Below are 287,605 nucleotides of genomic sequence, written 5' to 3'. Positions count from 1 at the left end.
AAAAAAGCTGAGGGGAAAAATGTCACCAGCTGCTCATGCCCTCTGAGCTGTTTGACTGGGGCTCCTGGGCACAACCACAGAGTAGCCAATGCAAGGTCCCATGTTTCTTTTCCTGACTGGAGACACCATCAGGAGTTTCAGATGGAAGTGAAGAATATGCCACCACTCCCCATAAGTTTCTGAAGGTGCTGTGGGTTGTATCCTAGTACAAGAACACTTGTGGCCCTTCTCAAGTGACTCTTCATCCTTGGCTGCTTGATTCATCAAACATCCTCTTGTGTGAGCCCAGCCTGTTTGCAATGCCTCTGGTCCCTGTGCACCAGGGCCCAGAAAGGTAACAGCATGTTGCACTGGAGCCCCAGACATTTTAGGAAGCATTTTTGACACTTGTATGTGTTTTCAGTAACTATTCTCATTCTTATTTTTCTCTTACGTTTTGGTTTTTATTTTGACTCTTATTTAACACATCCAGTAAAAATTATTACATCATACAGGAAGCATACACAAATTTGTAGTATTACTGGAACATTTCATTTGCTCCCATTGAACAGACTGGGCTGGAGAAAAGGAAGAGTATTTTTGTATACAAGAGTGCAAGCACTTCTGACTTTCAATCATATAAATGACAAAAAAGAGTAATGTATGACACACAACCCATTCTCTGAAAAATCTGCCTCTGTTTGAAAAAAATAACTGATGCTGCATAGTTTGGGATTCTTATTTCATTTTGCTATTCATCTAATTCAATGGGGCTTTTTACATCTTACTACTAATTTTTGAAAATTTTAAAATAAACTCATTCAGACCCATGGAAAAGGCAGCTCAAAGCATCATATCTTTACATATAAGTGTATATGTATGCATGTTCCTATGCAGTAAGCCCATACATATATAATACACACATATATCATTCAATATACTTCAAGAAGCAAAACCACAAGGAAAATCCTCTCATCTACTTGACAGTTCTTTGTGTCTTTGACAGATGTTTCTAATAAAGCAGAACCATGCAAAGGGTTAAAAAATAGTACTGTTGAAGTCAGTGTGGCTTCTGCCATTCATTTCTTACAGGGCCAGAACTGCATTTTAATCTCTGCCCAGACAGAATTAACAGAAATATTAACATCACAAGCTTTCCACATGGGTTTGCATTAAGTGCAAATATCAAATAATTTGTGATACCCCCTCCCCCATCCCTTTCTGAATGCTGTTAACAGCTTGAAAGGATCATCTCTAATGTTATTGAAAAAAGAGAAAATATTTGAATAATGTAATTTGCCGTTGCTTATGATTTTATATTTTCTGCTATTGCAATACCAAAAAAAAGATACATTTCCATATTTGCATATTATGCCAATTGAACACTTTAATACAACACATTAAATATGTCTCTGTAGCTTTATCTCCAGGAGACAGAGCAAATATTCCCAGATTGAGGGTAACATAGGGCACTTTGCAAAGTGTCTAAATCCAGAAATAATTTGGAGAAGCACTGCTGCAGAGTGTAATTCTCTCTGTGCCTGCTTTTTGCTCCTTTCTTTCCATGGGGAAAATATTGGGGGGGTGTGTGGTTAATAGAAACAGTTCTGTTACCCATATTTGAAATGGTTCTTTGTTAAAGCTAAAGGGAGACAGGAGACATTTCCCTTCGCATTATTTTTAGAGCGACCTCAGCATTGGTTTTGCCTATGGAATGCAGGGGTACATCTGCTCCACATCAAAGTTCATTCTACATTTTTCTGCCCTCTGTCATCCCATATTTGCAGTACATTCCCCTCTCTTTCCTTAATTTTCTTTTGCTTTTTCCCATTCTTGGCAGACTCCAAGGACACTGGAAAATTCACCATAGCATGTGTTACAAAAACAAAGAAGAATAAGCCTTTGTTATTTGAGGATCATCAGAACAATTTCTGATGAATTCTCAGCACTCTTGCAAGTGGCCTGCTTTTCTAATGCTGTTATTGATATAATTTCCAATATAAACTTTTTTCCATCCACTGTTTATTTTATTTGGTTTTGGTGAGCTTTGCTGCATGTGGATTGCAGTTTAGATTGCAAAAGTACCTTTAACACTGCAACAGCAAACTTTGCTCTGTAAAACATGAGTTTTTCTTTTGTTTACAGAGCAGAGGTGCCAAAATCCACAAAAACACACACAAAAAAAGTGTGACAAACCTCAGTAAAAGTTGACTCCTCAGCATAGCACACAGTCAGACATTTACTATATTGACATGCTGCTGAGCTCTCTGTCAGCAGATATGTTCCTCATATGTTCCAAGAAGTGTACAGGCAGATCTCTGCAGTATTTCCCTAACAAGGGTGGAGGCAAAGGGTTATTTGACTCTGGCCTAACCTATGAACCAAGAGTGGTCAGGGTAAATTTAAAATGGCAGATCATTTTCTTGCCTGGTCTGCAGCTGAGTTGCAGTCCTTTAAACATCCACATTGCACAGGGTATATTGAGCTAGTTGGGTTCCCTTTTCAACAAGTTCTCTGATTTTCTCTAGGACGATGTCTGGAGCTCCCCTTCTGAAGGGCAAAATAATTTGTGTTCTAAAGAACAACACTGTAATTGCATAGGTTTTAGTCCCACTTACCTCCACAACATTTTGTACTCTCAGGCTGCTCCCTATGCCACAAGTTAGTGCATGCATGTGCAAATTTCAGCCTCCTGCTATTGACACCCCCACTGGCTGCAATACATCCATTTTCAGATTCACTGAAATTCAAAACAAAGGTGGATTTGGGGTGCTACGTTGGGCACAATAGAACTAGGCCTTATAATTTGCAGGCAGATGTAACTAGGCTGTACTGGGGGTGGTTACCATGAGCAGCATGGATAAGACCTTCCCTGTGCCATGTGGCCTGGCCACACAAGTGCTTCATGGCCTGCCATAAATGCTGTTGTGGCTGCAAGGATCTGTCTGAAGACCTTGGAAATGGCCCCACCGGTGATGGCAAGATGCATTTTTCCTTCTTACTGCACAGTGAGATGTAATATCCTTCAACATCTGTTTTGCTGAGCTAGAAGTGAACAGTGGTGGGCATATGGGTAATCAGAAATCCTCTGGGTATCCTCCCTAGCCCTTCTATGCCAGGCTGCCCCTGCTGAAGGCTGGGTTGGTTTATTCCATGTTTCCATGTGAGCCTTTCAGTACCAGAATGCAGCTCTGATGGACACAGCATGCTAATAATTAGCTCTGCTTATAAAATGCTTTGAGAACACAAGATCTTTTCCTCCTCTTCACACAAATCTTCTTACTCATCCATACCTAATTCCCAAATTACTTCTCTATTTGTCCCCAGCTCCCTAAACCTCTAGAGAGTTTGCATGCATAATTTGCATGAATTTGAGGCAGGAGAGGAAGATACAATTTTAGTTTTACTCAAACTCTTGGATTTGATTTTGGCATAGGAAGCTCAAAACGAAAGGCCAGAAGGGTCAGCTGGGTCCTACTTCATCTGGCACATCTTTTACTTCTTTGGGCATTTTAACAGGTATTTCTCACAGAGAACAGACTTGAGTCCTCTTTCTTTCCCTAGTGTTGCCTTTTTTGTCTAGGAAGGCCACTCACTGGTGGAACACTGGATCAGCTTTCAACAGCTTCACCAGTGTAACAAGGACCACTGCAGTGCTGAGATCACTGTAAAGCAGGAATGGAAGAGAGTCTGTGGCTTTTCCAGGATTCATTGGTTGTGTGCTTTTTCTTGTAGTTCCCATCTGCATTACATTTAGTGCCTCATTTTCCAGTTGCTTTTGTTCTCAGAAAAACAGAAATAATTTTTGCCATCACATTGCATTTCTTGTCTATAGTTAGACAAAGGGTAACTGCTGAGAATCCATTGTGAGCATTTGCTGAGTCTCCTCTGAGTTCCTCACTTCTCTACCTTTGAATTCTGGGGGAAAATAACCCTGCTATTCTCTCGTGCCTGTGAAGAAATATTTCAGTTTCAGTTTTGCCTTTTACGTTGTTCTGCTCTCCGGCCCACTGCTGCTTTCACAGAACACAAATAGTTGGAATATGCCATCTATGGGCCTGAGGAAGGCTTGCAAGCTTTAATAATTACAGGCCTCTGGTTACAGAGGCCTGTTCTGCTATTTAAGGAGGGAGGCAAGCTGTATATTCCATTAAATAAGTAACAGCAATGTTTGGAGGCAGCTCCCATTCCTCATCTTAAACCACTCCCATTCTATATATAAACCTGTCTAGCCACACAAGTGCTTCCTGTTAAGAAGCAAATATTGATTGTGTCTAATTCAATAGCACGCTCCTGATGTTGTTTTGATGTTTTTGTTGGGGTTTTTTTGCACTAAAATATCAATGTGTTATTCATATGGATTAATTTCTGACTTCACACAGCTCCTACCAAAGTCTCAGCTGCTGACCCAGCCTAAGGTTGTCTAAGACCAAAGTTGGACTTTCTATTACTCCTATCAAAGCTATGTTTGGGGATAAATAAGGCTCATTTGGCTGGCAGCACCTTTTCTAGTGAAACATCATTTCAGCCGATAAAAGACTGCAAGGTGAGAAATTCAGATAGATCTAACAGGGGACTGAACAAAGAAAGCTTGTCCTGAAAGTGCACAGCATGACAAATCATGAGAAACCTCAGTATGTAACCACACCTCAGTGGCAGTGAGAGGTACTTAGAAGGGGACAGACTAATTTTCTTATTCACAATGCTGGATTCACTGCCTTTTACACTGGAGCTGCTCAAGTATCAGTAGAGCCAAAATCCAGGCCTGGTCTGTGGCATGCACTTCAGTGACACTGGAGGAAAAGAGAGGATTCAAGGTACATAAAGTAGTCATTGCTCCATGTAATTTGTCGTAATTACCCATGTGCATACTTTAGCCCAAGGTTGATTGAATCACCCTTTAATGAGAGATGGTTAGCTGATCAACTCAAATCACTTGAAGTTTATCTTGACCTTGGAGCATGCACAGGGACACTCATTCTGTACAAGCACAACCTGTGGCCAGGGGGTTTAACTTCCTCTCGCCATCCAATGGTGTGAATTCTGCCCTTTGTTACACATGCCTCTAGAACCAGCCACATCAGGGACTGAGAAAAGTGAAAAGAGGTTCATGTCCCAGTTTAAGTCATGGCCAACAGGAGCTAACCCAGTGAGACAATGGCAATATCAGCCAGCACTTTCAAATTTGGCCTTTGGTGCAGACCCTGAGATATATATTTAGCATCTTTTGACAAATGAAGGGACATTGTCTGTACAGCACCTCTCAAGAGAAAGCAACCTCAGTTTTCAAATATTCTAGGCATTTAAATGAGAGAGGACAGCTGTTACTGTCTCCTCAGAGGTTGCCTATCAACTGCATGTCAAACCAAGTCTTTCCTGGAATGAGCCTGTTGCTCTGTGCTAAGAGTTAGTGTTAAACCTGTGTAAACCTGTGTGTTCATCAATGGCCAAAAAGGTTGTTCCCAGACCAAAATCAAACATAAAAGTCCCCAAATCTTCCTGGAGCAGTGCTCAGAATCTATTTCCTGAAAAGTATACGGGGGCATGCAGTAGGAAATGCAACCCAGTCTAGAGATAGCCACTAGCAGGCACTTTACAGTGGACACCAAGAATAAGAAAAGAAAGAGGCCTCAGGCCAGAGACACTGAACCTGCTCACGCCAAAGGCATCAGCAACCTCTGAATTAAATCTGCTGCCATTTCTTGATTAAGACTGACTTTCATTGATGTGCTGGTGTGGTTCACTGGATGCTCCCTCAGAGTAGGGATGATGAAAAGCCCAGATGTTCTCCTCAGCCAGCCTCCAAATGATTTTTGGTTATGCCTCTCAGTGATGTTATCTTGAGGTTATTGGCCCTGAGAAATACTTGGTCAGTCAATTACACCCATTAAAGAGAATGGCAAGGCTGAAAGGAGAAGGTTTTAAAGGTGTATGTGCAGTTTCTATAAACAGTGAGCTAATATAGAAGGAGCAGCTGCTCTGCACTCTCATTTAATTGTTTCTGAATAAATATGTTCTTCAGCAAAGTGTGATATCGATTCTCTTGCTTGCTACAGACACCACTGCCAATAGGCTCCTCTCATACACCTACAGCTTATCCATGAACTGCTGCTTTGACCTGCTATTCTTTTTTCATATCTTTAGACACTGGCAGCATCTAAATCATGCCCATTTTCTGCACAGCTTCTTGCTCAGCTCATACACATATCTAAATATTCATCTTTCTCTAATCTCCTAAAGCTCTCCTCCAGGCTCATATTGCTTTCTTTGCATCCCTACCATGGCTCTCACTTCTCGACATCAAATATATGCATTTTCAAAGCCTTTCATAAGTGAATTAAGGATCTGGTCTCCTTTTCTGGATGCAGACAAGTCTCTTGAAGACCTTCATTGATGGGCAGAGAGGACTGTGGGTGTTCATTTCTTGTAAGTTAAAAAATCTAAAAGAATAAAATGATAGTTGCTAGCTGTACTAGCTATACTAGCTGTACTAGCTAGCTGTACTAGCTGTACTAAATGACTGCCAGTGGTCTTCCTTATCACAGAGCTCTACAAGGAGCTCCAGGAATTATTCTGGGGGAGACTACTCTGAGCTGCACAAGCTGCATGCCTTTCCTCCTTCCTGTCTTTCTCCACTGAGCATAACTCATAAAAGAAAGAGAGCAAGTGCCAGGAGGATGTGAGAATCCATCACAGCAGTTGCTAGTGCTGTGTTGGTGGATCTCAGACCTGTGTCTTGAGAGCCATACATTTGGCTTGAACAACATGGACACATCACCACTGGTGTCATGGCACTATGAGATTTGTGCGCTGGTGAAACACCAACCTGTGTTCATGCAGAAGTCCAGTCAGGTGGGAAAACAGGTTACATATGTATCATCCCCCATTTCCCATTTGTTATTCACAGTTTGGTAGATGGGACAGGTAGTTCACTGTGGAGCTCTGCTTTTCAAATCCCTGTAGTTGCCAAAAGTGATGGTTACATTACTTTGCCAGGTGCAGAGGGATGAGTAGGAGTATTTAGCTTTTCATCCACAAATAAACATTTCTCCAAAACATTTTTTGAAGTAGCCATCCCAGCATTTAGGTTTCCTTATGCTTAATTCCATTGTTTTTCCTGTGGGTTTATTTAAAAACAGGAGAGAAACAGAGGAGAGGAAGTTCGTAATTTAGCAACTACTGTAACCTTTCCAAGGACAAAAACAAGATCTAATCATGTGTGTGTGCTTTTAGGTTGGACACAGGAAGGCAAAAAAATGGACTAGTCTAGACAAGACTAGAAGCTCTGTTTGGAGACATAGTGGCTCACCTTTATCCACCATAAATGCATTCTTCCAGATGCATGCCCCAAGTCTGATATGCATAAACCACATCCTGCGAACTGCTGGGCCTAGCAGTCCAAAATATCTAGGAGACCACAGGATAAATCTCATTATGGTCTGATGGCTGTTGTGCAAAGCTTTAAATTCATGGGTATTGTTACCTTAGTGTTTGTGGACTTCAGATGTTGAGCAGGATGTTCATATTTCATTCACTTGGCAGATTCCTGCACACCCCAGACCATCCAGTGCTTACATGTTTTGTTGCTCGATTTGTGGCTGGCTCTCTTCTTCCACTGCACTGGCACAAACACCAGTGAGATCCAGTATTTCCAGCTGGCTGAGTGAATGAAACCACAGCTTACTAAAAGAGCAGCCCTTGGAAGTGTAAAGCAATTAACACCTTCACGAGGGTGATAAAAGGAATAATGGTGGTGGGGACAAGGAGGCTTCCAAGGTCACAGCAGGGTCAGGGCAATGCCAGTGGCAAAGCCTATGGCTCTACCTTCCAGGACTTGGCTTCAGTCACCTCTGCCCTTGCTCAGCACTTCTCCCACTGACTTGAGCACAGGGTCCATGCTGCTCTTTGTGACATGGCCACCTTGGTTCAGAAACAAGAACTTTGGGGTTTAATTCTGCTTTCTTTCACTGGTTCAGATTCACGCAGAAGTTCCAGTACATCAGTTCTGTAAATAAAAGGGAGACATGAAACTGAGGGGGGTTTGGGCTGCTACCATAAATGGTTATTTATTTTCTTTTGTTTTGTGGTCTCACTGGCATGCTGCTGTCTCATTTTATAGTTAAGAAATGTGGACCCCCCATCACATGGTACTTATCACCCAACTCCAGACACAATCTGACATCTTCTTTTGTTGTTTCCAGATGAATAAAACAAAAGAAACAGCTGGTGTATATGGAGAAATTACACACCTTGTGATTTCTTCCTCTGGTCTTCATGGAGAAGTTTTGCTGCTTTGGAAGTCCTTGGACACCTTCCGTTTGAGACTTGGTGAAACCAGGTGACACCCAGTGCCTCCCTGCTTCCCTGTGCTGGGCTCTCTGTCTGCTCAGTAAGTTTTACCAGTGCCAGAAACTCAGAAATGGTAATTTATGTTTACTCATGGGAACAAGCATTGCCTGCAACAAGAGCACCTGCTCCTGTGTAAGAAAATTTCCACTTTGCAAGGTGATCAGTCCTGCCCATCCTTCATTCCTGCACTATAGCACCTGGAGTTCCCCCAGAAGTCCTGGTTTAAAAGCTGGCACTTTTAAATGTGGTGCTTGGTGATGGACCACTCTGAACCTTTCAACACATCACTGTTAGCCCAGACAAAGGATTAAGGCTTTTGCTCCAGGTGTGCAACAATGCTCTACTCATGAGAGGCTGAAAGTCCAAATAAATTCAAGGCATGTGCTTCCATACATTACAGACATTACAGAGGGAAACAGCAATCCTCAATGTCATGTACCACTGTGCAGCAAGTGTTTAATAGACATAACCTGGGAATCAGTGAGAATGTGGATGGAAAGTACTGGTGTAGGCAAAACAGGGTCATGTCAGTCTCAGAGAAGAAGTCCTAAGAATGATGGAGTAGAATAACTCTAGGTTGTTTTTAAAATTGCTGTTTACCAGATAGACCACATGTCCATTTGAAATTAACATCAGTGTTAGTCAAAAAAATCTACTTAAATCTGCTGGAGTCAACAGAAAAGAGGGTCGGGCACTGAAATATCTGCCAGACCAGAATTCATGTCTGAATAGGAAGGTAGATATGGGATTGAAAAGGACAGGCCATACCAAAACAGAGAAGTCCACATGCCATTTTAAATGCTTTTTAAATAATATTTTTGTCCTTCCTGTTCCCACTCTTGCAAAAACTTCATAGGTGGGGTAAATAGAGTATGGCTGTTTCCTCCCTTGGATACTTCTGCGGTTGGCTGAAGACAGCACAGCACTCCTCAGATAGCAAAAGCAGGACGAATTCCTTTCGTAACATCTGCCTACGTGAGGGTCCTGGAATTTTCATCTTTCCTGAGCCTGGTTTAGCTCACCTCCCTGCCTTCTTGACATTCCCCTCTTGTCCAGGAGATAAGAGCACATTTTCAGAACCTGTTTTGCAATTACCCATCTTCTCAGTTTTCTTTCCTGACCTTTAAAGGGGATGCACCGAATAAATGCCTTTGTACAAGCGCCAGACTTTCTGCAGGGTGGCTATTTCAAAGGAGTAAATATGATCTTTTCATAAATACCATGTCAGGCCCATGTAACTCGCAACTTATTTATTACAGTCCTAATGCACACCGTGGAAGCTGGGGCTAGTGTTGCACAAGAACATCCATCTAAAGCATTTCAGAACTGCAGAGCAAGGTAGACAGCTAAATTTTTGTGCAAGCTTCTTGGCTGCTGTTGAGCCTAGCTTTTCCTTGAGTTTCATGAAGCATTTAAACATATTCAGAGTTTAGAAGAAAATGATAAAAATATTGCAGCCTGTGAATTGTTTGTTAGGCCAGTGGTCTTGGCATTCGTAATCCAAACTGACCTAGGCACAAGGACAGAAAACTCTTCTGTGACATTGAGTGTATCAGTTTGTCCCCATTGGCTAAGTATTTCCAGCCTCCTTCAAAGCCTTTTGGGGTTTCCACGTCCCCACAGGGCTCACCTGAGCTGGACAGAAAGCAGCTTTAATGAAAAGCTTCTCCATACTTTTCTGGCTGTCATGATATCCTCAGGAGGGAAAAATGTCCCCTGTCTTTAGAATGTATCAGTTCCTCACTTGTGTCCCCAAACCTGGGCCGTGGGAAGCCAAGGGAAATTCCCTGTTTTACTGAGAGCTCAGCATGGACCTGGGGTGCCCTTTCCCAGATGGCAACCAAAAAGTAATATTTGTCAGGAAGCATGGCAGGGTCACAAGTGTCACCACTTTGGTTAACCCCTTCATTTCCCAAATGCAGCAGTGTGTGGGAGGATCTCACCCAGTATGGAAGAACCATGAATTCAGACCATCACATCCTGTGGCTGGCTTTCCTGCAGCATATGTGTAGCATAAATAGCTAAATCTTCCTTCACTCCTCTGTCTGCCCCTGGTGCACACATGCCTGGTGGATTGTGAACCTTGACGAGCTGGTAGGTCCCTGTGCTTCAAACCTGTTGTGGCCAATGTGGTTGTGTTCAATGCCTTTGCTCACAGTTTCTGCAATGGAAATTGTCTGTGTAGCTCTAACAGATCAGGGACAAACATTTTATACTTAGCAAAAGCACAGGAACAAGCTCAGGGTTTTTTTTAGTCCCTCTGAATACGACTTGGCATTTTTACATGGCTGGATGGTTCTTGAAAATGTGGCTTTAAGACCTTTGGTGGAAGTGATTTGTCCTTAAGATGCAAAAATTTTCAAGGCCCTTTCTGTCTGCTGTCATCCCATACAAAATCAATAAGGTTTGATACATCCTGAGACAAAGGCTGGCATACCAATAGTAAATGCACGAGACAAAAATAGTTAATGAGCAAACTGCACTTGCTTCTCTGTGCTTTATGGATAGTCACAGACAGAACTTAGCCTACAAACTCTGATGTAACACACACTGCTGCTGAGGTGAAAACACTTTTGTATTCTTCATCTCACACAGCCTGATTTTGTTTATCAAGACATGAGTAGGTATCAGCACTGGATGCTTATCTTTCACCTCTAAATCTTGCTTTCAGAACTAGTGGCCAGACTCCTTCCATTTTTTTGGGTTTGAATTAAACCTCAATTCTTTTTGGTTGTGAAAATGTTTTAAAAGCAGCAACTTCTCGAAGAGGTTTTGAGAGTCAGCTTGCTTGAGAGCCAGTATAATAAAATTGTGAATAACTGTGCTTTTTTACTGTAATTTTCAGATGGGAAGAATAAATCAGAACCACAAAAGGGATGTTAGCAGAGCCAAAGTCATTTAGAGTTCAGGTTTCATTGAGCCATTGGCAAGATAAAGTCTTTTGTGGCTCTATATCAACCTTCTTACAAATAATCCAAAAAGTTGTACTATCTGCTAAGCCCGGGGGTAACTTCATTAGCACTCACCACATTTTATTTGAATTACACATAGAATTGGGTGTTTAAATTACAGGAAGGCTTTGTGTTTAAGAGTTTCCGCATCATGCCGAGGCTTGGGAAAAAAAAGTCAGGTTTGACACATAATAGGGATTGATGTGCTACTTCAAATGCTGGTGTTACTGGAAAGGAAGGAACTTCCACAGGAAGAGCAAAGGAAATTATACAGGAATCAATAAAGGATGCTAAAAATAGCACTTGACTTATCTTCCATGTGAGTCAAAATACCCTACTCAAGGGATACACATGCTATGTCTTGGCTGGTATATCCAAACTGCTTTTACTGGTGTACAGCCTGTCAGGATTTCCTCGTAAATTGAAGGAGAGAGGCAAGCATCTCCAGAGGACAGTTCATCCCACCTACCTAAGGAACTGTCAGCAAAAAGAGAGTGCTGTAGAACCTGCCATTTTCCTAATTGCCATCAGCTTCACATGCTCAAAGTCAAGCATGTGCTTAATTAATTTCCTGGAGGGAGCTCAGGGAGCTGAGCACCCAGCAGGACTGAACAGCTAGCTTGGAGGAAAACAAAGAAATTAGCAAATGTTCTTGATGAACCTGATGAACAAAACTGGGAAACAAGGAGAGCTTGCCTGCAAGCATGACTAAGTTGCAAGCTCGGAAGTGTAATAAGTCCCAGGAGAGAGAATATGATTAGTCAGGTAATTTACAGGTAATATGCTTTCATCGTTTTCTACTTAGCATGAATTTTCTAAAACACCAGGCAGGAGCTTGCTCAGAGGGGAGGAGGGAGGTAGAGGTGGAGTAAGGGGCTGGGGTGGCATTGTCCAGAGGGCTGCCATGCCATGCCATGCCATGCAGGGAGCAGAGCTCTGGCAGCATCCATGAGGATGCTCTTTCCATCCACCAGGCCCCTCTGACAACATCAGCACGGGGCGGTCATGCTCGAAAAGGGGAACCACCACAGCCACAACCATTTGCCTACACACTGGAAAAGACTTGATATTTGGGGATTTGAAGCAGAAGCTTCAGCTCAGAAGTTTACAGGCATTTTAGCTGTGCAAAGCAGAAGCAAAACAGAACAATGTGAGCTGGGAGATGAGGTTGTTAACCAAGGCACTAACAAACAGTGGAGGATGTGACAGGGAAAATGACGGGTGTATGGCTAATTCTGGGGGGGGAGGTAGGATGTTACTTGGCTTTTTCACATTTGGTATTAACTTTCTACACTGTAGTGGCTGTTATATCTGACTAGGCAGCTGGTCAGATCTGTTAATTAGATCTATTTTAAGCCCACATTTACATAAATACTCTTAAAGAACACCAGATTATATGAAGGACAAATACAATAGTATCCAAGGTCCTTCTGCAAAATGTGAGAAAAGATGGTTTCGACACAATTAAGGAGGAGATTAGTTTCTTAGATACTATTAAAACCTATTACACAAACTCCTCAGGGCTCTCTGCACTCCTTAATGGGGATTCTGTGACTAAATTGAGAGCAATACAAGGCCCTAAATTTGAAGATTATAGCCTGTAACATGTCACAGAAAGTTTTTAACATCACCCCTGTTAATCATCACCAGACAAACATGTGCAAGAAATAATACCCTCCCTACATACCCCCTACCTCCAACCTCCCCATCTTTCAAACAAAAAACTACAAGAGCCAGCAGATCTGTTCTGGCTTGTTTTATTTCACTTTGAGCTTATTAAAATGCTGTGTTTGCAGTTTATATTTCTTGGCACACTGTTACTTCAACAACATTTAAACAAGAACTGCATAAGTAACAGGCAGATCGAGAGAGTAGCTCTTTTCATTCTGTTTTGAAGGGATCCTGTGTAGTCTTGTAATCACCAATTACATTATTTGTGCTATTTATTTGCTTTGATTTACTTACTTCAGAGGATGAACACAAACTCAGCTGTTTCCCTTTGTTTTCTACTCGTTTCCGCTTTCAGTTTCTCGAGTACCAGCATGACAAATAGAGCAATAACTAAATTAATCTACCAGAAGCAAGTGTTTACAACCCTAAAGGATTGTCTGTGATGATGGTTAAACAAAATAGGAAAAAAATAGATCTATATTAAAAACGGTGTTTGTAATGTGTGACTTCACTCCTTTCTCCTCTACATAGCCAGACCTTGGTATCCAAAAGTCTGGTTTTGGTATCCAAAAGGAGTGAGTACTGCTTCCACAGCTGACCATCCCCGAGCTGATAGCTGCTCTCTTACTGGTGTGAGGCTTTGACAGGGCAGCAGCAAAGAGTGCCTGCAGCCCTTCATGGGTTGTTATCATCCAGAGCATTGTTGCAGGCCTTTGTTTTGGCTTGGTAAACACCCTTTTAAAAATCATCGCTGGTTCCCAAAGAGGTTGTTCAGGAGCACTCAAATCAAGCTGTTCCCTTCTCTGTACAAGTTGTGGCTACGTCTGTACAAGTAAATTTATTGTGCCCTGCTCCACTCCCTGGCACTAAGGGCCTCATGACCATGTGTGTAACCTCTTTTACCCACTAGAGAGTTTGCCTATACTCAAGCTGCCTTCTGGGAACAGTTTCTGAGCCAGGAGATCTTTGGAAGATGCTCTTTGGCAGGAGCTGGGATAACAATTTAACAGTACTTTGCAATTGTTCAACAATTTGAACAAAATGGTTTAACAACAGAACAAGCAAGTTCTGCCTCCTGGGAATGGTCCCAGGCATTGTTAGTGGTGGTGTGCCTGGACTACTAAATTAATGTTCGCATGAGACTCTTCTTCCTGCTGCTCAGCAAAGCTTGATTTGGTCCCACCCCAAGTTCCAGCCTTGTACTCCTTCATCCCAGAACTGCATATCCATAGCCAGGCAGCACCAACTGGATGCCATCCACAAACTGCATGAACTTCATACCCTTGTTGTGTCTTTCAAGCAATCAGCCCATCACTTGGGACTCTAATCTGAATGTCCTTAATAAATGTGAGTCTTTTTTATTATATACTGAGCTTATGCAATTCCCAGGCAATCCATACAACTTTTTCCTAAACTTAGGAAACAAAATTAAATTGACTTCAGTAGAACAGAGTTAGTATCACAGCTCTGTGGATGTTCTGCTTCCCTGGATGCACTGGTGCCTTCATAGGGTGAGGGGGTGGGCTCCAGCTAAAAAGTTTTAAGATAAATTCATTTTCTGTGAGCTGCACAAAGCAGCTTTAGTTCTATCTCCTGAAACCAGGCCAAGATGAGAAGGCAAAATGTTTCCTTTCCCATAGTCCAACAATGATAACATTTTTCATATCAGGTTCTTTTAAGGAAAAAAACACACTATTCCTGCATATATGGGAAATAAGTTTGTCTCACTATTTCATCTCCCTAATTTCTTCCCTTTCTTGTCAGCTTCATTTTTTCCATAGGCTCTGAGAAACGAGCAATTCTTCATTGTCACTGGAAATAAACAACTACTCCGTGTGAGCTTTTCCATCAGGAAGCAAAGCTGAAGCTACTGTTCCCCTACACACTCCTTACTGTTTGGTCTCTTGGGTATAATGGTGCTTTCTCTGCCCTGTCAAGGATGATATCACTTGTGAAACCTCTGACAAAGGCAAGTGAAAATTTGAATCCTGTTATATATAAAACCCAGAATAATTCCAGGTCAGACTTCACTGTCTACCAAGACCTCCTTCCTCCTCACTGGGACCCCTGAATGTCTTCTTGCTCTCCACTGGGAAATACAAGCTAGCCATCTTCTAAAGGTTAAGGAGGCTGGAGTGACAGTCAGTCACTCTGCAATGGACCTAATGTAGGTTAGCATAACAGTGGCAAAATGAGGCAACACTTTAACCACAGGAGAGCTTCGCCTTCCTCTGAGAAGCAGAACTGAGAATGGTTTATACCAGATTGCCCAAATAGGCAGGGAAATGGGAAAAGTAATCAGAAATTATTAGGACTTGGTGAATTGAACACAAGGCATTTGGACAGTAAGTGGTCTGTGGCCTGAAGGAAAAAAAATCTTGCATCAAGAAATGACAAGATGATGTGTAAATGCAGATGAAGAAGGGATGATAAGTTTGTGGCAGCATGCTCCTAAAGGCTGGAGGAAAATCTTATCATGATGTGGGGTCTGGTATCAAAGGCTCGGTCTGGGACCTGAGGAGGTGAATACAGTCCAGTCTGATGTCCTGACGCTGAAAAGGCAGAAGAAAACCTTTCCCACAGCTTTCTTTTCTAGGAGGAGGAAGTCTTACTGTTACCACAAAGCCACTGGATTATCCCTGGCTGGAGAAACCAGGAGGTGAATCAGAATTTCCCAGGCTTCCATATGGAGAAGAACAATGGTGTGGAATGCCAAGGTAAAAGCAAGGAGCTGCTCCATGCTGTGTCAGACTGTGCCCAGCCATGGCAGTCACTTCAGTGCCATCACAAACCTCAAAACAAAGTGATGGTGGACAGCACAGGAGGCAAAACGTGGGGTACCTGAAAGGCACAGTTGTATAAAACCTCCTGTTTCTACTGGCAACAGGTTTGAGGTCCTTTATTCACAGATGGGATGATCTGGATGAAAGGCATCAGAGAGCAGTGTACTAAGGAGCTTCAGACAAATTCCTACAGGAAGAAATAAACAAACAAGAAGGACTCCTGGCCTGGTTTTGATGTTCTTTCACTCACACAGGTTCATTAGCAGACAAAATTGTCTTGCAGGAAGCACAGGCTCTTCCTCACACTGCTTTTCCAGCTTCTCTGACAGGAGATAATGACTTGCCAACTGTCTCAAGCTCATTAGTAGCATAATTTCATGTGTTTTAACTTTCCTGCTACTATGTTAGAGGCCCAAATCCTGACTTCCCTGTCCCTCTGAACTAACTCTTCCTGTTGTAGAGAAAACCCTTGGCAGTGTATTAAAGGGAAAAGATACCTTTGGAGATTTTTTTTTTCCCAGGATCACTCTTCAGTCATTTACTTTGAAGCTGATTTAAACTAGGAGACCTGCTTCTGCAATCTGGTTGCTGGCTTAAAAACTCACAGGTTCCAATGTACTGCTTATCTTTGCAGGAGTACTCAAATTGCACATGACAAGCTCAGTGGCACAGGGTTCACCATTCTTCTTTTATGTTTATGCCTGTCACCTACTGCTTTACTTAATCTGTTTTCAGAACACCTAACTGGTAGCACATTTTTCAAAAAATAATTTTAAATGGCAAAACTAGACATTTCCCATGAGAATCCCCAGGAAGAAATATGTAGGTTTTATCAGTATTAATTCTTAGCTGGCACTTCCTCCCAAGAGTTATTGTTCCCCTAAGAAGTAGTTTTGAGGCAACTATACAGCATAACTTAAAACATACTGCATATGAGTCCAATCTCATTTTTTTTATGAAGAGAGAAGACCAGCAGCCAATCAAAGCACTCTTTGTACTTGTCTTGCTTATGGCTATTTTATAGACTGTAACCTTCCTAAGGAAGCACAATCCACCAAACCTAGCTGGAAGGCAATAGTGCTCCAAGCAGTTACTTGTAGTAGAAAATGAACAGTAAAAATTGATTCCTGATGTAGCTCTGCTGACGGTGTATCAATGAACTTCCAGCCCAGAGAACCATCTCAGACATGTTGTTTTCCCAGTTGCCTCAAATGATAGATGGGGCATTTTCACAACTGTTGCACTGTAAGTAAAACAACCACCTTATGTATAATGTCATTCAGCCTGTAGTCTCAGAAAAATGTTAGGATTGAATACAAAAGGAACAAATTTTAAAAAAAAAGAAAAAAAAAAAGGGTTAGGACCGGCATACAGTACTGCTCCTCCTGATGTCATGTTCTGGCTTCTAGCAGCTGGCAGACAGAGGTTTCTAGACCCAAAGAACATATCTGCAGCTCTGTGTTTATTAGCCCTGATAGCATTTCTTCCATAAGTCTAAATGATTTAGAACTAATTTAATCTTTTAGCCTTCACAGCATTCTATGGCATCCCACTATTTAATGAAGTGTTATGGGAGAAAAATACTTTCTCTTCTTCGCTTTAAACCTCCATCGGAAGCTTCCTGACTTTTGTCTTATGACCAAGTGCCAATAATTACTCCTTATTCACCTTCCTGTCCTCAGCACAGGAAGGACATCAACCTCTTGAAGTCAGTACAGGGCCACCAAGACAATTGGAGAAATTGAGCACCTCTCCTATGAGGAAAGGCTGAGAGAATTTGTTTTGTTCAGTGTCATGGTTTAGACACTGGCCAAACACCAGGCACCCACGACAGCCACTCAGGCACTCTCCCCTAACACAGCTGAGCAGAGGAGAGAAAAAAATTTAAACTAAGGGGTAATGAGTCGAGATAAGGACTGGGAGAAAACATTCCAAGGGCAAAACAGGCTCAGCTTAGAGTTACAAAGTGAATTTATTTCTAACAGAGTCAGAAGAGGATAATGAGAAGTAAAACAAGCCCTTAAAATGCCATTCTTCCCCCATCCACTCCCTCCTTCCCACCAACAGTGCAGGGAATAGGGTGTGGGGGGTTTGGTCACTTCATCACTAAGATCTTCCACTGCTCAGGGAGAGGAGTCCTTGCCCTGCTTCACTGTGGGGTCCCTCCCAAGAGAGCCAGCTCTCCATGAACTTCTCCTGCGTGGGTCCATCCTGCCTGCAGTCTGCCTGAACCTGCTGCAGCACTAGTCTACCCACAGGCAGACAGTCCTCCCAAAACTACTGCAGCATGGGTCCCTTGTCCATGGGGTGCAGTCCTCCAAGGCCAGGCTGCTCCAGCCTGGCAGCAGGGTCCCCTCTCTCCATGGGTCTCCCACTGGAACACAGCCTCCTCCAGGCGTCCACCCTCTCCAGTGTGGTCACCTCCCCATGGGCTGTGGGTGGATCTCTGCATCCCCTGTGGATCCCATGAGATGCAGGGGCACAGCTGCTCCACCATGATCTTCACCACGGCTGGAAGGGGAATTTTGGCTCCAGTGCCTGGAGCACCTCCTGCCCCTCCTTCTCCACTGACCTTGGTGTCTCCATGTTGTTTCCCTCACATCTTCTCACTTCCTCCTCTTCTCTGGCTAGAAAAAACTGTGTGCTTCTTTGTTTTGATTTCTCTTTAAATATGTTATCACAGAGGCATAACTGACATCTCTCATTGGCCCAGGCTTGGCCAGCAGCATGTCCATCTTCAGAGCCATCAGGGATTGGCTCGGCTGGACATGGTGGAAGATTCCAGCAGCTTCTCAAAGAAGCCATCTTTGTGGCCTCCCACCCACTACCAAAAACCAGGCCAAGTAAAACCAACACATTCAGCCTGGAAAAGAGAAGGCTCAGGAGTCACCTAAATGTGTCATTCCAGTAACCTGAAGGGAGCCCACAAGAAAGATGGAGAGGAGCTATTTACAAGAGCATGTAGTGACAGCAAAAACTGAGAGTAGGTTTAGATTAGATACTAGGAAAAAAAACGTTTACTGTGAGGGTGGTGAGGCACTGGAACAGGTTGTCCAGAGAAGTTATGGATGCCCCATCCCTGGAAGTGTTCAAGACTAGGTTGGATGGAGCGCTGAAGAACCTGGTCTAGTGAAGGCTGTCCCTGCCCATGGCAGGAAGTTGGAACTTGATGATTTTTTATGTCTCTTCCAACCTGAAGCATTCTGTGATTCATTCACTTAATGATTTTATAACATCTCCAGTTTCTCCTCTCAGTCCTCTTTTTTCCCAGACTGTGGAACTTCAGTTCATCCTCTGTATTAGGGAAGCTGTATCACACCTCTGGCCAGTTTTCTTGGCCTTTTATGCACCTTTTCAAATTCTGCTATGTCACCTTTGAGAGATGGAGCTGGGACCAGACACCAGATAAATAAGAGATATTCACTGTGGATTTATGTAATGACATTGCTGAAGCTTTGCCCTTCCCCTCCTAATAAAACCAAGAGTCCATTTTTCTTTTCCACTAATGCTGAATTGAAGTCCCACAAAACTGCTGTTTTAGAAACCGGGTACCAAATCTCTGCAGTTATTACCCAAACAGCCTCACGTAGTCCTCACTGCTTCACATGCTTCAAACTGCTTTGCATTAAAAAAAAAAAGAGTCACTGGAGCTGCTTTTCAGGTGCAGGCTTGCCAGCAGGAATTCATAATACAGGCTGCCTGCCACACACAGCCAACACACCTGGAATGGGGTGCCAAGTGTCCAGGCCAGCTCAGCGGGCAAGATGAGCAGCCTGCCTCAGGTTCAGGCTGTTTGGCATTTCCTGGCTTGAGATCCTGCCTTTACTTCCTCAGGGCACTGCCAAAAGTGAGCTAGCTGAAATCTTCCCTGGGTGCCTACCTCAGGCTAGTTTAGTCTTGTTGGGAGTTGATTTCAGTTCGGGATTTTTGTGGTTTGAAGGGGGTTGTTTGGGATTATTTTGTATTGTTTCTCCCAGGCAAAAAAGCCCCACCATTACCAAGGAAGAAGCTAGGGAAGGTACCTCTTACCCATATTTAAAATAAATAAATTGTGTGATCTTTCATTTGGAAATTACTAACACTAGCAGGAATTGAAAGAAAGATTGTATTCATGCAGATGACATTTGCACAGTGTTTTGCTGAGTACACTGAGCTGCAGACTGATGGCATTGCCATTGATATGTACCTAGTATTTTCCAAACATGTGAGGAGTCCTAGTTTGAAAAACTTTCTGAGATCTGAATGGTTAGATCTGGAGATAACCTTTCCTGGTTAGCCACTCACAGCTCCTGCTGTGGGGTAAAAGTCCCATCAGTCCTGTGAGCAGCAAGGACCCCAGGCTCGGTGGGAAACAGCTCCAGGCTGCAACAGAAGAAACAAGCATCCAGCTAAGGAGGAGGAATGCAGTGAAGCAAAGGAGGCAGGGGAACTTAAAAGAAGCAATAGGGGAAGAGCAGGAGAACCAAGATTGACCTTGATGACTGACTCCTTCTGGAGAGGAAGGAGAGTAATGAGGGAAGTTGTTACTTACAGGATTCTGTTTTATTTCTGCCCTCCAGTCTGGATCCAGATCAGTGAGCTTCCAGCCCTTACCTAGCATAGATACCTTCATCTCCCTCCTTTCCATGTGTCTCAGTACCTCAAACACCACAGTTACTAGCAGACTGGATCCCTGCTCTGCAGACAAGCATATTTTCTAACAATTTTCAAGTCAGAAATACAGAGCAGGCTAAATCCAAATATCATCACTTCCCCCCAGTAGACTAAAAATCAGCTGGTGTCTATCAACGTTATGATGACTCCTCCCAAACACCCACTGTCCAGGGACTGCTTTCTCCTGGCACTCAGGGGAATCATGTCAGATCCCAGCCAGCTTCATGGCGCCAGTGCAAAGAGAACAAAAGCCAAGGCAGTTGTGGGAAAAAGGCCATTGTTCCAAAAAATTTAAATGATGTCACTCTGCTCACCATGTCAGTAAAGCAGGCTTTCCAATAGCAAGTACCCCTCTCTGCAGTTGCCTGCAGTGAGGGTAGAAGGCATGGAATGGATTAATCTGCTTTTCATAGGCTGCATGATTATCTTAAAACACCATTTTTCAGCATAGTCTCCCTTTACCCATGGACATGGAGCTGAGCAGCACCGTGGTGTGGGGCTGGACCCCTTGAAGGGACCTCACCCAACATGAGGGTGTGTGGACAGCAGTGATGGCATGAGCATTCCTGTCCCCAGAGCGGGGAGAGCTGTTTGTGCTTCTCACCACTGTACTCCCACTTACAAGTCATCCCCATTTGCACTGTGACATCTGCTAGAAATCTTAATCATGGGTTGTGGCCCCAGCAGAATAGTCCTGAACAGATGTAAGAGTTACGTTTCTAATTATCTTAACACCTTTCCGGCAGGGTGTCATAAACACAAGTTAATTAAGCCTCTTGCTAAGCCTGTGATGCAGAGTTACAGCTATTTCTCTTCATTCTGACTTACAAATGAAGATGGTGAGGGACCAGCTTACACCTGCTACTCAGTCCTAAAGCCCAAGCCATCTTCTGGCCTCTTCCCTTAAGCCACTGGGTGATTTCCCACCTGCCAGATCATGAACAAGTTTTGACCTGTTGCTAAAAGAATTAATAGATGACATTCAGTGCCCCTGCAAAATCCTAAAAAAGTTTTCTTAAAAAGATGAAAATCATGAGGAATTTTAATGTTTGTTATTGTCCCTATATCACTGCCCTGGAAGTGCCTCTCCCCTTTCAAAAACCCGGGTGCTCACCATGGATACTCTCCTGAAGACACCCAAATCCATATGAATCATTAGGCAGGCAAGGTATGGCTCTTAATTGTCCATGGGTTGTATCTCTCTGTCATTGCCCAGCATGTGACCCTCATGACACCTGCAACTACAGATGCATCCAAGGAGTGAAAGCCAGACATATCTCCATATCACCCTACAATCCACTCATGCTGAACTGCCTGCATTGTGATAAATCCCAGCCAGTATGAAAATCTGTGCAGAGGGTGATGGCTGTAATACCTACATCTTGTGAGAACCATCCTGGGAGATCAGGATGCTGACACCCTCTGATGGTGCATCCCAGAGCTGTGTGTATAGGAGGACTACAGGGAAGAGGCAGCTCTGCTGCAGAACCATGCTGATGCACCAGACACGCTCAGGTGGACTTTGGGCAGGAAAGGGTTGAATAAGGCTTGATAGATATCCTGCCACCCCTTTGAACCTTTACAGGAAAGGAGAAAACAACTTCAGCCCCTCTCTTGAAGGACAACTCCCTTCCAGCCCTCTTGCTACTATCCATGAGCTGGGCATAAGTATTTCCAGGCTCCTCTAGCCTGGAAACAAGGGAGGCTGGGGCAAACTGGACTTGGTGGGCATCAGTCTTTGCCCACAGGCAAAGCATGTGTACCAGCAGTGCTGACTCCCCAGACCAAAAATGATCATTTTCCACAGGCAAGCACTGAAACAGCATTTTATTTCTCAGATCAGTTTTGCTAAGGAAAAGCACAAGCAGAGCTCTCAAGGGAATCTCAATCAGATGGAGCAACTGGTAAGAGGACTTTAAGGTAACTCAAAGTAGATACTTAGAAATGGAGATACGCAGAATTAAGCAACTATGAAACTCTAACCTGGAGTTTCTGTAAGTCCTTCACTGCACTGGCTAAGCAAAACTTGCTGATAGTCATGGTGGTGATAAAAATCCCTGGCACCAGTCCTCAGTTAGTGGAATCTCATAAATTAAATCCTCTCTTTTTAAATTCATAATTGCTTTATTGGAGAATCACTCTAGTAAACTAGCCTAAACCTAGACTGCTACAATCAAGCACCTTTTATGCAAAACTCTTCAAGCTGTCAAGGGAAAAATAGAGAAGTTTATTTTAGCCCATTTTTAATCCATCAGTTCTAAGATTAATAGGTTTTTATTTTTTATTCATTTATTGTGGATTCAGAAGAATTGGCAAAATTGATCACTGAGAAGGCTTGATTTTTGAGTTAGTGCTCTAGTGCTCTACTACTCTGTAGTCACCTTAGCCGTCAAAACAGTATTTAAGAAAATACATCTTGGCAAATGTGCAAATTATTATGAAGCCCTTTCTACTGCTGTCTTGTATTTTGAAGAAAACATTATCATTGAAAACTGAGGCTCCTTTGTTGAGCTGCTTATGCTGGTGAGATACAGGCAGAACTGCACTTAGTGGGAATGCTGTCGAACAGATGGGATCCCTGTTTTGCACATGATTCTGGAATGCAGTAAAATTGTTTGGTTCTGGGAAGTTTTTTTCTCCCATGACACTGTCAAAATGACCAAAAGATTTGATTCTGAAATCTGTACTCCCATGAGTAATTCTCAACCATGTTTCAGGAAGATGCAAGTTATGAAGGAAAAAACAATACACGAACTTCACCTCTACTTAGAAATATTCTCATTTCCTGGTCTTAAGTGGGTGGAAAAGTGAGCTTGCTTTGGGAGTAAACAGATATAAAGAATCTACGTACATTGCTATCAGCAGAAACATGGGAAAGAAAATATGTGAATGCATCACAACTAAAAACCTGCACTTACTTCAGCAATCTGGCCTGGAGAAGTGGTGTCAGGAATCTTCTGAGAGATTTCTCTTTTCAGCACTTTCAGCCAGCAATCCTGAGCACTTCCCATCCTTTCTCACCTCACAAAATCATGCTCTTCAGCAGCAGAGGTTGGGGAAGTCAATTGGTTGAAACACAAAAGGCCAGATTCTTGGCTGGTATAAATCATTGTGGCCCCCCAAAAAAGCCACACTGAGGCTCTGTTGCTTTACACCCACTGAACATCTGGCCCTCAGCCTGTGGGAAGAGAATATGTGTCTCATGCTTCATTCATTTCCAAACAGCTGCTCTGAAGGACTTCTTCAAGCCTCACATGAGGCTGTTTGCCCTCACTGAAAGCTCTGGAAAGGATTGATTGTGCACAAATGATTTAGATTTCAGTGTTTGCAGGGCACAAAGGCATGCTGAAGGACATCTCCAATGCAGTAAGCCGCTTCTTGGCAAATCTCTTTGCAGATCAGGTGGGTGAAGAAGAGATTATGTCCAGAGCCAGCCAATTAGAGCTTCACAGTGCCTTTCCATACAGGAATTTGCTTCAGTAGTTCTGACAGGATCAGGTGATTTCAGCCTGGTACAGCAATGTGCAGTAAACATCAGATGGAGTTTGCTATGTGAATATGTGACCTTTCCCTCTAACCTTTTTTATTATTATTATTTTTAATCAGGAATGACATATTCGAATCTATCTTTATCTTAATGCTGCCACTGGTCTAGCAGATCTGCCAAAGAAATTTTGCAAATAGCAGACTTAAAAAGTCATCTGACAATTTTTAATCTTTTTTTTACTAAGAAGCTTTGAGCTGCAGCATGTTACATTTTTCAGGAATTCAAGTCAGTAAGCAAACAGACAAGATTTGTTTGTTGTATGACTTGCATGGCTAGGACAGTTTCTTATTATTTTCCTTTATTAGCAGGTGAGACCACAAACCACCACTTTTGAGAGGGCTTGACTTACTAGCTAGACATAGTGCCTTACAAATTGCCTAAAGCTGCAATTCAGGAATATTTGGGTTGTTTATTTAAGGTCACATTTAGTCACTTCCCAAATGGAAGTTCTCAATAAAATCAGAATATTCTCATGAAGATTCTGGTCACTCCTTGCAGTTAATTGCATTCCATACAAAGCTAAAAACTCTCTGTGCTCTTGGTGAGGGACTGAGTCAGTCTGGGCAAAATTCATGCTCTCTCACCCTGTTACCATAGCCTACACATCAGCTGGCAGGAAACAAAAACACCTTAAATGGCATTCATATGAGTTAAATCGTTGCCCAAAAGAGATTAAAGCCAGTTTGTGATTGAGAAGAGTGGCAGAAAGGTTCCACAGGCAGGTTTGTCTGTTCATTGAGCAAGTTAGATAAGCACTTCAGAGGAAGGCATGATTATATCTTCATGACAGCAGCTTTCTCTTAAAGACATTAACTTTGAAATTTAACAATACTAATTTGTTTCCAGATCTGGTCAGCTTAACTCCATTAGAAAATTTGGTAACTACTGCAGAAAAATTACTCCAGTGTCGTAGTATGTTTCAATACCCATAGTTTCACACAGAAAAAGTGCTTGGGAAGATTAAGATGATGCCTTCTGCATAAATTATTTGATAGCATTGGACTAATTAGAAGATGTACGCTGCACTTGCCAACTTCCAATTATGCTTGTTTCCTGTAGAAGTAGGACCAGCAATAAAAGGAGAAGAGAACCAGGCCCGTGCACACCCTAGGCCTGTGATCAGCTGTATTGCCTTTAAATCAATAATATTTTAAAAGTATTTGCAGTAATCATTCTAACATCATGAGTAGCTACTATCTGCAGAGCAGCACATTGTAAACATGATTTTAACCCACGTGGAAGTAGAAGGACCTACTTCTGAACACTAACAGAGGATGATATCTGTTTCTGCTGCAATGAATGACATCTGGGAAACATTACTGCTTTTTCCTGTTTTTGGTAAAGAACAGAAAACTAAGAATCAAAGCAATTGAAAGGGAGCTAAAGATCATTAATTTCAGCAGATTCATGTACAGAACAAATATAGTTTGAATATTTCTGTGTTTTATCGAAATGTCAGATCCTGGTAAGTCACATAATTAAAACACACTTTGGATGCAGAATAAGGAGCATGGTCCTCTCTCTTCTCTCCTCCCAATCCTAAACTAATCTCTGTCAACCAAACTCACCTTTCGCATCCGTGTGAAGTACTGTTGCTTTAAATCCCAACTGAGGTGTAATTTGGAAAGAGGAGAAATGATCTCATAATCCACCTTACTCCCTCTCTTGTGATGCTCAGTTTGGCTGCTGGGATTGTGGTATCCCAGCAGCTCTGGTTCCTGAGTTATTTTCATACTGATACATGCCAAAGTGTAACTGGTCATATAATATCCACCAGTAAAGCCAAATGGGAAAATTTTCAGCTGACACAAGGGCACGTTGGTCTAATCTGTACTCTGCTGAAGCGAGAGTGTGCAGACAGCCTGGGGGCTTCCATCCACTCTCCTTGGCACATCTCTCTGGAGAAATACTGGGAGCTGCAGCAGCAAATGCTCATCCTCATGCTTGCTTGTGAGCTCTGCATGCAGCTCAGCAGGTGCCATTCCCTCAACTCCTGCTCTGGTCTCTCCTCTCCAAGTGTTTTGTAGTAAAGTCACGCAAGAGGTCTGTTTCCTCAATGCTTCATCATCCTTGGTAGAAAAGAAGCATCAAGTTCCCCAGCCCTTGAGAAAAACCCCCTCTCTCTGCTCTTTCTCCTCTTAAATGCACATGCCTCTCTTGTAGGCCTGAAGGTAAAAGCTCTTAAAAGGAAAGAAAAACAAGACATTTCACTACCACAAGGGATGGAACAATGGAGAGCCATTGGAGCAGCTGTTCTCTTGTCCTGGAGCATCCATTACTGCTGTGGCTGGTGGCATTATTCTTCTCGTTCCCCTCTAGGTATGTCCTGCACTAGGGCAATGGATGTTCCTTGGCATTGTACTCTGAGGTTGATGAAGCAGAAACCATCTTCACTGTGGCAGGAACATTGCTTGCTACAAGCAAAACAATAGTTGTCATCCCCCCTCTTCCCTTCTTCGTGCTATCCTTCATTTTGGTCTACATTTAAAGAAACCAAAACCAGTCTGTCGTTGCAGCAGTTCCCCCAAGCCCTTAGAACGTGCTATTTGTAACTCCAGCAAATTCAATGCAGGGTGTGGAGTTAGAAAAATAACTCCTTGGACGTGAGTCTGGGGTATTTTTTCCTCTCATAGCATGTAGATGACTTGTTAATACTGATGAGGCATGCAGCAAGTCAGAAAGAAGCCCCTTGCACGCTGAAAAACAGCATTGCAGGAATGCAAGTCTGGCACATGTTGCAGCACTTTTTGTTGGTCTGGTAAATAAAAAGCAGTGAAAACAGGAAAATCTGAATATTTTTAAAATGGCCTGTGAGGATCCCTGGACTGTGGCATCCCTGCCCAGTTTAGGGCAAGAAATAAAAGTATTTGGTGAGGTGAAGCACACAGGTTGGGGCTGGGTTAGAGCAAATGTGTCCCCATATTCCAGGTGCATCTGGGAACAAGGCTGCACAAGGAAGGGCTGAGACATGGGCAGCCGGGAAGAAACAGTGATTTAAAAGCTCTGCAGGTCAGAAACAGGATAAAGTAACCACAGATTACTAAAACAGATGAAGATTTATAGAAATTGTCAAAGGAATGCTGTGCCCTTGGCAAGCGATGAGAAAAAAAAAAGAAAAAAAAGCCTTGAAAGGTGGCTGAGCAAAAGCAGTTAAATTAAAACCATCTTTGTGACTGAGCCTGAGGAGGAAAACAGCTGGTAGAGGCTGCAGCACCTCGTGCAACCCAAGCTGGGGCAGCCTGGGAGCAACACCCAGTGCTTTGGTTCCTGGTGGTGTGTGGAGCCAAAGTCACTGCACACTACAGCACAGCATGGGCATGAAGAGGAGAGGCAAGAGAAAAAGGGATTTTCTCAAGCTGTCCCAGTCGTGCCCCAGCTCTGCTCTGGAGGAAAGGGACTAAAACTGCACCTAATTTGCAAAGACAGAAAAGAAAAGTGTGTCTTAGAGAATTTGCAAGAATGGACTGATTTGGGTTTCAGTGAAACTCGACTGAGAAGCATTCACTTTTAATAAATTATTAAATGCTATTAAGAAATAATATTGATAAATCATACATAATTTATAAATATTTATGTAATACTCTATTTTTCTCCTGATAAAAGAATACAGACAGTTTTTCACATTATTCCCCACTATTTAGCCTAATCAATGAGCTACCCAGAAATGGATCATTTCTCAGATCAGAGTGGGTTAAAGGTGTCTATATTAATCCACAAAATGATGGACATTTAACTCAGATTGAGAATAAACCAGTAAAAATCAGATTTTGTTGAAGTAATTTGAAAGGCACCTTTGTTAGCAGTAGCTTCTTTAGAGGTATAAAACCAATATTTCCTCATATTAGTGTATTCACCTTGTTTTCTATAAGAAGTGTTTAATGCAAGGTTGAAAAGTTGGGAAGGAATGGAACAGTCAAAAGCAGCTTTTCTTATAGGTGCATTAATGGGGAAAAAAAGGAGAGGCAGTAATCTACCATTTCTAAATTCTTATAGAAGGAATAGAAAACATTAGCTCCACTCCTCAAATAAAGTAATTTTTGTCCCCAATATACCTGCTAGTTTCAAAGACAGGGTAGATGAGAAGAAGAGGATTATGTATTCATGTGTGGTGGAAATATGAACAGGATTTGCAATGGCTGCTGCTGCTGCTGACAGGAGAGAAAGAGTGGAAATCCCTTTAGCTCTGCCAGTAAATAAATCCATTTTATGCTTTGAAACACATATCTTCATTCTTTATGACTTCACTAGGGCTGACCAGCTTTTATCTCACCCAAAATACATATATATATATTTAATTAATTTTCATTGAATTCTTATTCTGGTTACACACAGCTTGGTAGGCATTATTAGTTTCAAGAGTTTATTAATATAAAAGAGATGGTAATGAAACATTTGCACTCCCTGAAGTAAGCTTAAAAGACAAGTGAGTTTAATCTGCACTTCTCAAATGAGCATCACAAGAAGTACCAAATTTAAAATTAAGACTAAAATTACTTGCTGAATTCCACCTACTAAGAATTTAGCGTCTTAAAAAACCCCAAAGAAATTGAAACAAAAAATTAATACAGATCTTCCTTTTCCATGGTTGTGATTCTAAATTCAACATCATCACCACATGTGTAAAGTGTAAGTCCCAGGACTGTTCCCTGACCAAGGAGGTAATGCAGGCAGCAGGGTCCCTTTCCAAGGGAGGACAGGCAGGCTGGAATACCATCCCACCCAAAGTCCCTCTGATGGTCACAGTGATGTGAGCAATACCAGCATCTCCCCCTTTGGAGGTGACGTGACCAGACCAGTCCTTCAGCTACTGATTAACTTCATGATGGTGAACCAGCCTTGTTGCTCCAGATGTTGAACCACTAGATCATACAGATGCAGCTGTTGGATTTCAAGGTCCATCTTTACATTGCAACATCCCAAAAGAGGTGTTCAGCCTCTGAGCACCCTGGGGATGCTGTATCTCCACAGCTTGGCCTTGGCCATCACAGCAGGAAAGCAAAGCTGCTGCATTGCTCATGCTAAGATGAAAAGAGGAAAAGATCAAGTTCATACAAACATTTCCTTTCTCAGCTCTCTAGACTTTGTTTTTCCAGTTAAACTTACAGCAAGCCTTCCAAACACAGTGCAAGCCCAGAACATGTGGCAAATGTTCCTTTCAGGTCCATTTTCCAGTAAGCTGGAGCTGGTTTGTATTTGGGGCATGTGCTTTGATCCTCCTACTTGGAATCACATAAAAAATCAACTCAGTGCTTTTTTTTGCCCCTAAATTCGTGGGTATTGCCATCACTGCCACTGACACCTGCCCAACGAGTCTGGAGAAGAGATGGGTGACTTGTAATGTCTGTTAGGACTTTGTGCTCCTTGCTTAGACGGGCAGACAATCCTAGGAGATGTCAAGCAGCAGAAAACTGGTTGCACAGGTCTGTGCCGTGTCCTGAGCTTCTGTACATCACGACTGATGTTTTGGGCAGGATTGTGTAGGAAAAAATACCACTTTCAAAGGCTCTCAGTGACTAAAAGAAGTTGACTGAAGGGAAAAAGTTTGTTAAAATTAAAAAGATCCTTGGCAGGAGATAGAAAGAAGTTAAGTTCCTTCGAGATTCTCAAATTAATAACCTACCTAATTAGTAAGAGCTGCTAGCAGAGGTAGGCTGTCCACCGGTTTATTTCAAGGAGGGCGTGGTGGAAACTCTCCTCCCAAAGCCGGTGATCTGCGGTCTCAAATTAATGACTCGCAGCACTTTTCACGTCCCAACCCTCTTTAAAGAACAATCAGCGCTGTCTGGAAAAGTTGGTGCGGGTCTCCTTTGCGGCACGCAGCGGGCGCCTCCGAGCGCTGGGGCACCCGGCGAGCCCCGTGCGGGTGCGCTTTGTGCTGCGTGCGCGGCTCTGGAGCGCGGCCCTCCGGCCGCCCGGCACGCCGAGCCCCGCACCAGCTCCCGCTGCGCGGCCGCTCCTCCCGGAGCTCCGGAGCCCCGCGGCCGCCGAGGGGCGTGTCCGGTGCAGCCGAGGGGCGTGTCCGGGGCGTGTCCGGGGCGTGTCCGGGGCGTGTCCGGGGCGTGTCCGGGGCGTGTCCGGTGCCGCCGAGGGGCGTGTCCGGTGCCGCCGAGGGGCGTGTCCGGTGCCGCCGAGGGGCGTGTCCGGGGCGTGTCCGGTGCCGCCGAGGGGCGTGTCCGGGGCGTGTCCGGTGCAGCCGAGGGGCGTGTCCGGGGCGTGTCCGGGGCGTGTCCGGGGCGTGTCCGGGGCGTGTCCCCAGCCCCAGGCTCCCGCCCGCCGCCGGCCCAGCCGGAGCGCGAGCCCCGCGCGGATCCCTGCGGCCGCCGCTGCCGTTGGCGCGCGCGCGCCGGGAACAAAGTGTCCGCGGGAGCAGAGCGGAGCGCGGCGCGAGCGGGCGGCGCGTGCGGGCGGCCCGGGGGCGCGCGGCCCGCGGCGGGCGGGAGGCAGGCGGCGCGGGAAGGGGAGGCAGCGGGGCCGGGAAGATGAACCGGAGTTTCAACAAATCTCAGACTCTGCGGTATCTGGAGTGCAGCGCGGTGGAAGTCAAGAGTAAGGTGAGCGGACCGCGGCGCGGCCTCGGCCGGGAGCGTCCCTGCCCGGCGGCGCTCCCGAAAATGAATGGAGATCCCCCGCCGCCTTCCCCCGTGTCTCCCGTCCCTCCCCGCCCGGTGCGGCCGGAGCCGTGTCCCAGGCGCAGCCCGCGGAGCGGTGACGGGCTGGCGGCGGCTCGTGGGGAGGCGGGATCACCGCCCCGGGCGCAGCTCCCGGCCAGCCTCCCCTGCCCTGCCCGGCCGGAGGCGGCGGCGCGACCCTTCCCCGCCCGCCCCGGCGCGCCGCTCCTGCTCCATCTTTTGTTTCGCCGCGGGGACTCCGGCGGTAACTTGGTGCGGCGGCTCGGGCAGCGCCGCTGGCCTCGCCTGGCGGGCGGGCTGGGGCTCGGCCCGGGGGCACCGGGAGGCGCGGCGGCGGTGCCGCTCCCGCCCTACCCCGGGACGTTTCGGCCCCCGGCGCTCCGACCGGCTCCCGGTGGGCGGGACGGCTGCTCCGACGCGTTCTGGGGAGAGGAGCGGAGCACCGGCAGGGAGGAGGGCCGGGTTCCCCCGCCGGTGCTGGCGGTCCGAGCCGGAGGGAGAGCTGCGGAAAGCTTCCCCGTGCTGCGGCGGCTGTGCCGGGATGCCGGCACCGGCATCAGCTTGTGCCCGCCGGTGGGGCCGGGGAAGGAGCCCAGATCTGCCGCAGAAACAGCGGGGCCGCCTGGAATGATGCTGTCGGGTGGCTGTGTCTGACGTCGGTCTTGCTGAGCTCTCGTCAAGAGGCTTTGGTCTCTCTCGGTTGAGCCAGCGCGTCAAATCTCGCCTGCCGCGTCTGAGAGCAAAAATAAGTAGTATTTATGCAAAACGGAGAAATCTCCCTGGAAGCCTGTGTTTTATACACACGTAACAGGCAGGGTGCAGGTAATGCATAAGTTGAAAAGAGTCCAGGTAACGTTAGCCTTTCCTGGGGTCCCTGATCACCTGCTGAGGTGGTGTTGAATGTGATGTCTTTGGGACTCTGTGCTTGGTGATGCTCATTTTTGTCCATTGCTGCTGTTAAAATCTGCATTCAGGTCAAATGGCCTTGAGCAATGCAGAGCAGAGATGGCCTCAGTGGGAGAAGAACCTTGTGTCCAAGGGAGCCTCCAATAATTTCTAAACATGGGACCTGAAATGTAGGTTCAGGCCCTTATTTCCTAACCTCCTGTTACCACTTGAAAGGGCTCAACTGGCCTAGAAAGTTCCATTCTGCTTCCATTGATGGAAAGTTTTGGTTCGGCTTGTCCTGGTTCTAAGATGTAACCCACCCACAACATTCCTTGTGGCTCCTAAACGCTCCAAATCCTGTCTTGTGTCTACTGAATTATACCCTTTACATTTTATGAGTTTTAAACTAAAGCCTTGACCAATACAAGAAATTTTAAGTTCATCCTCTCTCTTCTACTTCAATATTGCCGTAGCTTTAGTTTGTTCTATTAACAATTAGAAAGCAACCTTACAGTAAATAGCTCGTGGCTTCCCTTACAGCTGCAGAAATTCTGTAAGTGAATCCTACCTGGTTCTATAGACACAGAGTGATATTAGGAGGTTGTAAGCCTATGAATGATTGCAGAGTTTTGCAGGGAAGGAAATTAAACTTGTATGGGTGGGAGGGATTTACTGGAGGCCTTCTGTGGCTCAGGGTTGTCACTGCTGATGGCCCAGAAGTTACTATAGGGAATTCTACTTCATTGGAAGAAAACTTAAAGTACAGGTTAAATTTAAAATACCCTGTTGAGGGCCTACAGCCAGTGATGATCTGTGAACCTGCAGTGTGGAAGCTGGGCTGTTGGATTTCCTGGTGCTGCTGGGTTTTACTGTTAGCATGACTTTGGCACAGTAGGAGCTATGCTGTTGATGTAGCAGGCTGCTGGTGCTGACACTGCAAGATGGTTTTATTTTGCCTGTAAAGCTCATAGGTTCCCACTCAGAAAGTTACTTTTCAATGGTCTGAAGGAAGTCCAGTGAAAAGCTCTGGCCAATGGTACCTGGCAAGGTGCTGTATAAAGACCTTATACCTCTTTATAAAACATGATGATCTTGTAGGGTCGGTTGTGATGCCAACAGCCTTGTCCCTGTGGATCACTGTGTTGTTGTGCTGTGATCATCTACAAATACAGATTATTGAGGGGTTTTTTTTTGGTTTTTTTTGTTTGCGTGGACTATCTAAGGCGAGGGAAACAAAAAGATTCAGTAATGCTACTTTTGGTAGCCGTATGTAGTCAGCCTTTTAGACACTTAGTTGCCTGTGTTTTGTAAGTATGAGGCCTGCCTGGGCTTGCCTGAGAACTTGAAAGTTGAGTCTGAGAACTCATGATTTTGCAGCTATCGCCTGAGAGCGCAGGCTGCCAGGTGAGCGGAGGTGGGTGCAGCTCAGCCTCTGCGCTGGGGCATGCTGCTGGCTGGGGATCAAGGGATTCTTGGTGGCTTTTCAAAGGCTGGGGAAGTGGCAGTCCGTGGGCAGGTGGAATCCCTTTCAGCAGAGGAGCTGAGTGTGAGAGAGTACTGCTTTTACACAATGGTGTGAAATAGCTTTTCTCCTCTGAAGATTGAGTTTGATCAGAAGGAGCTCTGGAAAATGTGGTTGTGGGGAGTTGGATGGGAGATAGTTTGCAGATGCTGGGGTTTTGATATCCCTGCCTCTTATGATAACCAGGTGGTTCCTTCCTTAAGGATAAACCAGCATCCAGCTGGTGTCTTGCATTAGTCACAATTCAGAAATGGTTCCTGTGAAATATGACCAGGATTTTCCTGGATTTTCTGAGTTTTTCATTTTCTCCAAAAACAAGTTCTTGAAAGATGGTGTGTACCCTTGATTATTGGAAGGGGAGAGCTTGTCAGAGATAAGTCCCATACTGGGTAAGACACTTCTCTGGAAATCCCCAAGTATCCTCAAGTTATAAGGTTCCTGATGTGTGCCAGAGGGTTGTTGGAAACAAATCAGGGTGGGGGGTGGGGAGGAGAAGGGGGGAGCATCTTGGTGTCTTTAATCACTCCAGTTTTCAACATCCTTCTTGTGCCAAAGGGCCAAAAACTGCAGGCGATATTCCTCTTTTCTTGTCCAGTAGACTTGTGAGCTTTGTGGATGATTGGATTTCAGCGGGTCTGAACCAGCCTGTACCTCTGCTGAACCTAGTCTGACCCATCACCCCTGCTGGGAACGTGGCCCAAAGCATGCTTTAGCTCTGGATTCTTGTGTCCATGGATTTTTAATGTCTGTGACCACGTGGTGGGAACACTGGCAGTGATATGTTCTCTGGCTGTGTGTCATTGCAGAAGGATGAGCTTTGTGGCACAGTGCTGAACCTCTTGGTGTACGTCAGGTCACTTTTTCTCTGGGTGACTGTAAGGTGCTGTAGAAGCTTCATGGATCTCTGTGCTGCAGCAAATACTGAAGGGGAAAACCCTCTGCCAATATGTGCACACCAGTTTTCAGACACGACAGTGGTGGAAATTACTGCAGTCTTCTGCATTAAGTAAAGTTCCCTTCTGTCTGTCTCCCTGCTTTCTCCCTTCCTCTGTCCCTTCCTGTGTCTCATCCTCTGAGAGCTGGCCTTTAAATCAAAACACTTAAAAGCTTATTGCTAGATAGAAAAGAGGAAGGGTAAAGAGAAACCTACTTAAAAGTTGGCACATGTCATAGGAAAATATTAATTGAATTGTAATTACACCTTAGCCCTTCTCTCCCATCTTTCATGACAGAATAAATTAGAAGCTCAGTTCTTATCTAGGTGTTGTCTCTGTAGCTCAGGATTAATGTTTCAGCCCTTTTAGACAGGATCTGAAAACACATTATATTGCTGGCTTAGAACAACTGTGTATTCTCATGTGTCTAGTACTCTCTGGCTCCTTTCCTCTGCTGGGTGACAAGTGAAGTATCTGTCCCCTCTGAAGAAACTGCCTCTAATCTCTGAAAAAGGTTTCCAGATGACCCTTTCTCTCCCTTTTTTTCCCTTTAACTGAGAGCTCCAGTGCCTGCAATGTGTGGGGTTTTTTCTGTTTGTTTTGTTTGGGATCTTGTGGCCACAGGCAGGGTTCTTAACCTATTTTTCATTTTGTCTTTAGCTTTACTGAGAGGTTACAGGCTTCTTTGCCCGTGAGTATAAGCCTACAGAAGAAGTAATGCTTTTAAAATAGGAATTTCTGCTTTAATGGTGGGACTTTAATTATAACTCCATGTAGCCAGTCTTTTGTCTTGCTCTGAGTGAGAGGAGATTTTATTTTTCGTTCCCTTGAACTGCGTACACAGTTTTTCAAACAAGAGGATAGCTATCAGCCCCAATGTGTATTTCTTTTCCAGTCTCTTAGATATTTTGGAATAGTAGGAGTATAAGATTGCCTTGGGCCTTTAAATGATAACACTTTGAATTGTTTCTGAAAATGTGTGCTGGATTTTTTTTCACTTTGAAACTGTCAGTTCCAGGTTTCTGGCTTAAAAGCAGCAGAGTACTCTTTTTCTGCTTCTACTATATGAATTCCTGTAAACTGTATGTACTAGAATTAATTTTCATTCCCTGATAAAAGTCATTTGCAGAAGAACCCTTTGTTGTTGATGAACCCTCCGGGACAATGGAACTTTTGATAGTGGCTGAGGACTGTAAAAGTACAGCTACCTGACTCACGTGCTGACTGTTGCATTTCTGCCTTATTAATAGTGTCATGTTTTCTTGCATTGCAAACTGATTTACAAATTAACAATAATGTGACTAACATCCTACTGCTATAAACAAACCCATTAAGATAAATAGAACCAGTTAATTATAACCATATTTTTTTACTCTCTTCTCCTATTCTGCTTTGACTCTCATTAAATGCTGGTGTTTAGCTGGGTGCTGCAAATGGATTTGTAATAAATTTTCAATCATTTTCTGATGTGTGCTGAGTAGATGTGATACTGTTATGGTGTTCAAAGACAAAAAGCATATTTGGGATCAGCTGTGCTCTGTGTTCCTACACAGTCACTAGCAGCTGAAAGACTCTGTTTTGGTCTGAGACATGTAGCAGTCAGTGCTTTAGCAAGCCTGCCCAGCTGCCACATAGATGTAGCATCCAAACAGCTTCTGGGCGCTCTCTCCTGCTCTCGTGTTGTCTCCCTTCTTAGAAGAAGTGTGCCTGTGCTGTTACACAAAGATCGCTGGTTTCAACCTTTTGCATCTTCCCCCCGCCCTGCCAGAGTTGCTGATGTTTGGCCACATGAGTGTTCAGCTATAGTAGTATATGTATACACATTGTGCATTTAAAAGTTATAAAGTATAACATCAAGCAGTGTTGAAACTGTAGCAATAGCAGTAAGAGCAAACTTACTTTTAACAGCCCCCTGTAAAGAGATTTTAAAGGTCTGGTTCTGCGCTGTCTGGTGTTAACTGAGTGAGAGAGGTCTATGAATGGTGTTTTCCAGCCTTTTGTACTTTGATTTCACTCTAACCCTGAAGCTGCACAGCTTTCTGAAGTTTTAGGAAAAGTTTTCCATGTGTAGCACACTTCAAAATAGATCAAAAAGCAGCACTCTTTTTTAAAGCCTACAGAATGTTCAAACAGACATTAAGTCTGCTTTAAGTTTTTAAGCAGTACTTTAGATTCTTCCAAGTTAAGGTCATACTTGTCATACCTAGAGTAAAACTAAAATAAGTGCAGTAAAAAGCCCTGTAACCAGCTGATTTAACTTCTGGTTTTGAGCTTGAAAACATACTGGATTATATGCAAACCAAATGTGGCATGGACTCAGAAAACCGCAGTGCTTCCCCCTCTCAAATGAAGACAGCGTGCCACAGTAATAGCAACTTGAGACGGTCTGGATTGTTGCAAAACATGTCAAAAGAAAGACACTGTAAACATTCATCTCTTAAGAAGTGTTGCCTCTGTTCCTTTCCCTCCCAGTTTGCTGGGCTTCCCACAGCAGGTATTGTGCTTATTCTGATGTGCTAAATAGCACCTCCTAAACTCCTGGTTGCTCTCTCATTACAAATCTTTGTCTTTTATAGTAGGATAGCTTTCTGAAGTGGTCATACCTACTAACCTTAAGTCTATCTGCTAGGTAACATGGGAGAAAGTGACCCCAGCTTTCAGCTGAGCCACAGCAGCGGGTCCTGTGCATGCTTGCTGCCCTGCACAGACGGGAGGCCAAAGCTTTCAGCTGAAAGGTGTTGCACAGACAAGTCAGCTTGTGATAGTTCTGTTCAGATGTCAGCTGCACTAAGCACCAGCACAGTGAGACTCTCTTCTCTGACCTGTGCTGTGGCACCATGGGAGCAGTAGTGCCTGTAGGAGATACAGGGAAGGCTGGAACATGAGCTTTGAGCTCCCTGGTGTCACAGAGCATGGTGTGGTGGAGGATATGCTCTGGTGCTCAGGTTTTATGTAGTCTCAGGTCTGTCTAGTCACAGAAAGATGGTAGCTCCTCCAACAATGTTCCTGAATTTAGAACCTTCTTCATACTGATAGGGACTTGGGTGCTAGCTGTGCTAACTGGGTGGTTATCAGTATCCCTGTGAGGGACTGACCAGAAAGGCTAGGACTGCTACCTTGTGTTCCAATATCCCCATACTCTCCCATTCTTCATCCTGCCTCCAGCTTCTCTCCTGTTTGTAATACTTTGTAGTCTAGTAACTTGGGAATTTCTGATCTGCTTAAAACTTTGTCCAGCCAGTCTGTCTTACGTGGGTAGTCTTCTCAAATTTAGTCTCGCCACACCAAAACAGTCCTAAAGGACACTGAACAATGGACCTTTTAACTTTAAAGAGCACCTCAGAAAATTAAATGTTGTTTACAGCCAAGTCAGAAAGGAATGTCTCCCGTGTGAGGTTAAAATACCTGTGGAGGCTCTGTCTGACAGGCTCCGGGACTACCCAGCTCCAAGGAGTTCTTCAGAGGTGCAATTAATAGTGCCTTCCTCTGTAGTCCCTTATCATTCCCTTTGTGAGAGACTTTGTGTGCACTTAATCTGAGCTCTTAGTCACCAGGAAGGGTTTTCCGAGGATTGACTGCTTGCCCCTAATTACATTTACAATGGCAGGACAGGAGTTAAAAGATGAAGTGTATCTTTGGAGGCACTGCCTCCCTCTAAGTGAAGGCAAAATCTCCCGATGCAGAGGCAGTCCCGTTCCCATTGGAAATGCCTGAAGTTAATTCAGGCAGAAATGTCTGGGGAAGGGTGTGGTGCACCAGCCCCAGGGCCACCCAGCCTTGTGCCATCCCTCCTGCTTCCGCCCTGCACAGCTGTTCCCAGTCCCCCCTCAGGTCTGGCCAGGAGTGTGCATGCATGTGCATCAAATTACTTCTCTGCAGCTGTTGCTGGCACTGAGCTCATGGGGAAACCTCTGGCGGCAGCTAAAAGGGTCTTAAATAAGTTTGCAACCATCCAGAGCCCTTTCTGGTTACAGGTTTCCGGTATCCATGTAGATGCCTCTTAGTAAATGTTCAGAAAGTGGTTTGGTCTTGCTAGGGACCTGTAGTAGGGCAGGGCTGCCTTTCTGCAGGAAGCTAGGTTCATGGGCTTATCACAGTGTTGACCAGACCTGATTGCTTTGTCCCTCTGGGTGGCAAGGTGCCAAATCTTCCTTTTCCCCTTCACGCTGATGGTGACATGCCATGGGTGTATGCATCCTGTGCTGTATCCGTGCTTGAGCTCTGTGGTGTGATGGAGTGTGTGTTGCTTGAAAATACAGGACCATCTTGGTCTACTACATCATTTGCCAACAGACGTTGGTTTGTTCCCAGAGATGCAGGGGACTGGAATACAAAAAAGGAAGCTTTGCTTTTGGAATGGTAGACTTGGCACTTAAATCACAGATTTATTTTAAAGGCTTTGCTTTCCTGCGAACGACTGTTTCTTGAAGGAACAGCGCTGGGGTTTGAAATATCAGGAGGGGAGAAGTGAGGAAGACTGGCACTGTGCTGCTTGGAGGCAGTGCTGACTGAGATGGTAGGGAAAAGGCAGCTGCATGGATGAGCTGATAGGAGAGGAGCTACTGGAGCAGGGGTGGCAAAGAAAGGGGTGATGGATTCAGAGAAACAGGCTGACAAAATTGTTTGTGCGGATAACTATTTTCACAGACTACCATGCAGTAGTGAGGCAAAACAGGCAGTTGTAGTAGTGTAGTTCCCAAAAATCATGAAATAAGGTAGGTGAGGCAGGGGTAAGGGTAACCTTGGCTTTAAGTTGACCTTGAGCTGACAGCCAAGCATCTGTGAAGAGATCTATATGAGACTGAATGTGAGGTGCATCTCACGAGCAGAAGGTGATCTGTAGATGATGGGAGTAGAGAAAGAAGAATTTTTCTTCCAAGTAGAGGCAGAAGAGAGGAGAGTGTTGTGACGAACCGAGCCTTACAGACCACTGGGGAGGGTTGAAGGAGTTACAAAGGTTGTTCTTCAAACAAAAAGCAGAGATGTGAAACATTGTGTCAAAGAAGCATTAAAAAGAAGGGGAGCCACGGGTTTTCTTTGGTAAGAGAAACTATTCTTAAGCATTTAAGATACTAAAACATGACTGTGTTTTTCTGATGTAGTAAAAGGAGGGAATAGAAGGAAGAAGGGTAGAAGTATGGCATGACGTCAATCAGGACAAAATTTTGGGGGAGAAAGTAGTGAAAATGTGTCCCTGATGGCATTTCTGTGAAAGGCAAATAGAATAGAGGCTGTCTCACTCTTTTGACTATCTCTTGAAAGAAATAGCAAGATGTGAGCAGGGGATTGAGCAGAACTTGAAATCTCACACTTTCCACTAGCTAGATCACTTCAGTGAAGCAGAGCTGCTCTGGAGCAAGCCATTGAAGAGAGAACTTGTTGCAGAGGACATCTGCTTGTTTGGTGGCATCTTGCCACTAGTGACAAAATCTCTGAGACTGGGAGCAGAGCAAGAGAATGCTGGGTGAGCTGGGGAAGATGTAACTGGGGGAGAAAAAGAGAACAGAGAAACAGAGACGTGAATGTGACAGCAGAGCTCTGAAGTCCCAGGTGAAGTCAGCAAGCACAAAACCATTTACACTGTCTTCCTTTCTCCTCTTTTTTGCCCTATGCTCATTCTCACTGATAAAGCATCCCTGATTAGGTCTTCCCAGTTTTGAAAATCTTATATGTAAGCAGAAATTGCAGTGTATGCAAGGATGAAAGTGTTTAGTTTTCTTTCTGTTCTTGATTTTTTTTACCTCATGAGAGAAGTAGGTGGCTAATGTAATTCATGTTTATTGCTAAATGTTGCTCTTTGATGTCTTCTTATTACAATAGCCTGATTTCAAAGCCAGCAATAAACTAGAGGGATGGCACCTCATAAATATAGGGCTTCATTTTTGGCCCTGTAAACATCTTGAAACTTAAAATTTGAAGAAAAAAAAAAGAGTTGCTCTCCTTGGCTTGCAAATAACTCTTTCATTTCACAAAATAACAGCTCTGTAAGTAAACAAACCTCAAAATCCTGCTCCCTCGTCTCCTCTGACCTCTTGTACCCTTTAGCCAGAAAAAAAGCCAAAAAAAGCAGTTGATTGCTCTTGATCAGCCTGTGTAAGTTTTGATCAGCTAGCTGTGTCTTCCTTCTTCTTTAACAACTTTTATCAGAATACTTTTCTGGGCATCTGTTTTTCTTGGGGCTCCTGCCTGATGTGTTGTATTTTGTTGTGTGCTTTTTGTTATCAAACTGCAGACAACAAGTGTAGGGGTTGGCTGATACTTTGAGGATCTTGGGACAGAGGTTATTTTTGTGAAACAAAATGTACAGTTCTTTCTAGATTGTTTTTTTCAGTCTTAATAAGCTCTGTCAGACTAAATTCTTTTAAGTTCCCTACGTCCCTCCTGTCCTCTGACTTCTGCAAGACTGGATGCAGTATTTGCATTAGTTAAACAGGTCTGAGTAATTTACTTCATTATGGAAATGTAATCTGCTTGTTAAAACTGTTAGTTTAGCAAACAGCGTAAGACAGTATTGTTCTGGCAGAGACTGTGCTGGCAGACACCAATCCTTGTTTATCTTTCTGTGATGGCATATGCTGAAGATGAACTTTGTGACTTAGAAAAGCAGATCAGTCGTTTTGACTATCAGAATTTGTAGTTTCTGTAAGATATCTTTAAATCCTGGCTGGATACAATGCAGAGCACCCAGTCTCCATGCTGAGTAGTACTGCAAACCCCATTATTACTGTGATACTCTCTATCAGCCTCATTAGGGTTGATGAATGGGCTGAAGTGTTTTTCCCCCCTCTTCTGAAAAGACCTGCTGACAATGGTTGCTGCCTGTGTATATGCACAGGGTGAATAAATCAGCTAAACTATTACTACAGTAATACTAACCTTTAAACAAAAAGAAAGTCGTTCTCGTTATTTGCTTAAATCTGTTGATTCTTCCCTTCTCTTCTACAGAATCACCTTCTAGCTCCCTTGCCTTAAAAAGCGGGGTCATGCAGAAAGCACAAGTGAAATCTCTTGCATTTGTTTACTGTTGTGCTATTCCCAGGCAAATGAAATTGACTCTTGGGCTTTCCTAAGGCTGAACATGTGAACAAGTCAATTTGACTGTACAGCATTCCTGTCAGACCTCAGTGCCCCAAGCCTGCAATGGCATTCCCACATGTCAGGCTCCACTGATCCAGTAGTTTCCAGCGTGCCTGCGGGGGCTAGGCTGGGAGGCTTGGCCCTTTGGCCAGCTGTCTTCTCATGTGGCAACTTAAGCTGAGCTTTGGGTCATACCAACCAAGTGTGAGTAACCATCCTTACTTCTTTCCTCTCTGCTCTTCCATGTCACTTTCCTGCTGGGTGCAATGTCCTTGCAGAGGACCTGAGCTCTGCCTGGGCTGTGTGTGGGGCAGAGCAGGTTGGATGGGTTCCCCCAGCAGACTGTGTGTCCCAGGGGGCTGTGTGGGATGGGTGTTGTACTGCCTGGGGTCAGACTGCACAGCAGCTTTAGATTCCTGAGCCTGAGATTCCTCGCAAGTACCATGTGTGCTAATGGTCCTGAACAAGCTGTCCAGTAAACAAATGGTTACTGAGATTGGCATCTGAGTGCCCTGGCATTTTGGCTAAGGGAATCCCAGATTCCTGTTCAGATGTGCAGAATAGTAGATGCAGCTCTAAGCAAAACCTTCAAAGACCTTGTTCTTGCCTATTTAGTTTATCACGTAGATAGGTGTTAAACTTGACACTTGATGATGGCTTTTCCTTGCTTGAATCTAGGAAAAAGAAAACTTTAAGATACTTTTTAAATAAAAAAAAACCTTAAGCTTTTTTTTTTGCAATCTGCAGTGGCAGAAGTAAGTTGCCACTTGGATTTTTCTGGAGAGGAGCAGGGGGTGGAGGACAAAGGACTGTTTTTCTTCCATTGGAACCAGCTGTGGTTTGTTCGCCTTTTGTGCATTTGGATGGGCACTCTGAAATCCAAACTGGAACTAGCAGTTAGTATTAAAAACAAGCAGCATAATTTGACTAAACAAGCTTTCAGATGATCACAACTAGGCCTTGATGCTCAAGAGTAGGATTTTCATAACTGCGGAAGTAATTTGAGAACATGCTTGTGCCCAAAGCCAGTAGGGTTATATTGGCTTCTTTATTTTCCTTTTTGCTTGAAGATGATTATGGTGATGATTCATACTTTGTTATTCTCAGCAAAAGAGTGGCTTGCATGTATAGTTGATTTAACAGCTGAGAACCTCTAAGCAAGTCATTCTCCATTTTGAGGAAGAATTTGTCTAGGGAAGATTCTTCACCTTTTTATTTCTTTTGTGTGCTTGTTAGTTTTGTGTCTGTGGTTTCTAGCCCTGGTACTGGCTGACTCTGCAGATGAGAACTTCCATGAGATCCTAGTCACAGCCTTACTTGCTCTTGGATTTGTGGCCATGGTCCCATGTGTTCAAGAGTGAGTTAGGATGGTTTTAGAGGTTCGGTTGATGAACAGTAGTTTACTCATACTATGCAATCTGAAATACTAAATTAAATGTACCAGAAAGGTGATTTAAGCTGTTTAGTCTAACTAGATGCCTGTTTTCATTATTATATTAATTATTTCAATTTCCTTAAATAGAGGATCAATTTTTTCCCTCTTATTCTTAATAGCATATTTTGTTTCTAATACCAGAAATGAGGTTCTTTGAAATCTTCTCCTCAATCACTTTGACTTACTTAAAACTGCTTCATGGATTTATAACATTTTCTATTGTATTGCACCAAATCACACCCTCCTCCCCCCACTTTTTTTTTTTTTGACAACTATGTAATGATCTATAAAGCTTTAAAAATAAAAACCAGTGGAGTGATAGAAAAACTAAAGTAATGAAAACTAACTTTCCTTCTGCTGCATGGACTGCCAGGAAATTCAGGGGTCATGTAGAGTGAGTGTATTTTCTAATAACAAGCTGTGTGCTCACATACCATGCTTCTTTAAAGGTCTTGTGGTTGGGATCCCAGTGGTATTGATGGCAAATGTGCAAAGAATTTTTATAAGGTTGTTTGAATAGCTGAGTAACTTCTTTTGAAAGCAGCAGAGCGAATACTTCTGCTTTGGAGAAGAATGGCTCTGTGGATGTCTGAGATTATGATAATGAATGATGGACCTTCAAAGTTAAATGCTACAAATGCAGTTATCCTCTAGAGGATTTAATGAAAACTTAATATTTAAAAAATGTGATTTCTTTTAAGAAGGAACACTTCAGTATATCTGTGGTAGCCATGGTTATGTTCTAATGGGAGAACCTAAAATGCCATTTGTAGACTTGTAAGCACCAACATGTGGCTGTATTCACCATGGAACAGGTTTGAATGGTGGAAGTTGGACACGATGACCTCAGAAGTCTTGTCCAACCTGATTGATTCTGCAGCTCTCTGATTCTTTGAAAAGAGAGGTGATGTATGCTGTGTTCACTTGCCAAACTGGAGCATTGGCCTGTGGTGACACATCTGCTGATGCTCTGTTTGCTTTCTCTTGCAGTTTGGGGCAGAGTTCAGAAGGTTCTCTCTGGATCGCTACAAGCCAGGAAAGTTTGAAGACTTCTACAAACTAATTCTTCACATTCATCACATTGCCAACCTGGAAGTGATGATCGGATATGCTGATGTGCATGGAGACCTTCTCCCTATCAATAATGATGACAACTTCTTCAAGGCTGTTTCAAGTGCTCATCCACTGCTCAGGGTTTTTATCCAAAGACAAGGTAAGATGCAGTTTCATTTCAGTGCCTCAAAGTGTGGTGGGGCAAGGGGAAGAGTGGAAAACAGAGCCCATTTAAAGGCTGAAATTACGTAAGAGGCATCTAGGAACCGTCTTGCTCTTCCTCTCAGGCACTTCATTGCAGCTTGCAGGAATGGCATGGCTTCATGGCAGCTAGAGGGACTGCATTGCTGCCTCTAAGGTGTTTGAAGGATACCATGCTGAGAATCACCATGAGTCCCTTTATTTTCTGAGGGGAATGTACCTTGTGCAGCTGGTACCATGTCATCACTGGAGCATGCCAAGTGCACCATTCCACTTGGTGGAAGGAGGGAATCCTAGTACTACTTCACATTTAGAAATTTTATCCATCCATGTTGATAATCAGTGTCATACCCAAGTTATTCATGCCTGTGTAGTGTGTGAATGAACACAAACATGTAGTTCTGAAAGGAAAAAAACTGTCACAAATGACATCTTGTTTGACTATATTAACCTAGAAAACAGGCAAATGATGATTTTTTTCCCCTCTGTCGTTACACTAAGGAGTGCTGATTCTTCCTATTTTGAATCGTCAAGCAATCCTTGGGCAGAATTGCCTGAATATCAATGTGACATCAGGTTTAAGTGGCCTGTCTGTTGTTCTCCTTAAGGACCATGTTTGGCAGTTGCTTCAGAAGAGGATTGGCTTTTATAACAAGGTGTCTTCTCACAGGTCTCCTTAAATCCCAGGAGAACCTAACACTGTATTAACACTTCCTCCACAGTTTTTTTTTTAGGTTTTTTTTTTCAGCCATGTAGTGATTTATAGCACAGGGCTTTTGGAATTAAAGTCTCGTCAGCAACAGATTCAGAAACAAGACTTGAGACTTAGAGCAGTCATGTAGCTTTTTTTGGCCTGGAGTCTTGCTGTGCACTGATAAGGATTTAGCAGGAGGCTCCAGCCTGCTCATTGCTATGAGCTGGTGTAGTGTGGGTTAGGTTTGGTGTCATCAAATACATCCAGGGCTGTGTGGCTCCTGTCTGTTCCGAGCATGTTGTCTGCCACCTTCTTTTAGATGTGATTTTCAAGGAGGCAATTGAGAAGAGGGTCTGGAGTAGTTTGTTTTCTTGGTGTAACTGTCAGGTGAGTGGAAATGTCTATGTGAGAAGACTTGCTCTTCCTTCCTGTGCAGAAAGTGCAAATGTGGATCACAAATCCAATTAAGTCTTCCTGCAATGCCTGTCAGGGCTTGTGAATGTTCATGGTGGGTCAGGTTGTGAGAAATCCTTTGCATGACTTTGTCATGCATACTTCAGTTCAAGTTTATTCATGTCCCTGGATCACAGTTGTCCCTGCTCTGCTTTGGACAGACTGCTGAAACCACTGACTGTCCCCAACCCTGCACTGGGTTGCTGCTGAAGTGCTGATCATAGAAGTAGGCCAATCAGAGAGCTCTTGACTACACAGAAAAAATTCTTCTTCCTCTTCTAGGAGAAGTGTGCTGGTTATGAAGGTTTATACCTTTTAACCTTAATGGTAAAGGGCATTATTTCCTTTTCAAAAAGCTTTTCTTTTACCTGTTGCTGAGTGAGAAGAGTCATGCTGACAAGTGAAGGAAGACAGGCCTGTTCCTCCTCACGTGTGCTGCAGTAAATTCTGGCCCATCCCTTTGCTTAGTGCTAACTTTCATAAGGGACTCCTGAGGTTAGCATTTGAGATTCATACTTGTGGATGGTCCCTAACGGTCATGCTCATTTCCTTTGCTTAGACAAAACCTTTAGAAATTTTTCCCTTCAAGAATGAAGGTGAAATCTTCATCTCTTTTTCCTTTGCTCTGCTGCTCTCTTTGTCTTCAGACTGGGGTGACAGAGCATTGCTGGTCCCTCTGTTGGAGACCTGCACAAGAGAACAAGGTCACCAGCACCAAGAAATCATTGTGTCATTCAGGAGAATGTGGTGTGCCTGAACAGCTTTAGATCACACCCTAAATTCTGACTTCAGAGGCAGGAAATTAGGGTGACAGGGATGCTAGTAAAATACGAGGGCAGTGCTCTGTTGGGACTTTGAGGGAGACCGCAGAGCATGGGTTCTCTAGGCTGTTGGATCAGGGATTACTGCTTTTCAGGGGGAGTAGTCCTGGGAGCTGGCTGCCAGAGGTTGTTCTCATGTGTTGTAGAGTAGGGAGAGTTTCAGGGAAGCAGAGAAGTATGCGCGCATAGAGGGACTGAATAGTTGAAGGTCAGGTCTCTTTTTCTAGCAGAGCAAGCTGTTAATCAACTGCATGATTAGTCACCCTGTCTGTTTTCCCAGTTTATAGCTGAGTTATCCTTTCTCTTGTCAAGTCAATTTTACAGTCGTGTTAAAACACTTAAAACGTTCTTAGAGTGGCAAAATAGGTAACTTAGTCTTTGCACAATAATCGAGCAAAAATTTCCTAGTGTGATGATGTTTGTTTGCCTAGGTATTTTTCATCTGAGCTTAGTCTTGCACTTTTTCAGTTCAAAAGCCTTTCTCTCACTTGTCCCCAGAGGCAAACATTGTGCTTATTGCTTGGACTCTTCATGCCACGTTTGTGTCCAGGTATGGGATGGCTGTTTTATTCCTCTTTCTCTCTTTTTGTTTAAATCTCCTGAGCCCCAGATTTTTCAGGATCCCAGTAGTGTCTCACACAGGGCATGTTAGTGCTTATTAGCCAGCCATTTTAATAAGGAATAGAATTGGTGTTCCCAGTGTGCTTGCAACAATCAATTGCTGTTCATAGTTTTTGGGTTTTGGAGAATGTGGGACATTTGCAGGTTAGGTTTGAGTAAACACAGCTCTAGTAAGTTTTTATAGCCCAAAGTGATTTGTCTGCTGAAAGTATATGGTGCTCTTTTTTTTTTTTCCTCCAATACCAAACTACAGTGCAGACAAAAATCCCAATTAGAGAACCAGGCTATGAAAAGAAAAAGCAGTTTTCCTTTTTCTTGCATTCCCAGGCTGCAAGTATGGGTCATGTCCTGTGCTGTAAACTGTCGTGGCTCTTTTGACTTCATTAGTACAGTAGTGATTTACATCAACTGATGCTTTGAGCCTGAGGATTTATTCACTCAACTGTAACTGATAGCAGACATACACAGAACTCTATCAAAGTTGCCTGCTGCTGTGGGAGGGATGGATGTTCCAAAGACCTTAGAACAATGCAGGGTGTGGGGGCACTTTGTCAATCCTAATGCAAATTCTAGATCAAATTCGCAGTCTTTCCATCAATAAAGTTAATTTTAAAGCTTTCTAAAGATTTAAATGGTTTCAGTATAAGTGTCCTGCAAGTAGGAGACACATGAAACATTGAAGTGTCAGGTGACAAATTTGTATTTCAGGTTAACTTTGCCAAATATTACACCTCTTGCAGGAACAAGAAAAGTAAAAAAAAATGTGAACAAGCTGAAGAGCATTCTAATAGTGAATGCCTTAAACCACACTCCACAGCTAAATGGAGCAGGCCTTACATCATAAATTAGTAAATGCCACAAATTACTGCAGCTGTTAATTGACATGGATGGAAGTTGGAGAAGGCTGATGACTTCTGATACCTGTATTGTCTTGCATTTTGCAGTCTGGAAATCTGATAGTATGTAAAAAGCCATCAGGTATCATCTTCAGAAACTTGGTATGAGTGTCTTTTCTTTTGTAGTTATTTTTTTTAATAGTCCATTACTGTAACAGTAAACCAGTACTGAACACCAGTCATTGCTTTCCTCCTTGAGTAGTTCAAACTGCTGAAGGCAGTCAAAGCTTGATCCAGAATCAACAGGGCATAAATGTGCATTTACCTGGTTGGATTTTGGATTTGACTTGTTTTAATTTAAAGATTGGAAGATACTGTTTTTCTTCAACTGCATACAGTGACTAATGTATTTAAATTGCTGTGCCATGTAATATATTTGTGCATGTTCAGAAGCAGTCCATAACTCTGCAATTTGTTATTTACCTGGCAAAGTTTTGTTCAGCTCTAAGTACCAACATCTGTGCTTAGCTTTCTTGTATTATAAAATAAGAGCAATCACAGTCACTTTTATAATAAAAATGAGCTAATGGGAATCATGTCCAGGTCTGACTGAAAAACCCATGGTGGGTTGTTTTATTGTCTTTCATACTCTGAGCAGATAATACCCAGGAATGGTTGTTGGCTGTCTAACCACATGTGTTAAACACAAAAACTGGCTTTGAGGCAGCAGCTATTTCCAGCTACCTAAAACTTTTAACTCTCTGCTCAGCCTTCTAGAGTGGGTGTAGTTACAAAAGTTTGAGTTAAATTCTTTCACATCTTTTTGGTTCTTCAGTCACTCTGCTCTTTGTTTTGCAGCACAGGCATTGACTTTGCCTTCTCAAAATGTTTTATTTCCAAACAAGAGCAATGTGATATTACTGCTCTTGTCAAAGGTGTTTGATATATTATATAATAAAGCAGGTTGCAGCACATTTTAAGGGAAAATACTGAACTTCTGGTCTTCCTTTTGGTTTAGCTGAGCAGATTTTCACAATGGCCTTCTAGGAGTGAGAGGGAACAAAATAAATTTTAAATGCAGAGAAGGTGATCTGAGGTCTTCGGTTTATCTGCTCCAAAAGAGGGTGAAGAAGAAACTCTCCTGACACTCGGTGTAGCTCATGGGTGCACTGGAGGATGTGGCTCAGCTGTTGGTCAGACTGTCCCAGGGTTGCTACCCTATCTCCTCTGCCCTGGCACTAACATGACCCAGCAGCTGAGCTCCCTGAGCCAGCTCTTTGGCAGAAAACAAGATGTTTGAGTGAGCAGCTAGCATGGGATGGGCAGATTTAAAGCAGCTTAACACTGCCATGAAGCGTCTGCTTCCTGGGAGGAAGAACTTGTCTGCTTCTAGGCTTTGGAAGTGAGCAACTCCACTGGATTTCGAAAGGAGGCAAAGCATCTTGTCTTAGCTTTGACAAGATTAGAAGATGGTGGTAAATTCCATGCTAGTATAATAGGAATTGCTGCTAGGCTTATATTAAATCCTTTCATGATTTTCTTCAGAAACATCTCTGTTTTTGAGCTGGAGGGGTCTTTGAAAGCTTGTCAAGCCAAGTAATCTTTGTCCCACTCAAGTCCTTTGATATTTGAAGATAAGTAAAATGCAGCTGTTTGTTCCAGTGAAGTCTGGCAACAAACTACTGTAACTTCTCTGTTCCACCTTTCATGTGCAAATGATGAGACTGGGTAATCATTATCTTTCTACTAGATTATTAAGCAACTTTAAAAACGTACAGTTTTTAATCTGGCTTGTCAGACATAAACAAAAAAACAGGCTTGAATTTTGTTGCTAGCATGGTTAGTGGTACCTGGTGGCTGAGCAGAGCCGGTGTGACGCTGCTTCTTTCCTTCCCCTCGAAAACTCCATTTTTAGAGTATGAGATAGTTGACTTTCAGCACCAGTTACTTTTAATTGCAACCAGAGCAGCTGCTAAGCAAGAATTTTCAGTGAAAGAGGGGTGGAAATAGCATAGCCTTAAAGCTAGGCTTTGTGGGGTCAGTGGGTAGCTGATAGTGGGAACTGTTGCAGAAATATGTGCTGCATAAATATTTGTAGTTGCAGTGTACAGTAAGCATAGAACAGAAGCCTGGCAAAAACAGCAAACATTTGTTGCACTTCCATGTTAAAGCTCCATGGGATTTGTTTTCAGTTTCAAAGTTTATTAATCTAATAATAAGTGCAAATAACCAACTATATTAAGAATAAAAATAGACTTTCACAGTCTTAAAAATTGCATCAAGCTCATACCAGCATCACACACGTGCTGAATTTAGGCTAAAGAAACTTGTTTACAGTGGAAACTCGTGCAACCTTTAATAGGATCCTCTCCTCAACTCCATGCCTAGCTTCAATTTGTAACCCATGTAAGAACAAGCAGATAAATGCTCTTCTGTCCCTCCAAACTTATGTTTGTTGTCTTACAGTTGCAGATTGCTGCCCTGAGAGTACTTTAAAAAACCAAAATACAAGGACTCGGCAATTATGTATACTCAAAGATAATCTCAAGTAACACAATTCCTTGTTTCCGTCCTTGGTCTGATCCTTTTAATTTGAGATAGTGAAGCTACTCTGACAGGTGGCTTGGCTGGATAAAAACAGTGGTGAGGAAGACTTGTCAAATGATCCACCTCTGTTACGGTCCCTATGAGGGGAATTTTCCACTATTTACCTTTTCTTACCTTAGTAGTCAAAACAAGAGAGTCTGTTTCCTGCTCATGGCTCAGGTTTTTTCCTGTTGTGCCTAGCTGTCATTTCCCTTCTGTAAGTGATGGAAACAAGTATAATGCGCAGATAATAATGAGAGTGGACAGTCTCTTCTTTGACACTGGATTTCACCTGACGAGACCTCACAAGCTCGAAGCAGCTTTCACAAAGCAAATAAAGGTAGACAGCACAGTGCAAATACAAATGTTAACTCAAGATTCAGGCCTTCAGGAATAAGCTTTCTGCTAAATTTTGGAAGTATTCTAAACTCTTAAGTACATTAGGCCAACTTAATTGTTAGACTCTTGCACCGAAAACAAGCATGCAGTAAAGGATATTTCTGCCAGGTGTTTGTAGTAGGCATTGAAATATTAACTCCAAATATAGTTCAACAAATATAACTCCACTCAAACTAATTTTTTAAAGTAAATGAAACCTTTTGTCTGCAGTCTGTCTGTGTTGTTGGGCTGCACATTTCAAATTTGAATGTGTCAGTAGTAATACTGTATAAGAACTCTAGATAATTTTCAGCTCCAAAGGAGAAAGCGGTTTGGGGCAGGCTGAAAGAACCCTTTCTTGAACCTGCCCCTGATGATGATCTCCTTGGATCTTATTTTTTCCTCTGTGCTATGTTTAGAATAGTAAAGAATCCTGTGGGAATATTAAGGAAACTATTAACCTAGAAAACTTCACTGTTGTTCTTGCTCTTCAGGCCCCTGCCATATGCTGATATTAAGTAACCTCTAAAAGCTTCATGTGAATAACTTCTACACCACTCATCTGCCCTGCCACCCCAAATTTTCTTGTAGTTTTTGTCTTCTGCTTCTTTCTCCCATATTTTGTTTATTTCTTCCTCTCAGCTGTCAGTTTTCTATTCCTTACCTCAGGTTTTTAGTTGCTGTTGCTCCCTAGGCCAGAGAATGTGTTAGATGAAAGCACACATATGCTGGTGGTTTTTTACTCCCAGCCCTAGAAAAAGACTTGGAGTGCAGTGACAGAATAGGTATGGAAGTAACACTTAGTGAGGAGAGTTGGCCTTTTGTTGTGAGTCTTGGATCACTTAGTTTTCTTCTCCAATTATCTATTTGCATTAGAAATAATACATTACTCGAGAATTAAAAAAAAACCCAAACATTGTAAAGTTTTGAAGGAGAACGATTATTTAATTTGAATTGATATACAAATAAGAGATTCTGTACTGTCTGGTGTCTTTGGAATTGGAGAGCTGGAGTTCAGTGGAGCTGGGGAAAAGCTCTGTCTCTGCAAGGGCACTGCAAGGCTAGCTGGCTGCTTGCAGTGGTGAGCTCTGAGCCAGCCTTTCTGCCTCTTCAGCTGCTGTGGGTGAGCACAACCCTTTCCTTTAAAGCTGAGGATTTGAAAAGGGCTAAAGCTGTTTCCCTCATCCCTGGAGGCCACTGAGGTGTCCTAAGAGGAGGTCTGTTAGTTATGACCTCCAGATGGACACTGGTGGCAACCCGTTTGTTCACTTTATTAGCCTGGTTTATTGTGGCTTTGTTTTCATTCTGTCAAGCAATTTGGTGGTTTTATTAGTATGATGCAGTGATTTTGTTTACAAAATAATGTCATCTACATTTTTGCTTTTGTGTGCTTACTAAGGTCTCGTTTTAAATTCAGCTGACATGAGTAAAGGGGAGGAAAACCCATTGCGTTAACAAAACGCATTGTGTTAATCAGAAAACTATAAAGTTCCTTGCAGTTTAGGAGAAATTCTTTTTGACTCTGAGTGAATAAATGAATGCTTTGTAATAGAGCCCATAAATAAGTCCAAGGGTAATGCCTTTGTGGCTAATAAAAATTAAAAATGGAGTTTCCTAAATCTGTATTCCTTGAAGCAGCATAATTTTAACATGTCTTATCCTTTGTGGAGGGGGAAAAAAAGTATAGCACATTTGGAGTAAAGTATGCAACAAGGATTCTTTAAAATTTTGTTTCAGAACGATTCTTAGCTGAGACAAAGAATATCAATAGCAGGAGGAGTATTTGTGTCTGCATTATTCTTCAGTCACTTAAGAGTGCATGGGACACTGTTGCAGTGTACTCATTTCATTTTAAAATCTCTGCATGTTAGGGAGGAGAAGGTAGCATGTAGGAACTCAACATTTATGCATCAAGTCCTGGCACAGGATTTATCTGTTCTGTTTACAAAATGTGAGATCCTTTTTTCCAGTGTTAAACTGAACTTGGGTCATACAGTGCTATGGTTCAAAAGTTGCTTCTTCATCCATGAGGTTCTTTAATGAGGGAGTTACTTTTCTGTATGGGTAACCACATGATGTCTCCATTTATCAACTTGTGCCCAAAAGTATCCCAAAGTATCCCAACCCCGGACAGACAATAATTGAGGCCAAACAGTGCTGACAATGATCTGCTAGTGAGCTTAACATGTGCATGGGTGACTGAAAATGCCAATCCTGGTCATGATTTTCACTAGATCTGGCTAACACCTCTCATGTAGATAGACCAAGCGCAGAGGCACATGAGATTACTTTTTTTTGGTTGATTTCAGTAGTAGTGTGGCTGGTGCCTTTCTGACCTCATCAAGGTATCTGTGCTTGCAATGGGTTGTGACTCTGAAAAACAGGAAACTTTTTTATTTAACTTAGTTTTCTGTTCAGGTCTTTTGCTTGTGGATGCAAAGGTGTTGGTGATAGTGTTGTGGAATTTCCCCTTCCCTGTTTTTTTGGCTGACTTCAAAGGCAATGTGACAACATTACCTGACAGCTTTTGTCACCCATGTGTAGAGTTAACATTTCTTGCCCTGAAAGAGAGGAATCAAACAGCTGTCTGCAGGCTGTCCTAAGGGTCCCAGCCTGCCCTCTAGAAGAACACTAGTTCCCTGTGCTGTATTTTGCTTAAATACAATTTTTCTCCTCTTTTGATGGTCTTGGCTACCATACCATAGCACACCTCCCTCTGCCACACACACAGTGTCAGTCACCTGGGGACAATGCTGAGTAACAAAGAAGTGTGGTACCTGTGGGTGTGATAGAGTCTGTGTTAGAGGTTGTTCTTTGCTGTATGCTGCTCTCTGTTGTACAAGCACTCTGGGGTGCAGGGAGGTTTCTAAGCTCATCTCACAGGCATGCCATGTCATCTAGTAGGGATGGAGAGCAGGGAGGGGGAGATCTGGGAGAAGCTGCTGACTGGATATCTGCTGTGATTTAACATGTGCTGCTGTGGGCAGAGTGGCTTGGCAGTACCTCGGAACCCATCTCCTGTCCCTGAAACATTCCCAGAAGCAGCTGGCCACAGGAGCCAGCTCATGGGCTGCAGATCACAGGAAACAGCTTGCCGCAACAAACTCATCTTCCTTTGCTCAGATGACCCCTCAGCAAGGGCATGTGTCATCTGCATCAACCCTGGCAAGTGCACAGGGGTGGTGAGCAAAAGGAAGGATATTGTTGGTGATCTGTACAAAGCCCTGTCTTACAGTGGACTTCACCAGTGTTGATCTCAGACCATGTGGAGAGCAACTAGCTTGTCCTGCCTCTGGATGCCTGGAATAATAATTTCCCTGGGTGTTTTTTTTAGCACTGTACCTCATTTGGTCCCAGTTCAGCTAGTAAATGGCAGCGATGTCCCACACCCTTCCTCTCACCAGTTGCATCCTGAGATCCCAGAGCTGTATTGCATCATGAGGAAGTACTGGAGCTGCAGAGTGTGGTGCAGGTGCCTTTCTACCATGATGGGTGTCATACAGTGTGTGGGTAGCATGCTTCTGAGTCTTGTTGGTCTGGTTTATGGGTGTGTGCTTATCTTGGAAAATCGGAGTTACTAGGTCCATCTGTCTTCAGAAATGTTATTGCCTGTGTTTCAGACCACTTCAGTTCCCTGTGGATGTCCCAAGAGAGCTGCAAGAGATCAGTGTGATGATGATACTTACATATGTGCATCAGCAGCAGCCGTGAGAGGGAATTGTTTCCCTGCTGGTGTAACCTAGGTTTGCTAGGTTGCTTACCAGTGTTTTGTTGAGTGGTGCCTTTCCACGGTGGGCTCTCACAATTGGTGTGAACTGAGCAATTCCAGCAAACCAGGTCTCCCTGCCTTACAGGCCTCCTGGCGCTACAAGGCATGTCAGTGTCAGTAACAAATTTCTGGATAGCTGCTTGCACGTGGAAGTAACAAGCAGAAGTTGCATCCCTTCTGAGGATGCAGGATTACCTGTGGAGGGAATGCTGCTGAAGGTATTTCTTGGCTTGTGCTGAGGTCCAAAGGTTTGAAAAGAGAGCTTGCTACAGTTCCATGTCTGTAAGTTCCGTGCACAAAGGCTCTGATATGGCCTTGCAGCCCTCCTGTATGATAGGGCTGTGTCAGCTCATGTGGACTGGCAGAGCTTACAGAGCAGAGCCTGCTTGTGCTCTGTGCTGTGCAGTTATGGGGTCTCTGTCCCTGCTCCTTGCAGGGGGGTTGGACTAGATGACCTTTAAAGATACCTGCCAATCCAAACTATTCTGTGATTACTCACATTTGGTTCCTGCTGTCTTGCTGAGACATTGTTCCCTGACTTAGTGTTTGTACTGTTTCAAGGCAAACATAAGATTTGCTTATGTTATTAGCTTTCATGCAGCCTAAAATAAATCAGGAATGCTTGTTATTCCATGCAGTGAACCCTGTCCTGTTGAACATGGTGTTTGGCTACAGTGCACATGGATGGGCTTTGTGAGCTGATCCAGAGGTTGGTGCACTTTGGTGCAGAGCACTAGGGCAGAGTTCAGGACCAAAGGGGAAGTCTTGTCCCTGTTCAGGTGCAGTCTGGATCTCTTTGGGTTCACATGGCACCTAACTTCCAACTGTGCACTTGGCTGCTTCATTAGCTTGCAGGAGGTCTGATGGTTCTGAGATTGCTGTCTTCATATCACTGAGGGTTCCTCCAGAATCTACCTCCCCAAACGCAAAGTTTTAGTAAAATTCAAAGTGCAGGGGAAGAGAGAATGCACAGGAAGTATCTATGGGAAAGATAGGCTGGAAAAAAAATGGACGGAAAAAAAAGGTAAAACCTCACTGGTTTTAAAAAGAAAGACTTCTGTTCCAAATTCACATATTCTATCTGCAAAACCTTGCTTCCTAGATATTTTGCCTCAAGATTTTTTTTTAATGTAGTTAAAACATGAATAATTTTAAAACAAATAATCAGCTTAACCCTATAGCACTTAGCATTCTCAATCAGCTGGCTTGAAAATACAAGTGCAGAAACAGTAGCTGTTCTGAACAGCAATTTGAGAGGCTTAGGTAGCTGATATCTCACAATCTGACTAGAATGGCTTTGGAGAAACCCTACCAGGGAGGACATCACAAGGCTGGATGCTGAATTTGGACAGTGGAGTACAGTATACAGTTCAAGCATTTTATCAGTGCCAATGGCCCTGAGACTATTGGCATTTGGAAGAAACAGAGTGGTTGTAATATTTGTCTACACTTGCTGTGTTTATCTAAATCTCAACTCAATCTTTGGCAGCTTCAATGTCAGTAAAATAAAGTTCTGTTGTAAGGTGTGGAAGAGGAGAGCTACTGAAACACAACCCCTGAAGTTGCTTGCAGTGTAGACTTCTGTGGGGAGCTTTCCTTTTCACTCTTCAGAATGGTGCTTCTTTTGGAAACAGAGGGGGGAGACTGATGATTGCCAAGCTGCCAGTTCACACAGGTGATGCATCTGCCAGGGTGGTGGCACAGTCACTGCCACCAGCCACTCCTGAATAATGTCATCATTTCCATGATAAAGCATGTGATCATTTGCAACTTGCAGAATCCTGCTTTCCTAACAGCCGGAGGTGGGTAAGTTTTTGGTTTTTTTTTTTTTTTTTTTTTTCTCTTGTGATGTGCAAGTTGTATACCCAACTCTTTATCATCCCACTAGGAGCTGGGCAAACAGCTTTTGCACTGGTCTGATAAGATTTTATTGAGGACAACAATCATCAGGTGTTTTTAAGACACTTAGATCCCATGCCACTTAGTTGTTTATAATGATGAGGGAAAAAACCTAAGGAGTTTGGGTGTGTTGTCTAGTGCACCTTCAACTGGGACTCCACATCAGCTGGGAAATAGTTGCCAGCTAATAGTTTTAAAATAGTTACGATGAGCAAACTGCTCAGAACACATGTATACATTTCTGATTGGTTTACTTTGATTAAAAAAGTTGTCAAATGCACAGTTCCACAATTTTTAAAGAAGTTGTTTCCTGTTGTCATTTTCTCTCTGTCTCTCCAAACACCAGCATGATACCACTGCTACACTCTGCTGCTCTTTATTTATTGCCTGATTCCCAGCCCTCCCAAGGAGACAGTGACCCGTAACAACCTGAATAGGCAGCAGCCCAGGAGCTTTGCAGGATGGTGAGGTTCAAAGCTGATGGGCCAGGTTCAGTTAAAGCTCTATAAAGACTCCAAGGAGAAGAATTGTTCCTCCAAACTGAGTTAGAAGATTCTGACTCCTTGTACATGAAGATGGTTGTGTCTGACAGCTCAGAGGATCTGATGTGACCAATGCAAGACAAAAATTCTCATGTCTGGGAACTCTTGCCCAGCAGATGCATAAATTGGGAGCTGTTAAACAGCTTCTTCTCGTCAGACATGGCATTGTTTGTCTGTTTTCAGAGCAAAAGACAGGGTTTAAAGGGAAGTCTACAACCACAGCCATCTTCCTTATGGTCATCTCTGTTTGCATTCCTCTGGAAATGCTAAATATGGTACCTTATGCCTGTAGTTTGAGTATAGATTTACAGGAAGGAAGGGAGTTTTGTTTCAACTGTTTTGAAACTGTGTGGTACAATCTTTTTTGTACTGAAATATGTTTACAAGAAGTCCTGGGCATATGTTACTCCCTGGGTTCTTCGTGTGGCACAAAGTGGAGAAAAACATCTGTTGTACATCCATTCAGTAACTTTTTCTGCCAGGCCCTCTTTGAAATGAAGAATTTTTTTTTTTTTTTTAACCAACCAAGCAAACCTAACAACAGGGTTTTTAAAAAATTTTGTATGTTGACTACCTTCTGCAGCTGCTGGGAGGTGTTACATGTCCAGTTTAATTATCTCAGCAGAAGTTGGATAAACAACTCCTGTGCTAGCGTGACACATTTAAAGCAGTCAAAAGCTGCTTCAGAGCACATCACTTCTGTAGGTAAAGAGAGGAGCTATTGTGGGTGTGTTGTCTCGTGTACCTGTATTATCATTGAGAGGCAGGTGAGATACTGGCTCCTTAAATAACAACTCTGGTCTTAAGCAAGCATTTCATAATGAAGTTATTTGACTCATCAGCTACTGGGAATAGCAGCCCAGGTCCATTTTGCTCATGGGCAAAAAGGGCTCCATGGGAGAGGCTTTGTGAAGGCTTAGCACAATTCTCTGCCTGCAACTGCATTAGTCTGTGTTTTCTCTTGTGGCTGGAATGCAGTGTGGTGGTAAATTGGTTAAGCTTGGGGCATGAGGTCCTTTCCTAGGCTGCTCTGTGCAGCTCCATGGTTCTTTTGCACAAAAAGGAGAAAGAGACCTTATTTTGGAGTGCTGCCACTGTGCTGAATCATGACCATGAAAACTGCTGAAGGGGGTCTGTGCTAAATAACAAGTGTTGTATGCCAATGGTTATTTTTGGTGGTTTCAATTACAATCCTTCTTTCTCCAAGAACCACACTGGTGTTTGTGTAAATGGATGCTGAACAGCAACAGCAAAGCCATTGAGTACCAGAGCCAAATCTGAAGCAGAGTGGACACGTTTGCAGCAATGTGTCTGCTCTTCTCAGCTGTTCCACCCTGTGACCCTCAGCCTCTTCCTTGTGTAAACATAGATGGAAGCAGTCAGGGACATCTGTATTTAGGAGCAATATCAGGAGCTTAGTTGGGAAGAGGGAGCACAGAGGATGGAGCAGTTGTTAGGCTATTCAGGCTTTGTCTCAGTGGGAAAGTATGAATGCATTTAATACTGCCTTTGCACTCTTGGCTGGCTGGAACCCAGCACTGACCACGGTGCCTGCTGATACTGCAGGGATTGCTTTGGCTTTTAGCACATGGTTGAAAGAAAAACACTTAGGGAGCTTATTAGTAGGTTGAGAAGAGCAAACTGCTTTCTTTCCTTTCACTTTTCTCTTTTTGTTTTTCTTTTTTTTCCTGTTCTTTCAGCAAGACTCTCTGTTTAGACATCTTGTGAATAAATGGAGGAAACTTTTTGACTTCTGTTTTGAGGGGAAGCCAGGAGTGACTAACATTCCTTAATCTGATTTTATTGCACATTCTTGTCTTGGATATGTTTTCTCTTTTTTCCCTAACCGAAGAAGAAAACAATCCCTGATGCAAGTGGCTTCTAAGCTCTGTCTTCCTGTAGCTCCACATGTAGCTCTCTGTATCCGTTTGGGAGCTGACTTCACATATTGTTTTTTCTTTTCATGCAAAAGATCTGTCTGCAAACTGTGGCTTGAATAAAAGCAGGAGGGAGTTCAGATTCTGGGAGTCCCTGGTGTCAGCTGAGGCAGGCAGCAGATAATCCCTGCTCTGTTCTGTACATTCATTAGCATTCTAGAAATACCTGACGTGTCTGTTTCCTGATTAGGAGATCTTTAGTCAAATGCTTATTTTCTCACAGGAAACAAAGCATTCAGAATTTGTCTGGAAAAATTTAGGAATGCCTTTCCATGTACATAACAAGCTTTTTTTCATTTGCACATGTTGCTGGTCCCTGTTTGTCAGGGACCTCTCTGCATCCTGGTAAAGTTTTTGGCACACAAACAAAGTACACTAGCTTGCTCCCTGCATCCCCATTAATTTCAATTTCTGCTTCTTCCTTCAACAGGTAGATGGGCTTGACAGGAGTTGAGAGAATTGAAAATTATTTGAAGAGGAGGGTTATCCTAAATAAACGTGGTCAAAGCAGTCTATTAGCACTGCAATATGGTTGTTGCCGATGATGCTTGTTTACACTTGTTACGTCTTATGTGTGTACAGTTTCATTTTGTAGGCAGATGGCTTTTAAGTCAAATAACGAGTTCTCAGTGTGCTCTCCTAAAGTGAAACACTGCTTCCTTCCTTTCCCTCGGCACCCCCACCAAAGTGAAGTTTAAAGTCTGCAGCTAACCAGGAGTCCTCCATTCCACCAAAGACAAAATGTGTCCGGTTTGTTTAATAAATAATCAGCTGGCTTTGATTTTTTGGCTTAATTTAGTCCAAGTGCTTGGGGGTGGCTAGATGGGAATGTGGTGTTGGGGGTGGAGACTTCCAAGGAAAAATTCTAGGAGCAGAAAATTAAAGTAGCAGAGGATATATCCTCTGTGCAGGCTGAGGAGATAGCACTGCAGCACATGCTGTTGCTCATAGTTTCAAAGAATGAAACAGTGATTTCCAAGAAAGTATGTTATAGTTAACATGCTCTTAGCTAGGTAAACTTCAGCTGCTTTATTTAGCTCTGACAGTGCGGGGCTTTTTTATTTGTAAAGCCATTGCATTCTAGAGCCTGTGGTCAACTTCTGAGACACTTCTGCAAGTTGTCTAGTTTTCATAGTTACCAAGGGAAAAAAAATTGACCTGAAAACACAAGCAGTACAAGTATCTAAGGGCATAGTGGTACAGGCAGCTGCATTTTGGCTGCTCTGCTGTCTTGGCTGAACATGACCTGGTTTTGCTCCAGAAGCCACATAGCTGGGTTAGTGTGGTGCCAAGCTCAATTCCTGTGCCTGGTGTCTGGAGTGGGCTGGGAGAGCAGCCATCCACTGTGGATAGGAGAGCAATGCCCTTGGCCTTGGTCCTTTGGGGGTAAATTAACAGATCTATGTATATTTGTTTTGTTTTCACCGCCCTGTGCTCTCTTTCTGGGTGAGGAAGTGGAGGAGGGGAATTTACAATGTGTGGCTCACACCAGTTACGCACTGTACTATTAACAGATATTTGCTCTACTGCACCTCAATTTTTGCAGTGTATGGTATGAACAGTTCTTCACCAGCATTAAAATAAAACAGGTGTTTACCTGTGCAGCCAAAAGGGTCACTGGGTGACAGCAAACAAATGCATGCCCTCAGGGGGCAGATTTTTCCTGAAAAGTTTGTATGGTCTCTATCACCACACATTACAGGAAGGAAGAAAATTGGTGGTTTCCAGAGGCTAACCTCAGTCCTTTGATGGTGAATCACAGCCATGGGGACTAAAAGGAAAGGTGGCCTCAGTGAGGAGTGGGACCCTCTGCCACTGTTTGAGGGCAGGGAAGCACACCGTCCTGGAAGCACAGGGGTCTGGCTTTGCTACTCACACTGTTTCCTAGCTTGATTTGAATCCCCCTTTGCATGCACTGAGTTACCCTGGTCGTCACTTTCTGAACCAGTTGGGGAGAGTGATGCAGACAATTCTTGTCAGCCTTGAGAGCATCAGTGGCTGCAGCAATGGAGGGAGGAAATGAAATGCCAGTGCATTGATGTAAAACTCCTTTGGAAGAGGAGGAAAACTTTATGCAGTTTTTCCAGTTATACTCAGTTTTCTGCCATACAGCAGTTCTTTGCCTGGTAGTGTCTTTCAGGTTGCTATTGCACAGAAACTCATAAGACTTTGAACTATAGTATGCATACTAATAAGAATTTATTGTTTTTGTTCCCTTGAAATGAACAAAAACACTCCCACTTCGTATCTCCTAGCTGGGGAAAAGCACAGTGTTCCCCTTGTGCTTTCCTCTTCCCTATCTGAAGCACTCTTTTGTGCTGTGAGAAGTTGCTGCAGATCTGCTGTGTAGTTCGTGCAGCTTGGTCTCTCAGCTGCCAGAAGTGTGACCTTTGTCTGTCTTCATGGGAGAAAAGGTGGATCTCTGGAAACCTGGGGAAGACATGCATGTGGGAAGAAGGAGAAGAATATGGTCCTGTATTAAGCTATTAAGCTGGGACAGCAACTGGAAATCTTGGGAGTGTTTTGAGTATTGTTTGAAGCCCTTCAAGGCACATAAGGGTGTGTGTATGTGTGTGTTTGTGAGTAATTTACATTCTCTGCAAAAGCTTCCCACAAGTGACAGTCCCTTTTAAAAAGTGATATTATTATATAGGACCAAGTTGTGTTTTCAGACTCTGCAGCCTAGCAAAGAATTCATCTTTTCTTGGCCCATGGCCCTGCACAGCACTGCCCATAAGCCTGGTGCACCTGGTGGTAAATGCCCATTTTCTGGGGGAGGTTCCTCAGCCGAGGAGCTCTTGAGTTGGCAGTGTCTGCTGATACCCCTCCCACTCAACCAGTAAGTGGTCTCAGCTGGACCCTGTGTGCCAGTGTCCTTGTCCTTGGCTGCTGCTTCACAGCTACTGGCTCCCTCCCTGCTCCAGCAGCAGCCTGGCGCCTGGCCCATGCAGTAGACTTGTCAGTGTAGTGTCTTCTTCCTCTCTCACTGTTCCCAGCCTTGAGCCATTTTGTAAGCAATGCTGCAAGTGGTGGGGGAGCACTTCAAAAATAGTTGTAAAAGCTGTTCTTCAAGTCAGTAATTCCATCCTGCGTTGTCAGTGGCAGACTAGAGAACATGACAAGAAAACATGCTGCTAAGATTGCATTCGTCAATAAAACCAGCATACTGGCATCTGAGAAGCAATTTGGCACAGGGGGAGTCTCTATTAAATGTGCTGTATCCTTTTTTCACTGTTAACTCTTCATCTTATGAAAGAAGGGTCCAGAGGTATGCAGCAAGAAGGCAAAGTGGCTTAGGAAACTTTTTCCTTCTCTTGTTTCCCAAAGTGAACAGATGAATTGAGGGGGGAGAACAAGTGTCAGATACAGGTGTGGAGTAAAGGTACTGGAAGTTTGGTATGCCTGCCTTTTATATTTTTATTTGGATGAGGAAGGCAGTTCTGAAGTGAACCTCTTGACTACCTCCCCTTCCTGCCCTGTGTGCTGGCTGGCATGAATGAGCAGCATTAGGTGATGCAAGCTAGATTCCTTCTACCTAAACCAAAACCAGAAGCTACATTCTCGAAGCCCACCTGGCTCATCTGATGTGCTGAGTGTTTGATCAGTGGCAGAAGACCTTGTCCAAAATAAAAGCCTGGTAGACCTTTAATAATCTGGCTGTTGAGACCTTCTACATCATTGTTCTATAGGTTGCTTCAAGTGGGCAAAGCTATTTGGTCCTGCAGAGCCAGCTCTAGTGTGGTGGTAAGGACAGCCTGCCCAGATGAGAGGCTGGAAATGTTGAATATTGACTTACTGTGGCTGCAGATGCCCATGTTCTACTGGAAATGCGTGGCAGACTTTTGTGCTCCCTTTCAGTGGGTTCAGATCTTTGGGTGGGTGGGTTTTTTGTGGTTTTTTTTTTGTTGTTGTGTTGCTTTGGTTGTTTGTTTTTTATAGCTGTCTTTCATGCTGTCATTGAAAGTTGCCAGAAGCCTTTTTTCATTATCTTGCTATTTTCCCTTCCTGGGAAAGAATTGATTTTTTTCTTGCTGTAGAGAATTGCATTAAATAATCTCTTAAGGAGCTTTCTCAGTCCCTGCATATCAAACAGGTGGTATGTAGTAGGAGTTTTCCTTGGCTGCTGTGTGCTCCTGCAGAGATATTTAGAGATGCCTGTGTGCCTTTCACCACAAGCATATGATTTTGTTGCAATCTTAGCATATTTTGCCCAGATTGAAATGATGGTTAGGAGAGTGAATAAGATAAAAATCAAACATAAAGTGGGGGAAGAAGAAGCATGCTTTTCCCCAGAATGGGGTTGCAAAAAGTAGCTAGCATGAGAAAGATTGGTCCCACTAGAAGTGAAGTACTATCTGTCCTCATGGGAAACACTGGAATAGATTGCCCAGAGAAGCTGGGTATGCCCCATCCCTGGAAGCATTTAAGGCCAAGTTGGACGGAACTCTGAGCAACCTGGTCTAGTGGAAAGTTTCCCTGCCCATGGCATGGGGGTTGGAAATGGATGATCTTTAAGGTCCCTTCCAACCCAGGCCATTCTATGATTTTATGATGTTGCTTCCTCTTCCTTCTTCCCCCCTCTTTCTCCCCCCCATCTGAAATTGCCTAAGATGGAAGAGGAGGGAATATTATTGACTGATGTAAATAGTAAATAAATAAAACATAATCTGAATGAAGGATTCTGTGTCCTAAATGGCACACACTTCACATCAGCCCATTATGCTGTATGTTTATATTTGGCCAGCTTGAGAAGCAATTCTAACCATTAACCACCATTAATTGCCCTGTGACTGGATGGTTGGGATGGGTTCCTGACACAGGAGAGAGAGATGCATTAAAGGCTCTCCAGCTGTCTTGTTTTGAAGCTCCAAGGCAGATATATGTCAGTGCTCTTAAACCCTTCTCAGTAACATGGTGCAGTTCCATAGCTTAGTAACATGGTCTTTCACAGAATAGACACAGAATTCTCCATTACTGAATTTGTAGCTTATGCTCTGTGTCTTGCCTCTTCTTGGGGAGCTTGCTGCTTGCTGTGACTGTTGGCCATGCTCTGCCCTGTTCAGGTGCACCAGATGTTTGCTGTAAGTAGCTGACTGTGAGAAAAGCCTCTGTCTTTGGTGGCTAGACTGGTTTTTACCCTGGCTATGACTTCATCTTTTGACTATGCAATGTGTCTCAGACTAGGTCTGCTGGAGACACACCTGAGTAACTTCAGTTGTGGAGATTATTAAAGAAAAATGTTCCCCCTCTAGTTATAATAAAACTTCTGCCATCCATTTCCTGAGTCTTAGTGCAAAGGTAGTATCCAAGTGAACTATTATGTTAATTATTTTTTTTAATAATTTCTCCCTTGTTGTTTCTTCAGCATTCAATGCCAGCATTGCTGGATCAAGTTAAGTTTAGGAGACCTAGTTTTGCTGCTTTTATATGAGGGAAGGAAATGGTATGCTACTCTGTCCTAGAAAAGGAAATCCTCCCTGGATCGAGGCATAAAAACTTGATTCCATTTAAACATGGCATCTTATAGCAGGAAAAGGCTGGAGTGCCTTGAACCTGCTTAGGTTTAGGATTTTTGCTGTCCAGAAGTTTCTGTTAACTTCTTAAAATGGTCTCTGCTGGAATTCATATATGTTGGAAGCTGCTCTTCACCTCCTTGATCTTCCCATATAAGTCATCAAGTTTAAGATATAATGAATTCACAGCAGACTCTTGACTGCTTGGTCTCTTCTATTTAGTAAGCAGAAGAGACTTTGATGATGTACTGTGAACCTGTGGACTCAGAATTAATTTAATCTAAAATTAAGTTTGCGTTACATTACAACCTTGTAGCCATCTGCACTGGGCTGTACCTAATTTATAGCATATGCTTCTGCCTTCACTTCTAAAGAAGCATTTCCTGGCTGCTGCCTCCATCTCAGGGCCTGTGGGATCTGGCATCAAACACTGTTTGTGTTCATTGATGGGGATAGAAAAAGGTGTGGAACTTCTCCTGCTTAACAGCATCTCTTTTTCTGCTCCTGAGCCAGTTGCTTTTGCATGTGGCCTTGGGTGCAAAATCATGTTCCAGCAGGTTGAATGGGAGGATTAGTAAGAGCCAGCTGTTGGCAGGAAGGCATCTTACTGTCAGTGTCATGGCGTGAAATTGATTGGATCACTACAGCTCTTGTGTCTTACCAGGGAACTTTTTTAAAATGCGTTAATCACTGTGGGAAATCTGGAATCAAATACCAAACACTTTCCCCCACCTACTCCGGCCCTAAACTGAGGCGAAAATCCTAAGAATTCTTGGTCTTGGTTTTGATGACTGCTATATGGGATAAATAATGACCTGGCCTTTATGCAGTAGGCTTCTGTCCTGCTGTGTCTTGACTAGAGCTGCCCAAAATTTCCTCTTTCAGACTCCAAAACAAAGTTGCAGTCTTGCTGCGTGAAAATCAAGCACCTCGTAAAGGGCAAAATTTTGAAGAATCTGAGATGTCCCAAGGATCTGCTTACAGTGAGAAAATTCACTCACTGCAAGTATTGTGGGGTGGCTGCTGGCACATGTGAGGAGTTCTGCATTTCTCATGCCTGATAAAATCATATAGCACAATGTTGCAGAGCTCTTGACTTTAGCTAGCAGGCAACATAACTGGGATTATTTGGTATTGGCAAATCTTCTCAAGATAAGAGATCGGAGGACTTTTAAGATGACTCTTCAGATCCCATTTCAGTAGATGGTTTTTTGTCCTGATGTTTTTAGACTATAAATTTGTCAGTGTGCCTTCCAGGGTAAGAAGTTTTTAAGTCTGCGTGTGCTCTGTAAACCAAATATTTTTATATGTGAGTTTGAATAGGCTGATCACAAAGATATGACTATGGCAGAGGTAGTGGCTAAGGTGGAACAGCAATGGGTCATTAATGTGTGGGCTCTCTTTGAAAGAGTATATTGTTTTTCAGAGTTCTTCCATTGTGTGTATTGGGGTGTTTATCTTGGTTTGCAGTCATCAGTGATCTTCTCCTTAGATAAGTGACCAGTAGCTGAGCTGTCAGGCAAATGATTTCATGCCTGCACCACCCTGGCTGGGCACCTAAATGGGAACCAAAAACACAAACCTAGGGCTGCATATTGTCTGGCTGCTGCATTTCATAACTGCTGTGAAACAATCACAGTGGGGCTTTTCCTTTCCAAATTGTCAAGACAATAGAGATATTTCTTCTAAAGAAAGAACAAATGGAGGAGGAAGGCTCTAATTGCCCTTTAAAAACAAAATCCCTATCTTGCTGTGCTGCTTCTGGTCTAAAATTAAAATGTTAGATTAATCTTTGAAGCAATGCAAGAATCTCCAAGTGGTTTTCCTCTACCCACCCAGCACATGCCTGGGTTTCCCACTTGATTTAGGAGCAAACCTCTCATAGGGATGAGCTGAATTTTGTTTGTTGTTACCATGAGCAGTGAGATGGGTTCAAAATTGAGGAGACAAGGGGAGCAGCGCACTGATCTCCCTTCTCCTCTTCCAAAACAAATAAGGGTTGGATTTTTATTAAAACCACAGTTAAGTTTTGTTTCTTAAATGAAAACACAAGCTTTATTGACTTTTTAAATCAGGTCTAGCCCTTCCAGTCATGTTTTGTTATTAAATGTGCCCTTCTCCTAGTCTCTCTGAAATCACTTGCAAGTTGAGTTTAATAAAGAATATGTTTTGATGTTTTTATAGTAAAGAGGGAGGAGATCAGGCTCTAGTTGATCTGCTAATGAGACTCTTCGAGGAAATCTATTCCCAGTGTTCATCTCTGTTTCAATTACTTCTATGATGGCTGACCTTCCTTCCCCTGTGCTTTGGCAGAAGGGCATCTGCTTTGCCAGCAGGCAGGGAATGAGATGCTGAAGCTGTTCTGATGTTTGTCTTGCTGACTTTGGCAATACTGCTTCTTCCGCCCTCTGCCTTCTTTCAGCAGCTGCCTCAGCTGAATGAGAAATGCAGCTTTCCCCTGTCCTGTTATGTATGAAGAAGGGAGAATTTGTTTTTTGGTTTTATCCTATTTCAGGCTTCATTGAAAATGCCTTTGCTGTCTGATTAGGGAGAAGAAACGAACAGGTTTTTGTGCTTGAAACATCCAAGATTAATGGATTTCTATGCTTGCTGCAGGAGTTGGTTAAATCTTGTATGTGGCTTTGAAAAACTGTTCTCTGGAACCTCGCTTGCTTGCAGGTCTGACTTAGAAGCAGGTGTTAAACACTGGTTTCCCCCTGACGCTGACGCCACTTTGGTTTGCTGGTTTTGGCGACTGTTTCTGCTTGCCAGCATTCCATAGGTGTCCTCAGCACATTGAGCCAAGCTGTGACTTCACAAGATGCGTAGGTGGCTGTGCAGTGTGTTGCTAAAGCTGCTTTAATTTCTTCACAAATATGTCTATGCTGGCAGGATTCAAGCTGACTGTCACAGAAGTCTCACAGACCACGGCTGTATGGCACAGCTGACTTATTATCCCCTTGCCCCTGTGAATTCAGGGACTTTCTGCTGACTAGAAAGGCTTGAATTGTTGGAATCTGGAGGAGGAGAGTGGCAGATACCAGGAAATGTCTTCTCCACATTACTTGCTGCAGAAGAAGCATTGTGTTTTGCTGATGTGCAACTGTGACTTGGTTATTTTGGTTTTGTTTGTTTTTTCTTTCAAGCGTGGAGTCTCAGCAGACCATCCTTGCTGGGAATCCACAGGAAATGCGTGACTGGAGGTGTCTCACTACCTCATGAAAACATGTCAGTTGTGTGATGTCTACTCTTTAGCAGGTGGTGCTTATACAATGAATAGCCTTACTTGGGGTGTGGGAGGGCAGATTGAGTGAGGAGTAGTAATGCTGATCTAACATACTTGAAAATGTTCAAGCAACTTGTTGGAGTCTTTCATGATCAGGTCCAGTGTGATATGGAATGTCAGGGGAGCCAAGGGGAGAGAAACAGATGCCAAAGTCCAGATTACACACACACATCCCTACAAAAGGGCAACATAAGCAAGTGCAATAAACAAGATTTAATTATCTTCTGTTAACTCTGGTGAAAGTGAAGGGTGAAGTTTTAAATATAGGCAAAAACCATGAATGTTTTCTCAGTAAGTTTCTTGTAAAATTCAGAGAATTGTGCTATTTTTTTTTTACTTGACTTGTCCTCATGCTCTTATTTTCAAGCCCAAACTTGTCAAAACTAACATGCCTATTCCTATTCTGTTCTTGTAAACTCCTTTGTCATAGATAAAATAATGGAGCAGCAGCTCTGAAATGCTTTTGCTTGCAGTCTAGACCCTTGCAGTCAGATGCCTTCAGATCATTCAGAGCTAGAAAGATAGAAATTTGGAACTCATTAGGTGTCAAAGACCTGGCCATACCAATCCAAAGGTGACTGATCCTGCCCAGAGAATCATGTAAGGAGGAGTTCTACAGATGTCAATATATGAAGCACTGATGGATGAGACTGTGGGAGGGAAAGGAGGTGAAGAAGGAAAGGCTTGTTTTGGCATGAGAATCAATGCTTATGAACCAACAGAAATACACGTGTGCTGCAGCTCATATGGTCTCTAATCAATGGAGCATGTGACTTCAGAGAGCCTTCCCACAACACAAAGTGAAAAAAACATCTAACTGGCTTCAGGAGACCACTCTACAAAATTGGGTGTGGTAGTGAGGAAGTGCACATAGGTACTCTGAAATTCCTCCAAATATGAAAGCTTACAAATACCTTACTCTAGGTATTTCTAGGGCTCTTGTTTCTGGGTTGAGGAGGAGCTAAATGAGAGCAGTTTATGCTGCTACTGAGTGTGCTGTGCTATTCTGGAGAGTTGTTAGAGAGCTATATATTCAAACAGGAATGAACTATAACAAGCACCAAATCAGTTTAGTGATCCAGCAGCACTGAATACTGACATAGAGCTAGAGCTGCATCATACTGGACTTAAAACCCATGGTAAAACCTGCTCTGGTAAGGATAGAGCAATTTTGTCAGAAATAAGGGTTGGAATGTGCACTCATGGAGTAATGTGGCTGTGCAGACACTCACTACAGGAGATGGGTCAGTCTGGTGCTGCTGACTCAGGAAAGGCTTGGTGGTAATCTTAAATCATGATCATATTTATCATGTGACAAAGCTTTATAAATTGAGTTGCTTCTATAGTGAATCCTTTCAGCCTTTGGCTACAGGGACAATGAGAGAAGAGTGAAATGGCTGATTAATGCTAATCATCCAGCTGTTAGTAGAAGTATATGCTCAGTTTTTCAAGTTATGCAGAAGAATTTTCAAGTGGGTTGAATCCAGTATCTAAACTTGAATGGGCATGTTTTCAGGCTAAGTGTTGGGTACAGTTGTACTGGAATACTTTATAGCAAAGGTAGGGTGGAAGATCTTTTGTCTTAATTACCTAAACAAGCTTAGGCTGGAATATGTTTTCGCAAGGCGGTGTCATGTTCTGTGGGATTAAGTCTGGAACCTGGTGTTAACCAGCTTGCTTTTTTACCCTAGGAAGCAAGTTGACCACCTCTTCTGGATTGCTAAAATTGTGGACAAACATGCTTAGTAAACTAATGGTGATAGTTCAGTATCTAATTCTCATCATCCTGTTCCACAGAATGGCTCTGTGAATTATTCCCTTTTGACTGAGTTGCATGACCAGTAAGTCGACTGAAAACTCACTACATCCTTCCTTCAGCAGCTGTTTGTTTCATAGGTTGCAGCATAGCAGTCACCACTCCTGAAAAAGAAATGATGTTTTGGGAGAGTCTGATGTAAGTGGGAATATGAAGGAAGTCAGCAATGTGGCACTGGTTATTCAAAGGAGGTGCGATAAGAATTGTTCCAGGCATATGGCATATGGGCATTTTGTATGTCTTGGCTTTTCTCAGACATAATGTTTGTGCTGCTTCTTATGCTCTCCCCTCTGCCCATATCTGCTCTTCTCTTCCTGTCTGTTAGAGTCATCCTTCCATTCCTGTCTTTTATTCCTCAGGAGTTCAGTAGAGCATACACACACAAGTGATTGATAAGCCTTTAGTTGCAGAACTGCTTTTACTTCCACAACTCCCAAGAGACTGGTGTGGTTTTGGGCCAGCCCTGTTCTTGTTCAGACATCTCTTAACATGTCTGTCAGGTGTGCTTTCTTTCCCCTCCCTCTCTCCTGTTTTTCTTGATAGCTGTGTGAGATCATCTCCTACCACCACCCCCACCACCCTTATCCCTCCTCCCAACACCTAGCATTACTTGAGAGAACAGAATTGCAGGAATTAGAGATTTTCTTCTGTGGTCTCATCTTTTCAGGGAACAAGAATGCAGTGCAGCAGCTGGCCCAGTCTCTTGTATCCTCTGCCTTCAGTAGTGTTTTTGTGCTCTGCTGTAGAAGTGGAGCTGTACAACTCCATGGCTTCAGTGGCTGAGAGAAGCATGGGGAGTAAGCATGAAATGACTTTAGGATAGCGTCAAAATTTATTTTGCATAATGTGTTGCAGGGTTGGAAGTGCCATGTCTTTCCCTAATTTTACACAATACTCCTGTCTTTCAGCAGCACCAAAGTGGAATGGTGTGGCTCCTGCCCACTTGTAAATTAAGCTTGGTCTTCATAGAGAAGTCACCCAGACATGATGTGATAGATCTATCCCTGTCAGCTAAAGAGCTGACAAAGCACTATTCATTGAACACCTGTGTAGACTTTGGGCAATGCAATCCACCTGTCTGCATGTTGCTAGGAGTAAGTCTTCAGGAGGACATCTCAGCACTCATTTCTGCAAAAGGCAAAACATTGTTGGGCTGCAAATATTGGTGCCAAGTTCTGAACAATTGAGGCAGGTGCTTTCTATAATGGTCTCCAGAAGACTAGGCCCAGACCTTGAAGACTTGACCAAAACCAGAAGTCAGGATTCACTGACTTGGTAGAAAATAGATAAATCTCTGAAAGACAGATAATACTTTTTTTCTGCAACTTGACAGCACATCAGGCTGATGTTTAAATAGTGACGTTCACAAAGCAGATCCTGCTGCAGCTCCACTGACTTCAGTGGAGTGATTGTGATACATGACAGTTGATGATGCAGCCCTGTAAATCTAGTCACAGCAGATTGATGCCTTACAAACTAGAGTTCTTAATGTATTACTTGACAATAAAAACTACAGCTTTCTTTTTCTAGAGATGAAAATGAAGGATTTTGATATCAGTTTGGCATAGAAGTTTCTGCCTGTATACTGTCTTCAGTGGAAAGAAGATAGAAAATTAGCATTTTGTATCTAGGTGTGGTGAATTGTAAACTTTTCCTTCATCTGCCTGCTGGAATCTGCTTTAAGAAAAGCATGTCTCAGATTGAAGTGAGTTGTTTGAGGAAACGTATGTAGGTCTATTAATAGAGGTCCTTTCAGTTTTTAGCGCTGGTTTTGGTTCCATCCTCTCCCAAATAATGAATCTCATCTTTTCTCAATTCCAGCCACAGTGCTCTTTCTACCTCATGAGCTGATGCCTTACCATCTAGTTTTCTTACCTTCTTTCCCTGTGGCCAGCCTTCTAGGGCTATAAAGGCTTTGGCTTTTTGTACATGCTCTCAGTGCTTCTTTTTTGTAGTAAGTGTTCCTAGCAATGTAGTCATTAGTGCAGCACTAGCCTCCTTCCCAACCCCCTTTTCTTCCTTCCGCCTATATTCTTGTTAATTTTTATTATTTCTCTCTTTCTCCTTTGTGCTCCTCTAAATATCTCTGTAACTGAGTGTCCATGATAGGCTCTGACTCCCTGTGTGTACACTGGGTTACTGCCTTGTATGCCTCTGCTGCACAGTCCAGATTCTTTGAGTGGATATCTATAAGCTTGACTTTCTGAAGAACAAGCTGTGCTTGCTTTTGTTTTTCTGGAAGTTAATTTTTTCACATAAGTAGCCACTATTTAGTGAGCTCAGCAGATGCTTTCTGCTCCCACCACAGTATCACTTAACACAGCTTTCATCTGCTGGCATATCACCGTGGCTCTGCTGGCCTTTGTTAGTGATGCTGAGCAGACCCTAAATATTGCTTTAAGACCCTGTCAGAACCTCCTAGAACAAACAACCCTGTTTTTTATCTGCTCTTACTCCAAATCTCACTCAACATCAGATGCAAACCTTTCCTTTCTGTAGATGTCCCTTCAGAATTTAACCAGATTGTCAAAGTGAGCTGTGGCATTGTCTCTTCTTTAAGTTCCTCTGCTCATACTTTCTGTCAATTCCCTGCAGATTGGACTTTGAGGAACCCAACATTTGGAACAGAATCTGGGTTATAGCCCTGTGTTTAGGAACTTGGGGGTTACATTCATGAGTGAGTAATCCACAGGTCAGTTTCTCTTTCTCACTGCAAGGCAATGAACAGCCATACAGACAGCAGTTATCCTTTTGGAGCAAGTTATTGGCTTGTAATGGTAGAAGCAGCATGTCCTGCAGTCACAATCCTACTTTAAAGGCCTTTTCTATGCAGATATAGTCACACAGAGTTTATCACCCCTCTGATGTTGGCCACATGGCCTAGCTTCAGGGAGTGCTCTGCAGAGCTTCTCATCATCTGTGCCCCAGCATGTACACATATGTGTCTTTGTTCCAGAAGGAGCTTGATGAGGGCAGAGGTTCTTCACTGTCCTTTTGATCCTGGGGCTGCACGAAGATTGGCAAGACAAGTTTCAAGGATTTATTCTGAAGCCAGGACAGATGAACAGCCAGTTACTAGCTTGCTATCATTGTGATTTCTGCTAATGGTCCTTCAAGTGTTTCCCTTATCTCCAAAGCACAAGCCATGACTTTGTTTCCTGCCTGCTTTCCTCAGTAGCTGCTTCAGAGCTGGTGTCTGTAGTCAGGTGATAACATCCGTAAGATTGCTGATTACTGCTATAAAGGCATCCAGAAACAGTTGATACAGAGCTATCATATGTATCTGACTTTATTTAACAGGCCTCTCTTGACTTGAAAAGAATCCTTTCCAAAGCAAAGCCTGCAAATCAAACTTGGAGCAGGCAAGGCTCTCAGGCTTTTGAGCTAAGACAACATAGGAAACATGTACCTCTAAGGACCAGTGTTTTCAACATGTGAAATAACTTACTGATCCTGAATTGGTAGCCTTCTACTAAAAACTTGCACATAAACTGCATTAAATAATTCTGTACTCCCAGAAAATGTATGTGATTTTTTTTATGTCATCCTGGGAACTTCTTAGGAAGGGAGCAAGAAGACAGTGAAGAGAAAATTTTCTAATTATGGTAGAAATTCTAGGAGAGAGCTGGGTGAATTGACTTGGCCTGGAAACTTTGCCTTGTTTAGCTAGGAGGACTAAAAAGAAGAAACAGTTAATGCACTTGATATCCCGCAGTCAAGAAAAGGTTACAGTAAAAATCATCTTGTTAATATTGGTATGTGAAACTGCTGGCAGCATTACTGCTATTTCATTAACCTGATGAATCCCAAACTTCTAGTCTCCCATGGGGAGAGACTAAAAACCATAGTTGGTGACCTGCAGGAGCTAGCAGTGACTTCCTCCTGATGGCTCAGAGGCTGTCAGGGAGGAAACACTCTTACCTGGCCACAAAACCTGCTATCCAGGGAAAGTGGAGAAACATACAGCAGTGGGTTGGCTTGCTGCAGCAATCCTGAAATCAGGCTGTGGTCATACCACAGCATGGCTTATGACAGCCTGAGAAGATAGAGTCAGGGACCAATTGAATTAGCCACAAATGCTAGATAGAAGTATGGGCAAGAAATTGACCCAAATTCAAGCTCAAGTATAGCAGGTATTTAGAATTCTTAATCTGAGACCTAATCTTGTAGCCAAAACCATGGAGGCATGCTGGAATTGCTCATGGATTGAATCTGTCCTTTCTGCAGAACTACCAACACACTGGATGTGGTCCTCATGACTCTCATGTCTGCTCATAGCCCTTCTTCAGAACTTAACAGTATCGATATCTTTCCTACTGCTTCTCAAAAATGTTTTCCATACTGCTTTTCTACCTTTCATGGTGTAAACAGAGAAAAGCTTTCACACTGAAAGTCTCTCTGTGACTGAAATGGAATGTAACACTGACAGGAGCCTTCCCTTCGCTTAGGCTGCCTCTTCACAAGCAGAATTGCCAATAAAGTTCAATTGAGGCAAAGCTGCTTTTTGGGTTGAATCCAGATTGTCTTTAGGCCTGTTCTGCCTAAACTTGGAAACTGTGGAATGTTCAATACAGTGTGGCTGTCTTCCAGACAACAGTGGGCCAAAGCAAATGAAAATGTGTGATTGAAAATTGTGAAATACTTGATCATATGGATGTATCAATGTAATTTCCATATATATATGAAAAATATTGCATTCTTTTTACAGGGAAATTTTGAAGATTGTTTACAAACCAGTGCTTTCTCTGCATGCATTTCCACAAGCTTCGATGATCTCCATATTGTGTTTAGAATTTGAAGACTCAGTGTATCAAAAATGTGGATCCAGTCCCTGCCCTGAAAGAAGTCTGTCAGGAGAGACTAGACAGAGTTGCTGCATGAGTAGAGTGAACCAGGCCAATAGCTGATAAATTATTTGCTTCTCCAAGTGGTTCATCTGTCAATGGCCCTGTTTTTTATTGGTGTGGTGATTGGGTTTTTGTCTTCTCAAACTTTCTGTTGTGTGGAGCCAGCTGCTGAAGTGCTGTCTGTATTAGTATAATCAGCAGTAATCAAAAGGAGTTTGCTTATCAGCCAGCAGCATCCTGGACAACCTAGTCTCTTGTCAGGATGAAAGAGCTGAGGGTGGAGTTGAGTTAGCAAAGATCAGGTATGTCCATGGGAAGCTGGCAGTGTTGGAAAGTTCACACTGGGCCTGTTGGGTGGGTTTGGCAGAGCTGCACTATAGGTACCAATCAACCACCCGTGAATAAGCAGAAATGAGATCTGCTGTCTGTGTGTTACAGCCCAGTAATGAGCCACTTAGTGTTCTGAGGGCCTCACTGCCCCTCCTCAGGAGAGATACGGTGATACCCTGACCAGGTGTGTTCTTTCCCAATACTGGCTTTTATTTAGGTTGGGAATGCTCATGAGAAGACCCACAGTGTGTCTACTTCTCCTCTCCCCATTCTGCAGTGATTAGTTGGTTAAGAGTAGGACACAGCCGTGCTCAACCCTGGCTGGAGCAGGTGGTATCCACTTGTGCATGCTGCAGGGTGTTAGGTATGTTCTGCTTGCAGTGTCAGTCCCAGCTTTGCCAGCTTTATCTGACTCTCACACTTGGATACTAGTGACTCTTTGGCCACATTTTGGGGTCAGGTTTGAGTTTCAAGTCTGAAGTACCTTTTAGCAAGGCAACCCCAGCTAACAGCTCATGGCTTAACTTCTAAGGGACCTGTAAAATTAATACAGCACGTAAAACATAAAGCATCACAAAGTCAAGCCTGTCCTAAAATAAAATGACAGGTCATAGCTTTTGTAAGCTGAAGTCTGTGTGTGCCTGGCAGCTCAGTGTCAGAATCCATATAGCAGTCTGAGCCCTGACAATGGCATTTGGAAGTGCAATAGCATGACACAGGGGACACCCTCCTGCAGGGGTGTCCTCTGAGAAGACAGGGCCACGTGTCTCCTCTGGTATCACTTCCTACCCTAACAGGCACTGAGCAAGGTTTTCCTTCATGTCCCATTCCTCTCGTGTTAGTTGCTGGTCACCTGTCTGCAATGATTCTTTGTCCACAAACTTTAGGCTGGTCTTCTAGATAAACATCTGTGTGAATGACACACAAATTGGTGTGGTATTTCAGGTATTAGCTTTTAATTGGAAGTTGTTTCCCAAGTAAGTTTTCAAGTCTAACAGTAAACAGGAATTCCTCCACTTTCTGCACCCCACTGACAGCCCAACTTCTGATGAAAAATGTTTGAAGGATGCGATCTGGCATGTTTTTTTTACGTTAGAGATGCTGACAGGTTATAATGCAGTCTGTAAATTTTAAAGCTACAATCTCTTGGCTGTGTTGCCAGCAGAGAGAGACAGTGGAGTAGACAAAGCAACAGCTTTCATGCTCCATCAGGCATATGAAGGGGGGAAAATAAAAATGTTAGAGAAGGGAAGAAGTCTGATACAGTAGTCTGTCTTCTTGGTTTTTTTTTTAACATGGCTTTCCCTGCTAAAGAAATTGAGAGAAATTTATCAGTATTGATCTGATGTAAATTCCTAGAAACAAAAGGACTTCTCCCTCATTCTGAATCAAGCTCCACAGTACAAGAAATCTGAATTTTCTTGCCACGCTTGGCTGCTTTACCTTGCCCCTAGACTGCAAGGCTTGATATAGAAGTTGAATTTGGAAGCAGTTTTGTCAGGTGGTGGTGCCGGCTGCTGCTGAGCTGATGAAAACTGGCAGTAGGCAGCAGAGCTGGCAAAGACCCCCGTGAGAGGAATTGTGGTTCAGAGTTTCAGCCAGTTTCAGTGACAGCTTAGTCATCTAAAGAGAACTTGCTGTGCAAACATTCTGCCTAAACCAAGTTCTCAAACTTTACAAGTTACTCTGATTGTAAATGTTTTATCAAGATGGTCACTTACATCTGTTTATCTCCATTGTAATGTGAGTGATTTCTTGAAATGGTGTAATGAGAACACTATTATAGAAAGGCTTTCTTTTGAAGAGTCTGCAAATAATTATGGTTTGTGATAAGTGTGTGCTGACAACTAATACATGCATGAACAACTAATACAATCTACAATAACTGCAAATGCCTGTTAGGGACACTTTAAATGTTCTGCTGCCCCATGTGCCAATATCTCAAAAATGGAAATCTGAAAGTCAATTTCAGAAAACTGTTTCCTCATAAGAAGAAATTAACATGGGTCTTGTAAGGATGCCTTCTTTGAGTTTGCAAACATACAGTTTCTATTGGCTTAGAAAATAAGAATGTTTAGGTGCCCACACAAGTGGGCAGCAGAAATGTAGTATTTTATTAAAAGAAAATGAGACTCTTGCAAGGCTTTTAGTTTTTGGGTTTGGGGTTACAGTGTGAAAATCATGTGGCATCTTCATTTCTGCCTGTTAACCATTGGCAGCTGATAGGCATAGAGTATATAGAGTGAAGGAGAAAAAACCTGGGGATATAAGCATCTTAGTCAAACTGTTGTGCCTTACTTAAGGCATCTATAAATCCCAGAGAGGAATAGGGAAAAGTCTGTACTCATGGTTACTTTCTTCCATTTGTGTCCTTAAAGAAAGCATCATAGAGACTTGCAATAATGCACACAAATAAAAAGGCTTTAAAGGATGTTTATGTAGTCTACTGTCCGATAGCTTTAAAAGATCTTAGAGTGGGGTAAAGGTGACAAGATATGTCTCCTGATTTCTGAATTAATGCAGTGGAAGGGGTTTGTATCCTCATTTTTTGCAGACCATTTTGAAAACATGCAATTTTTGCATGTGATACTTGCTCATACACATGTCCAGCTTTTTATGAAGCATTTCTGGTAATGGAGGCAGTTGGCATACTTCAGAAAGAATAAATCTTCTGAGGGTAATAGATCTGTTAGAAGTAGACAAAAATCAGCTTAAGGGTCTTGCTTCATTTATATACTTTCTCTCAAGTGGCTGCTTACTGATATTCTCACAGCTTCCTAGCCAGCCTTCGGTCTGACATATATCCTGACTTTACCATGCCATAAACTTGGCTCTGTGCTGCTCCCTCACTGTCTGCTTCAAAGGTGTATTAGCCCTTTTTAGAAGGAAACTTTTAGCTCAAAATGTGAGTAAGTCATGCACGGAGTGTATTTGTGGTGAAGTAAGAAAGATTTGCTTAAGTGCAGTGCCAAGTGCCTTTAGCACTTCTCATCAGGTAGCTCGGGTGTAAATTGCTAGAGGTTATGGAGTAAAGTGATGTGTTGAGAGCCCTTAATTCCTCACTTGATTCTTTGCTTTAGCTAGTGAATAGGTGCCACCTTATACAGTATTAACCATCTCATTTGACACATGCAAGTCCTCTTAATTATTCAATGCCTTGTTTATTGATATCACCCTCAAAACTCAGTTTGATAAGTACAAAATGGATTGGGGTGGGAGTTTGTTTGTTTGTTTTTTCCTAACTAGCTTGGTCACACCTTGCAAGTTCTTGATGATAGTCAACTGTAGTTGCTGAAAGCTAAATCTTCCTCAGGCTGTCAAAATCAATCAGGTTGACAGCTCCTCACCCTATTCCTGACTGTGCTGAGCTGCTCTGGTTACTGTCCTCTGGGTGCCCTGTGCCACCATGCCTGGCTCCTGTTTGTGAAGGCTTCCTTCTGCTTCACAGAGATAGGACAAAGTGGCAGCCACTCTGGCCTTCTACATTTCCAGTGTCTGAACATCCCACTGCTGAAGACCTTGCAGAGATCGCACAAGGACAGTATGGTATTCAAAAGACTTCACCACTTTGGTGTGATTCTAATACATAGTATTCTTCTTCAGTGATTTTGATAACTTTTGAAGATCTCTTATTTTGCGTATTAAGTTGTAAATTACTTCTGAACTGAAAGTTTTATGACCTGTGAATTGGAGATACGCTGTTGGCCACACTTAACTGAAAGTACTGAGACACGAGCTTATTTAGGCTGGTAAACATAGCTGCTGCCTCACAAATTGGTGACATTATTTCCTTCTGTATATTCCCTGTTGGCCTGCAAGTCACTGCCAAGGTATATAGAGTGACTCACTCCTTGTAGCGCTTCCAAGATGGAAATTCTAAAGTCCAAGCTTGGAGGTGACAATAGTAATATTTTTCACTTGTTAGGCTAGGGGTTGGGGTGAGCCCAAAGGGGACACATCCATATCCAGTAGCTCCCCAGCTAGCAACTATCTTTCACTTACTGAGTGGATTTGTGTGAGGCTGGCTTTCTGTTTGGGAAATTTGCTCAGGCAGGCTTGTAGTTTTAGGGAGTATTTTATGTTGCTCTTTGGCAGAAAGCTCCCATTGTGAAGGAGCTTGGGCTGACGCTGCATAACGTGACGAGTCTCCTACGCAGCATCCTCCCACAGCCCGTCAGCCCGAGAGCACAGCGCTGGTGCTCTGCAGAGCAGCGGGGAGAGCGCTGGGAGCTATTGGCTAACGTGATTATGAAGTTAGGAATCTCCTCCTCACTTCCTGTGGGCTGTGTAACACAAGAGCAAGACTTTTTAATTAACACAACAATCTGTAGCGAGCAAAAGAGCAGAGCTCAGCTAAAACAGTTTTCTCAGCTGTCTGGGCAAGCAGATGATGCGAAATCTGGCATGTTAACTTAACATTGGCCTTTGACTGATCTGACGTGAGAGGCATAAAACCAAACAGGACAGTGGTGCTTTCCCAGGAAAAATATGTGTTACAGATGAGATTCTTCCTTTTATTGAGTGGCTTTTTGATCTCTATGATGGCCAGCTGGTTTTGAATGCCTTGCCACTCTTTCAGTATACTTCAGGTACTCTTATCAGGATTTTCCAGATTTTTTTTTCCCAGACAAGCAGGTAATTCATAGCCACAGCCCGTTTCTTTTTCCCAGTTTTCTTTCTTAAACTTTCAGTACTGTATCTATGAAAAAGTGGAGACTAAGAGTTCAAGTGGATTCCTTTCAGCTAACATATTATTTGATTTGCCATGGTCAAAGGCCTGACTTGTGTGAAATGAACTGATGCAGACAACAGCAAGATGAGCTGTCTTGTGTAGAGTTTTAGTGTGGTGATGTGGATGTTAAATTGCATCCATGCAGAAGGAAAAACTGGAGCTGAGCAGATAAATACAATCTGCCTGGGTAAGGAAAAGAAGCCCAGAAAAAACCCCCATTCTTCTCTCTTTTGTTTTATGTTTTTCTCACCATAGCTCCCTGAATTAATGTGGTGTTATCTGCTAAGCTATGGACAGGTGTCGTTAACTTTGGAACTTGTTTAACCTGTCTCTTTGATGCTCTCTATCTGTCCTTTAGCATGGGAGGAAACTCTGGGATCTTCTCGGTTTCTGCAGGAAACTCGTGCAAGAAACAGTGCAGGAAACCTGCACTGAGGCTTGTACAGAACACCCAGGTGCTGCACTTTAGTTCTTGGCCACCTTTAGATGTGCTTATAACACTTAACATAGGCACAAAGAAAACTTCCTGAGAGTGAGTTGTTGGTTCTTAATTTTGATCTCTACACTGCAGCTGCAAAACTTTGTCAAGCCGGTAGACTGTGAATAAGATGTTCCATTAGTTAGTGTGTTAATGAGCACATGTTAAAATACAGCACAACTTAGTGCTGAGTGTTTGTATCCACCCCCAAGAGCATCTTAGTAAGATGACATTTTAATCACATCGACCTCTGAGCCATTGTTTTTGTTTTATATAGCTATTTGTCTTCACTTTTCATGTCCTTAGAATGTTTTTCTTCTGAAGATGAAATGCATCATCAAATAAAAATTCTTGTCTTGGTCACCATTTGGCTTCTGTTGTGGGAATTTAGTATGGATTTAGTAATACTGCCTGATCTTATTATTAAAGGTCTTGCCAATTCCTGATGCTGTCTAGCAATATAAGTGAGGTGAGGAAAGACATGGAAAAGGGACACTGGGCTTTTGTTTAAAGAAAGCAGAAGGTGTTTTTAATTCATTCCTGTTTCATATGGGGGGTGAAGATAGGAACTGGCTGCTCACAGTAGAACCCCCGAGGGATTGAAGGTGGAGCAAGGTCTCAGAGGCAGACACAAGAAGTGGTGAGCCAAGGTTATTGGTAGCAGTTCACTGTCTCTGGGCTGGGACAAAGCTTGTATGGAAGCTTGTCAGCTTAAGAAGCACTTGCCTTTTGTATTGAGAGGATGCTTCTGTTGAAAGCATTCTTGGAAACAAACTATACAGTGTAATGAAAATAAGTCCTAACATACCTCATCTGTTCTTTCCTGCCTTTGAACCCTCCAAATCCCTCCTCTTTCCTTTAAAGCTCCTGGGCTTTGCATAACCTCTGATGTATTCTCCAGGCTTTTAGTTTAACCATTCTAATGGGAGCTTAGTCTCCCATGAACAGTAATTTTTTTATTTTTAGCACTTCAGGATTCACAGATGAAAATGACTTTATGCAATTAGCTGTTTTGTGTGGGATGCTTTTCTTTAAGGTGTCTTTTCTGGAACTTAAAATGGTAGTAAATCAGGAGGAGCAACTCCACACTAAGCAGTTGCACAGCAGTAGTCTGGCCACAACTTAATTTTCCAGTTACAGTAAAAGTCATGTCTCAACATAGTTTGTGCACTTAGAGCAGGGATCAGGCAGTGAAGGCTGTATGTTCTGTCAGGTAGATGTCTGCCCCTACCCCCCAACAATTAACAGGCAAATGTGGTGATGACTCAATGTTGTTATCTCTTGTGTAACAGGAAAACTGAGATCATTAAGGGAATTCCCAGTGGCATGAATACTGGGTGTACCCATGGCATTGAGAACCTCCGTTCATTGTGGCAGGAGATTGTTAGCAACAGAGATGAGGGCTGAACTTGAGCAGTGTCTGTTTAGCATCTCTGGAGCAGCTGTGCCAGTCAAACCGTGAGCAGCAGTGCCATCACTTGCTGCTGCTACTGGCAGAGTTATGCTTTCGTTTAAAAAAACTTGTTTGGGTAGAAACTGTAGGTTTGTATTTCAGTGTTTGGTATAACTTTGCTGGCGAAATACATGGAGTAACTTGTGCTCCCGGGAGACGTGTGGATGCTCACAGCTGCCAACACTGATAGTCATTAAGGAAACAAAATGCTTGCATGAGGCCTGAATTATATTTAGTAAATAAAGAAAAAGTTTTTACATTTCAGTCAGTAAATGTCAGCTTCACTTGCCATGTGTCACGTTTTGTTCTGATATCATGGAACCTGATCTAATTCTTTAATTTCTGAATAATCACTTCCTGTCTGCCACTCCCTTGTTTGTATCATGTGCTCATAGGAAGAAGCATTTTTTTTAAAGGAAAAAGTGCACCAGCCACTAGCTTATCACACTCACATAATGATGGAGCATCTCAAAACTTGTTGGAAGAAAGAAGCCAGGTTTTAAGCAGTGTAAACATTGCTGGTGTATTTGGGATTTTTTTCCCTGTTTGTTTTTTCAGTGTTGCAGATCAGTGTTTAATGTTCTAAGAAAAGAGAAGCTTCACAGTCCAGTTAGTGGTCATCTGTGGGCTAAGCCCCTCAAGTATGCAGGTGACACTTGGGGAGCTCCCTCAGGTGCAAAGTTTGACCAAGCTGCAGCCTTTAATTACTTTGTGTACATAATTGGGCATGGAGCTGTAGTCAGTGATGGAGAAAGGAATACAGTATTATAAAAATGTTAGAGAAATCACTTAGCCAGTGACTCTACACAGCTGATCCTTCTGCCTGAATCACCATGATCCTTTAAGCTGCTTCTAAGTAAAACATGCAGTTTTTACTGACAGGATTGGGAATGAGAGTTAAGGGTCTCTTGATTTCTGATGATGGCCAGGAAAGGTTATTGCTAATCTAACGTTTAAAGTAACAAGTTGATTTTGTTTTAAACAGTGGAAGCCATGCTTATTGTATGTTAGGCAAGGCTTCGTTTCAGTTTTGAGGAAGATGGGTGCAGACATTGCTGTAACCCTCTTGCTTCACGGTGTTATGGCAGCAAAGGAAACAAGGAGGTAACATGCTACTGTAGCCCAGGTAAGGGCCACCACTGCAGCAGGGGTTATGGGAACCACATAGCAGTATGCCATATATGTTTATGAGTTAGAAGACCACAGGGATTATGATAAATGTCACACAGAGAACTTTTGAGATAAAGTTTTATTCTTTAAATAACTACTGTTATGCTGGGGAAAAAAAAAAAAAAGATGATGTGCTGAAAAAAGAAAAAAGAAGTGGAGCTTCTCCCTCCAGTGAGATGGCCAACATGTCCTTGGCTCTGCAGGGAGGCTGTGCATGGGGCAAATCCCAGCGAGGCAGGCCTCCTTGGACTGACATTTTCCGTCCCTGCCTTAGCCTGTGGGCAGGGCCTCAGGGTACACCAGCAGCAGTGTTCAGCTGCAGGCAGCTGTGCATTAGGGATGGGGTTGGCATTTTGTTTCCCAAGAGGGGAGTTCTTCCCAGCCTCTCTCTGTAGAGCAGATCAGCTCTGCCCACAAGGCTGGGCCTCTGCAGCAGGGACCGAGCTCTCAAGAAAAGTAGCCTTTGCTTCTGCCCTCACGATTGTTCAGGAAAATTCTGACTTTGCGCTCTGCAGCAGCTTTTACTGCTTTGCAACCTGTCCTCAGGAAAGAGGGCTTCCTGGCTTTTACTTTGTTTAAAACTGGGAAGAAGATGATTTCCATTTGTGAGGTGGGCAGCCGTGTCCTGTGAAGGGGGAAGAGTGCCGGCAACGTGGGGAAGTGTTAACAGATGCAGTTTGAAATGTAACAGACTGGGCTCTTGATCTTGCTTCTCCTCTGCATTAGAAAACAGAACGTTAAATATAGTTGTACGTAGGCATTGGCAACTTTTCTGCTTTGCAGCACTTTGAGGTTTCTCCTCCCTCATCCCGCACCACCTGAGGCGCCCGCGATGTTTCTTCCCTTGCTGATGGCTCCTTCTCAGTGCCGTCATCCCCACGTCGGGCGCAGGGATTGCCCTGCCGTACTCCTTGGTGCGGATGATGATGACTGGCTCAGACTTGCTTCTGCCAGGCCTCGCTGCCGCTCCTGCTCCTGCCGCGGGCTTGCTCCTGCCCGCCCCGGCCCGCTCCAGCCCGGGGAACAGGGGGCTGCAAAACATGTCTCTGCAGGGGCAGTGCCGCCCATTCCTGTCCCACCAGAACGCTGGAGATAAGCTGTCTGGGATTCCCACAGCTCCCCCAGCCAGGAGGGCATCCCGGTGCATCCGGGAGGCCGCAGGTGGAGCAGGAGGCTGCCAGCGCCGCAGGGCCTGGGGCATCCGGGGCAGCGGCTGTGCGGGGCTGATGAGAGGCTGCAGCTGGCGGGGCTGGCCGCCACCGGTGCTTATCTTGTGACTAACCTCGCTCCAGCCAGCAACGTTTGGGAGACTCCCAGAGGTCGTGACTTCAAAGACAAGTGTTGTAATTAATTTCTTATGCCACACTTGTTTTGAAGCCTTTTTAATTCCGTGATAAGAGGCAGAATCTGGACTTGGTTTACAATCTGCTGGGATGGAGGCAGGAACCAGAAAAGTGCTTTGTGAAGCACTGCAAATGTTTTTCTCTCCCTCCCCCGCTTTGCAGGATGTATGTGGTATTATCACACCACAACAGTGAAGCCATAAAAACATTATTGAGTCCTTTTTTTTTTTTTTGAAGAAAGAAAACACAACCTTAGATGAATTTTAACTGCATAAAACCACTTCTTTCTCCGAGAAGATCTGGTAGCAACTTCAGAACACTCCAGGATACAGAGTGTGGAATGATCACCATTTATTTCTTTGAGACTTAGATTAACTTCTTAGATTAACTTCATTAAATATTAACTTATTCACAGTTTGGGGATTTTTAAAAAAATATTTTTACTGGAAATTTAGAAGAATAAGTGAAAAGGTACTTCCTAGCTTGCCTGTCTGAACTAGCTTGGGATGAATAAGGTGTTACTCAGCAAAAGAATGCATGAGAAAGAATTACTTCAGAACAGAAAACAATCTTTTTAGTGGTGTCCTTGCATCTCACAGATTTAATGTTTGCAGCAATTGACTGTCTCTACTGTCACGTTTGAATAAGTGCTCCCAGCTCTGGGATATCTTTTCTTTCCAAGAAGGAAAACTGCTTGCACGCTGCAGAAACATGATTAGCAGTTACCTGAGCACGGGGTAACAAAAGAGTCTCGATCACTATCAGTATTACATTTAGTTGTGGCGGGAGGATCACCCTAGGCTGAACAGGAGGAGAGCACCTGGCAGAGAAGGCAAGCATAGTGAAGTACCACATTGGATTCAGGTTCCCTTGGATGAGCTACAAGGTGTGTTAGCTGAGTAATAGAGGTCCTGCCTTCCTGGCGTGGCTCATCTCTGTTGGCTGTTGAAATGATCTTTGGTGCTGATCAAGTTACCTCTGAACAGGGGAAAAGGCTGTGTTTTAATATTGTCATCGTCAGGATGATGGTTCTGATCAGGTTCAGTGTGGCAGCTCTTAAAAATAATTTCCCTTCACCTATGGCAGTGTAAATAGTCTCACCAAAGTCTATACCACCTTTATATTGTGCTGCCTAATGTTGAGCTCCCTTTCCAAGCTTCATTTTAAGCTTCTCCTTAGAGTAGTACAAGTCAAAAATTTTGTTTCTTCTCAGAGGTAGAAAATTCATATTTTTAATTCATATGATCCAGAGGTGAATTTTTTTTATTACTTGTGGTTTTTCCAAACATTGCAGCTATGAAAAATAGAATTATATTCTCCTGAATTTGCTCTTTGGCTCAATCTGTAAATATTTCATGCCTTCCACCCTTTAGACTCATGTAAGAAGTAAGAATTTTCTACTACCATTTGGGAAACAGTATATTCAATATTCACTTCATAGAACCTACTGCTTTTTGTGTCATTAATAAGATTTTTATTGTATCTGCACTGCCTAATAAGAGTTATTGCAGTTTCGTGTCTCATTTTGTTTTGTGTAACACATACCCATTTTCTGTTGGAAAAAGTAATTCCTTTAAGTGTCTGCTTGGGGGAGCAAAAGGTGCTCCCCTCAATTGTCTGATCTAAATGATTTGCCAGTCAAAAATGGAGTGGGTGAAATAGAATAATTAAAGGGCTGCTTTTTAATAACTTCAAATCTTAAAGTTTATAATGATGACTTGCTGAATAGATTGCATTAAATCATTGGTTGGAGAGAGTGGTTTTGAGGGTGGTTTTTTTTTCCCCAAACATCTCTGAATAGGATTGATAGCCCTCCTATTTCAATACCATCAGCTGAGTGAATACAGTTGTCCATGGTTGCTGGGAGTTGTTGGATTCATGGTGAAAGGCTTCTTTTGCCAGATTCCAGCAGGAGAGCTCTTTACAGGTGATGCCTTTGCTCTCTGCATGCATCACCAATCCATTATTGCTGCTGGGTGACCTCAGCGCTGACTGTCCTGGGAAACCATCTCACCAACAAAACCTCCAGAGTAGCACCTGTGACCTGGGATGAACATAAAAATGATTGATGGCTGAGAAGTGCAGCAGAAACATGACTTCTCCCAGCTTCCCACTGACCTCCTGCAGGAAGTAGGAAAGATTACCCAATACTTTAAAAAACCCAGCAATGAAGCCAAAGCTCAAACCCCACAATTTTCTAGTGCTGCAGTAACATAATCTTGGCATAATGTGGTTTGTGAAAAACAACAAGGGGAGAAAGGCTGTTTCTGTCATGTTTTAGGATAGAAGAAAAGTCACATACCAAGCTAAGAGGAAGAAAACCCTGCCAATCCCAGTAAACACTAATTGTACTTTCACTGTAAAATTTGGAGTCCTGAAGTTGGCTTATGGGACAGTTTGGAGAGCTGGATTTTGATATTGAGGGCAAGGATAACTTTGGGAGGTATATGCCTGGGTGCCTGCTTATATTTGGTAGCACCCGTCTTTTCAAAAGGCCTCACTTCTTTCATGGGGCAAACTTTCAGGTCGAGCTTCTGCTTCATTGGAGCAGGTCTGGGAGTCAAAAACAAAGGGCCTCCTGCTGGGAAGGGAAGAGGTTCAGCAAGGGAACAGTGGCCTCTGATGACAAGCGGTGAGAAGTGCAGGAGGCCACGCTAGCAGGTTAGGCTGAAGTCACAAGGAATCGATTGTCTCCGTCATCACGGCAACCAGCTTAAAAATGTTTTTTGTACATGTAAAGAGCCTGAGATTTAATGCAGTTCTAGTTTTGATGGATGTAATGTATTGAACCAAAGAACAAAATGATGTTTACTTTCTTGAAAGAAGGTAGGAGTTTATAAACACGTTGGAAGTAGAGAGATATATTTGTGTTACTTATTTGTGTTAGATTTTAATCCTAACCTACTAATGAACACTTCCTAACCAGGAAGGCAAATTTATCTCTGTAGTATTGAATCACTGGAGAAGGAAGGTGGCCTTTTGCAAAACTGCAGTTTCTTAGGCCTAGTTTGTGCTTCAGTAGTCCTGTTGAATTTTAAAATATAACATTGAAGTAGTCGTCTAAAGGATGAGATTGTGTCCAGTTTCTTCAGATATGGTGATATGAAGGGAGAGAAAGGAGTATCTGTGTGTGAGTCTGTGTGTGTGTGGGGTACATTACTTGATTTTTGACAGAATAGCAGCTACAACTACTTTACCTACAGCATGTTTTTTTGGGTTGGTTCACCCAGAGGTTGCTGGCAGTGGTATGGCTGGATATTTTTTTACTATTCCTGCAATACATACAATGCAATATTAGCATTCAGATAACCTTATTTTTCCCGCCATTAAATACCCCTTGATGAGCAGTATTGGCACTGGTCCTCCCCCCAAGTCATAGTTCATTTCATATCTGTTTCCTCTTAAATCCCTTTGCATGCAGTCAGCCTTACAGGTCATCAATGAGAGACTTCCAGCTTATTTGCTGTCTGATTGCTTTCACAAATGCTTCTGATGTTGATCTTTCTGAGAAAATAGAAAGTGATGGCAGTTTCTGTCAAACATGGACAGTTTTTGTAGCTGGGACACAGAAAGGTAGAATGGTTAAACATGACACATTCCCTTGAAATGGTTTTATGACTGCTGCTAATTTGAATGCTCAGTAATAGAGATCTGTTGGATGGAGGGGTTACCCTTCACTATTAATGACTCATTGGCCTCCTTCCCAAGCTGCCTGAAGTGCTGCTCTCCCTAGTGGAAGTAATTTTGTCTTTGAAGTACTTTCCAGAGCTGTCAACTAATGTTCCACAGTTCCCAGAGGAAATAATAAGCCATGAGTGCATGTACACTGAAAATGTAGAGTCTAAAACGAACTGTTCCTATAGGAGCCTGGCAGTCTGCTTCTCTGTGGAATTCAGCTTGTTTATACAATCTTATCTGGCTAAGCTTTGGTATTTTATCTGGCAGGCAGTTCCTATGAAAAGCAGCTGTCCAAGCAGTGGGAGTGGTGCTCCTGGTGGTTTTTTCAGAAGGTCTATAATTTCTTGTTTCATGTAAATTACAGAAATACAATACTCTCTTGGCTACAACCAAAAGCTCTAAGCAGTTTTCTTAGCCTTATAAATAGCCCTTTAAGTATGCTCTGCTGTTATGTCCCATATGACTTAACAATAGGATTCGTGATGCCCACCAGGAAGGTGCAAGGTGTTCTGTAAAGTCAAAGGCTGACCACAGAATTGCTAGAAGAGCGCCTCAAAGGTTACAGATTTTACAGAGAATTTTTTAAGCACCACCATCACTGTTGTTAAGTGAGCACAGGTAAATCTGCATGAAGAGATCTGTGCATGTATCTTCTCTAACAGAAAGGTCCTTATGGGTAAGTAGGTAGTGACAACACTGTTAAAAAAGCTCCAAAACCAAAAACACCCCACCAGCCAAACACATAGTAACAGAAAAGATGCAGCCAAAATACTTCAGATTTTGTGTAACTCATTAATAGAGAAAATGTTTCTTAAAATGTACAGAAAGTTGAAGCTTTTGGGGAAAAGAGTGGCTATTCAGTGCCTACAGAAGAGTTTGAGGTATTTTTTGTATAGCTTTGGGTTACAGATTCAAGTCGGAGAGAATTGAAAATGTCAGGAGTTCTTCAACTGTGGTAAATTATGTTCCTCATCTCTTTTTACAGGAACAGTACTGTCAGTAGAAAGCAAATTATGGGCACAAGTAAAATTCAGCTCTAAGTTTTTTAAAGTTTAGTGGTTATCCAGGATCATCTATCCAGTTCATAGTACATCTTACCTGAAAGCACTGCATCTTGTAGATTAAAATGGTCCATATAATCTGGCTTGTTCTGAAAAAGGAGGGACATATTCAAGACCTAATAGACTAATTCTCCCTCTCTCATCTGTATGTAACATTTAACTCTGGCCTCATTTGAGACATAAGAAAACATGACACCCTGTAAAATTCAGGGCTCTAAGCACTGTTCAGATGTGCCATTTGATAACACTTCTCATACTAGTATACACACAGAGTTCCACAGACCCCTTTTGCAGAGCAAAAGGGGAATTTGATATTGCAACAAAATGAAACATGAAGAATGAGCTCTGTCTGGTTCCATATGGTATATTCTGCTCTTGCCTGAGACCTGGCATCAAGCACAGTCCATTTCTTTTGCTGAAGTGGCATTCCTGCTTGAAATTGTATATGGTGAGAAACTCAAAACCTAACAAGTTTCTGACCTTCATTAAAGGAGTGTCATCATAAATTATGCACTGATACAGTTTCCATTTCAGTCTGACACATGCCATCTGAGCAGTTTAGTACTGGAAGTGGGTAGTGCACCATTGTGTGACCACCCCATCGCTGATAAAAGTGAATGATGTTGGCTAACTTCTCCCAGTTCCCCTGTGAAGAAGGAGATTTTATTTTTATTGTGGTAGGAATTGATGACTTTCTGCTGCCACAGCAATAGCTGATGTTAAACTTCAGTTGAGATACTTCGCTTTATTGCTGCAGCGAGAGTAGTGGTTCTAAATAACACTGAAGGTGTAGCTGTTTTGTTCTACAGGATTTTTGGTTGGTTGGTTGGTTTGTTTTTTTAAGGTGATGTCGCAAGTGAGTATAACTGCTAGAGAGCAAGTTATCTTGAATTCAAATAGTGTAATAATCCCTGTATTGTCAAGGAGCATGTATCCGAACTTCAATTTTTTTCTGGAAAATAAAGTTAATTAGTATTTTTTTAAAAAGCTCTTCAAATTAGCTCTCATTTCTCCAACCTGTAATAGCTTTTAGCAGTTTTTACCTGTTAAAATTAGGACTTCATCTTCCTCATATAGAATCCCATTTAGAGTCAGAGTTAGAAACTACTGCTTGGCACTGTTTTAAAAACAAAAACTCCAGTCATCAACACGGCATGGGCTTGATTTTTTAACATGGTCCAGCCCTGTAATACTAAATCCTTGAACGGTCAGTGGTCCCACACTGAAGGTAACCTGCATCACTTGTAATGTAATCCCTGCTCATGCCTGGTTCATCTTTGGAGGAAAAAGTTAGCATTTTTGTGGTGAGATGGGCTTTTTGTTATTAAAGGATGTGGTTGTTTTGAAGCTGTTCAGAGGTTAGGAATGCTGGCAATCATCTGGGGAGACTGGTTAGTGGGCTGAGCACAGGTGAGAAGGTCACAGGCACAAAACAAACACTTTTTTTGTACCATTGCCCTGCTGGTGGTTCAGCTCAAGGGAGGTGCTTCAGAAATTACTTATGTGCGTTAGGAGGGCTGTCATACTTCTGGGACTTCGCTACTTCATCATCACAAACTTGCAAGTTGTGAGAATTAATTCTCTGGGTTGTTGTTAATTTAGGGGAAAGAAAACAGTTTTGTCAACAAATATTCAAAGATTAATTATTTGGTAAAGCTGTTGCAAGTTTGCCCTAAAGTAACTAAGTATTACTATACTAACAGAGAGGGAGATAACAGTTACCTGGGTGCTTCCAGGGGATGTGTTTCATTTTACCTGCAGTGCGATGAACTGTACTCACCTGCCTAATTTTCTGAATCTTTAAGGGATGCAAGTTTTGTTTTCAGTTTTTTTTGCTGGTACTGCAAGAGACAATCTTAAACAAATAAACCCACATGCAATTTTAGTTTCCATCTTAAACTGAAATTTGTGATAAGGATTCTCTTGGACCTTAAGGCACAGCAGTGTATTTCAAGTAAGGAAAAATTTGGGTTCTAAATCTGAAGCCCCACGTTGTTTTCTTAGGACTGTCACAGAAACTTATCAGGGAATTGTGAGCAGAGTGTTGGAGACTGTGGTGATGAAAGACATCTCTTGTGCACCCATACTCTACAAGGAAAAAGTATTTGTTGTGAACCTTCAGAATCATCCATCAGAACTAGCTGAATGTAGATGGTGATCCTGTTGATGAAAAAAAGGAATAATACCCAACGTTGGTTGCAGCAATTGGCTTCTGCTCTCAAAAGAGTAGACAGTGCACTGACTGTTCACCAGGCAGACTTGAGAAGGTGCCATCTCTCCACAGTCACTGTCTTGGCTGTGAATATGTTTCCAGAAACCAGCTGGGAGCTTCTTGTGTTTAGGTGACTTTTAAGGACTTCCAATCACATGCTTCACCAGTCTAAATAATAAAGTAGGACCTGTGCAGCTGGTACAGTTCTGAACATCCTTGGAGGAGAGAGAAGAGGTCAATAGGAAGTTAAACACAACAGATTTGTCCAAGGAATATTCTTATTTCACAGAAACGTTTCCTTCAGGGTGACCTTCTAGATGCCCTGTGATGTCCTCAGGGTTACTACAGCCAATGTAAATAAGTTACAGGAGAATGCAGAAAGTCTTTCTGAAGCCTTCAAACGATTTTTTTTTCCATCCTAAAGGACTATATGGGATCACTTTATAATTTAGACTGGAAGTGACCACCTCTGGAGCCCAGCTAATCTACCACCCTGCTCCAAGGAGGCTCAGTTAGATCAGGTTGCTACTGACCACTTTTTTTTAGTGTCCTTTAATTAGTGTAACTTAATGTCACTTAATTGAAGTCTGTCGATAATATGTCTTGAAAGTGGGCTTGAAATTGAGACCTTGCAAGACATAAAAATGCAATTATAAGCTTGTTTTTACTAACAACTTTTTCCCCCCTCCAACCTTTATCAGGTAGAAGTATTGTCTTATGTTCTCAAAGATTGCCATGTGACATTAATTTGTTGGAGAAACAATTTTCTTAGTGGTAGTTCTGTAACTGTACTTTTGGATTTTAGTGCTCATCTTCAATGGGAATTCTCCCGGAAGAATGGAAGGTCTGTTAGTTTATCTGAAAAGTGTTACTATGCTTACGCTCCCAGTGAGATAATTTTCCAGTTAGTTCATGGTTCATGTTTAAAATATGCACAGTATTTTTATTGCGAAATGCAGTGACACGATTTGTAGACTAACAACTTCATGACTTAAGTGTTTTTTATGGAAAGCACAACATGAGCTTCTTATGTGGAATAACTTATTTTACTTGGGTGAATTAAAGGTGATCAATTTGCACATGCCCTTGAGATACTGCTACCGAGACTAAAATACTTAATTCCTTAAACTGCAGACCCTAGAAAGGTGTTTTCATGTGAATTTTGCTCTCAAAGGCAGGAATGTGTGTGTGAATCTATGCCCATTCTGTGATCCTTAGCATCCAGATTAGTCTTTCTCCCTGCTTCTCTTTTTGCCAGGCTGCTTGCTTACATAGTACCTTTTGTTATCTGGCATTTTTAGCACTTTTTATTGCTGTCAAGTTCAGCTGAAATAAATAAAATATTCCAAAGAGAAAAGTGGTGTACCAAGAGATGCATATTAACAAAAATACCTTACTAAAAAAGCCTAGGCTGCAAGCATATTCAACCACTCTCTCACACTGTTGTTTTCATGTTTGTACCTAAGGCCTGTTACCAGTTAAGGCTGTGTATTGGGTATTAAAATACTCCCCATTTCAGACTTTTAGGTTAGGAATATGTATACACTCCTTACCCACTTGAGATATATATGTAAAATTACAATCCAACTCTTAGATGTGGTCTCACATCTAAGATGCTGTATCAGGCTTGCAGCAAGTAATTGCATTCTGCACAGCTGACAACATGAGCTGAGAATCAGAAGTCTCTTTTCCCCAAAACATGGAAGAAGTCATTGTAAACAATTAATTCATTCTGAGTGTTGTGCTGATGGACATAAAGTGAAACAAAGATTAGAGTAAATGGAAGAATTTTATTTTTTTCTCATGTTAATTATTTTTCCATATTATTATTAGTGCTTTCACTGAACCAATTTTAGGAGAAAGATGCCCTGCAGATTGAATTATTCTGTTTGATTGATACAGGGGTATCTATTTCTCTTTCAGATGAAGTGGACTACAGCAATTTCGGGACCAACACGCTGTCGAGGAAGAAGAAGGCTCTGGTCACACTCCGCAATGACAACCTCCGCCGACGCCCCCACATCAACATCAGCATGCCTCATGATTTTAGACCAGTGTCTTCCATAATTGATGTGGACATTCTTCCTGAAACACACAGGAGGGTGAGGCTGTATCGACACGGGTGTGAGAAACCCTTGGGATTTTACATTCGCGATGGCACCAGCGTAAGGGTTACTCCTCATGGACTGGAAAAAGTACCTGGTATCTTCATCTCCCGGATGGTTCCTGGTGGCTTGGCAGAGAGCACAGGCTTGCTGGCTGTGAATGACGAAGTCCTGGAAGTTAATGGCATTGAGGTAGCAGGAAAGACTCTTGACCAAGTCACAGACATGATGATTGCCAACAGCCATAATCTCATTATCACGGTCAAGCCAGCAAACCAGAGGAACAATATTATTCGGAGCAGTAGGATGTCTGGTAGCTCTGGCCAGTCTACAGACAGCACTGCCAGTCACCATAGCTTGCCTCCATCCCACATGCTGCAGAACTTCCACCCTGATGAAATGGAGAGTGATGAAGAGGCTGACATTGTCATCGAGGGCGGTCTGGAGCCACAACACATTCCTAAACTGCACAGCCTTACTTCCAGTAGCCTCTCTCGAATCAATGGCAGCAGCCTTAGCCACAGACTTCAAAGGGACCTGGTGCTCAACAACAACTCTGGCCGAGAAAGCAACGGCAACATCCACAAATTACTCAGTTCCTTAAAAACTGATCCCCGACACAGTCTGGTTATCCCCAGAGGAGGTATCGAGGAAGACGGAACAGTCATTACCCTTTAGTAGCAATTTCTGCAATTCTCCTTACAGTCTTAAGTGCCAATTGGGACAATTGACTCGTGCAACGTGCACAAAACAGGGAGCTGATATTCTCGTAGACCTCACGGGTGCAGACGATTGTTGCTTTCTAGGAAATGTGGCATCTGGAGTTAGACATAAAACTGTCATGCACTGCAAAATTCGTCAGGAGAAAGCCAGAGTGCAAAACCTGGTTTATGTCCCAGCCCTGAAGTGAGAACACAAATTTGTTTTAGTTGGTATGAACCTAAGCAGTCTTACAGGCTACCCATGGCAGTGTTATATACTCGGGTTTGAATGCATGGGTGGATGTATTTATACATGCATGTATATTATTAGATTTTAATAGTAACAGACATGTCTATTTGAAGTGGAACCTGGTTTTCTTCTAATACCAGCTAAGGAGAGTGCTTCTTAATAGCCATCCCATCTTCTACTGTTACATAGAGCCCTTCTGCCGACTTGTTTACATCGTATTCTCAGCCTTATGTCTAATCCAGACGAGCTCTGTAAAAGCAGCCGTTTCCTGCTGCGGTGGTACCAGCGTTCGGGAGCTGCTGCAGACACATTTTCCAAAGGAAACTCTAGGTCCGTGTATCTCTATCCGTAGAAACCCGAGTGTTTCCCGGCGCCCGAGGGGCGCTGCGGGACGTGGCCCTCCTGCCGGGCGATGGGCGCCACCTGCCGGCCGGCGGGGGCAGCGCCGCTGCGTTGTATTCTCTCACCGTATTTATTAGATAATACCTCCTTTTTTTGTTTCTTTTTTTTTTTTCTTTTTTCCCTCCCCCCATCATCTCTGTGTTTTTAAAATCATGGCTCGTGTGATTTTTTAGGTGTGCACGCCTCAGAGCTGCACAGGTCCTTACTGTACCTTTGGGGAGACCCGAATCCACAGGGTCTTCCCTTGACAAGAGATTGCCCTGCAGAGGGGAGGGGTGCTGACTGACTCTCAAGCCTAACTTAGAATAGTTCTGTTATTTTTGGACTCCTCTAGTAATAAAGCTTAATGTCTACACAGGACTTCTAGAAACTTAAAATATACTGGATGTTTGCGAAGGTCAGACACCTTACTGGGTGGCCAGCTGGCTAGTGGGTGACCAGTGACTCTTGAGTCAGTACCTGTCTGCTTCTGGAAATGCCATGAATTTTATGAAAGTGGTCTAATCTAAAATATTTTGTTATATCTTGATCAGTGTAAGGAACAAAATATAAATGTTTTAAAATGTATTTTTCTACTTTTAGCTTGTGTCATTTGCTCTTTGTTTTTAACTTTGTAGTACATTAAAGCTTTTTTTATATGGTGGAATAGACATTTCTTAAATATTGTATGAATATAAAAATTCAGGAGTCTTGGTTTGGAAAAATTACATTCCATTTTGGAATCTGTAATGGTTGGAGAAAGGATGTGTGGACTAATTCATTGTCACTAATTTAGAATACCTGTGGAACAACCAGTCTTCTGCTCATTGTTAAATATCTTTGGGACATTGAACTTAGTTTATTTCTTTTAGATTTGCTTTAAAAATTTATTTTAAAATTCTTTCACTTACTCTAATTAAAACTTTTTTAGGTATCAAAGCAGCTATAGAGCTGTACTTATTTTTCCCAGCACAGTATGAATAGAACATTGATCCCGTTCGTCTTAAAACTGTGTTTGTACTTTACCAAAGGTTTTCATTTTTTACAAAATTCTGATTATTGGTGCAGTAAAAAAAAATTGAATAGCTGGATATGCTTCAGTCAATCAGACCATTTTATCAGGAAAAATTTGTTACACCTTAAATAAGACTACTTTTATGGATAAGTGGATTTGTCTGGCTGAAGTTACTCATTTTACCTTAGTTAACTGATGAAAATGTGACCTGTCAATAAAATGTGCACTGTCTTACTTCTGTGCTATTTTTTCCCCCCTTGCCTCAGGCGTTTACGTGGAAGTGTCTCCCATCCCTTTAAAAACAAGGTATCCAGTTTGGGTGGCTCTTCAACTATGTAACCATGTTAGTGCAGTGCTGTTCTCTGTACCAGTATAGACTTTGATTTGTCTTTCTGATCTCAGTAATACCAAGGTTCTTTCCATAGTTTTTTTCCTCAGTGCTACTTTTACTAAAGCCTCTTGTTATTGTGATTTCCAAGGAAACCAAGCCGCTTTCTGCCCTCCTGATAGCATGGTGTGCTGCAGACCTCAGGGCTTTCAGGAGTAATTCTGGCTCCTTGGAAAAAGGCCAGGATACCTCTGACTGCCCCTCTGCACACCTTTGCCCAGAGCCTGTTGGCTCTCACTGTCCATAGAAAGCCTGTTAGTACAGTCTATCCAAACTTTTCCACCCCATTTATTGCAGGAGGTAGGAAGCTTAAGTTGTGTTTCACACACACATACAAATTACAAACTGAGAACAGCCAAGTATCGATGTGTCGGCTGTAGAGCCAACACTTTGTGAAATAATTTCTAAGGCTTGCAAACATTTTGTGCAACATCTCCATGGGGAAAACAAACAAACAAACACGCATACACAACCCAGCTTCTGTTTCGAGTGCCCCATAACGATAAGTGAAGCTGTGTTCTACAGTGTCCTCTCACAGTGAGCTCCTTTCCCAGCTCAGGCCCTAACCGGAGGAATCTGCGTGGAAACTCGGCTGAGCCGCTCGGTTTCACCCACGGGGTCCCTTTGGGTATGGGGTTAAATTGCCGAAGGGGCTTTAAGGGTGTGTAGCTGAGGGAGCAGCGGCCCGCCAGCCCTCGGTCCAGCCTCCACAAACACTCCCGCTGACAGAGCCGCGCTCCTGTCCCAGCGAGCGGCGGGGGCGGCTCGGAGGCGGAGGAGCCTGAGATTGCTCCAGCCAGCCGCGATTCCACGGCCGGGAACCGGCGATCCGTGCGCTCCGCCCTCTCCCTGGCCGAGGTTCTGGGGCTGGGCAGATCCTGTCCCGCCCTCTCCCTGTTCCGCGGCTCGGGGGCCGGGCCGATCCCGCCCCGCCCTCTCCCCGGCAGAGGCTCTGGGGCCGGGCCGATCCCGCCCCGCCCGCCGGGAGCGCGGCTGCGCCGGCCCGCCCGGTCATGTGAGGGGCGGTGCATCCCGGCGGGAGCGGGCGGTGCGATGGCGGCGGCTGGCGGCGGCGGCGAGCAGGCTGGAGCCGAGCTGCCGGACGCCTGCCCCGGCGCGGACAGCGGGAACGTGTCCCAGAGCCAAAGCAGAGCCTCCGGCCTCGGGGAGGCGGAGGACGAGGACGCCTCGGAGGCGTCGCTGAGCGCCACCGCCGCCGCCTACTCCGCGTACCTGCTCGCCGACCGCAGCCTCTTCAGCGAGCAGGTACCTGGGCGCGGGGCCGGGCCGGGCCGGGCCGGGGGGCTCCTGCTCAGCTCTCGGGCACAGGGCATGCGGCGGCCCGGGCGGGGAGGGCGTGTCGTGGGAGGCAAGCCTCGGGAGCTGGACGCGCTCTTGGTGTGGTGCTGTGCGGGGCAGGACGGAGCGGGGGTCGCGTCACTTGGGCTGAACGAGGCCGAGAGGGAAAAGCCGTGGGATTGCTGTGAGGCTGGCTGTAGTCTGACCGGTGTCCGTACTCGGTGGTCTTGTGTGTGAGACTGGCTGGCTTTTCTTTGGTCTCTGTGTGTGTGTGTGTGTGTGTGTGTGTGTGTGTGTGTTTTCTCAAGTACTTTAAGTAACCTCTTTTTGCAGATAGAAAGCTTAGACAAGAATCTAGAAGACTTACTGACCAGGGTGGACGAATTCGTGGGAATGCTGGACATGGTATGTAGAACTTGCATGTAGTGGTGCTTTTGAAGTCTGAACGCAGTTTAATCACTGCTTGTGTTTGTAAATAAGAGGAAAAAACCTTCAGTGTGGGAAGGTTCTGGTATGGAAACGCATTTGATAATTAAATGACTTGTTTTGCTAACCAGGTAACTCATGGATGAAAACTGCCAAAGTTTCATGTCAGAGCAAAATTTGCCCATATAGCTATAGAATCGCAGAATCCTAGAACTCCTTAAGTTGGAAAAGACCTCTAAGATCATCAAATCCAACCATGAACCCAGCACCACCATGTTCACCATTAAACCATGTCCCAAAGTGCCACATCTTTTAAATACCTTCAGGGATGGTGACTCCACCACTTCCCTGGGCAGCCTGCTTCAATGCTTGACAGCCCTTTCAGTGAAGAAATTTTTCCTAACTGCATGTTTATGAAGTTGTATTTGTATACTTGTCCATGTACATGCACAGAATGCCATTTTGAATGGTGTAATGACAGAGGTTTAAAAGAACAATATGATACTCTACTTTTCCTTTAAAATACATAAAGACATCCTTTGTGGGTTTTATAGTGAAAGTATCTAATCAGAGTTGCCAAACCACCAAAGCTAGGTTTGTCCTTAGGGGACCCTCTTTTCAGAAAGGCGGCTTTGTTTTCACTTTTCACATAGGATTAGATGGGGGAACTGAATGGAAGGTTCTTGTAAGCTGGCACTGGTGGACAAGCTGTCTTTTAAGGAATAGCATGTATGGTTCTCCTGCACAGCTCTAAGGGAAACTTTACTGTAGGTTTGGATTTGGGTTTTTTTTTTTTAATACCATTAAACCAAGATTTTGTGGCCTGACTTCTGTTAACAAACCTGAGGAAAAGTAAAGGTAGTAAATCTTAAATGAAAATATTAATTTAATATATTTAATTCTGTGGTATGTCTTGGAAATTCTCAGTTCAGAAAAGATTGTAGTAGCCTATTTTTAATGTAATTATGAAAATAAATATTAGTCTATGCAAAATAAATTCTCATCAAAGTTACTTCAAAAAAGCTAGTCTATTGTTTTTAATCTAGTGGTTTTATGCTAATTTTAATCTGGTATTTTTAGACTCTGAATTTTAATCTGTTGATTGGAGAACATGTCCAGTTTCCAGAATAAAATCTACTAAACATTTTGTTTTATTCATTGACTTTTGTATTTCTTTGAATTGTCTTTAGATTCGAAGTGATTCCTCTCAAGTTGTCAATGAAAGTATACCTCAAATTTACACAAAAGCTACAGAAATGAGACAGATATACAGGAAGATTGACAAACTAGAGGTATGTATTTGATATCTTGTAGATGCATTCTGTTTCCTGATGGAGGAAAGAACCAATGTGTGCATATTTGTGTGTGTGTGTGTGTGTGCATGTGCAGTGAGCTCAGAGCAGTTGTGCTCTCCGTGTCCACTCTGGGTTCAGTACTTCAAGGTTCACAAAGTGAAAGCAATTTATTAAGAATTTCTGGAGACTGTGGGCATTCTAAACATGTTTTAGTTCTTTTTTTAACAGCTTTAAAAAAATAAATTTGTTCATTGACTGTTTGAAGCAAGGCAGTTTTTTGTAGTAGCCTTCAAAGTTTCAGAAACAAATAGAATGAGAGTTCTCATGATCCCAGATAAAGCTTCAAAATTGTGATTCAGATCCTTGGTTTTTCTTTCAGTATTAGAAAGGTGGATAGAAGTCTAGATTCTGAAAAATCCAAGTTAGTTATTTGAAAGGTAAATGGGAAAAGGAAGATTGTTTTATTAGACTTAACCTAGTTTTCAGCCTTTTAAGTATCTCAGCTAATTTCTAGCAAAAAAATGGACTTGTAGATGAAAGGCAAATAGAGCATGAAGTTTTTGACTCACTTAAGCAATAGATCTTTCACTGTGTTATGCAATACATAATCCTGTTTTATTTTGTTAGTGAAAATGTCATATTTATTTTGGGGTTTTTTTTCATACTAGGCTTTTGTGAAAATGATTGGGAATAGTGTAGCTGGACTGGAAGAACGGGTGGTAAAGGCAGAAACAGACCTTGGAGCTTTTCCAAGCACATTCAAGAAAATCTTGCACACAATCAGCATGCCATCCTTCCTTAATGTAAGTAAAGTTTTGCTGCCATGTGACCTGATTAGTTGCTCTGCTTACTAGAGGAGATGATTAAAATAATAGTAAGTTTGTAACGCATGTATCTGAATTTAGCTTTACATTTTTTCTATATTTTGTTAGGATTTTTGCGGAGTTCTCAGGCTTATTTAAAAAAAAAGGAAAATATCCAAACTTTTAAATATAATTTCTTACAAGGATTTGTGTAACTTTGCAATACAAGGCTGAGCACACAAAGAAATTAATGTGAAGGGCACAAACAAGCACATAATGCATAAGCCTTTCTACTAGAGCACCTCTGATCTCTGGTGGTATGCAAAGCAAGTAGGAAGAGCCTGTACAAGCAGCACTGTTACAGGATCCTACTGCTTTGAGAACATCACTGCAGAAATGTTACCAAAAAAGAAAATGAAAGCTAATCTGCACAGTATTTTTAAAATAAAGATCATATTTATAGTCAATCCACACAATTTGATAATCATGTTACTACCTTTGTAAACTTTCTAAGGATGCAGTTTTCTCTGTCTTTCTTTGTGTACTGTTCCTTTACAAAGGACTTGAGGTGCTCTTTTTGATATTTTTCAGAGATTCATTACTTAACACTGAACTGGCATTATGCCTGGGGTTTAAAATAACCTTCTGTTTAAAAAAAAAAAAATCTTCTGAATGCCCAATGCTTCTTGACATCACCTGCCAGTACACCATTTATAAGTTCTACTCTTTTGCATCTTGTCAGCTCACGGATTATTTTCTTTATCTTTTTGTATATTCATTCTGTACTAACTCAGGTTTCTGTATTCTGGTAAGAGTGCTGAAAAAAACACCTTTGTAGAGTGATAGAGGAAGAAGGTTGTGGCTCTTTGAGGTATTTTTGTTACTGCATGTTCCAAGCATGTGTGGCAGCAGAGGAAAAATACATATAGAAAGAACATGTGTTGTCTTGTGAAGGCTGAGTTCAAGGAACTTGTTCTTCACTGCTGTGTACTGCGCAGTCTTTAAGTTAATTTTTCATCTCATTTCCTCAATTTTTTGGTGTTTATAGTTCTGTCACTTTTTCTTTAAAAAAAGATAAAACAACAGCACAAAGTTGCTCTTTATGGGCCAGTTACAAAACCAAAAAATTGCATAAATTGCCTTGAAGAATATTCACCAGTATTTTCCATGTTTCTGCTAAAAACAGTTATCACCCATGGAATTATAATCTTCAGTTGAAACGTTTGATCGTTCTAAGAAAGTGCTTTTTTTAGTGTTGTATGGGAACACTTTGTCAGATTAGCAGTTTTTCCACAATTAAAAAGGTAGAAAATCTTTGAAAATGTCAGGGAGGTGAACCTGGCATCTCCAGTGGTTTCTTAGTTTGAGTAAGGATAAGAGTAAAGAAACACTCGGAACTTACTGACAGTATTTGATTAACTGAAAGGCTCTGTTTCTGTTCTGCAGTGCTTTTCTGTATTGCATAGTAAAATACATACTTTCAGTAGTAAACACAAGCATATCTGAATGAAAATGCCCACAGAGATTTCTCCACATGCCCAACATTTAACTAGCTGATTACATCAATGGTAAAATGCATGGTTTGGAAATAAAGGCTATTCTGATGCCATGGTTTTCTCTGTAGCTGTAGTTCACATTTTTCTGCTAGTTTTAATTTAGTCAGGTTCCCTCACTCTCTTCCCATTTAAATGTATCTGTTTCTTTACATAAAGGCTGTATTTTCTATTTCTCAAGATGTGTGTTTGTAATCTCCCTTTCAGATTTTGCCCAAAGTTCTTCCTTTGTGAATACCAGGCAGTGTAAAGAACAGTACAATAAGACTTCTAATATCGCTAAGAATGTAGACTCTCAAAAGGTAAAAATGTCTGCTAAGCAGCTACAAGAATAACAAATCATAAATGTGTACTTAGGCAATTGTGGGTACAGTGCCTGCCTATAAATTTCATCACTGGATTGAAATTAACCCCTTCTTGCATGTAGGCAAATACAGCATCTCTTAAATGAGTGTCAGGAGGTGCAGAAAACCTGGGACCTTAAGTCTCCCTTGCTTGCAGGATGTTATCTCATAGGACAGTACAGGGTAGGAAATTATTTCAAAAGTCAGAACTTTGATTTTGAAGGTTGCTTTTACTTTTGGCAAAATTTGTGATGCAGAGGACACTGATAAAATCTACTTTTTATAGATTAGATCTTTGTTTATATTTGTTAATTTCATCACAACTTGAATGGTAAAACAAACTTGGAAAAAATAATGGTATTGTAAAATTAAAGACATGTATCAGCTATTTTGTATATAGCAGGAGAAAACGTACTTATTTCATACGGAGTACAAGTATACAGCTCAACTGAATATTGGGAAAGTTCCACTTTGCTGTTTTGTAGGTATGGTTAGTTATATCTTCATTTTGGTGCTGTAAAAGCATTCTAAACTCCAAGGCAGTAATGATACTTGGCATGCTTTTAACTTAATAAGTGGTGAAGACTAATTTCCTCATTCCGAACTGACTGAGGGCTCTACAAAATAGTTCATCAAAATCTTTTTATTAGTCCAAAAGAATTTGTAATGAATTCAATCTTGATTTCAAGCATTCTATTTAGTGCCATGTATTGAAAGCATACCCTGGCTCTGTGTTGTGTTGCAGCATTATTTACATGCAGCAAGGCTGACATGGTAGCCAGTAGTGGTCCTTGATATCATCTCTTTAAATGAGCCATTTGATATAGCTAAACAATGTGCAGTTAATATTGAAAAGAAACATGTATACCTTTCCTGAAAAACAATGTAACAGGTCTTTTCCAGTCCACTACCAGTTTATTTTTAACAGTGTGTCATAAGAAGGAGCTCAGCAGGAGCAGCAACTTTCTTGAAAGAAACACTTGCTGGGTGTGTTTCCATAGGGAGACTTTTTGAGTAACTAAATGAGAACACAGGGCTAGAGTTGACTCAAAGAAGTGGCTGAGGAGAATTCGAAGGCTGGAGCAGAAAAGGTAAAGGTGTATGGCTTGCAAAGGATGAAGGTTACAATCAGCTGGATGGTACAGTTTGGCTCCTGCAATGCTGGCATCTCATACACATTCATAACTGAGTCTGTTTAGGTGCTGGAATGGCAAAGGTCAAAGGCTGCATTTCTTCACTAACATTAGAAATATGCCAGACTCATCTGAGCTATGATTAGGAATTCACTCGACTAAGGAGATGTGCCTTAAAAACGTTTCTTGTTTTGCATTTTAGCTCTGTAGGCGTTGTTTTGAAATGCTTTTTGAAAAAGGAAAAAAATAAACTTATCTAATTTGCAGAAATCGTCTTCCTCACGACAACAACAGACCCTCTATGAACCTCCAGTCCTCTTCAAGACTGAAGACTATTTTCCATGTGTTAATGAAGCACCTTATTGATGATTTTTGCTTTGGGATTTATAAGAATCAGCCCGAATAGAGAGAGCCAAGAGAACAAAAGAAATGCCAACCTCAGAACAGCGGCATTTTCTAAGCACTGTTGATGGCATATTGCCACTCTGATTCTCATTGTCTTCCTTCAGGTAATATTTTCAGGTAATCTTTGTGCACATTATTTCAAAAACCTTCCTAAAATACCACAGAAGTTTTCAGATTATTTTGGGGAAGGAATTTAAGAATACTTTTGCATTACATTTTTTTAAAACATGGAAATAATAGGAAACATACTATTGTATATAAGTTTTTTAACACAGAAATATCTGTGCTCTGCCAGTGTAAATAGCTGTACCACAAGGATGGGGTTTTTTTGTCTTTTTTTGTAATGTACTGGTTGAGGTGAAAGAAAAACTATGCATAAAATCATATATTTCAAGGTTTTAAGCCTGGTCCCTGCAGTTTGTACAGAGAAATGCACCACATTGGGATGCACTCATTGGAGAGGGAGGACTTGGAAGATCATCAGGGAATCGAGGACATGGCTCAATGCATGTGATGTAGTCCCAGTTCACAAAGCAAACATCCTGCCCTCACTGATGATCCTCAGGTCACAGTGACCCAAGCTTCTAATTATTGCATCATTGTATTGTTTGATGTGTAACCAGGTGGGCGTGAAATAGATTTATCAATATATAGAGTGATATTCAGATATGTAAAACCTGCTGTCAAGAAGATCAAATATCTAAGTTGAGGGAGGGATGTCTCTGGACTGAACCTCAATCATGTACCTGACCAGACTGCCTTTCCTTCACAACTCTATGTGGTTACTGGGGCTTCCCACACTGATTGCAATTTACTTTATCAATAAACTAATAGCTATCTAACCCCTGTTGTGGTCTTGCATTTCACTGGACAGTATTGATCCACCTAGCAGGTGTTAACCATAAATTCTTGTATTCGTCTGACCAAGTTTTACCACTGCTGCTCTATTACCAGTGTAACTTACTAGGAGTACTCAAAATTCAAATCTGGGAGGAAGGCTTTAGGGAAACAGTATTTCTCTAAATTTCATGTTGCACACACAAAACAGGTATGGAGTTGCAGAGCAGAGATTATATATTAATAGATCCTGTCTCCAAAGAGCAGCAGGGATTGGGTTCTAAACATCTTCAGTATCTGAAGCAGCATTCATTAAAAATTAGAACAAAGATTTGGAAGTCAAAGTTAGTAGGCTCCAAAAGCATTTCTGATGTAAAACTTACCTGAATTTTAACATCAAGACTCTAGAAAAATAATTACATGTAAACATGTAGAAAGAAACAGACATGACTTTGAAGAAGGGCTCCCCTCCCATCCTCCTTGCTTTAATAAATAATTCATCATTCAGATGTTCCACTGGAGCAACAGTTGCATTTCCAAAAGGTGTGGTACCTTTCAGTGTGTGCATAAATAATGCTTGAAGGTTTATCCCTCCCCAGTGAGATCTATTAAAATTACATACTTAGAACAGCAACATAAAGCTAGAGTCAGATACTCTTAAGCATACTAACTCTGGTATGAAAAAAAAAAAAGTTATCTTTAGAACAGCTTTCTAATTAAATGAATCACCTGCTCAAATAACTTTGCCCTCTGCTGAGTGGAACCAAAAGGCAGTTTCTTTAAACAGATGATGCTTGAAATACTAATGAAGATTTCAGCAAGTTTATACAGCTGAGTATTTTTCACCCAGTAGTGTTAATACTAATAAGAGTGAAAATTCATGTATTCTGAAGTGGGCATTTATGTTGAACTGTTGTATGGAAAAAAAAAAGGCCTGTATCTTCAAAGCACACCACAAGCAAAAATCAGGCACTTCCTATAATTAGTATAGTTCTATGTTGGAAATGCTCAAAATATTTTTATTGCTGAAAATAATGGACAATATATGGAAAATTTATTAAGGAAATGCTATAAAAGTACAGACAAGAAATAAATTGTGGCATTTTAAAACACACGGTACAAAATAACAAGGTCAGAGTTCATCTGTTATGAAATTAAGCTCATGGTTATGAAATTAGGGCATTCTCATACCTCTCATGACAAAATGTACTCTGCTGTTGAGTTTGTACCACCTTGGCTGTCTTCTTATTCATGGTCAGTCTCAACAAGCAGGAATAGCAAACAAAGCATCCCAAGCGTTCACACTCAGTACAGAAAGACTCAGAATTTTCCTTTGTTCTGTCTGCTGTTACCTTGTATTAGTGTAAACCCAGTAATAACAATTTTATGAATTAGGTTCAATATTTACTGGGTGTGCCAGCTGTAAATAAAATCTGAATCTCAAAATCCACTGATACCAATATTCACAGACCCAGAAAGCTGTACTTTCAACTTCCCCTTCACAATGTTTGTCCTCTTGCTTGAGTTCCAAGATACAACCCAGTAACTATGGGGCTACATTACCTGTTTTTAACATGAAGAGCTCTTCAGCTAGAACTGGTGTAAAGTAAGATGTGATTACTGTGCTGAGCTGCTAAAGGTTGAGTATCAGGCACATGAAATGAGCTAATGTTTAATGTCAACAAAGGAGTCTACATGCAAATCTTACTTCTATAACACACTTCTAAATGTGTGCTATTAAGCACACATTTTAAAGCAATCCTAGCAAGGGTAATGCTAAAAGTTCTTATATTCCTATAGTTATGTACATTTTAGGCCAGTGTTAGCATTAGTGTTAGCCTGATGCTAATTGAAACTAATGCTGTAGCTTTCTAAAAATTACCCATTTGCTGTACAATGTATGTAAATATGTAACAGAAGCTCCATTCATAAGATCAGCAGGTTGGACTGAATGTTAGAGGTCTACATTTTTCATAGCTCCTGGACAAAAATAAGTGTGATCTATCTTATATAGATAATTATTTATTTGATAAGCCATGCCTGAAGTAGGCACATGAAGATTGATATTTGTATTTAATTTTTTTTGGACTGGCAAAATGTTCCACTCGAGCAGTGCTGCTGCAACTGCAGTAAGGCCCAAAGAAATAACAGAAGGATGGAGGTGATTGAAAGAAAAGAAACAGATTTGACGATTTATCTGACCAAATAAAATAATAAATTACTTGAAGATGCACTGGATTACATTGACATCCAAGACCATGGCATTTCATTACTTCTGCTGACACAATAACCTTTAAGGTTAAGTAGTTTTACCTGCAATATTAAGAATTAAATAGCAAACTTAAGCTGTAAAGAGTGATCCTGAGTGAAAGACCTTCCAGAATAAGAAAGAAGAGCAAGATAGCTTGCACCTTCATCTGTGAGAAGAACTTTATATTTGAAATGGTTAACTGATGTTCCTTTAAAGAAAAAAAAGGAAAGTGTTTTTTAAGCAATAATTTTTTTAAACTGCCTCATTTTTCATAGAAAAGAAATCTAGTCTTGGATCTGCTACCAAGCAAATCCCATGTACCCAGACCAAAACCCTACCTTGAAAAGCCAAAATCTTTGTCAGATACAGCTATGGTCAAAAAGGACCATAATGAGCCTTGGTATCTTTCTAGCCACTGTAGCTGTATCTGTCAGGGTTGAGGAATTTCCAGTTGCTGGGATTTATGTCCCTGTAGGAGCTGAGCTGCTGTGGCAGAGCAGAGGCTTTGTCTGCTCAGCTGCTTTTGCTGATTCCACTTTAAGCCGATGGGTGGTAGTACAGCCTAAAGATGGTAGTACAGGCTCCAGCTCCAGCTGATCTTGAGGATTTTAGGACTTTTCTTCACTTTCTTGTTTAATGTTGTCTACTCACAAACTCTTTCAATGCTGGTCTTTTTTATGATTTTGCAAAACAGTTTAAGTGGTATGTGAGTGGTGCATGGTGTCTTAAAAGTGCTAAGGAACAAACAAAGTAGCAAAAGGGGAAACAGAAGGTGCTGCTTGTGGGCAGTACAGTATAATGCTGGGGAGACAGAGTGCAGTCATCTGTAGATACAGAGTGTGAAAAGGAAAAATTGAAATTATGCCTTTGGAATTATGTCAGACTAAGAGATAGGGAAATATCCTAGGAAAAACCAAAATATCCTGTCTAAAATCCACATGGAAGACTCAAAACGATATTTCATTTTTGTCAACTTTAATATTGGCTGTACATTCTTTGGTGGACTATTAAAGTAATAAAAATACATTAAAATTGCGTAAATCATTCTGATGTGTTATCTGTATAGGAAATAATCTTTAAAAAAAGTATATTGAAAATACAGATATATAAATGTGCTGACAGAGCTAAGAAAATGGAATGTTAGCAAGGATTTCATCAGGGGGTTCTGAGTGAAAAGACAAAGGGACAGAATTCATGGGGGAAAAGTGCACTCACTGAGAAAAGAAGAATAAGTATCCAATTCAATTTCTCATCTCCCACTGTTTCATGCAGGTTTCATGAAAATAGCTCAATGCCTATATTATTTAAAAATAAATTAATTGCCATCTGTTCCTTACAGGTGACACTGTCAGGAGTTTTTTTACAAGCAAGAGGTTAGAGAGGAACCTTTAAGAAAAAACAAAAGCAGAAATTTCCACAATCCTAGGATATTAAAACCAAGTGCTGGCACTAAATATGATAGAAGCATCTGAAATGGTTGTCTGAATGTGAGTGAATTTAAAAGATTTGTAGAGAACTGCAGACTGGCAAAAAAAACCTGGTTCCAATTGATTCACTAAAAAAAAAAAAGAAGAAGAAAGGAATGGTAAGAGCCTTGTGCAGGGATGGAAGAGGCAGAAAATAGCATAGCCAGGAGATAAGCCAGGGTATGTGCCAAGGTGTGAACTTGTGGTGACAGAGCTGTGAGCAGCATCAACAGATGAGGGCAAGATCCCTGAACTGGGAGGTATGAATGAAGATCCACAACAGACATGACATACATATGGGGTATGGTTATTTTTTCAGATGGCTTTGCAATTTGATTGCAAAATAGAGGGAAAGAAGAGCAAAAAAGAAATAAGGCATTGGGAATAACCTTCTTGTTAACATTACAGAGATGTCTGTGTGTCCTGCTCAGATGCCTGCTTCCAGCAATATTTTATCAACTCAAATGTGATGGTTCAACTGCTAGTGATAAGCACTGCCCTTATTGGTGTCAGAGGTTGCTGGGAACTTTTTTGCAAGTGTGCCTGTTGCATCTAAAATACAGTGTATTATTAAGCAAAGAAATATTTTTTGGGGAAAACACTGACCAATATAATTTAACAGAAATTGTGTTTTCTTTCTGGATTTATTACCTTGACTTCTGAATTTAATTGTGTTTCTGTAGTTGAAGGACAACACAAAGCGGTAATGCCAGTGGAATCTTACCTAAGGAAAATCAACTGTGATGTTGTTAGATAACAAGGTTGATGAGCAGTGCCATTGCAAACTCATTACATGTACCAGTGAGATAAGTCAAGATTTTGCCGAGTGAGTTGGATGAAATTATGAGGACACACAGTCAACAAGAGAAAGAGGTCAGCAAAAGCAGGGTTAGATGAGATACTAATGCCCATCTTGCATAGTGTTCTTTCTCTCATTAGTCTGCACCATGGGATTGCCTGTGGGTGTAAAATGGATCCTTTTGAGATTGTGTATAGCCAAAGACTTGCTCAGGAGTTTAGCTGACATGGTACAACTGCTCTTGGGTATTCATTCCATGCTGCTGGCCTTGCACTAGTCTTAGGTCAAGATGAAACTCAATGAACATTTAGCTACAAATCTCCCTGAACTGCTGCGCTGAGCTACTTGCTAGGACAGTCATAGCCCAGAGTGGCAAACAGTACTCTGTGGGGGTTCATAAACCAAACCAAAGCTCTGTGCTGAATGCAGATGTGATGGTGCTTGAATATGGACATTTTGGGAGTTGTGAAAAGCCTGATGTAAATGTCAGGTAGAAAAGCTGCTGGATGGAAGATGATGTAGGGATAGACACAGACCTAGCTGGAGTGATTTCAGTTCAGTAAGGTCCACAAAGACAAGGGATTGAAACATCTGCTATGAGGAATGTCTGAGAGAACTGGGACTGTTCATCCTGAAGGAGAGAAGGCTCAGGGGCAATCTCATCAACATGTATAAATACCTGAAGGGAGGGGGTGGAGGAGAGTGAGACAAGCACTTCTCAGCAGTGCCCGCTGGTAGGACAAGAGGCAATGTGCACAAAAATAAAATCTTGCCAAAGCACCTTCTCTGTTGCATCACACATCCATATTTTTGAACTGTGTTCCCACAAGCTTCTTTTAATATCCTCTAATTCTTGTATTGGAGGACACAATCAACAGTCATGAGCCATCTGTGTTGCTTATCCTCTTGTAGTAATGACTGTAATTTCCTTTTCCATGATCTCTTCCATTGGCTGAAGAGTGGCCTGGGTTTGAAGGGACCTTAAAGATCATCTGGTTCCATCCCCCACCACGGACAGGGATACTTTCCCCTAGAACAGGTTGCTTAAAGCCCCATTATTTTGTGTATGAAGCTTCCATGACCTTGCTGCCTTTCTCTGATCCTTTTTCACTTCTGCTGTATCTTATTTGAGATGAGAAAACTAGGATTGCCCATGTAATTTAAGGCAGAAGCAAATCAGAGGTTTAAACAATACCACAACCTGTGTTTTTCTTGTTTTTTCTCTAGTTATTCCTCAATATCAGCTGTGCTTTCTTGTCTTCTTCTGAATGTTTAAACTGATGGTTTCCAGGACCTATCAGAGTTGTGTGATCTCATTCATGAGTAACTGCTCAAATTTACTTTCTGACTCATAATGTGGTTCATGTACAAGGATATTTTGATGAAATAGCTAAATTTGTGGCTGTTAAGCAGGAGGTACTTCCAATCAGTAGGATGAGGTTTTTCTAAAACAAAGGTTATGTGGATCAGATATAAAAAGTAGTAGATTGTGGGGCGACGCACAAGAAGGCAAAATACAGGTGCTGCCGGAGTCAGTGTGTTTGTGTGGATACACCAATACTGGAAGTCAGCAACTGGCCTTGTTTTCTGACCCCTTTACGTATTTGTGCTCACCCGGGCTGTCATTTAACTTATCATAGCTACAGAGCAGTGGTCCTGGGAAAATGGTGTTTAAACTCAGCCTGAAGTACTGCGCTGAAGCAGAGAGCCCACGAAGCATGCTTCAGATACTGTTCAGCCCACTGCAGCCTTGGAGGAGAGAGGTAACACTTAGAGGAAATGACAGAAAGTCTCTTCAGTGCTCCCAAATCCTTCTTTGTGTCACAAGTCTGTCCAGGGCACCTTCACTTCCTCTTTCCCCTAACTCCTCTGTATCCTAAGACTGAGCTGCCTCTTTGGAGCCTGTTTTCTCCCTGTCAGGGTGGAGGGGAAGCACTCTGAGCATCTGGACAGGTGGGAAGGGGCATTTCCTATGAAGGCTTCTGCTTTGAGCTAGTTGAGAGCAATCTTACTGAGGGTTTTCCTCTGATTCTTTTGTGAGGCGACAACCTCTGTAGTTTGAGCCATGTTTAGGAACATCTCAAATCAGAAGAGGCATTTCACTGTCCTGCTCTGGTGAGATTTGTGTACTTTTACTCTCAGACATTTAGAAGAGCTTGAAGAATGTCAGCTGGGTAGGTCGCTGGGCCTTTTGAGAGAATGGCAGTGCTTGTGCCACACTCCTTTGGACAACAATACTCACACATTTTCTTCTCCAAACCTTTGCTTGGAATCCAGCCCTTGAGACAGTTGTTGGTTCCCTCCCCCACCGTGGCAGGGGGCTTGGAACTAGATGATCTTTAAGGTCCCTTCCAACCCAAATCAGTCTGTGATTCTATGATGATGATTAATCACATGCTACTTTTATCTCACAATGTGTAGGAAGAAGTTGAAGTCAATGACTATTCTGCAATCACAGTCTGCTGTTTTCTGTGTGAGGGTTTTGGTGGATGTGGCCATCTGATAACAGCACAGTGCTGAGAAAAGAGGTATAACCTTGATTCTGCACTTTTCCTTTCAGCTCAGTTCTTTTAATTTTCTTTAGTGACTGAGCATTATGGTCAAACTAAAAAGCAGTATCTTGCCTTGCAAGAAAAATTAACGTCTCCATCTGTGTTAAAGTTGACTTTTTGTGATCTGCTACACAACCTGACATAACTCACAGGTGAAATGGCAATATGAATACAGAGTCCAGAAGCAAAGCCTGGCAAAACTGGAAGAGGAGGAATATTCTCAAATATTCTACCATCATTTTTCGCCCAATTTTCCTTTTACATTTTTAAAAATAAGCAATTTTCTTGTTGCCTGATACAGCTTTGTGCATAATTTTACAGTTCAGTCATGGTTCTTGTCACTATACACAGTGTTATTCCTGTGTGATGTTTTTCTAGCCATATAAATACTGTTGGTCCTTAGTGTTGCTTGTTAAGGGTGTCTGGGGAAAACGGATTTGTTACATTTGGAATTGCTCACAAACTTTTTGTCTTCATGGTTTGACTTATGGAGAAACTGCTTAGTGTTGCGTTTAAAAAAAGGATGGGATGCATCCACACCTCCATCGCAGGTCTTACATGTGACAGTGTTGTCATATGTCTGTCCCAGTCTGTGTGGACACCTAATTGTACCTGATAGATGCCAACTGATGGAATGAATTAATGACTCAAAACATTGATGATGACAGGCATTTGCATCAACTGGACCCGTCAGAGCATGCACATGGGAAAAGGTTCATCTCAGGATTTCTTGAATGTGTCTGAACCTGCCTGCAAGGAGTTGGGGATCTGCATAGGCAGCAGCTGGCTGGCTGTTACTTCCTCACTTGCACTGCAGCTGGAACAGAAATCTGCAGGCTGAAATCCATGATGCTAGCAGGGCCCTCGCCACAGGCACAAAGCTGCTGTGCAGCACTGCTTAGGTGGTGCCCTTGCCAGATGGAAAGTTATATTCAGCTGTGTGCAGGCAAACCTCTGGGAAGACAACAGGTAACCTGGGATCTGCCTGGGGCTCCTTGCACTATCAAAAAGATGTTTAGTCCCAAGTTTCTACAGATTTAGTCATCTGTGGCTGGCTGCTGGAAGGTCCTGGAGGAATATCGAAGGCTGTCAGCACTTGGCTGTGAAGACCAAGCTGTATGGGACAACAGGCAACAGCAGCACAGTCCCAGCTGGGCCCAGAAATCCACATGGCCACTTCCACCACTGGCCCTGCAAGGTCTGCAGCCATGGGGCAACTGGGGCACTGCAGGAGTGCCTGTGGCTACCCAGGGCCACTCACAATGCAAACTGCAAGTCACACAGGGCAGGCTGGGGCACGGGAGAAAGAAAGAGAGATGTAGGAAGCTTCCAGAAGAGACAGGAAAGCAAAGAAGGGAAGTATCTGGTGGCACCAGAGGAGGTTATGACACTCTGTGCATTAGGGTCAGTCACATCAAGGTAAAGAGAAGTGACTGATGTGGGCAGGTGAAAAGGATTTGCTTTGTTAGGAGAAAAAGGAAGACAGGCTAGAAGGAGGAATGTTTTGTCATCTGAATGACCCAGAGTCAGTTTGACACCAAAATTTTAACCACAGACTTTTAGGATGCAGATGAAATAGCTCTACTGCAGATGAACTATCACTAACTCCCTGATTGTAATGAGTCATGCACTTCCTTTCAAATTCTATTTTTCCTTCTCATGTGCTCTATAACCTATTTCCAGAAAGAATATTTATTACACCAGTCTTTACTAGGTAAGTGTTACTTTTTCTATACAGCTCTTTTGCTTTGCTTTCTTTTTAACAGGGAGATGAAACAATTAAAAATTAGTCAGTCCACACTGTACATTTTCTTGCACCTTTTCCAGAAACATTTAGTGGGCATTGCTATAGGAGGCAAAATACTGAATTCCTCTGACTGCACAGGGCATTTCTGTACCTGTAAGATAGTTTCCAGTGTCACTATTAGATAATACCAATGTCATCCTAGTATTTTCTCTGTGTAAAGGAATCATGTAGTAATTAAATAAACATGCATTTAGAGGTGCTTGGATACATCATAAAGCAAATGGAAAATCCTTTTAGTTACCATTCACATTTGTTTTATACTACCTGAAACTGGTAAAGGGATATTAATGGCTTACAGCTTGAAAATTTCCATAGCAGTGGCTTTTATTTAATCACTTTCATTATTTTCAAAGGCTTGTTTGCATTATTAATTATTCATGTACATACCTCCTCCATATTCCCATCTGATAATTTTCTTCAGTAATATTTTTTAGTGTGGAACTTTCAGGAGGTGCTGTTAAAATACTAAAAAACTGAGCTCACTCCTCCCTTTTTGCTTTTGTATGTCTCAGTTTACCCTGCTTTCCTGTCTTTGATGAGTCATGGCATTTACTTTGTACTGATGCTTTTACATTTCAGGCGTGAGCATTGATTTTGGTTTCCTTGTTTGTTGATCAGAAAAAGCCCCATTTTTTCCCACTGTAGGTAACACTGGATTTTTGTCAGATCAGAGAAACCCTCTTTTCCAAGTTGTGATGTCACAGGATGTTGTGTCAATTGCATGCAGGTGTATCTGGTAGCTTTTGAAGATGCTTGATGCTGTTTCTTAGTAGTGGTCCAGGTCCCAAAGGGATGTTGCTTTATAATTCAGCTGAATATTATAAAGATCTAAAACATAAACAGTATAAAATACAACAATCAAGTATGAGAATACAAATAAACATTTAAAATACCAGAGACTCCCAGCAATACAAATATAAAATCCCTTTTACTCCTTGTCACAGTCATAGGGTGGCACTGGCTATTGCTGATGTATGTCCTAGGAGTAGTGCAGCCCAGTATTTCAACTTTAGCAGAGCATTTCAAGAGACTAGGGATCACAGACTAGCCCATAGTTTGTTTCCTCCTGCAAGCAAATAAAACAGTGGCTTTTGCCTGATAGGGTTCGATAGGACCAGCCCCAGCTCTCCACCCTGCCCCTCAGCCAGCTACTGCCACTTGCAGCAAAGAGACTAAGAGATTTCTTTCTCCACCTTCTCTGACTTCTTTCTCCTTCTGCTGCCTGCCTTGCTGCCAGCAAAGGAAAATGTCAGGCAGCTGTGAGGATGGGTATGGTCTCATATGCTGCGGTTTCCTCCTCTGGGTGGAGATCAGTTGCCCTCATGCCTCTTCTCAGTGAACCGATCAGCTGTCAGTGACACTCCCTCAACCTGTGCTTCAGCCCTGACACTGAAACAACTGCAGGAAGAGCAGTGTGTTGGTGAATGGATGGAATACCTTTCCCCACCTGCTGCTGCTACTTGTTTAAGAAGTAAAAAAACAACCCTTGCATCTTTTTTTTTTCTTTACTATCATGGAGCTTAGCATACCGAGGTGGACAAAAGCTAATTAAAACCTGCTGAGCCAGCAGACTTGACACAAAACCAAGTAGAACCTTAGAAATCTTGAAAGGCATTGTAAAAAATTGGGAGGCATTAACCTCAGATGATTTTTCGTGATGATGAGAAGATGAAAGTTGGAAACATGTAACTGAATTATTGTTTAGAGATATGCAGCACTTCTGAAGTTAAATCAAAGTATCATGTTCACTGCAGTTAAAGTAGGTAATGTTTGCCAGATTAGCTTGAGGCATTTCGATGTGACATGAAGATAACAGTGGCACAGCGTGCTCACACAGATAAAATGAGACATACTCACATCCAACACTTTCCAAAAACACACCATCAGCACGGTTCCTCTTTAACCTGCAAAATCTTATTTTACTAATACCTTCTACAGCTTATGTTGTAACGGTGCAGGAAGTGATTCATTTTAGACATAAAGATGTAGTTATACTTCAAAGTGCTTTATCACTTTCCTGTTTCAACTTTACGTACAGCAAGAGGGTAAAACTTCAACAGCATGAATTAGCCCCATGGGCTCTGCCCACTGTGGCAGCGGAACTATTTGTCAGCAGAATTTCTTCTCACAGCCTACTCTTATCAGAAGACAGATGCGATTACTAAGCTAAAATGGTATGTGAAAACATATGGTGTTTTGGAGCTGCTTGGTTACTGTGGAGGATAAATAGCTCCTGACCCTAACCAGGATCTTTTCACGAAAAAAGAGCGGTGTCCCCATGCCTTATAAAGGCATGGGCAGGCTTATTCCAGCGCTCAAGAAGGGGCGGTAGTGGGTTCATGCTGCTGAGTTTTTTCCGGCAGCGGTGGCAGGCAAATGAAGAAGTTGAGCTGAAACTGCAAACACACTATCTCGGCACTTAGCGGCAAAACTCAGCCAAGAGAGGAGGAAGCAGGTGAAATTAAAAAAAGAAAAAACAAACGAAACACACTTGGTCATGGGAAAATCAGGTGAGCAAATGCAGTTGGCTGTGTGTTCGCACAAAGTCCGTGCCTGGTTTTGTGCTTGGAAAGCATTGCTAAAGCGTTTAGTGGCTTTCCTCCGAGAAAGCTGCTTTCATTTGTGCATGGTACAGCCTGGGAGGAGCTTTCTCTCTGACACAGGGTTGGATTGAAAAAAAAAAAAAGAAAAGAAAAGCGACCCCCCCTCCGCAGCCTGCACTGTGTAGAGGTAGTTGTATTTCATGCACAGTTTATATTTTGTAACTTACAGTGCTTTTGCTGTGCTGCACAAAATGATTATGAACCCCATAGCTTCAAAGTCATTTGGTGTCTTGCTGTCTGACAAAACTTATCAGCCTTGCAGCTAAGCAGCAGGATGCTTCGAGGGGGGTAAGCTTTATCACCCTTCCTGTCGGAAGGATTTAGATTTAAGATTTGGTTACCGTTTAACTGAGGACAGCCTTGCTGGGCTTCTAAGTCTCTCCCCAGCTGTGCACTTCTTTAAGCCTTTCCCTGCTGCTTCTGCCTGTGCTGTTGCTTCTTTCCCTGCTGTTGCTGGCTCTCTTTGTGCCCTGCTCTGACAGTGTGGACTGGGGGAGACTCCTCCAAAGCTGCTGAGGAGCTAGAGACCTTAACAAGGCAGAGCTCATGCTCAGGGTTTTCTCCATCTTTGTCCTGTTAGAGCCATGAATGAACATCTGTCCCGAATTTCTGAAACAGCTGTGAAACTGGATGGGATTTTTTGTTCTTGTGCTTAGGGCGTTGTTTCTGTGACAAATCAGAGCCTGGTGGCATGTTGTCTGTCTGTCCTGTGTGTAAACAGCGCATATGGGGACATAGTCAGCAAAACCTAGTACTTGATTAACTTAAAACTGTAGGCCTCTTCAGAGAAACTTAGGGAAAATCGCTTTAAAGGGCCTTAGCATGGGTGTATTGGGGTTTTTTTCCTTTTTCTTTGTTTTTAAAGGTCAGCGTCCTAGATGAGATCAGAGCTGTCTGGAATTGTGACTATAAAGGGCTTACTGGTATAACACCAAGTCCAGGCGAAGAACCATATAGCTGCCAGTGGATGGTTTTGGCCCCATATCCTGGCAGCTGCATATTTTTAAGTAGATTGGGATAAATAACCTTATAATAATTTGAGTAAGTGTAGTTGCTGTGAAGTATCAAGTTCAGCACTTCCCATGCTAATAGCATAAAAAGTACAAATATCAAATAAGTGTAGTGTCTGTACATTACATTAACAAAGCACATTGGGCAAAAGCAGTAGAGATACTCCACTGTGCACCTCCCAATCCCCAAAGGAATAAAAAACTTCTTTTGTTTTAATACATGCAAATTGCTAAAACACTCATAAGGCAATGACCATCTTTGTTTTGTCCTGCACGTTTATTGCAGTGCATTAGTTGATTTTCACAGTCTTAGGAAGAATGACAGACCAGAAACTCCCTTTGCCAAGGCTTGGGTAATGTTTGCATCCTTAAGTGGTTATACAAATAGAGCTTGAGATCTAGGTACATGTTAAAAATACTTTGGCCCTTGTGTCACGCTTTTCAAATCAATATTAAACTGGGTCCAGGTTACTGTTTTTGAGCTGTGTGCAATATTTTTAGATGAATCATAAAAGTGAGATCCTGTCCTGACAATTGGTTTATTAACTAAATCCCATCTGCCCTTTCTAGTGCACTGAAGTCTTCAAATTCCTGTCTGAGATCATTCGATGTGGTTTGCCTTTGAATGGGGAGAGCAGCTGTTTCACAGAGTAATACTTCCTCTGTGTTTTGTGCAAAATACCTCGTGTTCCACTTTAGTACTCTTAAGGTGTGATGCAGACAAGTTTCTCTGTGCTAGGGTACGGGAACATGTAACACGTTGGGATCTACCTGACCTCAAAACAGACTCTTTGCTCCTCTCTTGGGTCAGAAAGATTAAGGCGGAGATTACCTGAAGGCTCAGTTTAAGGATGGTCTAATTCATGACAAGTGGGGCCACTATTTTAAAATAAACGTGCAGTTTCTTTAACTTTTTGGTTTTGGTAATGAGGTCTTTTGGCCATGCAAAGAAATACTGCTGTTGAAAATCTCAGTTCTTCAATAACAACTCTCCAATAGTGTTGCATTACTAGTTGTTAGATTATGTTTGAAGCAATGTTCATTCCAAGTGTCAGAGCTAGAGATTTAGTGTTGGTTAGCTTGACTGAATAGAGCTGTGTTGAAAGCATTGGTATCTCTGACTCAGCTTTCTTCCTTGGAAGCTGCAGGCTGCTGAAACCAAATTCATACTGAAACTTCCTTGTCAGGGTTAGGAAAATGCCTTCTGTGGTCATAACTCCTGCAAACACTTAAACCAAACACGGAGACCCCCTCTGCCCTCCCCCGATCTTCTCTTTTCACACAGCATTTGGATTAGGGGGGGTGCAGGCAGCCCCCCCCCACAGATCCCAGAGAACTCTAACCAAAAAGACAGGGATAAGTATTTCTTCAGGAAGTGAGGGGATGGTGAGCTGGCAGCTCTTCGTTGCCCTGTTGCTCAGCCCGCCGTGCTGGCGGGACTCTGGCTCTGCTGCAGCTGTGGCCGGCCGAGGGTCGAGTCCTGCGGGCAGCCCTGGCCCCACAGGGGATATCCATCCCTGCGAGCAGCTGCAGGGGATGCTCAGGAAAGCAGCTGGCTGCAAGCTCCACTCCTCCGCTCTGGAGCACGGGATTCGTTCTGAGCAGTGGGAGTCTGAGAAGGCTGCGATGTGGTAGGAAAAAGCGGCTAAAACTCTCACTTCTTCCACTTCCCGCCCAGCTCAGCCTCGTGGGGGACGGGAGGTTGCCCTGCTTGCTACCTACGGGGGAATAGCCTTCTTTATTCTGTCTGGCAAGTGGGTGCAGACGGTGTCAAAGACAAGGTCAGGCTCAGTAAATACTGCTATCGTTTTACAGAGTTTGGTTTTCTTTTTATAGTTTAGTTTTAGTTCTCTACTGGTTTTATTTTTTTGCCCCTTCTGCAAAAGTGGGTGGGACTCCAGAGAAAGGGTTGGGAGTTATGTACTGCTCTGCTTGTTGAGTCAGTACAAAAACAAAAGAGGGCTGAGAAAGGGTTTTGACAAAAAGAAAAGAGACAGGAACCAGACTCCGTGCAGTTTTCCATGCTGGTTTTAATCTCATTTAGAAACATGTGCTGGTTTTTAACTCTTAAGATGCATCTTTAGAGTACAGTAAAAAGGACTATTGTGTTTTCTGAGGAGTGAGATACATCTTCAGCTGAAGTGCTGACTTGTACTCCAGCATCTTGGTAAGAGACAGGCGTGGCAAGTCGTGACAGAAGTACAGGCATACTAGAGAAGTGACCTGCTTGCTTTGTGAGAAATGTGATACTCCGAAGCTGCCAAAATGACAAAGTGTTTTGCTGGCTGGTTTTGCTGAACCGGTGGGGATAGGGAAGATGAATTGTTCTGAACCACTAGCAACTGAGATTTTGCATTTGGTAACATTGGGACATTTGTAGAACTTGTCAACACAAGTTATTGTCTTTTTCTTTACACCAGAACTGAACTGGAGGTGTGGTGGGATAATGACCCTTCAAAACCAAAGTTATTTCAGTTCATAACCCTGCACCCCCAGTTTTTGTGTGCAGAAGACATTGATTGTTAGGTTCAAGTTCAATAAATAGCAAATAAAGAAATGTCTTCCAGTAACACATCCAGCTTTGGCAAACAGTATTCTGGGCCAAATTTTTACCTGTCTGTTGAACCATCAGGGCTTTGGTGGGGGAGAAGAGGAGAATGCAGCAGCCAGTGCATGCAAGAGTGGTTGCTCCTGTCAACTCTTAGATTATACCCTTAGCTCCTCATGTTCAAGGCAGATAAATACCAAAACAAGTAGGAAGGGCTCACAAAGAATAAGATAGAATGTAATGGTCTGTAGTAATCTACCAAGGTTTCCAATGCTATTGCATTGTACAGCAAAAAAAAACCAAACCAACCAACCAACCAAAAAAACCCCCAAACAACAAATTGAGCATGAAGAAAGCATTTCTTACTGGAAACATTCAAACCCTTCATTTTCCATCAGTACAGTTGGTAGTGTGTATCTTGCCTGGGTTTGAACTTCCTTCTGTTGCTGCTCTATGTGCAGAAACAAAAAGTATGAGAAAACAAGTATTTTGATTTTAACTGTTTTGTTGTTTATTACATGTCTCAACAGTGCAGAAGGCTATGACAGATATCTCTTTTTGTAGAGGCCATGCTGTTCTCTGAAAGATAAGTTGGAGCATATCTCTGTTCTGTTTCTACAGGCAGATGTAAGCAAGTTCTGCCCAGTCTGTGAAGGTCTGAACAGCAGCCAGAGCTGGGCTGGGTGGCCTTGCAGAGGGGCATGAGGTGAGGCTGTGTGGGTGCCCAGTCTCCCTGCTCCAGAACTGGCTCCTGTGCAAAAAGTGTGAGGAGGTGTTGGTAGTCTGGGGTGTTGTTTAGGAAGACAATAGGGGGCTGTTTAAGGCCACTGCAAAGATCATTTAATGTATCCCTGGAAGTGTTCAAGGTTAGGTTGGACAGGGCTCTGAGTGACCTCGTCTAGTTGAAGGTGTCCCTGCTCATTGCAGGAGGGTTGGACTAGATGACCTTCAAAGGTCTCTTTCAACCCAAACCATCCTATTATTCTATGATTTCATGAAATAAATACTTTTTTTCCTAGATTTTGAGTTATGAGAACTGGAGTGTAACCTGTTGAGCAGAGGGATGAGAAAGACATGATGTAATTGATAGTAAATGTGAGTAAAGGTAACATTTCTCTCTCCCTGCCTGACTTTGGCTACTGGATAGGTGAGTTTACACACATCACTGATCAGAAGAAATGTTCATGGCCATATTTCCATGCCTCAGGGAGGTGCATAAGTAAACATACTTTGAGCATTGCCAAAGCTATGCTGGATATCCTTGGCAGAAAAGCAAGGTGGGAGGATATTTGAGCTGATGAGATTAAAGCTAGTTCAGGTATGCCTACCCCAAGCCACGACAGAACATGAATGACAGAGGTGTAAAATGAAGAAGCATATCCCAGGAAACATGGGATTGTTCTTCTATCTCTCTTTGGTTCTTTGTAAAATTCTTCACTTTGTGAAGACTTTGGTTGGCACCAGACAGCTAGCTGTGCTATGTGAAATGAACTTGGCACTGGGTAAAAACAGGGTTCTGTTTGGTGCTGCCCATCCACAGAGCATAAGAACATGCACCATCCAAAATATGAATAGGTGACCAGAAAAAATCACTCAGTTCCAATTCAATTACTTGTTTCCAATTACCCAAAACAACTGATTCCAGTTGTTACTCATTAGTGAATACAATTGTGCCTTATTTTCTTTAATAAATTTCTGTAATTATTAACTAAGCAGATACAGTGTTGAGGAGAGAAGAAATGGAGACTATTGCTTGAATTACTTCTCCTGTGGTTCTAACATCCTCCTGTGGTTCTAACACAGGCAGGTCGCTTTTGGCTTTGTATTTGAAGTGCCTGTGCCCTAGGAATTCTGTGGCAGTTAGATTTAAGAACAGAAAGCATTCCTGATGAGAGAGTCTTCTCAGCCTTTTTTTAAAAGGGATAGCAGCATACACATTAGCTGCCTACAAATGTTGTCTCTGGGTGGGTGGTGCATAATTACAATATTCAGGTGTCCTTCCCAGCAGAATAGTAATAAAAATAATACTTTTGATTGTCTTTCATGCAAAGCCAGGATTGGCTGCTCTGGATATGATAAGCAGTCAGTTCCAGCTTTATATAAGATGGACACTCCATGGAAGTGACTGCTTCTTGTTCTGATTATTGGTCTGCTTGGAGGAGAGAGGGGCTACAAGCCAAGGATTTCTCCTCACACCCTTGCCTCCAGTCAAAATGAAAACTTGGTTCTGTGAGGGCTCAAAACCTCAAGACTGCTGATTAGTGCTGCTTGTTTTTTAAATGCTTGTATCACAGAAGGCTCTGCTCCCTCTCGGAGTGGTGCAGCCTCTAGTTTACCAGGTGTTCCTTTTTAATCAGGGCAGTCAATTGCCTTACTGTTTATAAAAGGTCTTAAGTGAGGAAGTAATCAGCACTGTCTATTATAGCAAGAATAGGATTTGCAATCAAATAGTGACATGACTAATGTCATTGAAACTTTATTGCATTGGCAGCTTCATATTCTCAGGCCACATGCCTCAAATTGAGTATGGGGGGAAAGAGTGTTTTACGTCATGTGGCACAGGTAATGCAAGGTTATTGAGTTGCCAGTTTGCTGTAGAGTAAGTCCAGATAATAAAAGGAGTGGGGTCCTTGTCCATCAGATCCAATTAACTCAGACATCTTACTGTTGTTCTGAAGCTCACCCCACTGATAAGCAGGTGTGTGAGCAAAGTTTAGGCAAAACTGGATGCTGAAAAACATCACAGAAACTCTTCCCTGAAGAAGGATCTCCTGAACTGAGGGGAAAGCTATTTTGAGCAGCAAACATAAGAATGTTCCAGGAAACTACTCCCATTTAAACTAGTATCTAATTATAACTCCCAATTCCTTTCAATTCCATAAGCAATACTTTCTCTTCTAAATTTTAGTATGGTTATAAGATAATTCAGGTTGGAAGGGAAATAATGTACCAACAATTATGATATCTCTCATAAATGCCTATTGTATAGGATGGAGGCCTTGCCCCTTCATGGAATTCTTGACTGTGTAAAAGGAGACAAGGAAACCCCACCCAGGATACAATACTTTCTAAACATAGTGTGATTTTATCTTTCCTTTTCTCCAGGATATACACATGATTTCATTTCTTCTGTATATTTCCAAGCAATCAGCCAGTTTTGTTAGAGGAAAGGGGAGTTTAACACTGAGGGAGATCAGCTTTTATGGCTGGAAGTGATTTGTGGATTGGAGTGTCAGATCCATTTTCCCAAATGATGTATTTAGGAATAGCATTAAGGGCAGTCTTGGAAGATATTACAGTCCCAAATTAGGGGCAAGAAAGTGCAGTTAAATACATGGAGAAACAAACATGGAACATTCACTCTCTTGTTGCAGATGCCAGCCAGCATGAGACCACCCTGAAGTGTTTCAGACTTCAAACCAAAATGCAGTAAAACATAACTGATTTCTTAACATTCCTCATATCAGTTAGACATCATCACTTCTCTATAGAAGAAATGCTGTTCTCAGAGTGTGGAAGATCCAGCTAGGGCTGGTTTCTGAAGAGTTACATTTTAAGTGAGGATAGAGATGAATAATAAATGTCAGTTCCCTTAAAAAAAGTTAGATGGAAATGTGGTTTTTAGAAGATGACATGTCTTTTACTTGAGAATTTTGTTTATTTCCAGTCTGTGAATGTACTTTGAGAATTTTGTCAAAATAGAGGTATATTCAGTTATCTGAACAGTGACAAAGGACTTTTTTATGTAATTACTTTGCAGTTCCCTAAAGCTTCTAATTAATTTTTTTCACAGACCTGTTTGGCATACTAAAAGCTGTATTTGCTGTGTTCTTATTCCACAAACCACTTCTGCTTTCAGAGCAGAGTGGAGCAATTCTGCAGAATCAAGGGAGACTGAAGTGATTTCAGTTTTAAAGGAGAGCTTTAAACTCAGTGTTTAAACAGTTACTTGATTGCTTTGTATGTGTTTTCTATCTACTTTGTGTGTGCCTTCTCCATGTATTCTGGCACTTGCCTTCTCTTCTGGTTTAGGAATGGTATTCTCCAATTTGGTGTTCCCACTGAAACCACCCCAAAATGACACACTGCTTGCTCATTCCCCCCTCCCCCTCCCTGTGGGTGGCTGGAGAGGAGAATTGGAGGCAAAAAGTAAAGATGTGTTGAGATAAGAACAATTAATTGGAAACAGGAAGAAAACTAACAGTAACAGCAAACATATAAATAGAAGAAGTGTACAAGAGAGTTGGGTAATTCACATGGAAATGCTTCCCACTATACCACTCAGAGCCTGACAGTACCCAACTGTGTCATGCTACCTCAACATGGAAGAGATCCCTTTCCCCCTTCCTGGAAAATGATGTGAGGTGGTGTAGAATAATCTCCAGTTCCTAGCCATACTCCCTACTAGCTGCTGCAAAAACTCTGGGCCCTGAAGTGTAACATGGAAATAACATGCAGAGTCCTGTTGCTATATGAGCACATTTCTAGTTGTTTATTTCTGGGACAGGATTGAAAGGTGGGGTCATTATCTCAATGTACCTCTAATGCATACACTGGGTGAAGAGTTTGAGGCCTCTGTCATGATTCAAAGAGAGATTGAGACAGACATTATGGTACCCTTCTGTGTAGCATCCTAAATGAGGCTTTTTTTCATAGAAATATAGGGCATTTTGGGTTGGAAGGGACCTTTGAAGGTCACCTAATCTAACAGGGACATTTTCAACTAGATCAGGTTGCTCAGAGCCCCATCCAACTTGACCTTGAAAGTTTCCAGGGATGGGTTATTTACCACCTCTCTGGGAAGCCTGTGCCAGTATTTCACCACCCTTATCATAAAAAAAATTCTTCCTTACATCTAACCTGAATTTACTTACTTTTAGTTTAAACTATTACCCATTGTCCTGTCACTGCAGGCCCTAATAAATTGTCTTCCTCCGTCTTTCTTGTAAGCCCTCTTTCAGCAGGGGCCACAATAAGGTGTCCCCAAAGCTTTGTCTTCTCCAGACTGAACAGTCCCAACTCTCTCCTGTTGATTGCACTATATACTAATTAACTGAAGGCTAAATAGAAAAACTTAGTATTTATGGAAAATAAAACATTACCAGTAAAGATTAATCCATAAACAATGGAACAAAAAGCACTGAGAAGAAATGTTACCCCTAGAGATTTGTGCAGGGCTCTTTCTTGAGGCACCAGGATAGATACTTAGGCCTCAAAAAGTATGCCTTTTTTGCTAGTCATGTGTATGCCTCGTATAATGTTGTGTGTCCTGAGTGCTGAAGTAAAGGCTACCTACTAAAGCATTTCTGTTGTGTAGGGATTTGGTGCTTTGTGGAACAATTCACTGTTCCTCTGTTGCCATTTCACCTTGCAGCTCTGCAGGACCAGTGGAGTACATCCAGCTGACAGCAGCACAGGTGATGGAGAGCATCTCGTGTTAGGGAATACATGTTTGGGTAACTCACTTCTGTTTTGATGTCCAGACTAAGGAATAAGGGGCAGGAGAAGACAGGGTTCTATGATTCAGGCAGTCAGGCATGAAGAGCTCTTTACTCAAGAAAGACTGAGTAGATTGGTATTGTTTAGAGACAGGAAGAATAGAGAAATAGAATACTCCGAAAAACAAATGAGAGGGGAAAGGCTACCTAGATTCCTCCACTTATTTTTCCCTAGTCACATGAAATTGATCAGTGAAACTGAAAATCCAAAAGCATAACAGCTGTAAGGTGTGCTCTATGATGTGTACCACATCATAGGCTAGAAATTCATTGTCACATGCTGCCATTATCTTAGCCAATGTTCCAGAAGAATACAAAATAGAGGTACATAATTGAATAATGAGGAGCAAGCACCTGCATCTAATACCTTTAGTTGTTTTACTTATTAAGCAGTGTAATGATTCATGACCAAACTTAACTTCCTGGCAGTATAAAATAATTTTTTTCTAGCAGCTTAAGCAGCTTACATGAAGGGGAAAAAAGTACGTCTCCACAGCTGTTTGGGAAGCTGTTCCCTTTTGGGTGGGATCCTAAAACTCCCATTAACTCTCACTTTTAATGCCTGGCTTCTCAGTGTTTGGAACACTGGTAAAATGGAAAAACTTAACACGCCTTCTGCAACAAATCTGAAATATATCTGGCAGTTGGGCATCCCTCTCCACACATCATCAGGCACGGGAGAAGCTGTACAAAGGGAGGTGGTTAGCACATGAGCTTGAGTCACAGGAGATAAGCATTTCTATAGCAGTCACCTTTGAGGGAAGGGGAGGGTGGAGGTTCTCCGGGGGCAGCATAGCAGTGCCTGCTGTCCTAAAAGCAGCTCAATTTTGTCCATGACCTATTACTCTTTGTAAGTCCAGATGTTCGTACAGAGCTGGATTATGCTGTATTTCTGTTAATGGATGCACTGACCACTGACAAAGTCTGTATTTCAGTTGACTTATTTTTTTAAATTAGAATTTCAGTTTGCTATTGTCATTGAGAGCAAATAATTTGAATAGAAATTTGCATACTTGCAGGTCAGATTGTTTATCTTCTATTTAGTCCTGAGTAGATGGCATTTTAAGGCCAGGTGATAACAGCTGCATGTTTAGCATTGGCTCAAGCTAAAAACCACATAGCCTGAAGTATGTGATGCATCTTTCAAAGCTGTGTTTTTCAATGTCTTTGATTTGCAGGCTGTATTAACATGTCCTTGCTGTAAGCTGGTACCCCTGCATCAGAGATGGGGGTTTACTGGCTGTAGGTTTGCATTCCTCAGTGGCTTGTGCTAGATGCTGCAGAAATGGGCTACCTCTATGACACAGCAGATCAGAGGTTTAGGACTCTGGCCTGGTAGAATCAGTGAGCTGAGAGCAGTGGTAACAAGCGTGATGGGACAGGTTCAGTAGCAAAAGGGGGGTGTGTTTGTGTTTGAATACCAGAATGGAGGTGCCTGTTTTGTTTGATGTGCAACTCATGAAACACAAAATTGAGGGAGAACCGAGGAGGAGGAGAGTGGTGGGCAGATGTCACCTTGCTCAACAGGGTTGCTGTGTTATGCCAAATTGATACAAAAAAAGTGAGCCTGAAAGCATGTTAAGGAGAATATATTAGATATATGTCCACAATGACACTGTAGTCAGGAAAGTGTCAAGCCAACTTCAAGGTACTGCATGAAACTGCAGTGGCTTTCTTATGTGCATTGGATACTGAGATTCTCTTAGGCTGCTGTATTATCCCAGCACTGTTGAGGAAACTGGAGAGAACTCCAAGAACAAATAGGGATATGCCTTAGGAAAATATTCTGAGAGCAGTGCATGCAAACTGACAGCTGTTTTGGGGAAAGAGCATCATTACAAACAGCAGAAGAGTGTAATGCTAATAGAGCAGAGAATGATTTTAGTTGTTAGAAATAAGTAGTGAGAAGTTGAGAAATTTAAGGTTAATAACAGGAAACACTTTCTAGTCATGAGGTCTGTTTGGGCTTCCAAAGGGTCTTACAAGGAAAATTATGGTAGTTGTGCTAATTGGGATATTCAGAAATGAAGTTGAATCACTAATAAACATAAAAACCCATGTCATGGTAAAAGCGGAGTTAAATACTTAGAGATTTCTCTTGCCCTGTTCAGAAGCTTCAGCAAGATAAAGTGAAAATTGTCTTTCTGTTTTGGAGATGCTATCTATACCTCCAGAACCATCCCAATACCCTGTTTCAGGCTCCAAATTTCTCATTAAGCAGGAGATTCTACAGGGTGACCAACGGAAGGATGTTTTTCCCCTCGTGAATCTTGGGAAAAATGAACAAAGTCATAAAAGGAGGTAACATGAAATTGCTGTCAAAGTGAATTGCACTGTGACTGGTTGCTTGTCCTCTGCCTTGTGCTGCTGAAAGTCCCAAGTTTACCAGAGTACAAACATGAGCTATTTTAAAGCTTTGCAGTAACTTTGGAACTCAGATATTTACTGAATACACACTAGCATGGGGGAAAAGTCATCCCTAGTAGTTGTTTCTTTGCTTACCACTTGCGGTTTGTGAGCATTTATTTGTCTTGAGCCAAAGAAGGGTGCATTTTGAGAGTTTTATGAATTTGTACAATGTAATGAATAAGAAGAATGGTGCATGTTTCAACATACTTGCATAGTTCTAAACATTTTAGTATCTTCATTCTCTACAGGTGGTGACCTAACTAATACAGACAATTCTTGCATACAGGGACAATAATTTGCATTTTTAATGTATTTCCTTGAAGGACTTATTTGTCGCTTACTTTGAGACTGCAATGGTGCTGCAGTGCACTGATGTCTTAAAATGAAAGTCAGTCAAACTGGCTTGTTTTAAACTGACAGACTGATTGACTAACCTTAAATCACCTTACTGTTGAGGAAAGCTGTAAGGATCACAGTTTTCTTCAACCTCTGGTGGGTTTGTAGCCTCCCAATGGGAGTGTCTGTTAGAGTTTGTTTCTGGATGGAAGTCATTAGTGGTTCATTTCATCCTGCTCCCAGGTAATGGAGGTGCTATTCTTATGTTCTTCTGTCCAGTCTGCACCACTGTCTTAGCTACAGGGTATGCTTTTTCTGTCTTCACTAATGTCTGTATTTGACAGACCTTTCCAATTTTTTAATGTGATTTCAGCTTCCAAACAATTTGCTGAAGACGTCCTGAAAGCACACAACGACTACAGGAAGAAACATGGAGTTCCCCCATTAAAACTCTGCAAGAAGCTAAACAGAGGAGCCCAACAGTGAGTTTGGTCCTTTATTTTCTCTAACAAGATTTATGACACTTTTTGTCTGTTAGGTTTGACAGTGTATACTGCAAAGATATTTGCCGTTTGACATGCTGATACCCAATGAAAACTTACTGAGTAGAAAGTGAGGGACTCCACTCTTTCATCCCCTCTTTCTCCATCACATAGCACTAACTGGTCACAAAGACACTTCTGTGGTCACAACTGTATAAATCTTGGAGCCTTTTTCAGATGTGGGCTACATCTGTCTATGTGTCCTTTGCAAGAGGTAGTTGTCTAAAACACGCTTCACCACCCCTTCTGCCAGATGAGGGATTGTCATCTGCAGAAGAATATCCACTGCTGCTGAAATAGTGAGAAAAGAGCTTTCTCATGGTAAGAAGTGGTGACTGCTCTAATTTCAGTGGAATCAGGAGGAAATAATTCCAGATCAAATTATCTATGTCACAGCTCCAAAAGCAAAAGCATTATACATTCTCTGTTTTGTCCAGAAGGAAACATCTTTCCCCTTTGCCAGTGTTAAAGACTGCACAACTTCTTGTCAGTCTAATGTACAGTGAATCCATCTTTCTGCTGTCTGATTTGAGTCTTCCTTATAGAAATTTGAGTCCAATACTGCTTGTCCTCTTTACTGTAGTTATGATAATCAGATTAATTCCCCTCCCTTTACTGAAACCTTTTCCATAAGTAGATTTAAAAATCTTCAATTTTTTTCATGCTGATCCTCACAGTACAAAGGAGATAACTAAAGAAGTAAATGCTGATTAAACTATTCAGAAGATTAATAATACTAAATGGTGGCCAGTTTGATCCTTACTCTAGGCATTAAGATCTCCTCCCATTAGGCTTTCTACCATAACCATGCACATTTCTCTGTGACAGATGACTGGGAGACAGAGAGGCTGTAATCTTTCCAGAACTTGATTTACTGTCCCAGCATGATGGGGCACAGATGTCACAGATGTGCTGCCTCCTGACTCCTAGATCTGTCCCAGGTGTTGTGGTGTACAACACACCATGTACATGGCCTGTGGACGTGATCTCTGGCAGCAAGTAAAATCTTGTTGTTTTCACTTTTTCTTTTTTTCTTTTTTTTTTTCTCCTTCCATTATAACTGGATACAGAATCTCTAAGAGATGGAATGCCAGTGACTCATTCACCAGTCTTTGTAATCTGCTGGGGCTTTCCTTCTGTTCTTCCAAGTTTTGTTTTTTTTGGTTTCTGTTTTTCACACTCACAGTGAGGAAGAGATTTCATTGAGTTGTCAATAGCACTTGTTGTGTCTCCAAAGTGTTACACTTGGTTTAAACGAGTCAGCTTGTAAGAATAGTTCAGATTATTCTATCAAATATGCATTGCTCCACATTTATCTCTATGTGTGCTGTTGCCCTTGCTGGATATTTTTAGATCCTTCAGAAATTCCTCTCAGCCCTCTCTGGTCTCAGCTGATGCCCTGCAAAGATGAATAACAATAGGAAACCTCTCTTTGGTTGAGTTCTGTAACTTCACTTGTAAGAATTAAAAGACATGTTCAGAAACTGGTAAAACTGGCTGATGGCAAGAACCAGAAATGTTTTGATCTGAATAAAAGACATGAAATTTAGGAAATCTCATATTTTTCAAGACAGATTTTGCATATTATTGAATTCAAAGAAGAACTTCACCTTTTCTTTGGGTATATCCTATATATATATACACACCTTTGTTGGTATGTATTTGGTGTATCTCTGGGTACTTTTCTGTGCTTCTCTATCTATGTTGAAAATGGTGTGTTTCCTACTATTTTAAGTCCAATAATTGTGACAGGTCAGGTGAACTGACTATTGGATCCCCACTTCAACATGAGATGAGTCAGCCTCAGCAGGTGTCTGTTTATCTCTGACTGTAATGAAGCATAAGGTGATGATCTCAGATGAGAATCGCATGCTTTCAACTGCCTGAGCTGGAGTGGATTAATCACTCTTTGTCTCAAATCACTGGCAGCTTCATCCATCTGCAATGGGTACTTTGTCCCAGTCTTGCCTCTAGCTTGAGATATGAGGATCCTGAGAAAAATTACAGGACTGTAGTGATAACATCTAAAGATCCTCTAGTCCAGGATCTAGCAAACTGGCAACTGACAAGTTTTCATTATTTCTAAATTAATGGATTTAACTAAATACTTTTTTTTTTTTTTTTGGTGGGAGGGTTAGGGCAGAAGGAAATTAGAACCTAATGACTGAAGTACTAGCTTGGGTTAAAATGTTCAGTTGGACAAAATTCATGTCTCTGGCAGATGCCAGTAACCCATGATTAGGGAAGGAGTAGGAGGACAAAGCAAATGTGGTGATCCTTCCCCCATTATCTTATCCTGAAAATTACAGATTTATCCTGGAAATTACGGTTTTCCTGAGAAGCAAGTTGTATCCTCATTTATTTGTTGCTGTTGTTTAATATGCCCTGAAGATTTCGCCCCACATCCATACACTGCAATTTTTCTTCTCTCTTTTTCAAAGCCACATGTGCTTTGGTGTCTGCATTGTCCTGTGGCGATGACTTCTGCTGCACAGTGTGGAAGAAGTGCTTTGTCTCACTTGAATTTTAAATCTACGACCTGATGATGTTTTGTGTTGCCACTATAAAAAATAACAAATAGTCTTTCCAATTTCACTGTCTATGTACTGAAGTATTTCCAATGTTAAACAGAGTAATTCTTTTACCCATGACGTTCTTCTTAATCCTGTTGTTGTAAGAAAATAAAATACATCCCACGCTCTCACACGTCAACGTCTATAGAAACAGTGCTGCTTATCCCTGTGTTGGTTTACACAGTTGTTGCCTCAGAGTCTCCATGTGGTTCCCTTCTCTTCCCTCTTGTTGTCTGGTACACTGCTCTTTTTTTTGAATTTGAATTTTTTTTTTCATTTGTAATTGCAGGGGGTTTATGCTTGCTTTGACTGAATCCCCACTTCTGTTTTTTTCTCCAGTCTCACTGAGAACATTTAATTTACTCTTATAACGGATCTAGAAATGCCAGGTGACACCTGTAGAAATTGCTGTAGGTACTTCCCTTCCCACCAGCAGCTGTGGCTAAGATGGTGGGTGGATTTCCAGGCGCTGGTCACAGCGTGGTGGAAGGGGATCTGCCCTTTGATTTCTTCTAAGCTCTTCTAAGCAGTGATACAGATGGTCATGAAAGACAGGGAAAATGTGTTTTCTCTTTGCCTAACTCATAGATCTATGTAGTCTTAAAGCATCCCTGGTTTCAGGGCTTTGCAACTTGACTTCATCTTCCAGCACAATTCCTTGCTTTCATATCCTTCTCTTCCTCCTGTTCCTCCTCCTTTCCACTCATTGCAGCTGTGGCCCCTGACCCAATGTGTGGATTCCTTTGTTAGGTATGCAGAAGAACTGGCTACCACGAGGGTCCTCAAGCACAGCTCTGAGTCTGCTAATGGAAAATGTGGAGAAAACCTAGCATGGGCATCCTATGACCAATCAGGTGAGTTTTCTTCTCTTCTTGTTTCACAGGCACCTCATAAATGCCTTGTCCCGAGTACTTTGGGCTCAGAGCATCTGGGTGCAAAAGTGCTGGAAATTCCTCTACTTCAAAAATGTATCTACCATAGCCCAGCCCAGGCTTCCTGGAGAGATGGTGGTGGTTTGCAGTCAGCTCCGTGTCCTGAGAGCAAGAAGCATATGTAGGCACAGAGGGAGTATGGGATTGTGGTGGTGTGCTATGTCTCTTTGAAGGTAGGAGTTGGCAGCTAGGCTGCTCCACATGTCTCTGCTGTTGAGCTGTTTTTAGTGTTACTTGTATGTCCATGGCAGGAGAGAAGAAAGCTGTGGATGCCCTGTACTTTATCCTTAATTTCTCCCAGCCAAAGAGAGGTCTGCTGTAGGATTTAATTCTGTGATATTTGGTTATGAGGATGGAGTAGAAACAAGAGATCTCTGAAGTCGGGTTTTAGAGCGTGGGGGTTTATTGTGAAGGAGCGTGGGTGTGAGAACCCTGCTAGGGCCATAAGGCGCAGCTCAAAGCAGGTCAGAGAAGTGAGAGAGAGAGAGCCAAGAGAGATGTAAGAGCAAGAGCGTGATTTGCTGTTTACAATACAATAAATAATCTTCTGTGTTGAATAATCTAATTCTCTTTAACCAATCTAGGACAAGCTACAAACTTTACAACATTTACATACAACCTATAAGAATCATCGCATTAGCATACGGGGTTATATTTTAAACTCTAAAAACTGCTTTCTGGACCCTCTGCCAAGCAGGCAGGGTCTGCTTTGGCCCTTGGGCCTGCCTGCAGGCAGAAGGTATTGTTCCATCAAGAAGAGGGATTACCTTCAGTCGGCTATACCATTGTTTTCTAGTTGTTCAGTAACTCAGAGCTTGTTTTCAGCATCTTTTGGCAGGTAATCATAAAGGCAATTATATTATAAGGCTTTCCTATTTCATCTTCCCCAACAGTCTGCCCACAGCCCAGCTGTGGTGAGTGAAGTGGAAAAATGTCTCTTGCACACTGCACAGCAGTTCCAGTGGGCAAAAGCAGGGCACTGGACACCAAAGTGACAGTGGCTAATGCTTTTCCACTAATATCTTCCACTCTGTCTGCAAACAGGCTTTAAGCCCTTTTCCATGCTTACATTTTTGAAGACAAATTTACTCCATGTATTTTCTGATTGTAAATGTAACACGTAGCTAGGAGCCTCTGGTTTAGGTGTCCCAGGAGCCAAATTTTGGTCAGGCTGACAGCCTGTACTAAGCCCTCAGCTGGAGAGAGATTCAGCAGGCTCTTCCCTCCTGTTTCCTCCAGTGAGCAGGGCTCATGCCTCAGCCTGCTGGGACAGCAGGTGGGATGTATTAAAAGTGACCACTTGCTTTCTTTATTCCAATCTACTCCTGGAACTTCCAGCACAGCCCCCAGGAAACAGAAACTCATTTCTGCAGGCTGGAGGCTGTGTTTGAAGGACCTGGACATTTTAGTGAGTTTTAGTCCCAGGCACACTGTTCAGTTCCTCTTCAAGTGCCAACTCTAGTCCCAAGTGGGTACATTTTCATGTTGAAAAAGAAACCCATGGTGGAAAAATACAATTTGATATGCTCATATTTGGAATTCTGTCCTTTGCAAGGGTGTGAGAAAAGGATTTGGAGCAACAGCATGGGAAAACACAGATGTATGGCAGTTTGCAGAGTGGCTATGACTCACTGACTGAGCTTAGCTCTTTCTTTTTGTGTTAATGGCCTGTGCTCCTTCCCGTGAGGTTAAAGTCACAGAATTCCCATTTAGAGAGCTGGAAACATAACACATAAATCCTTCTTCATAATGTCTGTCTGTTTTCTGGATCTAGTTTGTTTTCTTCAATGCACTGTTTCCATACATAATTTTCTGGCTTTGAGCAGTTTTGCTGGTTTTTTTTTGTCCACAGGATTAAATGCCTTGTTGAGAAAATTAAACTACATCCTCTTTTGTTCCGTGAAACATTTTTACATTTCCAATACAGCAGGATCATTCAAAGTACCAGAATGAGAAAGGTGGTTCTTCAAAGGAAGTTATTTTCTCATCTAGACTTATTCTTCATCTCTGTGGAGTTGATTCATTCTTCCTCTTTTTCTCATATAGTGCTCTCTGGATAGTTAATTTGTACCCTGCTCAATGAGGCTGAAATTTAGATTAAGACATCCATTCAGGGGCTTAACAAAGGCAGGCAGTGTCTTCTGGTTTCTTTCCCAGATAAAGCAAAACTCAATAAACCTCTAGAATACTCTGTATTCTCTCCCAAAAAGTGATGCTGTTGTTTATTTTGGCTGTTACTGAGTTCTGTAATAATGCCAGAAGATGCATTTCTTGTTTCAGAGAAGATTTAAGCTTTCAGCTATAAAGCCTTCTAATATGACTCCTCTCCTAGTACAAGAATACCTTGAATTCTATTCAGGATTTTCGAGTTACATAGCCTAAAGCTGTTGCTAGAAATATGTTTATCCTTGTAATCCAAGAAATAGTTGACAGCTGTTTCCTCCCTCCAGTCCTGCAGGAACTGCTCTGTGGCAGACTTTTCTTTGTCTGTGTTCAAATAAGTGAGCTGTCATCTCACTTATGCGAGAGACCACAGCCTGCCTTGGCAGCTGGGCTATGTCAGGCTTCTCAGGATGCCTCATCTCATTTCTCATGTGTCAGGAGGCTGAAGGCAAGCACTGAAGGCTGAGTTCTGCTTGGGATGGCTGGTGTGGCTGTGAAAGACATGCTGTGTTGCTGGTGGAAGCACTGCAGCTTATGAACGCTCTAGAGAGTTCCTAAGAGAAATCCATGGTGTGCTATCATCCAAATCTGCCATGGGAGCAATCTGAATCTCCTAAGGTTGGGACTTGTGGGCAGAACAGAAAAAGCACTGTCTGCCCAAGCCCTGTAGGAATGTGCTCTGACTGAGGGCCTGCCTTAATGTATCTCTTGCTGTTTAACACCAGGCTTATACAATACTGTTAAATAAAGTAAAATAAAATAAAGACCTGCATGAGGACTGCTGAAATAAGAGAATTACTTCCAAAACCCATTAGTATGACTTTAGTTTAGGTAGATATTTTATTTTTGAGGCAACATTAAATCTACTTCTACCTTCTTTCCCCTCAGGCTGGTGGAAGGAATGTTGTGATAATGTAGTTTTTAGGAAGATCATCAAGGTGCTGCCCATTTGCAGAGAAATATGTCCTATGTGATTCTATTAGAATGTTTTTAGCAATTTACTCAGTGGACTTACTCAAAGATTTAGGCATTCTTTGGTATGAGGAGAAACAGTAAGGCTGGGCCCAGATAAATTTAATTTTAGGGGGAGCTGAGTACAGCTGCCACAGTGTCGTGTTCCCAGTGGTTAGGCTGGGAATATTTCCAATCTTGCACACAGAAACACACATATGCAGCATCAACATGTGTATATGTGCAGAGCAGCACAAACAGATGCAGTCAATATTAAAATGAACAGCACTATTGGCCTCTTCCTCTTTCCTTTTTCAGCTGATTGCAATAACATACATTACTGGAGTATATATAAGTAAATTAGTATAGTATATAACAATACAAATAGATATTTCTTAGTAAATTCTTTAAAAGTAGATATAATGTCTATTTTATAGTGTTGAATTCTATATAATTTTATATGTATATTATATATAAAATTATATAATATATATATTAAATAGAAATATAATATATATAGAATAGAAGTAGAATAAAAATAGAATTCCAGTGTGGATCCCTGCAGTAACTAAGTTCAAACACTCAGTCTGCCCAGTAGCTGTCCTAGATCCCAGTCTCCCCAGCTGCTGGCACCTGAGGCTGCAGTTCCATTCCAGTTGCCAGTACAGTGCATCTCATACACACAGGTCCAAGAACACTGGTGCTGAAATAGGCATGCCAAGGTGATTGCAGCAGGGCCCCAGCATTGCTGCTCCTACATCTTTTTGATCTGGACCACCTGTGGTCTTGGGTGTGGGATTTGGGGTAGGGCTAGGGTTAGGATGGCGGTTAGGATTAATGTTAGGGTCGAGAGAATCTAATGTCCTAAAGCTCCAAGAAAATTTGGTCTCCAAAAAGAAGACCAAAATGATTCCAGCAGGGCCCCAACATTGCTGCTCCTACAGCTTTCTGATTTAGAGCAGCCATGGTATTGTGTTTTGCTGCTGGCCACAATCCACCCTGCAATGGCCATACTCTTCTGTAGCAACTCCTCCCAGAGTGCTTCACCTGTTTGCCAGCAAGTCCCTCTGGTGTTTTGCTGGTGTACCAGTTGCTGGCACTGCAGACATAGAGGGCCCTGCAACCCTTGGTCAGGTACCAGTTTTTGGCACTCACACCCCTACACATCCACACAGAATGGAGCTCCTCATCCAGGAGAATCGCTAGAAATTACATGTAATGAGACAGCAGCACAACTGATGAGATGCAGAGCATGGCCAGGCAAGAGTAATGGCACAATTTTACATGCAGTGCCCCCTTGGTAGTAAGGGGGGCATAATTTACACTGTTAGTCCTACATATGAACTGACCCCACATGGTCACTCCTCTGACTCAGTGAGGAAGCTTGAGGCACAGTCAGTGTGGCCACGCTGCAAGCTTGTAGCTTGGGTAAATAAAATAAAATCACTGTGCTGGCTCTAATCCTAGTCTTGGGCAAAACTGTACTTACACCCTAGTTCAAGGACTGTTGCACCAAGTTTGCATGTGAGGAAAATTGTCAATCATGATTGAAACCCATTAGAGTGAGATTCATTCTGTTCTGAAATGAACATCTAATAAGCCTAGCTGAGCAGGTCATCAGTGAGCTATCTCTCACTGGGAGAAGGGTGGAGTCAAACTGTGTTTCCATAGTGAAAGTGTTGAAACTCTGAGTGTGGTTTACAGTAGTAAAAACAGGAAGGGTGGTAGAAGAGCCCAGCAGTATATTTATTAATCAGTTCTGCAAGCAGAACAATGGAAGAGAAGCTGCAGCTCTGACTGCAGGACAGTTGCATGTGCTTCTCGAGAGGAGTAAATTTTATCATTTCTGCTACAATCAGGAATGAGGGATGTGAATGATCCCTTTTCTGTATTGTTTCCTTCTGACTGAAAAGCTTTTTGAACAGCAACAAATTTCCCCTGTTTTGGGGGAGCTTTGGGAGCTATGGGAGCTGTTTCTAATGAAACATTGCAAAGAAATTGAAAGAGACCCTAATTATGACTGCCTAAGTTATTCCATAATACATTTAATTGGAAATACTGTGATCACTTTTCTGAACCAGTAAGTCTGAGGACATACAACAGCTGCTAAAGCAGTTAGGCTCAGTGCACTCCTGACCCTTATGCTGTTTTCTTTCTGGAAGTCTGGCAATCACTGGGCTCAAAACAGGGGTTTTCCTTAGTCTGCTGTGTGCCAGCTGTCACTTTCAACAGTGGTTTGGCTGTTGTCCCACTAGGGTATTGTTTACAGCTCCACCAAGGGCAAAGAATCAGAAGAAAAGTATTTCAGAGGAAAGAGAGAGAATGTATTTAATCACTAGGTCAGGTACCTACCTGTCTTCTCACATGGTAATAACTTCCACATTGGGCCCCCCCTCACTTCCTGTGCCACGTGACAGACACAATTAGTTCCCCTCAATTACAGGACACTTCTTTAAGATGATTTCAAGACAGAGTTTGTCAAAACTTCCCTAGTCCTTTGGTCATCTTTCACTGGGAAAATGTCAGCCTTTATTTTCTCAGTTTATGAGGCCATGACTCTTTTAATTCAAGGATAATGACAGCAATGCCATATACTGAAAATGTGATACTGAATGTGAAAAATGAAGAACAGTGATCAGCTTCTAGGCTTTCACTACCTGGCCTCAGTCAGTTGAAAGCTTTCATCCTTGAAATCTGGGAATTAACAGATCATAGACTGTGCTGCCCAACTATGCTCATTTTCTTTCAGGTACAGGATTGAGTTAGTCTTACCTGATGCTATTGATCTCTCCCTTGAATTAAAAAGTAAACATGATATTATTCTATAAATAGAAAGCAAAATAATTATGAAGAGATGCTGTGTTTGTCAAAACTTCCATGTGCCCTAAAATACTTCTATTATGGAGATTTTAAGTTCTGTCACATGCAGCCTAGGCACACTTCTTACAGCTACAGTAAGCAGAGTGGAGGTGACTTTCTCTTTGCATACTCTTTATACAGTATCACACTGATATATTAACAGAGGAAATAAAGTGCTGGCAGCAGTGGGAATACAGTCCTACATCTGCAAAAACCCTGTTTATGTGGTATAGTCACCTCAGCACTTGTACACCTGAAATACATGGGCTTCACAAGGCTTGATATGTCAGCAGTCGCATTCTGTATTTCTGTTACACGCAGCTTACCACAAACACATCAAAATCCTTCATAGCTGTGAAGTCTAGAGTGGGACAGGATGATCTGCTTGGTTTGTTTTGTGGTTTTATACTATGTGCTTTTTCTTTTCACCCTGTATTGCATAATTATTTGCACTTTTTTTTAGTCTTCATTTTAGTTTTAGTGTGAGTAAGAAATGAGCATGTATTTATGTGTTACATACTTCAGCCATAAAACAGGTCTACAGGGTTTGTTTTTTGGTGCAAGGAGAGCAGGAAAAGAAGAAATCAATTGTTATTCCTGAAACATTTACTTTGGGAAGCAAGAGAGGGTTTGCTACTTTTTTGTGTAGAAAATGTTATTTGACTATACTAAGCACTGTTCCTAACAAGCAGTGTGGCATATAAGTTCATAGTACTTCCAGTTCACAAACCTCTCCAGAGATGGCATTTCATTCAATATTTTCTTTTCAGTTATGAGTCTGACAACCAGCTTGCCAGGCTAACAGCATCATCCTCTAAGCCGACTTCAGTCACAAGAAACTGCAGTTTAAAGAAGTTAACGCAGTGTCTGACTTCTAGAAGTGCGCAAGTTTAAGACTTTTTGCTGCAAAATAGCAAAGCATGAGTCATTGCTCTTCTGCAGCCAACAGTCCACCAGGGACCAGCATCCTTCATGATGGCAGGCTTAACAGCTTTGGCAGCTTGCTTTGAAATCTCCTGGCCTTGTGTTGATGATACATCCTGGAATGCTAAGCAGAAAGTTCATTATCGATGTTGCTCAGGGGAAAACCTGACCCCTCTCATCCCCCTGGTGTCTGACACAAGAATTTCCTAAAAACCAGTAATGGAAAAGAAGGAACATTTGACATTTGTCTGCATAGCATCTGCAGATCCTGCTCTGAGCTACATCCCTGGCCACAGTCATAATTCTTATTCAGCTGTTGTCAGTGAAAGCCTTGGATGGGATGAGACAGTATTGGACACACAGACTTCCACACAGAAGCAGCTCCTAAGTATGAATATTTGAGGTTTCTGTAGAATCCTGGATTAGAGTGCCTCAAAATGGACCTCCACAATGGCTTTAGTGCTAAGTAGGAACCATTAAAAAGAAATGCACTCAGAAATCTGAAATATTCAATGCTGATGAGAATATGGGAAACTAAAAGATATGAGAAATGTCTTTTTCTTCGGTTTCCCCCTGGAGCTGGAAGGGGTACACATCCACAGGTGTGGTCTTTTGCTTAGAAAATCTGTTTCACTTAGGCATTTCCAAACATATTTCAAGAGGAAGGAGATGGTGAAATTTGTATGTATAAGCCTAAGGACAGGAGCACTTATCCAAGATGAGGGAGATTATGTCTTCATTAGTTTCCAAACTGAAAGTTACAGAAGGTTCTGGGCAGAAAAAAATGTAAACTCAATGTGTTAAATTTCCAGATGTTTCTTTGAGGACTAGAGGGATTGCTGGCCTATCTCAATCCAAGCACTATGCCACACAGATCTTCCATGTGCAAAGCACTTTCTAACTTCAGTCTTGAAAAGTTCTAACAGTGGATGAGAATTGATAGGTGGTCCTGTTGCCTGGTCTGTTGGTGATAGTATAGCATTCATCATCAGCTCTGTGCCACCAGCTGAGTGCCTTGCTGCAGAGATCTTCCCTGAACGGGATGAACTCTATCTCATTCTAAAGCTGTTAGGTGCATGTCCTGCCCAGGCTTTGAGCCAGGCTCTGCTGCCATGTGGTCCCTAGTACTTCAGTGGAGAAAGTGATGGACTGTGTGTTGAGCAGAACTCAAATCATTGATGGCATGAGGTGTTTAAATAAAGACATTGGACTAAGTATTAATTTATTAAATTAATAAATCAGGAAGAGTGGCTGGAAAGCTGCCTGGCAGAGAAGGTCCTGTGGGGTTCTGGTCAACAGCCACTGAACAGTGTGTGCCCAGGTGGCCAAAGAGTCCAGTGGCATCCTGGCCTGTATCAGAAATAGTGTGGCCAGCAGGACCAGGGAAGGGATCATCCCTCTGTACTCAAAACTGGCGAGGCCTGACCTTGAATCCTGTGTGCAGTTTTGGACATCTCACATCAAGAAGGACATTGAGGGGCTGGAGCGTGTCCAGAGCTGGTGAAGGGTCTGCAGCACAAGTCCTATGAGGAGCAGCTGAGGAAGCTGGAGGTGTTTAGCCTGGAGAAAAGGAGGTTCATGGGAGACCTTATTGCTCTCCACAACTCCCTGAAAGGAGAGTGTGGCAAAAGTAGGGTTGGTCTCTCCTCCCAGGTAACAAGTAATAGGATGTGGGAAAAGCCCTTAAGTTGTGCCAGGGAAGGTTTAGGTCAGATATGAGGAAAAACAGGTACATAAGGATGGAGTTTAGTGGTGGGCTTGACAGTGCTGGGATAATGGTTGGACTTGATGATCTTAATGGTCTTTTCAATCCTAAAACATTCCATGATTTCTATGATGAAAGTAGCAATAGCTATTGCAAAACAATAAAGACTTGCTAACTTATAACTTGGTACTACCATGTTACCTGCATTTCAAAAACGCTTTCCAGTAGAAGGACTCTCCCTGCTTTTTCAGAAGTTCTTGACTCCTTTTAGAAGATCTTGCTGGGCATGCTGTAAGTGAGCTACACTTTTGTCTTTATATCATGATTCTGCAGCACATTTCTTTTGTCTTTCAGGAAAAGATGTGGCTGACAGATGGTACAGTGAAATAAAAAATTACAGCTTTCAAAACCCAGGGTTTTCTTCTGGGACAGGTAAGTTCAGACTGGGCACTGTCTGTTCAAAACCACAACTTTTATTTTGAGAAATTGCCTAGACAATTTGTTTGAAATTTTTAAAATATCAACTTTTTTCTTAGAAAAAAATTAGGGGGGGGTTTAGATTTTCCAAAAAGTCTTATGCTGAAAACCAACAAAAGTGTAAAAAAACCCTGAGAAATGAGAAACTAAGCAAAATTTGTAGGCATTTTTTAATACTGCGTTTTTCCCCCTCAATTCCAAGGTTTTGAATAGGCAACTTACTTTTAAGGCAAATAATCTTGTAAGAAATATGAAACTGGAATCATATAGGAGTCTTACTGAATGTACTGTGTTGTTTACATTGACATGTGACTTCTACAGAGTTATATCACTCTACTCAGAGATCACTTCAGCTAAAATTTGGAGGTTGGGAACAGGCCATTGGCTGCATATTGGCAATTCAGTGCAGAATGAAGTTAAGAACATTATTCCTCAATGCTCAAGAAAAAGAGATACCTGACCTTGTTTCAGATTAAGAAAATCACATTTTTCTACCTGATTTTGGGATTTGTGTATGCATAGAGGGAGCAACTGATGGAGCAGCACAGTGCAGGGGTGGCTATTAAATTAGGCAGAAGAAGCTACAAAAATAGTGCTTTTTTTGAACAGTTGCACATGCAAACAAATGGGGGAGTATGAGATGGTTAAAGCAAATGAGTAACAGTCACTCTCAGAACTGCTGTTCACACTGCAGGGAGTAAAGACCATGATGTCTTTGTCAAATTTTTTGTCAGATACTTATCAAACTACTTCTGTCATGATTCTCCTGCTATGTACTCTTATTTGGATATAGGACATGGAAATGGGAATAGTCATATGAAAACAGATCAGATTAGGGTTTTTCAAGACAAAATGTAGGGTTCTTTTTCATGTCCTTAGCTTGTTCTCATGTTAGACAAAGAAGCAGCTGTGTATTGTTCTTTCCAGCCACCTCATGTGTTAATGGGAATGTTACAGATTCAGTATCTGAAGTGAATGTGTATGTTTGTCTCTCTTTCTTCAGGTCACTTCACAGCAATGGTTTGGAAAAATACAAAAAAGATGGGAGTTGGAAAAGCATCTGCTAGTGATGGCTCAACATTTGTGGTGGCTAGATATGATCCAGCTGGAAATGTAGTAAATCCAGGCTATTATGAAGAAAATGTTCTTCCTCCAAGAAAATAACTTTTTTTTTTTTTCCAAGGTGTCTTATTGCTTAATGACAAGTGAACCTGGATTTGGAACTAACAGTGTTTTGAAATGAAGCACGGTTTAATGAAATTTCCTGTTTGATACTTCTGTTCACTTCTCATTGTGGAGGAAGCAATTACGTGTTGCTTGAGTCAATCTGCACATTAGGTCCCTGTTGTTTCTGAGGGGAACTCAGTTTATTTGAGGATGAACTATATGCACCATTTCTGAAGGGTAAAATGGGTCAGATTTTTTTTAATTGTTTGCATGAACTCTGTGTCAGCATGTGAGTAAGCACATGTTGGATGTCTATTCTTTTTTTTTTTAAACAAACAAATTTATAGCTTTCTGTAAACTGAAGATACCAGCTTGTAATTATATTATGTACTCCCAGTTTTCCAGTACTTTTTAATAATTGTACCTTCTTTGCTCTATCTTTACCTCCTGCTGCTGTGGGACCTACTCTCTGCAAATGGAACATATGCAAAACTTCCTATATGAAAGGTACATGTGTAAAATGTAGTGGCATTCAGACCTGTGTCTGTTTTATTAAGAAGATCTCTCAGAACACTAAAAGGCTGCAGGCAAAACAGTTTCCATCAAGCAAGCCATAGCTAATGCATGTTCTGAAAAAAACCCCTAAAATTGTTCAAATCCCATTTTAGGCGCTAATATATAAAATATGTTTGAGATGAGTGTATTTCAAGTTCAAAGTCCATCTTACAGTTTACAGTATGTACTTTGTGTTATAATCAGATTGTTTACTTCTGTTACAGAAAAATAAGATTCTACTTTTTGATATTTATGCACAAAAAAGTTTCTTTGATGGTGCACTTTGGATTTTATTTCTCAGTAACTTATTTTTATTTCCTAAGGAATATCTTTTTCAGGTGTCATGCTATATAGACGATAACATTCCCAAATCATCTCATCTCCTTTAGTAATGTAACAGTAGGGGTATTCACAATGTCATAATTAAGAGATGTTTGCTCTTTATTCATAGCATTCAATAATAGTAATGTTTCACATGCTGGATTGATGCCTTGTAAACAAAGAAGATTTAAATTCCTTAAGAACAAGTTGAGCAAAAATGCTGAGGACACTCTTTTCTCTGATGAAATGTGGACTAGGACATTTAGGACTGGTTCACATACTGTGCTTCAATTTGGGGGTTTATTTTATTTGCAAATGTTTCTTTTGACTTTTGCTGAGATTGAACAGTGAACAGTGCCATTACAGAAATACTTTTTTGTTTACACAGTTGTAATAAACTGCACTCCTATGGCTTGATTATATGTCACTGTGATGCTGTTTGTTACAATTTTTTGCTGTAACCAATAATTTGACACATATCATGAACAACTGAAAAATAAATATTTTTGAATATGAACTACTCAAGCCTTTGCTGTTACCTGATTCTTTGTAGAATAATCCTAAAATTTTATTTCCAGGACATATATGACATAATCGTTTTCGTAACATGGGGGAAATAGAAGCAGCAAGTATTCTAGGCCAGGAAAGAAAGAAGAGACCTTCTAAGAGAGGATAAATCATACAGTAGATCAAAAATCCTCACTTCATACAAAGACTGAGCTAAGAGCTGAAGCTGAAGAGGCGTACCTCTTTCTCTCTCTCGCTCCTGCTCTGTATCTCGTTTCATTCTGCTGCTCCCTCTCTCGGCTGACGTGTTGTCAGTAAAGAAAACCCACTCGACTCCCACTCAGGTGTGTGTGTGTTTCAGGAACTGCAGCCTTGGGGCCTTCCTCCCCTCAACCCTCAGCTGACAAGTGAGATGGGAATGAAAACAGGACTTTCTAAAAAAAACAAACAGGCTTGCTGCAACTGACGTAAAATTAAAAGCTGATGTTAAATAAATTGGCAGTATTAAAATACTCTGTTTTTTTCCTAATGACTTTCATGCTATTGGCCCTATAATTCCTTGAATGATTGATGCAAAACTGTATATATTGTAGTTGAGTGAGTCAAGTCAGAATCTTTCTCTGCTTCTACCTAGGTTTTATTTTAAGTTCAGAGAGAACTGGCAAGGTAGGTAAAGAGGGGAATAAACGAAATAAAGCTTGCAGTTACCTTTATTTAAAATGATAATGGCAAGTGAACTCTTGGAGGTTTTTAGACACAGCATTTTGAGGGGGCATCAGAGGTAGCTGGACATGGAAGAAGCACAAAGCCCCTCAGGTGGCCTCAGTGCTTGCTTCGTGCACTCCACAGAGTCCATGTAAGTATGATTGTAACAATTAAAAACCCCAAAACTGTTAATTTAATTCTTCATGACCCAAGATTACGATGCTGATACCTTCTGCAAATGAACTCTGGCTGTGCAGCAAACCATGGTGTGTGTAGGAGTCCAAATGCAAAGGGAAGGGTAACATTGATGTGACTCACTCAAAAGCCACATGATCTTTAGGAACTGTACACTGAAATTTGAGTTACCAGCCTTCTGTATTAAAAGCCTCAGTGTTGGTGTATCGCTCCACTCTCTGCCACATCTTGGAGAGTTGTGGAGATTGGGAGGTGGCAAAGAAAGGTTATCTCCTGTCATGTTAGAGTAAAACAAGATGTTCAAGAGCTTCCTATGGTAGATTGTTAGAGATAGAAGTCACATTTGCTCTGGGAACAAATAATAGGCTAAACTGCCAGCTCTGATACCAGAGGACAAAATCTACCTTTAGAGGCCTGCAGATGATTTCTAAAGTCTTTTTGCAGCAGCAGAAAAAAAAGAAGGAATTCTAGCTGGTCTGAGGCTTCTTTTCTAGTTTTCTGCGTTAATAACAGAGCAATTAGGGAAGAACTGGGACTGGTGTTTAAAAGGTGCTTGAAAAGGGAAATTCTGCATTAAGCATTTTCATTTGTCAGCTCCCCTGCTTTTTCTTCCCAGTAGGACAAAACCTCTTCCTGAGGATACTTGAGGGTTTCGTTTGACTAGAAGCCTAACATGTGAGTGACAATATGCACTCACAGTCCAGATGCTCTGCTGGCCACAAAAGCAGTGTGGCCTGCAGGACAAGAGAGGGGATTCTCCTCCTCTAGTCTGCTCTAGTCTGCTCTAGTCTGCTCCTCTCCCTGCTCCCAGAGTACTGCATCCCTGGAGCATCTGGGACCCCCAGTGTAAAAATAATGTGGACCTGTTGTGGTGAGTTCAGAGAAGAGCCATGGAGATGATCAGAGGGCTGGAACACATCTCCTGGGAAAACAGGCTGAGAGAGATGGAGCTGATCAGCCTGGAAAGGAGAAGGTTCCTGGGAACCTTTGTAGCATTCTTACAGTGGATAAAAGGGACCTGCATGAGAGCTGGAGGGACTTTCTACAAGGGCACATAGTGATAGCAGCAATGGCTTTGAACTGACCAGAGGGTAGGATTAGATTAAATATTAGAAAGAAATTCTTTGCAGTGGGGGTGGTGAGGCACTGGAATAGGCTGTCCAGAGAAACCGTGGATGCCCCATCCCTGGAAGCCTTCAAAGCCAGGCTGGATGGGGCTGGCAGTGGGAATTGGAACTAGACGATATTTAAGGTCCTTCGGAGCTCAAACCGTTCTGTCATTCTACGATCAAACACCCCCTTAGTCTAGGACGTGGTTTGCCCTTTTTGACCGCTTTCCCACCCGCACACCCCCTCTATCCCAATTCCGCCGGAATGTAGGCCTTGCTCAGGCCGCTCCGGCCGCTCCCCGGGCAGGCCGCGGGCGCAGTTCCCGTGGCGGCCCGCAGAGGGCAGCCTCGGCCCGCGCTTCCCGCCCGGCGCTGTCCGAGCTCTCTGAAGGCCGCGGAGCGCTCGCTGGGCGCTGTGAGGGCAGACACAGCACCCGTGGGTCAGGCAGGCTGGGCTTCGGGCTCTGCCGCACGGATCTGGCTGCAAATGCAGCTAGGAAGGGATTCAGCTGAGCCCGCCCAAATATACAGTGCAATAAAGCGATGGGAGCAGGAAGCGGATTTGTATTCTGTCTTTTCTTGTAGTGTCTGCACCTATAGCAATGGCTCGGGGGCTGCAGCTCCACCTGCATCCAGAATTCACATTAAACTGCCATGAAACAAAGCAAAAATATAGACATTCACAGCAAGCTTGCATTTATTAAAGTATCCTGGCTGATGCAGTTCTCAGCGGTGTTTTGTAGTCCTGACTCTATAGCTAAACATCCTCTGCGGCCGTGGCCACGGGGAGAAGAAGGTGCCGGATACCTGCATGTGTACTGATGGGTGCCTGGCAATGTGTTAGGAGTGGGATCACTGCCTGGAACACTCCTGCAGAGAAGCTGGGCTGGATCCCTAGTGCTCCCTACCAACCGAGGGAAAGCAATATCCTTCCAGTCTGCATAGGGGGTGTAGATGGTTTCCCCACTCCCCCTGCCTCCACTTTTCTTCATTTCCCACCGTTTACTTAGGCTTTCTGCAAAACAGAGAAAAAAACCCCTGCAACAGAGAGTTGGCTGTTGGTGGGGTGTTGCCAAGAAGGGCTCGTTTGCCTTATGAGAGTGGCAAACCCCTGCACACAGTTGCTTGTCCTGTGTGCTTCTCACCCAAAGCGAATAGCTCAGAGTGCCTGGCATGCTTTGTGTCCATGCTGTGCACAGGCTGAGTCTCCTGTTAGAAGCCTCAATACAAAAGCTATGCCAGTGTAAAAAGCATGAAGGGATTTCCTCCTGTCGTTCCATCACAGATACATTACCAAATGCCTCACTCCAGACAGTGTTACATTGTGGAAAATGTGTTGAGTCACCATCGCTGGAGATAGTTAAAAGATTTGGAGTTCAGCGATTTAGTTTAGTGTTGGAATTGGCAGTGCTGGATTAATGGCTGGATTTGGTAGTCTTAAAGGTCTTTTGCATAATAAAAGATGCTGTGTTTCTATTAATTGTTTCTCCAACAAGCAAGCTATTTCTCTGCTATATTTGATAATTAGTGACATATTGTGTCCCTTTTGGCTGCTTGCCCACTTCCCCTGACAAGTGCAGAGCTTGCATGTAAAGCTCAAAGAGTCTTATGCAATTATTTTGGTTTGTGTTGTCTCTCTTTCCCTTGGTTGGGAATTGTTAGTGAACACAGTGCCTTCAGGCTGTAATTTCCTGTTGCATATTTTCTGAAACCATGTGAGGGATTGTTCTTGATGAGCTTTCCAGGAGCCTGCTACAATTGAACTTGTCTAATTATCAGCCAGTTATAGCCTTCAGCTTCTTGCCACCCTTTTTCTCTTGTCGTTCAGGATTGTTTTATTTTCCTCTCCTGGGATTTGAGTGCTAATATGGATCACGTAGTCTCTGACAGTAGGTGTCACAAGTTTGTCTGGGTTAGCACAGAAAAATGTCAGGAAGAGAGGGCTCTGAGCAGTAGGGATGCTTCATAAAGGGTTTATATGGTGCCTATATCCTAGACCAGGCTTCCCAAATGATGATCCAGGAGGCAGCGATGGCTGTTCATGAGAGGGTATCACCCTTACACTACTCTTCAGTAAAGACATGACCTGGTGGGCAGAAGTCATGGTGAAATTCCTAGGGCTGAAGGAGCCAGGTGGCTCAAAGGATATGGGAGGATTGAGGGAAATGTCAGCAGGATTTCAGAGGATCGTTCTGTGCACGTCTTGTTCATGCAGTGGAGCAGACTGAGGAGATGCCCCAGCTGTACCTGACCTGAGCCAAGGACTCCTAGGGCTAGAAAGATCATTCAGCAACACAGAGTTGATTTTGACAGACCGGTGTACCCATACACCCTGCCCACCACACAGCTGGCTGAAAGTTACATCATTTCAAGGAGCATGATCATGATTTCTGGAGGCTGCTTTTTTCCTGAACAAAGCAGTGTTCACCGCTGTGTGTGTAGATGTGTTTCTATAAGCTTTCTTTTCAGCTCAGCTGCCTGTTCTCCCACCCTCCTGGGTGCAGTGTTTCAGGTGTTTGTGGGGCCATGCTCTAGCCTGCAGAAGCCTCACTTGAAAGAGTCTGTTTGAAGGTGATGTTTCCTTCCTTTCTGAGGACTTAGGTAGAAAAAAATCAATTTATGACTGTTTGTGGAGCTGGGTGTCTGTCCATCTATCCAAAGGAGGATGATGGGATTCTTGTCTTGGTTTTATATGGTGTAAATGGCCAGGAGTATCTGTAAGAGCTTTGAATTCCCCTCTTCTGACTGAGAATTTTTCTCCCCAAAACTTCAATTGGCACTGTGGCACCTTCAGGGTCTGCAACCTCTCTGGATAAGGAGAGGTATTGCCATGAATTCCCACAAGCATCATGGTCTCCTGGATGCTCTGAGGGAATCTGTGGTATTCACAGCTTTGAAAGATCAGAGGCAGCTTGAGGGATCATCATTCTTTTCCTCAGTCTCTGGACTGCAGGCTTTGTGCTGTCACAAGGCTCTACTTAATATTGCTGTGCCTTTACAAGATAAAACAGGATCTGCTCACTGGCACAGCACCTTTCACACAGCGTCTCTCTCCCTCCCCTCCTTCAAATAATAGGATATAATGAGCAGAACTGAGCATTTGTGTTTATGTATAAAACCTTCCATGCATTTATCAAGGATGTGTCCAAAAGCTTTATAAAAAGAAGAAAAAAATCTTTTCTTTCTCTGTCTTGTAAACCTCTCTTAAATTGAATGCAAGGAAAACTCAGTGATTGTTTCTCCCTTGCTATAACTGGTTTCACTGTGCCACTGTTCTCAGCAAAATGTATTATATGTTGGTAGTTGTTTCTGTATGCCCATTGCAATAGCTGAGGAGTTAAAATTGCTAATGATCTTTCCAGCAGCCCAGCTATTTTTCAGCTGCACACTGAGGCCATTAATCAACATACCCAGGACTGCTTGAGCAACGTTTGCTAGCAATTAACCTATGGGTATGGGATTTTTTTTCCCTATTACATTTCTATTCTAGTCTGCACATCAAATAAAAGATCTATCCTAACACGGCTTTTGCTAATTGAAGAATCTGGAAGACAAGAGTTCTCAGGTCTACATGGACCAGCTTGATATGAGAAAAGAGGACATCCATAATGCTGGGAGAATGTTACATCAAATATGTTCCTAGATTGCTGAACATGAACTGACCTCTTGCTTTCCACTTGCTCTTCCTAATGTTTTATAGATGATAGAATGGACATCTGAGATGTGTTGCTTTTAGTTACTATGTATTTTAAAATACTTATTGAAATACTCCTTTGGGAAGAAAAGGAACTGTGTATATGTTCCCATGACCACTACTCACTGTTCCCACTCTTTCTCTGTTCCTTAAGCACTGAGTAGTACTATCACCTCATTTTTCACTAGCAAGATGCAGGACCAAAATATTTCTGGTATTACTTCAGTGGTGTCAGTGAAGTTACACCTGGGGAAATCTCCACCTCTAACCCATTCTACTGTCTGCAAAATTGATTTGACTGGAAAGTGTTACTGTGTGATTTAACAGAGTTTCTTTATGCCACAGAAGAAAGGAAACAGGAAAGTTAGTGAGAAATTGAAGTAACAATTTGGCTCCAAAATTCTTGCAGGGAACTTTTTTGGTTTGCAGGACTTTGCGAGACAGCAAATTAAAGGTGTCCAAAGGAACATACACACACCATAAGCAGAGCTGGTGCAGTATCCTACCTGTGCTGATATAACTGCAAAGCACCAGTGTGTCACATCCTGGCATCCACTGGCAGTCCATACGGAGATGGTCTAGAAGCCTTAATGTTGCCTAAAGCTGGAGGAATGTCAAGTCCTGTAACTGTGGTCAGAAGCAGCTTAGAGGAAGTGGCACATGCCCCAATGGCCAGTACACCCACTTCTCTTGGTCTTGGTGAGCAATGAAGAGAGGCTTTTCTATCCAGAAATGGGTTTGTTCATGTGTACATCCTTCTGCTGGTGTTATTTCAGAAATGCAAGAGGAAATAACACAGTTTTCTAGCACAGCCAGTAGTGGCTTTGGATCCTGGCAGAGGAGGAAGGGCTAGGAAAAGAATTAAATGACCTGCCATGATTCAGAGCCTGTTTGCATCACTAATATATACTTCTTGGTTAATAACAAAGACAGAAGGATAGTAATAAACTTATTACTAAAGTATCCACATCAGAATTACTTAATTTTCTTGTCAACACAAAGTTTCGTCTTTGCTGTTCATTTTCCGTCACCCCAGACCCTGCAGGGAATGTGTTCATGCTCCATCTCAGGTTAGACTGAAATCTGGCATCACCAATTTTTGCAGCATTTGTCATCCAGCCATGCAATTCTAATACGCAGGACTGTAAGAAGAGCCTAAATATAGCAATTGTCTTGGCCCTTATTTGTGTCAGAGACAATGCCAGCTTCTAGCCCACATCATTGTGGGGGAAGGAGGCTTCAACATGTGACACAAAAGCAAACAAAAAAAGATGTCTCCAAACACATTTAACATAACTCTGTTGCTTTCTTTTGGAGTATGACTCATGTGTTTTAAATGATTAGTAGAGCCTCGACTTCAATTCTCACTGAAAATAGCCCTGTTACCTCTGATAAGAGAGGAGGATGGCACTTTAGCAAGTGTGGTGGCCCTTCTCATCTGCACTGGAATGAAAAAGCAGGCAAAAAGTGGGCAGGCCACATGCCTGAAAAAGAGACAGTTTAGTTCCCCTGAGCTCATTTAATATCGTCAACTCTGGCGAGTGTGAGATTTTGGGCTGAGGGACAGACCTTTCCAAGAGAGCAGTACAAGCTGAGTTAAAGAAACAGGAGCTGACACCAGGTCTGAGTGTAATGCAACCTAATTAAAATTAAGAGTGGTTGGAAATGTGTTTGGTTATATTCTGCAGGCAATGAAAGGCCATTTTCCTAAAAATGCTATCTTAATGATTTGCCCAATTTATATTCTTGTCTTTTCATTTATTAGTTACCTAAACCTTATAAAGCAGAGCTTTCTCCATCCTCATGAGGCAGGTATGTATACAAATGGCAGGTACTGATGAAATGTTTACTGAAAAGATTAGCTTGTCAATGAGGCAAAGGATGGATATTGATCCCCCTTCTATGTTTGTCAACCTGTAACCTGTTTAAGGAATGGCCTACAGCAATGAAATCCAATCAAGCACTCTCTGCAGCTCCAGTTTTCTTGTAATATAGGGAGGGGATTCAATCACAATAAAGGAAATGAACCACTTATCATATAAATGAGGGTAAGGCAATTAACAGGTTACAGGTTCCCAGTGAGGAGAGTTCCGACTGCAATACAGGATTAAACAATGGCTGTTCTGTACACCTGAGCTTTTCTGTGGTCTTTCTATGGGGAGAGGCTGTTATGTGGCAAAATCCGTTGCAATGTTAACAGGTTTACAGAACAGAGCACACTGTGTGCCTCCCCTACCTAAACTGCTGCTTGATAACTTTGTAAAGGAAAATGTTTTCAAGGAGGTGGAGAAGGAGTCTTCTAAGTAATTAATACCACTTTTCAGTCCACAGGGCCATCTGAAAAACATTTTTTTAGCTTTATGAGAAATGTGAGAGATTCCAGAACTTTTATTTTATTCAACATCATAAGAAAATTTTCTAATATGATCCTCCTACCCTCACCTCCCCCCAGCAGTATGTCTCAGGTCCAAGCTGTGTTTAAGACAAGTGTTGGTACTGCCAGGCTGCAGATAAAGCCTTCAATTGCTTGTCTTCTTTTATTTACATGAATAAGAGGGCAGCATTATCTACAGATAGGCTGATGGGGACCCTCTCCTCCCTTCAGTAGAGTGGATACCCATGCACAACACCTAATTTGTAGGTTCAGATCCCTGCCCTGAAACAGAGAACAGCAGCTGATATTGAAGCATTTGGCATTTGAGACAAGAAATCAATCAATTTGCATTCCCAGGTATGGGTTTCCTTCTCCAAAAATACAATCCCAGACCTTGTTGGGGTAAGATGAGATCAAGTAATTTTTTCCATTAAAAGTTTAGGTCTTGATACTTGCAGTGGGTTGACTTTGGCTGGATATGAGGGGACCATCAAGCTGCTCTCTCACTCCCCCCTTCAGCAAGACAGGAGGGGAAAACAGGACAAAAAGCTCATGGGTCAAGATAAGGACAGGAAGAGCTTATTCTATCCAGAGCCTTGACATGTAAGTTCACTACTACAGCCTTTTCCAGCTAAAAAGGTGTGTCACTGCAAGCATCTGATCAGTGCTTAACCTGAAGAAAGTTTTCTTCTTAATTTTTTATCTCCAGTACATTTCTTTTTCTTTGCTAAATAATACTCTTCCTAATGGATGCATTTATTCCTTCAAATGTGCTCTGAAACAGACTTCATTAGATAAGCAGCCTTCAGAGAGGAGGAAGATTATGCATGGCAGTCAGCAAAAGATGAGAATTCAGTGAACTCATGGACTTGGGGAAGGTGAGGAGATAGAGAGTCCTCAACCCCTGCTCCCAGTGCCAGCTAGACCATGGCAGCCTTCCTGTCTGACCCAACAGTCTCTGAGTTCAACCAGCTCAGCTGAAGGTGCAGAGAAACTACAGCTGATCTAAAAGCTGTTCTGAAAATGTAGCTTGCATTGACCTGCTGGTGTGACTCCTGGCCAGGAAGGACAAACTCTCATGGCAGTCTGCCAGGAGTGGAGGGAAGGTTAGCTTAAATTTTCTGGCATTTTACCTTGCTGAGGTGAATTGTGATTTAAATATTAGGAGTTGCTGTAGATGAACATTTACTGTGTTCCTTAGACATATCCACCCTTCCAGTGATTGCTGCCATGTTTACCCCCTTCCAGTTGCAACCTCAACAATATCTTTGCAGTGGAGTAGACAGCCCTTGAACGTTGCCCCCTCTTTCACAGAATCATGGAATAGAATCACAGAATGGTTTGGGTTGGAAGGGACCTTGGAGATCTTCTAGTTCCAACCTCTCTGCCATGGGCAGAGACATATTCAATGAGACCAGATTGCTCAAAGCCCCATCCAGCCTGGACCTGAACACTTCCAGGGATGGGACATCCACAGCTTCTCTGGGCAACCTGTGCCATTGTTTCACCACCCTGACAGTACAGAGTTTCTTCCTAATGTCTAATCTAAACCCACTGTCTTTCAGTTAAAAGCCATTGCCTCATGTCCTGTCACTACATGCCCTTTTAAGAAGTCACTATTGAAAGCAAAATAATAATTTAATTATTAGAATTAGTGAAATAAATGACTGGAGCTATTTCTCGTGAGCTTGAAACCTTAGTTTTGTAACTTGGACTGACTCAGACAGCAGGAACAGGATATCAATTAAAAGTAAATTTTAAAAGTTTGAAATAAAGGGCTAATATCTTTCATATGAAATGATGCTAAATTTTTCATAAGTAAGAAGTCACATGTGAAATCAAATGCTGAAATAAAGATGTTTTCATTGGTGGTACACATGACATTGTGGTTCATCTTCCTAAGTACAATAACTATGCCCAAACATTAGTGTAGATACTGGAACACTCAGGATAGAATCAAACCCTTTAAGGTTCTTATGGCATTATCTTGCCATGCAGACACCTTGCTGGTACCAGTACCATCTGGTCTGGCATTCCCAGGTGGAGGTGTCTGCCACTCATTTGTAGGAGAGAGGAGAATCCTGCATCTGGTTCCTTCTCTTCTCCTGATACCACGTCCCCCAGAGATTTACTGTCTGCTTTGTTAATGATTAAGAGCTAACTACAGAAGGGCACATATCAAGTATGGACATATTATATTGTGCCAGAATTGAGGAGGAAGCCTCAGGCTTGTGTCCCATGTGCCTCTCTCCAGTATTAATCTTCTCAGTACATGAAATATTTTTCACCAATACATAGCCTCACTTATTACTTCCTGCCATTAAGTGCAGCAAATACTCAGACACTCTTCTGGAACATCTCCAAATGAAATCTCAGAGTCATTACATTAACCTTTTCCATTATAGAGCAGAAGGAAATTAGCTATTGGCACACAGAGAAATACTTAGAAAGTGGAATGATATTTCTCATAATTGTATTTTTATACTGTCCAACAATGTGAAGAGTTAAACAAAAGTGTTAAAAATCCTGTATGCTTCATTAGAAACTCTCAATTTCTCTATTTTCAGCAAAATAAGCCATCAGTGTTAGATTCTATAATTGACACCATTGCTTAGGGAACAAACCTATGAATCTTATTAGAGACAAATTCATTACTTTAAGTCCACCCTTAGGATGCAGAGCTCATAAAAGAAACCTCTGGAGGGTTCAGCTTAGGGGATGAGATGATTTCAGGCTGCAAATCTACAGATTTGCTGTAATTAACCTGAACTAATTATTGTCAGGCGATGGGTCAGACATCCTGGATAAAAGCCCCTGACTGGTTTTGTGGTCTACTGGGTTTTCAGCAAGAGAGCTGCTTGTTAAACAAAGAAAAAGTACTGAAAGCACAGTCCTATATATTCTTAAAGTAAAATAAATCTTTCCACTAGGAGAGAATTACTGAGTCTATTTAAAATGCACAGTCAATTGGCACACTGAAGTGTATCAATGTTTAATACTTTTGTTAGCTATCTCACTGCAGGCAACCAGCAGTAGCAATGGTCAAAAAAAACTCCTGGGTGGGCTATGCTGCCCTCCCTCCTTATGAAGAGAAAGCCTGCCTGCTTTTGAAAATATCATGAGAAGGGATCCATTTAAACAATACTGCCTGCACTGCAGGTGCATATTATAGTCCTGTAATGGATGCTGGGCTGTCACTGTTCTGCTGCTGCTTTCAAGGGATAAGACAGATGCACAGGCACACCTACAGAAGCTTCCATGGCTGGCAGAGGGCAGAAGGAGCAAGCTGGCCCCTTCAAGATGTGCTGATAGCCCTGTAATACAGACTACACATATTTAATTATCACAGCTTCAAAAAGCAGTGACTATTTTTACCAACACTGGAAGAACTGTTTAGTCTTATTGTTACAAACACAGATTCTTGTATGCATTTAAATTTCTAAATTCTGTTGAAGTCATGTGGCCATGACGTGAGAAAATATTTCAAAGTCCCTCCATCCTTTGAAGTTTTCAAGACTTGGCTGGGCAAAGCTGACATGATCAAGTTCCACCTTGAGTGGGACATGACCTACACAAGTCCCTTCTGCAGTGTTTCGATGACCCAGCATGGTTAAGACATGGTTGGCTACAAGGAGAACTCTGTGCTCAGGTGCTGTACTTTCTCAGAAGTAGATGCTTATTGGCTGCTCCTTCCTGAGGAGTGGTCTTCCCTTCATTCCAAAGGTCCAATGCCATTGCTTTTTCTCTTGTAAACACACATCCTGCCTTCCCTCTCACCTCTGATGGTATTTCTTGGCAGATGGTCACATATTTTTACTCCATGCCTCCTGTTTCCCTGATATTGGGCAATTTGTTTCCCATTTCCTCTGTGTGCCTCTGATGCATTGGGACTGAGTTTCTAACAGAGGGCTGCCAACAAGGGGAGCCTGTGTATGAGTGCAGCACAGCTAGGGCTGATCTTGGCAGTGATCACCTATGGACCCTGGAATACACCAGGGAGGGAACAGAGGGTCGAGCAGTGGGGATAGTCAGTGGCTCTTGTCATGTCAGTGACTTAAAATATCTTCAGTTACATTTTAACTCACTTGAATGTGATATAAATGACTCTAAATTTTGAACCTCTGTGACTCTCAAGGGAAGAAAAGTTCTGTGTCAGTGCCACCTGATAAATCCCAGGTCTCTCCTCTGCTGCATGGCTGTGTAGTTTCCTCAGGCTCCTCCTCCACTCAGGTCCTCCCAAATAAAACTTTCTGCCTCATAGGAGTATTGTGAGTGTAAGGTAGGCTCACATCTGCTAATTCATTGAGATTCATTGAGCTTCAGAGGTCGTGAAATCAAAAGAAATTCCGAGTAGAACCTTTTCCTTTTTTTAAAATTTTTTTTAAATTATGTTATTTAATATTCTATGTATTATGTTGATGGGTTTGTTACTGGCTTTCACTGTTTATATTTCACTACCTGTTTCCCATCATTAGCAGTTTTTCTACTAGTATAACTACATTCCCTAGCAAGCAGAGGATTAAAAATTACTGGTAAAATAGCTGGAAATCTGAACAGTTGAACTGAAGGAAAGTGTGGAAGGGAGTGATACTGATCATTACACTGCTTTTAAGTGAAGATAGCACATGAGCTCCTCTGCAGATCTGAATGTTCTAGATGAATGGATCCTTGTAATCAAAAGTCAGAAGTTATTAATTACCTGAAATATAGATTTGAAAATGTACAAGGAGCAGCATTCAAATCCTACTAGCTTTCTGTGGGAGACAGTTCTTGAAGTACATCAAATTCTCAAGCTTTGTGTTTTGTGAGGACATTCTGCAAACTGAGATCATTAAAATATCCTCCCTCAAAAGATTGTGAAGATGCATAGTTTTGGGGTTTTTTTTACTTTTCTTACTTACATATTTTCATTTTGCTACCAAATATACAAAGCTTCCCTAGATTTTGCTCTCACCCCTGCACACAAGCACATGTCCTCCAAGTGTGGGCAGAGGTTCCTCTGTGTGACCTGGAGGATGAAGGGCTGTGGCTGCAGAGTCCTCACTGCACTTCAGGGGCTGGCAGGACCTGGTTGTCATGAAGGGCTTTATTGAATGGGTCTGTCTGAGCTCCTAAGGATCAATATTTAGTATAAGATAATCTTTTGCTTCTGTACATTTTTTGTCTAACCCTCTGACCCTGTAAACATCAAGCATAGTTTACTATGCATTGTTTCAGTTTCCTGATTTGGGCCTCCCTCTAATCATGATGTGTCATCCTGTTGGGAGAGCAGGAAGGGCGATGCCAGGTAAAAAGTGCCTTCTTGCCATCCTTCCATCCAGGTCCTCAGCTGACCCAGCTGTACTTCAGCCTTACTGAAACACAGGCCTTTTGATCTTTGTGTTAACAACACCTTCTTCATTGTTAACAAGCTTGCCTGCTGTTGGCTGCCCCTGTTTATAGATAAAACCTGGTCCTCTAGCAACAGGAAAGCCCCCAAACCCTCACATCACTGCCCTGGTCAGTTGTGACTGGTGTTTAAGGAGTGTCTTTTTGAGAACTGGTCTCTCCCTAATCAGCATCATCTTAGGGCAAAAGCATTGCAAGCTTGCTCTGTGCCTGTTTATGAAGATATTGCAAATAAAAGCTATTTACTGGTGAATGGAAAATCCTGTCTGCAGCAAGAAAAGCTGCAGTTATCATGCATCACCACTGTATGCCACTACAGACTAATTACTCTGGTGGATCCCAGAGATGAGGCACTGCTACAGCAGACCCTCAAGAAACACTTAGTTAATATTAAATTGTAATCCTATTACCTTTAGATGTTCTCAGTGCTATTAATCTTACAGTTTCCAAGTCAGTAGTTCAAAAACAGATTATCTGAAAATCACAATGCCATTAACCTCTTTGTGTATATATAATTTTTAAGTACAGGAGCCAACAGGAGTAAAAATAATAATAAAATTATATTTTCTGTGTCTTTCTGCTTAAGAATATTCCACATATAATTTAAAATTCATCAAAAAAGCACCACCCATGGAAAAGATTATTTTCATAATCTATTCATGCTAAAGATAAAATAAACATGAATAATCAGAAATGAATTATCTCATCCACTGTCTTTCATAAGTCCTCTATTGGACTGGTACAAAATTACCCTCAGATTTATATACTTGCACTAAAAAGCATAAATGAAATGCACTACAGAGGAATTATTGGTTTGATATCTCAAAACAGGTTTCTAGAGTTAATTTACACCCTAATAAAATTTTTGTTGAAAACTCACTAGTGGTTTTGCAAAAAAGTCTTTGCAACACAAACTACCCTGCCAAAGTAAAAATTAACTTCTTGCTGACAGAAAATGAAGAACTTTGTAAGCATTTGTGTATAAATGCTTAAGTAAGATTATAAGTGCATAAGTTAGCACTTATATGCTTTTCGAAACATATCCTAAATTTGGTCTCTGTTTATATTGCTTTCTCCTACAGGGTTGAAATCCTAAAATATATTTTCCTTTTTGTCTCTTCTGTTTTCTGATCATTATCATTCATTGTTTCTATAGCTGGTTATTAACAGATTTACAGAACAGCTTGTTTCTGTCTTTTTAAACTCCTATTCTTATGCTTTCCTCAGTTTTTATTTTGCCTGAAGTTTAAACTGTTCTTTGCTCTAGAAAAATCCCTGTAAGATGGGTGGGAGGGGGAGAACATCCAGGGCAAGGAAATTAGTAATTATAGAAATTGTCATTTTGACAAAATAAATTATTTCTAGAATTTTTAATATCTCTTACAGAAATTGTAGGGAATGTCTCCTTCATCTTGAGTGCAAAAGACAAATAATGCAGTGTTGTAGTCTCACCAAGGGCTGGGATGTTTAAATCCAAAACTTCACAACAAATTACTCTTGTACAGGCTGCTACATCACTTATCCCAGGGAAATTACAAACCCTCTTGGATTGCATCCGTTCTGTTCCCTGGTGAGTGAGGAAGATGGGTGGTTCAATCCTTGGAGTGTTTCCTTTTATTGCTGGAATGCTTGCTCACCTTTGAGCAACTCAGAGATGTCTTTCTTTTGCCTGTGCAAAGGGACCGTGTGACATTAGGCTATCTATTTGCAAAATGGATTAAAATAAAATGCTGCATTAAAGAGATTAAACGGCAGGGAAAAAATAAAATGAGAAAATGAAATCTTCTCCCTTGAAAGTGTACTCTCAGAAGGCTGAGAGCTGCACTTTGTCACTAAAGTAACATCCGTGAATTGTTTCAGTGCTGAAGATCTTTTCAGCTGATTTTACAAGAGCTACTGCTAGGGCTTGATGATGCTAGTTCTGCTGCAATGCCACAGCAGTTTCATGGAGATGGTACAAATTGATGTATTAGTTCTAAGAACCCTTCCTTGTCCTCTGGGGTTTCTCTGGGCATTGTGACCCATGACAGTCACCAGCAAGCTGAATCCAATCCAAATATTTAAATCTAGATGTGACTTCAATCATCTACTGAGTTATTTCTGTCCAATAATTAGTAACTACTTGTATGTTTGACGTTGTAGTTTACACTACTGTAACAACTCCTTTTTCTGGCTGCAGAGTGATATTTGAGCCCTGAAAGGGGTTATTCCAATCCCATAAGTGAATGAATCCCTTCAACAAGAGTTAGCCTCTTAAAAAAATTATTGGGAAAAATGGAAATGTAATCATTAGTCCAATAATGGCTTTAGTGGAAGGAAACAAAAATTAAGTAATATTGGATCTCTGAAACATTAAATTATACAAATTAGGGATCTGATTTTCTTTTAAAAACCTAAATCTATAGTAGTACTAAAGCAGGGCAGGGCTGGATGCGGGAGGAAAATAACTATCAGTTGTGAAATATCTTTGGACTGTTTAACAACATTACCATTCACAGCCACGGAATACATTACATTTTATTGTAAACTTTGTTCCTTAGAGAAGTATAAATCTTGAAAGTGTGTCAATACTTGGCAAAGTAAGCAGTCTCTGGAGGCAAAAAATGTTTAAGACCATCTATCAAGTATAAGAAGTTGATAGCAATTAAAATCAGAGCTGTTTATGTATAAACATAAATTGCAGGGGTAGCTTTAAACTGGCCAGTAAAAATCTTGTTTGGGTGAAAATTCCAATAGCAAAAGACTGCAAAAAGCAACATCTGAATTTTAAGAACTGTTTTTGCAGCATACACTTTTTTGTTTTCTTTAGCAACAGTATTTTCTATGAAATTTTATTACATTGAGGAAAATGTATCTATTTATTAATTTTGACATTCAGGTATTCTTTAAAAAACACCACAAACAACAAAACCCAAAAACCACTGAACAGTGGACAAAACCAAGATAGCTTAGATAAAATGCTACTTATATTAGGTAAGCTCTAAACCAGGTTATATTTCAATGCTTGCTTTTACCCCAGAGTGACACAGAGAAGGATGTGGAATGATTTAATGTTAATTAATATAGTCATCATTACAATTTTTTTATTATTGTGTATTTAAATAGAATTATTAATTGTGTCTCTTTAATATATGAGGTTTTTAGGAAATAGACCACTGTAGGCAGCCTGCACAATTTTATTACTTTTCATAACAGTTCCAACATTAAAAACTCCAGTGGAATGGGAGCCCACAGAAAGAGTATTGGTGGGGTCTTCCTCTCCTGAAGGGGAAAGGGACTAACCTGAGTAACCCAGCTCTTGTAAAATCAGCGGAAAAAGTCTTCAGTGCTGAAACGATTCACGGATGTTACTTTAGTGATAAAGTGCTGCTCCCAACCCAGTTGCTGGCTTGAAAGGAATGTGTTGGTCTTGTTCCAGGCTTCTGGGCCAGTGGTCAGTCTTGGATCATTGTGTTTAGGTCAGTCCTTGAGGAGCTGGAAGGAGCACAGCCAGAGCACTGATTAATGCAGTGGTTTTGGGATGTTTTGGGGTGTAGGTGGACCTTGCCTCTTCTACCAAGGCTTCCATGACTTTAGGGATAGTAAATAAATTCAGCGAGGCTGTTTACTTCCTTAAAACATGGGGAGGTGTGAAGAAGACACCAATTTCAAGTATCAGAGTCCTGAGAAAGCTTGAAGAGCAGGGGTGCTATGCCCACAGTGAGTTTTGCTGCAGCAGGCAGTGAGGAGTGGCCTCCTAGCCCTCACCATGGACACAGGGAAACTTGCTGGCAGCAGGAACAGTGCCAGGCTGCTGGGTGGAAGGGAGAGACTGTGGGTCCAAAAAGTGGGATTGAATGCTGTTAAACAGAGCATAATGTACAATGTTTATTCGAAATTAATGAGGCTTGCATGCCTTCAAAATGCATTTTAATATTTAAATTGCTGCAAAAGTAAATTATTAAAATAAAGTGTCCATGAATTATCACCCCTGATCTCCCAAGTTGCAGTGCTAGAAAATGAGAGACAAAGAGTGCCTCGGTCAGTGAGGTAAAGGAAAGCCTGTCCCCTCTCATGTTGAATATCTTCCACTCTAAGAGTACCTCTTTTCATTTCTGTTCAGCTGTGGGAAAGGTGTCTCAGGAAGCAGGTCTTAAAATGGGACCCAAATCAGGACCTAGTATATAACAGAGATTTTGGTGTTCCAGACACCAATACCCACCATTGAGGGGACGGAGTGAGTCCACTGACATAATTGGATAAATTCAGGCATTAGACAGGGAAGAAACAGCCATGTCAAGAGCTTCCTCTCATCTTCCTTACTTCTGGAGGAAGAGCAGTCCAGCAACTACTTCTACATCTCCTCCAAAATGGTGCAAGAGAAGAGATTTTTGTTAAATGTTCCCAGTTTTCTAGAGGGAAAGAGTCTGAACTTCCAGATTCCCAAGGCTCCTGCTGTATGCACACGCTGTAAAGAAACCCTAACACAAATGAGATGGTGAGACAGCATTTCATTGCAGATAGATGCTAGACCTGGGATCTCTCCCCTCCTTTATTGGAAGAATCCTTGGAAGAGGGAATTGTCTTCTTTCTTTTGCTTCCAAGAGCAGGGCTACTGATGGGTCCCTTATTAACACAAGGAGTAAAGGGAAGCCCTAGGAAATAACATAATTATTCTGTTTCTTTTTTTTTAAACTTAGGCTTTGTCTCACACCCTTTCCACCAAGAATTTGTGAGAATTTCATGGAACAAGACATGAACAAATCAATAGAGGAAACAGCATCTGAACCACAATGCAGGCATTTAATGTCTCCTTGTGCATTAAATTACCCAATTAATGTTTCCTGTTGCCTTAGCCTGTTCTAATAAGGCTTGACTGTCGCTTATCAGCCCCTAATCTTCTAAATGATGAGCAAGAACTGCAGCTGGATTTACAAGAGCCTTTGGGGCACAATACCAAACTCCCAGAGTGCCAAAGATCCATCCTTGGAATTATGCTTATTAAGGTTTCTCATTCATTATCATTTACTTCACACAGATATCCACTAATAAGATCAGCTTGGGTTTATTGTTTATTATTTATTAAGTACTATTAAAATAGATACACTAGACAGACAATTTCTGTGTATAAATCATTCCCCAAAAATTAAGCTTTTTTGTTACATAAAAATGTCATTTCAGATACAAATACTCCTTTGAATTAACTAAGTTTGCTTGCTGTGTGGGCTTATTTTTCCTAAAAGGCTGATCTACAGTTTAGAATTTTTTGGAGTAAGAAAAATTTTTCCAGAGTAACTGAAAGTAATTTTTATGGGCTGTGTTCATGAGTTAACTAATAAGAATAAAGATGCTGGGAAAGAGTTGTAGGTAATGAGTAACTAACAGGGATAAATGATTTTTAATAGACAATGGCAGTGTCTTCAGAATGATAAATACTTTCCTGTTGTATTATAAAAAATAAAGAAATCTATTTTACTAAGAGAGACTTCTTATGAACTGTGAGGCCAACTGGGGGAAGAAATGGATTCATTTAGATAAAACACTATTAAATTGCCTGCATAGTGTCCTGTCAGACAACTATCGATCTCATCCCATGGGAGAGATTGATTTCTGTGCAGAGAGCAATGTGCTCTCTGCAGTGTCTTGCTCCAGCGTTATTGCTCTGGTAATCACACGCTGCTGCTTCTTTTCCTTTCTCTCTCTTTCTGTCTATTTGTTGTGCGAAGATAGATTGAGAGACACGAAGGATTCGAATTGCCATATTTGTTGTTATTTGACCTGTCCAATTATATTCTGTTAAATATGTAAATAATTCATTTATAGTTCTGTACATATGAATTTGCTGAAGCAGTCTGCGAGGAAGGCTTCCAGGGGGAAGCTTCTACCTTTGTTCTCCTGCAGACCTATTAGAGCTGACTCAGTGAAGGGATTTCAAATGCAGCTGAGAATTCTCCCTGCTTTGGCAAAGGTATCTAGGCTAGTTCTCAACACAAGATCTAAAGATGGGAAAAGAATCTAAACTTTTAACACCAGAATTACGTAAAAGCTGAAAAGTGAAATGGTACTTGATTAAGGATCCTTGCTTTGGTTTCCTTCTTTTAGGCATAAATACCTTTTGTCACCTCTCACTAATGTGAGTCATTTTTTAACAAGACAAAAATACCTGAGGTCAAGTAATGACACCATTAATGTTGACACTCACTTTTAAATCTCTCCCCCCTGCATAAGGATAAGAATAAAAAACAAGGTCTTTAATTGCCGTGAAATGATCCCACATTGTTTCTTGGATAATACAGCTTCAGTTTACAAAACTGTCTGATGAGTTATGTAGGTACTTCACTTTTTCTACTAGTTCTTGTCACTCTTACATTAGTTTATCATGACTAATAAATGACTCATTTATCATCATCAGTGCTAAGCAGGTTTATGAATGTCAGCTTGTGGGGATCAAGGTCCTCGCTGTTCTCTGGGACCATAACTTGGCATTTGCATATAGGGAGAAACTTTTAAATGGGAAAAAGCCAGGACAGACCTTCTTGCTTCAACTCATGCCAGTGCTACAGGCATAGAGGGGAATAAAGATCTGTTGGTAGATCATAGCTATATTTTAGTGGTCCCAGGCTGCTATATCAGGCCCAGGGAGAAAAATGTAGGATGGTTTATTGGAGCCATATAGTTGACCAGACTTAAAGACCAGACAGCTTCTGATTCTGTCTTTGCATATATGCACCATATGCTCCATAAGGTATCTGGAATTTCAATGCCTTTATTTTTATAATGTTGGTTGGACAAATCTATAAATGCAGCATCAGTGGTGATCTGTAAAAATCAAGAAAGGCAGGATGCAGCTTCTGTTTTGAATTTTACTTGCCCACATCCTTGAATCTGTAGTAAATAGAAAAAAAAAAAAAGCTGTTTAGTCAAAATTATGTTGTGCTACACTGAACTTACACTCTCTTTGTCCTGAGTAAAGGGATGGCTTCTGAGAATATGGATGAAACTGCTGCTAACAAGGAACATTATCTGCCTTAGAAAAATTCAGGTGTGCTCTTGGGCATGTAGCCAGCTTTCTCCATCTATAGCACAGTAGCTGTTTGACAAAGCAGCCACAGCTTTTTCCAGAGGTAACCTGAGGCCATGGGGCAGAGCCCAAGCCAGCTAAGTGCTCCAATACAGCTCTTGCAGAGGGTAAACCAAGGCAGGAGAGGAAAACAGCATCCTGCTGATGTCCTGCAGCAGTTTTGAGGTTGCTGCCTGTGTTGGTTTTGCTTGACCTTGGTTATGTTTTTGTGGGTGTTACTTTTTTTGGGGGGGAGGGGCACAAAACTGGTTTCTGTGAGAAGCTGCTGGAAGCTTCTGTCATGTCCAGTAGAGCCAATTCCTGATGGCTTGGAAGATGATGGACATGCTGCTGGCCAAGGCTGGACCAATTAGAGATGGTGGTAACGCCTCTGTGATAACATATTTAAGAAGAAATCAAAACAATATGTGCATGCAGTGGTTTTTGGCCAGAGAAGGAGGAGGAGGTGAGAATATGTGAGGGAAACAACATGGAGACACCAAGGTCAGTGGAGAAGGAGGGGCAGGAGGTGCTCCAGGTGCTAGAGTCAAAATTCCTCTGCCGGCCGTGGTGAAGACCATGGTGGAGCAGCTGTGCCCCTGCAGCCCATGGGACCCACAGGGGATGCAGAGATCCACCCACAGCCCATGGGGAGGTGACCATGCTGGAGAGGGTGGATGCCTGGAGGAGGCTGTGTTCCAGTGGGAAACTCGTTGAGAGAGGGGACTCTACTTTCCAGCTGGAGCAGCCTGGCCTTGGAGGACTGCACCCCATGGATGAGTGACCCACCCCACAGAAGTCTTGGGAGGACTGTCCGGCCATGGGGGAAGCTCACGCTGCAGCAGTTTTGGGAGGACTGCTGCTCATGAGATTTGGACCCATGCAGGAGAAGTTCATGGACAACTGTCTCCCATGGGAGTGACCCCACAGCGAAGCAGGGCAAGGATTCCTCTCCCTGAGCAGCAGCAGAAGGACCTTGGTGATGAACTGACCAAACCTCAACACCCTGTTCCCCTGCACTATAAGTGGGAAGGAGGGTGGGGCTGGGGGAAAGAATGGTGTCTTTAAGGGCTTGTTTTACTTCTCATTATCCTCCTCTGACTTTGTTAGTAATAAATTCACTTTGCAACTCTAAGCTGGACCTGTTTTGCCCCGGAGTATTTTCTCTCGGTCCTTATCTCATGAACCCTTTGTTAATTATTTTTCCCTCTCCTCTGCCTAGTTGTGGCAGGGGAGAGTGGGGTGAGCAGCTGTTGTGGGTGCCTGGTGCTTGGCCAGGGTCAAACCATGACACTGCTATAACTGGGATCAAGGATGACTCAAAGCATGTTTGAAAGTGAGAGGGAAAGGGGATTGCTTAACTGGAGTGAGTTTTGATGGGGACAGTAGGAAAGCAGGTGGTAGTGTTTACCACAGAAGAACCAGATAGAACCTTCATCAGAGTAAAACCAGGAGCTTTTCCCTCCTTTTCCCCTTCAGGAGATGGTGACACTAGTTTCCAGATCCTATTGTTTTTGTCTGGCCAAACCTTTACTTTGTGCTTGGGGCATGTGTGGAAATCATTGTTGCAGAGAGGTGGCTGAGATCTGGAGAGATGTTAGAGGAAAATGGAGACAGGTTGTAAGAAAGGCTGAAAATTACACCTAAATTACCATTACAGAGAACATGTCCCATATTTCTCCATCAGATTCACAGACCCTTGAGTCTGTAGTTGTTGTCTATGAGTCCTGGATTCTTCCATTTTTTACTTCATAACAATTTAATTTTTTTTCATTTTACCTGGACATCATGCTCTTCATTCCTTCATTTTATTTGTTCAGAATACAACAGCAATACTATAATTAGATACAATTAGCAATAGATAGCCAGCATGAAGGCATTGAGCAGGAAAGATTTCACATGCATATGAGCATGTCAACTACTGCTCAACTCAAGTTAAACTGTGGAAAACTCTAAAATATATTGTCATTGAATCTCTACTTAATGAGCCACTGGATTCTTTTCAGCAAAGGAAATTCTGAGCAAACAGTTCTAAGCATGAAGTTTAACCCTTCTTTAGCAGAAGTTTAGACTAGAGAACTGATCTCAGTCTCCTCACACCAAGGTCTCTTTCAAAATAAATCTTTCTATGATTTTATGACTTCAACTCCTGGTTACATTTAAGAATTTGCCCAAGATAGCTCCTTGCTAGGACATCAGCTTTAGCCTATGAAACAAAGCCCTTGTTTATCAAGTGTCTTTTCATGCTTTGCATAGCACAGCAAGTGAAGATACATTGCTCATACTCTTCATCAGTCTCTCCTCCACGCTAGCATTTTGCCACTCATCATATAATCCAATTTAACTTTGCTTCAATCAGAGGCAAATGTTGACTTCTAATGTCCATTTAGGAAGGTGCCTAGACAGCAGGGAGAAGATCATATCTGAGAGCATAAGGTGTGTGGGAGAAATCCAGCTGGGGAGAAATGCAGCTGAGATGGGAATGCTCAAGCAGGGTGACAGGAATCATTGGAGAAGATCAGTGACTGCAGCTTCCCAAATCCAGCACCTCTTAACTTCTGCTGTGAAGGTGTGAGATTCTCTCCATCTTGGAGCAGGGAAAGGGAAGAAGATGATGTGCTGTGTGGTTTTGTTAGAAATACAAAGGGAGGGAGGTGATAGGGTAGGGAGGATGAGGAGCCAGAAAGACAGAAGGAAGATGAAAGTGTGGGTTAATACGTATGTGGTGGGAATTTGCATAGGGAATGCACAGTGTTATGTGTATTTGGGGAAGCATCATTGTATGAGCACATATGAAGGAAAGGAGCCAGGTGTGAGGAACAGCAAAAAGCCCCAACAGTGAGACCAGTATCAGAGAAAAAGGGCTCTCCTCCTTATCTATTCTCACGTAACATAAGTTTACAGGGGTAGTTTCAGTCTGAGTGGGGCAAAGCTGACACATTGCTACAAGCAAACAGGAGCTAGAAATTATTGTGAAAGGGACCTTAGAAACTCTATAGGCATACAAAAACCATTCCTGGGACCTGTTTTTGTTTAATTATGTGTCTCCTTTATTAAGTAGAATTTAATTTAATAGCCTATTAAAAGTACATCTAGAAGGAACAGCTGGATGCCCTTTACTGAGTGTTTCTATGCTTCTCTCATAACAGGGTGACTTTTGCACTGTAATTACTATTTGTAAAATAAACAAAGCAAGCTACTTGCAACTGAAGAGTCTAGTGTTGCTAAACCCAGGGTTTTCCTAAGACATCTTTGCATCCCAAAGTACCTAAACTTCCATTGGCTTGTATTTGTATGTGCTTCAGAGAATATTTAATCAAGGAAAAAACTACCCGTCATCTCTGTCCCCATTAATTTAATGCAAGAATCCATCATTTTAACAGAAAGTTTATTTGTGCATGGGGAGGGCTTTGCCTTTCATAGCAGTGAGATCAAAAGAGTGGAGAAGTTGTCAAAGCTCATGGTGAAGGATGAATCACTTGCAGAGCTCATATCTGGACTGATGTTTTTCTTTTCTTCAGCGTCTTCCTCCTTTTCCGCCCATTGCTAAGAACAAATATAGATAAATAATTCTGAGAACAGTATAAAGCAAAGTTGCAGCACAGGAAAACATGGACTATGCAAGCATTGGCTACAAACCTTCCCAGGTCAGAAATCAAAGGCCTGTGTTATTATTTGAAAGACACTTTTTGAAATGAAGAACTTCAATCCTATCTCCAATTCTCTTCCTAACCCCAGAGGATCCTACTGACACAATTAGCATCCTTACTGATGCATTCAGCTATAGACCAGGCTCTCATAATTTGGTTTGTTTCATCTAGGTGTGGGTTGCATTAACCTGGCAGTGGTGAGGTGAGGAAGATTTCTGTTGTTCTCTGCTTTGAGCTGGTAAGTGCAGGCAGATTCCTCTGGTTTTCACCCAAGGAATTTCTTTTAAAGGAAAGAAGGCGAAGCTGTTCTAAAAGGCCACAAGAAGTAGACTAATGATTCCTGTCTGTCAGTCTTTCAGTCTCCATTCTCGGGTTTCACTGTTTTTTCCCACTACATTTGCTTTGTATATTGAAGCTCTTGGCTTGATCCTGAATTTGTGGTGGAAAAAGAATTATTGAACTGCCACTGTGGTGCTGATGAGAGCATAATCTAAAAGTCCATTGAGCTTTGTTTTCTGTCCCACTGTTTCAGATTTGTCTCTGCTGCCCACTCATACCTTTGCAACTTTGTGGCATGGTGATTTCCAACTATTCCCCAGCTTCATCTTCCCACCAAGTTTAAAGAAACAAACACTAGAAATATTACTTCAAGTACAAAGCAGCCACTTCTGTTACTTACATCCCTTCATCTGGTAAATTTCAAGTTAATGAGCTGAAATACTGCTGACTTTTCAGAAGTCATTTGTTAATTCATCTGTATCAAGAGAACTTCCACTTACAGATAGACTGGACAGTGGAAGTTGTGCCACCTCTGGGAATTCCACCGCCGTGAGATGTGGCCTCCCGGGACATCATGCTGGAGGCCTTGGATCCACCAGAGATCCCACTGCTGGTGAAACCTGATGAATGGGTTGTGCCCCTGGCACCTGGAACAGTTACAAAGAAGAGGTTACTGACAATAAAAGGAAGCAACCTTACAGGACAATCATAAACTACTGTGTTTTTAAAAAATTCAAGGCTAGCAAATGTATCAAAAGACAAGGTAACTGCTGATTACTTGACTTGTTCTGTCAGTATGCTGCTTTTTAGTTGCCACCTTGGGGAAAGAACATTGTCAGTGTTTTTGTGGATGTTTCCAGAACACAAAATCTTTCTCTCTGGCACAGACCATTTATGATAAACTTGGATCTCCAAAATAGTTTCAGCCCAATTTGTCTCTGCTAAAATGATACTTTTCTGCAGAGCTGCCTGAGGACTATGCAACAAACTTCTACAGAAACCAGGAATTGTTGCACTTTTTGTTGCAGGTGATGAACATGTTCCTTTCACTTCACTTTCATTCATATAAACCTGTAACAAATACCTGTAAAATTCAAGTACCACAGGCTTTGGTAGCCAGTGGCCAATTTATGTGTATATCTTTGTCTCAGTCTAAATAAACCTTAAGCAAAACATTACATTGCAAACTCGTCTTCTCCTGGGAGAGGAGTAAAGCGTTAGTGACGACAAATGTTAGTGATAATTCTTAAAGCATTCCTGGAGGATGCTCAAATATTTTGGTGATGAGCTTGTTATAACATCTTCTGTAAAGTGATACTGAACAATACTCATGCCCCACTGCAGAATCAGCCGCTCCTTTGAGCATGTTTGTTCTGGGGGGAGGAAGGGTTACAGCCTGAATGAAAAGGTTAAGAAGATGTGTTTGGAGAGATTTCAGTGAGCACCTGCGGAAATGAAATCAGACCGTTTTACCTCTCAATCAGGCAAAGAATGTGTGGCAAGCTCTCCTGCTGCAGGGAGCCAAGGCTCACACCTGTCTTGGCAATGTTACAGAGCTAGCATTTTCCACATGGATAAAAGATCTTTTGGAGTATTTTCTGTCGGCATGGCTAAGGTTTCCTTGAGTCATGCAGATTTCACCAAAATGGTGGTTTTCATAAAAGTCCATAGTTAACACAGAGGTTGCAAGAATAAAACTAGGCATAGTTAAATGCTTATTTTGCTTCTGTTTCTTCTAAAAATTCTCAGCACACAGAGGGATAGAAATCTTCGATGTTTTAGTTTGGAACTGACAGCTTCATGCTCTCTGTAGGGCATCTCCACTGAAGATGAAGATGCCACCAGTTATGAGTGTGCTGAGAACTGCTGTAGCACCCTGATCTGTAACAGAAGGCAGCTTGTGCAGCTGACTCTAACATATGACTGGAGTGAGCAATTGGCATCTCCTGCATACCAGGATTTCTGCTGCTAAGGCAGCGTGGTGCCTGAGAACAGCTCTCCTCTCTGCTTTTCATTCACTCTGTCCCTTTCCTCTACTGAGACTCTCTCATATTCTGTCCCTTGGCTGCTACTCTCCCTTAAGCTCTTTCCTACTGAATATTCAATAAACACTGTATTCAGCATCCTAAACTCACTGATCAAATCAAAAAAGTAAAAATTAAAAAATCTCTCACAGGAGTCACATGCAGTATGTTTCTAAATGACCCTTAAGTCACTTATTCCCTCACTGTCTAGAGGGCCTCACTCTATGAATAATATTTGCAGCAATGTGAATCATGTCTTAAAAAAAAAAATCCAACTTATTTCCTCTCAATAAAGCTTTACACATTTTTTGCTATTAAAGATGCATTGAATCTGGACCCTCACCAGCTCACCTGGTCAACCACCCATTTTATAGCTGGAGGAGTCAGGTTTGGCTCCATCCTTCAGGAGATTTCTACCTGCTCACTATGGAAGTGGTTGACCAATATGGCAGAGATGCCCATCTATAACCAGCCTGCTGGCTGGCATACTTTTGACACATGGGACATGTGGGTACAAGACCCCGAAGGCAGAAAGGGTTTTGAAGCCTCTATCCAAGGTCAGAGAGCTAATTACTGTGCTGCTGGGTAAAGCAGGATGGCATGGGGCACTCTGTTCTGTGGAGCCATGCCTGTTCAGAGGATGCCTGCTGGATCAGGTCACACTGGCAGGTCTGTCAGGGAGAATACCTTGTGCATGAATCCCACAGGATCTGGGGTTAAACAAGTGCCAAGCTGCTAAGAGTCATCTGGTCAGAGACTGCTCTGTGCAAGCAGCAGAACAGCAAAGACCTGCAGGGTTAGCTCATGTGAAAGGCAGCTGTGCCTTATTTTAGTGCTTAGATAGGGACTGTCATAATACCTGATGATTTTTGCCTTTTCTTTTTTATATACCCTTTTCTACATTTTTATACATTTATATATCCTCTGTATCCTCTACACCCTTAACCAACATGCTTGTAATTTTTGTAATCTGATATTCTAGTTTAGCTTTGGAGTTCTGCAAGGCAGAAAAACCAAACATTCACAGTAAGAAGTCAGAAAACCCTATGCTATCAAAAAACTCGAGGTTTCAACCTTGGTTGAAACCTTCTCTCTAGAACATATTTTGTAAACTGAGCTCTAGCCTCATTTGGGGGGAATTTTCTTTAGAAGAGGGGGACACTACTTCATTTATTAAGCTTCTTATTGGGTGATTATATAAGAAGACATGCTAATTTTCAAAGGCTCTGAAAATTGTATATACATGATACGGTCTGCATCTGGGTTTGTTCTGCCTTTGAAGAGCTGTGCGCCTAGGATCCTATTAGAGTACCAAAGTAAAACCCTTTTATTCCTTTAACCATGTTTGTCTCATAAGTATAAGACCAGCCAAAAGGCAACAATCAAGGATGTACATACATTCCCTTCATGAATTCATGTCTTGGACTGTAACTAATTTTTCTTCTCTATAGAGTTTCTGTAAGGTTTTAGGAGTTCTCCCTGTATGGATGTATGAGAGTAAAGAGCAAGGGAAATCTGATCATTTTTATGAAATGTAGGTACACAGATCATGTTCTTCCATAACTGCATCATTGCTTATTGCTGCCATGACTCTTCATATTATTGATGATTCCTGGCAGAATGGAGAGACAGCACAAACTTCAAATAAGCCCCAAACCAAATGAGTATCACATATGGTGTGTGTTCATTCATGCATCCTATGTACACACAGAAAACACCCTTAATAATATCCCACTCACAGCACACAGTTAAATAGAAGAATCTCTTTTCTTCAGTGCAATACAGGAATGTAGGAGAGAAGAAATTATCTGGCAAGCTCATTTTTTCAAGGAGAAAAAGTTGTCTGATCCTGTGCACTGAACCACAAAACCACACAGACACACACAGAATTGCTCATACCCATTCCCTGGAGAGTAGAAGTGGGGCCTCCAGAAGGCACACCTCCCCCAGATGCTCTTGCTTCATGGGACATCATTGATGAAGCAAGGGATCCTCCTTGGATCCCAGAGGAAGTGAACCCAGCATTGCGGACGTTCTGGTCAGACATTTTGCTTTCTGCTGGTTAGAATTCCAGTGCTGCACTGAGAGGCTCAGCCCCTCTATTTATACACTGTCCAGCTAAAAGTGAAGAAATGAAACTACTGCCATGACCAGGAAGAATAGAAACTGAAACTTATCATCTGCTGGGAAGTGAAACTGGACTTTGTCATCAGGCCTTTTTATTGCTGTTGCCAGGTTGAAATTTAGGCAAACCAAGTAATTTCCTCTTATGATACTGAAAGAAATTACTAGAGCATGAGTAATTGTTTGGCAACTGATGTGCCTGAAAACTTTGCTTCTTCACTCTTTTGTGTTGCACCATGTGGTACTGAATTGCACCTGTAGAGGATACTCCCTTGTTTTAAGAATTTATAGAGCTCTGAGTAAAGAGAAGAGATAAAAAGGCAGCAAAGTGCTGGCATGCAGAGACTCCAGCATTTGTTGGTTATAGCATCTAGAGTTCAGCTGTGGTACAGCTACCCCTGAGAACACTGGTTTACACAGAGCCTGAAATCAGAACCCAATTAACAGTGGATGGTTGGAATTAATTTCCATATGGAGGGGACTGTGAGGGGACCTTGTGCAATATGAGCAGATTGACACAGATGTTTTACTCTTCTTCATGCAAATCATGCTAAAGCAGAGCCTCTGTCTTTAACGAACAAACTTTTGCAAATAGCACACAGTCCTTTATCACACCTTTCTTAGCCAGTAGTTTAAATAAGGCTCATTAAAAACGCATGGACCTACTGCCTTAGGTAAAGAAGAATATCTGATTAGGTCACACTACCACAGGAATGGCTCTCAAAGAGGAAATACATGGAATAAAACTATAGTGTTTTCACAATTTTATAATACCTATGTATTCTACATGGTGCTTTATAGAACAAAAGATACTAAGTCTGTTCCTGTTTTCTTATATGTGCCATTTGTCTGAGCAATAGAAGAAATGGTCCACCTACAACTGAGCAACAATACTCTTTTATCTCTTTTCTTTCATTCAATTTTTCTTTAATTCATATATGTTAGTTTTCTTTAATTCTAATGCCAGTTACTTTCTTTAACCCCATAGTTTCTCAGGTTCCTCATTTATCATTTTGAACTACTTAATGTTATAGAATATCTAAAGTTGAAGCAGGCAAAATTTCATGTAAGAATAGGACAACTAATGCCTTCTTCAAAGTCACAATAAAACCAAAAATGTCACTTTCTTTTTACATATTGCTACAGATCCTTCCTTCAAAAGTGGTAAAATCTTTTGGTGCTTTGTTAATACAGTTTCTTTAATATTCCATACAGCTCATTAGGAAATAGTGATAAACTCTGAGAAAGCCATCAAAAATGAAGGCTTTACAAGCTGCAGAGACTCTATATAATGTGGCATTTTACTCAGTCCTAAAACACAAAGCATGATGTATACACACAAAGTTGTTTAACTAAAAATAATTAAAACTGGATATAATAAAAAGTTTTATTGAAAGAAAAGTGCCTCAAGGCAATTCAGATTGGCAGAGACATCAGAAAATAAGCAGGGAAAGAAGAAATTACTAGAAGTCTCATAAAAATAAGATGAAGAAACTCAGTGTAATAAGGAAAGGGAAGACACTGAAGGGATTCAAGAGAAGCCTCTGTTTATAAGTGTGCCATGGACCTGGTCAGGAAGGAGATGGCTCTAAAACCTGCTTTGTGGTTGCAGTGAGTTGGATGAGGGACATGAGAGTAGGCACAGAGGACTCAGTGCTGAAATCTGAGCTCTGCTTACCTTCATGCTCTTCTTACTGAAGTGACACAGCAGATGTGTGCCATGGAAAAGTTCTGAAGGGGTTTGCTTTTACTTGTTTTCAGTTTATTATAAAAACCTGGGACAATCTTTTGTATGAAAATGGATGAAAACAGGGTCAATCTCTTGTATCTGTGTCAGGGATGGATCTGCCATTAGGTCTTAACAGCCATGGCCAGTCTGCCCTGGGCCTTCAGTCCCTGCCTGAACAGTTCTGTCAGTGCACTTGTCTGCAGCTCCATCACAGCCACATTTCATCGATCCAGGATGAGCTGCAGCCTGCCTTCTTGGCTTGACTTTGAACCTGCCTGGTTAGCAAGGATAGACCTGCCCAGAAACCACTGGACTGTGATCAATCATGGCTACTACCACCAGACCTGAACATGATCTGTTGACTCATGTTTCTAGCTTGACCTTGGACTTGCCTCTGCAAACTTGCCTGATGATTTGGACTCTTGGTTCAATCTGCTTATCATCACTGGATATGCTGTGCTTATCTTCCTTCCTGGGACAGCACCTTGCTGTGCCCTGCCAATGTATGACATTGACACCACAGCCTCCAATTTAGAAAGACACAGTGTCACTGCTGAAGGGGGATTGGGAAAAGAACCCAGTCCTTGAGCCTGCAGCTTCCAGTGGTCCTCTCTCTCCACTAATTCATCCAGAAAGATGTTCTGCTTCTCCTTTCACCCCATGGGTTTGTGTGAGACATTTTCCTAATGGTTCCCTACCTTTTTTTACTGGCATCTCTAGTTAGAAAGAATAACTTCCAAGATGTTAGGCAAGTGTGGTTAATGCTCAGCTGTGTTTTCAAGCAGACTGGCACAGAAGTAGTAAGGCAGTTGTAAGATTTTGTGGACTGTTTGCCAAAAAACCAAGCAGTGATAATTTAAGAGCCAAACGGATAGAACTTCGAGTTAAAGTACAGAAGGAAAAAAACCCACAACTCATTTTTTATCACTGAACTTGACATTATAACAGTAAATTTGACCTGGGAGTATACCTGGGTAAGTTAGCTACCCCATTCCAGAAACTAAAAATCGTATAGTTGATCGGTGGTGTGAGCTGACCTGAAAAGCATCCAGTGGCATTTTCAAGCCTGAGAGAATGGAGAATCAAAGCCATGAATACCAAGAGCATGACTGCCCTTATTTTCAGTGTCACTGCAATTTCAGTTGCCTTAGGTGCAGAAGAACTTAAACACAGAGCCTTAGGTTTCATTTGAACCTGAAACTTAGGTCACACCCTGTGTGCTCTTTGAAATGAATTGGAAAGCCAGAGGCTTGACTGGAAGTACTCTGAAAATTTCAGTGGTGGGCATTCTTTTCTTCTTCAATTAAAAAGAAAAAAAAAAAGAAAGAAAAAACCCAAAAATATGCTAAGATGAAAACATCAAACAAACCAATGCAACCAGATGTGCAGGCAACTCTTCTATATTTTGCTTAATCACTTATGTCTGCGGATGTAAACCACTGTATCTCTTTGCTATGTTTTCTTTGCAGTCCCCACTGTGCCACTTAGAGCTATTTACCTCATAGTGAAGCTGGGCAGCTGATCACAGACTTTAATCTCTGCTTTTGGTAGTCACCTTTTTTATTTCGATACCATGTTCATTGAAGTCACTTTTTCATAAACATTTTCCCATAAACCTCTGTTTCAAAAGAGATTATTAAAACAGCTTTTAAACAATTAATCTTTTGAAGGGCTTAATTGAAGGAAATAAACCTGTAGAGAATCTGACTGAACCAAAGATCTTCAGCATCCAAGATTATCTATCTGTCACCCTCTGACCTATTTCCTTTACATACTTTTTAATTTTTGTAGCAATTATAGTGTATATGGATAATACCTATTAGCATATTTATGGTCATTGCTTCATATTTATTGTCTGCACAACTCATTAATCTTCATCTAGTGTGTGAGGCTGACAGCTCAATCTATTTTGCAATCTCTGGGCAGCAGCCATATCCAAAAAGCTTTTGTTTCCCTGTAAATAAACTGTGTTCAGGACCAGAGGACAATAGTACATCATGCAGTGATTGACATAAGCCATGGCTGCTAATCAAAAGTAGATTTTATTACCAGCTGAGTCAAGTGCATTATGGGGCCATTGTTCTAGTGCTGTCAGGGCAAGAGCATACGTAGTCAGTCACCTTCTCAAGATGGGTTGATTGTTCTCCAAGATTAGACAGAGTTGCCTTATTATCCATCCCAGACAACAAGGCATCTCACCCAAACAGACGCCTTTACAGAAACTGCCTGTACATTGAATTGATTTGAATTGCTAATGCATAATCTGTCCAGCACAGATGTGCAATGAATATTTGGATGTTGTTTTGCATGTCAGTTGAGAAGACTGAATGATGAGGTGATGATCGTTCAGTGATGGGTACTGGACATTTGCCAACAATTGAGTTTGAGCACTTTCCCTGACAGTAATCAGATCAGCTTCCAAAACGTCTTTTCTTCAATTCACTGACAATTTATGTTAGAAGATAATGCAACTCTCTCACAGTTAACACAGTTGGCAGCAATTTGCATTTTTTTTGTATAATTAAATTTTTCATTTCACCCAAGAAGAAATACATACAAGCCGTCTATAACTGATACTCCAAGACACTTCCAAAGTAACTCCACTTGAATAAGAGGCCATCTAGATAAGCCCAAAATGGCAAAATTCTCCATAATACATGTAGCATTAGTTTTATTAGTTATAAAGCCACATTTGCTTGGAAAAAATAAGAGCCTTGTTATCAAGCCATAATAAGTAAGGTCTCACAAAAAACCAGTTAATGAATAGCATTTAGCATAGGACCATCACCATACTTAGGGTAGGTCAGCAAACACAATTACCTGTTTTAAAAAATTTTCAGTGTCTGTGAGGATTGACATAGTGTAAAATAAGGACAGAAATGAACCCCAAAAGACTGATATTATGATATCACGGGACTGATATGAGCTCACACAGTGACATAACACAACTCATGTGAATGTGAAAGAGGTCTTTATGCAGTCGTGATCATAGAATCATACAAAAATTTAGGTTGGAAGGAAGCTCTGGAGATCATCCAGTCCAGCTATGGAATTACCCTATTACTTGCTCAGAGACACATTTGGTTGAGTTCTAAGTACCTCCAAAGACAATGATTCCACATATTCTCTGTGGAACTTGGTCCATTATTTGACTACCCCAACAGTGATTTTTTTTCCTGTATATCTAGTCAGAATTCTGCAAATTATGTCTGTAGTTGTACTTCATCTGTACACCTCTGAGGAGATTCTCCATCTCCTTCATATCCTTCATTACTTCAAATCCAAAAAGAACAGCTAAAACCCTACCATTAGGACATAAGTAGCTAAAAAGCTATTGATAGCTTAGAAAATCAGAGGCTTGCAGCTCTCTGAAACCTAAGAAATTTTACCTTCTAACTTTATTTAGGCATGTGTCTAGTGAAACTCTAATAATATAACCAATCACTTTTCTTCAGAAATATATAATAATGCTTCTCAAGAACTTCTAGAGCTCTTTTTAGAATATATATTAATTATTGCATGGTCTTTATCTGTCTTTCAAAAGCAGAGATGAGTACTCAGGAGTGTGTAACAGAGGAAAGAATCACTTCATTTAACTTGCTAGTCTTTCTACTAGTCTAATTTATTATAGCTAGGAAAAGGCTGGGAAGTGATTGACTGAGAAGCTTCATAGCCAAGGTCAGAAAGGACTTTACAGGTAAGTCATACAATATTTTCATATGTCATCCTTTTTCAGGATTAGGCTATGTGTGTGTCATTTGGATTTTTATTATAATTTTCATCTGTGTCTTGGTTTGAAAAAGACAGGTGTCTGCCAAGAGAGGTTGAACCCTCCCTTAGGACAGAGAATGTGATTTTTTCCCCTCCCTCCAAATTATTTAATTTTGTAAATCAAGGGTTTTTTCAGGGAAAGGTATGGGAAAAAAGGAATATCAGTTCTTTACTAGAATCTATAAACAAGCAATAACAATAATAGCAACCACAACTAGAACCAGAAAACCAATAGCAGATAACTTGTGAGTTGCCGAGCTTTTTCCCGTGGGGTGTAATCACGGTTGCAAGCAGCAGGGGCGCTGTTGAGCTCCCGGCTGGGCAGGGCCGGTGCGATGACTCCCGAGCGGCTGCGGGTGGCGCTGTGGCGCAGGGTCAGGTCAGCCTCAGGCAGCTGGTAATGGTGGGCAGGTTGGAAAGCATGCAGGGCAGCGAAGCAGCTCAGAGCAGCGAGAAAGCAGGGCAGCAGGGGCAGGCGCCGGCTCTCTCCCCCAGCCAGCCAGCGAGGCAGCAAGGACCCCTGCAGTCACAGCAGACGCCGTGGTCTTGTGCGGCAGAGGGTGGGGGCAGGCAGCAGAGGCAGCCAGACTCTCCCGGCAGCAGCTGCAAGGAAACGCAGCCTGGGGAAACGTGCCCTTCCCAGTGGGAAAAAAGGTTGAATCAAAGCTCACCCAGCCTGGAGAAGAGAAAAACAGGGCACAGTTGGATCTCCTCTGGTCGCAGCCGAAAAGCAAAGAGCCCCCTTTCCTCCCGGCGTCTGAACCATGAGAGAGCGTTCCCAGGGCCGGCTCTTCCCTTGCCCTGCCCTGCCCAAGCACACCTTTTGTCTTTTACAAAAGACTTGATGGCTCTAAAACACCCAACTATTTGTTGCTTAGTAACAGGAATGGGAAGAAATTCTAAATGTACTCAACCCCTGACAATCTGTCAAAAGCAAGACACCATCACCCCTGCATTACAGATGAAACAAATCACAAAGTTGCACTGGTGGATTTTGGGGGGAAGAAATTCTAGATTTGGAAGTTTTAATTTTGTGTGCTATTAAAAAGACAACTATAGATGTGTAATGTCTACATGCGCTGCATACTCCTATCAACTTCCACAGAACTTCCACCTAGAAATCCAGAAAAAAAGCTTTTGAATAAGTAGACTGAGAAGACTAAGGTTAGACCTTCAATGGAGTTAGGTGGTAAAAATCTTATTAATGTCCACTTTGCACATCCAAATCCCAGCCTGTGCTCCTCAGAGCTCCCTCTAACTGAATTGTACCCCACAGCAGCACCTCTGCTTTTGACTTTAATATTGTGTTGGAGAGCACAGTCACTCTTGATGTTGTAGTTTATGCCAGGACTGTACTCCATAGTCCAAACACATGGAATGAGATCCTGCTGAAAGCAGACTCTGCAAAAGAGGGAGTAGTCCTGCCTGGAATGCTCAAGCTCAGAGGACTCACCCAGATCAGGGTTCAGCCCTTCATGACCAGCACCATAGGAACCAGGAGCAGAAGCACCACTCAGACATAGAGTCATGTCCCATTTGTTCTTCAAGGAAATCTTCATTATTACATTGGGCTTCCGACTGATTCTTTAATTTCCTATCCTGAGTTGCCACATGCCTTTGACAGACTGAAATGCAAGCCTCAGCATCATTCTCAAGGCTGTAAGGACAGTGGTACTTGAAAGATGTCATGGAATAGCTAGTGCTTAATGTTCTGCATGAAGTAATATTTTTATTCCAAAGACATTTAACACAAGCCATGATTCCTGCACTGAAATCCTGTCCTTAAGTTTAAAAGTCTTATTTTACAAAACATGGAAAATTACTTAAGCTAGCAAATATATGTCAGCAGCAGGGTCTTTGTTTTTTTTGAGCCTGAAAATGGAGGTAAAGATTAATTGCTCCCTTACATACTATTCTGTAAAATGAAATGCATACATAAGTGACAAAATTGTGACATCTGCCCAGTTAGAGTTCCATTTGAATTTGAGGTTGCAGTCTTCCCATGTACAGTTATATTAACAAAACTTTAGAATACAGGAATACAGACTATTCTAAATTGTGGGAACGAAAAGAGTCTCAATCAGTTCATGCAGTCTTCAAGATGTATGGATTTGAGGGAAAATTGTAAATCTGTCTGAAATCTAGGAAGCATGTTCATGAAGATAATAGACTAAGTATACAATCCACTAATAAGTTATACCCCTCTCTTAAAGGAATACAAGATAATCTGTTTTTCTGGAAGAAATATGTTGAAAACAAAAGTAAAATTTGAAGCAATAAAATTAATGGTCAAAGTACTATTATTAACAACACTGAATTCTCACTGCTGTTTAAATGTAACCACAATTGCTGCCTTAATAAAGCCATTTCAAAACACAAAATCTGCAAACATTAAGTAAGTATATATAAGTATGGGGACATTTTCAAGTTCAGGGATGCCACATGGACAAGCAGAGTGTGTGCTCCAGGGAAAGTGCTGAGTAGCTCAGAACAGCTCAGTAACCTCAAGGCAGCTGCTTTCTCAGCCAGGGAACCTGATCCAGCAGATCCTAGGGTAGGTCTGGTGGGTTCAGTCCACACAGAAGCAGCTGGCAGAGTAAGGAGGAGGAAAAGGAGTCTGTGGTGCCTACCATCAATAGTCTGAGCCAGAGGACATGAGTTCTGTGATGGTATTGGCTACATGACTGGCCAGGTCTCTTCCCCATCTCTTAGGCTGCAGCTTCTGCATCCAAGGAGCATCCTTCAACCATGGGTGTCTGTGGTCAGCATGGCAGGGTCCAAGAGACCAAAACAAAGTCCTGTTTTCAGAAATGAAAGAGCAAGTCTTGTCAGAAGACAAATGTTGAGCACAGAGAGCTTAAAATATATGGACTTCTCCTTGCCTGTTAATTGAAGCTAATATTATTTTCCTGTTTCCAGGAAATTTCTGAGGCCATATATATTATGCTACTCAGGCATTATGTTAATAAGCACAGTATAAGATTTAATATGGACTAAGAGGTTTCAAATGCTTATACAAATGAGTACCTATGAAAGCATAAGTGCTAGAAATGCATTTGTCAATAACTGCTTTGAAAAGCAGTTATTGACAAAGTGGCCAATGTATGACAGGAGCAAGGGGCCTGAAGAGCAGATGGCCTTATTTATTTCTCAGTTCCAGCTGCAGGATATGTGGACAGCTTTCAGACCATGCTTAAATGGACTGAGAGTCTTCCTTGGAAGATCAATAAGATTGGCTGCTTCTTTTAGAATCTTCCAGGCCTTAACAGCCTGTTTCAATTAAGAGGAATCTCTTATTTTATGTTTCTTGGAAAGTTTTTGCACCTGAAGGATGTTTGGATTTGGCATTAATCTTCTCTGGTTTGAGAATGGAGGCTACATGTTTACATGTTGCCATTACCCTGAAGACTGAGTGCCATCTGATGGGAGTTGATGAGTTTACTGGCTGTCATTACTACAAATGAATGTAATACAGCATCTGAGATACTATAAAGGCTAGAGCAGCATAGTAAGGATGAAGTAGAATGAGAAAAGCACACAGTGAAAGCCCTCTCTGGAAAGATAATGGAGCACATCCTCTTGGCATCCATACCAAAGCACGTGAAGTGTAAGAAAGCAACCAGCACTACTCATCATGGGTTTGCCAAGGGCATGTTTTCTGTAGCCAACCTGACTGCTCCCTGTGTCAAAATGCCTGGTATCCCACGTGCTATGGAAGCTTTTGTAACAGAAAGAAAATAAAATTTCTCAAAAAACAGCCAGCTGTTTATAAAGAAGTTTGCAACTGTGAACAAAAGAAAAAGCTTCCTGATCTCTACAGTATTTAGGGAAACATGTCTGCCCATGGATAAATGCCTTGAAGCAATAGTGCCTTCAGCAATTAAGTAACTTTCCTCATAACAGAGATGCCTGTAAGCTTCTAAGCATCACCCATGATGACAAAATGATGCAAGCCTTACAGAAAGGTTCATCAAACAGAGCTAAATCCTTCTGGCTAGTTCTTAAATGGGAAAGTGCTTCCCTATTTATAATGCTAAAGCTGCTGGGCAAGACACAGTGAAAGACTTAAATTAAATGTCGAATCATGAGGTACTAACAATAAATAATGAAGAGATTTCTGATGCTTGTGGTGTCTGCAGATAAGACACTGGATAAACGATTTACTGCAAGTTCACTGCAGGTAAGTTGAACAGTCCTAGACAGATCATTCTGTCCTAGATGGATTGTCTATGTGTTTTGTTACTAGGATGAGTGAGCAGACTGGTGTGAGCTGTACTGCCTCCATCTCAGCGATTTTACTGTCCCAGGCCTTGTCTGTATTCTAAAGTAGCTGAGAGTGTGCCAAAATTTCAAAAGCAATCCACTCTCATCTCTTCTTATGCAATAGAGGCCCATGTAGTGCATTCACCTCCACTACTTGTCTGAACCCTGTGATGATGAGAGGGGTTACAAGGAAGTCACCCTGAGGTGTGGCTCATCTCTATGCGTCAGGCAGACATTATTCTGGAAAAAAATAGGTTGTAGGACCTGATCAGTTGCAAGAGATCATGTATCTCCAGTGCATGCTTATGGTGTGACTGTAAGGGGGAAGCAGCTGGACATGTACCCCTGTTTGCACTTTGACACCATGATCTTGTGATACCTAAATCTATCTCTTATCATTATTTTTCCTTTGTGCCAAGGCCCACACTTGTTGGTTTGTTCCATTAAGACACTGGTGTGCCATTAGAACATTGAGGTTGCTTCTTGGGCTCAAGAACCTGCACAGAACCCCCAGCTCTGATGACAGAGAATCAATTAACTCTTTATTCCCCACAGCAGAATGATATTTAGGAAGGTGTCTCTATGGAAAAGCCATGAAAAGTTCAGTTTAAATATCAGCAGCTATTCTAAGTAAATGAGATAATTGGACATGCTTACAGAGTGCCAATGAAGCTGCTGAGAGGAGTTAGTGCCATCGGAAAAAGCAGAATGAATGTGTAGTATTTGCTGGCTCCTCTTTGGTACAGAGGAATAGGACTTGAAATCTTATTTGTTCCACAAGATTTTGACACTTGTCAGTTCCTGCCATGGTTATGTCACAACTCATGTGAAAGTGAGTTTCATCAGCTTAAATGAGATGTTGTCTGAAAGTCTATGGATAACTTTCTGGCTGTAGGCCCACCTCCATCCATTTCTCCTGCTCTTTTCCTCCATAGGGGTTGAAATATTCTTTGCAATTAGCAAAGGGAGTCTGTTACTGAAAGAATATAAATAATATTGCAAAGTGGAAAAACTGGTTTTATCCTTCCTGTCCCTGTCCACCAAGACCAAGCACAATATAATGGTGAATTTGAATATTTTGGGGAGGTGAGAATTTCAAATGTGAACTTAGTTACTTTGCTCACCTTGTAAAGGCCTGGAGTGAGCGTGGTGTAGCCTGTCATTTTGCAAGCACCTTGGGAATCAATTTCTTGGCCTTTTAATCATAAATTTTTAACAGCACAGTTCTAAGGTGAACTTTGAGCCCAGAATCACTTTAGTGGAGGAAACATATAGAGTCCTATGGAAAAGAAACACATGAAACTTACCGTGGGAATCTATCAGACTCAGATGCTGCCTTAGTTTTGCCTGTTTAATGCTCTTAAGGGTTTTTTAAACTCGCTGAAACTACAGCCTTTGTTATTTGTTTTAATCAACTTTGTATTGCCATTGTAAATGACCTTGCTCTTTGCCTGAGTGAGAGAATCTGATACAAAAGGGTTCTTAATGGGGAAAAGTGAAAACTAGATGAATCCTGCAGGCAACAGAGAGGAGATTTGAATTAAGTTGTAAAATGAGTTGATCTTCCTGCCTGTTTAAGATCTGCTTATTTTTCAGAGGAATTTCCATCCAAGCAGCTGTAATATTGCAGTGACTGGGTACTGATATCTGAGCACCAGGGCTCTTTTTTCCCAATTCATACCATGGTTACTGGAAGAGGTCTCACTGAACACAGTGTGTTGTAGATTTAATCTTTCTTTCACTCTTCTGTAGGGCTTTCACATGCTCATAAGAGAGTAACATCTCAGTGCCACATACAATTACATGAAGTATTAATCACAACAGGCAGCAACTTCTGCTCCTTTCTTCTTGCACATGGTGACCACGAAGGCCATTCTAGGATGAAACAGATGAGGAGAACAGATTCCTGAGTATTTTGTAATAGGGAGGTGTTTCTTGTATAATAATAGTAAAGAGGTGAAGAGATTAAGGAAATGAAACCCAATAAAAGCAAACAGTATTGCTCAAGGGGACAGGCACTGCAAGAGACAGTAAACACAAGGTATCAATGCAAATATCACCATTCCTTATCACAGCCTGACTCTGGACTTGAGGTGTGGCTGCTCTAAGCACAGTAACAGCTTGGTTTAAAGTATTTTGTCCTCTCTTCTGACCAATTCTTCTGCAAGTCCAAAGCAATTATAAAGTTATTCACACATAAAAAAAGATTTCATGGCTGGCAACACAAAGTGATGATATATCAGGTTCTGGATGAAGATATGAAGGATATTACTGTATCAGCTGGGTTCATAAGAAGATTTTTTATTAATATTTTCTTGAATCAGAATATATTTATCTACTTGGAATGTAGGTTGAAGAGGCTGTTCCTTCCTCCAGTTCATGAAAAAAAATAATGTGTAGACACGTATATAGACTTTGATTCTTATTACTATGAAGAAAATTTTATATAATTTCTGACATACCTCAGTGTTATTACTACAAGTTAGTTATTTAAGAAATGTATGTGGTCAGGACCTATTTTATGTCTGATTGAGAAAAATGCCTTTCAGGACACTGCCTCAAGGCAGAAGCCACCTTCTGTGGAGAAAAACACATTTCTTGGTGAAAATTCTGCTTTTGTTATGATTGCCTGTGAAAGTCCTGGTTTCTCTGCCTTGATTTGAAGAAGATCCTGGCACAGAGTGTTTTCTTTCAGACTTTTGTGTATCTTTCTAATCCTTTTTATTAGCCGTTTATTGTCATATTTTTGTGACTGCTTTGTGCTCTAGTGGATCTGCTTCTTCAAAATGGATCTTTCTTTGAAAGTTGCTGTTGTTTTGTGTACAGTGGTCTCAGGATTCACTTTCTCTTGACCTTTTATTAGGATTGGCAGAACAATGAATCATTTCTGGGAAACTGCAAGGAGCAGATGAAACTGTCTCTTTTGCTCAGTTAGAGATTTTTGCTTTAAGTTACTTTTGGGGAAAATAATAATCCTTGAAACCAAATAAAAATCAAGGAAACTTCTAAAAGTGTAGGTACCAGGTTCTTTGCTCTCTAAAGGAAGGTATGTTTATGCTTACTCATTCTTATCAGATTGATGCATGTTTTCTAATCCTTCTGGACTGTTGTCTATTAATTTTGAAAAATTCCATGTCTATTATTCATCATCTTTATTTGAGATGACCACAGTTAACAGTTTTTTCCATATTATGTTTTGGAGAACTTTTTCACCTGTATGAATCAGAGTGTATTTTTCCTAATTTTAAACAGGTACGTGATTAAAACTTCTTTCCCTTGTCAAATACAGAAGTTTGTTAGAGCTTCAGGGTTAGACTACTCTGTTAGATTAATGGCAAATGCCCTTACTCACTACAGAGAACACTCCAACATTAATTCTAATTAATATCTGCTTCTGCCTCTAGAAATGTAGTCTCACTAACAGCCCCATAACTTCCAAGTTCTAGGAACTGGCTTCCCTTTAAGAATATATAGGCAGAAGGTAAACTTACTGTGAGCATTTTTATCCCCATAGAGGACAGCCTGGACTGGACTTCTCCCACTCAAAAGGTCAGCTCTCCACTGTGGGTTCATGTATCCACAAAGTACTTTGAGACTTGAGCAACTCAGATTATTTATGAAATATAAGAGGAATGCAAGATGGGGAATATTACCCTCTGACCTATCATGAACTTTCATATAGCTTTAGTGATTAAAAATTCATAGATGAAGATTTTATTCACAGTAAAACACAAATTGGTATCTTAAATTAAAAGTGCCAATTTCTTGTCCTGAATTCCCACTAAACTGTTAGAAGAATACTTCTATGCAGAAAATTAGATGCTGCTGGAGTAGGTGACAAAGCACCCTCTCCTTTAAATATTATTAAATCAGGCACTGGTACTGGATGAAAGGAACATTCCCTCTCAGCAGAATTCTCTTAATATATTGCTTTTTGTGTCAATGCATACATTTTTCCTGGGTTAGGTACAGTTTCAGGAAGAGAGTTGTCTATTTTCATGTCCTCCAAGCACTCTGTGTGCTCTCTTGATTCATTTTTCCATGGTTTTGGACACTTAGAGAGGTTTTGCCTAAGAACAGAAGAGGTCTGAATATGGATAAAGGATCAGATTAGATTTATGTTCTATTTTCAGCAGAATCTGTCTGTGAATCTGTCAGCAAATCCTTGTGCCTAGTACTATTTATGTGTTATTTAATATAGTTTCCAGCTCCTAATCACCAATTCCTGATGGACTTTCTAAGCAATTACTGTATTTGGACCATCACTTTTGTTGTTTGCATTTTACACTACACATTGGGCTGGACTGTGCTGGTATATTTGTAGTGCTTTTACTAAACCAATAGAACCAACAACTACACAGGTAGCTCTGTCACCCAGCTAATACAGGCTGGAGCAAAGGCTACTTTCTGGTTTCCTTTCTGGTAAGTTCATAGCTGGGCAAGAGCTATGGTCAGGAATTCACCTATCTCCAGGCCTGCCCTGCTCACCTTGCCTGCACACTGTGGGATGCCCATTTCACAGCACACAGCCCCTGGCTCCCTTTCCTAGTGACCAAAGGGTCCTTCCTGCTCCCTGGCACTCTCTCCTGATGGAATCCAGACAGGTGTGACAAGTAAGAGGAAGGTTTGGCGGGAGAGAAACTGTGATAGCTGGGGATGGAGATTGCCCTGGATTTCTCCCTGACTTATTTGAATGTTGTTTTCTTTGTTAGCACCAACACGGTTTCATTCACCCTAACCACTAGTGAGCCCCCACTCCATTCAGTGGCTGCATATTCTGCACTGCTCTTGCAGGAACTCTGCTTGGACCTCTCTCACCCTGGTGGGGCATCAAATACCCTGCCAGACGCCAGTCACTAGGTCCACCGAGCTGTCCTTTCCCATGTTAAGCTTCTTGGCTTTCACTTTGTTAAGGAAAGGGGGTTTATAAAGGGGGATGAAGGACGTAAATGGTCCGTCACATGTGCCAGATGCTAAAAGAGGGGTGCCAAAGAGAGACACATTCTGGCTAGGTTTCATGCTTCCATTGTTCTCTGTCCTTTTGTCCTGTGTTCCTAGAGGAGGTGATGGTCAGGATCTCTCCCTGCAGTCAGTCGTCATGAGGTTTGTTTGTTACTACACACAGCACCTTGTTCAGCTGTAGGTTTGTCTACAGGGCTAATCCTAGGCCAGGCTGAAGATTTGAAAGAGTAAATCAGACAAGATTTTGGTCTTTCACAGAGCTTGCTACACAGTGCAGGAGTTCTGTGCATAATTGTGAGGGGGAAAGCTCATTAAGTCAAAATATGGTGTGTGCCTTTAAAGTAGGTTGTTTGAAGACTAATTTCACAGAGACGGATTATCTTACATATGGGTTTTTAAACTTTGCAACTTTTGCTCTCTTTCTCCATGTAAAACCACTCCAAATGATTTGTTTTCATTTTTTCAGTCATTATACTTTTTCTCTCTTTCAGTGTGCAGAAACTGGAGTCATAAAGATACTATAATGTTAATAGATCTGTCTTGGAGTTCATGAGGTCAAACTTGTTGGTCTTCTCATATGAACAACAGTGCAAAAATCTGGAATTGACTCAGTTAATCTTGGGCATAGAATAATGGGCACTAAAGAACTGCACGCCCATAAATCAATAGAGACTAACCCCTAATTTATTTCTTTTTGCGTCACACATTCTACTTTCTCCATAAAAGCAGGTAAGGATAACTATAATTAAAATGTCTTTTCTTTTCTACTGTTTGTGTTAACATTCATGCTGTTGAATATACCCCTTCCTTAATACTATATTTTTTTCAGTATTCTACAGTTACTGTTTCATTTAAAATACCCCTGTGATATTAACTGTATAATAAATTACAATTCAAAATAAAATATCAGCCATTTCATCCATGAGAGAGAATAAAGCCATAATAAAAAATAATAAAGTTTACCAATATGATAATGTAGCATGAGGTTTTTATAGACTCCATGTAAATGTTAAAATCTATAAATTTTTTATATTGTGTAAAATTGTAAAAAATAGCAATGAAGGGGGAGAGAAAAGAAAAAAAAAAGCAAAGCAGAACTGCCAGGTTGGCTTAATAATGAAATTTTCAGATTTCTTTTTAGAAGCTGAGTGTATAAAAATATGCATATTAAATTGTTTGTGGCCAATCTTATTGACTAGAGATATTAAAAGTAAATTGAAGAAGGAAAACTCTGTCTTTGCACTTTCCAGCCCATGGTATTGGTAAGAGGGGAGGGGAAGGGAGGGGAGAGAAAGGGAGGGGAGGGAGATTTAATCTCTTTATCTGACACTCTACCTCCACTGCCAGTATTCCACATTTTTTGTCAAAAAAAAAAAAAGTGTGGGGCTTTCTGACCCTTCACAGGAGCCTGCCATTTTAAGGTAGCTTCAGCCTACCGGGGATCAACATGACAGCAGTTGGGGTTCACCCAGTATCCCAGTAACTTTGTTGGAAAGAACAAATCTCTGGGGTTTTCATGGAGTCAGCACTGCTGCAAGTGACTCAGGACTTCCCTGGCATAGCCTGTGTGCCTGTTGAACGCTGGAGAACATGAAGATGATGAGAATACCATGACACAGTTATCAAGCAGACTGTGCACCACATTATGTACACAACCATGGAAGGTGGTAAGAGCACAGGAGAGACCAAACGGTGTCACAAGATCCTCCAAGTGTCTGTATCTGGTTCAGGAAACAATTTTCTGCTCATTCCCTTCTAGCCTGCAGGAAGTGCAGCGTTTATTAGAATTTTCCAACTTCTTTTGGTGATTCATAACAGGGTTTTCCAGTATTATGGATCTTATAACAGTGCTTTCTCAGAAGGGGTCTCACTTCCTGTGAGCATAAGAAGCCCACGCAGCCCCTGAGGAACAGTAAGTCTTTCACCACATCTTGCCTGACTGTCCTGCCGAAGTCTTGGCTGGCATTTTGTTACGGAACCAGATGTCTCTGGGCCATAGGGGCCATACTGTCCCAGAATCCAACCCAAAGCAGGAGCTGTGACCTCATGTCTTTTTCTCTAGACAGATCACACCCACAAATAGGAACTTTGCCATCTGAGCCAAAGAGCACGTGGCAACCCAAGCTGTCTCTGAGGAGTGGTAGCGCACTCTTGAGGCAGCAGAACCAACAGCGCTGCTGATCTACCACCAGAACACAACTGATAGACTGCCCCAGGCTCTGGGATAGGCCAGTCCTAACCATCTCATTTGAGGGTCACAGACACAGACTTTAAAGACGCTTGCTCTTCACACCCAGCGTCCAGAGTCAACTGATTTGTGTATTTAGTGGTCAACTACTTCTCCTGGTGGAGCTCCAGCAACCCAGTGCTTGGCCACTGCAGCTGTGGTCCCTCCAAAAATTGTTTCAATGAACTAAGTCATCTGGATTTGGACCACAGGGCCATTGTATTCCACATGGTCACAATCCAGGTTGTTCTGCGAAATTAGTACTGCAGATCATCTAACGTCCTGTGGGATCTACGGTACTTGGATAGGCTGGAAAGATTAGCCACATCTTACCAATAAATCCTAATCCAACTGCACAGTCCCCACCAAATGGCTTTGGAAGTCCATAAAACCACAGAATGGTTTGGGTTGTAAGGGTCCTTTAAAGGCTATGACGTTCAACCTTCCTTCCACGGACAGGGTTGTGTTACTAGATCACGTTTCTCAAGATGGGAATCAAAAGATCTTGAAACAACTTGCAGTGCTGTGCTGCATTTCTACACATTGACCACAGCTTTCTGCAGCAATCTGAGGCTGAGGCTGATGGGGAGCCTCTAGGTCAGGCGCCATGATAGTCAGCCTCAGGCTTGAGGTGGTCCAACCTACCTGCCATGAAGCAACAGGGCTGGGGCTACTCTACAAGGGATGACAGTGAAAAGCCAGCAGACACCACATCACAGAACAGTGACCTCACTGATCAGGGCACAGTACCCCAGCCGGCAGCCTGGTGACAGTAGCAGCTGTTGACAGTCACAGTGACCACCAGGTAAATGTGAGATGGCAGATCAGGTCCCAGCGGAATCCATGAAATTCAGTGAACAGAAGCTGCAGGATACAGGACTAGGCACATGCCTGCCAGCAACACAGCTCAGGAAAGGGCTGGAGGCCAAGGCTGGAAATGGAGCTACCCCTGCAGCTATGCTGGCGAGTGTGCACCAGTGTGTCTCAGGATTCAGGTTAACTCCAGTGCAATTGAAAGGAGAATATAACACAGACTAAGAAAGTGCAGAAACTGCCTCCAACCACCTTGCACTTTCTAACTGAACTTAAAACCCAGGCCAAACATGTCTTGAGGGTGTTAATCTGACACCTGAGCACCATCACTTCTGTTCCTTCAGTTATCCATTCCTACACCCATGATGAAAAAGTTACACAAAGATTTAGGAAAACTTAAGGGTGGGAAAGGAGCAGAAATGCAGGAACAGGCTGGAAAGAGTATAGATTCAGGCTTGCCAGTTTTGTTGACTGAATAGAAATGTAGGAAATAGAGTGCGTGAGATCACCTGCTCTCACTCCATAATGAATAAAAATTATACTATTCCAACTTTCTAATTAAAGACAAACTTTGTGGGTGCTTGTTTTATTTCAAATAAAAATTTTAGAAGATCTGGATTTCAGTCCTAAGCAAAAGAAAGAATGATCTCTCTGTTGTGAAGTACTGAATGTGGAAATGCCTGAAACTATCTTTAATAGAAATTGCAGAATTCAGACTACAAATTGTATTTCATACCACACTATAAATTGTATTTTATAGATGACCCTTGATTTCAAAAATGAAGAAATTTTAGCTAGTCTAATTGTAGCTAATCTATTTTCGCACTTAAAATTCAGCTGTATGGATTATGTGTGTTAAAACCAAACAGAACAACTAACTAATAAGGGTGCACCAAAAGAGAGGCAGATGAACAAAAAATATATTCCTTTCCTCTGAGCAGCTTGGAAAAAAAATAAATCACAGAACTGTCATATGTGCACTCACAGCATTAGAACATCAAGTTACCACTACATTAGGCAAAATATCTTTATTGCCTGGTCCACATGAAGCCCTTTTTTAAAAGTGTCCTATCATTTAGAATAAAATATTAAATATTAAATCATTTAAGTATCTACAAAACAGAAATTCCCAAAGTAAAATTACAGCGTTAATCACTGCAGGTGATGAACAAACACAGATTTCAGCATTAACATTTTTTCCTGAGGTAGTCTGATATCCTTGGTGCTATTCCAGTCTCATTTCCTCCTGCTCACACACCTGTATGTTTTTTTGACACCCAGCATGACTACACAACACCACTGGACGAGCACAGTAAAAGGTCAATTATTTTAAAATCATACCATTCATATCCCTAACACTGCTGGGTTTCTGAAACATGCAGTTGGTTGGACTGTACTATCCTCTCCATACACCAGCTGAGACAGCCATTTTACTTACAAATTACTGATGTATTTTAAATACATAAAAATAAGGCTGTGTGTGTTTTATCTGGACAAATACATATTTTGTAAACTGAATCAGCCCTACCATACAGTATTAAAGTAAAACACGCAGTAATTTTCTTAGTAAGTTACAGCCATTTAACTATGCATTTTTCCAAGGCACAGTACACAAAAAAACCCCTGCAAGAGCAGATCAGTCTACCACGTGCAAATTTTAACCCTCTGTTTTGCTCTTTGTGGCAAGTGACACAAGGCAGCACAACAAGGACATTCAGATATCCCTGTCTCTTCATCAGTCACAATGAATACTGGCCCCCCTACACAAATAAGAGACACAATGTTGTAATATATAAAAGGAATACAATTTTATTCTGTTAATCTGCGTATGTATTGGTACAGCTGTTCTGAGAAAGCTTCTGAAGAGAATTTTTCCATAACTCTCATTCTCCCAGCTGCTCCCATTGTGTCCTTTAAGAGAGGATCTTTCACAATTTTTTCCATAGCCTCAGCGAACTGGGTTGGCAGAGGATCACACAAAAATCCTGTAACATTATGTGAGATTGACTCTAAAGGACCACCTGAATTAACTGCTATTACTGGACATCTCATATACATTGCCTCCAATGGGACAATGCCAAAATGTTCATTGCTTGGTGTATAAAGCACACATATGGAGTTACTAAAAAGAGAGATTTTCTGTTCATCTGAGAATGATCTCAGGAAAGTCACATGGTCATTAACACTAAGCTTGGCTGCAAGTCTCCTCAGCTCTTCATAGTGCTCCACGTTTTCCAGAACTCGCTTATCATAACCACCTGCCATAACCAGGTGAACTTCATCCCACTCATGAGAGTCAAGTCTCCCTCGAAGTTCATGCAAAGCTTCGAGAGCCAGTGCTAGATTTTTTTTCCTCTCGTACCTATTAATGGAAAGAAACAAGAACTTTTTCTTTTTTGGTATCAGGTCAGCTATATCTGCAGGAACAATTTCTTCAAAGCTACTGATGTTGAGCGATGGATAGAGGACATCCGGGTTTATGTGAGACAGGGACTTAAATGTGTCTTTGAACACGCTGGCAGTAAACTTGCTGTTCACAACAATACAGTCTGCCATGCCAGTCGTGTACTCTTCCAGCCAGTCGAGTGGCATTCTGTAGAGGCGCTTTAGGAAAGATTCTCTCTTGGTCAGAAGTTGATCAGGAAAGTGACAGTAAAACAAAACCTTCTTACGGTTTCTGGCCAGTCGAAGTACAGGAATGCAGGCAGACACCTAGTGCAACCAGGAGAGACAGGACAAGAGGAGAGGGTAATTATTTGTATCAGTGCCACCAGTGTGTACATGTGATTTCAAAGCTGTGCTCTGGGACCCAGTGCTTTGCAAACCAAGTGTCTTCTCCCTCTTCCCTCCACAAGCACATCAAGTTGTACTCCCTCATCCAAGACCTCTTGTTGTGGCCCTTTAATTTCGCCCTCAATAAGGCACCCTGCTCCCCACCCAGGCCCCATCAAGCCTCAGGACTTATCCAAACACTTCCTCCTGCCACTACAAGAAGTGCTGGGAGCAGAGCCCGAGTGGAAGTGGCATCTTCTCCCTCCAGCTGCCCCAGAATGGAAGAAGTGAATTGCAAAATGCAGAATACGTCAAGATTATCTTAATTCAGGATGTTCTTTGGTGTAAGATCTTTGTACACTTTGAAGCCTAATCAGCAAGGAAGGAGATCCAATCAGAGGAACAGGCAACAGTTAGTATTCCTTAGTCAAAGACATGCTGAAAATAACAAGCTTTAAGGATGTAGTAAATCAAGATGTTGATTTACGTCAATGTATACATCGCTAATTTGGCAAAATGCTCAATGTCCATGTATCCTATAGCTAAACTATAACTTGTAACTTGTTCATTATAACACTAGAAAACACACCTACAGGTCAGAAAGACCCCTGCCTATGTGAAGACCATTTACCTGAGCATGTGTAGAAGTTAATTGGGGTTATGCAACTTGTATGGAACCCACAGAACCAATTAGGTTGGAAAAGAGATCATCAAGTCCAAACAATGACCCAACACCACTAAGTGTTCTAAGTGCCATGTCCAGTCTTTCTTTAAATATATGCAGGGATGGTGACTCCATCACCTCCTTGAGCAGTCCATTCCAATGTATAATCACCCTCTCTGTGAAGAAATTCCTCCTAATGTCCAAGCTAAATCTTCCCTGGTACAGCTTAAGATGATGTTCTCTCATCCTGTCACTAGCTGTCAGGGAGACCAACCCCCACCTGCTAGACCATCCTTTCAGGCACTTCTAGAGGGTAATATGGTCCCACCAAGCCTCCTCTTCTCCGGCATAAACACACCAGCTCCCTCAGCCACTCTTGATAAGACCTGTTCTCCAGATCCTCCTCCAGCTCCACTGCCCTTCTCTGGAAATGATTAACCAATCATAACATTATGAGGGGCCACACTTGGAAAGTTACTAACTCTGAATTTCTGTGTATAAAGGATGGCACAGAAAGCCTGATGGGGTGCGCTTGATTTTTGGAACATCTTGAAGCAGCCAGACTTGCACAGCTCTGAAATGAACAATCAATGTCTCTCTCTTGAATGTGTCATTGTTGGCTTCTTGTACCCCACACAACAAATCTGATTTTGTGGGGATTTGATGCTCTGGAGGTGATCTGGAGCATCTCCCTTATGAGAGACTGCAGGAGCTGGACCTGTTTAGTCTGGAGAAGAGTGAGTGGGATTTTATTAACCCATGTAAATATATTTCTCAAAGGCAAGTGCCAAGAGGATGGTGCCAGACTCTTTTTAGTGGTACCCAGCAACATGATGAGACGTAATGGCCATAAAATAAATTACAAGAAGTTTCACATCAACATGAGGAAGACCTTCTTTACCTTCAGGGTGGCAGGGACTGGAACAGGCTGCCCGGGGAGCTCGAAGAGTCTCCTTGTCTGGAGACATTCCAAACCTACCTGGATGCGTTCCAGAGTAACCTGCTCTAGGTGATCCTGTTTTGGCAGGGGGTTTGGAGTGGAGTAGAGTAGAGGCCCCTTCCAAACCTAACAATTAATTCTGTGATTCTGTGAAGAGCAGCTCACCAGTACTCCTGCCTCCCATCAAGCCAGCGACGGCGGCGCCCCGGTCCCCCTCTCCATCCCTATCCCCGTGTCAGTGCCCGCACCTGGTCGCACACGAAGGCGTCGAAGGTCTCTCCGCTGAGCAGCAGCACGTAGAGCGCCACGAAGGCCATGCGCAGGGCCGCGCACAGGGCGTGCCCGCGGCCGCACAGGCTGCGCGGGAGCCAGCCGCCCGCCCGCCGCACGGCCAGCCCGCGCGTCTCCGCGAAGCAGCGCCCGGGGTCGTAGTGCGCCGTCCAGATCTGCACCCGGCAGCCCCGCGCCCGCAGCGCCAGCGCCGCGTCCACCACCAGCCGCTCCGCGCCGCCCAGGCCCAGGTCCGGGTGCAGGAACAGCACGGACGGGCCCTCTCCCCTCGCCTCCTCCTCCCCTTCCTCCATGGCCGCTACCGCGGGCACAGGGTCGCATGCGCAGCCCGGCGGCCCCGCCGGGACACGTCAGCCTTCCTTCCCTTCCTGCCGGGCCTTCCCGCCCGCCGCACCCCCCGGGCGGCCTCGGCGCTGCCCGACGCGTCGTTCGGAGCGGTCCCGCTCTGGCCCGGCCGCTGCGCAACGAGCGGGCGCGACCGAGGCGTCGTGGGGGAAAGCGCTCTCGGGAAGCGGCCGCCGAGCGAGGGATACGGGGATGAGCGGTCGGTGCTGCTCAGGCATTATCCTGGGAAGCCGCGCGGTCCCGGGAAGCGCGGCTTGGGGGCGGAGCCTGATGCGGGCAGGGACGTGGCCGGAGCGGCTGTAGCGGAGCCGTGTGAGAGCGCACCGAGCCCGAGCCAGCGCCGCCGCCATGGTGAGGGGCTGCCCGAGGCGGGGGGCGGCCGAGGCGCCCCTTCCCCGCCGGCAGTGCCTGACCCTTCTCACCCCCTCCCGCTTCTCTCGTCTCTCCGCAGCCCGGGCCCAACCCCAGCGCCACCAGCGTCGGCTCCTCCGGCCGCTCTCCCAGCAAGGCTGTGGCTCCCCGCGCCGCGGGATCCACCGTCCGGCAGAGGTGGGTGCTCGCCTCGGCACCCTGGTGGGGGCAGCTTTGCCGCCGTCGTGCGCTCTGCTCGCCGGGCTGCCCGGGCTGATGCCCTCTGCTGACGTGGCATCAAAGGCTCAGGGGAGTCCAGAGAAGGGCAGCGGAGCTGGGGAAGGGTCTGGAGCGCAAGTCCTATGAGGAGCGGCTGAGGGAGCTGGGGGTGTTTAGCCTGGAGAAAAGGACGCTTAGGGCTGACCTTAATCGCTCTGTACAACCACCTGAAAGGAGCTTGTAGCCAGGTGAGGGTCTGTCTTTTCTCCTGGGCGACTAGTGACAACATAGGAGAGCACAAGTCCTAAGCTGCACCAGAGGACATGTAGCTTGGACATCAGGAGGAATTCTTTCACCGAAGGGGCGATTAGACATCGGAACGGACTGCCAGGAGGGTGGTGGAGTCACTGTCCCTGGAGAGGGTCAGGAAATGACTGGATGTGGCACTTAGAGCCATGGTCTAGTTGACATGGTGGTGTTTGGTCATAAGTTGGACTTGATGATCTTACAGGTCTTTTCCAACCTAATGGATTCTGTGAAGTGTATTGCTTCTGCGGGGTCTCTTAGACTGCTTGATCCTGGAAGCTGGCAGAGTGCTAACATGTTGTTTGGTCTTTGTTTCCTTCTGTTGTCCATTAAAGGAAAAATGCCAGCTGTGGGACAAGGAGTGCAGGCCGTGCCACGTCCACAGGGACTGGTGGGATGTGGCGATTCTACACTGAGGACTCTCCAGGGCTCAAAGTGTAAGTTGGGTTAATGGCTGGTGGCAGGCTTGGGAGCTGTAGTGTTCCCATGCTTGTGTAGTCTTCCAGTCTTTGCATTAATAATAATCTATCAGTGTTCTGGTGTGCATGGGGAAACTTGCTGAGTTTATGGTTGGGGTGACATACTTAATCTGTAACCCTGGAGCAGTTTTTAAAGTTACAGTGGTTTTAAAAAGGTAGGTACAAGTTATGTTCTGTAATTGCCAAAGCTTACCTTAAGTGGTCTTTGAAGACTGTGAGCAATCACTGTGAAGTTGAGAAAGATCACTTGTCTCAGTGAATTTAGGCATCTATGTGCATGTTTTCATTCTCGTTTAAGTAAAAATTTTGGGTTTTGTTTTATAATAGCTATGTTGTGATCCTGTGCACCCCTTGAAAGTACAGTATAACTGATATTCCATATGCTTGCATGATCTCAGGTGTTTTTATTAAAAAGCTACAGATAAATTACTTTAGCTGAACTTGCCTAGCAAATAGCATGCCAATACCTTGTATATCTCCATTTTTACAAGGTGAATATTCCAAGATTATGGTCAAATATCTAGTTGTGTCCCTTAAACTGTAAAGAGAGCCTAAGTTTTTACTTTTTTGACCAGTTTGAGTCATTGAGATGAGTTCCCCAAACAAACTTTGCAGCCTAATACTTGGGTAACAAAGGTGGAAGGTGTATTTCAGCTGATGAGTGCATGCTAAGTTATATCCTGAATGAATATCTGTGTTTATTGTAGAGTTTCATGACCTCTTGTTCTTAATGAGTTGAAAAGGCTTGAGGTGCTCATGGCTGACCCTGTTGCTTAATTTTTATTTCTCAAATCAATTAATACTATCTTCTGGGGTTCTTTAAAAGGGCTGCTGCTGGCTGCACAAACAGGACATTTGGGGAAGGGCTGGTGATAGGCTATGTAGTGATAGTTCCACGAGTAATCCTTCTCCTGAAGTTGTTTTATGTGTTTTCATTTTCATATGCGCTTGTTGCTTTAGAAACCAAAATGTATCCAGCAAACCACAAAAGTAGTGCTGCTCTGCCTTGCTTACTCATTTGGAGTCCAGAAAGGAGACAAGGCAAAGAAAAGGCAATGAGCAGCAATAGTGTTCTAGAGCAAATCTTTGCAGATAGGCAGGGCAACTATTTTCTCTGTTGTTTGGTCTACTAAAGCTCAATTTAAAAAATGAATGAAACCAAACAGAGGAAACCAGAAGGGCGTTATGATTTTATTTTTAATAGAGTTGTGATACAAGCTTTAGCAATTTTGCTAAGTTCCTTTGTGAATCCTTTGGTTTCACTTTTGGTGCTGAATGGCCACTCAGTTGTTCTCATCTTCAGTGCAAGCAGATCAGTAAAAAATTTTCCCATCTATTTATGTTGCAACACAGTGGCTCACACTTTTAAGGTTTTAGAACACTGGGAGTGTTTTTTTTGGAAGCTACTTTGGATAGCTGCATGGTCAGGCTTTTAATGGAAGAATCAAATCTATAACAGTGAGTTGGTTTTAGAAATCACCCCCCGCTAGATGTAACATTTGCTGAGCCATGGCATGGTAGCAACTTTCTTGCTTACGACTTTCCATATATTTTTCTTATTTTTTTTTTTCATAGTAACAAATTGTTTTGATCTTTGTCATAGGCTTTAAATTGAGAATGGGTTATAGAGGGTTTGTGATTGCCTCAGTGAAGTGCTTCAGCTGAAGTTGCTTTTAGAAATGGTTGTGATCACTACTGCATAAAGCAATGTGAAAGCTTATCCTGGTAGTAGTGGTAGGTGGACTTTTTTGGTGGGTTTTTTTCATATTGTTTAAAATGCAAGCTCTTAACATTACTATGAAAAAATACATAAAACCACCTGAGAACAGGATAATTCATACTGGCTACACTGATGGGAATTTTGCTCTAAATAAAAAAGTTTATATATTTTATATTGTGCAGAATTATATTGATGCTTTGGGTAACTTTGTATCTGTATTTAACATCCAAAATAATGAATATGTTGAATAGGCAAGTTGGTTCCCCTCAGGAAAGATCCTTTATCTGCTTTACAAGGTGTTTCAAGATGTGTATACCTTTTAAAACAACTACTAGCAAAAGGGAGTTGAGAGTGATATATGATATTTTTCTCTTTAAAGCTTGGAGATTACATGCTTTGAAAAGAAAACTAAACCCAAACCTCTTCCTCTTTTTGGGTCACTTAGTACCTGTGGTTCCTGTATCTTGTCTTGGGCTTTCCTGCTTAAAGAGCTATATAGGCAGCGTTGCCTGTGGATAGAAGGTCAAATTTGTCTTGTGGTACAATATGCAGCCTTATGAAAGACTTTCTGAGAATACTCAGTACCAAATCTTCAGAGGTGTCTGAATCCATTTATTTATTTATTTATGATGGGCTGAAGAAGATGTGGGTGTGTGGAGGAGAATTGCAGGTTTCAACAGGTTCTCTTTGGGACTGGAGGAAATGAGATATGTGTCAGTATTGGAGAGCTGATTATTCTCTAAGGTTTCAATGCCATCTGCATGTTTAAAAAATGCACTGAACACACAATCAGTCTCCACTGTTTATTTCCATATAGTTCTATTCTGATTAGTGGTGCTCCTTTATTCCCATGTGCCTTTGACAGAGAAGCTTACTTATTCTTACTGCTAAAGGCTCAAATGAATTAAATAGTAATTCAGATATAGTGTAAGGATTATAAATGATGATTTGTACTATGTTGGATAAAAACATGTATAAATAGATACAAAAAATATAAAAAATATATTTATTTATATATATAAAATGCTGGGGTTTGAGAATTACATTCTGTTGCTTAGTGAAAGATAGCCCTTGAAGGCATTGCTTATGTAGTCACCGTGCATGTGCACTTTGTTTATTTTGTTATTGGTTTATTGTGCTAAATGTTTTATGTCTGTGTTCAGGGTTCTCCATACACAAATAAGTCTAAGTATGATAGGTAATAACTGAGTTTTAAAACTCAATGTAAGATTACAGTTGTGAACATTTCAAGTATGTGGATTATGGTCTCATAGAAAAATATGTCAGTAAACTCTCTGAAAGCTTTTTCAGTTTCCTTTTTATTTTTTTCTTGTACTTTGTACTCAGGTAGCATTTACCTGCTTATGAGCAGAAACCTGGAGGGTAACATAGGCTGGATAACAGATTTCCCAACAGCATGTTGAAATCAGAAATAAGATTGTATGAAGTGGGTGGTATGAGGGAGTGTTGAGTGTGTGTAATCATGTAATTGTTGTATCTCAGAACTGCATGAAACAGTTGATTTAAGGTATCAATATGCACCCTAAGATTAACCTGTTTTTTTAAAACATCACTATACAATTTTTAAACAATATATAAAAGTAAAAAGGAAAAAGAAACTATTAATTAATTCATTTTAGGTAACGATTTAATGACGTAGCTTTGCCACTTGGCATATGTTTTTCTAGAAAGCAGAAGTCCCTGTCTCTCACCCACTGCTGACATTGTTCTCAAATGAAATAGAACCCCTAAAATAAAACAGCTAATGAGAATTTTATGCCAAAATTTTAGTAGCCGCTAGAGGACTCTGTTGGTTTTTGTATTGGACTGCATCTCTGCTCAGGTGGCTATTTGAATAATAAACACAAGAGGATTCTTTTCCAGATATTGTGAAAATAGTGATGCATAAGAATGAGCTATTAATGGGTTTTTTAACAAGTGGGTTTTTTGTTACTCTGTTGTGCTTTTTAATGTAACATTTAGGGTGTCTAAAACTGTCTTTAAAAACAGTGACAGCAGCAGTTATATAGATAGAGATGGCTATCTCATTTCTATGTGCTTTAGAGTATTTCTGTGGGAATGGAAGAAGTGTTTTCTTGTACAATTTCTTATGGACTGATGAGCTCACTTGGCTGATAATGACTGGCCTTTGGGCAAGACAGACTTCTTTTTTATGTTAATGCATTTTCTCTTTATTTTTAGTGGACCTGTTCCAGTTTTGGTCATGAGTCTTCTTTTTATTGCTTCTGTGTTTATGCTGCACATCTGGGGTAAATACACTCGTTCCTAGACTCAGCTGCCAACTTAAAGCATACATCTTGGACCAAAACTATGGTGGATCCTGGTTGTTCTTGGAGAGAGACTGGGGAAGCTTCCTATCACCTGTTGAAGTCCTGTCAACTTTGGCTATAATACCGAATTAATTTCTCAGTTTGCTACTTGGGCAGCTTTAAAGCCTGTCATGGGTCATTTTATATTTGTATCTGTACACTTAGAATACAGGTATTGCAATAAAAGTTGTATATGGAAATAGAAACAGTCTTAACTGTATTTTTTCCTCTTCCAGCATACCACAGCTAATACATTTTACTTGTGGTTTTCATATGTAATCATATTTCTGAGTAAATGCCATTTGGCAGTTCAAACCAGATTCTTCCATATTAATCATTGCTATGTTATTTTATGCTAGAAGATCCTTTTTTGTGAATGGAAGAGACAAAATCAGGTTCACAAACATGAGACTGTAACCAACATCCTTGTTGAAATAAACCTTTGCTGAGATGGTCATGTTTGTCTGTTAACTCTAGAAAAACAGGTGGATTTATTTAATTTATTTCCTAAATGCAAGTTAAACTTTACTCAGGGCTCATTATACATAAAAGTTATATAAATAAGATTGTTTTTTCAAACTGCCCTTGAGGAACAACATGAAGTGGTACCTAACTGATTTTAAAAAGAAAAATTTTATGCCTGTCAAAGACATTCTTCATTCTCAGGTGCATGGTGTGATTCTTGGGGCTGTCCTGTGCAGAGCCAGGAGTTGGACTTCAGTGATCCTTGTGGGTCCCTTCCAACTTAGGATATTCTGTGATTCTGCAACTGCAGGTCCAGACTCTTTCAAGGAGAATTAAATGGAATGGGAGGACTGTAAAAGCAATGGATGTGTTTTAAATAACAGGACATGCAAATAGGCTAAGATACAGCCAAGTGTTTCTTCAGATAATCACTCCAGTTTGCTTCTGGGTGTTCATTAGTTTCCTTTTAAACAGACAGCTCTTTCTTCTCTTTTTAAAGGTGTCTACACTATTTGTGCATTACCATTTCTCACTGCTAATATGGTCTTGAAGTTGGATAGAATTATTTTAGCTTTCTGTTCATGTAGAGTCCTGGTTGAATATCAGCTTGGAAGGGTAAAACAATATTCTTAGTTACACAGCCTTGATAGAAGTGCTAACTGCGTGTTGTAGAAGCAGCCTCTCTTACCACCTCCCTTAAAGCAGTTCTTAAATTAGCATTACTTCTGAAAAGACCAAACTGCTCAGAGCAATAACAAGAATAAGGAATGTGGTCTTGGGGTTATAGAGATAATTGTTTTGAGCTGTACTTATGCCATAACACTAGGTACTATGACCACATGGAGAAACTGCACTGAGCTAATTTGTGGTGCTCAAAGGAAAAGGAATGGAATACTCTAAAATAGGGTAAGGAATAACAGTAATATCAAAGTAGGTGACCTCTTTTTTTACTACTTTTTCTAATAAACTGTTTGACTGTTTTCTAATACAGCAGGAAACAATTTTCTTTGAAACACTTCCAGTTCCTAAAAGCTGCCCACATCAACTAATTCCATTTAAAGCCTCCCATAGTTCTGCTTTTTAGTTGTCGTGCTGCTTCTAAAGACCAGGATTGATGACATTCTTGGAAAAGTGATGGGGGAAAGGCTTATTAATGTAAAGTGTTTTGATAAATTTTTAATACATTCAAATATATTTTAATACATCTAATTCAACTGAGTATAAAAATGTTGACTATTTTGACAGTGCTTTCCTTGCTTAAATATTTTATTTTCTAGAATGACCTGTATCGTGGATTTTTGCATGCACTGTCAAAAGAGTCTAATATCTCTAGTTTTGCACTAATTATTTCCTACCCTTTCTTGGCTTTGTATTCTGTGTCAGCTTACCTCTGGTGATACTTTAGTTGGATTCAGCTAGCTGAAACATCCATAGCTTTGTTTTATATTCCTTGTGCTTTGTTAAAACACATATTTCTCTATTGTATGTTTCCAAGTTGTGGTTATTTTAATTATTAGCATGAATCTGTTGGATATTCATGCTCATATTCTTAGTGTTTCATGTACACAAGTTGTGGTGCAGTCTTGCAACTGATGTTTATTAAACTTCAGTTCCAGAGTGGTACAGATAAAGAAATGCATGTTGCAAAGACTTAGCACTAATTTGGCTAATAATGAATATGAAATTCTGTTTGACCTGGGTGAATAAATTATAGCCATACTGATAAACAGTAGCTAATCTGTAATACAGAAAACTAGTTGTTCAGTAACAGGTAGAAAAGAAAAAAGGACAGTCGTTTGAAAAGCTTCGTATCAGGTGACTAGGAATTAGTAATACTTTGGCCTTTTATGTCTACTGTTACCTGATTGAAATACAAGCTTGACTGAGCTGACTGTTATAAATATCTTTACTTAGGTGCTGCAGAAGGCTCTAAGTCCTCAAAGATCTTTACTTCATCTCCTTAACAACAAAGATTAGGATATCTGGAGAAACTTGTATTTCCATAGAAGAGAAGATAAAGTACTAGAATCTTTTATCCTAGACTTAAAAAAAAGTATTTGCAACCTCAGACTCCATTATCCCTCAGCTGAAGAAGGAATTTTATAAGGACATGGTTCTGTTGTACGCTAGCGCATCTGTGCCTTAAGGTTTCCCTCCCAGGAATAAATCTGAGTATGTGAGCAGCTTCAGTCTAATTTAACAGAGACTTAGAAGCTGAAAGACACCATTCTTGAGGGTTGGATGGAATAGGTAACTGAGAGAAGAGGGAGACAGAGGTCAAAGCTCCCTCTGTGCAAAAGCCTCACGCTTGTTACCTAGGAAGAAAAGGGGGAGAGAGTCTTCTTTTATGACAGGAAAATTTTAGTCTTTGCTCTTGCACATATTTGCACACTAAAGTCAATCATTCACGAGCTATTGATCTGTAGTTAAATGGGCTCTTGTAGTTCTAGTGCTTCAGAACTGACACTGTTGCTATCTGTTCAGAAGCCAGTTCTACTGCACAATACACACACGCACGTGCATGCTCCTTCCAGTGGTTTTTGGTTTTGTGTTTTTTCTGGATAAAGAGATGACCTCAAAACCTAACTTTTTATAAACTTCCTCCTTTGGTAATAAGGCTGTACTGACATCTTCATACTAGCTGTTTATATAAATGTGTTTCGTAGAAGGCTCTTTTCTAGACTTGGCGTTTTTAAAAATACACTAAGAATATTAATGATTCACAGCTTAAGATCTCTGAGGGGTACTCTTTGCCTTTTGGCTTTTTTTTTTATTGAGGGGAAAATTGTATAGCATTTGTGATTTCTGCTTTGACTTCAGAAGTTGCTGAAAGGAAAGGCAGGTAAAGCAAGAGCAGGTGTGAAGTTGCTGAGTATATCTCATCCCTGACACGTATTATCTTCCCTTCTTCCTTCTATTTATCTCTTATTCTCCGGAGGCCTCTGATGATACTGAACTGTGGCATGTAGTATGATAATGCTCCGATGCAGAATTATGCCAGGTAGTAACAATGATGAACAGAACAGACCTATTTTACTTACAACAGAAGTCCAAGTTTAGATGTGGATCACCACAGATTTGACATCTCTATTGCACACTTGGCAGCAGGTTGCAAATAATTATCCTTGTTTCTTATTTTGAAGGATTTTTCACACAGCTGCCTTTCAGAATAGTATCTGTGACTTTTTGACCAAACAAAAATTCTTTGAAGTTACACTATCATGCTATCCTGTGTGACCTTTCAGTTTATTAGCTGCTGTTTTGTTTTTCTGGTAAGGTAATATGAAAAGAACCTAAAGCAATGTTGCCTTAAATTCCCAAGATTGGATGGTAAGTAATGTTACTCCTATCTTACATAAAAGCACCATGCAGTTAGAATGTGGCATTTGTTGTAATCTGTGGGTGAGAAGGTGTGTGTTCCTCACCTCAGAAAGACATCTGTGAGGAAAAAAACCGTAACTGCATGATACAGCTGCACAGAAGTTTGTGAAGGACCAAATTATTGTAATTCAGTGTGAATCTGAACCTGATGCAATTGTGGAGTTTGGTAGACCTCTGTTTCTAATTTTATTCCATTGTTTTTTTCCACATTGCTTCCTTTATTTCAAGAAGTAATCAATGAATAAAATTAATTAAATGTAATTTTAATGATTTTTTTTTGTTTGATTAAAATGACAGTGAAAAGTTATTGCAAATGTCAACACTTTCCAATAGAAATTCACATTGGAATCAGCACTTAACACTAGATAGCTACAGCAATGTGTAATAGTATTGAAAATATGGGTATAGGTCATGCAAAATGTACTTTGGTAGGAACCCATCATGTCTTTGAGCCAGCTCCCTGCTCGGAGCAGTGGAATCATCAAGGCTTGATGAGGTTGCTGAGGACCTTGTGCAATTGCATTTTGAAAATATCCAAGGAAGGGGTTTCTCTGGATATCTGTCCCTGTGCTTAACCACTCTCTGGTGAGGATATTGTTTGTTATGTCCAATTACAATTCCTTTGTTGGTCCTTGTAGTGAGTGCCTCTTGTCCTTTTGCTGAGTATTGCTGCGTGGGCTCTAGCTCCATCCACTCTTCAACCTTAGGGGAGGACGGCAGCTTGTGTTTTCCCCTCAGCCTCTTGAGCCAAACAAACCTGGTTGTCTCTGTCCCTGTGTGTCATGTGTTCCAGCCTCCAACCATCTAAATATCCCTCTCCTAGATTCTCCAGTTTGTTAGTGTTCCTTTTGCACTGGGGGCACAAAACAGAGTTTTCCAAATGAGTGTCTATAAAGGAGTATCTTTGCAAGTGCTTTGCTTGATGTGCTCATTGTGCATCTCACTCCACGGTTAGCCTTCCTGGCTGCAAGGTTGTGCTCCTGGTTCATGTCCAGTGTGTCCATTAGGGCATTCTGTGCAAAGCTGCTTTCTGGAGAGTCAGCCATGTCTCACTGCACGGAGTTGCTCCACCCAAGATACAGGACTTAACATTTGTCTGTCCTGGATTTCAGGAGGTTTTTGTTGGCTCTTTTTTCCACACTGCTGAGGTCTGTGAGATTGCAGTGCTTTTCTCCACCAGCTACCACTTTGTGAAATTTGATGTCCTCATAAAGTTGCTGAAGATGCAGATAATGACACCAATTGCCTTCCTGCCGGCAGCACGACAGTGAGTTTGCATCACTGCAGGATTACTTTAAGCTTCTGTCCCTGTTTATGACCATCCTCAAAAAACCTGATATGTCTGGGCTTGAGTATAATCCTGGCACTGAGATGCTGGATTTCACATAAGGACAGGCTCTAGCCTCATGCATGGAGGATGCGAGTGAAAACTCAGACGTGCTTGAGAGTGCCTTCCCAAAATTCACTAGGCACTGTTCCCAGGCCTCCTGCTTATTCATTTCTCGCTCACCACCTGTGCATTCAGATTTATCTGCTGGCTCATAAACTGATTTATATAAAGTTCTTACTTCTTGATAGCCTGCACCATTTCTGTTACGTGTAGATCTCACACAGATGATACTAGAAGATGCCTACAACATGCACTAGGTGGCCAGAGCAACACATAAAATTTAATTTCTGGTATGATTTCAGTTAAAAAGTGTGTTTTTCTGAATTTCATCTCAGCATTCACAGTGAATCCAGGAGAAGGAAGACAACTTCCAAGTATACACTTGCCCTGTATTCTTTCTCCCATTGAACTGAGTAATTCTCTGAAAGGAAAAGGGGCTCTAGGAATACAACTGTAACCATTTTTCCAGGCACTTTGCCAATAAAAAAGGTTCTTTAAAATATTTTGCTAAAATTAGTTAAAGTCACTGCATACCTGTGTGATACCTGTGTGTCCAAATATTCCATTTGGTGGACAGCTTCTCTTTCCCTTGTCTCCACACAGATTTTTAGGTAACTTTACCAATGATCCTGTTACTCATCGTTCTTGTCTGCTCTCTGGCTTAAGAGCCTCTGGCTCACTGTTTGTTGGGATGAAAGTCCTGGTTCTTTCTCGCAGAGCATTTGTCTGTCCAGAATCTCAAGGCTGGGTGGTTTTCTCTTCATTGTCAAGTACACAAGTTGCTAAAAGCATTGAAGAAGGAGTGCCTTCATATAATGCCAGGTAATTGCCAGTGCTGACCAGCCAGGTCCTGCATAGTGGCTGAAGCTTGGATGTTTTCCAGGGAGTTTGGGTACAGATGTTTGAATGTTTACACCTGGCTTATCCTTGCCATATAGACGTCAAAGCCGTGTGAGGGAAAATAATACCAATGTCCCAAAGTTCACTTTCCCTGCTCTTGCGGGCAATGCAGTGTTAAAGCATTTTACAGACTGATCAAACTCCGTAATTTAAGATATATGAACTTCCCATGTCTTTTTGGAGTAGATGGACTAGGATAAGTACTGCAGTTAGTTATCTCCCTGTATAAAAAGACACCTCTTGGCAGTGAAGTTGTAGGTGTAGTTGTGCCAGGGTTAGTAAAATCTGTAGCTGATTCACAAGCCATGTAAATATGCCTGTACTTTAGGAAGATGGTGTTGGTGGAAGTCAGCCTGTGCCTTACCCCTACAATGCAGGGGCATTATGATGATGAAAAGATGATATCTTAAAAAGCCACCTAATCACCATGTTTTGTAGAAAAGTGCTGTGAGACAATTGTATTTGTATTCCAGAACCTGTTCTTCCACTATCTACTGTAAAACAGTGGCTGTCAGATAATGCTGAAGTTGGAAACAATGCTGTTACTGATAATTCATGGATCAGATTACAAGGAACTTTGTCATCAAAACTGGCATGCATTCCAAACACAGCATCCTATCTTACTGTAAGTGTCTTTGTGATGTATCCAACTGTGAAAAACCTGCAAAGACAGATTAACGTGGGAGAGTGATGGCACCATGGGTTCTGGCATTCCAGTGTAACTCCATTGTGCTGTTGTAAACCAGCAAATGTATGGAGTCAAAGCCGTACTTTTGCATACAGAGTCTCACTTTTTTCACTATGCATTTAACACCATCAGGTCCCAGATCTGAAAGCATAACTGCAATGCCTAATTAGCACGCCCATGCTAAATATTTCCAGTACCTTCTGTGACGGAAGAGCCTTCATGCAGTGCTTCCCATCCTACATTTTCCTTCTCACCCTCTCTTAATGCTGCCAGGTAAAATGCCTATAGCACTAAGAACCACTGCTACTTACTAGCTATTATTAATAAGCTATACCACCTCATTTCTTTATTCTCCCAGTTTTCTGCCTGCAAGCGTTGGGCAGATTAATCCCTCAGGTTCTTTTCTGTTTTAAGCAATCATAACATTTCTGCTCACCTCCTGATAACCTGTAGCAGTTGCTACTTTGTAGGACATCATTCATATGTCAGTGGTGAGGTGGTTGGAAAGAGACGTTAAGGCCCTTTCCAATCTCAGCCATTCTACAACTCTGTGATTCTGTGTAGCTCAAGTTTGGATGTAGTTCTGAAGAACTGACTAGTCAGAAGAACTGACTTGGTCTTGGTTGCACAGACACTGTTTCCTTCTGTTTGCTGAGAAAGGCAATAACCACAGGTCATGTTCTTTGTTGCTGTGTGTGAGATAAAGCCATTTACGTGAAAGCAATGCCTGTGCTTTGCTCCTGCTTTCATTTCCGCACTGCATCAGTGCCACTCCCAATTTCTTTGTGTATGTGGCCACCTTCCTGCATTGCCAGAAAGCACTGCTTGGATTTCTGCTGATGGGATCTAGCATCATCCAGCCGTTTCCAGGAAAAAACAGATTGATATGAAAGTATTGGGTAGGTCCCACCTAATCACATCTGCTTCCAAAACTATCTCTCTGCATTATGGGGTGTGCTCTTTTGTCACATTAATGAAGAAATAATAGTTTTTGTCTCAAGTCAGACTTGCTGAGTTGGGCTGAACCTTGAATATATATATTTCCTGTGAGATGTATGCTGTCCTTCCATGGAAGCAGTGTATATATGAAAGAATTTAATCTTTTTAGTATAGTAATTCAGTGACACAGGTCAGGCTGGAATTCAGGATTTCTGGAGTCCTTAAGTAATAGATATTCCTCTATGTAATGCTGTGCTTGGTGTAAAAGTATAAAGTCCACCTGAGTTAGCCTATGCATGAGCTGTCAGCACTAGGAAATACAGGAGGATAGTGGCACAGTGTGTCAGTTTACAGCAGAGGTTGGTTGTGTCCACCTCTCACACTATGTGATCATCCTCAATACAGGAGAGACAGTGATAAATTTGGGCTTAATAGCATCCTTCCTAAAGCTGCACCGAGGCCATGAAGAAGTTGAAGGCATGTAGCAGTTTTGTAGCAGTTCATGGCAGGAGGACAAGAAACAATGGGGTTAAGTTGAAATGAGACAGATTGGATATAAGGAGATACCCTTCCACCATGAGGATGATCAAGCCGAGGTTGCCTCAAGCAATTGTGCTGTCTCCTTTCTCCATTGGATGTTTTCAAGACCTGATGGATAAATCCCTGGGAAGCCTGACCTAATCTCATAAGTGTTGAGTTGTAGGTAACAGAGGATGGAAGGCACTACGTGAGCTTTCAAGATGTCTTCCAACCTGAATTATCCTGTGACCATACAATTCTTGTGGTGCCTTTTTGCCACTGACTTGAATGTCTGCATCCTCTGAAATCTGTGATGTTTCTGCTGCTCTGCTGCACAGCAGGAGATGCAAGGAGCTGAAGGTAAAGTAGAACCTCAATAAAAGTTACTTCAGATTTTCGAAGGTCTTGAAGAGTTATGGAGAGAAAGAAGATTATTAATTTTATCTGTTATTTTATTCCATCTTTGGAGCTTGAATTTTTGATAGGCTGAACCAAGTAGAGTTCCATGATATTAGCTGAGAATGTAGTATGCATTGCAAATAAATAAATCCCATGTCTGCAGGAATCTTCAAAACTGTACATGCTACTCCATCTGCTGGGGAAATCAATGACAACTTCCAGTATGTAAGAGGTGGAGACATTCTTCAATCGCAAAGGCAGGGTTTCTCCAATCTGTTCTATATCTGTAGGCAAGTGTCTTTCCTTTTGCTGCACAGGACACACAGGAATACTTATGCTGCACGGGACACACAGGAAATCTTAATTTCTTTGGGGAAAGAATGATTTTTCAAAAATTCTACAGTTATAATTACTATCTTTTCTCCCATTCCCTTTGAGATGAATTGCTCAAATTGATGTGGTTGAGAGGTTGCAAATGAAAGAGACAGTCCTGAAAAGTTTGGCCTCCTCTTTTCTATGCATTGTAGACTCAGAACAGGAGAATGTTTGCTAAACTACCCAGAGCAGATCTTGGAAGTCAGTCTTTGTGGTCCATGATTACATTCTGTGTGTTTGTGAAGGGCTTAACTCAGTGGTCCCTGATCAACACCTCTCTAAACAACATCATCAGTTGGCATTTTCTTCACCAAATTCTGTAATGACTTTGCATAGAGGTCATGCAAAGGGGGAATGAGAACGATGGTGTTGAAGGTGCCTGAAAATAACATGAAGCATGTTAGCAGGAAATTACAATCTCATCTTTTTGGAAGGTAATAGGTATAAAGGTTATGTAGCCTCTTCATGAGCTATGGGACTCTATGTCCGATAGTAACTTCTCTCTTGAAACAAGAGAATCTCACAAGAAAAAAAAACATGAAAGAGTAAAGGCTGAGCTAAGAATTATGTGCATTTCATAGGTGTCTTTTTCTTTCACTATATAAACAGTAACAACCACTTTTTTCAAAGTAACACACACATGGAAACAGCGAGAGAGGTCAGAGGCAGTGAGCTTCATTCTTGACCTGCATTTATGTTTGGATATGCAAGTAGAGACTGAGCATTATGTTTACTGTCGTGAAGACTCACCTCTACTGTTTATTCCCATATTTTGAGCTAGAGAAAGAGCAGTGAGTACTATCGGGTGCAATCACGCCATTCTGGTGAGAAGTAAGCTTTCATTTGGACAAAACAAATGTTAAAGTGATCTTCACAGCCATGAAGTTTCAGTTTTGCTCTTCTTTTGCAATGAATAAAAATATATATTTTTTTCCTGTATGATGGCAAATTTGTAATTCAGACATTCGTCATGGAGACTGACTGATGAGTAATGAAGTTTAGTCCCTTCTAATCTAATCTGAATTGAATATTTGATCTCAAAGAGAGCATTTGCATCACAGTCCCTGTCACTTCCCAGAGGTTCACTTGATCTGAAGACATGCATTCTTGAGAGGTTTTTTCAAGCTCAGAATTTGAATGGAGACTCTTCTCTAGTAGACTTTCCGATCTCCATCATAAGGCCAGGGTTCAAGGAACAACTGTAGCCTTGTGGCCAAGTAGATAAGGTGTTTCCATTTATTGTAAGAGGCCACAGGCTCTTACAATGGTGTTTCCATTTACTGTAAGAGGCTTTGTCTCAAGTTAACAGTGGAGACCTCTCTGAACCTGCTGGGCTTTGCATGGACCTGTCTTGGCCTACCTGTAGATTTGTTTTAGTGTATTTACCTGTATTAGTGATTGTGTAATGACCATGTAAGTATTAATTACTTTATTTTAGCTTTTGATCACTTTGTACAACTGTGTGGTATAGCACCTAGTCTTATATATGTTTTTGTAAGTAGAAGATATTAATAACAACCATTCTCTGTAGAATGAGCTGTATATGACTGATCCTAGAATAAAACACCTTGTGGGTTACAGGGACAGGATGATACCAGAGGCCCCAGGGCTATGAACAGCTCACCAGAGGTCCCTTGCAAGCAGTTGAAGAAAGGCAATCTTTAGAAACGGGTAAAACCAGTTAGGGGTTACAGAAGAACTAAGTATCCAACGCATGTAATACACACCTTATGTAACAGTGTTACACATGTGTGATGTAGAGTTGGAGAAGAGTGAAGAAAAGGCAAAGTGCACAGGGTGTTTGAAAACATGTCAAAAGGACTCCAAGCACATTCCAAGTTGAGGAGGAAGAAATCATCAACATTGTACTGGCAAAAGATTTGAACACTGGGAGCTCCCTGTTCCTCTCCCTCTGCTCTGAAGCTGTCATTGTTAAGACCCAGTGGTGCAGTGGAAAGGAAAGCACACCACCAAAAACATGGGTTGGTATTTCTTGGGCATACTGACCACTAAATGATAGAATTTTCAATTCTGGGTGAAGTTAGGAGTAGTGCCAGCAGCACTGCTGCCTTAGGCTTCCAACAGGCATACTTTGGCCTGTTTAGGAGATTGATTGATGGAGTCCAGTGGGAGTCAGTCCTGAAGGCCTAGTCAGCATGAGTTTATGAAAAACAGGTCCTGCTTAACCAACCTGATTTCCTATGAAAAGTGACCCACTTAGTAGATGAGGGAAAGGCTCATCTATCTAGACTTCAGTAAAGCGTTTGACCCCATCTCCCACAGCATTCTCCTGCAGAAAGTGGCTGCTCATGGCTTGTACAAGTGTAGTTTTTTCTGTTTAAAACTACCTGGATGGCTGGGCCCAGGGAGTGGTGTTGAATGGAATTACATCCAGCTGGTGGCTGGTCACAAGTGATGTTCCCCAGGGCTCTGTATTGGGACCAGTCCTGCTTAATATCTTTATCGACAACCTGGATGAGGGGATTGAGTGCACCTCAGTAAGTTCGCAGACATCACCAAGATAGGTGGGAGTTAATCTGCTGAAAGGCGAGAAGGATCTGCAGAGGGACCTGGACAGGCTGGATCGATGGGCTGAAGACAGCTCCATGAGGTTCAACAATGAGAATACAACAACCCCACTGACTGTAGTCAGTGCTACAGTCCAGCAGAGTGGCTGGAACAGGAAGGGACTTGGGGGTGCTGTTTGACAGTGGCAGAATATGATCCAGTGTGTGCCCAGGTGGCCAAGAAGGCTGATGGCATCCTGGCTTGTTTCAGAAGTGGTGTGGCCAGCAGGACAAAGGAAGTGATTATCCTAACCTACTTAGCACTGTTGAGGCTGCATCTCAAATGAGGCTGGTGTTCAGTTTTGGGCCCTTCCCTTCAAAAAGGGCATTGAGGTGCTGCAGGTATTCAGAGAAAGGCAACAAAACTGGTGAAGGGTCTGGAGCACAGGTCTTATGAGAGTCGGCTGAGGAAGCTGCTGTTGTTTAGCCTGAAGAAGAGGATGGTCACGGAGGACCTCATCACTCTGTACAATTCCCTGGAAGGAGGTTGTGGTGAGGTGGGGATTGATTTGCTCTGTCATGTTTCAAGTGCAAAGATGAGAGGAAAGGTCCTTAAGTTGTGCTAGGGAAGGTTCAGGTTAGATATTAGAAAAAAAACTTTCACTGAAAGTGTTGTTAGGCACTGGAATAAATTTTCCAGGGATGTGGTGGGATTGCTGAGTCTGGAAGTGTTCAAGAAGCATCTGCATGTGGCCCTTGAAATTATGGTTTTGGTGATATGGTTGTGCTGGATTGATGATTGGATGAGATGATCTTTAAGGTCTCTTACAACCTCAATGATTCTGCAATGCTAAAATGTTTGTGTATATACATTTTTAAGTAATATAATTTGAACTGTGAATCGTTAGTGTCATTGTAATTGGATGGGTAATTCTTTCACTAGACTGTTAAGACTTCAGCTAGACTCACGGTAAGATCATGGCTTTGTATATGTGATGTGTCCCCTTTGCCCTTTTCAAGTTTATCAGACTAATGGGAATTCAAGCAGTTTATAACATAACCTAAATGCAATGATTTGGTAGGGAAGGTTAGGGAAGAGTCATGGGCTGTATATCCCTCACTGATATAGCAAAAGTGTCTTGGAGTGGCCTGTCATGAAGGGATACATGCCCGCCTTTTGTTATGCTTAGCTGGAGCAGATGAATCTATTTCCAGAGGTTTTTTATTTCAGAAGAGAGTGAAGGGAAAAGCTGTACTCGGGGCAGGAGTGTGTTTATGTCATGAGTTGCCCTCATCCTAGAGAGGGAAACGGTATGATTTTTTTGAGTCTTTAGGAAAACACAGCTTACACACTACTCCAGATGACACTACTGGATTTGGCCTTGATGCACTTGACCCAAATATACCGAATATGTAGTTTAATTTATGACATATTATTTGGGGATGTTTCAGGCAGTCATCAGCTTCTGATACCAGTGTTTGCCATCTTTCAAGATAACTTTTAAGTGCTGCTAGAATCAATACAGTTAGGTCTTGTGAAGTCTTCTGCTGTTGAGGCTTCTAAGGACGAAGGAAACCCACTAGATTTAGAGCTTAAATACTTTGTCTAGCAGTGTGTACAGTGATTTAGGTAGAATAATTATTACATTTCAGAAATTGTACCAAGACAGTTTAGCTTGGGAGCAGATCTGTGAAGGAGAAGAGTCTGTGACAGTATTTAAAGGAGAGCATCAAAGACAGAGGAAATTAAGCTGCTACTGTGTTGTTTTAAAAGATTGGAGAGCAAGCCACACAGATATTAAGGGGAAATATTGTAAGCCATAGACTGTTCCCTGTGAGGGCAAAATGCAATCCCTACCATTCAAACTGCTCTTCATATGTGTGAAGGACAGATTTAGACCCACGAGGGAAAGAAAAGCTGTGAAGAAGAGGAGGAGGGCTAACAGCTTACTTCTTGGCTGTTAACATTGAATAATTAAGCACTAACAGCCAAAAGGAAAGCTGTTGTTTTCCTAGTCCAAATACCCAGCCAGGAATAAAACATTAAGCAGCTATAGAAATTATGTCTTTCATTTTCTTTTCATAAAACAAACTACTAAGTTAAACAACATATACTTTGGATACATGGAATATAAGTGCATTTCATATAGCCAGAATTGTAATTTCTGGAATTTGTGCTTTGCATTTCATGGGTAAACTGAACATGCTCTGCTGATTTTTTTCCATAAAATGCATTGTGCATCTGTGGAAATAAAGGCTAGTATCTAGAATACTAAAGCTTTAAACCATAACTGCTTTATGGTAAAGAATCCCCTAAAGTGCTTGTGTGCACTGAATCTTACCTGTTTTGTGTTTTCCCAGTTGTGTTATTTGGTTCAAAAATTTTGTTATTTGCTAACCTTGTCCTGCTTCTGGAAAGCAAGTCATTTGTTTGTGCTTTTACTGATGGAGGGTCTTAAGATGTGGCATTAGACTTTGGCCTCTGCCACTTTTGTAGTCTTTTTATTAAGGCTGACCTTGCAGGAAGTTCTCAATCGGCGGCTTAAACTTACCAAAGAGGAGAATAAAACAAGTTTTTTACTGGTAGATTTTACTGTGTCTAAAGTGAGGATTGTAAAAATTTGAGTGAAACAGAGACACCACATTCATGATTTAAGAGTACAACCCATACCCATTCACACGTTTTATACTGTAAGAAAACTCAGTGGGAAAAAAAAGCCTAAGAAAAAAAGACATATGAAATGAAGGAGATATGGCATTCAGCATGTCTGACAGAAGAAATAGCCCCCAGAGCCAGAAAATTGTCATCAGGTAGCAGTGATACCAGTCTAGAGCTCCTTCCAGCTTTGGATCACAGGGCCCATCAGCAGAGCTCCCTGTATACAGCACCCCTTCACAGTCACTCGTCAATCAAACAACTCTGAAAATAAAGACCACATGTCATCAAATTTGTGGAATTCTTCTCTTCCTGTTTATGCAAGAACTGCCAGATCACTTATGTTGCTGCACCAGCTTGCTGTCCTCAGAGAGGTGGGTGATTTTCTTTTCCTAATGGCAGCATAGATAAGTCCTTTCACTTCTGGTGTGAAAATTAAATGTTGTTGTTAGACAATTTCATGCTGTACGGGGCACTGAGTACCTTTGTAGGAATGCAAAGGCAGTAGCTTTGAAAGGCTGTTTATTCACCTGTGTAAAGACCCTCTGCCACCATGGATAGGGAGGAATAGAAGGATGGATCCAGAATGCCATGTTTGCCTGTGGAAAAGCCTTCATACTTGTTTATGGTGGTTTGATTCAAGCACTGGAAGTGTCAAATTGCCCCAAAGATGCAGTGTGTGGTTGGGTGAAGACTATAGGAGCAAAGTAGAGAGGCTGTTGACCTGCATTAGCTCTTGAAGTGTTGCTAGAGATCAGGATGTCATTTGGCCTGGGCCAAAGCTGTGCTAGAAGCCATGCTCATTGCTTTTGTGGGAAGCCTGGTTGCTTGTTTATGCTCAGTTTCCTTGGATAGGTGCTGCAGAAATGGGACAGAACCGTCCTATTTTGGAGAATTGTCACCTGTTTGTAGCTCTCTCCTGCTCAAATTAACATCAGCAGAGGTGCCATAAGAAGTAGAAATCACTCCTTGTAGTAACCATCAATCCTTTCCCTAAGAAAGCTGCACAGATAAGGAAAAGGTTGAAAATTCTATTAAAAGCATCCAAAAAAGCAGTACTTCTGCTGGCAGATTTCCCAGCAGACCATATGTCAACCTTTTCTGGTCAATGTAAAATCCACGATCAGCCATGACGGCATTAGTGCCTCACCTCAGATGTATCACCCCATGTTTTGCTATCTTGCTGATGCCACCTTGCCACCCTTTCCAAGTTGCTTCAGGCTCCCTTTGTGTGACCTTTTGCTCTAGACTATCTCCAGTGTGTGTTCTCAGAGAAGCCGTCACCGGCTTGCAAAGCATAGTCTGAATGTTCCTCTGCATTGCTTAGGCCAGTGTCTTTTCAGTAGTTTTTTTCAGGGTTTTGTTGTTTTGGGGCTTTTTTTGTGGGTTTTTTGTTGTTTTTTTTGTTTTGTTTTTTTTTTTTGTTTTTTGGGGTTTTTTGCTTGGCCAACCTTAAAATTTTCTTTATAAAGCCTTTTTTTTATGAATTTTAGGCTTCTTTCCTTGATTATCAGAGGAACATTCCTTTCCTTTTCCACATCTGTCTGTGTTTTCGTTCTCTTTAACATACAAGACAAATTTCAGAGGGCTCTCCACCCTCCTGGCCCAGGAAGACAACCTCATGCCTCTTCTTTGCTGGTCTTTGCTCCATATGCTGAAGAGGAAGGCTTTGTATATTTTATAATGTTCTCCCATAGCATTAATTCTTTATATCCAATATGAATTATTGGCAGATTAACAGCAATCTGGAAAAACAGATGGTGCTTTCCAGACCTCCCTCCTCCTTCCCTGTCATGGTTGAAAGGAAACTAACATTAATTCAGCCCCTGCCTTCAGTGAGAGCTCAGGCCTACTCAGTGTGCCAGGCTGCCAGATATTTACGTACAGCTTTATCTCATGTACGTACATCCTATTTCTTCTGGATATAGAAAGAAACCTCTAATATATATCAGTGTTTTTATAATGTGCCAAAATTTTATCTATAGTTACAGATGCAAATATAAAACCACCACTTAACTACGTCCATGTCTAATCACATAACTATATATTAGTGGCTCTGCATTTGTACTCCTAAATACATGGAGGTGTATTCACAGAAATAGATATGTATATATGTGCATACATGATACATCAGGTGTGTATTACCTAAATCCATTGGGCATCAATATTAATGTTTTGCTGTGGAAACTCTAAATTAAGTCAGATTGAAAGTTATTACGGTTTGGAATGGCAAATGCCTGCCAGTTATTGGTTAATCATAGATGTCTTCCCTGGCTAGAAACAGATCCTTGTACCACTTTCTCTGTACAGTTCCACTATGTCTGGGCTTTATGTATCATGTTTGGCACTATTTCAGTCTTTCTCTGTTGTACGATATTCTTTGAAGATTTCTTGTCAAGAAAATTCATCATGCTAGTTGTATGTATGATTTTTCCATGTACCACCAGTATTATTTGTCAATGGTTGTACTCCTCAAGATGTTTCTTCAAACTTTTTCCAGGAAAACATTACTTTTTTAAATAATTCTTTCATTTCATAGGAGATAAGATTAGTATGAAATGCACTGAAACCAGCAGAAACTGGTAGCAAATAATATATATGCAGGTACAAACACACTGATGCACAGAGGTTTTGGTCTGAGACGTAATCCCTTTGTGGCAGATGCTTTCCCTTTGTTTTCAGTAGTCTGTATTTTGACCATCTTTTCTCCCAACCTACAATTAATAAAGTCAGTCACCACAGACAGTGAAATTACTTCTTCTTTATTCTTTTGTATACACATAATCTGTGATGTTCCTTTCTGTGCTGTCTGTAAGAAGTGTTTTGATGGAAACCTTTTCAAGACAGAAGGGATTCCACAGCACTTGTTAATGAAGCCTGTGGTGCCCTCTTAAATTCTGCACTTCTGCACCACTTACAATATTTATTTTTTCAGGTTTTTATGAGGAATAGTGTTTAGTCATTTGATCACAGCTCCCTTACACTGAGTAGCAAAGGCCACCTTGCCAGTGAATGAGTGTAGCATCTTTGATGGAAAGCACTGCAGTGTGAGAGCGTCAACTGGGAAGTGATGGAATTTTGTTAGGTTTTGTTGTGGTTTACTTTGGTTTTGTTTTTCTGTTTCATTCGTCACATTTTAGATGTTAGGAAGTATCAAGTGTACCTAAAAATTAATGGTGTTTTCCTCCATCCATAGCCAAGGTCCATCTCACTTAAGGTCAAGCATATCAGTGAAAAGGTTACCAAGAGAATTTGGAGCCCTGTGATGAAAATCAGAATTTATTTATTACTAGTGGCTTCTGGTGTCATTTCAGACTGTTTCATGCTCATCATATAAACAACCCCTTGCATTTACTCAGCTATATACTTATACTCCAAAAGGAGTAGCATATGGTGCGAAAACCAGATGCCCCTGCCCACATAAAAGCTCTATACATTTGTTTGAATGTAGTCAGGAAACAGTCACGATCTTCTTCCCACTCTCAGAGGAGTCAGCTGAATGCAGCCAAGACCCTGTTTAGCTCTCAGTGACTACTGGTGTGCCTAAGCTCTCCTGGGAGATAATGGGATGGACTGTCTTCTCTCATGGGAATGTTTCATCATGAGAGCTGAACTTCCTATGCTCTGTGAGCTAATTCTCTCTACTGAGATAGTTTTTCTCCTCCCCTAAAAGGCTGTCTGGATTCCTCCACAGAAACTTTTAACTCCATCCCTCTCCTTCTAGATCTGTACCCCATTCTTTGCTTCTGTGGAATAGTTAACATCATCAGGACCTCCTTCCCAGTTGCACTTTATATACAGTTTTGGCCTCTGCTTCCAGAAGCCAAGTTGGCATCTTGTCCAAAACCTGTCTTTAATTCCTCTTATTTTACAATCAGTACTCCAAATAAGAACCCATCACAAAGCCTGTAATAAGTCACAGATTTCACTTCTCTTGCATCTTCCCTTCTGACCATTCTTTGTTTGGAGGTTGGTATTTATGTCAGCCATTAATTTTTTATAGGCTCCTTTCAGCTGCCTTGCTCCTACAATTTTCTGGCATGTGCATTTGTAACAGAACACGGTGCTCTGAGCACTAACACGGGTCCCTTCCATGTGGCATAAAATCTTTGGCACGCTTTGCCATGAGCTGATGGGTTTGTGAGTGTGCAGCAGAGGTCTGTCTCTGTGCTCTGCCCGTGACCTGCCATGCGGGGGCAGAACAGCTCCACCTTGGAGCATGAAATGAGTTCTCCCACAGAGAGCCGATGGCTCTGCAGCTCATCTCTCCACAGAGGCAGATACTCCACTGAAGAAACCTGCAGGATTAACTGGGATCCCTGGAAGACCCTTAGGTTCAGAAGAGTCTCATCAGTCTTCTGTTCTTCTCCTCGTTTGCAATAGCTGATGTGGCTGCTCCCACTACAGTCCCACCTCGTAGGAGTCCCACAGTCATGAGAAATTTCATATCTTCTGCTGCACCTGAGTTGCCAGACAAGCCAAATTCAGCTCCAAATATTTAGTGAAGATCAGAATGAGGCAAAAGTACACATGATTATTGTATGCTGGGAGCAGCATTGTGTAGCTGGTAACAGAGGAACTGTATGGCGTGCAGCAGTGATCTCCAGGGGATGGACCTCTGCATCTCCTATGCAGACTCCAGTTGTAAGATATGCAGAGGCATGGCTTTCTTGTAGGACCTATATTATTTTAATATTCTACTTTTTTCAAGATTTCTGGGCATGGACAGTAAATCTTGAAAGTCATTGATTCTATTTTTAGTGGTGCTATTCTGAAAGTCTTCCCTGCAGAAACTGCAAATAGTATTTTAAAAACTCTCTACAGCTCTAAGTCATATGAGTCACAAAAAAAGGTTTATATCTTACTTTTTAGATTTAAAAAGAGTTTCTTCCTCCAGCAGATACTTTAGTCTCCCAGGAAAATTGGTGGGTTAATTCTTTCAGTCAGTCTAGAAGGTGTTGTTGAAGGCCCTTTGATATGTTTTTCTCATGTACATCAGCTGATGCAGGTAATGAGTGGACAGCACTGTGCCTGATGCTTGACTTCAAAATACCATTTAATACTGGGCTTGGCCTGTCATTTCTGTCCTGTTGGGGAAGCTGCACTTATTTCATGCTACTTGATTCTTCTTTGTTGCATGTGTCTTGCCATTAAAGGCCAGAATTCAAGCAAAGAATCATTTTGGTTTTGATCTTTTATAAAAAAAACTTTCACATAAGCAAAAAAGCTTACGTGTGCATGGAGGCAAGGACCTCTGCTCTCTCCTCCACTTCCACCTATAAAGGAGCTTCCCTTCTGAATTGACTAACTGTGTATTTCTGTAACACCTGAGTTTCAGTCCTTTCTACCCTGCTGTGGAAAAACTTTCCACTGAAATCAGTGAAAACTTATAAAAAACTACTTTTTTCAAAACCTGCAAGAAATAGTGCAAAGCCTTTTAAAAAATCTGAGTAAAATCCAATTCCTTAAATCCCTGATGGAAGAAATCTTATTACCTTCAATACTATTATATACAGGACAAAGCCTGTAAGGCTTTGCTGAGAGATTGAAAAGGCAAATTAATGACAGCACTTGAAATTACCTGTAATTATCAGTGACACTGGGTCAGCATCATTGCAATGACAGTCTCACAGAGTGGTGATTCTGACTGGTTTGAGATTTATGCAAAACTACCAAACAAAACATGACCTCTACAATCAGTATTAATGTATCTCTGGAGCATTTAAGCATCTGAATTCACAATCTACTCTGCAGCTGCTTTCATCTTTTGAAGAGCAGTTAAATTCTGAAGGGTCCCAAGCGTTTTCCTGGTCAAAATCACCTCTCCTTTCCCATTCATATTTACTCAGGCCTCTCTCTTCACTGTCACCATCACACAATGTCTCTTCAGCAGCTATAACAACTGCTTATGTGGAAAAGTAATAATAGGAAGGCGTTTAATGAATTTTAAGCTGACTTTAATGTAATTTAGCAGCTGGAAACAAGGAGAAGAGCCAGCACAGTGTGACCTGCCAGCTCTCTATGGATTGTCAGTGGTCAATGTAGCACATATTTCAGCACTGCTCTCCAGGGTATGCTGGCGATGTTTCTTTTCTCCAGCTACATTCCTGATTTCAATTAAATCAGCATCTGAAGTACTCTTTCTGATATAGTTAGTGCCTTCCAATAAGTGCTCCTGGCTTTGTTTCTCCCCAGACGCTGTCCTTCCTCACACTTCCTTGCTCAGTGAGTGAAGCAGACATCACCTGAAAAGCAAAGATGTTGTTTTTAGAGAGACTAGACAGAAAGTTTTGTCTTGAGAAAGCAAGGAAGAAAAAATAGTCCTTTGGTTACAGAGCCATAATTCCTTCGTTCTTGGGGAACGTCTCCAAATCTTTCTTTTTTTCCCTCCTTGTTACTATTTCAATATTAGATCTGGAGTGGTGTTGGTTTTTTTGCTCTTTCTATAACTAGAAAGGAATTTCCAGCATAAAACCACTCATCAAACTATACAGCTGAAGTTTTAAGTTTGCAGGAACCAAGCATACCTTGAAGTTCTTTTCTCTTTATTTTCCACTAAATATATGAACCAAATTGTTAACACATTGACCCAATGCCTTTGAGGCATCATAAGGGATTTTATGACCGCCTGCAATTAGTATTATATAGTTTCTTTTGAAGGAGGCATGCAACAGGTGTCTTAGCTTTCTGCTCTTTGCTTCCGTCCCCTCCAGTTCAATGAAAAATATGCAGTTAAATGCCATTTATTAAGATTATCCTTGCTTCCAGTTCAGATGTGTCTGTGCTAGGACACGGGAGAAAACTACATTTATGTGCTCAACTGGACAAAGGACTGCATTTGCCTTCAATTTTGCAAAACTTTATTTTATTTTGATACAATTTCATTTTTGCAGTTTTCAGCTGTTTTGACCTTTAAAAAAAAAGCAAAACACAAAAACAACCAACCACAAAACCCCTCTGTGACATTATTGTGATGAGCTCCACAAGCAGCTCTTTGTGGTGGCCCCACTACTGCGATACAGAACAGCACAGAGAGTTGTGCTGGTGGCATCTGGAGCCACTCAGCTTCAGAGCTTTGCAAGAAACCATTCTAAAGAAGATATCAGTCTTCAGATAGTTTTCCTTGCTTGCCATGGAAGGGTCTTTTAGATTGAATCAGGTTCATTTGGGTGGGTAACTGTATAAACCTTCATTGCTTGTTGTCAGTCTGATTTTGCCTGTTTGGGTTGATGACCTTCAGTGATAACGTGAGGCTGCTGAACCACAATAACCACCCTGTCCATGGCAGTGTGCAGCAGAAGGCTGCAGTTCTAGGGATCTGCTCATGGCCACTGTGTCTCCAAAGGCATTCGATCTAGCACATTGCACTAGCCGGACATTTAAGGTAGGATGAGGATGCCTGTGCCTCCCGGCCTTTACAGGTTTGTGCATTGCAGGACTCCCAAATGCCAGCAGCTGTTCTGCTCACAGCTGTGCAGTTGGGCTCCTCACAGCCAAATTGCAGAGGTTGTTCAGGGCTTCTTGGCACTGCAAACCAAAAAGTGTTGCTACCTCCGAAGTGAGACACTGGCGTAGGACCCATGCTGTGGGAGAGGAGAAGGGAGGGAAAGAAGCTGGCTCAGAGAGAGAGGGGGGAGCCTGGGGAATGCAACTTGTTACTATTGTTAAATGGGATGAGAGTGAAGACCTCAGCTGAAACCTCTGGCTCTGTCCTCTCACTGGAGTCAGCAGCTGCATTGGCATGGCTCTCACCAGCTCCAGTGTACAGAGCAGGCATCAGGGCTGTGGTTGGCTGTCAAACTGCTGCCCAAGACAGCTCTGTCCTCTGTGCTTAAGATTGGCCCTGCTGTGCATGGATGTTCAAAGCAAGCAGGCAGAGGTGCCTCAGTCCCCAAAGACAAGATATGTAAAATACATATTGAGCACTGACCTCTCACTTCTATCCTTTCATTGCACTTCCCTGAATAATTTCACAAACTGTAAACTCAGGCTGCAGATAAACAACATTTAAGTTGGGACCACTGCTGACTATCTCCCCCCAGTTACACATTCTTGTCACTTCTCTTGTGGTGTCTCTAGCACCCCTACACACAGTCAGGAGATCAGAAAACTGACCATATAATGGAAGTGAAGCCAAAAGCAATGGTATAACACTGAAAAAAAACCCAAACAAAACCCTCAAACCTCAAACCATAATATTTACATTCCCTTTGTCCTTTTCAAATTGGCCCTGTCTCATCTGACATTTCCCTTAAGCATCAGTGGCATGTTGACAAATTCAGTTATTGTTATAATTAGTACCTGTACCTGGAATAGAGCTTGATGCTTACAAAACATCCTTGTGGTTCCAATAGTTATACTTGCACATACAAGTTACCTGGGAGATTAAAAATCCCACATGCCAATTTTTAGAACAATTGATTTAAAAGTCTGTAAATGCATATATACTTACAATGTCTTGTACTATTACCTCAGTCTAGAAATATTCAGTTAATAGATGAGTTATTTTCTTAACTATATTCTAAATTGTGAGCATCGTGTTCTAAAAGTAGTTCTTATTAATATGAAAAAAAGAGAATGTTTGACTAAGCCTCAGGGTTCCTAAGGAATGGTGTCTAATTGTCAGGGCTATAAGAGCCTAAAAACACTGCTCAGGGCCCAGAGCTGAGGTGTGAAACACACCACTAACTGCTGGAGGATTCATAGTTCCTCGCAGACCACAATGTGAGGGGGCAGACTTATGAGCCTTTCTGAAGGGAGGCGTGATGCTTTGATGTGCCCAGTAATGACATTATGAGTTCTAATTGATGTAAGCAGTAAAGACAGAGTGCCTCATGGCGTGGAAAAAGAGACTGGCAGATACCACTAGTTGGTTGCTGAGCTTTGGTAAGAGATTGTCCAAGTGAACGTCTCTCCATTCAATCACATTTTCCACTGGAAATTCCTCTTTCCTTCACATATCTTTTAACATACAAGACTGTAGGCTCATTTGAATAGGTTGCCACACAGGTACCTCAGATGAAACCACAGGCTGTAGCCTCAAAAGGAGCGGAAATACTATTTTAAAGATCTTGTCTCTCTGTGAGATTCAGGCTCGCACTGCCTGTTGCTTTCCTGCTTTTACGTGTACTTGCCTAAAAGAAACTCTACTCCTTAAGGACTTAAAAAACCCAAGCTAATAAATAAAAATCACTTTCAGTGCCCAAAAATGTGCCAACCAAAATTTGCCGTGGTTGCACTGCACCTTCAGGAAATCCAAGGTTGTTTTATGAAATCCTACATGCAAAAAAGTTGGAGTATTTAAAGCCTGAGGTGTGACAGATGTCTAATTACTGGATCTGTCTGTGCATAAGGGTGCTAGCTCTGTGTGAGTAATTGGGGCAGGAGATGGTGCCTAAAATCCCCTTTCAGACATCACACAGGTGAGAAATCGGTGAGAGTGTGGGAAACATGACTCACATCAGTAGTGATCATTGAGATTAGATGAGAGAACAAACCTTCCTCTAGCTACTGTGCTGGATGCTGACAGCAGGATCTCTACAGCATTTGGCTCTGTTGTTTAGCAGGTTAATAAATCACATTTTGGGGCTTACACTTCCCCAGCAGTAAAATGCTGGGCAAGGAAGAGTGGGACAGCACTATTCATCTTGGCAAGAGCAATGAAGAAGAGCTCTGCACAGAAGCCACCTACTTACCAGAACTGTGTCCTTGATTATTCCTCATCATGAAAACTTTCTAGAAAAACTGGGGTGAAAAGATGCTTCTTTCAGGCAACAGAGGGAGGAAAGAGAGCTTAAGATACAGACAGATGAGAGTCCCTCATGGCTATCACAGTGAATTCTTTAATCATGCTTGCTTTAATGTTGCTCCTTGAAGAATCATGTTTTAATAGAATTTTTAGAGTGAAGATACCAGTTACAACTTGACAAAAAAATCTGAACTGTGCCATACTTACAGTGGAAGATTTTAAGAAGTCACTTAAAATCTCAGTATTGTTTTACTGCTTATTGTGTCTGAGAAATGCCCTTCATAAAAATAATGTTCCAGGATGTAGCAGTTCAGCTAGACAGGGATGATTCCCTCTCCATTACCTGAATCCAGCACCACAGCCCCCTGGACAAGTAGGTGCAGCTGCTAGCATAAGCAAGAATCAGTATGTGTGAGTAGAGCATCTGGATAACACAGGATCCGTCAGGAGTCACTTCAACCATCCTGTAATCCAGGCACCTAGTTGTGATGAGCTATTCCTGGGCATGGCAGGTCATTCCTGGCTTAATAAGAGCTTCCCCTGAAGCTGGCAAATGCCCTCTCCAGTCCCTGACTCAGGTGCTATTGGCAGGGAAAAAGACTTGGAATGGGACGTAGAGATAAGCGTGGGAGGATGAGTTCAAAACGAGGCATCACTTCCTGAACCCTGCAGGCCTTTTGGAGACCATGTTTCTGGTCTGTGGCCTCCCAAATTTTGAAAAGCCCACTTGGAGACAGCACAAGATAGGGAGAAATCAGAATGCAGCATCTGCTTTTGCCCTCTGGAGACCACAGAATTGTTATTCCTTTGGATTTTCTTTGTGGTCGTTAATTGCTGTTCAACAATAGCTAGTAGGGCATTCTGTTGGAAGATTAGCACAGAAACATTGGTGTCTTTATCTGATTTTATCCTCTTAGGTCCATAGAAAGGATTGTAGAATGTAATCAGTGTAAGTAAAGGATATTTTAAAATTCATTTTTGGTTTCAGTAAAACCGTGGTATAATTATTGCACATAATTTTGCAATGAATTTTTGAGAAAAAGTAGTATAATTATAGTCTATTCACTCTTCCTGATCACCTGTAGGTCTATCTCCCTTTCTTGTTTATCCTGTTCATAATAATGATAAATGACCATAACTGGATCATATAGTTTTGCTTACATTTGTAAATGATGCTTAATTGCTATGAGTCTTTTAAGGCATGTTCATATTTTTTTAGTTTGATAGATTGCAAATTACGAGTACTGGGAACCTGTTACTCCTCTTTTCCTATGCCTTAACCCCAACACTCACCCCAGTTATATTACATATCACTTTTTAAAAGGTAATTGTTACACTAATGCCAGGGAGGATAGGAACTCAAGTGTGTGAAATACAAATGTAGAAGGAAAGCTTAACCCTAGAAAGCTGAAATACTAGTTAATAGGATTATAGGAAGAAGCGATGAAGAAAAGATGGAGAAAAAAAGTGAAACCAGAGCAGTAATATTTTGTGTAACACTGTCTTACACAAAATTAATGGTATTAAGACTTCTGGTGGGAGGTCTTGTGAAAGATATAAACTATGGTGTTTGATCCTGACTGGAATGCTGTCCTGACTCAGCATAGTCTGTTCAGGGAAGATCGGTGGGGTTGCTGTCCCCTCTGTAAAAGTGTTCCTTGACTTTGCAGAGCTCTGTCAGTAATCCAAGGATGTGTCTGCCAAGAGTCAAGGCCTAAGGACAGAGTGCCACTGAAGATGCTGTGTTGGGGTCTGACCAAAATCTCCTGAACAAGATGTAGAAGATGAGGCTTTCTACAGACAAATACAGAACTCTCCTGACTGCTCTTCTGTCTTCCTGGGAGATTTCAGCTGTCCCTGTAAGCCTTGCTGGGCTTGCACCATGTGATCAACTCAAGAAGTTGTAGACTATGCAGATCACAGATTATTATGCAAGTGCCAGAGGGGCTGTACCTGACCTGCTGCTTGCAAAGTGGCAAGAGTGGGCCAAAAGTGTGGCAGAAATGGCAGCGTGGGCTGCAGTGACCATGAGATGACTGAGTTTGAGGTACAGAAGAAAACTGGGAAGAGAAGTAGCAGAATTAGGACTCAAGGCTTCATAGAGTAGAGTTTGGCTTAGTTAGAGAATTTCCCTAGGCAAAATTCCTAGGAAGATGCTGAGGGTGAAAAGGGTAAAGGAGGGATGGCTGATTTAAAACAAACAAATAAAGCCAAAAAGGAAAAAAAAAAATCAAAAACAAACAAAAAAAATTCAGCTTTCTGAGACGTGTGGAGCAATCCCACTCATTGAGGTGAGGAGCAATCTGCCTCATTTTGCAGGATGGGCTTCCAGCAGAAGGGGCTCTGGACTAAGCATGGAATTGCATGGTGAGCCATTAATGCAACCAAATAATGTACAAGAGTTGAAAAGATAAACAAAGAAAGAGTATAAAGGTACTGTTTTAGCGTTTTTTGATAAAAATGAGTAAGGTCGAGGCCCTGCTGAAGTTAAGTCAAGGAGAGGCCATTAAGGGTGACAAAAAGGGATTCTACTGGAACAGTAAGTACAAAAGAAGTTCATAGAGAATGTAGGCCTGCCAGTGAATGGGGAAGAACAATGTAGTGACAAGTATTACAAAACAGCATGCCCAAAGTCTCTTTTGCATCAGACAAAGATTTATACCATCACTATTTGTTATGGAGGATAGCCAACAGGAAAGGAGGAATGAGCTAGGGACAACCACAACTGGATATATTCAGACCCTTATGACTTGATGAGATTCATCTGACATTAAAAGTGTTACCTGCTGTCTATCATGTGTGAAAAATCAGGGTGTTTTGCAGAAGTCCATGAAGACTGGAAAAAGGCTAAGGGCTGAAATACCTGTCTTTCATTAAGTCAAAAAGAAGAATCCAAGGAACAATATGATTGTTACTGTCACCTCAGTCACTGAAAAAGAACATCTTCTTGAAATTCATTTTCAAACATAGCAAAGACAAGAAGGCAGTGGCCTGTATGAGGAGGCAGATGGCACCGTTAGCAAATTTGCAGACTGTGTTAAGTGGGGGGGCGTGATTGACACACAGAATGGCAGAGCTTTAGTCCAGAGGAATCATCAGAAAGTTGAAGATTGGGACAACAGAAATTTCATAAGATTAAGCAAGAAGAAATGCAAGTTTCTGCATTCAGGGCAGGGTAACTACAGCATTGGTACAAAATGGATACTAGCTAACCAGCGGCCTGGAAAGGACCTCAGAGTTGTGCTAGAGTGGTTGAATTATGCATGGTTGAGCCATAATTAATTGTAAAGTAAACTGGGCTAGAAGGAGCATACTCAGAAGGTCAAGCAAAGTTGTTCTCATCCACTTTTGCTTGGCACTGGTGAGGCTGTACCTGGAACCATGTATCCTGCTGGCCCCCCTTCCTCCCTGCTTTGTTCAAAGATGGCTGTGAAGAAGCTGGAGGGAGCCCAGGAGAGAGTTACCACGATAGTAAAGGACCAAGAATACATGCAGAGTTTGAGGGATTAGTCTGGTGAAGAGGAGCCTGTGATCTTAGCAATGGCCCTCAGCAACTGGAGTTGGAACAGCAAAGGTAACTGAGCTAAACTCTGGCATTTAGTAGCAGACAATATGACAAGGAGCTACAGCCAAGAACTGCTGTGGGAAGGTTCCAATTGCATGGCTGGGAAAACCCATGAGATGGGTACTGCAGCCCTGGAACATGTTACTGAGAGCGGCTGTGCATTCTCCACCCTAGGAAATTTTCACTAGTTGGCCAGACAAACCACAGCTTGACAGGAGCTAGTGAGGGGAATACCCGCAGTGCTAAGGAAGAGGATGGACTAAATGATCTCTACAGGTCCCTGTCAACAACTTCTCTGTGATTTTCTATTGTGAACGTCATCTGTACGTAATAGGAGATATCCTTGTGATTGCACAGATGCAAAGCTAAGTACTGTCAAGATGAGACCGACTGGCTTCTGGGTCAGGGCAAGAGCAAAAATTTCTAGGAATGTTTTAATGACGTTGCATTTTTCTTTTACATGTGTCCTGTCAAAGGAATGGTTGTGTTTTTTCTGCTTCCAGAAAGTGTGTTCTGAAGCGTTGCTCTTCCTGTTCCTGATAGCTACCAAGAAAAGAATTAATTGTCTTTCACAGTTTTAGTCTGTGTATCTTGTCTGTCTACAGGTCTCTCTCATGCTTCTTCAGAGGGTTTGAAGTAATTTCTGCTGAACTTTTCTTTGTTTTGCACTTGTAAAATCATTTGGTAACTGAGTCATAACTCCTGAAACTTTCTCTTGATTTTTGCTCTTGAGTGTCTTTATTGTGTTTGGTTGGCTTTTGTTGCTGATATTGATTTTAACCTTTGTCCTAGATTATACAATTGCAATGAGCCTAACTTAGAGAAGTCTAGCTTGTGGACTTCTCATTTACTCTGCTTCAGTTTCCTTCATACTAGGAAGTACACAGTCCATGTCCTTCCACGAAAAGAAAAGAACAAAAGAAACAAAGTCAAGCAAATGTTTAAGGGAAAAGCAACTTGCTTCAGCCAGTATATTGCTCCTCTGAGCTTTCAGAGCAGAACAGGTTGTAGTGGAACCACCAGGACTGTACATTTTTTGAGGCCTGTGAGAGAGGAGTATCATGAAAGTAGGTGCAGAATAGCCATCAAGCTCACTGAGGATTTATAAATACACCCTCTTCATTTCAACACATTCCTGAGGTAGTTCAATGTGGTTGCAAGTGCCTGCTCAGCTGAAACTAGGCTGTGGCCTCCCTAGTCTCCAGACAGCGCCTTCTGCAAGGGAGTGTGTGTGGGACTTTCAAAGGCTTTCCAGTTGCGTCTGTTCTGTCTTGTATTAGTAGTCACTGAACCACAGAAAGACTGACTTGGCTTCCTTCATATTCTTGTTGTGAATCAGGCAGAGCTGGGACCTGTGTTTGGTTTTCTCTCATGTGATGTGAATTTCCCTCACAAGCAAATTACTCATTATCCTGGCATTCCTTTCTTCCTAGTTTTGACCAAGATTTGTGGCCCTCCTTGTTCATACTGTCTTATTTTACCCCAAAATTTGTATTTGACTAAGCAACAGTTTCTAAGAATAACATTCAACACATAATTGCCTATCAACCTCTGAAGACAACAAAGAAACTGCAATGCAGGGCATCCTCTTCCAGAGATCCAAAGTTGTGTGATTTCAGCTCATAATTTTACAGTAACTTGAGGTATACTGATCTCTCAGTCTCTCTTTTAGTGTTTGCTGAACTTCACCATTAATTTCGTCTATGTAAGTACATTTTTCTGTAACCGCATATCTAGGAATCCTAGAAGCTTCATTATTTCTAGGATTATTATTAGGGCTGATTATTTCTACACAGAAGGAACAAAGGCTGTAGGAGACCCCAGATGGCTGATGAGAGGCAGAATTCAAAAGGCTGAAGCAAGGAAAGAAATTGAGAGTGTGTGTGTGTGTGTGTGCATAGAAGGGGAAAGATGTTGATGCAATGGTGAGATGAACATAGAAGATGGGAAAAGTTGTTCTTTGCTTTTGTCTGTCTTTCTACCCATCCTTCTTTCCCCAGTGTGCCACTGATAATGAGCAACACTTATTGAATTCAGCTTCCAAATTCTGTATACCGTTTTCTGGGACTGACTTGGATCTTTGCTGGTATTATGAATATTGTTATCTAGAATTTTCTGTCATATCTGGTGGTTTCTGTTTCTTTGTGTCATTGTTACATTATCTTCCTTGGGTTTTTTCTTTTGTTATGTGCTATTTCACATTTAAATGTGTGCTCCTTTCTCAGGTGCCATCTGATTCTGTCCTCTCTGATCTTTTAATTTTTACATATTGCTCCAACTTTACCTCCTTTTGATTGGCTAGTATCTGGATTATAGCTTTCCTCAGTAAGTTTCTGTTAATGATTTGAAACTTTACTACCATGACCAGCTTTTTCAGCTGCATGTTTTGGTTTTGCTTTAATACTACTTCTCCACTTTCTATCCCTAAAGAATCTGATCCTGCAGTGACTTCTGTGATTCAGCTACAGAGAAAATATTGCTGTCCATGATACTGAAAGCACATGTGGTGGCATATTCAGAAGAAAAAGAGCTGTCCTGCATGTATGTCTTGTAGTTGTCTGAATGGTGAAAATAGAAGAAGCTGTTAGAAAGCACCTACACGGCAGCCTCTCTCTTCACTGTCAGAAAGTGAGCCCAAGTATGGCAGTAAGTTTTTACCTTCTGAAGAAATCTCTCCCTGACTCCAGAATAAAGCAGCGAGACAGAGCTGTAATTGTGTTTGGCTGCTCTTTTGAGGATGCATGTGGACCATCAGTGGGCTTTGCACACTCCAGATTGGAAATCTCTGTTTTAGAAGAGCTGGCAGAGGAGTGCTGTAAATTTTGAACTGAAGTTGCATAAGAAGCTATTCTTGGCTCAGTGTTGCTCAATACCTTTATCAACAATTTGGAAAGAAATGTATAATCGTCACATAGATGCAGATGATATAAATTCTGACCCAGTAGGTGGATGCCAGCATTTAAGGCCTTCTGGCACTGAGTTCAGTTTGTTCTGTTCAGAAGAGAATTGTTCAAACTACTTCTCATACCACTTTTTAAGGGCAAATGGTGAATAACATAGTTTGGCATCCCCCCCCATCTATACTTCCATGCAATGCTGTTTTATGAAGGAAAGGATTTGGTTCATTTTGTGAGCTCTGACAGATTGTAGGTAGCAGAAGTTCACTCTCTGCAGGTGCCAGTGGGGGGCCACTGGTGTGTAGCCAATGTAGGTGGGGCTATGGATGCTCCCTTCCCTACTTTAGGAAATCTAGTATTGCTTGAGATTTACCAACACACATGCACACAAAATGTTTCATGGAGTCATTGCTGCAACAGTGCGCAGCAAAGCCAGAGGGCAGGGTGCTGCTCACACTCTCTTCTTTTGCTTACCTGTTAAAAACACACACACAGTCAAGTGTGGTTTTAGTTCCTCTTTTTCCTAGCACTTATTATGCTCTGGTTCTGGTAACCATTCACCTATGGCAAATTATGGTTATGGATGATCCCACATACTTAAAATTAAGTGCCAGGGTATGGATGGAAAAATGTAGAAGCAATGAAGTTTTGGTCCAGCAATATAGATATAGCTCACGGAGCATTTAGTTATCATGTGGATCAAGCAGCTTAGTACATTTTCTAAGATTAGATATTTCAGAAGGTTTGCCTGTGCTTGCTGTCAAGTTTGTTTGCACAAGCAGAGATTTCTAATGGCACAGTGGTGTTTTCCTACCAGAGAAATATTTGGGAGAACTCTGCATAGGCTTCTTGCATTCCCTCACATAGATTTATACCTTGGGAGTACTCTGGTTTGGTGGACAATTTCAGCTAGAAGGATGTCTTTAAGGGAGTTTGTGTCTCCTTTGGCAAACACAGAAGACAACGTGTTGCTCTGAAGACAAAGTACAATCTAAACAAATGGATGGGAATTTAAAGCCTTAGGGCAGAAGAGATAAGTGTAATAGACAGAGGGTCCTTTCCCTTCCCCTTCTCCTTCTTCCCCATTCCCCATTCACTGTAATCAGCCAGGTTATAGCATAGATGGGCAAAACATATCTGCTCTTTATTGCTACTCCCATCCCTTTACCTGCTTGCAACATCTGATCAGACATTCACAGTTACTGACATAGAAAGGAAAAGTTTGATGTTTCTCTATCTCAGTTTGACTGTGTCACTGTGTCTTTGCTAGTGTCTCCCTTATACCTAAAAAAAAAAAAAAAGAAAGTATGTTATTAAAGTGTTAATGCACATCTACACTTGGTAGTTGAGTTTCACTCATGGTTAGTTTAAAAAGGTGGGTTACCTCTAACCTAATCTTTTTCCAACTGGAAGGGTGCCCAATAAATCCTTACTTTCTAAAGTGCTGTCTTCTCTTTTTCATTTTTGCACTGCTCAGTGTAATAAGTCTCTGATATAAACCTAGGTTCCACTAAAGTATTAATGCCATTTTTGTCAAGAAAATCAAACAATAGAGCAAGATCTAGCCTTAGAGAAGCCAATGGATTTGAATAGGCTTTATAACTTTTCTGAATAATCACCACACACCTAAATGTATATTTTAAAATAAAATATCACATCATTAAATGAGAATTCTCAGATGTAGTTCAGAAGCATTCTAGCATATAAATGCTGCAGCTGGCATTGAATCTCTAACTGCTTTTCAAGGTGATGACTGCAATACCAAAATATTAATGTATTTGTGTGGATAATGCCAAAGTTATTACAAGTCCACCTTTGGTTGAACTACGCAGTCACTTTGTGCAACAAATGTAAAAATTTGGTTTAGTTGGGAGATTTTGCCAAACATTTTGTTAGTCGTAACTGCTTGTCATCTTGCAGTGTTTAGAAAGTATAAAACTCGTGAGACACCACATTAGTCAGGACCACTTTACCAAATCTCCTCTCACTGCATGTTCTGAGCAGCCAGCTCATTTTTTGTCTACCTGGGCTTACACCAAAACTTCTCTTCAGCAGATGGTGTGGTAGTTATGACACTGAGGAACACTAAGAAACAAATTTCCCATGAGAGAAGAGCAGATAAAAATCTTTCCTTTCTGTGACATTTTCCGTCCTTTCCTTGGTGTTATTTCTCTGCCATCCATACAAGCACAGACATGCATCTATGTATGCATGCACCACTCTCTGTGTCCAGTGTCCTGCTGCCAGGCTTTCTCCAAGACAAGCAGCTGGCATTTGCTGAGTCCTGCAGATGGGTCATCAGTGACATACACACACGGTGCAGCTGTCTGGGTCTGGCACTCAGGTGATTATTTGTTTGCTAATCAACCAGCAGCTCCATTAGTGGAGTTGGAGGTTCAGAGAGGGTGATTAAATATACAGAAAGAGAGGCTGTTGTGTAGTTGTGGGTGAAATGTTGGGTGGTAATTACAAGAGATGTTAGGATTGCTATTGTTACCAGGGCTGGAGCAAAAATTAAATCTATCTATTCAGACTGCTTGTCGCTGAATATCCAATAGCAGTTTCCTAAGGCAAGACAAAAAACCAAACCCTCTCTGTTTTCCAGTGAGAATAAAGAGATACCTCCATGTTTGCATTAAAAAGCTGCAGTCACCTGCAAAAATGATCAAATTTCAAACTAAATCAAATATGCAGTTTCTCACAACCACCCGCAAAGAACGTCAGGAGTTATGTGTGAAAAGAGAAGGAGTGAAATCTGATAACTTTGTGCTGCTCAGTTCAATTAGTTTAGCTAGCTCACCAAAATTGCAGGTATTAATTCTGCAGGTGCCAGTTGGGTCTGATCAATCTGCAGGTTTTAACTGATGCTTAGTGTAGCTCAGCTGGCCAAGCAGCAGGCTTAATGCCTAGCAGAGAGGGATGGTCACCTGCTAGGGTATCATTTGTTGCTGTATTTTATGCAGCTTGTAATAAAATATAACTCTGTGTAATTTTTAATTTATTGTGGGGTTATGTGAGCATTTAATCTATATAAAATGAAGAAAAAAAACCCTCAAATGGTTTTATTATTGAAATAGTTGGGGTGACACCCTGAGGTCATTGGTTTTGACCTCTGCAGGTATAGAGTAGTGTGGCTAGCACAGGCTTTTCCCATGAGAATTTTCTTGTGTTTTGTAAATAAAGATAAAGTTTGGATGTTATTGGAACAGTGTCCCAGAACTTGGGCAGTGCAGGCCTGGCCAATCAGGCCTGGGGGAAGGCTTCTGACTGACCAATCTGGGTGACTTTTGAAAACTCTATATATATGATGAAATCAAAACAATAGAGGTCATTCCTTCTTGCCACTGAGAACTGGTGCCTTCATTACTCTGCTAGCTGCTCAACAGCGACAGAGTAGTGTCATTAATTTTGAGTAAAATGCTCCTGTGCTGGCTGAAGTGTGTAACAGTGGGGTGAGCTGAGGGAACTGGGGGTTTTTGGCCCACAGGAGAAAAGGAGAAAGGGAGATATTAGTGCTAAGCTCAACCATATAAAGGAGGGGTTACAGAGAAGATAGAGATAGGCTACAATCAAAGTTGCCCAGCAAAAGAACAAGAGACTGGTCACAAGGTGCAGGATGGGAAGTTCTGACCGTAGAAAGGAAATTTTTCAGCAGGAGAGTTAGTCAAACACTGGAACAGGTCTCTTGGAAGCATTGTAGAGTCTCTGTCCACAGGGACATCGAAAGCTTGCAAGGCAACTTGGTCTGCCTTGAAGCTAGCACTGCCTTGAGTAGTGGTGGGAGGCTGCAAGTTGCCTTCTAGCCAAAACCTTCCTGATGTTCCAGGTTGCACTTGGCTCTGCTCTCACCTCCAAACAAGGTGATGAAGTTTGTCCTCACCTCATGATCCTGTTAAGAATTCAGAAAGGGCAGTGGAAAGGCTTGCTTTGAAAAAGGAGCTTTTAAGAGATGATTGTGGCTTTGTTAATTTACTGTTTCTAATTGAAAGCTTATGAGAAGCATGGTTTTGCTTTCTAGTGGTTAGCCAGCTGAGTCATGTGCTGTCTCTTGTAAGGACCACACAGAACAAACTGCCCCAAATTATGCTCGAGACACCTCATAGGCTTCATCATATCTGGGTCTGCAGAAGACCCTGTGAACAAATAACTGGTGCAAAACCACTGTTTGGTTTAAATTAGGTAATTCCAGAGTTTCTACTAATAAACTTGTCCCATGGGTGCTTGTGAAAGCAAGAAGGCATCTTGGAAGTAGAGAGAGCCTGTGGAAGCACAGGTTAGCTGTCACCTCCATTTCCTTGCAAAGTCTGGACTCACACACAGCCTGCCTGGTGCTGGAGCCACTAGTGTGCAGGGGAGACTGTACACAGGTTTCCTACAAGCTTGCCTGTTACAACACTGCAAAAAAGCCAAATCCTGGTTCCTGTTGGGTGCCTTCAAAATTAGTGTCTTAGATACACATTGGGGAATTGCAGGATATTTAGAAGACAGAAACAGAGCTGCACAGTTGTGTACTCATTTGGTAAGCCTTGGTCAGACCTTGCTCTTCAGCTCCCTCTGCTTTGCTCACAAAGAGGAAGACAAGCCATTAAGCTGCCTTGAACCTTCTGAAAAGCCATCTCTGTGTGAGAGCCCAGGAGCTCATGTGTTCAAAACACCTTCTGTATAAGATATAAGATCTCCTCTTTCTGTTCAAGCCTGAATGCTCCTTCCAGAAAAGGAGTGTTGTGGCCCTTAGTTGGTGGCCATGAGATGATGGATTGAGCTTTCCTTGCTCCAGCCTTGGCACGCCTGTATGTGATCAGGTGGATCTGCTGTTGGGTGATCTTGGATAGCATTCAGTAAGGCAGAACCCCTTTTTAGGGCTTCAGTGAGGTTTTAGCATGGCCTTGAGGTACATTTGCCTTGAGGATGAGATGACCTGAGAACCTCCATGATGGACCTCTTCCCCCCTGGAGCGCTTGGAGATTGACTTTAGGCCGGAGAGCACAGAGCTGGTCTCCGCCTGAGGAGGCATTTGGGACACCTGAGGACCTTCAGTGGGGACACAGGTAGGTTCCTCTACTCTGGGGCAACCTGAGTCAGGCAGTCTTAGGAGTGATCTAGCAAAGCTCTGTAGATGTGACCAACACTGACCTTCCCACCTTATGTGCACAACTATAGAAATCTTTTTCCCTGTGCACTTCCTCTGCATGTTTGCTGGTCTCTTGCACCTTGCAAGGGTTTAAAGAGGTTTCTCTGCACAAGCTAATCTGCTTGGGAGGGTAGATTTGGGGGGGACACTAGTGGGGCTCCATCCCTTCTGCCTGGGGCTGTGTGCCTGTGGTTAGCCCTAGAGCTCACTAACTGCCCTAGCTTCTCCCAGGTCTCAAAGAGCCACTTCCCCTGCACACACCTTCATTTAATGAGCAGCAGCTTCCCTCCATAGCCAAGCCATTGGGCTGCAACAAGCAGCCATCCACTATTCCATGTTTGCAGGGTGCCTGGCAGGGCCTCACTTTAGGTTGGTGCTTTAGGCAGTATTGTAGTAAATTATAAAAGATCCCCTCTTTGATGCCTTGTGGGAGAAGGCACTGGGCCTGATTTCCCCCTGCCTCCTTTCTTGTGTTGTGATTCGCACAAGATGCTATAAACTGCTACCATGCTGGTTTGGTAACCACTTTGCCACAGGTGTAAATTACAACCTAAGGGGCACAGCAGTGGGGAAATGAGGCCAACAATCTAAAGGTCAAAGGAGCATTCATCACACTACTGTGACTTCATTGTGATTTTGTATCAATCAAAGTGCTGTTGTTGGTAAAGAATCTCAAATCAATACAAAACAAATAAATTGTTTTTAAAAGCCACACTTTTCTGCTCCTTTGTTTTGTGCAGAAATGTCTTGTCCTCTGATCTTCTTAAACAATGGTCCTTAGTGTACAGGTTGCAGATATAAATGTATTTATTCAGAATCAAAGTCAAAAGGGATGGGATCATTCTCAGCCAGCCTAAAATAGACAGGAGCAGCAGTTAGAAACAATTGCTGCAACTGTGACTTCCTCAAACAGCATGGCTCTGATGTCAGATACCGGGAAAGAGGAAGCAACGGTTAGAATGCATGATGGTTTAACCAAAGGTGCAATTTGTTCCAGCTTTCTGATTAAGTCTGTCCCCTGTAAAAAGGAAATATGAGCAGAGCAGACAGAGTACTGTTAGAGCTCTCCAGCTGTACAGAAGTAAATGAGGAGCAGATTCAGTGACCCTCAGCTGCGTGACACTGACTGCAAGAGCACATGCTTGCTCTCAGTTCTCTCCTCATATGCCTCTGCTTCGATCTGGAGAGATCCCCCTGCAAAAAAACCCAGAAACTCCTATTTAACAAGGTTAAATGACAGTTCCTAAAAAAGTATATAAAAATCTGAAAGAACATGAAAGCCATTATTATGTTTGATAATGGTATCAGGATTTTTATCTAATGCTTGTGTTTGGATTAAAACATTAAGTTTCCTTTGCTCAATTTGTTACTAAATTTAAATAGCTTACAATTGCTGTTTCTTGGATATGGCGCATTTACCTGAGAGAGCTGATCATGAACCAGTGTCCCATTAAAATATCTTTTTTAAGTAGTGGTTAAGTGAAAAGGTACTTATAAAATTCTTATGAATTCTCCATTTGATGCTCTACATCCAACACGCATACTTATCCCTGGTGTTTCTGTTGTGTCTTATTTTGTTGTTAATTAGCCATGATCTAACTCTGAAGTTGCCCTTCTTGAGCAGGGTGTTGGAGTAGGTGACTCTCACAGGTCCCTCCCAGCTGAAGTGTCTGCTGCCCACACTGCTGATGGCTGGCAGACCAGAGAGGCAGGCAGGAGGATCTGTGGTGAACCTCACTGTCGCTGCTCTTGTGATCCACACTCAGCTGATCTCGGTGCGTGGCCCCCACTCAGTAATACAAAGGAAAGTGAGAAACCTGAAGCTTCCTCTCCATCAGTCCTACAGAACTGTGTTTATAATGAAGTGCAGAAAACGGTAATTTTCCTGTGTTTATCAACCATGTGATTGAATTTGCATGTTTTATAGACCATATATAGATGTTTGGGAAGTTCAACAGAAAGGAGACCTTTCAGTATCAAAACATAAATTGTACTGACTTTTCACAAGTTTCTGTGGTCATATCGATCTCATCCCTGCTACATCCCTTAAGATTCGTAAATTTGCTGTGTCTTCATGACCTGCAAAATAACTGAAGCCATTCTGCCATGCCCAGATTGGAGGCAACAAAACATTATTTCAGTTTCTAGTGGTCTGTTTTAGCACATTTTCTTGGCATCACCTCTGACTCCTTTTTCTGCAGCAATCTGAGTGTCTGTATTATGCTCAGTGGACAACCAGGGGACACTGATGTATTCACATGCTGTGAATGATATAAAAAAGGGTTAAAAAACCAATTCAGTAGAAGATGGTAAAGGGAATAAAATTGTATCAACAGGTTGGCAAGCATCTTTTTTCTCTCCTTCCTTCGTCTCATCTGAGGAGCCTTGGCAAGAGTTGTGTTCTCTTACAGGTGTGCCAGTTGTGTTGGCCATAGGACTGATGGACAGGCAGATGTGTTGTCCATGGAAGGGAGTGTCTTAATTTTGGGAACTTGTGGTGCACACACTGCTGCTGCACGGAGTCTGTGCCCAAAAGTGGAACCTTGCTCTTCATTCCCATGAACAGCAACACCAGCCTTGCCCACCACTGGCCATAAGTCCTAGTGGGATAACCAGTCATCCCCACTAGCTGTGTGCTGCCTGTTGCTTCCTGCCTCCTTGTCCTGTAACATCTCTTGCAGCAGCCCGAGCAGCTTTTCAGAGAGGGGACAGTGACAGCAGCAGGACTGAATGCACTCCCTGCCATGACAGGTGTTGCAGAGATAAACAGTTTGTAAATCTAGAATCTCAAAATATGCCAAAGAAAGGAAAATTTCTGGCCCCGCTTTGCTGGTCTGCTCTTTAAATTCAAAACCTCTTTAGCACTTGGTACAAAAGACAAATCCAAAAGAAATCATAGAATCATAGAATGATTTGGGTTGGAAGGGACCTAAAAGATACTCTAGTTCCAAACCCTGTACCATGGGCCAAGACAACTTCCACTAGACCAGGTTGCTCAGAGCCCCATCCAGCCTGGCCTTGAATACTTCCACAGATGGCACAGCCACAGCATCTCTGGTCAACATGTTCCAATGCTTCACCACCCTCACAGTAACAAATTTCTTCCTAAGATCTAGTCTAAACCTACCCTCCATGAGTTTAAAGCCATCCCCCTTCTCCTACTACAATTTTCCCGTGTATTGTCTGTCAAAAGCATTTCTGGTGTGCCTCTCAACATAGCATTTAGTCACCTGTTCCTCATTTATAAACATTTTAGTGGAGTCCTGGCATGAATTAAATGGGACTGGAGACTCCACTGCCAGTGAGAGTTACAGATGGAGATCCATGGGCTTTTGATGAAAATCAAACTCAGAGATTTTTATTTAAACTGGAGCGTCATTTATCCAAGATAAAGGCTACTCATCCCCAAGTTTAGAAGCTACTGTACTATCAGGTTTGAAGCCCGTAAGAATGGCTTCTCCATTCTCCTAGGCATGGTTTAAAAAAAAAATCACCTGAATTTTTCTACCAGGGTGAAGCTTCAGTTTCATAACTCAAAGACAGTGTAGCATGCTATCATATGATGTTATAATTATCAAAAAATCTTGCATGAGGCCAAGAGAAATGTGCTGAGTGAACTGGGACATTTGGAATCCATAGGCACACGGCCTTAAGGCTGAAGGAGATTAGAGCTTTTGGCATCACGCAGAGCCAGTATTATGTTCATGCTGTGGTAGGGATTTCTTTTTCCATAGACCTCCTGATTGTAAAAGGGGATTCCAAAACTCACATGCAAGCAGCAAATGTCTCCAAGTACACTGTGGCACCCTTCCAGGAACAGAAACCCCCGTTACTGTCTGCTGCCACAGTACACTGATTGGAAATGAGATAGCCACCAGAGCACAGTGTACCACGGCTCTCAGGAGTCATGTGAGGGAGCCATCAGGAAACAGTAGCTGACAGTCACATCGCTGCCAGTCAGAAAGGGATCGGTGCTTAAAAGGAAGCCCTGGATGCTTTCAGCATGACTGAACCCGCTGCTAATCTGCATATGTCTGGATTAGAAGTCACACCATCATAAAGATGCCATGAGCCAGGCAGCACCCATATGTCATTCGTGTGGTGACAATTCCTAAATATCCCATCCCACACAGCTCTATTCCTAAGCGTAAACAACAAATAGGAGGCAAAAGGCAGAGCACACAGTCTGTAAAGCATCCCTGTCCTGATCCCAGGATCCTGTATAGTAAGGATCGCTAGGTTTTTATACTCTGGGTGTATTTGCATATCCTCTTCACCATTTGAAAGAAAAGATTATTGCATTTGCCGGTAGTTTTTCATTTTAGTCCTAAAACAACATTATTATGTGGGTTGAGTGAATATATCATTCTTAATCAGATGCAGAACGGCATTCCCTACCTTCCTGACAGTGTTATGGACCGCATACCGCTTGATTTAGTCTGGTGACAGGGTTGTAAATGTGGAGCTTCACATCAAGCTCCCCACCAGGGTGATGCCTCCTCTTCCAGCCTGAATGCAAATACTGCTGGAGGTGGGGGCTTGGCTCAGAGTGACCAGAAGATGAGGATCAGTGCTGGTATGTGTGTCTGGTTCTGAATGCAAGTGTGAGCTCGGGACAGAAGGGCAGACAATTTTGGACAGATTAACATGGATCATTTTGACCATGTTGCTAAAATGAATCAAAGGTCAAATCGGATTAATCCAGATCTTGCATAAGTGATATGCAATATACATGGTGCTTTCTTTTTTTTTGGTGCATTGACTTGTGGGGAAGGCCTGTGTGGTGTGACCTCCCAAAATATTTTTCACATGCCAGTGATGAGTTCAGTGGTGAACTGTGATTTTTTCAGCAGACTGAAATTAAGAGACACAGAAAGACTTTTGTTTAATATAACATTTAAAGTAAATGAAAGTTTTGCCATACCATGTGCATATGAGCAAATACTTCTTGAACCAGAACTGACTTTACTGAAAATTGCAATTCTTGCAAGTCTTTATCTATCTGTGGTGGCAGAGGTAAAAATCTTTGTTAAAGAGATTGTCAGCCAAGAGTAGCCCACCTGCAATGCTGGTGGAGTGGCAGGCAAAATGATGCTAAACAGATCACAGCCCACAGTTTGTTGGCACTCCCAGGTGTAAGGCCTCTGAGACGTAGCTGCAGGTTGCAGGCTACCTGGTAGAGATGCTCCAGATTACCAAGGTGAGAGGGGGGAACAAGTGGTGGAAATGCAGTGCCTTTCTTTTTTCCTTTTTCTTTTGGAAACCAAGTAAATAAAGCAGCTGTTCCAAATGCAAGTGCTCTTCACTCATCACTCCAGCTTTACATTCTTGTTCCTGTTTGTGTATAGGTGCTTTGAGGATGATCAGGCTTCACTAAAATAGTGCCACCTCAGTTTCTATTGGGTCTGAATCCAGGATACAAAGCAAATGGAATCAAAGCTGAAGCTGATTCAGTAAGTCTTACCTAGAGCTACCCAGCTCTTCTGAGCACTCTCACATTCTAGGTATTAGGTAGACCCTAACCAGTCTTGGGAAGATTTTTTTGTTTGTTTTACTCTGTGCCTGGATAGACCTCATCTTTAAGTAAGGCCAAATGTCCCAAAATTCTTAGTTTATCACAAGTGCTTGTGACAAGGTTTGCGAACATGACTGAAGAAGTTAGGTACCCAACTCTTACTGATTTCATGAAAGCAGTAGGAGTCAGCCAATTGGCCCGTTTCGTCACATTTGAAAATCCCACAAGATTCCTATCTGTCTCTTTCAGCTGCTTTGAAAACCTCTCTCCTAGTGCTTTCTAGAGTGTGTTGTCATTAATATTGAAAGGTCAGTCAGGGTTGCAGTATTATTTGGACAGGACTGATGTGTGTGGAGGAGACACATGCACATCATACAGGAAACATGAGTCCTGCACTGGAATGCACAGCTAAGGCTGCACTGAGCTTAGCTCTGCGTGGCTTCGGGCAGATGGACACTTCTGGGTGGAGATGAAAATGCAGGCTGAGGGAATATGATTTATGTACAGGCATAAATCCTGAATCAGGATGAAGACATTTCAAGCTGAACTAACTTTTTTAACTGTATACTCTTCTTTTTAGAGTGTAATTCATGGCCCTGGATGCAAAGTTTACTCTAAATTATTCAGCAGTTGTGGGCCCTAGGTATTATTACATGGTAACGAGCTTTCCTGAATTAATGTTGCTTATTCTACTTTTGAATAAAGCTAAAAAATTAATTGTTACAAGCTCAGAGTTTACCTTGTTTGATCTCATGTACCCTCCGTGCCGTAGAGTTGAAGCTGCAGTGACTTTTGAGTGTTGGGTACAGTGCATGTCCAAACTCATGAAGATTACTAAAAAATAATATATGTATATACCTTAAGGACACAGTAACAGGAGGCAAGCAAAGTCACCATGATGTTGATACAGATGCTCCTAGCTGAAATGACATTCTTGGGCTTAGGCCTTTATGTTTACTTTATGGGCTGTTAAACAAGTACATAATGTTTTGCCCAGAAAAAAAGACTTACATGAGCTGGATTGCTCATTTTCTGGCTTCCATGACATCAGACAGCTTGAAGGAAACAATCTTTAGGAACCACTAGAGAAATTCTTCCTTTCAACCTGTCCTTCCCAGGACAGCCATCTTCTTAGCCCCTCTCCTCATTCCCTGTGTTCTCCACTTGATTGAGAATTGCTTTCTCCTCCTTCAGTCTTACCACCATAAGCTTTCTATGTCAGGGAAGGAAGCAGGAGACAGGAGGCATACATGTAAGAAAGAAAAATATAAGGAAAAGGAAGGCCTGCAAAGCCTGGAAGAAGGGTGGTATCCGTGAAGAAGGAAAACCACCTGACAGCAGAGAAGGTGAGAATTGGTGACATGCCTAGATGAGCAGCAGTATTGGTTTTTCTGGTCAATACATTTGCAGAGCTTTGTGCCTGACCAACTCAGACAGCTTGAGGCTGAGCTCAAATTCTCTTCCCTCTTCATTTACAGAATCATAGAATGGTTTGGGTTGGAAGAGGCCCCTGAGGTCATCTTAGTCCAACATGCTTTGCAATTAGCAGGGACATCTGCAACTAGATCAGCATAAGGTCTGTGTGTGTGTCTGTGTGGTGCATTGCCTACCAAACCTAATTAAAAGTACACAGCGAATATTGGGATACGCAAATCTTCCTCTGTTAGCATCTCTCACGTGATCTGCCTGCAAACTTACCATTTGTTTTCAGCACCTGCAGGTGATTCCCTGAGGGCAAAGTCCTATCTCAGCATTTTTGGTTAAAGGGCATGTATGATGATGGGGTGGCTGGTCATAAAGCAGGGATGGTAAAATGTATAGGAACCTCTGGGAATTTTTGTCTTTAACGTTTGCTACATGAGGAGGCTTCAGGATTGTTTTCCACAGAATCACGGAATATCCTGAGTTGGAAGGGACCCACAAGGATCATCGAGTTCACCTCCTGACCTGGCACAGCCCCATCCCCTAGTTAGAGGAAGGAGGGTGCGTGTGATGAGGTCTGTGGTGGCTCTGTGCACAGGGAGGTGGAAATTCCAAAGAGGTCTGTGCACATCTCATGAGCACAGGCAATAGGGCAGAGGGATGTGGTTGGTAGGGAGGGATGGGAGGCGCCCATCCCTTGGAGGGCTGCGGAGAGAAGCTGTCTGGAGGGCACGGCAGCAGCAGCAGGAGGCGGCAGCGCTGGGTGCGGGCAGGGCGGCAGCAGAGGGTGCCCGCGGCTCGCTGTGCTCCCTGCGCTGCCGCCGCAGCCGCGTCCCGAGCATCCCCCGCACATCCCCTGCCCGCCGGGGCCCGCTCCGTGCCACACAGGGTGCAGTTTTTCCTTCGGCTTTCGGGGGTTTTTAATACTTTTTTTTTTTTAATACTTTAAAAAAATACTTTAAAAATATTTTTAAAATATTTTTTAATACTTTCTTTCCAAATACTTTTTAAAATACTTTTTAATACTTTTCTTTTTATTGTTCAGGCGGTTCTCACCCCAATACCCTCCCCTTCTTTTTTCTTTTTTCTTTCTTCTTTTTACTTTCCTGGGTTTTTTTGGGTTTTTTTTTTAGCATATCCTGGAGGCTCTCCCTTCTTTTCCCTTCTTCCCCAAGGGCACGAACAACAGATACAAAACAACTGCCAGGAGGGTGAGGCAGAGGATAGAAAGGTTTGGGCAGTTTCCTTAACAGAATGGCTCCCTTTTCTTTGGCACACGGACAGAAGCTCTTCCTTCTTCCAGAGCTGACCCATATAGCAAAGCCACCTTCACCTGCACTCTGTGTTCACAAAAGATCAGGTCGTTTTCATGAGTCATCTTTTCCCCCACAGAAGGGCAGTCCCCAGGAAAGGGGCAAGGGGTCAGTCACTGGATTGGGGTGCTCTATTGTCAGCACCAGGAAAAAGGTAATGAGAGAGGAGACAACGGGGAGAAAGCATACAAGGAATGAAAAGGAAAATGCTGGATACACTGTAGTTATGAGATAATGGAGGAAAAGTTATTTGCTAGAGAAATGTGGACCATGAGGTTGAGGGGCAGCAGATGTTAAGTAAACAAACACATCTGAGCTTATATTCTTCTTGCTTTTCTACCATCCACTGAAGTACTAATTAATGAAAAATCTGGCAGCTTGGATTTCATTGTCTGGGGAACAGACCACAGGAAAATGTGTAAAATTTTGGCAGGATTTTAGTCATAAGGTCAGTCCAGGCAAAGGAATACTGCAGCCCATTTAGTTACTTTGGCCAAGGAATTTACATTAAAATTATCTGCATTTTTAACAATCAGCAGAGCTGAGACTGTGCCCTGCATTCAGAAGGTTAGAAATTAGCTCACAATTCTAGGGGGGGATTCACTTTATACCAAAATAACATTGTATCTATCTAACAATAATCTGGGTTTGTTTGTATTTTTTCAAGCACTACAGTACTATGGCAAGAAAGGAGAAATAAATGGGAAATATGTGAACAGGAGAACACTGACATATTCTATTAGTGGAGACAGTAACATGCAAATAGTCAGCAAGTAAGAAGGGAGGCAGTGTAGAGAGCTCATATTTAAGCCTAGGAATGAGGACCCATTATTAGACCAGTTTTTGTTATAAGTGCTTTCTCATAATTTTAAACAGTAATGTACTTTTATAACATACACTGTTGATTTTGTCTAGGGGAGAGTGTTTCCTACAAATGCCACGATGCAGGCAAAAGCCACTGATGTAAAGAACCCCAACATGGATATTCTGAAAACTGAGGCTACTAAATAAAGGAAAAGAGATATTTGAGGGAGTAATAGAGATACCATTGTGCTATCCTCATTGTTAATCTTGATATTTATTTCATTAAACATATCCTTTGTTACAGCAGAAAAGAAGCAGTGGCAGAATTGGCTTTTGCCTCCACCAGATTGTTGCAGAACCTGGGAGCTTTGCCAGTACAATTACAGTGAAGTTGGCTGTGGAGTATGTGAGGCCTCAATCCCAAATCTGGATAAACTGAGGCATAGCTATATCCTCAAGAAGGAGGATGAGGCATTCTTTCCAAGCATATACTTACAATAGAATAATCAATGGGAATTGCAATACATTGTTCAAAACGTTAATTCCAAATGCAAGGTGCTGCACCTGGGTTGGGGCAATCCCAGACATAAGCACCAGATGGGAGAAGAACTCACTGAGAGCAGCCCTGCAGAGGACATGGGTGTTCAGAGACATCTTTTTATAAGTGGGGAGGAAGACACAGGGATGGAAATTCCATGTGATAGCATCTAAAACTAAGAAAAATACATTCAACCTTTTTCATAACATACCATGAAGGCATCACTGATAGGCAAGGGAAAGGGGCATGGGCAGCTACAGGGCAAGGAGTTCTCAAATGTGACTAAGGTCAATATTCCCTAACAATTTCAGCATTAAAAGGGAAAAATGGGAAAACCAAGGTCAGTCTCCCTCTTTGAGGTGTAAAGCAAGCAGTATTGCTGTGTTTCTGCTCATTTGCTTCCAGCTTTCTGAGCAAGCAGCCCACAACAATGATCTGGTGCTTTCAGTGTCACTAAAATGGAATCCCAGATATTAATCTCTCATGTGCACAGGGTCACATGTTGGTTTTGGGACACCACAGGTAAGGTAAAGATGGATAAGCCTGAACAGACTGCACAGCTGAAATACAACCCTTTGTGATCGTATCCATCACATGTTTTTTCCAGGGGGAAAGGCATGATCAGCAGGGATGCTAAGCTTTTTAACCTTGAATGACATCCTGTGATAAGCCCAGGCACACAGGAAAAGAAAGAGGCAATGGCTTCCACCCACCAGAAGTCTTATATTTCCAAAGTGCTGAGGCTGTGATAATTATGATACATCCAGCTGGTGCGATTATTCAACCATTCCTGAAGGAGAGGGTCAGTCTTAAGCAGCATAAAGATTGCTACAAAACTTCACAGTGGCCAAAAGTTAATTAATAAAAAGCAGTTAGCTATTCATATGAATGGCAGGAACAACTTCCAGAGCCATGTGATTATATTTGCATTCAGTGCAGTGCTTAAGATGCCTCGCTGGTGGGCCAGAAGCCCACTGTGCTAAGTGCTGCATGAAACGGGTGAATGGAAAAAGGAGAGAACAAACTCGTAGTGGCAGTTGTCAGCCTGCTCTTGGAGGAACAGTTGTTGCAGTTGAGCCAGTGCCAGTATAATACTTGCAGTGGGAAAAAGAGGGGAAAGAATCACAGCAGCAAGAGAGCATCAGCGAAGCTGTTGGTAGGGGGAAAGGACAAAAGGTTGAGTGCAAATGCTGATGGACTGGAAGACCCCAGGTGAGGGGTTGTATCTGAGAGCAATGATAGAAACTTGGTCACAGCTGGAATTTAACAACAGAGTGAACAAAGAGATAACAATGTTTGAGGAGTGGCCTCTTAGGTGAGAGGGAATGTTGAGGCGCAGGTGCAGACAGCAGAACTACACAAGTGCAAAGAAATCAACACCTATAGGATGGGCTTGTTATCAGCACACAGGTATCCATATCCAAGGAAGAGTGAGAGTGGAAAGAGGATGAGAAACTCCAAAATTTCTCAGGGGACACAATCTTAGGAGAGTTGTGGCTGAGAGCAATGTGGGAGCAGAGAAAGGGCTTGGATACAGTGTTATTCAAAAGAGCAGAAAGGAGAAGGAAAAGAAGAAAGAGAAAGAGAAAGGGAGTGTCAGAGAAGAAGACACATCTTAATGAGAAGGTGGTTTTAGTGCTAGTGACAGCAGAAAAAACACATCTCTCTTAGAGCAGGGAGATGATGGAGAAAATTGTTTGGCTGTCTGCAGTAGGGTTAGGAATGGTACAGTCAGGGAACAGATTGCCAGAGAAAAGAGGTAAAACCTGAGTAGAGAAGCATGCAGGCTGGATGTGTTGCCATGAGAAGTTATAGCAGGAGAAACTTGTGAGGGCAGCAAAGAGGATTGAGGAGATAGACAGGCAGCCAGGATGGGTCAAATGTCACCAGAGTTGTGACAAAGGAAGGACAAAGTGTGGTCTGGGTTTGTGTCACTGAGTGAGGTGAGAAGTGGGAAGAGCAGCAGACAGAGGTGTGAGTGGAACAGAAATCAAAGGGCTTAAGGAGTGCAGGCAGGTGACTGCTGTGAGTTTGTAAGGAGAGTTCTTGGGGAGTTAACAGAAAAACCAGAAAGCTGAATGAGTTTCATCTGGGAGAAAAGGGGAGCACTGTGAAGGTTATTCTGGTACTTGAATAGCCAGAGGATGGTATTTTCTTTGTAAGGAGAATGGAAGTGGCATAGAGTAAAAAGGGTAATGGAGATTTCTTAGCAGGCGTATATGAGAATTAAACCTGAGTTAGTTAGTTATATTTGATAATTTTATCTCAACTGTATGTTTTGTCACATTCATCTTTGTGGCAAAATTGTACACAGTGACCTCTTCTACAGTCTTCTGTCCAGCACTGGCTTTTCCAGCTTCTGAAAAAAAGGAACCTGGGTTAGACTGGCCAGTCCTCAGTGCTTTCCTGAACTTCTGGGCTTTAGTAGGATGGCTGGCTGGAGTTATTTTTGGGTGGTACATAGATTTGCATTTCTTCAGCTGGAATTTCCTTCTTGTTACCAACCATGGTTTTTAACCCTACTAGGCTGTCAATCTCAGATCTTCCCAAATGCCTGAAATTGTTCTTAAAACATGCTCTAAAGACTTCTTGTAGATCCCACTGTTCATACAGCTTCTTCTCTTTCTGCCTGTAGACCAGCTGTACTGGCTAGGATGTCATTATCAGAATCATCACACCAAATTTCTGTTAACACTCATAAAAATGCATGTTCTGTCAATGACTAAAAGTGTTCATTTTCCTTGCCTTTGTGTTCAGACAGCTTCCTACATTCATACTTTCCTTTTTCTTCTAAATCTTTCGCCTCAGACAGAGTTCATTTTTTGTCTTGCTTTTTATGTTAGAAACACACACCACGTCATTTGAGTTAAACAAAAAAGTCCCCTATTCCTCTTCCCCTACACTGTTTGAATAGAGGCCTGTGTAAGAAGCCCTGCCAGCTTTGAAATGGGAAGGCTGGTATTTTTTTTTTGCTTACATGGAGATCATTTTAATCCAAACAGACTCTCATTTCGAAAGATATAAAGGACATTCCATTGCTTCTTGGGTCCAAAACACTCCTAAACTGACACATTTACCACTTGGTCTCAGTTTGCACAGCACAAAGCACATAAGAGTGCTTTGTCTGTGGTGTTATAATGCTGTTATTTCAGAAAGCTGATAATTCTCTAGCCCGAGCTTTGGCACGATCTCACTAACAAAGCTCAGCACATGAGCAACAGGGTACATATCTGAGGGAGGCTTGTGTCAGAGGCCTTAGTTTGTGATAGCACTAAGTGACCCTTGTCCTTTCTACATGCCTTTAGCCAGTGCAAGACAAGTGAGCTACAATCAATCACAAGCATCCCTTACATGCCAAGACTTCGAGCCCAGATTACTATCATCAACAAATGCTTGAAGAGCCATTACAGGCTAATTGGGCTGCAAACACTACTTTCCTATCTGTAGGAGCGTGAGAAATCCAACTTCAGCATTAAAGGCCAAAACCAAGGAGGAGATCTGCTCAAGACACCATTTGTCTAGTCCCTAGCTGGTCTCTCCATGTTACTAATTGTAGTCTCTAAAGAGAGCATGATTTGGACTGGGCAGCAACTGTCATTCTTCCTGAAGAGAAGAAGTAACTTTGCCCATGTGAGATAGTTGATAGTTTCTTACCTGACAGTCATACCTGTGAGAAGGTGATCCTGCAGTTGTCTCCACAGTCTGCTCCAGCCCTGTGCAGCCCTTATTAACACACAGACTATGACACATATGTGCTGTAGCTGTCAGGTACTTCAGTGTTTGGACTGCATACAGCTTCTGAACCTTACTTAGTGGGAATGTATTTGGCAATAGAATGAGAGGATTTGGCCAGAGAGCATCTGAAAGGCTATCTCCTCTTTGAGATGTGTGAGATACCTGCCTGTCATGTAGATGGGGCAGGAAATGTTCATGGAGGATCTGCAACAATGCTCATTCTGAGTGGTGTGAAAATGTGGCTGCAAGGCCTTTTAATTGAGTTTGCTTAAGAAGTCTGAGCCTAACTTGAGGGGGGCTGTTTTACTCCTTCACTTCTAGCATTAATGTATTCTGAGACATTTTACCCATGTGGCATGGATTTCAACCAGTTCCTAACCTACTACATTAAATGAGATGACAATCAGGCTTTCAAATATAAAATAAAATATTTTTTTATCTCAGCCACTCCCTGTGATTTAATAGTAGATTAATATGGTTCAAAATATGGCTTGAAATGGAAAAGAGAACAAATTTTCTCAGACAGGACACCTCAAAACATTGTTTCCCAGAGTGTGAGTTAGATTGGTGGAATAGAGACCAGAAAACCGAACTGTGTGGAGAAAAGAAAACAACCCTGTGGTTCTCTGAAAGGGGCAGTCCCCTCTGGTAAAGAGACTCTGGGGGCAGCTGTCTCCCCTATCTGCGCCATGAGTAGGATGCACTCCTACTTCCTGTCTGAACAGAGAGATAACGTGAAAAAGCCACCGTGACATTTGACATTTCTTTTAGTTTCCCTTTTTACAGCCAAACAGTGTGATTCATTGGGGTTCTTCTTGAAAGTGCAGAGCTGTGAAAAGAAAATTCAAGGACTGGGCTCAGACATCGAAAGGTGACATTCCTACCCTTGTGACTGTCTCGAGAAGGGCTGAGGGTTGGTCTGCTTGTTGTAATTACTACTTCATCTTCTGCCCCATCATACATGCAAGACAGTTCCTTTATGATTGCAGTTCTCCTGCTACCTTGACCCTTGTTGCACAGGAGTCTAATCTAGGCCAGACATATAGGAAAAAATTGGTGTCTTGGTTTTTGTTCTGATGCATTTGTTTTACAGTGCTCTGGAGCAAGTTCAGCACATGCCCTCTCCTTTCAAAGCTATGTGAGTGGCAGATGAAATATCATGGAAGATGGCAGACTTTAATAAAAGAAGCTTACACAGACTGCCAACCAAAGCTTTTGAGTTACATACAGTCCTTTGATGCATATAAAGTACTTAATTTAGCTAAGTTGGTCTTAAGACTGGGCTGGGACACACAGACCTCAAGTATCCATGACAGGCATGTAACTGAGGGGGATTTCAAAAATTAGAACAAGGTCATTAAACTCCTAGTCGTGAGTGATTCCCATATGCAGCATGCATGCCCATCACATAGTACCTCAGTCAAATCCTTTAAAGACAAGACAGGATGGGATGAGCTGTTCAGTGCCCAATGTGCTGAGATTATCAGGATGAGGAGTGGCATGACCTGTGTGTGAACATTTCTGTGGTGAAGTTGTGCCCTGTGGCTTTGCTGCTGCTGCATTTTGCTAGAGCATGTTGAGACCTGTCCAGTGAGTGCCACACACAGCCACTCTTTGTTCTCAGACACATCCTTTGTAGCTTTGCCAGAGATTTTCCCTATGTAGAAAAGCTGTGGGTATGCTTATGGAGCTACTGAAATGTTTCATTAGTGGGGAACAAAGCAGGAAGCTGATGAGCTCATGAAATTTTTGAATAATTTAAGTTGGATGTGACCTCTGCTGGACACAAGTCCATCCTCTTTCTCTAAGCCAGGCTGACCTCTGAGCATGGCAAAGTTGATGGGGTCCTTGTCCTGGTTTTCAAAATTTTGAAGGATGGAGATTCCACAACTTAGCTGGGCAACCTGTTCCACCATGCTCCAAGTTTTCTTTCTGTGTCTGTGTGTGTGTATGCAGAGAATGGGGGTGGCAGGAGGAGCAGGGAGTGCACACAGAGGTGTGTGTGCTTGTTAATGTACAGAGCTGTGTTCCCCAAATTCTATTTCTTTTTTGGCAGGTGAAAAGAGCACACCACCACTGGCAACCAGGGCAATAGCTAGATGGCTTTTAAAAAATCTTCACATTAAGCAGAATTACATGTTGTGACCAGTGAGATAGTTTTTTAGAGAATATGCTTTTAGTTTTGGATTAGTCTTGCAGTTATGCAAGGATTCACTGCTTTTAAATAACTGGAAAAATTAGTGTCTTGAATCTCTTTCACATTTAGATCTATTGTCAGTTTATTAAATTCAGATTTATTGCTAGCTTTTCTAGCCAAAAAATAGCTGTTAGCACACTATAACAGAGCATAAATTTGAGTTCACTGAATCAAAGACATTATTAAAGAAAAAAATTACTTAATGACCTGTCTGATCTAATAAATCCTGCCATTCGCATAAAACAAAATGACAAGAATTTATGTCCACTAGATGTGTAAAACAAAGGCAGTCATAGTGGTAGGGTTTTGAAATGGTTTCTTCAGCCAGCTGATCTTTAGTGTAGAATTTTGTAGGTGAAAATAAGGTAAGGATAGAAATGGCTGACTAAGCTGCTATTGAGATGATAGAGACATCTTCTTCAGTAACATTAAAATCAAAGTAGTCAGATGGTTTGAGTCTTCTGAGGTTGTCTGTGGGCCACTGTGCTTCATGCCTGGCAGAACCTGTAGACAAAAGACCTGCTTTTAAACTGCAGGCTTACAGTGTGAAAGGAAACTAATCACAGTCCCCATTCAGGAAACCCTGTTTAACAGTCTTGACATGAACTTGCTGACCACCAGCATTAGGTTCTGGTAAATCTGTAAAGTGACTTTTCTTCTTATTTTCCCATGAATAATATCTGAGTGGAGATGTCTGTCTAGCGTACCCACCACTTGCCTTGCAGCTGCTCCCTCTAACTATTGCAGTGGCCTTCATTTGTGGAAATAGAAACCGCCTTAATGACAGCCTCTTCAAACCTGGCTGAAATTCGCCTTGTGCTCTGACCTTCAGTGAGCCAGTGAAGAGCATGGGCTTCAGTTCCCTCCTGTCCATGGTGAGCTGCCACTTGCATGGCACACAGCTTCATGTGCACTTTTCTGTAATGAAGTAAAAATAAGAGATTGCTTTTGAATCTGGCACCTACTTTTGCACTTAGCAAGCATTCATTGTCAAGTCAAATAATTAGCTTTGTACTTTCACCATTAGGCTTGATTATACAAATATATTATTCAAATTTCTTAAAATATGTGTGTGTATACACATATATATGCATATTATATTGTATATAAGCAAAAAGTAATCCTGAAGACCAGTTTCTGTTCAGTTGCAAAGCTTACATATGCCTAGAAAATTTCATACACCCATGGGCCATGCCTAAACTTTAGAGTCAGGCATGCATTTGTTCAGACTCAGACATCAGTCTTGTAACAGATGCCATAGAGAATCAAGTGAGTCTCTTCTGTTCTCCTGGAACAGCATTGCCCCAAGGCCATCCTTGAAGGCATCAGTAGAGACCCAAGTTTCTTTGTTTGATTCAAAGCATATCAGCATAGTTTCATTGATTGAAATGTACTTTGGTTCCATTCATTCCCACTCATGTATTGCTCCCTCATGGCAAAGCCTTGTAACTATGGCTCAAGCCATCACTGTTTCTGCTGTCACATCTGGGCTGAATTTCCCCAGGAGCATAAACACTCCAGGATGGGTTTCCTAGCACAGCTTCAAAGTGGGCATTCCCATGACAGCATTTCAAAGCACTTACTTTCCCCCTCCCTCCCCGCCAAATTCTGAAACTTCTGTGAGCAGCACAGTAATTCAAAAACAAACAATGTGCAGCCCTCAATTACTTCATCAAACCAGACCCATGGAGCTTTAGCTCCCTTCCCATTTATTCCATGCTTTACAGCCTTCAAGAAGACTAATTTATCATAATCTCTCCTCTGTGTGTGTGTCTGTATCTGTGCCTCTGTGTGTGTAGGAGTGATGTGCCTGGAATAAGGGGTAATGGCAAATCAAAGAGAGGTGATCTGCTCAGAGGGAAAATGAGAGAGGAAGTGAAACAGTTTTGTGAAGAGTCACAGGAGGTAATAGTGAGCTCATCAAGTCTGGGAAGAAAGAGGAAGCAAGTGGATGACTTGGGTTCAGGGAAGGAGTGCAAAAGCATCTCCACTTTCCTCAAGATTGCAGGCTTTTTGTCTGGATGATTCCTTGCAATAGCTTTATTGCTTCTAAGGCAGGGCATCCCCCATTTGCCCTCTTCCCTCTATACAATGCTGTAGGACATTTGGGAGCAGAGGAATTTTCCACCCAAAAGAAAAAAGCCCAGATGGCCTGGCAATGTTGAATTCCCTTGCCTCAGGGGCTGCATTGCTGTGTCTTTTTTGGTGATAATATGTCAAAATGCAAATATAGTTGGATTTCAGGCCCCCATGTGGAGCTTTTGCCTCAGAAATGTAGCTGATGCTCACATCATACTTTCATGTATTTATTTTTGTTGGTAAGTTTGAACATATTTTCCTCAGCCTGTGGTTCTCTCCCTGCTGGTTGTACACATGTAGTGAATAATTCATTCCTGAGAATATAATTTCACTTCCTTAGTCCTGATGTTTTTCTTCTACATATCCAGATGTGCTACTCCATTAGTTAGGTTCTTCTAATGTTAGCATTCATGATAACTGGATTTACCACTGATGGCAGCTGCATTTGCCTGTTTCAACTTGAGTGGACATCTGTGTGCCTTGAAAGCATGCCTCACAGGCAGAGATGTGATTTTAGGGTTATACTAGTTCTATCTGTTGGCAGTAGCAGACTTTGGGGAAAGAGATCAGTTAGTCCCCCTGACTTTCTCATTTAAGGTTAAGATATGGCCAGCTGTAGAACTGCTAGAAAACTCATTCAGGTCAGTGTTGTCTTTTCCCAGTTTGTTCCAGCATATCTTCCCATGTTTGAATGAGAGGGGGCATATCTAAAGCTGTGATACATAGGAGGGCAGGGTGAGCAAATACATTTTAGGAACTAACAGCTATGAGTTTTCAGTTGGTAAAAGTGAACATGAGCATTAAGTTTAAAAAGACATAGCCCAGCGTCTGGTCCATTTGGGTCTCTCCAGCCCTTTGCTGGAGCATCCGTAAATCTTCACAGTGCCTTGTCACTGGACATGGGCTCCATCAAGCAGGGTGCCAGCCATAGATGGCTTCTAGGCTTACCATGCCAGCAGCACCACATGGGGAAGCTGACAAAGGAAGAGGTCTTCCATTCAGGGAGTCTGTCAGGCAGATCTAGAAGGGAAGATGCTGCCCTCGAGGGCCAGAAGATCTGAGAGTTATCCCCCACCATGGAGGCTTGTCTGGCTGGGCTTAGGGATGAATTAGAGAAAATGCATCTGAGGGGTCCCCTCTTCTTTGGTGATCATGAAGAAAGAACTCCCAGACTACTCTGGCCCTCTTGAACCACTCACTAGTTGTTGTTCTCCTGTTATAAAAAAGAATGCTCTCACAAATTAGAAATAGACACCCCCCCCTTCCCCCCCCACCCCTGCCCCAAGCCATATTAATTTTCTTTATTCATTCTAAAAGGTAAATGTGCAGCAGGATTTCCAGGTCATACCTACATTTAGCAATGTATAGATGTATACTAAAAATATATTGTTAAAGCTTGATTTTTTTTTTGGTGCATGTAAGGTTGCTGTTTCTGAGCATATGGGATATAAGGAACATACTGTGCATGAAACATGAGTAAATAAAGAGTTTTAAGACTTACCATTAGGCTGATCCATACTCATGGGGTGATCTTTAACTTTTAATGAAAATAAAAGCTCTCATCCAGAATTATCTAGTCCTCTAGTTAACAAAAACCGCAGGAATTGAAAGAAGAAATGTAATGTGTTTCAACAAGAGTGCACACAAGCTTTGTGGGTAGCAGTCTGCTCTGGCCCTGGGAGAAGGTGTCTGGTGGAAGCAGAGTACAATAAACATATGTAGAATTGTATAAGTAGTGGCAAAGTCTCAGCTGCATCCCTTAAACTCACCCTCACTCTTTTTGTGTCTCAGTGAATTGAGGTGTTGTCTGAGGAAAAGTGCTGGGAAAAAGACTGTTACAAGAAAGATACATGACAAATTGAAACCATCAGGTTTCACAAGCTTGTACCAATATTCCAGCCACTCAGCCTATCTAAAGATTCTTACTTGCTTTAAAAAAAGAACCTCTATTAAGACATCTGACTTCTCAGATGGTCCATGAAAAATATTCAACAGAGAGTAGGGCTTTGCCTTTCAAATCTGGCTTACACACTAAGCTTATGACATACTTGAAGACACCCTGTACATCACATAATTCATTTGATATGGCTCCATTTAGACTGTCTCACACCCAGAGACACACAGTTGATCAGGTGCTGAATATGCATTATACCAAGAGGAATTGCAGACATGTCACACATCCAGACAGCCTCCAAAGAATAAGTGATGAAAATTGCATGCAGGGTCAGATGGGGGAGCAGTTGGATCATGGGCAGCAATTAGAACATCAAGAGAGGAAACAAAACATTCTTGTTGCAGGTCTCCTGTGTGGTTGCAGTTGATCTGTGAAATTCAGGTCACTTGCCAGGTTTGTGTTGCTACATTAAACAGCATTACAGGAGAAACAACATTGTACTGCACAAGGCTTAAAAATGAAGTTTGTTGCAATACAAAATGACTGTGAGAGCCAAAAATGAAGAAAAGGGACATGTAACCTTTTGAAATAAATATACGCTCTTGATTTCTAAATTAGAAGCAAAACCAACTGGGATGAGAGTTTAAATTTGCCTTGCCCCCTCTTTCTGGGAGAAATTCTGGCAGTTGATTGGAGGGGGCCAAAACCTGGGCCAGAAATGATCACAGTTAAACCGAGCAGCATATGCCGAGCCAGAGTGTATCCAATGGCAATCAGGCAGTAGTAAAGGAATTTAAAACAAAAACTTCCAAAAAGAAAAGAGAAGCCAGCTGTGTCCACTGAGCATGGCATTAAGGGAGAAAGGCTGTGAAATTGGAAGGCTCAAAAGCTGGTGTGGCAGTGTGTGCAGGGCTGGGTTTCTGAGGAGACCTGACGGCAGGATGCTGCCCTCCCAGCAGGGAGGGAGAACAGGAGTGCAGGCTCTGTCCGCTCAGCGCAGTTGAGCGGGATCACAAATAATAGATTATAGACATCTGCCTGTTTGATGTGGGTGTGAAATTCTAAATTAGCTAACAAAATGGTGCTTTGTATTAATAACATGCATGCAATTTAGTCTATAATTTCCCTGAGAGAATGGCAAAGTTAAATAATTAATCATGCCTCAAAACAGGATTATTATAGGGATTAAGAGGAAGAAATATAGCTGCTAAAATTGAAAAAGGAATGTAGAAACAATGCCTCCAAACCATGGCTGTTGTACATAGCATTTTACATGTTAGTTAAACTAGAAACAGCTGAAAATGAGTAATCTTGGATTCATCTATTAACCTCCCTCTTTAGTGAGGAGACTGATCTCTAAAACATTGCACAAAGATCAACTGATGTTGTTGTTAATCACTCCTAAAGTGTCTGTGTCTGGGAAGTTCAGAGCATCTTCTCCTTAGGAGAAGGATGTGCGCCCACATGTTTTTCTTAGCAATGCACCAGGTCAGACTCAATTTTTTAGCACCGAGTGGATCTGCTGATTATTTTTTGTTTCCTCAGAAAAAATGTGCACATTTCTTTTGTGTTAATTTAACCCCTCTACTTTGTGCTATTTATTTGACTATTCACTTCCTGTTTATCTTTCTGTATTGTCTCATGTATGACTTGTTTTTTAGCTGACTTTTTCATATTTCAGTGAATCTGAAAACAGTGTTTACTATTTATCAAATGGGCAGAAACCAAACAAGATAAATGGAAATCCAAGATAAATCAAAACCAGTTACAGAACAGGTAGATTTGAAAACCATAATGTTCAGGTTATTCAGTCGATGGGCATACTTCCCTGTTCTGGACATTTTGTCTTTACTTCTTAGCTCTGTTTACTTCACAATGACAGATAAGTATTCCCTGGTGTCTTGTACTTCCTACAGAGTGGATCATCCACTCAGTACATGTAATTCACCTCCAGTGTTGCAAAGAACAGCAGCAGAACAAATTTAATTTGCGGTATATGTCTCTAAAAGGAAAGTATTTTTAAAGGAGAACAAAAGGGAAGACCCTGGATTTAGTGAAGGCATGTACCAATTAACCCATGGAAGTCTCTCTTGCTCACATTCAGAAATCACACCACGAACACTCGCAGTTGCTTGAGCAGCTGCATGCACAAATTCCTCGGCAATGACTGAAGCCAGTGAAAGTTTTGCCATTGATTTCAATGTAGCCAAGATCCCATGCTTGTTTCCCAGGGCTTTTCTGTTCTCCCAGATGTAAATCTCTAGCATTTACATTTGCAAAAACAGTTTTATCCAGGGAGCAGTGTGTCAATAATGTCAGTTCTGACTTTTAGATGATAGAATGTTTCCAAGAGAGGAATGTATTTGACTCAGAGCGATGTTAATTCTGAACATACTCATATGAACATAAATATTGCAGGTATTTGTCATGAAGACCAATAGTTGTTTTTCCAAATTGATCTGTGTGGCCCAAAACCCAGGAAGAAGAAAGGATCTGCCTGGCACATTGCTGTGTCATTAGTCGTGCTCATGGCCAATTCTGTTTTGAGCATGTTCCTCATCTCCTGAGACCTGCACTGTGTAGTGGGAGCTCACACATGTGACAGCTGTGTGCTGTGTGCAAGGGCGCTAGCAGGGGAACATTTCACTCCCAGCTCATGTCTCAGACACCAAAAAAGAGCAGTCTTTTACCTACCTTGTGACAAGGCTTATCTAACCAGCATCTAACCAGTGAATAAGATGGTGCAGTCTCATATGTAGGTCCGGATACCCACAGCATGTGCCTGGAAACATTTGTCCCTAAAGAGAGTATTTGTTTGACATATCAGAAGAGTGTAAGGGAAAAACTCATTCACCTGTGACCAACTTAAAGCACACTTTAGTGTATGCTAGTGATCTCTTTAACTAATGCAGAGAAACAGGAGACAATGCTGCAGCTCACTGTCTAACAGCTGAGAAGAGTCAACCCCAGAAAGTACCCATTTTTCACTATGGACTCCAATAAATGAATATTTGACTTCAAGATCTGAGTGGGCCAAGTAATTTTAATTTCTGTTACTGCACATATTTGAACTACTTTATAAGGTTGTTTCAGATAGCTCTTTTAATATTCTTTGACAGGTCAGAACATATCCTCTTTAATTATTAATCATATAAGCAAGAAATTTTTCCATAAGATATCATCTTTAGGAAAAAATAAGTTTTCCCTTTGGTTGTATACCTTGAGAGGCTAATATTATAGGCCCAGAGGTGTCATGTCTTAGATCACCTAGTTTGGTTTACAATAATTAAGTCAATATTATGATAACCCTGAACTATAAATTCAGGTTAACCCCCTGAATTATTAATTTAATTATCCCAGTCCTTAAAGACCTGGCTTTGGTATCAGATACATTCACGTCAGAAAACTTGTAGTAGTAAAATCAGTTGAAACTAGCAGGAAAAGGTCATTGCTTCACATGTAAAACAAATCAGCTCTGTGGAGTTTAAACAATGTACAGGTATATATGATAGTTATATTTTCTTTCCAATATTTGGTTGCAATATATTTAGGCATTTTTATTAGAATTTAATTTTTAAATTACTAAAACTATTATTCCTGATTTCCATTATTTTCCACCAGTGATATTTTCTGGTCGGTGTCCACATTTCTGCCTCCAGTCCAAAAGGCCATAGTGTGTTTTTCCCCTCAAAAAAACTGTGTATAGTTTCTGGAAAAATCAACCTTCTTATCAATCTTGTTTACAGTATGGACATATCTGAAGGTCCCAATATTCAACACAAATTGAGCAGTGAGTGTCACAGGTTCAAAGGGGAGAACTACTGCATACTCCACAAGAAAGACATGCAGAAAATTATGCTACTTGACACTGATTGATTAAAAACAAATCCCAAAAAGCTCCAAGGTAATTCAATCTCCTAATACTGAATGGCTGGTAGCAACCCTTTCTTAGTTATGCACACACTGAGCCATAAACCAGATAAAAAACATCATGCCATAAACCAGATAAAAACATGTATTTTTATCAAGATCTTAAAACTGATCTGTCAAATCAAGGGAAGAATTGTTTGTTCATTTTATCTTTTTTTGGCAGGAATCACCTGTTTCATTAGTGTTTGAACACATGTTCAGCCTTTCCATGACCAAATTCTTTGTTCAAGGTAGAGTGAGTCTGATTATTGCTACAATCATTTCTTGCTGCACAGTTCCAACTGTTTGCCACAGAGAGACATGGTGGGGGCAGATTCAGCTTGCAGATTTAGACTTTAAAATTTCATAGCTTTGCAGCTATTCAGCAGACCAAATGTAGCAACTGAGTTTAGGTGTGTTTGAATAGCCTGTAATTTTCCAGTGACTGCAGTGGTACCTTGAACAGATGTGAAAATTTAAATTTAGATGTCTTAATGTGGATCCAAATTTCTCATTGCATACTGGATAGACTCTTGTATGAAGAAAAATATCCTGCATGCTACTTGCTTCTTCAGTTCAAGATCTAGTGCATGCACTGTCTCAAAGGTCTAGTTCTCAGCAACCACAGAGTACTTTTGAGCAGCTGCTAGTGCTGACTTTACACCTAGCTCCTATCTTTCCCTGTGGGTATGGACAGAAGTTGGAAACCATCTCTGAGTTTCCACAAATACTTGTGAAAACAGAAGACTCGGCACCCAGGTTCCTCATGCCTGACAGATCCCTGCCAATGTTTCAGCTCTTTGTTTACTTATTTACTCTCCAGATTAATTAAGTTCACTCTGTAGTTGCAAGTGAGCAGGAATTTTCCCACGTGAGGTTGGAATGGGCTGAGCTGCATAAGTATGACCACAGTGTTCCTCTAAGCCTGGAGATTTTAAGCTCAAGTTGGAGGATGCCTGTTCTCCTTCACCAGCTTGTGTCTTTGGACAGAGCCTGGAGTAGCCATTACTTGATGAAAGGATAGGGAGATGTAGCCACAGCTCTTTTCCAAAAGACCCAGGAGGAAATAGCTATTGTGATAGATGCTGCTCTTGGTTCCTCAATAAACTAAGCTTGTAAGCATGGTTTTTGGAGTACACCCTTGTTGATATTTGGTCTATGCTTTTTGCTGTCAATAGAGACTCTAAATCACCATTTATTTTTGTGGAAGCTTTGCTGTTGGATTAAGTCTTTCAAAGGGCTTTTCAATCTTGTGCAAGAAATTAAATTCCAGCACTTTCTTTCCATCCCAGCTCTGCTCTGCAAGTTGGATTTCACGGCGACTCTCGAGAGCTGCATCTGTGGAGCAGGACTCTTTCAAAGGCTTTATTTTTCTGACTCATATTCTGTATAACCTTCTTATCCCTCACAAGGTTTGGCAGAAATGCACATTTTGAATCCCAGCCCAGCATTCCAGGGAGATGGATAGCCCAGAAGAGCAATTCCCAAAGTTAATGTGCTAATGTAACTGCTGTCAGCACTCAGAGTTTCTTGTAAGGTTGCTGGCATTTATCTCACTAGCTCTTTAATTAAAGACACTGGTCAGTAAGGAGCAAGTCTTGATCGCCAGCCAGTCCTGGACTGTGGCTTAATGTCAGTGGGTTAGAGCAATACACCCTGTCCAACTACAGTAGTGATAGAAGTGGGGTGAGAAAAAGAAAAAACAAATAGCACAGTGTCATGGAAGAATTTCCAAACCCTGAAGCACCTTAGGTGGTGGTGTAAAAATCAATAATGGAACTAGAAATGCTGGATCTGTATCAAGCTGAACCAGAAAATGTCTTTCAAGACTTGCTGAAGGGAGGAGTCAAACAATAATGGGGAAACGTGGGCAGATGGAAAAGGCTTCCCATGTCTCTTTTGTATGTTTCTCTATCAAAATGACAAAGGACCAATTGTCTCCAAGGAATAGTAGTTGCAGGCTTGGAATGCATTAAAAAACAATCAGTAATACTGGGATTGGTATATATGGAAAATATGGTGTTTGTGCTTTAATTCCAGTCTGTTTCCTTATGCTTAAAGTAGCATTCAACTTTAAATGCTTTGTTTGGTTTCTTTCATCACTGTGTCAAACCAGGGATAAGTAACGTGTTCTCAGAGGCTGTGTTCTACACAGTGAACATCACTCCTGCACTTGCATGTGCCCTTATTTATCTAATTGTACACCCTAATGGAATTTTACCATCTAATCTAAATTAATCAAGTTTTAAACTACAGTATCTTAGAAGATGAAAATGTCTGTTCAAATTTCATTTGAAATTATGTGACAGGACACTTTTTTGCAGTTTTTATTTACCTTTTCCACTAATGTGGCCATTACCACTAATGTGGCCAGTTACTCTAAAAGGTGCATGAGTTTACCTTGTGTGTTTTACAAAACATATCCTTACTTTACAAGATGATTTTCAGTACTACATCTGCCTATGGCATGTAGTGAAACATGCATACTGAGTTGTGGAATCCAAGGATCATCCTGTCCAAAGAATGCTCAGTGGGAAATCTGACCAGATTAAGTGGTTTGTCCAGTTTTAACTAAATTGCTCCAAATACTGAGTGCCTGCCACCATGTTCATCTGACTTCCTCTGTGCTGGAAGAGTCTGGCCATGTGTAGTCATGTTGGTGGTCAGTGCATTTGTCCAACCCTATTAGTCAGGCATGAGAGAGGCTGGATGGTGTGGGATGGGTTCTGGAGAGACAAGAGGAACTAAGAGCTGGCTGAGGCTCAAGCACTGAGGAGATCATAGGTCTGGACCTGCTACCAGAGAGACCTGTTTTCCTGTGTGTGTATGTCTGTGTGACTGCTGGACAGACTATCTAAGGAGGCATCTGTATTGCATATATCTCTATATATGCATATGCATGAGGCACTGAGGCACATTGTTTAATGGGGGATTTGGCAGTGCTGAGTTAAGGGTTGGACTGGATGATCGAAGAAGTCTTTTCCAATGTAAATGATTCCATGATTCTAGGATTGTATGTGTCGGTGTGCATCTTGGTAATACATACTCAGCCTTACTACTGGCAGGACCTGGAGAGTTTGCCCTGTTCATCTTAATCAAGTGAGTTCGCCTAGTACTTTTTTTTTCTTTTTTTTTTTCCCCCTGCAGAAGAGGAGAAAGAAATTATTTGTGAGCCTTACAGCCATGGGCTTCTTGCCTGTCTTCTTATGGCAAAGGAAGTGGGTCAGAAGGCCATGCTGAAGTGAAACAAAAGCCTTATTTTAACTACTACCCATCCTGGGCTGAAAGCACTGGGAAGTTAGGGTTAAAGACTCCCTGTGGTTGCCCACAGAAAGCTAAGTGTCATGTTCAGGTGACAGTCAGGACCTGCTCTGCAGTGAAGACACTTTGGAAATTTGGGGGGTTTTTGTCCTAAAAGCTCCTCAAAATCCATAAGTTGCTGTCATTTCAAGTATATTGATTCAGTGCTGACATGTGTTGTTTACAGAGATTGGAGCAGGCACTGACACTGGCAAAGACAGATCCATATTACTGCCTCAGCCAGTCCTGTGTGTAACATGTCAGCTGGCACGTGTTACGGCCATGTTGTAAAAACGCACCCTCTTTCCTAGGTCTGATGTTCCTTTGCTGAACAAGACAGTAATATCTTCCCAGGGAGCCTGTTCCTTGGGATTATGCAAGGCTTCAGCAGGCACAAACAAATTTGAGTGTTGTTCCCTTCAGTCTTCACTTTCACAGCTCTGCTCTCATGGTGTTTAGCGTTTTCTCTGAGCTGTTTTACTAGTACCAGTCAAAAGAAAGATCATCATAGCTGATTAGGACCTTGTGTAGGTAGTCCAGCATCCTCCAGCAAGGGCTCGATTTTAAATTCTGTGGCAAAGTATGCAATATTTCCAGTATGGATGACTCTGTCAACCAGAAAACATCTTTTTTCTTGAAAACCACTGACTGACTTACACTGTGAAATATAACAGGTGGCCCTGCTAGATTTGGATGGGTGCATGTAGATGCATTACACCTATTTAATATTTAATCTAAGTTTGGTTAACACGTGCACTAATTTATGAATGGAAATCAGATGAGGATATTGGAAAACAGCCTGGTTTTACCCACATAATAGCTAACCAAATGGTCAGCAATAGAGTTTTCAGAGATCTTTGTCAGAGAAGCAAAATGCTTACAGTGGAACTAAACTTACCAATGTAATTTTTATTAGCAGCTACACATCCTTTTGTGCTTTGCACTCAGGAAGAAGAGCAGACCAAAAAATCTGCCTCACTCAGGTCACTCCATTTGTCTTTTCACAACAAAGCACCTACACCCATTGTTCAAATACCCAACAGTTTTCTGCTTCTCTTCATGGAAACAATTCCTCTCTCCCCCAGAAAAACCTATCAAAAACCCCCACCCACCCTCAAACAGAAAGCTAGTACCAAATGATCAATAAAATACGCACATAAATGTGTGGCTTATTACATTTTATGCTTCATCCTGAAACCATTATAAAAGTTCTTACAACATTTTGGCAGTAATTTCTAAAAAGCTGCTCTGTATTGGAGAGGGAGCATATGCACCATGTGATATGACATCTGCCGCAGTAAGTAAGCTTTTAATTGAATATTTGAGGAAATAAACATGTAAAACCCATGTAACTTGATGTCAAATAAGTTATTGTTGCCTCAAGGCTTTCTTGATTTTTTCCATTTTTATTTTTGGCAGGAAAGTTTGAAATATTGTACATATTGGAGACAGGAGCACTTCACATACAATCGTCCATCAGGACAGAAAACATAACGTTGCGTTATTGTTGCTACAGCAGCCCCTCCCAAATCTTGGCAGTTATCAAAGTGGCATTTGGGATCTGAGATTAACAATGTCTCTGCTCACATCTAAATATATATATTGAGTGCACAGAGGAAGAAGGGGAATTGACACACATTCAATTGACTGCTGTACCAGTAGTAACTAGAAACATCTTTCTTACATTAACCCTGTGTTTCTTTTTACTCCTGTAACCTTTCACAACGAGCAGTGTGGTGTTTTCTCTCTCCCTCTCTTTCACACATAGAGGTGTGCAGCTCAGAAGGGAGCAGTGTTGATCCAACCCTCCCTAACCTCCCCATCCTTCATTGCCTCTCCTCTTTGTTTTCCCCTGTGCTGCACACTGGCTTCAGGTGGAGCGTGTGAACAGCTCCTCAGCAGGGAGCACATTCCTCTGAAAAAACCATCCTGGGTCCCTTTTCAACTTTTCCATTCACATACAGTAGTCAGTTGTTTTTTATGTCCTCAGTGAGACACCAGTCAGTGCAACATGCTTCAATCTTGTGGCAGGATAATAGATTCAGTTTTTTTCTCAGCCATTCCATATCTGGTGGTGTTGAATGTTATCAATAGAGAGACCACGCCAATCGGTCTGAGTTCAATTACAAAATTTATTAATTACAGCAAGCAAAAGGATAGGATAAAGCAGCGCTGGGGTCGACAGGGGAAGCATAGTTCCGCCTACTGTCGCCCGCCTGGTCCGGCGTTTCGTGGCTTTTTAAGTTGTCTAACTTCCCGTTCTGAGCTGTACTCTGCGCATGTCTTGGCTGTTGTTAGGCAGATGTGGCAAGTTTCGTTGCAGAGGAGAGGTTGCCGTTTTGCAATCGTTGCAGAAGAGAGGGTGCTGTTTTGCAATCTTACAGTTTAGATCTTCCTGTGGAAAATAACTAGTACATAATTGTTAGCAGGGTCCTCTACTCCGGTTAAAATCTTTTTTAGGGGATTAGTGGTTCCAATGAACAATCAACTCTTTATCACAATCCCCCCTTCAGATCTTGGCACTATTGTTGATTTGTTCATTGAACCTTTTTAATTCTTGCTCACACCATTGCAAGCCATTTGTTTCAGGGTCATCATCTAATTCCCCATACTTTGTTTGTAGAGGCATTAAATGAGCAGCTTCTAAGCGATTTTTCACAATAGCGATTAAGCGGTTAAAGATGCATGGCCCAAAGGTCAGTGCTAAGATAAATAGTATTAAGGGTATTTTCCCAGTTACATTCAGATGGATTTAAATTTTAACGAGTTTTGGATGGGTTCGGTTAAGGAGGTTGAAGCTAGCATTGAGCATTTTCCACAGGGTATTACTTACGGACATGCTTGGTATTCCTGTGGGCGATAAGCTCGATGGGGTGAGGCCCATGTCGGTGGGAATTGGTGAGGCAGCTAGGGATTCTATACTATCTTGGGATAGTTCCTGATTCGGCCCTATCTGGACAGGGGTCTGCGGGGCAGGTTCCTTTTTAATGTAGAAGAGCCCCCCAGGATCTACTCTAGGTCCTGGAAACCAGAGCTTTACTCCCCAGGTTTTGCCTACCATCCACCCTGAATCCTCAGGTTTTGTCACATTTATGTATATATTTACAGTTTCCATTTGGTGAGACCCCCTGCGAATCATAAGTAGGTGGAGTGCATCCATATGGACCCTACTCTACCTTGATAAATGGATCTGTTCCTCCTCTGGGTGTCCAGGCATAAGCAATCGTTTCACAACCCCAATAGGCACAGTAATATGAATTTGGAGAGTTACAGTAACTACGTCCTGGTGCAGTGCTGGGGCACATGTAGTAGCCTCTGGGTCCCACCCAGCCCTTTGCTCGGAGTTTGAATTGTTTTCTGATTTTCCCAATTTACCAGTGTCCATTTAAAGGGTTGATGTGTGGTTACAACACCGGCTACCCCATTGGAGCATAACATATGTAATGCAAGCAATGTTAATGGGAGATTATAGTTTCCCCACCTATTATGGAGGTCGTTTATTTTATTCCCATTCTCTGGGTAATTTTTTTTCCATAATCCTTTGGTCCCAGGCCCGATTTTCTGGGTCTCGTACCTGTCTTCCTGCTTTTTCTGCTGCCTCGGCTTTCGGGTTTGCAGGTCCCCCTCTTTTCTTATTCCTCTGCCTTGCCCGTCGACTTGGTTGCTGCAAGCCACGGGGTAAGCCATCTTCTCGGCAGCAAGAACAGTACTTGAGGCAAGATTCCTGACACGGTTTTCCCACGCACCTAGCAGCTCTGGCTAGGAGAGCCGGCCACTTTTGTGCCTTGACGGCAGGCGCTCGGCAGCAGATAGCAGGTACCTTTTGGCGACAGAGACCCTCTACAATTTGGATTACAAAGGGCTGTTGCTCATTTGGATGATAACAATAGTATGATGGGTTAATTCCGTAAGCATAAATTTCCCACCACCTTTCACTATCAAAGGTGATATCACCCCGAGCTGTTAAGAATTTTAGGAGCCCCTCAGTTTGGTTACGTTGTGACACCCAACACTGTCTACAAATTCCTGATGGAGATCGACCTTCATAACAATGGGTCCACCATTTCTCCTGACATACTATACAGCGATAGCAAATAAATGGATAACAAAGGCGGCAAAAATCCTCAGCACATATTATGCGTACATCACAATTGTATACGTGTCCCAACCTATCTCTAGGTAAGCTTGTGGGGTGGTTTCTAAGCTTCAGGGAAATTGTAGGGGGTAAGGTTACTCCCGTCCCAGGGAATTTGCAGGTTATATAAGCGTTCTCCCACCCTGAACACCACTTCTTTATGAGTTGGCACCCCGGACAGACGCAGCCTGGCAAGGAGGTGCAATGCTGCCACTCGTCCATTCACTGCTTAGAGATCTTAAGGCGCAAATCTCTAGGTGCTCCAGTCACTTTCTACTCTTTCGGTAGATCAACCGGTCTTTTACACAACTTGCGTGAGTCCATCCACGTTCTGCTGTTCGAATCGCAGTATGGGTGGTTAGCAGAACTTGGAAGGGTCCGTCCCACCGTGGCTGCAGGGGAATTTCTTTCCAGGTTTTTATGAGTACCCAATCGCCAGGCTTGATCTGATGTAAAGAGATATTTAGTGGAGGTCGTTGTGTTAGTACCCCTTTTTCCCATAGATCCTTTTTATATTTTGCCAATTGACAAATATAGTTTTTCGTCTGGGTATCTACAATACTTGGATGGTCTTTAGGTAATCCCACATCATAGGGCATTCCGTATAACATTTCAAAGGGGGAGATGCCCATATCTGCCCTGGGTTGGGTTCTGATATGTAAAAGGGACTAAGGGTAAACATTTGATCCATGAGAGTCCAATTTCTATAGTTAGCTTAGCTAAATGTTTCTTTATTTCCGCATTCATTCTTTCTACTCTGCCAGAGCTCTGTGGGTGCCAGGGAGTATGTTGTTCCCATCGGAGTCCCAGAGCCTCTGATAAATGTCTAATGATTCGAGATGTAAAGTGCGGCCCTTGATCTGAATCTACTGCTTCTGGAACTCCATACCGGGGTACTACGTTTTCGAGCAATATCTTTACTACTGCTTGGGCAGTGGTTCGAGTGGTAGGGAAGGCTTCCATGTAGTGTGTGCTTCCATGTAGTGTGTGAGATGATCTACCAAGACTAGGACGTATCTATACCTTCCTAGCCCTTTTTGGCGTCCCCGAGTATGGACAACCGCTATACGTGAAGGTTTTCTCAAGGCTTTTAACACTTCCTGGATTAATTGGTGATGTATTAAATCTTTCCCTTGTGAGTTCCTCAGCCCCCTTTCTTCCCAAATTTTCCCAAAGGTATGTACCACCCCATAACTATACTTTGAATCGGTATAAATGGTCCCCTCTTTATCAGTCAGTAGAGTTAGGGCCCTCAAGAGGGCGTATAGCTCACACGCTTGGGCCGACCAGGAGGGGTCCAGGGGTCCCGATTCGATGACGTGTAAATCACTACCTCCTACTATAGCGTACCCTGATCTTCTTTTCCCATCTATCATTCGGGAGGATCCGTCTATAAACAGCCTCTCCCCTAATTCTAGTGCTTCTTCACTTAGGTCTGGTCTTATCTTTGTTTGTTCTTCTATAGTCTGTAAGCAATCGTGCCCCAAGCCTTCTATTTGTGGATGCCCATATGGAAACTGCGCAGGATTTTGTAGCGCAGTGGTTTCCAAAATCAGATTCGGGGCTTCTAGTAGAATGCCCTTGTATTCCAATAAACGAGAATCGGATATCCATTTCTCTGCTTTTTGTTGTAAAACTGTTCTAATATTATGGGGGGTAAATACATGGAGATTTCCATTAAAGGTGATCTGTCGGGTTTCTTCTACTAATAGGGCGCACACCACTATAGCTTGTAAGCGCTCTAAAATCTCAGGATTGTACCACACTTCAGGATTGATCACCTGCTCATCCTCAACCCGTAAGGGGCAAAGCTTAATTTGAATTTCCCTATTTTTAACTTCTAAATTGATTCTCAATTCTAATATTATCATGTCCAAGGGCTCCTGGTGTTTACGAGTCCCCAAAAAGAAGAGCCCTTGACTCCCCTATTTGGTTTTAAATATCTTCTCATCCCTCCGTCTCTGTCTACATTCTCTTTTAATATGTCCCTTCTTGCCACAGTAGTAGCAGACCAAGTCCCTCTTCGACTTGCTATTGCCTGTCTCCATACGTTCCCCAGGAGAGTTCCGCCGAGGGAACCTCCTATCTTGCCTATCCAGCTCCCGACTTTCGCGGACAGCCGCGACCATCATTCGTACTTGCCTCTCATATGTCTCATCCTCTCTTCTCACATACACCTCCTTTTGGGCTTCTCGTAATAACTCATCCAACTCTCTATCTTGCCAATTCTCTATCTTTTCAATTTCCTTCCGGATATCATCCCATGACTTTGCTACAAACTGCATCGTCAATAGGACCTGTCCTAGGGGTGTCTCAGAATCTAGACCTGAATATAATTGCAGGTTCTTTTCGGAGCTTCTCCAACCATTCGGTGGGGGACTCATCTTTCTTCTACCCTTCGTTAAGAGCTTTATTGATATCATGTTCTTTTCCTCTGCAGTAAAGAGGATGTTCAAAATTGCCTGTATTTCATCCCAGGTATAGATGTTGGGCCCCAGGAATTGGTCGACCCTCTCGGCTACTCCAAGAGGGTCATGTAATAGATTCCCCATCTTTTCTAGTCCCTACCCTGGGACATTTCATGGGTTGTGGGGGGCTTGCTCTTCCCCTGTCCCATCCTCCGGAGTGCCTTCAGCCGTGGGGTATTCACTCGCTTCCCCTGGTTCGTGGCCCACGCCCTCGCGGGCAATGGGAACCGCACTACTGAGGGTCCGCACTCACTTGGGGAATCCGGCTGCCGGTTCCCCTCTCACACACACACGTCCCACTCGCCGCACTCCGGGAAACCACCCCCGACCGAGACGGCTACATCTGCACAAAATGGCAGCTACTTACGCGTCCTGCGTCTTCGTCCGGACTTTTGTGCACAAAATTTACGGGAGTGACCGGTCTTCCTATCCTATCCTTTTGAATTTAGGTTCGTCGGGTCGAGGGGAGCACCGGACGGGATCCGAGGCCGCCTATAGGGCGGGGCGCCTCCTCAGGACCCTCGTCTCCGTGCTGGAATCTCGATCCGAGTCACGGCACCAGATTGTTATCAATAGAGAGACCACGCCAATCGGTCTGAGTTCAATTACAAAATTTATTAATTACAGCAAGCAAAAGGATAGGATAAAGCAGCGCTGGGGGTCGACAGGGGAAGCACAGTTCCGCCTATTGTCGCCCGCCCGGTCCGGCGTTTCGTGGCTTTTTAAGTTGTCTAACTTCCCGTTTTGAGCTGTACTCTGCGCATGTCTTGGCTGTCGTTGGGCAGATGAGGCAGGTTTCGTTATAGAGGAAAGGTTGCCGTTTTTGCAATCGTTGCAGAAGAGGGGGTGCTGTTTTGCAATCTTGTAGCTGAGATCTTCCTGTGGAAAATAACTAGTACATAATTGTTAGCAGGGTCCTCTACTCTGGTTAAAAATCCTTTTTAGGGGATTAGTGGTTCCAATGAACAATCAACTCTTTATAACATTGAAGATCTCACAGTCTTGTTTCAGTAGCCTGTGCTGCTGGCACCTGAGGGTCTCCTTGGACAGTTTGCTCCACATTGGGAGCTCCCTTGACAGGATCAAGCTTTCTCTTTGACCCTTCTTCAACTCACTCACAATGATGCCAAAAGTGATGGTCTGTGCAGGTTCTTACAGGGCCATTCCCTGCATCATCACTGTATTTGTATCTGCATGGCAAATCTGCACAAGCCTATTTGAATTAATTTAGTGGGTAAAATTTTGAGAGATCCAAGTGCTTTACTAAAAAATTCCCAGGCTCTTGATATTTTAAGCCTACTTCTCACTTCGTATGTGTTATCCTATTCTGTTGTAATTCACTTGGGCCAGGTCTGCTCACTTAAGAGTACTATAAACTTTGATTCCCACAAGCTCAGATGTGACAGGAGTGAAAGCCTGGACCAAGGGAGTTCCTCTTCACATTAATTATGCCCTTCTGCCACAGAATTTCCTCACCCATTTTTAACACGGATTTATCTTTCATGAGTCCATAACACTTATAGATCATGAACCTTACATCTCCTACCTGTTTAAGAGTCACCACAAGTAGATACTCCATTTTTTGACTGAGCTGTGAAATAAGAGGGCACTACCAGGCATTCACAGAAAATCAGACTGTGATGGCTCAGTAATAACAAAAGAAAGAGACTCATCACAGACAAGACATGTCAAACAGTTAGATCAAGGGAAGGTGAAGCACTGGTTAGAGTTCTCTGGAGCAAGGTCTTAGTCCTGCAGCACGATCTCAGTATGGTCACAACATGCAGGATCTCCCTGCATGAAGAAAACATAGGGGATCTGTCAGAGCTTCAAGGAGGCTTAACAAGACGACTGACTTCAGTTTGAAAATGAGAAACCTACGCACTATGGTTCCCTCTGTAGTATGTAATTGGTTATGAAATTCCATCTGTTTTGCTTCACTTCGTATTTTCAACTCAGCTGATAAGCCTGTAGCAGGGTCACATGTGTGTTCTGGGAAAGCAATTAGGAGGTCTAGAGGATTTGATAAGTGGGTAGGTGGAAAATGGGATGATTATGATGGAGAATGGGTATTTTTAGAATCATAGAATGGTTGGGGTGAAAGGGAGCTTGAAAATCATCTAGTTCTAACTCCCCTGCCATAGCCAGGCCTTTTTCTAGGAGAAGATGGCTAAGAGGTTCTGTGCTGAGACAGACAACTGAGGCTAGGGATTTAGATACCAATACTGATACTGGGACAAATGGATGGCAGCCTATGCACTCACCATGCCCACTGTTTCAGGTCCCTGTTTAATTATGCAAGGCAGCATCATCACTATGACTAAAATGGATTGCAGATTGGGGTATTTTGTTTCTTCACAGTAAATTGGAGAGATCAGGGAAAAAAAGAGGGAGGCAGGGAGGGAGGGAAGGAGGGAAGGAGGGAAGGAGGGAAGGAAGGAGGGAAGGAAGGAAGGAAGGAAGGAAGGAAGGAAGGAAGGAAGGAAGGAAGGAAGGAAGGAAGGAAGGAAGGAAGGAAGGAAGGAAGGAAGGAAGGAAGGGACGGACATTTATTTCCCTTGTGAAATGGGACTGACAACACTGTCAGAAATGTTGTGCTTGGAAAGGTGTGCCTTTGGCATTCTGCTAGGTTGCTGCAGTACAGATATCTAAATACCAGAGGCACCAGAGTGTGAACTAAAGAAAAATATTGCCACAAGCCTTAAAGTCACTCCTGAGTTGGGTTACTGGAGGAAAGAGCAATTTTCCTGATGGTGGAAGCCTGAAAATTAATGATAAAAATCTAGACTGGAAATCATGGTGAGACTTTAAATGGTTGACTACTCAACTCAAGAAATTCTAAGTGAAGAACAGGAAGAGCAAATTTTAGTTTAATTTTATCATTAGCAGACCAGAGATTTAGAATTTGAATTATTTTTATTTTTTGGCAGTTTTGTGTTGCCTTTCTTCTGGAACACCGGAGTTGAAGATGGTTATGTTGAATCTTTGAGGACCACCCTATCTAGTGTATCAGTCAGGGACTTGGCAAACATTTCAAATGAAGGAAAACAGTCTCAAATATGCTGTTGCATTGTTTAGTCAAGTGTATACTTTGCCAGGTCTATTTGGACCCTCACATCTGTTTATTGAGCTCTACTTCAAAGCAATCTATTTCTGCAGGACACAGTTGGCACTGTCTAAGTGTATTGTCTACTGCAGAGGAGAGAGAAGACATTAGAGTGTTAGTTTGTCATTAAGGGAAACGCTGAAATTATTTTCTTTAGAAACAAATACAGATGACGTAGCAGAAGCTGCTAATGTCCTAACCACAAAATAAATAACACAGGCATGTACAGTACTGATAAGATCAGTTAGCCTCTCTTAAACACATATATTTTATTGCATGATACAAGAGTTAATATGCACTTGAACATCCTTATATGCCCTCTGTAGCATGCTGTGGAAGGTTACAGAAGCCTCTGTGTAGCATAAGCAGACAAACAATAGCCTTATCCCTCTTTATTTTCAGGGGCAGTATGAAAAAAACCTCCTTGTCTGACCCAGTTACAGTTATTTGTCTTTCCAAAAATACTTTCCATATGGAGATCTCCAAGTCTGAGGGCCATCTGTGAGGACTTCTTAGGTCTCTTTTACAGAGAAGTCTCTGGAGAAAGCCCAAGTGCAAGACTGGGCTAGGCTGACAATATTTTTTCAGTGAGAAACAAGGGCTCTTATGTGTGGTGGGTCCTACTTCCCTGTCATTGTTGAGCTAACAAGTCCTAGTGAAGACACTCAGTTGTTGCAGCAGAGCTGTGCCTTTTCTGCTTTGTCACACTGTTCATGGTGGAAGGCTTGGAGATGCAGGAATCCTGACACCTGCCCTCCTTGCATGAAGCTGCCCAGCCTCTAAGTTTGCCCTCAGCATCCTTTCCTCTGCCTAAGTAGGTGAATTGGTGTCCTCCAATGGTTCAGGTGCTGACCCTGAAACATGACAGCTCTGCACCTCGCCTGCTGCCAAGTGGTGTCTCACAAGGCACATTTGCAGCTGCAATAATAATAATGAATTCAGATGGACAGAAAGATCACACTGATGTCACGTAGAATGAAAGGGACCCCAGAAATTTGCTGGGTTTTTTCTATATAATATTGTGGATGCTGGTTTGCACAAATTAAAGCACACTGGCACCACAGAAGAGTAATGATTGCACTTAATGAGGGGCAATTGAAAGGTATGAAGTAGTTCTTCCAAACAAGTTCTAATCGAAGCTGGAACCATACAGACACTGCGCTCAACAAGCTTTCCTATGAATAATGCACCTAATTACCATCTGCTTTTTTCATAACATGGATAAAAATGTGATCACATATAAAATTCTCACTGTGTTTCCTAGGATACAAGGTGATCCTCATTTCAAACTAGCTTGAAAATGGCAAATGAGCAAACTTAATTTTAATAAAAACAAGGGAACTCACGCATGTGAAATATAATCTGGGCACTTCTGATTTCATGAAGAAGTGTCTGATTTTCATACAAAACCTACTGAAGAACTTGATAGTATAGTATAAAGAGGCACTTCACACCTGTGGTTTAGACAGTCCACGTGAAGGATGACAGTGCTTCTCCTAATGGACAGTGCGAAAGCAGTGTGAGAAAGTTTCTAATAAAACAGTATACCCTACTGAAAGCTGATTTTTCAACAATGTGAGTCAAAAGATGAGCATAAATGATTCTCATAATGCAGCTTTTTCTAATTACCACCATAGCTAGCTAGCTTTTTATGTAGTGGCAAATACCCTGCTTAGTGAAAACAGAGAAAGCTAAAAGCTTCTTTCACTTGCACCAGCCTCACTGTGAAGGGCCTGTATCACAGAATCAAGCTGCAAGACACTCTGGTCCTTATTCCATGTCAGAATTGTGCCTTGTGTTGGATTAAGGAGGTCAACTGGGATTTTGTAATTTGAGTTCCAAATCCCTCCAACATTTGCTGTCAAGCATAGCACACACTATCCATCAAAGTATTCCCCTTATTTCAGTGATACCTCTCAGATTAATTGAATGGGGTGATGGAGAAATGAAGATGTTGCCTGCTCATCTCCTCATGTTCACCATCATAACCACAATAATTTATGACACAAGCAACTTTTGAGAGGGCATACAGCTTCTCAGTGTTCATGGTTTGTATGTGGCACAAAAGTTTTACAAGCATCCCAAGACGTGTGTCTTCTTAGTACCTTATCTGTTAACACAGTAGACTGTGAAGATATCCAGTGGGATGGAGGAGAGTGGCTTCAGTCAACACGATGACTCCATTTTGTTTGTCTCCATCACTTGAGCCTGACAAACAGCACTAAAAGCAGTTGGCTGACTACTGATAAGCCATTTTGACTTCAAACATATCCTAATATGACATTAATCTCAATTACCAAGCAAGACATGGTTGGATTAATCTGCTCTCTTCTGCTCTTAATTAGCAGGAAGCCTAAGCAAGCCATTCCCACACTGAAGCTGCAGCTCTTGCCTTGGGGACTTCCAATGGTGCCTTGGGGCAGAGGGGGAGCAATGGAGAAGAAAGAATAAAGTAGTTTCCTGTCTACAACTGGAGAGAAGCTCTATTTTGCAGAAATTAGGAAATGCTCCAAAATCCACAGCGCCTGTTTAGAGACCAACTGGTTCTGAGGCATCCATGTGATAACTTCCCATTCCTTCAATTCTCTCCATTCCTTGAAGTGCATTAAGAAGGAAGAAATGACAACAATGCAGTAGGGCTGATGGGATTACATGCTCTGCTGAAGGAGCTTTTACATACTAAAGGCAAAAGGCTCATCAAGGAAGGTGTCTGTGTGTATCTCTCAGGAAGGTGTTGCAGATAATGCAGGGTCTGGTGGCATTCCAGCTCTCCTCCTCCCACATTCTTTGGCCCTGAGAAGCCTGTCCTTCCTTGGTCATTCTGGAAGAGGACTGAAAGCTGGGCTAATTCATTATAGTTATTGTTTAGCCTGTCTTCCCAGGACATAGTGGTCCTCTTTTCTCCCCTCTGACCCACCCTACGTAAAACCCTGTGAGGCAGGCACAAGATCCATGTGCACACTTCTGTGCTCTTTACAACCACGCCTTTGCCAAGGACTGTGTATTTGTTTTAGTTAAAGCAGCTTGTGACTGAAAACAGCTGCAGACTGAGTGGAAAAATAACACCTAAAAATAGCCCCAGCCTGAGAGCACAATGTGCATTGATTTTACTATGAAGAGTACAAGAGCAGGGAGATGGTGACTAGGCTGGTATGCTCTAATACGCCTCACCCTGCCATATTTAGAGTGCATGTAGTAAGCCAGGCAGCCAAGTCAGTCCATGTAGGTATTTGACTGCTTTGGAAGGGATCCCAGCAGAGCCACTCCAACTACAACAAATTAGTGTCGTATTTTTATAAGCTGACAGTGAGGAAATCACCCCACAATATTACCATGTTCTGCAGAGAACAGAGAATATGTAACTGCTGAATAAGGAAGACAAATATCTCGCTGATTGTTGCCACTCAAAGCATTTTCCTAGAATAAATTATCAAGTAGATAATATAATTTCCTCCCGTCTGCTGTATGCTGGGATGTGACCTGAAGTACAATCCAGTTCTAGATGCAGGTCATGGACCCAAAAGCATTAATTCCCCTTACAGTTTGGCCAACTTCAGCAAGCCAAGCTTATGCAGCAGTTCAGTAGAAATATCTGTTCAGATTCATTACCACAGACAACATGAATGCTAATAAAAGGCGCAACTCCACCAGAGACATCTTTTTTTATGTTATGACCATTATGATTACCTGTTTGGGACATTGGTGTCAGTGAAGACCCATTCCAGCATGAACCTGCCCACTGCCTGGCCACTTCCAGGCCTTAAAGCCTTAGAATTGAGGGTGAGTGTTGAAGAACCACATTTTTTAAAAGGCTAACCCAAGTATTGAAACAAACCCCTATTTTAAAGACGGAAATTATGTTGATTCCTGCACTTGTGCTTGACAGGGGTTATAGCTCTGCCTTTAACCATCTTTTCTCCTTTGGCTTTGAAATGTTACTGGCTTATTAACTGAGCAGTGGAAATCCATGCTGAGAGGCCGAAGAGTCAGTTTTCAAATTGTTTCTGTGTCAACTAGAGGTCTAATAGCACCTTAACTACTAATAGAGGGATCTGCTCCTGAGAGAGTGAGTCAAGAGGACACCAGCCAGGCTCAAATGGTGGGCTGGGGTGAAAAAGTTTAATTTTGGAAACCTTAGCGCTGTTAGACACCTTTAAAATCATGTACTTGTTACATATTTTTCTGCATGCTATGGCCAGATTCTCATATCCTTTTGAACAACTAATTAAACTGCATTTCACAGTACTTGATCATATTTTTTATAATGTATTTATTTAGGAAGATAAAGCTCACTTGGTCTTCATGCAAACAGGAAGCTGAGAGAAACTCAGCACTTTATCCATGACTGGCAGGCTGTCCGTCACCAAAGGGTTATTCAGGGTGGTGCTTTTGGAGAAGCACCCCAAACTCCTCTCTGCAATTGACATGACAGAGACCTGGCTGAGTTTACAAACATCCAGGCTTGTTTCTGACTTGCTCACAAGTAGACTGGAGAAATTTTCCTGGAGTGCTGCCTGCAGAGAAACCAGTGAGGAGGCATTGCTACCCATCGAGGTCAATTAATTAATTAATTAATTAAGATCACCATTGAGTGGTGATCTTATTCAGGGGCAGCAGAGGCAGGTGTTGATATTTTCCAAAGACTCTGTGCTGGTTTGGGCTGAGGTAGTTTTCTTCACAGTGCTGGTATGGGGCTGCATTTTGGATTTGTGCTGAACACAGGGTTGATAGTACAGAGATGGCTGAGCAGGGCTTGCACAGAGCCAAGGCCTTTTCTGCTTTTGTACTGCCACACTGGCAAGGGGCTGGAGATGTGTGGGAGACTGGGAGGAGACACAGCCTGGACAGGTGACCCCAACTGACCATAAGCATATTCCAGACCCTATGACATCATGCTTAGTATATAACGTGGGGGAAAAAGAAGAAGGTGGGGATATTTGAAGTGATGACATTTGTCTTCCTAACTTACCATTACATGTGATGAGGCCCTGCTCTCCTGCAAATGGCTGAACAGCTGCCTGCCCATAGGAAGAAGTGAATGAATTCTTTATTTTGCTTTGCTTGTGTGTGAAGCTTTTGCTTTCCCTATTAAACTGTCTTTATGTCAACCCACAAGTTTTCTGTCTTTCACCCTTCCAGTTCTCTCCCTGATCCCGCTGGTGGGGGAGTGCAGGAGTGGCTGCCTGGAGCTTGGTGAATGGCTGGGGTTAAACCATGGCAGAAAGATGTGCCTTGGTTTCAACCTGTGCTGCCTGAACAAGCACCCATAGCTCAACCTTGATTTCACTGAACTTTTTTTGAGGGAGGGTGACATCTGAGACCCACACTCGGGAGACGCTAAATACTGAATTTTGTGTCACTCAGACCTTTTGCAGATACTAAAAAGTGCCTCATACCCTAATGTACAAATCAAGGTCTCACTTCCATACTGCACACTTAACACCCTCACAACCTGACGTATAAATGTGAATGAAAATTGTTACCCAAAACACAGTCAATTTACCTGGAAAAAAACAGTTTGTGTATTTCTGTGAATATTCACAGGCTGTCCACTTTAGTGGCACTAGTATTCTCATTTCTCAGAGGAAAGAATGCTTGCGCATGACATGGCCCAGGGATCTGAGACAAAGTGACCTGACCTGGCTAACTAATTATAGAGTGAAGGAAATTAATTTTTGCTTAGGGTATCTGTAATTAATCCATATAGTAATAAATGAATTAGTCGGTGTTGGAAAAGTATAAATAATTAATAATTGAGAAATAGGTGCAATCTGGTCATAGATTTCCCAGAAGGAAAAGGAAGATAAAGTGTTTGATGTAAATTAGTTGCTCAGCTTTACCTTTTTGATAAAACTTTTTTTTTTACTAAGAGCAAAACCAAGTGAAACAGAAATGTCTGCATGGTTAATGAGTCAGACATAAATGATATAGTACTTATTGGAATAGCTGATTGTGAAAGATGCACCAAAAATGGCAAAATGTGTGCACACAGCTGATAAAATGAAACCATGTGACAACATTTGTGCTGTAGGATAGACAGCTTTGAGCAAAATTCCTAAAAGTAAGTTAAAACTCATACAATACTACAGATAATACAAGACCTAAGGCTAAAACAAAACAAATCTAAGAGTACTATATGTAGGCAGAAAGTTTTTCTGTTTATGATTTGCATATGTGCACATCCCCAGAGTTTCCTACAAGGCTTGTAGATTACTTGAATTTAGAAACTATCACTACAAACTGTTTTCTGTGGAAATGTCATGAAGCCATTGGGTTCCTGTGGTCCTTGATAATGAAAGTTAGCAGTAATTTGGGTTTTTATGATGGGACAAAGTCCCTGTAAAAAGGTTAATGAATCTAAGAAAAACTTGGATCTCAGTCTGTGGTGAAACCCAAAGGCATCTAAGTTTCCCAGAATGCTAGACTATTTTTGTTAAGAGCATCAGATGAACATCCCCAGGGAGGTAGCTTCAAAGCCAAGTACCAGGGAAAAAGGTCTTTCCAGGAGTAGAGGCCCATGAAGCAAAGGAGAAGTGGTTGTCTGGGCAAGGAGGTGAGAAGACACAGAGATAAAGGGAGGACTGTTAATAATATTTGTGGCAGATTAGAAAAAGCTTTATCATTACAACTGAATTTAGTGCCCAAGGAAATAAATGGAAACTTCAAATTATTAAAATCCTGATTTTATGCCAATAATGAATTTTTTAATATGAAAGCAAATGTATTTCCATGTATTTATCTGCAATACAATATGAAGTGTTACTTCCACAATGCACTAGACAGCACACTAACCTGAATATTGAGTATCAAAGTTAATAAAATGCATATACAGCATGAAATTCCCATGTTCTGACTTCTGTTTAGTTAGGCCTCTAAAGACTGAGCCTCTCTCAGTACTAATTCAGCACATAAATTTGTAATCTGCCATTGAGTTACTCTGCATAGACTGTCTTGAAAATGTCTCCTAGGGGCTTAGTAGTCCTGATGCAAAAAGAGATGACAAAATCCTTATAAAGCAAATCCTACAACTGCAGTACAAGTGCTTTTTTTTTTTTTTTTTTTTTTAATTGGTCACAGGACACAACAGTTTGTACCTTGGGAAGATTATCTTGTCTATGGGAAGTAGATCATTGTTCCTAGTTCATAGTTTCCTATCTTGTTTGTTGTTTCTTGTCCCATTATGTAGAACAAGCCATGGCCTGGGCTAGAGTCTAGAGAGTGCTCCCCTGCCATGAATAGAGGACAGTCTCTAAAATTCAAAAGGACTTGGGTGATGGCCCTGGAATGCCAAAAGACAGTCCTTGATAACAGCTCCAAAGTCAGTTTCCTCCAATTCATTTCCACAAACTAGCGACCCAAGAAGGAGAGACACCCTGTGGGTGGAGTTCCTCACCAAAGTACCCCAAAAACTGTCTGTTTCATGTGATACCTCCAGGCACTCCTGATCATGGATGCCTGGTCATGCCCTGAACTCAGACAGTGGACTGTGGCAGAACTGTGAGAAACCAGCCCTTGGCTAAGGTTGCTGTCACTGTGCTCCATCTGATGTGCAGGTAGAAAGAACACAAATTTCAACATCTGATGAAGAGTTCTGTGAACTGAACACCAACTTGGTCAGCCTGGTTTGATTAAGTAGGAGAGAGTGAATTTCTAGTCAAGTACTATGTTAATATCTATTGCTCTGACTTACCAAGACTCAAATTTCCTGATGAAAATCTCCTATTAAAAAAAAAAGCTGAAAAAATTTTTTATTAATTTAGATTTAACTTTATATCAAACAGAGGTTTGTCTTCTCAGAAAACTGAGTGAAATATTTCTAATACATGCCTCCAAAATTTTTCATGAAAGTAAAAAATAATAAATGTTTTTTCCCCATAGTTTGTCTACATAGTGCTTTTAGGTAAACACTGATATCCGCCTTGTATTGGATACAACTAAATAAATTGCATATATATTTATGTCTATTATTTATGTTCTTCATTCTTCCTGAGTTCCATTCTCATTGACCTTTCATTGAGCTCATTCCTACAGAATTTTTTCAGAATGGATAGCTATTTTCTTTAAAAAAAAGTGACCCCCTTGCTCCTTTATTCCACAGTATAGCTATAGATTACCTTTGTACTTTTTAAAAAATTTGCACTTCCCGTATTCTCACCTGTAGTAACTTTTAATAGTATTTGCTGTAATTCTCAGGACTTTTATTTTGTGTCAAAGTTTGTGCCAATATTTTAGGGACATTTTAATCAGTTTCTTCAAGTTTCAGTAATCAGTCTCTTACAACAGTACATCATCTTCCCTGAGAATGACAAATTGAATCTTAGTGGTGTCCCCAACAATAACTCTTTCTTTCTTCCCTGTAACCCTGCAGTAGCCCTAGACTGGCTTTTCCCAGGCAAAGAAACATGCTGCTAAGTCTTACCAAGCCCACACAATGTATTTGAGAATTGCTTATCCTTTAGGGGCAACACAGGTCACTGAAATTCCCCATTGTCTCAGCGAGGAAACAACATCGAGTGAGATGTTGGAGTACATTTTGAGAGCAGAAACCTCTTTGGTTTGAAGGGCTTCCTTTAATTTCAGCTCTGCTAATTTCAAGTCTTCTCAGAATATCTCCTATTTTCTTTTGTTTTTTCTCAATTTGCCTGTTCTCAGTTTGATTCTACTTTGTATATTGAAATCTTCTCAGCTGGTCAACATCCACTCTGTTATGCTGAGTAACATAATATTGATAATATGTCTTTGTTCTTCTTACCTGCAAAGAAACAGCAAATTAAATGTTATTTTTATAAATATCACACCCCTCAGGTGATCTGCCTGATATTTTCTTGTCTTAATTTGCAGAGGTAAATACAAGGGACTTGGGGACTTGTAAGGTGGGGGGGGGGGAGGGAAGTAAAACACACCTGAAAAGGAAACAAGGGGTTTCCTTTAACAAGCTTGTTACAGGGTTCACCTATAACAAGCAGGTGAGATTTTTAGAGCTGGCTTAAACTAATCCAAAGTTATATTGTCCTGAAAAAGAGTCTTGACACGTTTCTTTGATCCTGGCTATGTGTTCTTGTCCTTTCCTTTGGGTTAATGCAGCTGATCCCAGAGGTGGATGCTGAGTTATATTAGCTTTCCACTAAGAAAAGCTGGCACAACTAGCCTGGACTAGTCACTGAGATTTTGGCTGACGAGGTAAGGTTAAATGGGTTAAATGGGTAGTTGTCTTGTGCTTTTCTGAACTTGTTTTCATAACAGACATATGCAAAAAGTGTCAGCATTTCCAGGATGGGTGAGAGGATTAATATTTGTAAAGTCATCTAGATTTCAGATTTGTTTGGAATTAAATGCAGTATAACAATAAAGTTATTGTTAGTCCTCCACTGAGCACTCCCATTTTGCTTCACAGCCTAATAGCCACCAGAAAAGACATCTGAAAACTTATTGTGTTATTATTTATGATACATACAAAGCAAATAAGGAAGAAATGCCACAAAAATAATTTAAACACACTCAGCCTTAGCACAGAAAGCAAGATCAAACTAATTAAATCCGTATTATCACTTTCTGTACAAACCACACACTGTTTTAATGTGTTGTAAATTCAACTCCCAGTAAATAAAGACCTGATTGTGCATACATATATATGTATGCATGAGAGGGGAGACGGAGAGAGAGGAAATGCAGAGTCCTTCCTTCTCCTGGGATTTGTTGGAAGCCCCTTGTTGGCTCCAAGAAGCATTGAGGCAGGGACTTTCATGCCTTTGTGCAGTGTCCGAGTGTAAAAATGTGAGGGTACTAGCACTGCTGTTGCCGTTGTTTCCTAAAAGAGGTCTGGTGAGATGGAGTAGGTAAGAGTTAATGACTGATTTGGCACAAAGTGTTCTTCTATGTTCTGCTCTGAATCTCCAAGAGACATATTGGCTCAGCTGATCAGATTCCTTTAATAACACAGCTTCCAGGTCTACTCGTGCTGATCCTTCTCTGCTTCATAGCCAATGATGGTCATGGCTTGAGGCCACAGTCTAACACTGTGACTCCAGAAAGAATGTTGTTTTTAATGTCAATCCAATGTTATTTTAAAAGAGACACAAAGAACTAATGCATTTCCTGGGGTTCCCAACTTTCCTGGATACTGTTCAAGCTGTTTCAGAACTCAAGTGTTTCCTAAAAGCTGTCAGTAAGGTTGTGGCAGCACTGCAGCATCTCAGATGCAGCAGCTATGGAGTTATTTGACAGAAATGTGCTGAAAAATGCCAGCTCGCTGAACTTAAAACATTGCCTTCAAAACACATACATTAATATTTGCCGTGGTGACAGCCAGGTATCAGTCTTGACCATTTCCTCAAGTGTTTGCCCAACTGCTGGGGTTACTGAAAGCTGCTGTGCCCACAGGAATGGACCAGATCTGCCAGACTAATCCTCCTTGCATTCAGTCCAGTAACTGGGTAACTTGAGTAAGAAAGAGCATAACAGATACAGAAATGGCTGAAAAAGAGCTGAGGCAATACCTTAAAACACTGGTAATTTTTCCAAAAGCATCCTGAGTTGTCATCTATGGATAATTTGGAAACAAAACTAACACTGAAATTATGTATTTGCTATAAGCAGCTTGCTCATTTATAGACACACTTCATTCCCCCAAACTATACAATAATAATGGCAATGCAGAAGAACACTCATTCACATTAGCTGTATGCTTGATACATTTCTGCAGTCCTGGGCAGACGACTCGTCAAGGCTAAAAATTCAGTTCTTCATTATTAAAAAATACCAGTCCTTGCTATAGGAGTTGATGACTCCATGAGAATTATAATTATAATCAAAGCATAATAGGCTTTTTGAGGCCCTTATAATTGCTGCCAAGAAACTATTTATTCAGCTAAAGAATTAAATCTTTGTTTGTAAGCTCTTTCTTGTTCACAATAGAAATAAAAGTGTGTGACTTGGCTCATGAGCAGATACCAGTCTGGCTATTTTACTCAGAGTGAAAAATAGGCCTTCATACAGAAAGACTTGGGATACTAAAACCAATTATTTATACATATTTGCCTCTATAAAATCCAGTGTTTAGCCCAATGATGCCTCTGTTTGCTCTTCTCTTTTGCTGCATGTTGCAGACTCTGTGATATGCTATATGCTCAGTATTGCATGCATAACTGGCACAACTCCCAAAATGCAACTCCCAAAGCTGGAAATTTTTTTAGGAAAAGTTGAGTGTTGGATGCCAAGAAATGAATAAGTGATACAGATGAACTTTGTAATTTTTCTTGGTCCTTTACACGTTGTAAGAGAAATAAGGTACCCTGAAACTACCTAATGATCTTTCTCAAAGAGAGAAAGGGGAGTGAAAATGACACACCAAGTTCTTCTTCTTCTTACAAGCCAATACCATAAGTAAAAAGACATTTCAGGCAGCCACAATAAATGTCCATCAGCAGCAGAAATAGTCTGACTTGCTACAGAGTCCACTGATGTCTTTACTTTCTGTCTTCTCTAAACATGTGAGTAAATTCAGCATGCAAAGTCTTTAATTTTAAGCTCAGCAGCTTCATGTAGAGTCTATTGGCAGAAAAAGGCGAATTCTTCAAAAGAACATTGTAAGGTAAGTTCTCTTCAACCTAAGTAAGTATTATGAAGTTAGGTTTGTTGTCAGGTGGTGTAATGGAACCCATAGCTCCCTAAAAGGAAGCAAGATTGATGATGATGACAACATGCATGATGACCACACCCAGCTAAGGCAGCAGAGCACCTTAGCAGCTGAACCTCTTCACAGTGTCTGCTGTGCTTATCTAATTAAGTGAGATATCCTGGTTTAACTCAGGTGGTGTTTAGAGAAATTCAGCCTTAAAATTTGTTCTTCATATTGCAGTAGGAGGCCATGGCATAGAGGATACCTTAAATGATCACATCTTTCTCTGATAATTGTATTTGATCAGGGAGAGGAATGCAATGAGTGTTCATTATGGTATAGGCACAAACATAAGTCAGTTTGACTCTGTCTACACAGTTATGCCTAACAGGGACAACTTTAATGTTAGTTATCCAAATTTACAGGGCTTTGCCCAGCTGCTGAAAGAAAATACTAATTTGCCTGGAAGGCTATACTTGTTCTAAGTCAAGTGCCTTTACTTGTGCCTTGTATCATATGTACTTTGTACAGACATAACTTCTTTCAAAGTAATTTATTATAAAATAACCGTGCGAACCAAGTGTCTCCATGAGTGAATGAGAATGTACATTGTATATCTGAGTAAGAAAAAATGGTATGAACAAATGCTGATTTAAAGTTATTTCATATCCCAGTAAAATGAGAGATGCTATAAGGTTGCATTTGTTTCAAATTGTCCTGCTGTTTGGATTCCATGTTAAGTCAGTAAGAATTCTCCCTTTAACTTCAAGAAGATCAAGATTGGAGCAGCCACAGTAGTCTTAATAAATGTAAATCTTATTAGAAATACCCTCTTTTATAGGAAGTACCAAGCTGTTCAAAGCTCCAGGCTACATTACCTTACAACATTGACTGAAATGGCAGAAGAATTTACCATCCCCACTAATGAATTTTTTTAATTACTCTTTGCAAAGAGGGTGATAACAAGCCTCTAGTGAGAATCAAATCAATCCTTGAATTGAAATACACTAGTAAGGCTTAAGTAATATTTTAAAAAGTCTTTCCTGGTCAGCAGTGTTACTTCCTAAATCAGTCTAGGAAAGGCCAGATTTTTTTTAATCTTATTTTTAACAATAATTGAGTTTTGGGAAAAGAGCTGCTAACAGTTATGGATGACTTCTGCTTACCCATTACAGACAATGGCATAGACATTAGAAATTAAAGTTTCCCCACGCCATCAACACTGCTTGTCACCTTATTAGCTAGGGATGCAGGACCATTCCAGTGGTCTTTTAACTCCACCTTCTCTTGGGGTGTTACTGAGAAATTCAGCTTCCAAGATGCATTACATGCTTTAATCTTTCTTCTGACCTCGATGCTATGTGCATCCATAAAAGTGGGTACTGGGATCGTAAACACAGTGGAGGGGCTGAAGCATGGTAAACTTTGGAAGCAATGAGCTGGAGACTGGTGGCTCCTTCAGTCTTAGGCCTGCCTTTTGAGATGCTGTGGGGGCAAAATTATCACCAGTGGTTATAAACTGGTGATGAACTGGTTTTCCAGACTGTTGGTGCCCATTCTGTAACAAGTGGCTGGCTGCTGGCAAGGTCATTGTGTGCAAACTTTTATGGGCAGAAAAAACAGTGAGAACTGAGCCAGAGGAACGTGGCTTTCTACCATACTTCCAATAGATATGTTCTGGGAAATTCAGGTAGGTCTAATTCCCTTACAAAGAACGGGTTACAAAGATTTTTTTGCTAGGGAGATACAATAAAGAGGGGGTTATAGTAAAACATGAAAGTTAATATGTTTTCATTTTTAACAAAAAAGGCAAGTGAATCAATGTGGGATCATCAAGAATGAGCCTCATTTTTTTCCCCAAATGTGAAATTAATTCATACTGTAACTTTTAAAGTTTTAAACTTTTTTCCCCTGAATTTCTGAATATTCTGGTCATAGAAACCTATATGGATGCAAAGTTCCTAAATTATTTACAGTCTTATTAGAGCAAGAAAGTATCCGTTTTTATTTGCCTTCTCCTATGAAAACATTTTGAGGCAACCAAAAAGTGTTTGAAGTCTCTAATCTGTTTTCTAAAGAAAATAACATTAATTCAGCTGGCTGAATTAAGCTAGCACTCATGCATGCAAAAGCAGGAAACGCTCCAGCATGTTACAAAAATATACTGAACATATGACTAGAAGAAACAACCTCTACTTAGGTAATTGTTTCAGCCATGACAGGTTCTCAGGTTTCTTTTTTTTTCCACGCTCCTGTTACATACAACAGAGTATTTCTCTTGTCCAGACCTGAACAATAATCAGGTCATATAATGAACAATCATCAGGTCACCTGAACAATATACATCTCATCATTTAAAACACAGCAACCCCTAGAACCACAATAAGAGTAACAGAAGCAGAAGAATTCTATGGGAAAATATTTTCTTCTCTTTTAGTTACATATATATATACATATATGTGTGTGTGTGGAAATAGACTGAAATACACTGCATTTCTGCAGAAAGGATGGACATGATACAAACATGAATTTAAAAATTTTATGGCTTGGGATGTTTTGGATGTTTTATTTGTCCCTTTTCCTCCGATGGCTCCAGATATTCCCCTTGATCTAAGGATTGCCACACAGAGAGGACCGGGGAAGATCAGAACAGGGTCCACTCTGCAAGTCTGGGTTGGCCTCACAGGGACAGAAGACTTGTACCCACCATTTAAAGAAATCTGACATGCAAAGATAGTAACACTGGATGCTGTAAGTAAGGCCTGGTTCTGCTCAGCTGTTTCTGAGCAGGTTTCCATGATGCCATGATGACATCATGAGTCATCAATACTGAGGAAAGGAAGAGCAAGTGATGATAAAATGGCCACAAGGATTAGCCAGATCATGAAAAATAACAGAAATAACATTAAGTGGAAGATAAAAGGCCTGCCCAATCATCCTTTAATGTTATTTACCAGCACTAATGTTATTTCTTCATATCTTGTCCTAGACTGTGAATGCTAAGAAAGGGCAGTCAAGCAGACAAGATTATGGACTTTGATTTAGCAAGGGCAGACTCAGCTAATTTTTAAGCCTGCCTTCATTCTGTTCTGAGGGTTAAAGGTTTGTTTTCCCTCCTTTTCCCTGGAAGGATCAACTGGTCCTTCCATATAGGCACAGGGAGAGCTCAGCAGAGATGGAGGGTTATGAATACCTAGGGGGCTACTAGGGCCAGGCAGGCATTTATATATCTCCCATCTTTCCCAAAAAAATGTCTGAGCTCCACAGAATATTCAATGCATATCTTGTTTTGACCAATATCCCTGTATCATCATTATGCTGTTTATTTCTGCTCATTCTGAATTTGAATGTGAAGTGTTCATAAATAAAGGCACATACAGAAGTGTTTTGAGATAACTGTGCTTTACTAAATGAAAATTGCATTGACAATTCTTATGACTGTTTTATATGTAGAGCATTAAAAAGTATCTGGGGCTCCAGGGATTTTTGTGGGTAATTGTTTTCTATGTTAGAACACATTTTTATAAATGGGTTATGTTTTATCCTGCTGGTCCTTTATCCTGCTCCTGTGCTTTCCAGAAATTCTAAGTTTTAAATGAAAATATGCAACTTGTATATATGATCAACTTTTGTTACTTTCGCAACTTGTGCAGAGAAGTAAGTTAGCCACTAAACATGACAAGTTTATTTGTTCATTTATTTATTTTTAAATTCTAATTAGAGAAAGGAAAAGGGTGTCAAGAGTCTTTAGTGATTCACATTTTAACAACCAGGTTATAATTTATTAATTCCCAACTTATAAAATTTTCACAACCTCTTTCCACAGGAGTCCAAGAGCAACTCAAATTTATTTATTGTTTCTACGTAGGGTGTCATTAAATATTTGTTATCTCCTAAAGTTTGTTGGGAAACGGGATTATTTTCCACATCAAATCACACCAATGCTAATGGGAAAAGCATTAGATGTTGACCCAGCAAATTAAACTGTAAAATATGAGGCTCATTGTTATTATTACGTACAGACATATTTTCTGTGCTCCTTATTAAAACCATCTTAATCAAACTCATTGTATTTTAGTCATGTTTTAAAATAATTATGCCAGAATACAAAACACATGAATATATAAAGAGAACAAGTTTCACTTGAATATGTTCAATTTAACTTTTTAAAAGAATTTTCCAATTGGTCTCCTTTGACATTTAAATTAATCACCTACCAAGAAAAAGAAAAACACACTGAGGGGTTTTTGTGCTTTTCTTAAAGCTTCCTAAGAGACTCTTATTTTATTTTCCAACAAAACCAAAAATCAGTTCTGCATATATGAAGCTCACCTAAATTATATTTCTGTCAATTCTCATTTCTAACCCTTTGTGTTTTATTGCAAGTTTTGTGGTAAGCATGGAAGTGTCCCATCATGGGGTTAAATGTTCTCTCCCTCTGGTGGCTACTTTTTCCTGGAGAATTACTGTGAAAACCCCTTCTCTGATTCCCTTATGGATCTGCACTGCACAGTTTGCCACAATGGACACCATCCTAATTCACAGAAGTCTTACTGGGACAAGATCATTTTTAATATTTTAAAACTAGAAATAGGATTTCTGGCATTGAATGCAATGCTCACTTGCTAGGTGGACTTCATGCACTCTTCCTTTATGGTGGAGATGGAATCAACATAGAAACTGGGGTTTAGTGGATGTTTCATCTGGCCAAGCATAGATATTTGTCTCAGGATGAGATGGATAATGACCTGGGTTCTGTTGATTAGCTCTGAGCTGGGTTTAAAAAGAGTCTCATGTCTGGCTCAGATTGTTTGCTTTTGCAGATGTCACAGGTCACCCATTAAATCAAAACACACGTTCCATGCTGCAACTGTTTTGTGTATTTGGTGAGGAGCTGAGGGCTTTATCTCCTCTGCCTTTCTGATTAGAAAAAAAAGTACATTTTTGAAGGCTGAAATTTTTTGCACCAAGTAAGATTTTTAGTAATTTTGTGATGGGAATCACAGAGCCAATGGCTACAGCAGATTCAGCTGGTTACTCATGCTACTCCCATTGAAAACATAGAACTTTCTCCACATATCAATTCCTTATCAAAGGATGTAAATAATTGACACTTTATGTTAACTCACATTTGAAGAACTCAAAGGAAAGAGTTTTTTTCCAGTGCCTTATGGTGCATGCATGGGAGGAAATGGACCATCACCACAATTGCTGATACACAGCACACACTGC

At 41.8% G+C, this 287,605-nt stretch overlaps 6 protein-coding genes and 4 long non-coding RNA genes across 16 annotated transcripts; 5 read left to right on the top strand and 5 right to left on the bottom strand.

Annotated features, from left to right (window-relative positions):
* Positions 1 to 17,686: 17,686 nt before the first annotated feature.
* LOC146441777 (uncharacterized) lies at positions 17,687 to 23,918 on the bottom strand. Its single transcript, XR_014849523.1, has 2 exons — positions 23,305 to 23,918; positions 17,687 to 20,095 (listed from the first exon to the last, which is right to left on the bottom strand). It is a non-coding gene; the product is annotated as an uncharacterized LOC146441777 (long non-coding RNA).
* A 6,301-nt stretch (positions 23,919 to 30,219) lies between these two features.
* PARD6G (par-6 family cell polarity regulator gamma) lies at positions 30,220 to 94,814 on the top strand. Its single transcript, XM_085052390.1, has 3 exons — positions 30,220 to 30,484; positions 43,410 to 43,632; positions 92,052 to 94,814. The coding sequence occupies exons 1-3, from the start codon at positions 30,413 to 30,415 to the stop codon at positions 92,909 to 92,911; spliced, it is 1,155 nt and encodes a 384-aa protein (XP_084908516.1). The 5' UTR covers positions 30,220 to 30,412; the 3' UTR covers positions 92,912 to 94,814.
* LOC146441776 (uncharacterized) lies at positions 83,575 to 87,325 on the bottom strand. Of its 2 annotated transcripts, none has more exons than XR_014850044.1 (4): positions 87,030 to 87,325; positions 86,609 to 86,681; positions 86,375 to 86,449; positions 83,575 to 85,221 (listed from the first exon to the last, which is right to left on the bottom strand). It is a non-coding gene; the product is annotated as an uncharacterized LOC146441776 (long non-coding RNA). The 2 variants fall into 2 exon arrangements; XR_014850043.1 differs by having other exon boundaries at positions 86,379 to 86,449; positions 87,030 to 87,323.
* A 1,153-nt stretch (positions 94,815 to 95,967) lies between the features above and the next one.
* BLOC1S4 (biogenesis of lysosomal organelles complex 1 subunit 4) lies at positions 95,968 to 103,068 on the top strand. Of its 2 annotated transcripts, XR_014850041.1 has the most exons (6): positions 95,968 to 96,234; positions 96,601 to 96,672; positions 97,884 to 97,985; positions 98,657 to 98,791; positions 100,552 to 100,646; positions 102,089 to 103,068. XR_014850041.1 is itself a non-coding variant. In XM_085052386.1 (5 exons), exons 1-5 carry the CDS (start codon positions 96,022 to 96,024, stop codon positions 102,185 to 102,187), a joined length of 621 nt encoding a protein of 206 aa, XP_084908512.1. In that variant the 5' UTR covers positions 95,971 to 96,021; the 3' UTR covers positions 102,188 to 103,068. The 2 variants fall into 2 exon arrangements, 1 of the variants encoding a protein (XP_084908512.1); XM_085052386.1 differs by lacking the exon at positions 100,552 to 100,646 and having other exon boundaries at positions 95,971 to 96,234.
* Positions 103,069 to 111,657: 8,589 nt separating this feature from the next.
* Positions 111,658 to 142,031, top strand: GLIPR2 (GLI pathogenesis related 2). 4 transcript variants are annotated; one of them, XR_014850042.1, is made up of 5 exons: positions 111,658 to 111,845; positions 126,716 to 126,824; positions 130,208 to 130,311; positions 132,840 to 138,618; positions 138,652 to 139,339. XR_014850042.1 is itself a non-coding variant. In XM_085052387.1 (5 exons), exons 1-5 carry the CDS (start codon positions 111,791 to 111,793, stop codon positions 140,630 to 140,632), a joined length of 507 nt encoding a protein of 168 aa, XP_084908513.1. In that variant the 5' UTR covers positions 111,703 to 111,790; the 3' UTR covers positions 140,633 to 142,031. The 4 variants fall into 4 exon arrangements, 3 of the variants coding, with proteins under 3 accessions (XP_084908515.1, XP_084908513.1, XP_084908514.1); XM_085052387.1 differs by lacking the exons at positions 132,840 to 138,618; positions 138,652 to 139,339 and adding exons at positions 139,346 to 139,423; positions 140,472 to 142,031 and having other exon boundaries at positions 111,703 to 111,845; XM_085052388.1 differs by lacking the exons at positions 111,658 to 111,845; positions 132,840 to 138,618; positions 138,652 to 139,339 and adding exons at positions 114,238 to 114,448; positions 139,346 to 139,423; positions 140,472 to 142,031.
* Positions 142,032 to 142,987: 956 nt separating this feature from the next.
* LOC146441772 (uncharacterized) lies at positions 142,988 to 144,350 on the bottom strand. The gene is made up of 3 exons (XR_014849522.1): positions 144,261 to 144,350; positions 143,323 to 143,416; positions 142,988 to 143,191 (listed from the first exon to the last, which is right to left on the bottom strand). It is a non-coding gene; the product is annotated as an uncharacterized LOC146441772 (long non-coding RNA).
* Positions 144,351 to 165,893: 21,543 nt separating this feature from the next.
* Positions 165,894 to 170,597, bottom strand: LOC146441771 (uncharacterized). The gene is made up of 3 exons (XM_085052384.1): positions 170,375 to 170,597; positions 166,952 to 167,098; positions 165,894 to 166,068 (listed from the first exon to the last, which is right to left on the bottom strand). Exons 1-3 carry the CDS (start codon positions 170,520 to 170,522, stop codon positions 166,040 to 166,042), a joined length of 324 nt encoding a protein of 107 aa, XP_084908510.1. The 5' UTR covers positions 170,523 to 170,597; the 3' UTR covers positions 165,894 to 166,039.
* Positions 170,598 to 190,147: 19,550 nt separating this feature from the next.
* Positions 190,148 to 193,579, bottom strand: ALG2 (ALG2 alpha-1,3/1,6-mannosyltransferase). Its single transcript, XM_085052381.1, has 2 exons — positions 192,989 to 193,579; positions 190,148 to 191,076 (listed from the first exon to the last, which is right to left on the bottom strand). Exons 1-2 carry the CDS (start codon positions 193,322 to 193,324, stop codon positions 190,174 to 190,176), a joined length of 1,239 nt encoding a protein of 412 aa, XP_084908507.1. The 5' UTR covers positions 193,325 to 193,579; the 3' UTR covers positions 190,148 to 190,173.
* A 2-nt stretch (positions 193,580 to 193,581) lies between these two features.
* SEC61B (SEC61 translocon subunit beta) lies at positions 193,582 to 273,250 on the top strand. 2 transcript variants are annotated; one of them, XM_085052382.1, is made up of 4 exons: positions 193,582 to 193,727; positions 193,828 to 193,925; positions 194,588 to 194,689; positions 273,105 to 273,250. In XM_085052382.1, exons 1-4 carry the CDS (start codon positions 193,725 to 193,727, stop codon positions 273,205 to 273,207), a joined length of 306 nt encoding a protein of 101 aa, XP_084908508.1. In that variant the 5' UTR covers positions 193,582 to 193,724; the 3' UTR covers positions 273,208 to 273,250. The 2 variants fall into 2 exon arrangements, with proteins under 2 accessions (XP_084908508.1, XP_084908509.1); XM_085052383.1 differs by lacking the exon at positions 273,105 to 273,250 and adding an exon at positions 198,654 to 198,987.
* LOC146441769 (uncharacterized) lies at positions 200,098 to 235,053 on the top strand. Its single transcript, XR_014850040.1, has 3 exons — positions 200,098 to 202,247; positions 228,744 to 232,328; positions 232,597 to 235,053. It is a non-coding gene; the product is annotated as an uncharacterized LOC146441769 (long non-coding RNA).
* Positions 273,251 to 287,605: the final 14,355 nt, after the last annotated feature.

Source organism: Lichenostomus cassidix, chromosome 2 (genome assembly GCF_008360975.1).
Source record: "Lichenostomus cassidix isolate B80296 chromosome 2, HeHo_3.0, whole genome shotgun sequence".
NCBI lineage: Eukaryota > Metazoa > Chordata > Aves > Passeriformes > Meliphagidae > Lichenostomus > Lichenostomus cassidix.
The sequence above is the reverse complement of the archived record's forward strand: the minus strand, read 5'-3'. Positions and strand labels throughout refer to the sequence as shown.

Excerpts from the sequence above, each read along its gene's own strand:
- PARD6G (XM_085052390.1), top strand. The coding sequence starts at position 30,413 with ATGAACCGGAGTTTCAACAAATCTCAGACTCTGCGGTATCTGGAGTGC. Across the intron at positions 30,485-43,409 it reads CGGTGGAAGTCAAGAGTAAG|TTTGGGGCAGAGTTCAGAAG; the intron begins GTGAGCGGACCG and ends TTTCTCTTGCAG. Across the intron at positions 43,633-92,051 it reads GGTTTTTATCCAAAGACAAG|ATGAAGTGGACTACAGCAAT; the intron begins GTAAGATGCAGT and ends TTTCTCTTTCAG.
- BLOC1S4 (XM_085052386.1), top strand. The coding sequence starts at position 96,022 with ATGGCGGCGGCTGGCGGCGGCGGCGAGCAGGCTGGAGCCGAGCTGCCG. Across the intron at positions 96,235-96,600 it reads GCAGCCTCTTCAGCGAGCAG|ATAGAAAGCTTAGACAAGAA; the intron begins GTACCTGGGCGC and ends CTCTTTTTGCAG. Across the intron at positions 97,986-98,656 it reads GGAAGATTGACAAACTAGAG|GCTTTTGTGAAAATGATTGG; the intron begins GTATGTATTTGA and ends TTTTCATACTAG.
- GLIPR2 (XM_085052387.1), top strand. The coding sequence starts at position 111,791 with ATGTGCTCTATAACCTATTTCCAGAAAGAATATTTATTACACCAGTCT. Across the intron at positions 111,846-126,715 it reads ATTACACCAGTCTTTACTAG|CTTCCAAACAATTTGCTGAA; the intron begins GTAAGTGTTACT and ends ATGTGATTTCAG. Across the intron at positions 139,424-140,471 it reads AGGGTTTTCTTCTGGGACAG|GTCACTTCACAGCAATGGTT; the intron begins GTAAGTTCAGAC and ends CTCTTTCTTCAG.
- LOC146441771 (XM_085052384.1), bottom strand. The coding sequence starts at position 170,522 with ATGTCTGACCAGAACGTCCGCAATGCTGGGTTCACTTCCTCTGGGATC. Across the intron at positions 167,099-170,374 it reads TTCTACTCTCCAGGGAATGG|GTGCCAGGGGCACAACCCAT; the intron begins GTATGAGCAATT and ends TAACTGTTCCAG. Across the intron at positions 166,069-166,951 it reads TTCCACTGTCCAGTCTATCT|CAATGGGCGGAAAAGGAGGA; the intron begins GTAAGTGGAAGT and ends ATTTGTTCTTAG.
- ALG2 (XM_085052381.1), bottom strand. The coding sequence starts at position 193,324 with ATGGAGGAAGGGGAGGAGGAGGCGAGGGGAGAGGGCCCGTCCGTGCTG. Across the intron at positions 191,077-192,988 it reads ACGCCTTCGTGTGCGACCAG|GTGTCTGCCTGCATTCCTGT; the intron begins GTGCGGGCACTG and ends TGGTTGCACTAG.
- SEC61B (XM_085052382.1), top strand. Across the intron at positions 193,926-194,587 it reads GGATCCACCGTCCGGCAGAG|GAAAAATGCCAGCTGTGGGA; the intron begins GTGGGTGCTCGC and ends TGTCCATTAAAG. Across the intron at positions 194,690-273,104 it reads GACTCTCCAGGGCTCAAAGT|GAAGCCTAAGCAAGCCATTC; the intron begins GTAAGTTGGGTT and ends CTTAATTAGCAG.